Source organism: Boleophthalmus pectinirostris, unplaced genomic scaffold, assembly GCF_026225935.1.
Source record: "Boleophthalmus pectinirostris isolate CB_2022bp ecotype Guang Dong unplaced genomic scaffold, ASM2622593v1 HiC_scaffold_6, whole genome shotgun sequence".
Taxonomy (NCBI): domain Eukaryota; kingdom Metazoa; phylum Chordata; class Actinopteri; order Gobiiformes; family Gobiidae; genus Boleophthalmus; species Boleophthalmus pectinirostris.
This window is the reverse complement of record NW_026571447.1, coordinates 10,748,615-11,036,972: the sequence shown is the minus strand read 5'-3', so window position 1 is coordinate 11,036,972 and position 288,358 is coordinate 10,748,615. Positions and strand designations below refer to the sequence as shown.

The following is a 288,358-nucleotide window of genomic DNA, read 5'->3' as shown; positions in this document are numbered from 1 at the left end:
TGTACATGCCCTTCATCTACTATAGACTCATTAAAATGCTTATCAGATTGTTCACAATTCGAGAACAGAGACAAACTGAAGTAAAGCATAACACATGTTCAGTGTTTAATTGATGTCAGAGCTAAATTAGCTAGTACTTTAAATAATTTTTATTTGGATTTTCTGTGTATAGGTCCGCTTGTTTATTCGAAGGGATGGAAAAAAAACACACACGATTTTCTAGCCTTAAAGTTACTTTCTGTTGTGTTATAATGTTTCCTCATCAGAAACATACCTGGAGTTATGTTGTGTGTGTAGTGAAGTTGTAAGGAGTTTAAAAACACAGTGGAGAGGTTTCTATTTAACTATTTGCTTTATGTCTTACAAACACTGTAATAATAGAAATGGAGAAACTTGACTAGAGTAGGCCAGATTCATACAAAATGTGTTTTTTGAAGGATTGTTGTGGACTTTCAGGTGTAAACATGCCTCAAGTCATGACTGTCAGAGACAACATAAATGATGAAACCTTTGGAAAATACAACTACAGTGAATCATGGCAGTGCTGGGCATTTTGTTTTGCCAGATGTCAGTAGGAAAAACCAAATAGGTACATGCAAACAGTATTCAGGAAACAGTAAGTACCACTTTTTGATTCCAAAGACAGTTAAAAATGCTGTACTTGATTTACCTGACTGTCTCAAAAGTAGTTATTTTTAAACAGTTTGCATTGGTCTAAAGTTATTTCTCATTTTACAAGCACGTTCCTAGCATTTTAATTATTTACCATACTGAGTTTTTAAATGCCTTTCATAATTTTCAGAAGCCAAAGATGCGTTGCTGCAACAACTAGCATGCTAACAGTGCACATTAAGCTTTGTGGAGGATAAATCTATATAATTTAATGGACACAGTGACCTCATTTTGACACTAAGAGCCGCATTTACAATGTGTACATTTTAATTATTGACTGCAGTGAGTTTTTAAGTGTCTTTCACAACTTTCAGAGACGAAAGCTGAGTTGCTGCAACAACTAGCATGCTAACAGCGCACTTTATGGTTTGTGGATGATAAATTGATATAATATGGTGCACACAGTGATTTGATTTCGACGCTAAGAGCCGATTTTACAATGTGTGGATCTGTACTGGGGCAAAACCAATTTAACTTTATTAGATGAACATTACAAAGCAGCCTATTTAATGTATTATAATCTACAGAATATATCAGACCATTACCATCATTCAAACTGTTATTTCAAACTAAGGCTGAATTTCTGGTAAAGACAGAAAAGTGAAGACAGTTTTGCCAAATAAGGATTCTTTTTGTTCTCGTTTTGGTTTCATATCCGTCTAGCCAGTTCGCAACTTTTAGATAAAGATTAGAAAGATTTATACCTTGTAGTCTTTTCTCTATACCTCTGCATTTTTACTTTTATAGTGGTAGTCCTTTCTGTCACAAACATCCAGAACAGTACAACTGAGGAAGCAAATGAAAATAATGAAACATAATAGATAGACACTGAAGAATCCTTAATGCAACCAAAATTTTGAAAACTTAGATAGTAGATAGTAGATCATTTGGCCTGTTACGATAAGTTTTTTCCCCCTTTGGACTTGCAGCAGCACTTTGAAAACTATATTAAATCTTGGTCACTAAGTGCAGAGAGGTGGTCCATAATGTGAGCCATTTGATTGTCAGGCTTTTCCCAGAAGCCCGACAATGGCTGTAGAAGGTGACTGACTTGACAGTTCATTACAAAGACAAAGCTATAAGAATCAGAAGTAAGACCATTTGACTTTAAAGCAATGTACAATCAATGTTCTTTTTAGTGTTAGAAGTTTGAAATTGCCTTCCATATCAAAGGCCTTTTTTTTCTGTTGGCTCTTTAAAAAATTGCTCTGTATTTATGTAAGAAGTGTCGCTATATGCTTTACCTGAAGAAACCAAGTCACTTATAAAATACTGCGCGTTCACTTGAGTTTAAGTCAGCCACTGCAGGTTGATAATACCCACTCTCCTCAGAAGTTAAACAAGGTTGGGCCTGGTTAATAGTTGGAGGGGAGGTGAGAATACCAGAGGCCACAATGGGGCCGCAGTGGCTATTGATATTTTGCAGTGAGATCACACTAGAGTGTTCTACATGTATGTGTATTGGCGAAAAAATAAGAAAGAAAGAAAATTGGCAAAAAAGTCTGAAATCTGAAGAAAAAATACAAAATAGATTTAAATATACCATTTTCAGGAGTCAGTGATCAACATGAGCGTTCACTGTCATGTTTAGGTGCTTTATTTTCAACAAAAAGGTGGGACTGACTAAATGAAAAAGTGGTGGTTAATCTGACTGTAATGTTACCGTATGTGAGGGACTTGTTGAACAGCACACACCAGCTCTCCTGTTGTGAATAATAAAATAAAACTCAGATTAGTCTAACTTGTGGGTCAGAGCTTCAGACATAGTAGTGCTTTCAGTTAGCCTCACACCCCCAGGGAATGTTGATGACATTAGCTGCAAAATATCAGTTGTTGCTGTGTCCTTAGGCAAGACAAATCAGTTTTGAAATGACAGCCCCGGCAGAACACCCAAAGGAATGAAAACAAACATGCCAACAACAACGCTAAAAATCTGCTATTTAAAAAAATTAAACCACAAAAATTTGAAAAATACAATCATATCTGGAATCAGGATATTTTCAGAAACAGTGCAGGAAACATAAATGTTCAAATAATTTAATATTATCAACATTCTACAGACTCATGATAGTGGACAAAAGTTTACTCATTTGTTACTTATTATTAAATATAGGAGTAATAGTATAGATCTCTGAAAACTATTCTGAGAAGTACCCAGCTCTGGTCAAAATTAGTTACATCATCACCCATATACTAATACAATACATTTTAAAGGTCCTATATTTACGCAAACTGTGTAAACTGTGACTTCTGTGAACATTAAGCTACATCAGAAGATTGTTACTTCTTCAAAAAATACCTGGAATTGTGTTTTATTTTATTCACACGTTTGAATAACCTGCATTATTATTATATATTGTTTACATCTCCAAAGCTCAAAATGCTCTGTTCCACCTTATGATGTCATGGTGCTGTAATTTAGTTTTCAGTTAAAAGCTACCTTTTACCTAGCCAGACTGGCGCCACCTAGTGCCTCTGCTCAATTTCATTTCTCTCCAGTGACTAGGTCAGGAATCAAAATACACTAGATGGTTTGCAAGAACCCTGAAGTGTGAGTTTGAGCACCAGCCAATCAGTGAAGAGTCATACATTCTGTGTTGGCAACATTTCCCAAGATCGAGGATTTAAAGCCACAACAAAGAGAATGTTTGGTGAATTTTATCAAGCGGAAAGACGTTATTGCCCTTCTTCCTACTGGATTGAGGAAAAGCTTAATATACCAGTTAGCCCCGGTAGCGGCACATTACAATCGCATAGCAACGATTGGTTAAATTTAAAAAGTACCCACCTACCATCGAGCGAACGATTTCTAAAGCTGTGAGGTCAGACGGTTTCTACGAAGTGAAACTAGCTGATGAATCAGGCTACCTTTTACCTTTAGTTCAGTAAAAATTGGCAATTCCAGAGCTGAAATTATCCTAATAATTCTAGTGAAGGTGTATTGAGTTTAAAAACAAAGTGGAGCACTTCCTGTATAACCACATGACATCACAAGGTGCAGAGTTTTTTGAGAGAAGAATTAGAAGACTAAATATGCAGTGTGTTAAACATGTGTGAATGAAACAAAACACAACTTCAGTTATGTTTTTAATGAGGAAACAACATTGATTGTATGATGGATCCTTTAAATGTCATACAGTCACGCAACTCGTATTCAGGCATTTTCGTGAAATGTAAATAGTACAAAATTCGCAAATACCACAAAATGTCCTGAATTACATTTGACATTTTAAAAGTGGTACTTCCGCTGACCCCATTACATACAACTCATTCAATGGTTAACAGCTCTTTCACCTGCATTTCGAAACAGTCAGGCTTTAACGCATCACAAATGACACAGTTAAATTATTATAAATGTGGAAGGAAGTCATTTGTAATTCCACTCTTTGCCATGTGCTCCCTAGTGCTGCTGACGACTCCGCAATACACAGAAGACAAGGCAATTTATAACATGATCACCCGTCATTAACCATTGATTATTATGAAACCGGCTAATCTCCACGGTGACAAATATGAATGGATTGCTGTGATTTGTGCATCGGTCTGTTTTCCTGTGTTCATTTGTGCCTGGGCTGTGCTACAAATGCTGGGAATTGTTTGATTGGTAGTTTAGGATATCAGATATGATTTCCATGTTTCAGCGTTCGGTTTAGTACAAGGATTAGTTTATTAATTCAAGATATATACGTATTCATGGCTTATATTTCTGTGCGGTAATGACTGTATTGTTAAATGTCCTTCCAAAAACGTAATCACCCTTTCTGAGCTAAGTGGCTATCTTTATGAGCTATTGTCAATTAGCGTAATATGAATGATAGGGCAATATGGTTTTAAAATGAGTTATATTTATCTTTTAGTTCAGCTGAGATGGGTAAAGCACTTGTGAGTAAAGCTGGAAGGTCATTCTGTTGTGTGTATGTGCATGTTTATAATGTGTTACTGCGTACATGTACGACGCAGCAACAGACTGTGTATAAGGAAGTCGACTAAATGAGTGTGACATCACCCATTGCGTTCGGCTCCAGTCAGCTGAAGCTCACAGACCTTTCTAAATCTTTGTGTGGTGTGGGAACTAAGCTTGGGAAAAGGAATATTTTATTTATTTATTAACAATTTTGATAAGAAAACATACATATTACACTTACATATTCATTGTTGGAATAATACCAATCCTAATACCTTTCAGTTCAAACGTAATCTAAAATATTGTTTTAAATCATTAGAAATCCTTCGAAAAAACTTGATTCTGAATCGACCTACCTACCTACCTACCCAGCCGGTTTCACTTCATACTGTAGAAACCATCTGACCTCGCAGTGTTAGAATTTGTTCACTTGATGGTAGACGGATGCTTTTTTTCATTTAACCAATCACTGCTATTTGCTTGTGACGTATGTAATGCATCGCTAATGAGGCTAACTGGTATATTAAGCTTTTCCCAGATCCTGTAGGAAGAAGGACAATAACGTCTTTCCCCTTGATAAAATTCACCAAACATTCTCTTTATTTCAGCTTTAAATCCTCGATCTCTGGAATCGTTGCCAACACAGAATATATGGCTCTTCACTGATTGGCTGGTGCCTGAACTCATACTTTTGAGGTTTTTGCAAACCGTCTAGTATATTCTGATTCCTGACCTAGTCGCTGGAGAGAAATGGAATTGAGCGGAGCCACTGGGTGGCGCCAGCCTGGCTAGTAATTACCTCCATGTCTTGTAATATTTGTGTGCACTGTTCATATGTTTGCATTTATGTATGTTTAAAATAATTTGTATGTATGTATATATGCAATAAAAAATGCAGGTCACAGAGTCTAGCAGTTACATAAGCAAACTTGAAGACAAGTAAACAAACAGAAAGAGGAACTCGTATGGACAAAATACCAAAATAAAAACACCAGGATCATGTAGAGCAGGTTAATACGAACATTTTAAAACCAAAATGATGATCACTGTAGTAGTTTTAGAGAAAGAGGCAATACTTTTTCAATGTAAAGCCACTTGAAGCCAGAGTGGATGGAGCCAGAAGCGCCCCCATGCTCACTTCCCATTTGGAATGTTGCAACTAGCAGGTTAGCTATATCCATTTATACTGTATATACAGTCTGTGGATGCAGCTCAGTAAGGACTAGGGAAGTGCATAGATGCTAATTCAAATGTTATCATTGCACTCAAGTGATTAGAACATAACAGAGATGTGACGTTTGAGAATGAATTGACTCTTTTGAACGTGAGCGGTTGGATCCAGATCTCATTTTTAAAAGGACCAAATCTTTTTCTTAGAAATTTTCATGTATTTTTCCAATTTACATTGAACCAACAAAAGAATCAGCACAGAAGCAGAGCAGACAACACTAGTGAGAGCTTTGTGCACAAAAAAACCCCCAGAAAACATTTGACATCATAATTACAGTTAGTTTTTCAATTATTATTATTGTAATGCAACATTGTATTTGGATTATGCATAATTTCAAAGACTAAACACACTCCCACTCTCAGTTTGCGCCATTATAAATAAATCTTAACCTGAGTCATTTCTGTCTGTGATTAGTTTGTTCTTAAATGCGAGACAGGCCTCTGCTCTGACAGTGTTTAATTCGAGTGAAAATATTCCACATTCTTCTCTTTTATTGTACGTTTTATGATGATTATTTATGTTTTCATTGTTTGTATTGTGATTTTAACAAATACACTTGCATTGCCTTATAATTTTTAGGCAAGACAAGGCAAGTTTATTTGTATAGTACAATTCGTACACAAATTAATTAAAAGTGCTTTATAGAAATACATTTAAATCACAATGCAAACAATCAAAACATAAATAATCATCATAAAATGTACATTAATTCGGATTCCAAAAGATTTGGATATCATAAAGGAGCTGAAAGTCCTCTCACTAGAACAGAATGATTTGGATCTTGACTCTGACTTATATGTTTCTGAATGTGCTGACTTGAATAGTTCTCAAACTAAGTACCAAACCAAACCAAACCAAAGTACAACCTAAGAAAAGATTTGGCTTTCCCAGTTTAATTAGATAGTCTATAATAGTACTATTCCTAAACAAAGGCTAAACTATGGACAAAACTAGGCAAATGTTGTTTATTTCAAACATGCATAGAAAAACAGTTTCAAGACATAACAAATATTAGAACTGTAGAAGGTCTTGTGTGCCACCTGAAGGAACTGGCGTACCATCAGCTATACACACACGCCTACCACAGTTTGAGAAACACTGCGCTAGAGGACTATGATTGACTGTATGCTTTTAGAAATTATGGTTTATGTTCAGGCTATGTGAAATGTGAATTCTAATAAGGCCCCACAGAGAGAGACAGTTAATAATTTAATAAGAAAACTGTTCTTAAAAGGGTTGGATTTTGAGTCATGTTTAGATTATAAAAACTGAAACTGGACTTGATTTTAAAAATAAGGAATAAATGAATCTTTATTAATGGTCATGCAGTTTGGTGGAATTTGCTTTTGGTACAGCATTAAAGAGGAAGAGGCAGCTTAATTAATAATTAATTAATTATTAATTGGATTTATATAGCACCTTTCAAGACACCCAGAGCTCTTCACTCTACATTATTCATTCACTCCACACTTGGTGATGGTAAGCTACTATTGTAGCCACAACTGCCCTGAGGCAGACTGACGGAAGTAAGGCTGTCAGTTTAAGCCATTGGCCCCTTCGCCCATCCTCATGCACACACCACAAGGCAATGTGGGTGAAGAGCCTTGCCTAAGGACACAACAATGGTCTTTGCCACTGGCACCCCAATGTGGCACCTGATTTTCCCAAGTGGTCTCCCAAGTACAAACCAAGTCCGGTCAGATCTTCTGAGATCTAACGAGATCAGACTTTGACAGGCTGGGATGACCACAAGCCTTAAGGTTGTAAGGTAGCCTACTCATATGGAAATTTGTCCTCTGCATTTGACTCATCTTTCAGTCTTCAAAAAAGTCAGATTCGCAATAAAAAGTCAGATTCTATTAAAGACATTCACAGACTCTGATATAGGGACTTGGCTAAAATTTGAGCAAGACTTGGATTAGGAAAATCTTCACCTCTCCACCCATAGACTGTAAAAAAGTGGACTAAGTGAGTGTGACGTCACCCACAGCGTCTGTCTCTACTCAAATGAAGCTCGCAATGCTAACGGTTACAGAGGTGAATTTGGAGCCAGGCTCAATATTATGAATAGGATTTTTCTGAAGGACAAAACAACACAAAACAGGATCATGTAGAGCGGGTTAATACGAACATTTTATGACCAAACTGACGATGCTCACAGCATCAATTACAGAGAAAGGGGCCACAATATGCCAATGTAAGTCAATGGGAGCCAGGGACAGTAGGAGCCGGAAGAGCCCCCATGCTCACTTCCTGTTTGGAACGCAGCGACTAGCACATTAGCTACAGTATATCCATTTAATATATACAGTCTATGACTCCACCCAGCACCAAAGCTAACTCATAGTGTTTTGTGTCCTTCACTCACTGAGAAGTCAACATGTTTAGAAAGTTCTTCTCTTTAGTGCTAAAAAGTCACATATGGCCTCACTTGGCCAGAAGTCTGAGAGGCTCCTCATTGTTTCAGAACTTCAAGTTCAAACACTTTCACCAGATTTTTTTTTCTCTCAGGTTTTTTCAGCCCTTTGCGAATATATTACCAGTTCATAGTATCTATTGATTTTCATCTTGGTTTACATGGAATCTTGGTACCCTCACCCTTTAGTTGGTTTCTATTCACACATCATTACAACTTATACTACCATCAAAAGATTAAAAAAAAAAAAAAAAAGAGCATTAAGTATTTGACCACCAGATGTCACAGTGCTATGTAAAGCTGCTATCCAATGTTTAACTCATTGCCCTTTTGCATGCCCCAAATTCAACACAGTGGATATCTATGGCCTTGACTGTTATTCTAGTACATGTTCAGATAACGTGTTTCATGTGGACAGCGGCTATACGCACACTGCACAGTACAGTGATTTGTACAATTTTGCATGCAGCGCTTCACTGCATGAGACCAAATTAAGTAATATGTGAGCTTGACCTTTTTGAAAAACAGACCAATAGGGTAACTAAAGGGAGTCACTGCTAATGGACACTTGTACACAAGACACGAGGCAGTTAGTGAGCAGTCATTTTATACCATTAAGTACTATCTATAAATCTATATATTTAAAAAAACAACAACAACAAAACAGAGATATTTAGCCCTTCTACCAAAACCACTTGAAAATATTACAATGAAAAAATGTCAACGGATGTGTGGTCTAGAAATCAAGTCAAATTTTCTGGTGGCTTTTTGAGTACTTCAGAAGTTTTGGTTAGACATACTAGTACAATGTTACTACTTCTTATGACCAAAAGCTGCTCTATATTAAAAAAAAGAGAAACAGATATTGGCCCTTCTACCAAATGCACTTGAAAATATTACAATGAGCCAAATGTCAAAGAATTTAAGGTCTAGAAATCTGGTACTTTTCAGCTTCTGATTACTAAAGTATAAACTGCACAGACAAAAGAAACACAATATACAATTCTTTACAATTTTATTCTTTAACATAAATGTTACATACAAAAATAAATACAAAAAAGTGTATATTTCTCATTACGTGTCATAACTACAACTAAATATTACAAACAAATCACAAACTGGACCTAAGCTCATTCTTCATAAAGTGCACATGGTCAGAACTTGCAGCAGGGGCCACAGCCCTTGTTGCCACGGCAGCAGTTACAACACCAGCGGCACATGGACAGGTGGCTCTGGCGTTTCTCACGAACGTGTCCCGGCATCTGAGAAAAAAATAAGAAAACATTTAATTAAAAACAATGTAAGGTAAGCATTGGAAGTTGCATCACCACTAAGATTTTTCCATGTAGGGTGACCAGAAATTCCCAAAAAATTAAAAACTGGAACACCTTGGTTGGGATGGTTGGTGTAAATAAGATAAAATTGTCCATTTTCGACTCACTTGTGGGTCTGCATGTAATCTTAGGAACTTTTATAGGTACTAACACTTTTTTTTTTTGCTTTATGGTCATTTTCATGCACAGTTTTCTGTGTTTTAGCTCAACAAATTACAATATATTCTCCTCTTTACTGTTGGCGGGTATGAGATTGGTTAAAACTGGGAAATTTTCCACGCAAAACTGAGCCAAATTGATCTGGTGGTCAAATATGAATACTTCCAACTCATTTTAGACTCCCTTTCGTGGTAGTATAACCAACTAAAGGGTGACGGGTGCCAGGCGTCCATGTAAACCAAGCTAAAACAGATACCGTGAACTGGAATTGGCTTTGGATAAATCTGCTGGGGCATGGGACACAGGGCTTGAAAATATGTAATTACTGACATCTGGTCACCCTATGCTAATGCAGACTGGCCAAACAGACCCAGGCAATTGCACATACCATTAACGACTGCGCCAACATGTCAGGATACGCCGCGACTGGAGTGTCATTGCTCCCTGCTTCCTCCGGCTCAGGCACCTGTTAAAAAATTAGCAACAGTTAGCACACGAAGCGCTAAATACAAGCTAACACCAGGCTAACGAAAACTAGAGCTGCTTTTCAGTTCTCACCCCAGCGAAAGGAAGTGCCTCCACAAAGCAAACAAAGGCCAGCACGAGTGTCACTGCAACTGCAATGCTGAATGCCCTCATCTTGGCGGCGGGTTACAAAGTGATCCGGGAGAGATTAGCCTGGGCTCTTGTCATGGGTGTACAACCACCCCGTAGTCTGTCCGTCTGATTCGCAGATGGAGAGGGTCTGGTGGGTTGTGAGTTGGGCTCAGAGTGCTTGTCCCGACTGGAGCTGGAGAGAGGAGAGTGTGTGGTTTTATACTGTGGACGCGTGGTGTTGCCTCATCGCGCACAGACACAGACAGTTCCGGACAGCTCTTACCTAACCATGGGGAAGTTGTGACCTCATCAGGCTTCACCGAAATTTTCCCTTTTTTACAATAAGGGAAATTTTAGGCTATTTCTGATTTATGATGATTGTAGTAATGGGAGTAACAGGAAAAGTTGTGAAGAATCCGAATCATTTCTCAAGATTTATTTGATGAAAATATTTAAATTTAAAAATTACAAATTTACAATAAAACTAAACAACATGTTAAGATAATGTACAAAGTCTTTTCACTTTGTCAATACGCATATTTTTTTGAATTTATACTATTAAAGAGCCTGTACCCAATTTTATTTGAACCGATGCATTTGAGCCAAATTTGTCTTGCCCCATTACAGATATATTGTATAAGCAGCTCTTTAGTTCAAAATAAGTCAACTGTATATTGTCTATCTCTAATTAGAAAGTATTTTATTGTCCAGTATCAGGAAGTTCACATTAGCATGCTAGTACCATGATGGCCAAACTCCGCACTGGTCTCTGAAAGACGTGAAAAGCACTTATAAACTTACCACGGTGAATAATTTGGAAGCTCGGAATATATAAGGTAAGTGACGAATAACTTTGGACCTCTGCAAAGTGATAAAAGTTAACTACTTCTATTTTCTACATTTTAAAGATGACTATGGCCCCATCCATACTAGTACCTATCAGAGTCATTTTCGTTGCAGATGCAGTGTTCATCCGCACTAATCTGATGGAAAATGGCTCCAGAGACGGAACTATCTGGTGCTGCCAGCTCCCATAAATTCATCTGAGTACGAATCTGATCCAGCACTGTGTGGACGCCTGAAAACCTTGATACGCTGATGTAAGAGCTATATTTGCATCCTTATTGAACTACATCACTGTGACTTGTGCCTTCCTGATTCGCTGGGTTTGTGATATTGGTCATGTGACGCTATTGCGGAAAACAGTTTAAACAAACCATAGACTAACGGGAAACAGCGTAGCTAGAACTACTTGCACAGAACAGACTCACCATTAGCAGAACACCCCTCTGTCACAGAAAGAACACATATATTCCACTGAGTCGTGTCCTTCAGTCCAACAGAAGCTGAACCACATCAGCGCACAAGGAGCGAGCTGTTTTTTAAGCGCTTACTTTATGAAAATTAGCCATGTGTTTTTAAGTTTTATTTGTCTAAAATGTAAACAAATATGCTCAAAGCTGTGTGGACAGGGAAGGCTTGCAGACACATAAACGACGTGTCTGGAAGCAAATCGTTTCCGATATGGTGATTCGTTTTATTGTAAACGTAACCTTTAAAGGTGCACTACGTAACATTCTTCCTCCAACTTTATTCTCTCCACAGAGATGTTATTGCTTTGTTTTGAAAGTTCCACAGTATGGCATTAAATTTATCTAAGAGTTATACAGTGCACCTTTAAGTTTAGTTTGAAGAGCAGCCAAGTTATTGTTATTTAGAAATACAAGTATGAAGTAAAAAGTATTGGAAGGTATAAAACTACAAAAACCTATTCAAGTTTTTTTTTTTTCATGACCATATTTCTCAAAACTTTTAACAAAATACAAAAGTTTAAATTGTCCCTCCCTGAGCCTGATTCCACCACTCTTCTTCCTCAACTTCATTCTCAACAGAATCAGAAGTTGATAGGCAAGGACAGTCTGGGAATGTGCCGTATTATAATATATTCTCTCAGAGCGAAACTGCTTGTGACAGAATGCAGACTCTTCGGGTTCATATTAAAATATAACAGATGGACTGTAGCTCCTCGTGGATTACGGAGAAGCCTAGCAAATGGTGTATGATAATTTAGTGCCACTAACAAGATGGAAATCCTACAATGAAATGTGTATGAAAATCTGTATTCCTGTTCTATTGTATCTGGATTTAATATGTCAAGACAGTGCTAAGACAGTAGGACTGATATGAACTTTTGTAAACATCAAGAAATAAAATGTTCATTTTTAATTCAATTTCTTGGATTTGACGTTGACTCTTGTAAGGCTTAAGTCATGTAATAATGTTGCCTCCTCAAAAACATACCTTGTTTCATTCACACATGTTTAACACATAAATCCTGCATATTTAGGCTGAGTTCTTGTCTCAAACAGAAAACACTCTGTTGCACCTTGTGATGTCATGTGGTAATACAGGATGCACTGTATTTTTAAACTCCATACACCTTCATTTGAATAACTTGGATAATTTCAGCTCTGGAATTGCCAATATTTACTAAACAAAATGCAAAATGTAACTGTTAACTTGAAAAGTACCACTTCATGACATCACAAAGTGGGACAGAGCATTTTGAGGGTCATACGCATAGACGTATATATAAATGGACATATATCCTAGCCTCTTAGCGTTTTGGTGAATTACTTTGTGGTGCAACGACCTACGTCAGCATATCAGCTTTTTCAGGTGTCCACACTGAAAAAGATCAGATCAGTGCTCAGGTGAATTCGTGGGAGCTGGCGGTACCAGATCGTTCCATCTCTGGAGCTGTTTTCCACTGGATTAGTGTGGACGAACACTGCATCCGCAACAAAAGCAACATGAATACATACTAGTGGGGCCAAAGTATCCCTATGAAACTGTCTTTTAATCTTTTCAGATGTGACAGTGATCTAACATCTATGGATGGGAGAGGTGGCTGATGATTTTGGAGAATTTGATTTGACAACACACTGGAGTTTGTTTTTTTTTTGCATAAGTGTAAATCCAAATTACCATACCACACAATTATGAAGAAGGTGCTTTCAATGATGGAGGTGTAAAACTGTAGGAGGTTGGTTCAGACTCTGAATTTTTGGAGCTGTCGGAGGAAAAAGGAGGAAGAATAATGGCTGATTGGCCTTTTTGTAGATGTGGTCTGAGTGGAGTCTCCATATAAGTGAGTTGGAGATGTGTGTGCTCAGGACCTTGAATGAGTCAGTGATGGTGATGGGTCCAGATGAGATGTACAGGGGGATTTTGGTGTGGGATTGCAGATGAAGTGTATTATGATTTCCTTGAGTTTGGGATGTATTCAGTCAAAAGAGATTCTATCTGTATGTGTTGACGGTAATGCTGTTTGAAATATATTTATTTATTTGATTTTTAAAAAAAATATTATTCATAGGTCTTCACAGGTAATAATACAATAATAATCTTAAATAATAAAATCAAGAAATAAAAAATACAGAAAACAAATGTAATCAATGAATAATACAAATAAATAAAGTTCATGATGGTACAATAAGCAACAAAGTCTAATTTTGTTAATCCAATTCAATCGAGGTTGCTTTTAGACTAAGGGTAGAATTTTTAGACCACCACAGTCTCCTGTATTAATGGGAAACACTGTTCTTCTGTTTCCACATTGAGAAACCCCACTGTAGCAAAAAAAAAAAAAAAAAAAAATCACATCTTCTGGCCTCTGGCCTGCAACATTCAATACAAACGTTTGCTATTTTTTGTCATGAGTCCATGGTAGTGTCTCCTGTGTGCTTGAAAATTGACTGAGCTCTGGGTGGATGTGAGGCTATTGGTGTATAAAGAGAAAAGCCAGGGGGAGAGTACACAGCCTTGGGAGATCCCAGTGCTAAGGGTCTGAGGTCTCTATGTCCTCATGGAGAGTTATGGATCCAGTGGCACAGGGTGGAGTAGATGTTCATGTCTAAGAATTTATATAGAAGACTGGCCAGGTTTATTGTGCTGAAGCTGGAAAAGTTGTACTCAAGTAAAAGTCCAGTTACCCGTCTGAAAATATTGTAAGCAAAATAAATAAAAGTAGAAGCACTGATGCGGATATCTTAAGTAAGTCAAAAATACACAAGAAAAATACTATTGAAAATACTACTTACATTTGAATGCAGTTTTAGTTTAGTCTATTGATACTTCGCAGTGACATCACGCTAGGGGTGCTCTACATGTAGTGTTGCAATGGTGTAACAATGGTGACACAATGCACACATTAGCAAATACTGTCAAAAAAGATTGTCTGACAACTCAAGAAAAAACATAAAATTGAATTAAACAACACATTTCCAAGAGCCTGTGAACAATGGTTCTGTTTAGGTGATTTTCAGCAAAAAAGTAATGATTATTCAGAATTAAACTTACTTGGAATTAAACTTAAATTCTAATTAAGTCGGTGGTTTATTCCAGTTTCAAAGCCGAATTTATTTATTCCATGATCATGTAAACGTTTATTTCGCTTTAAAAAATCATTCTGATTGTTCAGTGCATGCACATTGGATCACTCCTCTGACACGATGACACACTGCAATATGGTGAAAAATGTTTGTATCCTTGTACCTCTGTTTCCCGGTGTTTCCCAGTAAAGACATAGGAGCACTAACCACAGCACACAGCCCGTTCTTGGTCTTGTGGTGTCCTCCAGGCGCATTGGTCAGATAGGTCCATAGGCTCCGTCCTCCATGTGCTGGTTCCAGACGCAGGCGAGCAAGACCACGCACGGGATCTGTGTGGTGAAAATTTGAATGCGCTGTGGACTGCAGGTCTGAGCGGGCTGCTCCTTTCCTCCGTGCTCGAGCAGCTCGGCTGGTACCAAGGTGGTGCAAAACATCCGGAGAGAAGTGCGAATCCGGTTTGCTTTGTTATGTTGTTCTGAGCAGTCCATCCTCAATGCTCTTGGCTTTTCCCCGGGGAAAACGCTTGTCAGGCCGAGTCACCTGACATCACTCCCTGCTCCAGCTGATCTGGGCCTGAACCGGAGCTGCTCCCGCTGGTTCAAGAGTCTGGGTTTGGATCACTGTTCCTCATCCCCACGTGTAACAACAAACTGAGATGGCAAGAACTCCGGTAGCAGCTGAAGTGTGTGTTTTCTTCCTGTAGATAAATACATTTGTGTCCCTGTCCATTCAGAATCCTTCCCCACCCCTAGATGTTGGGCGGAATTAAATAAAGCCAAATTAACAGGTTTTCCATGTAAACCTCAATTATTTCCAAGTAAACTCAAAGGAGAATAATTTAATTCCGAATTAATTCATGGGGAATAATTAAATCGGAATTTTAAAAACATCATGTAAACGTGACCAGTGGCTGAAAAACTATTGGCTGATGCTGGTTAGCTTGTGATTGTAATTTATGTGTGAGAGACTTGTATGGGCACAAATCAGCTCACCCGTTGTAGTTCCAATAAAGTCAGCTTTTTCTAGTTACATTAGAATCAAGTCTGACTTGAGTAACAGACAGTTAGAGAGTAGAGTCTCCGGTTAGCTTCACACCCCCAGGAAATTTTGATGACATCAGCTACAATTACAAGTTTAAATACATACTCAAAAGTACAATGACACCCAAAACACACTGAATATACTGTAACTTCAGTAATTAGTTACTTTCTACTCCTGTTTTTGTGCCAGTGCTATATATGAATTGAATCAATATATTACAAACATGTATTTCTGGAATTTCTGGAACAGTAATCACCATTAGACCATTGCAGCAATTCATCAGTTTTTCAAATTTCATAATCAATTTAGCTTTCAAAATGATGTAATATTTTTCGGTTTTCATCCAAATTGTTTTTCCGTTGAGCAAAACAGTCTTTGAAGAGAGGTTAAGGCCACAGGGGTCAATGCATGTGTGACTCACCATGTTGCACTGTTGTAACTCCCTCACAGGGCAGGAAGAGAATGGCTGATGGGATACCTGCTGCCCAGTGTAAAGGATGTCATTACACCCTCTCCAATGGAATGATTAGACAGTCATTTAGCAGGCCCAAGCACACAGAGACCTGCCGCTGGACCAAATTAAATCCTTTGAAAGGCTCAGAATGTGGCCTGGATTAACTCCGGTCCCTCCTTTAGGACACAAGCTGGTAAAATGAGGTATTAATGGCTGTTAAATAGAAGAATCGGACCAAATGTGGACAATTTCTATACAGTAATATTAGATGTAGACGCCAGCTCAAGGTAAAAATGAATAGGGTACAAATTGGTGAGCTAAGATTACATGCTGGCTTAAAGGGACAGTTTTAGTTTAAAATGTTCATAAACCTTACCTAAACCTGACCTATCTATCAAATATAGCTTTTAGTGTTAACATTGTAATGCCGATTTATTCTAAGAAAAAAAAAAAAGAGAAAACAATATGGATATGATGGCCAAGTTGACTATGATATAATTTGGTGTTTTGGTTCTCAAGAAGTCACAAAGCAGAATGAGCCCCACACGAATCTCTCATTTTCAAAGCTGAAATCCACTTGGTTTAAACCTAGAGGGATTCTTTCTGATCTGAATCAATCTGTGTGTCATTCATTCATTTGTTTTTCAATATAAAACCAAAAATAAGAACATGAAAAAACAACTGTTTTCTTCATCATTTGTCTCCAAAACCAAAATGAAAAAAAACAAAACAAAACAAGATAACGGCCGTTTCCCATTTCCGTGACTTAAACTGATATGCTGGACTGAACCAGGACTGAACCAAGACTGAACCAGGACTGAACCTGGACTGAACCAAGACTGAACCAGGACTGAACCAGGACTGAACAAGGACTAAAACAGAACTAAACCAGGACTAAAACAGGGCTAAATCAGGACTAAACCAGTCTCAGTCCTGGCCTCAGTCCTGGTCTGGTCCTGGTCTCAGTCCTGGTCTCAGTCCCAGTCTCAGTCCCGGTCTCAGTCCCAGTCTCAATCCCGGTCTCAGTCCCAGTCTCAGTCCTGGTCCCAGTCCTCTGTTCCCGGTCTCAATCCTGATCACCTGACAGCTATGCAGGTGCATCTCTGGGCCTGCCTCAACACTCAGTCCTATTTTAGTCCTGGTTCAGTCCTGGTTCAGTCTGTATCCGGCGCAAAAGTCCGGCATCACAGTTTAAGTCACGGAAACAGGAAACAGACGTTATCCGTTTTTTCCATTATTCATTTAAACACAAAATCAAAAACTGAAAAAAACTAATTGTTAGCTGTTTTTCATTTCATTTTTTTGTTTTATTTAAAAACAAAAAACAAAAGAATGAATGATACATAGATTTGAATCCCCCTACCTAAACCTGCATCCAATCATTGATCAGTGCTAGTGCAGCCTCTACAGCTCAGTGAGTAAAATCTGGAAGTTCTGAGCTTTCACGTGAGGCATGGCTCGTCCCTATAGTGAGAAAAAAGTGTCCTCTATCTGCAAGTTAAGTCACTGTTAACACAGTTTCAGTAGTGATTGTAGAAAGAGAAAGTAAAGGTTTGAATTTATTGGGGATTTAAAATTATTAGCTCAATCACATTTCTGATTTCTTTCTTGCTTTTTGCGAGACGTTTTGACCCCCAAACCAACCACACTCCAGCAGAAATTCAAGGACATTTTTTGATCGCTGCACCAGCCTTCAGTCAAATAGTCTCCATTAGTCACACAAAAATATTCTCTTTTGATTTCAATGGAGTGCTAATGATTATGACAGTTATTGCAAAAATAATTACAACATTGCTGCATGTATTCATCTAGTATTCAATATTTATTTTCACACAATGCTAATATGCATAGATTCATCGGTAAACACCACTATTGTACACACAGAAGATCTAATCCTCACGTGTAGAATTAGAAAACTGCTGTATTTTCCCTTATCGCCGTGGGAACAATAAAGACCATGCAATTAATTAACCGGTCAACAAAACACAAGAGGCTACAAATGCATGCTAAAATCAATACCGGTGGAAATAAAACAAAAAATAAAAAGACAAAAACAACTAATTGATTCACATGGTTGCGATCAAAATCTGGGGCCATTTGAATTGTCATTACACCTTTAAAGTGCCCATATTATGCTACTTTCTGATCTATGTTATAATGTTTCCTCATCACAAACACACCATGCATATTTGGGCTGAGTTCCTCTCTCGAACTGAAAACTCTCCGTTCCACCTTGTGATGTCATGTGGTAATACAGGAAGTTCTCCACTGTGTTCTTAAACTGCATATCTACTGAACTACTGAATCATTTGGATGATTTCAACCCTAAAATTGCCAGTCTTTACTGAACAAAATATAAAAGATAAGAGGTCGCTGGTGCTAGGCTAGCGCATGTCAATGGTCATATTTAGCCTGCCGCTAAAAACAGTCTCACCCACTCCACAAAACACCCGAAGCAAAACAAGTATTACACCAGGCTGTCGATGTGAATGTCTATGCTGATAGAATAATGTTTGAAATAAAACTAACCTTCCAACACATGAATTGTCACATGTTGAGGGACTATTTTCTCATATATCACTCCGCCTCTGCTGAGTTTTCTATCAGGAAATACAACTTACTGCTGCTGCTCAGACATAAATCCATCAAATGCAAGGTTGATTTTACTTCTAAAGTTATTGTATCGACACAGACATTCACATTCACGGTCTGGTGTAATAATAGATTTGCTTCGGGTGTTTTGTGGAGGGGGTAAGACTGTTTTTAAGTGGCAGGCTAACTATGGCCATTGACATGCACTAGCCTAGCACCAGTGACCTCTGCAAATACAAGGACGGGATGGAATATTTTAAAAAGTGGCTCCACACGTCTCCAACACTCTGGCTCACTAGGAAATGAAGCCCTATGTCCAAAATTCTGGACTGTCCATTTAACTTGAAAACTACCCCTTCATAACATCACAAGGAGGAACAGCACATTTTCAGCTTATGAGATACAGATAGACTAATAATAAAGGATTACTCAGACATATGTAAATGAAACAAAATGGAGCTCTAGGTATGGTTTATTATAAAATTACTAGAAATTCACAAGAGTCACTTTTGCGTAAAATATAGGCCCTTTTAAAGTGAAACATTTCAGCTCAATTAGTGAAACAGTCTGTGTTGCACCATGCGTCAGCCTGTCTCATTCACTGATAACCCTTTGGCCCCGCGTTAGTTTTGGATGACCACAACAAAGTCAACATAAGGAGACAGAATGGGGTTACATCTGCTGGACACTTACCATAAAGACTTGAATGGACACCAGTAGTTGGGAAATATCTGGCTGACACACTTAATGATCTGGCTGTCACCATTTTCAAAGTTACACTACTACTACTACTACTACTATCTTAATACACCTTCATTACATTTACATGCACAGAGAAATCAGAGTGCGCTGAACAACCAAATTCAAGCCACCTTTTCCAACAAAGACCACACTTGTCCCAGTAAAGATTCAGGTCAAAGAACCGGATAAGTGCATGGTAAGTAGGTCTTTGGCTTCAAGTCTGAGTCAAGTCCCATGTCAAAGATAGGCAAGTCCAAGTCGAGTCCAAGTCCTTTGAGCTTTAAGCCATTTCAAGTCCTCATTTATGCAATTCAAATGCTTTTTAAACCAAACTGTACTGTAGGATATGTAATAAATATAGTAAATATGGTGTATCAGCTGTACAGAAAAAAGTTTAGTTTTTTTTTGAGGAGAAGCATCAAGTCGTCTCAAGTCACAGGGCTCAAGTCTCGAATCTAAGTCAAGATTCTGCTGCAAGGCATTCAGATGTGTTTGTTAATTTAGCATTAACTCTGCAGCTATAAATCAGACATCCAACCATACTTTTGGCAAATAGATTAGCAATTTCTGTCGAGCATTTAATTCTCAGACAAGGACGACGAACTGAGCTACTACTCACAAGTTATTTGCTCCCTGCGGCACAAATAAACATAAAAGCTCTGATAGTTTTAACTGTCATTTTAACATAGCCAAGAAAAATTCGAGTTGTGTTTTGTCTCATTCACGCATTTTTGTGTAATCCTGCATTATCAGTCTACATTTCCTAAGCTCAAAATGCTCTGTTCCACCTTGTGATGTCATGTTAACAGTTACCTTTAAACTTTTGCTTAGCAGAGTTTCGACAGTCCAGGGTTAAAATTATTGAAACACAACTAAACACAATTCCTGGTCTGTTTTTAATGGAGGAACAACAGAAAATAGTGTAATATGGGTAAAAAAAACAAAAAACAAAACATTAAAAGCTCAAAAATATTGTATGACATGACATTAACGGTCAACCATTTATTTTAAAAGAATAACACCCAATAACAAAAACAGAAAAATATTTCACTAAACAAATATTTCCCAGAGAAATTGCAGTTCAAGGTTCTGAATGTACCTTTGTTTTGACCTGCAGAACCCTATGTTTTCATCTCATGAAAAAAACATGGCAACATTTTGCAATACAAATAAAAAAACACTGTTTTTGTTTTTTTGCTGTTTGGAAAAGTGACGGAGGAGTAGGTCTGATTCCTATTCCAGCAGCACGCATCGTGTCCGGTCACAGTAAACACATGTCTGTCTGTTTGCCATGTTCCAGTGAGCCAGACATCACCACCACCAAACTAAAGTGACACTGACGGACACAGCACAGGATAATCCTGCATATACTACACTTTCAGGCAGTGATGGATGAAGTGCTCAATTTTGTTACTTAAAGGTGCATTGTGTAACTTTTTGGGTGGAGGGTCTGTCAAGAGCTTTGTCTGAAATATTTCACATTATGGTTTTAAACCTTTCTGTCTTCATGGAGACTAAACCAGACCAAATTACAGGTCATATCTATGGAGAGGCCACTCCGCTCACAGTGTGAATGCCTGTTTTTCTAGGTATTTCTGAGCTGTAAAACCACCTGTAATTGAATAAAAGTAAGGTAGAGTTGTTTAATGCCATACTGTGGAACATTCCAGGCAGAGCAATGGCATTTTCATAGAAACAAGCAGGTGACGAACCCCCAACAAAATTAGACAGTGCACTTTTGAAGTAAAAGTACAGATAGAGAGGCAAAGATGACTCAAGTAAAAGTAAAAGTATCAAATAAAATAAATAATTAAAATAAAATAATAAAATACAGTAAAGTAGTTTAGTGAAGTAGTTGTTTAAAAAATTTACTTTAAGAGCAAAAAGTAAGTAATTTGCTGAGATTTTTCAAAAATTGAAGTGTCAAATATAGTTATTTTGTTAAAGAACTTAGCCGACTTTTAGTGATTCAACGGATTTCTTAAATTTTCTAGCTGATTTTCTAACTGGTTTGCTCAAAGTTGGGACGTTAACTCAAATAATGCATTTCAGCAGGCCTCAAACCATAAAGAAAAGTATTTTTTACTTTTCAGTCCAGATCTTAAAAGTAGTGGAGTAGAAATTGCAGATACATGCTCTCAAATATAGTGAAATAAAAGTAAAACCTATCCACTGTAAAATGTATTTAAGTAAAGTACAGATACTTAGAAATTGTATTGTACTTTTACTTTTGTACTTTGTTCCACCACTGCTTTCAAGCATTCATTTTTACATTTATGCATTTGGGATGCTTATACAGGCAGTTATTTTTAGACCTTAGGAGTCTTGAGTTAGATTGATCTCATTAGAATGTGCAAAGTAATAAGGCTGACTGTGAAAATAGAAAGTCTGTTTTTGAAGACGGTGATGACTAAGGAAAACAAAATTACAACAGCAGTCACCTCACTGGATGTCGCAATAATATATGAAAAGTTGAAAATGTAAAAAGCAAGAAGATGGATGAATAATGGTGGTGAACCCTACACTGGAAATGTTACATATTGCACCTTTAAAGAGGGAGTATTTTGCTAAAATTACTTTTTGGAGCTTTCTACCATGTTATAATGTTGTACCTTCATCACTGCTCAGCCCATAAGTCTACATCACCCATCCCATGTAGCATTTTTTTCATACTTTTACAGAAGCAGGATACAAAACAATACAACTACAACTTCATGAACCTGATGCAATGTGCAGTAGTTTCATTAGTGGCATGCATGCCGATTGTGTTACATCAGTTTATAAGAGTACATGGCTGGCGGGTGTGATTCCAGGTCCCACAGATGAATGCTATTGTTGTGTCCTTGAGCAAGACACTTAATCCACCTCGCCCCCAGTGTCTGCGTACACTGGTGTATGAATGTGTGTGTGGTTCCTTGTTGTGAAGCACTGTATAAAAATATGAACATATACATATAGTGTGCTGAAGGGGGAGTGGTTTAGCATGGAGAGCAAAGAGGGGAGACTCAAAAACTGAAACGAAACCAATTAAATAATACCAACTAATACCCCATAGAAGTGTAGTAACCCCTCTTTAAATTTGAAGTACTGTTTCATAACCTTCTTGAAGCTTTAAGGACAGAACCTACACCCCAATGGTCCCACTACCCTCTTTTCTCACATTTAAATGAGATTTTTGTACACAAACCCATAACTCCCATGCTCACCTTCAGCCCTAACCTTAACTATAATCTCAAAACCAGCCCCTAACCTTAACCCTACAATAAAGACTACTAAATACCTCTCCACACATATGATCTGTAGCTTAGTCTGGTTTGGTCTCCATGAAAATAAAAAGGTTTAATGCCATAATGTGACCACTATACTGACTACTATAGGAACTGAAAAAAATGATGCAAGATGTTCCTGACCTGAAAGACACAATAATTAGCACGTTGGTTTGTTGTTGAATTAGAAAGAGCCAACATTAGAAAGAGCCAGCCCTGGCTGATCGTAATAACATGGGTACTTATTACAGACATTATGATGTATGTTGTTTGCCAAAGTCATTCAAACAGAATCAAACTGCACATACGAGTAAAAGGTCAATACGTGGGCTTCTACAACCTCAGTCAACGACAGCATTACAAAGATTAATCTGCTATCGTGCATTTTTAAAGTGTGTTATGTTAGCTTTAATTTTCATTTTAAGCGTCCATATTACACTGTTTTCTGATTTATGTTATAATGTTATTTCCTCATAACAAACATACGTGGAGTTGTGTTTTGTTTCATTCACACGTTTAACACATAAACCTGAATATTTAGGCTCTTCTCTCAAACAGAAAACTCTCTGTTCTACTGTGTTTTTTAACTCCATGCACCTTCACTAGAATTATTTGGATAATATCAGCCCTGGAATTGACACTGTTTGCTGAACTAAAGGTAAAAGGTAGTGATTAACTTGAAAACTACTACTAGGTGGAACACAGCATTTTAAGTTTTGGAGATGTGGATAAACTAATAATAAAGGGTTATTCAAGCGTGTGAATGAAACAAAACACAATTCCAGGTAAGTATTTGATGAAGTAACAACATTCTAACATGTCTTGAAGCTCACAAGAGTTGATTTAACTTAATATACAATCTTTAAAAATGCTCGAATCAACCTCTGCTGGCATAGCCTGATTCATTAGCTGACCTCGCAGGATTTGTTCACTAAACGGTCGCTGCTGTTTGGTCGTGATGTATGTAATGCGCCGCTAACGGGGCTAACTGGAGAGAAATGAAATTGAGCGGAGGCACTAGGTGGTGCCAGAACAATGTTTTGTAATCAATGCAATTCAAACACTGAAATGATAATAAACACATACAACAGATTAATGTCATGCCATAATTGGGAACATTTCAGACAAAGCAACAACATCTCCATGGAGACAAGCAGATGGCAGACTCACCTGAAAAGTTACACAAAAAAACATTTAATTATGAAAAAAATGGTTAGTATGTTTATTCGTATGTTTAGTTAGTCGTTGCATAGTTAAAGGTACACTGTGTAACTTTTCTGGTGCAGAATCCATCAAAAGCTTTTTTCCATGATGTTATTGCTTTGTCTGGAATGTTTGACAGTAAAGTATTAAACTTTTCTATCTTCATGAAAACTAAACCAGGCCAAGTTACAGGTCAAATCTGTGGAGAGGCAAGCCTGCTCACAGTCAGAAAGCCTGTTTTCCTAAATATTTTTCACCCATTAAACCACTTGTAATTTAATAAATGTAAGGCAGAACTGTTAAACATCATACTGTGGAATATTCCAGGCAAAGCAATGACAGATCCTCCACAATAAAAGTTACACAGTGCAACTTTAAGCGCAATTTCAACATCTACTTTAGGACTGACCACTTATGAAGGTACATGTTAAAGTCCTGGGTTTTCCGTGGTCCTGCATGACTCTGAGCCTATCTTACAATCTCCTGACCAAACAGACAGTGGCTCCAGCACGGCGGGCAAGTTCACCTCAGCAGGCGCCACTATTCCCCTGATCGAGGGCACTGAACCCGCAACTGTCCCCTGACCCCCTCCCTCTCCTTTCATGCTACTCTAGTGGAACCATAACAGACTGGAGGCAACATCACAAACCTCCACCCAAGCTCACATGTTAAACGCCTATGTTTATGTTTCGGTTCAAGGCGTTTGAGTGTCCATCATGTTATATAATGTATTGAACTTGTACACAAATAATGGAAAGGACATGGAGTGATGGTAGGTGCTGCTGGACTTGTGGCAACGGGGTGACAGCTAGAGGCAGTGTGGAGCAATTTACAGATTTACAGTTCACAATATGTTGGAGTAGCTGATTCCTGTATTCACAGTATTGCTATAAACATATATTTGGATATGGTTCAAGGTGCATTGTGTCTGATATGTTTCACAGTATGGCATCAAAACTTTCTATCATCATGGAGACCAAACCAAGCCAAGTTACAGGTTAGATCTGTGTTGAGGCAACCCCGCTCACAGCCAGAATATATATTTTTCTCAGTGTTTTTGAGCTATAAAGCCACCTGTAATTGAATACATGCAAGGTAGATCTGTTTAATGTCATATTGTGGAACTTTAGAAGCATTATAAAGCTACCTTTAAAATAATAGCACAGAAATGCATACAAGAATCCCTTTGGACACATGTATTGTAAGGTCAAAACAAATGTTATGTCAAAATCCTATTAATTTGACCAGGCTTTGGAGCGACACAAAGAGAACACCAGCTTGTTACTGTGTTTAAAATTACAGGTTAGACTACTCAATGAAATAAATCTAATTAACATTGTTATATTGAAGATTTTACACCAAGAAAATACAATATTTTTTGAGTTGCAAAGCATAGACGTAATTCTTACCCAACAACCATAATGTACCTAGTCAGGCTGGTGCCACCTAGTGCCTCCACTCAATGTAATTTCTCTCCAGCGACTAGGTCAAGAATCGGAATACACTAGACAGTTCGCAAAATGCCCGGAAGTGTGAGTTTGGGCACCAGCCAATCAGCAAAGAGCCATACATTCTGTGTTGGCAACGATTCAGGATTGAGGATTTAAAGCCGGAACAAAGAGAATGCTTCGTGAATTTTATCAAGGGGAAAGACGTTATTGTCCTTCTTCCTATGGGATTTGGGAAAAGCTTAATATACCAATTAGCCCCATTAGCGGCACATTACATATGTCACAACCAAATAGCAGCGACCGGTTAAATAAAAAAAGTACCCGCCTACCGTTGAGCGAACGAATTCTAATGCTGCAAGGTCAGACGGTTTCCACAAAATGAAACTGGCTGACGAATCAGGCTACCAACCATAATCTGCACAATAGTTATGATTAGACTAGTACGAATAAATGACAGTACTTTTATTTTGTTAAATGAATGTTCTAATTGTCACAAAAATATGCTCATTTCAGTGTAAACTGCCCTTGTATTTTGAATGGATTTTTTTATGTTGATGCCATAGGTATAGAGGTATTCCATTTCACAACTCGCCGCTATTTCTTATATCTTTGTATTTTTCTGCATCTCTTTATTCCACAAACAGCAACTTAACTTATGCAAAACAACAGGTACTAACTCAGCAAACCAAGTCATAATTAGAAAAAACTCAAAACCAGCCATAAGCATTTACATGTGCATTGTGTAATTTTTTTCTGTCCATCAAATGCTTTTCTCCACAAAGATGTTATTCCTTTGTCTGAAATATTTCACAGTGTGGTATTAAACATTTCTATCTTTATGAAGACCACATGAGACTAAGTTACAAGTCAGGTCTGTGGCAGAGCGACTCACTCACAGTTAGAATGCTTTTTTTCCAGGTATTTTTAAGCTATAAAACCACCTTTAATGTAAGGTAAAGCTGTTTAATGTCATACAGTGGAACATTCTAGGCAGAGCAATGACATATTCATAGAAAACAAGCAGGTGACTGACCCCCATCCAAAAAGTTACACATTGGAAATTACTAGTAAAACCTTTTGCTCTTACTCGATGAATAGTGCAAACTCTAAAACGATTTTGTATCAGTTGGCACACTACACAGTCACCATCTGATCTCTTTTACACACAGTAAAAAAAATACAATTGACCAGGACAAGCTGACGAAAAGTGGAGGGTCGATAAACCTTGGCTGAAGTGCATACTATGGTTGTGTCCTTGGGCAGTGCACTTCACCCGCACTCCATTCACAGTGAGTGGCTGTTCAGCGACCGGCATAAAAAAAGGCGACACAAGGAAGTCAAAAGATTAAAAAGACAGTACACATTTTTTCACAGAGCAAGATTACTTTTGCTCTAGCACAGATATTCTGTAAAAGCAGTGAAATGAGAGATAGTGTGTTTATTGTCTAAAAATCAGGAAGTGTGTGAGTTGTAGTTAGCATTATGGTGACAGCAAAAGTTCACTCTGGCCTCTGAAAGTTTTTGAAAAGCGCTTATAAATGAAATGGCTGTGAATAATATATTTGGACCACTGCAAATGGTTTAAAATGAATGAGTTCCACAAAGCCTGCGCGCTTCACTCTATGCAAGTCATTCTCCATGAAAATTATTCTAAACTGTTCTAATGGAAATACCAAGGCCCCAAGAGTTCATCATATTGGTGCAGATAATTAAAGGCGAGTAATAATAAAATATGTTACATTTTCTATTCTTTTGGACTAAAATTTATTTGAGAAGTTTAACACATCATTTCATTTTTATATCTACCTGAGAAAATGGAGCTAGTGTAAATTCAGCCTGGAAGACTTAAACATGTTCCCATCTACCTCGGCGCTTCTCTCGGTGTGTATCTAAAACGGAGAAAGTAGTAAAAAAACAAACTTACAAACTATACAAACTTTTGACAGGTGGTACCTCGGTGCTTCTCCAGAGTATACCTGTTCCTCAGCCTTCATCACCTCACTCCAAATCCTCTCCCCTGCTCGCCGCACGTCCTCCTGTCGAATCAACGCCCAGTCTGCCCAACTTAAACTCACACTGCAGATGCACTGCCACTGCTTTGTGCCACGCCCCTCCTCCTCCCCAGCGCCACCTCATCCCCTCATCCTCTCATCGTCCCTTCAGTCTCCTCGGCCTCACCTCTACCACCTCCAGTGCCTCTCCTACATGTCATCTAATCAGTCATGCCTTTCATCTTAATGTCTTTTACTGGAGTCTGAGCTCCAAGCTAACTCATTCAATAAAACTACTAATACTTTTCTTTTTGTGAGCCTCTCCGGGTTGAAATAGTATTATCAAGTAACAGCAGTCGTACTCACTCTGAGTAGCTCTAAGAATTGGTCAAATTAACAAAAGCAGTGGTTATTCTGACATTACAAGAAAGTTAACATGTTACTTGTACCTTAAGTTTTTATTTTAGAATGAATTCTCTATAATTTGGAACTGCCTGATTTGCACACAAGTTTATATTTTATCTATTAGGGTAAAATATGCAAATCAGACTTTACTTTTTGAGTTCAGGGTCCATGTGATGACAAGTTTCCAACTTACAGAGCAAATTGGTAAAAAATCTCTATGGAGACAAGCGGATAAATTACATTGTGCACCAAAAAGAATTACGCCAAATATGTAATAAGTATTTTTCATGCAGGTCAATGGTCATTCCTTTTTACTTCTTCAGCAACATTATGACCATTTTTGGCTCTTCCACCCTCGCCTGTCAATCATCTGTAGCTGTTCCCTTCAGTTGATGGTTTCTTTGAGATAAGCAAATACCACACAGCAGGTGTCTGCATCCTTTTAGGGCAGCGCTGGAGGGATGATGTTTCTATTTAATCGTTTTACATACATCAAGCTTTCAGAATCCTCATACACATTATTCACATCCAAACACCCATTTTACCCCTATCTGATATTTCTTGTTTGTGCGTGTAATTCTCTCTCTGAGCTAGAGCAATTTCATTTGATCCATGTCTTTGAGCAAAACCATCGCTTTGATTAGTGCAGGAGATGTGACGCTGTCTACATTTGAATAACAAACTTCAAGCGTCTGCTGAATCTCTGCTTACACATGTTTACACTGGCGCTCCCATTATGAGGGGCTGTGTACTTATTACAGGCAGACGGATGAGTCACAGGTAGAGAGGAGACATCGTGCGTGGGGAGAGATGAGATCCTTTCTGCTGGACTTTTTTCTCAGGACAAAGTGAGAGGAGCGGAGCATGGAGCGGACAATGGCGACTCCTCGCAGGGCTCCCCCACCGTTCCTCACCGCACAAAGGTAGAAGCAGGCCTCTACAGCAGATTGTGACGGCCAGCGGGGCTCCGATGGAAATCAGTCAGGCGTGGACGTTACAGCATGTGCCCAAACACTGAAATGAAAATACACTTTTCCATTGGACGGGGTTTTCGGTATGTGGCCCAGTATGTGGCTCCAGGCAAACAGTCGGACGGGGTTTTTACTCACAAGATGACAGGGAGTTTTACTGTTTAAAGCTGATTGTCTCTGTGATGTTCTTGCTTGGCCTGGAATGTTCCACAGTATGGCGTTAAATTTACGTCCATAGAGACAAGCGCGTGATGCCACTAGATTTAGACAAACTTTATTTGAACGACTGAAGGGAAATTATTTAAATGATTAGACCAAATTACAAGATAGATCTGTGGAGAGGTGACCCTACTGAGAGGTATTATCAGCTATTTAAACACCTGCAATGGAACAAATGTAAGTTTAAAGGTGTACCGCGTAACATTTCTAGTGTAGGGTCCACCACCTGCTTATCTCCAAGGAAATATATCACAAGAGAGACAAGCACGTTACAGCACTATGCCACATTACATATCAGATCTGTGGGAGTCACCCCTATTCCCAGACAGAATTATTGTATTTCTGAACAATAGAAACACCCGTAATGAATAAAATATAGATGGATATGTTTACAGTCAAACCATGGAATATTTCAGGCAAAGCAATAAAATCTCCATGGAGATAAACAGGGAGCAGACCCTCCACCAAAACGCTGCCCTACACTGTGGCAAATTACAGGAAAAGGAATAAAATCTCCATGGAGACAATCACTACATAACTAAGTTACTTAGTGCACTTAAAATAAAGACACTTTTGTCCTGAGGTCTTCAAGTCTCCTCAAACTGTCCTGACACAGAACCTGCTGATCTGACTTGACCAGACCTAATAATAATAATAATAGACCACATTGCTCAATGTGCTTAAACTTGAGGTTAAATACTAAATTGAACTGAAAATGGTATCATTGGCTCTCAGTAAATTTCTTTGACTGGCTGCTGTCAATGTGACACTTCGGACAGTCCGAGTGCGTATGTCCCTGTGAGGAGAGGTCAAAGGTCATTCACTTCAAACAGAAGCGGGACACACAGACGCCTGGCAGCCCGCCTGACTCATATAAGAACTGGACACTGGCAACAGCTCCATACAAACTTATAACTGATGTAAGCGGTAGGACTACGGAAAAAATGCAGATGCTGAAAAAGAATAAGAGCTCTCAAAATGTTTGTGTTTCACTGGAGCCAGGGCGAGTGTGAGTCAGGAAGACCTTATAATCTGAAGGTCAGCACTGCGATTGCATTTCTGTTGTTGTGTACTGAGGCAAGACACATCTTTCCTAAGTGTGAGATGTGCGTGATTGGAAAAAAACAGAATAGCTTTGAGCTTTACTTAGCAGACTGTGTAAATATTATTGCTAAAAAGTGGTATAATTTGTTTTTACTGGTTATTCATGCATACATTGTGTTCTGGTAGCAGCTGTTAAGAAAATTAGGATAAATTATCAACAGAAGTTCCTGCAGTGGCTTCACAAACTAAAATTACTTATGACAAAATGTTAGAAATCACCCTGGAGTAAAAAAAAAACACAAATAAATGAAAAAGTAAATCTTTTTTTTTTTTTTTTTTACACTTTTCGTGCTTTAGCATCTAATTGAATTGCCCTCTGATCTGTTTTCTTTTTTTTTCATAAGGGAGCTCATTGGTCATGTATCATTTACAAACAAAATCACACCCCCTCTTCTCATATTAACAGAGTTCAGTGCTTCGCTCATTGATTCTGTAGACTATTACAGGGCTACCCACAAGGATTTAATTAATTGCATCTTTATATCTAGTTTAATGATTGTAACGGCACCTAAATGAACAGTTCAGGGTAGTAGTGCACAGTATTGATACCGTTGGGGTGGCAACATAAATCAGCCTCTACTGGTCAGTGTTCAGCAGTACTTCACATGTTCATCAGCAATAATAGTCCCTTGGGAATGAAGACTAATAAATTAAGGACCACTCAATTCTTGTTCACTTGTTTTTAAGCTTTTGTGTGACTCCTTTAGGCCCCATACTTGACTGTCCAAAACCGACACTATTACAAAACACTTTTGCAAAAATAATGAACATTTCAGTGTTTTTATCCCAATCCAAATTTTTTTAGCAGCATTAATGCATAGCTCTTGGGACTTTGACCTCATAAGAAAAAGGTCAGAGTTTAAATTCCTGGCCCATAGTTTCTTCTGGAGGCTGTAGTTTCCCTGGTCCTGAAGGAGATCCATAGGCTCTGTGGCTGCACACTGCATTTACAGGTATAAGATATAAATTACAGATGAGAATTTTCTCCTTACAATAAATTAAGAATTTGATTAATTTACCACACTTTTCATTACATTATTTAGTCACTCCTGACATTCAGTCAAGTGAAGCTTCCTCTGTACTATAGCCAGAGCTGACTGACAAGTCAGTATGTTTCGAGGGTTCTGCTGCAGGGGCAGTGGACACCTGCGGACACATCTCCAATATCTTGATGCTAGGCTTGGTTAGGTCTACCTTTGCTGGAGGATTATACCTATTGATGCTGATGGGGCAAAGTGGGGAAGCCCAGAAGAGAAAACTGACTTGGACACTGGGAGAACATGTAAACTGTACACAGACAGGCCTGGAGGATCTGGGGATCAGACCCTGAGAGCTAACCACTCAGCCACTGTGACCGCTAGTCTGCAGCAACAGCATGTCTGACCACCAGTAGTCGCTCACACATAAAGATGAAGGTGAAAGTGTCTTGACCAAAGACACAACATCAGTATAGAAAGGCTGGTTTATAAGTTAGATACCATATATTAAAAATGCACCTACCATACCTTAGATGTGGGATATGTATCAAAAACTAATATCTCAATTGATGCTTGGGGCCAGAGAGACAAGCTGGTTCCTCCAACAGGCCAAATTACAGGTCATCTCTGTGGACAGGTGAGCACGGTAGAAACAAAAACACCTGTAATAGAATGCATGCAAACAGATAAGTTCATATCATACTGTGGAACAGTTCAGATGAACCCCCAACCACAAAAGTTACATAATACACCTTTCATGGCTGCCGTTTCCAGGACTATCTTTAACACCATTTTACAAGTCATTCTTATACAGTGCTACATTGAAGTGGCTGCCTCTTACACCCCACACAGAGCAGCATGGTGGTGGGCTCTGACTGTTGAACGTACTTGAGATCGGAGCAGCTCGTGACACATGGAGGTTCTGGAGCTGAAAGGCCCTGGAGGTGGGAGACACTTTAACAGGCTGCTCTGACTGACAGGTTAAACGCAGTCACTTCTCTGCGTGAGATCTGAGGGCGGAAAGACGCAAGTTTTAGTGCCATAGAATTAAAAAGTGAAGTGATTAAAAGAGTAGAGGGTCATTTGCAGCCTGCACATTCAAATGGAAACAGCAGAACAGAAGAAGTTAAAGGTGCTGCACTTGATTTTTACGGTTTTAAACGGGTTGCAGTGGTCCAGAGTTATTCCTTACTTACCTTAAAACAAATTAAAGGCACTGTACCTGACTCTGACAGTTTTAAAAATGTGAAAAACAGAGCTAGTTCATTTTAAACATTTTGCAATGGTCCAAAGTTCATCCTCACTTACTTTATGTATTCCTAATTATTCACAGAGTTTATAAGTAACAAAAAGCATGCTAACCACGCATATCCTGATCATAATAAATGCTCACAGTTTTCTATTGCGCTTTTCCACATTCAAGGCTCAAAATTCTTTACATCAAGGAACCATTCACCCACTCATACACTAGTGTACGCAGAGACTAGGGGTGAGGTGGGTTAAGTGTCTTGCCCACAATGACAGCATTCATCTGTGGGAGCTGAAATTGCACCGACAACCTGTGCGTAAGTGGATATGATTGCCCAGCCAATGATGTTTCTATTTAGAGCAGGATTTGAACCGCCAACCTTCACATTAGCGGACAGACACAACCAACTGAGCTGCTGTCACTATTATCTGACACTAAAAGGCTTTCCAATTGCACTGGACATATTCTGACCTGGAGAGCAGTTTATACAATAAATCTGTACTAGGGCAAGACACATTTTCTTCAAATACATAAGAAAAAAATCAAGTACAACGCCTTTAACAGATAAAAGTTGCATCAGGATTGCCTCAGCAGACCAGTCCTTCACTGCAGAGCTTTATGCCAGATGCCCTTCTTTCACAACAGCGCATTACTGTAACTAGAACGTGGATAGACACACAAATATTACGCAATAGATGAGGTTGAACCGGTTACTCTCTAGTTGATGGGCACAGGTTGCGCTCACCTTTGTACATACACTATATCAAGACTGGAACTAAATTAAGGGTGTGTGAAATGCTTTTCTCCATGGAGACGCTATTGCTTTGTCTGGAATGTTTTACAGTATGGCATTAAAGGCACAGTATGGAATTTTGGACATAGGACCTCATTTCCTAGTGAGCCAGAGTGTTGGAGACGTGTGGAGACACTTTTTAAGATATTCCATCCAGTCCTTGTATTTGCAGAGGTCACTGGTGCTAGGCTAGTGCATGTCAATGGCCATAGTTAGCCTGCCACTAAAAACACCACTTACCCACTCCACAAAACACCCGAAACAAATCTATTATCACACCAGACTGCTGATTTGAATGTCTGTGTCGATAGAATAATTTTAGAAGTAAAACCAAGCTTGCATTTGAAGGATTTATGTCTGAGCAGCAGCAGCAAGTCATACTTCCTGATAGAAAGCTTGACAGCGGCGGACTGATATATGAGAAAATAGTACCACAGATTGCGATGATTCATGCGATGCAAGGTTAGTTTTATTTCAAACATTATTTTTTCAGCACAGACATTTACACTGACAGTCTGGTGTAATACAGAAATTGCTTTGGGTGTTTTGTGGAGTGGGTAAGACTGTTTTTAGTGACAGGCCAACTATGGCCATTGACATGCACTAGCCTAGCACCAGCGAACCTCTGCAAATACAAGGACTGGATGGAATATTTTAAAAAGTGTCTCCACTCATCTCCAACACTCTAGGAAACACTAGGAAATGAGGCCCTATATCCAAAATTCCGAACTGTGCCTTTAAACCTTTCTATCTATATGGAGACCATATCAGCCCAAGTTACAGGTCAGATCTGTGGAGAGGTTTTTCTAGGTATTTTTGAACTAAACCACCTGTAATTTCATAAACGTAAGACAGAGCTGTTTAAAGTTATAGTGTGGAACATTCCCGGCAGAGAAATGACAAATCCATAAAAATAAGCAGGTAATAGACCCCCAACCAAAAAATTACATCGTGCACTTTTAAAACTAAACAGAGATCAAAACCAGGACTAGAACAGGACCACGCCAAATCTACCTGAGGACTAAACTGGGCTCAAACCAAAACCAGGACAAGTATGAACGCACCCTTAAGCAGAAAGTAGAGAAGAACTAGCTTACTCAGTCTAATGAAAAAGTAGTATGTTCTATTTATACATCATGGATTATACCTTACCATCTGTTAAGCAAATGAAAGGATAAAAACCACCACATGAGAACGCCATCTAATTTTCTACTAGCGACGTTGAGATTAGTCTGTTAATTGATAATCATGATTCGCTATTTAGGCAATGATTGAATTTTAGAATGAGGATTAAGTCATTTCGATCTATTCTCCCAAATTGTAAACCTGAAACGTTATTTATGTCATACTAACCTCAGGGTGGGCGATGTAGCTTCGGTGGTCAAGAATATGTCACTGTATTGGTATAGAATGTCCCACTGTATGGCATTAAATACCTATCTCCTATCTGGATCTGGAAAGCTTGAATAGCGTACGGGAGAGATTGCAAAATTACTCAAAAATGCAGGGATGACATCTGAAACCTTTTTAGGGAACAGGGGGAACAATGTTGTAACATAGAAAGATCGATTTAGCATGATAACCCCTCTTTAATATGCAATTTTATATAATTTACATATATTATATACCATATTTTTCAGACTATAAGTGGCACTTTTTTCATGGTTTTGGTGTTCCTGCGACTTATACTCCAGTGCGACTTATATATTAATATTTTCACAGTGACAGCCGCGAGAGGGTACTCTAGTCCCGCTGTCACTTCGCACCCTACTGCGCATGTCTACTGCAGAAAAAGCTATTGTCTTGCTGCAAGTAGTGAAAAATTCAGGCGAAAACGGTAATCAAGTAGCAAAAAGAAACTTTGGAGTGAACGAGAAACTTGTGAGGGACTGGCGGAAAGCGGGGATGGTGAACACAGCTTCACGGCAACCGGAGGTTGCACCATGCAACTTTCCTGGATGTCATTGAATGGATCGACAAACCGTGGACTTCAGTGACAACTGAAACCATCCTGTCAGGATTCAGAAAGGCTGGAATAATTCTAACTGAAACTGATGCTGAGTCTGACGACAGCTACACAGAAAAGGAAGCAGCGTTCTCTTAACCTCCGAAGGTTGCTCAGAAGTGACACTGAGGATGAAGAATTCAATGAATTTTGTGATTTGGAGAGCGATGGAGAGTTTGGTAAACTTGTTCTGTTCTGTTGTTTATGCTATAATTATCTGAAGAACTGTTCATATGTGACATTAACAGTCTGTTGTTCTCTGTTCTATTGTTATTAATATAACTTGCATTTCAAGATGAAATGTGGGTTCCTGGTCTCTGATTTTATAAAATAAATTTCCCCCAAAAAGTGCAACTTATAGTCCAGTGCAACTTATATTTGTTTTTTTCTTCTTCTTCATTAGGCATCTTTTGGCTGGTGCAACTTATACTCTGGAGCAACTTATAGTCCAAAAAATACGGTAACTCAAAAAATCTAGTGTTTTGTCACAGTATCAATACTTGTGTGATACGTGAATGATGATTAAAGTGTTAAGTTTCTTCACACAATCAAACCCACAAAAATGTAATATTGTGAAATCACTAACTAACAGATACAATTCCGACACCCAGGTTTTATAGCAAGAGATTGTTTTATTCTTCTTCACCATTTTACATAGAAAAGGTGTCTTTACAATCTAACCTGAGAAGAGCGAGGCTGCTACAAAGTGAAGAGGAGTCATTTGTTGTTTCACCACTTGAAGAAAAAAACAAAAAAACAAAAAAAATTAGCCACGAATGACCTATGTCTCAACATAAATCTTCTATATAGCAATGTTTTCTCACATTTTCACATTCAGAGTCTGTGCTTTTCTCTTAGCGAGGAGGGGAGAAAAAAAAACTGAAAAACACATCTATGGGTTGGAGTTTTGGCTAGCAGCCTCTTCTTGATAGATCAGACACGCGCACCCACAGTATCTCGCTTGAATCTCGCTGTAGTGGCAGAACAGCCGCTAGAAACATGAGCTGCTAACTTACAGATATTCAAATAGGATAGCTGTCTCCTCTTTTTTTTTTTGCTTTTTTGCCAAAGGGAGGTTGGTTTTGCCTGGATCCTGAGCTGTAGATACGGCGGTTAATAAGTTTGATATCTCTCTTCCACTGACGAGTTGCCGCAAGCAGGGTACAAAAACCACCACAAAACCACCTTGTGATATCATGTGATAATACAAGAAGTGCTCCACTGTGTTTTTAAACTTGATACACCTTCACCAGAATTATTTGGAACCATTTCATCCCTGGAAATACCAATCTACTGAACAATAGGTAAGAGGTAGCTGTTAATTTGAAAACTACTGCTTCATGACATCGCAAGAACGGAGGATTCAGAGCTTTGGAGATGTCAAGAGACTAATAATGCAGCATTGCTTAAACTTGTGTGATTGAAACAAAACGCAACAAGTTTAATATATCTCTTCTGCTGTCGCTTCGCCGCAAGCAGGGCACTACATCACGTTCATTCACAGAAATTGTACGCAAAGTTAATATAGCCTTTCTTGCAATGGGTTCACCAAGAAAAATAAGAAGTCATACTGCCAGTTTTAACTCCGCTACGCCACCTTTTTCATTCCAAGTCTCCTTGAGTTTCTCCGCAGGGTGCCTCCTCCTTTCCGTATGTTCTTGCTCCAATTGAAGTGACGCCACACCAAAATAGAACAGAGTGAATAACGATTTTTACACATTCTGAGACGTGGGTAAAATCAGAGCCTTTTGTAGTTTGGCATAAGTTACAATGTACCCCATTATTTTTTATTAAATAGTATTCTGCACTTTCTCCAGCTGGATCCTTCAAAGTGATTTTTGTTGATTCTTTTTCATCATCTCGGTTTGAACGAATGCCCCAAAATTCAAGTATACCACTCCTACATTGCACTCGCTTTTACTACAAAAAGTTACTGTTGACTTGAAGTGGTGCTGATTGGCCATGTATTTGTAAAACATGAAGAGTCATTTGCATAAATATTTGTCAAAGTAGACTTTAGCGTGGCTTTTTTTAGTCTTTGGGAGAAAACAGGGTGCGCTACATTATTAAGCCTTCTGTGAACCAAGCCGTACCCGGTCTCCATTAGAGCAAGCGGACTAATAAATTAAAGTGGTTAAATAATACTGAATTCAAAACACAAAATAAAGCCTGAACTAAGTCCAAATTAATTATGAGGGCGGGTACAGACGTAGGGAAAATGAAATGACAAAATTGTAGTCCATAAAAAGGCTACATAAATAAAGTGGAGTTGGTCAGAGTCACAGTCACAGAGCAGATCTCCTGCGGAGGGAGTGGGCAGTTTCTTGAAGCACTTGTCTGGTTGTAACGGGTGGTTATCTCAACAAGATTGAAGCAGTCAGGTGCAGCCGCAATGGGCCGCTGAAGGGTTCTCCGTGAACCCGAGGAAGGATGCGTTTAGTCCAAAGACAGGCATTCTTCAGAGAGTCCGATGACGCGCCGTCACCAGCGTGTTAAGTGTCCTTCTCTCTCACTCTCTCTCCCTCTCTCTCTTTGTTTCACTGAGGAGGCGTCTCTCCCACTAGCTCAATGCCGTGCTGCTGGAGCTGTGCGCGCAGCAAAGCGTTCTCGTTCTTCAGCTCCTCGATCTGGGGAACAAAAAGAAGAGGAAAAGAAGAGGAAAATGATCAACAACTGTGTCAGGCGGCTAAATATACCTCAAAGTGTACGGCACAAACTTTTTCCATTTGAAGAGTGGGAGTGCGGGCTGTGGGTAACGTACACACAGGACTTTGAAAAGTGCAGATTAAAGACAGACTGAGAGACACACACTCTGCTGTCCACCAGCAAGTGGATTATCAAATCTGGAGCTATGACATCTGTGCTACACTTCCCCTGGGTGAAAGCCAAACACAGCGGCTCCCCACTGCGCAGAGGAAGAGATGGGACGCTTTGAGCATCAGAACAGGAATATCTTTCTCCGAGCCTTACAGGCCTGGGATTCAAAGGGGAAGCTTCGCCTCAGAGCCTCAGGATTTGACAATAGTTTTCAGAGAATTAGCATGCACTTAGTTCTCTCATAACCCCTGTGTATAAGATTCCCACAGTCTGTCAGACAGACTGCAGGTAACACGTCTCATTATAGGAGTGCAAATGCTTTGATCCTCTGTCTGCCTGAGATGATCAGCTATAGAGCCTCCTGTCTCTGGAGGTTTGTCTCAGAAATGAGAATTCATACAGAGCAGTAGAGTTTGGGATGTTTCAACAATCTTAAACGCCCAAAACTCTTCTAAGAGGAAGCAATCTTCACAGGCACATATAGAGCTTCCTATGGCTGCCCACTTCAAGCTGTCTGCAATACCAACCAGCTCGTGGAACATTTGCACATATATTTCATTCATGAACATTATTGACATGGTAGTGAAGTAACACACACTCCATTTATGTCCATAGCTGTTTGTCACAGCAGTGGGTAGAGTCGTACCTGCTGTCTGCATAGCTCGTTGTCCACCTGTATCCTCTCTACCTCCTTCAGAGCCTCCTGCAGATGCTGGTTGCTCTGCCTCAGCTCTCGGATGTAGTCGCAGGCTTTGGACAGGATGCCCCCTTTGCTCTGGAGATATAACAAGAGGTCACATTTAGGATACAATATTAGATGCCCTCAGTCTTTCTGCATATTGCAACATTAAATTATAAACTATTTTAAAAGGGCCCATATCACACTATTTTCTGATCTATGTTATATTGTTGTTTCCTCAAAAACATACCTGGTTCATCCACACGTTTAACACATAAATCCTACATATTTAAGATGAATTATTCTCACTCTGTTCCACCTTGTGATGTTGTGATAATAGTTCCACTGTATATTTAAACTCCATACACCACTAGAATAATCTGGACGATTTCAGCCACAGAATTGCCAGTCTCTACTGAACAAAAGGTAAAAGGTAGCCGTTAACTACTACTTCATGACATCACAAGGTGGAACAAAGCATTTTGAGCTTTGCAGATGCAGAAGTAGAGAGACTAATAATTCAGCATTACTTAAACTTGTGTGAATGAAACTAAACACAACTCCAGGTATGTTTTTGATAAGGCAACAACAATACAATATTGTTTAAAGTTCAGAAGAGTCAACTGTGCATAATATAAGACCTTTAACTCTATAAGAAAACACGGTTGTCAAAAGTTACACACACACACACACACACACACTTACAGCTCCCGTCTTCGTGCTGTCCATGTTGCAGTCCGGGATGATCTTGGACAAAGTCACGATCCAGTTGTTAATTTTGTCTCTCCTCCGTCTTTCAACTTAACAATTTGGCATAAAAAGGCCAGAATTAGAATGACCTTGCAATAACATTATTTTAAAGCCAGCATTTCGTTTTTGTTCACCATCACTTAAGAGCTTGTTTATCCCACTCAAAAGGGCCCACTTGACACAGCCCAACACTGACCTCTAGTGGCCATTAGTGACACATGCTTTCACAGTGTCCAGTGCCTTGTCATTCCCTTTATATAAAACCCTCCATTGTCTTGTGTGAATCAAAAGACACAATCAGACATAATTACCCACCTTCATTATGTTGCGCTCTCCTCCTTTCATCTCGTGGCGTGCGGGGTCCGTCCATTTTCCTGCACAGAAAGGAAATAAAAGCATTCCTCACACTTGGGTGTATCTCTCCTGTGTTGAACTAGCATGCTCCCTGGCACCGGTCCAGTCCAATTGCTCAACTCAATCTATAATCCTTCGCCTTAGAAAACTTGTTATCTTCAAGTCTTTGTGGCGCCGCTCGGGCTCTGTGTGCATGCTAATTCCGCTGGTGAGGTGCTGTGGTCACGCTATCACAGTACTACAGAGATCCATCTAACCTTTTTGTTCTGGCCCGCTGTCCTTTTAACAAGATGTGGCCCGGAGGGATGGTCAGGCTTTATTACACTGTGAAAGGGGTCTGGGGTGTTGTTTCTCGACCAGTTATGGTTTTAATCACATGAAACGTATGTTAAGATAAATGGGATAAAATGTGCGAAATAAAATAATCTGGTTTGTTCTGTAATGTGTCACAAATGATGATGAGGTATTACTGAATATAGGGGTGGGTGAGTTGACCTAAATAATAACAATTAATAAGTGCAGTAGATGCATTTATTAAGTTAAATGCTCTTTACATCATGCATTGTATAGAAAAATATGCTAAATTAGAAAAAAAAAAAAAAATAGACTATAGATATAACGTGTTCATTTTATATACCACCTTCTCAGGTAATAACTAACAACCAAGCTCCTGACAGGGTCACCTTTTTTCATCCAATCAGGCACACAGACAGCTGGTGTCCCATAATTCTTATTAACGGACTCCCGGATACTCGATTTTCTGTCATGGTGCAATTTCAAGAGCAACAATAAAGTAAATAATAGGCCGAGATTAGGAAAGTGTAAGGAAACAACTGCATGACACTATCGCAGACAGTTGTTTCAGGGTCCTGGTGCAATATCACAGTGGCACGAAAGACTAAGTGAGCTAAATGTTCAAACTAAACAAGGTTCCCAAGTCGGACACTTTAAAAATGCGTCGTTGGGCTGTGGTGTGTGAACAGAAAAATGAGAAAATACTGCATAAAAGCTAAATATGATGTTATTGGTGTAACCTATAGGTCTCATAAGTGGAAAATATTAAAGAGTAACAACTATCAAGACTGTGACATTACAGATTTTTAGATAGTTGTCTCTTGTAACCTGTTAATAAATATTCTGCTAATTTAGAACAATCTCTAATGCAGGAGTCTCCAACCAGTAGCTCCGAAGCAACCAGTAGCTCTCCACTACCTTCAAAGTAGCTCGCCAAGAGATTTCTGAATGACACCTATTGTCCTGAATAAGTAAAATTTTATTCCTTAAATGCCTTTTACAATTGTACCTGTATCATTATGATGCCTAACTTTGCATAATGCTTTATGTTTTGTAAGCATCTAACTGTTCCTCATCTAAGGCCGTGGCTCTTATACTTTTGACTGCTAAAACTAATAGCTCTCTTGCATTTTTGTTTTGAAAAAGTAGCTCACCAGAAGAAAAAGGATGGAGACTCGTGCTCTAATGCTGTCTTATTCATTATTATTTATTCATTATTATTTATTCTGCCATCTTGCCCATATTCATAACCAATACACTGACATTAAACGCCTATAATTGGTTAGTTGGTTACTGGTCAAACTTCAGTACACATTAAAGATTAAAAAAAAGCTTTGAGTGTTTCACAGTATGACAATGACACATCTACCTTACATGTATTCAAGTACAGGTGGTGTTATAGCTCCAAAATACCTAGAAAAACAAGCATTCTGACTGTGAGTGGGTTGCCTTTCCAAAGATCTGACCTGTAGCTTGGCCTGTTTTGATCTCCATAATGATAGAAAGGTTTAATCTCATACTGTGAAACATTTCAGACAAAGCAAGGAGAGAAAAGAAAAGAAGCACCCTCCACCTGAAATGTTACACAATGCACCTTTCTTACAAACAGAGATCCATTAGCATTGCGGCCGTGACGCAGCATTATTTGACCACCTTTTACATGAAGCATAAAACACAAACTCACAAATAGTACAAAATTAACCTAAAGTAAAATTGCTCCTTGTTAATAATTCTTGTAAAGTCTTGTTCTGGCCCCTGAGCACCTGAAGTCTTTATTCTGGGCTGGTGAATTTGTGGCTAATCAACCCAACTCCACAGCCGATAGTCTATCTCCAGCCCAGATAGGAAACCAAGCCTGGCTGCAGTCTCACTTGTATCTCAACACATCTTAATGGGATTTGGGCTGCATAATGGATTCAGCGGGCCCAGGCTTACTGTATACTGCAATAAGGAAAATGTGGAATGAATAAGTAAGATGCAGAACAGCAGGAATGTCTTTGGTATAACCTATGAGTTGGAAGAATCAGAGAGAATTGGCAGAGACGGACTGCATCTCAAAAAACCTAAATTAAATAAGAGTCTTAAATAAGACTAAACTGATCAAAATGTGTTATGTAGCTGTTATTTATCTCTCAACTATCTAAAGCTTTGTATAAATAAAAATTCAAACATTCTGAGACTTTCTGGGCCAACTATGACCCGTATATAATGTTAGTGTCATCCGTTTATATGTCCAAACCAGGATATTGACTCAACCAGCAAATTTTCAGTAGCACCGTCGATATCTGATACCAATATCACATTGGTGCATGCCTATTTCTATTGTCTATTGACTGGCATCCAAAGCTGTGTGGATCTATATTTTTAAAATATGATGTCATTTTTTAATGTCTCTGTTTTCGTTATATAAACTATTTTATTGTCAACTAGTCAGCTAAGAGTAGGTCTTTCCATTTGGTGGTTTTGGCTAAGATAAAGAAAAAATTATTTAATAGAGCTGTACAGTTAATAAATTTACAATAACCCATGGTAAACATGATGTAGTCAAAGAAACCAAATCTGATCTAAAAAATAATAAGAGTCTCTTCTCTGATCTATCGGTTAACTTTTGACAGTTCATTAAAGATGATCTCCAAACATTGTGATTTGAATAATGACATAAATAATTGTTATTGTGATTATGACTTGTAAGCAATCTGGCAAATTATCAAAAACTGAATGGGACTTGACAGAACATAACATCAAATTCAACAACATTGTTTAGTGAGAAAACAATATATTGAAATTAAAGATGCTTAGTGAAATTGTGTTGGGATATAGTGTCACATTACTGAAATTCAGCAAATTTTATACTAAAAAAAGGCTTGACACTCGATAGTGATGTTGATACCACGGTGAAAATAAAAAACTGTTTTAGCATCAATTAGAATCTGGGTATTGATTCACTTACTCAATCAAGTCAAGTCAATCCATATGTAATGCATAGGAGCCATACCAAGGTAATTATACAGTAGCACCTGCAGCTACTATCACCCAAGAAAGTTAAAATTTCAGCCAGACCTTGACCCAAAACCAAAATCATGCCACCTTCAAAAATGAGATGCATGAAAAACTATGAATGACTAAATTTGTAAAAGTAACCTAGAAACGTAGAAAAGTAGGCTAAACGTGAGGAGGGAGTGAAGACGGCCGATCCCACTTTGAACAGGACTCTAAAATAACAGCGCGAGAAGACCATTTGTTTCCAAGTGAGGAACAATGACCTCATTTTCAGAGTCCTAATGGAAATACATTTGCTCACAACAAAGGATTGGGGTCATCTGTGAAGAATAGAACGTGGGTGGGAGTGAAGGGGGTCCGGGGCAATGGAGGTGTGTTTTCTACGATTACTTGTTCATATGCTCAAAAAAAATGTAAAAACATAAAATAGGAGGAAGAGAGAGAGAGAGGGAGAGAGAGATGTCCTCACAAGCTCTAACCTTCGAGCTGTAGCGTCTCAGTCACCTTATCTGGCTTTTGCAGAGATGAAACCGTTTTTCACTCATTTTGCTCGAGCTTCAAAAATGTCACTTTTGCAGATTTAAATGCTTAGGATTTAAAATGCATGGATAATTTGTGCATAGTTTTGACAAAAATAAACCCCAAAAAATAAGGGCACTAAAAATTTGATGAAGTGCAAGTGCAGAGTATTATGTATTAAAAACAAAAAAGCTTTATATGAACTTTAAAACAACAGAAATTTGTGACAGTTGCAGTTAGTTCTTAACCTTGCACAGCAAAATGGATTCTCAAAATATTTGTGAGTTCACAAACTCACAAGAATCCATCTTGGCGTTCCCCCGTGATAGGGTCTGACAGGTGGTTGGTGCACCAATCAGAGAGCAGCACTGAGGTTTGTGCAGAAGTCAAAGGTGAAGAGCTCAAGAGAACAAAAACAAACATGGTGACTATTTTAGCATCAATACTGACAATTAAATTTGTGGAAAAACATACAGAAGGTAAGAGCTGTATGCTTTTGTGGACAGGGAAAATGACTGGGCCTTTTTCTCAACTGGATTTAACTAAAGTTTAGATTTTTCAGCCTGGTCCACTGTCGTGACACATTCAACAAATCAGATTCAAGTCCTCATGATGTTCTGTGTTTTTAGATCTCTTTCGGCGAGAGCCTTCCCGGATTGATAATGTGTAGAACTCAATCTAGAGTGACACACAGCCTGTCGTGAGCAGGTTTGTTATTTCTGTGTCATTTGGGAAGGCCTGTATTTAAAAGCTAATTAGGTAATGGAACATGTTGCCAAAAGAAATGTTTTAGTCCCAAAGGTAATGTTGAAATGTGTTTACACAGGTTAGAAATATTAATGTAATATTCTGGTTGAAATGCCTGACATGTAACAGATGTGTCGCTGTAAATACCTTCAAGTGTTCACAATTTATTTATTTTCAATTAGTTGCACCAAGTTTTTAGCAACTGCATTAGCATATCGTTCGCCTCATTTTTTCACTGAGGGCCACTTAATGAAACACATCCTAGTGACTGACACAGCAAGTCTTACTGATGCCTGTTACATAGTCTGCCCCCCCGGCCACAGTTTGGACACCACGGGCCTATGTCAAAACCACAAACTGCCCCATCATATAAGATGAAGACATCCATTGACACTACAGATGCAGCAGGGTGATTTGGTGAAGAGAATGACTTGGGCAGTGAGGTTACGAGGCGGGCGATACAGGCAGTCTACGTGAAGCACGGACCACACTGCAATTCCACAAAAGCTCCTTCTTCACTGTAGAAGGGAGCGCGGCGCTGCTGTGTGCAATAAACATCAAATCATTTCTGCGCGCGTGGAGCTGCTGCCAAACCCAGCGTGAATCTATAGCTGCCCACAACAAAAGCAGCTTAATTCTCCGCGATGTGGAGAACTTTCGAACCCACAGAGGAGCCGATGGTCCAATCCACTCAATCCTAAAACTGGCAAGCGATGAAAAGGAAGCCGTGATAACATTGTAGTGTGTGTCTTTGGCGAGTTACTTATAAAAATAAAAGAGTCATTATTTAAGGAGCTAAATGGGGGCCTGTGTTGCAGAGGCATAGTCCGTTATCTAACTCCGAGTGGAACGAAAGACTGCAATCATTTCACAAGTAGAGGGAGGAGGAGGGGGGGTCGAGTCCAAGAATGGGAAGATTCACAGAAAAGACGGATAATTTTATTTGAAGAAGTCATGTGTTCACCGTGGAGGGCTTAACTGTTAAATGGCAGTGCTTTACGGGCCATAAAAAGTAATTACAGACGGATGGTGAGCTATATGCCTATTAGAAACTGTTACTTTCTCTTTTTAGCAAATCCATCTCTTTTACAGGACAATGCAAAATGTTCAGTGGCATAGCATCAGGATCATATTATTCATGATATTCTACAATATGAGAAAAACATGAAATATGCGATACAGATGTTATATTTTAAGCACTATAAGTTCAATTAAATAAAAAAGTTAAACCGTGTTAAAATAAAAACTTAACTAAACTATGACAACAGGGCAGAATTTATTTGGATATTTGGTCTATTTTATTGTACATTTCTGTAAAATGGAACACTGTGGATCAGGAATTCAAAACATAAATGTGCAATTTTCTTTCCCCCCGAAATTGTTCAATCGTTTGACTCATAAGTTGCAATCTGAAATCCACTCACAGCTGTGGTGGAAAGAGAACCGGAAATTTACAAGATGAAAAATACTACTCAAAATACTAGCTGCTTTTTAAAATGATTTTTTTAAATTCAAAACTTGATTAATTAAACAGTTTAGCCGCATGAGCTCTGGCCAATCAGAGCCGGCGCTGCAGTCCTGTATGCATGTGTGTGTTGTGAGCTGTGCAGCCCTTAGTAGCTTTTAAATGTTTAATTACACGCTCTCACAAGGTCAAAATTAGACAAAAATTACAAGAACAGGTTTAAAACGCTCCTCAAAAAAGGTCTGTCATGATAAATACTACATTGACTTATGATTCAGTATATGAAAGTTGAAGCAATATATTGTTTATGGCTCAATATTTACCATGTGTATAATTTCTTTGTAAAAGTTGGGAGATTTTTTGAGCAATAAAACACCCGTAATTTAACAAATGCCGTATATTTAACTATAATGCCACACTGTCAAACCTGCCAGGCAAAGCAATGACATCCCCATGGAGACACCTTTAATTTCAACTCCTGATTTAAAGTGGAAACGAGTACCAACACAGAACATTAAATTACCAGATGAGCTAAATTAACTACTTTTTTAAACAGATATTCTCAGGCGTGTGCAATTCTAATAGTCAAGGAGAAACTCAAGGTCATTAAACAAAATCAAGTTCATCAGGTAGCATTGAAGCTGCTCTATTACTTTACTATTGTTAAAGCATTAATTAAAAGAAGATGAAAAAAAAAAACATTTGTCTCTGCTGAGGTGAGCCTGCTGTTAAGCTTAATAACCGCAATCAGCCGTGTGAAGCCCGCAGTGGGAAAGAGCGCAATGGGAGCCGTGTGATGGGTGATTAAAATGGTTGCAGGTAGTAAATATGGGGATAAACAGCACCTAAGAGGATTAAAAATAAGAGAAGAATAGGCAAAGAGGACACAAACAATAATGACCTCTGAAGCGACGCAAATCCTTAGTGTAAGAGGCTTTAGTACTGTAGTAACACATAGGCAACACTTCACACAAGAGCCAAGTAATACCCATACACAGAGCATGGGAGGTCCACAGCCACTGCATGTGATCCACGCTAATGTCGTTAAGAGTAGATAAATACAACCGCTTTTTCCACTTTCCACAGCATTAACTCAACTTAATGTTCAATGCCAAGTCATGGAGCGGGTGAAACGAGACTAGTATCCACAAAACGAGACGAAACACAAAAAGATTGGGTCAACAAAAATGAGAAAAGATGAGATTTTGATATTTTTGACAATTGACAATTTATAATACATAAATTGTGTGGTTCAGTTCACAGTTTTGGTCTTACCATTTTTGACTTTTATTAGTCATTTTTACTTTTATTAAATATTTTTGGAGAACTGCTTTTTCAGAACTACGGCTTTGCAAGAAATGAAACTAGCCCCCTTTTTTTGTCCAATCTAAATGTAAACACAGAAAAAAATCTCAGGGTAATTTTTTTTTGTTTTTATGTGCAAATATTTTTTGTCTTATGAGATCTTGTCGCATCCCTACTTGAGTACATTTGTTTAAATTATATTAATCTGAGAATCCTGTCTAAAATCCTTCAACTCAAACTCACAACCAAGCCTTTGAAAATAACAAAAACACATTTACACAGCAAGCATAATAATTCTTTCTATAATTTAACTTGTGTACAAGGTCTAGATTTAACAAGTGTTTCAAATGGAAAAGATGAAAAGAAACAAACACAACAAATATTTGCAAAACATTTGCAGGACCCCTTAATCATTCACTCTTGTATTTCCTTCCTCATAATAACAGCTCAACAGAAGTACGGATGTTGCTGAACTGAATATTACTGTACGAATTGCATTGTGCACAAACCCATTCCCCACATTAACTGAATGAACAGTCTCAGGTAGTTTGGTACTTACGCAGGAAATGGCTGTGTCCGGGGAGCGAGGCTTCGTTGTGCACCTGCCTGTATGATGTCAGGGGGGGTCATCATAACATAGAACTGCCCTGGAGAAAGAAAACAGCAAGATTCCATTCAGTCTAGAAGAGAGCAATATTGACAGAAATTTTGACATCTAAATATAGACAGACACCAAGGCAGGGGACAAACCAGGGACGTCAAAATCACACAAACAACACATATGATACACAGGGCAACATATAAAAAACAACTACAGAGGAAAAACGCAACTACACTTATACAAAATAAAATAAAAATGCAGGTGAAAATAATACTGTTAAATTATAGAGCGGGGACTCCAACCTTTTTCCTTCTGTGAGCTACTCTTTGTAAAACCAAAATGCCAGAGAGCTAATAATTTTAACGGTCACAAGAAATTTAGTAAATATAAGAGCCATGGTAAGCCCAAGATGAGGTACAGTTAGATGTCAATCAAACATAACCCATTATCCAGTTATCAGTGCACAAAATTGGGCATAAAATTTATACATTTACAAAGGAAATATGCATTTAATCAATCAAATCTGAGTTATTCAGAACAATACGTATAATTCAGAATTACCTTGGCGAGCTACTTTTAAGGGGGTGGAGAGATACTGGTAGCTCCCGAGCTACAGGTTGGAGACCCCTGTTATAGATATTTCCTGCATATATATTCCATGTTTTAATAGCTTTTTTTTGTTTTTAGTAATTTTTATTGTCTCGAAATATTGGTGTATTTCGTTCTTATGGTGATGATGACCATTTGGTTTATATTGGAGTCCATTTTATGTCTATGAAAATTGTGTTAAAGTGTGTCTAACCACAAAAGTGCAGAAATATTTTGTTGCTGGTTCTTTGATTCAACAATGTGGTGACACCATTCTCTCAGAAGGGGGAAGAGCCAATTCTCTCTATTAATTACATATTCATAAGAAATATCTAAAAAGTAAATTCACAAATGCTGAACCTGATCATTTCTATTAGTGACCAGACCCAAGATCTCACTGTATTATAACAAAAATGGATTAGAATGAATTCATTTTAGCTGCACTCCATCTGTATTAAAAGGTGCATTGCGCATTGAAACATTCCAGACAAAGCAATAACATTTCCATGGAGAAATGCATTTGATGGGTGCTCCACCAGAAAAGTTACACATTGCATCTTTAAATATTGTAGGCCTAGAGAATGTTGTGATGTTATATGAAACCCAGCTAGATGATTTGTCAAATTCCTTTGCTATTTTCTTTCTATTACTATCTACTTTTTTTGCAGACAATTTCACACACCCCTTCACACACAATCATACACCAGTGTGGCCAGACACTGGGGGCAAGGTGGGTTAAGTGTCTTGCCCAAGGACACAACAACAGCATTATAAACACACTTTAAAACTGTGTCGATCTGGCCGCTCAACCAGTAGTGTTTTTAAGTCGAGAGCAGGACTCGAACCAACAACCCTTGGATCGGTGGACAAACACTCTACCAACTGAGTTACTACACTTAGTTACCTGTATATTATAATGTCGCCTATCTCAAAAACAGCAACTGCAATAGAAGCCATTTTTCTATGTATCTCCCAGCTCTGACTCAGCCCTAGATTTTGCTCTACTTTTGTTTCTGCATTCTGTTGACATGTGTTGCGATTCCCATTCACATCACTTGGCCTCGCTACAGTGCAGTTCGGTGGCACTAACAAGCAGAGCAGCTCACTTCAGAGGAGAAGGGAGCGTGGAAGGAGCCCTGACTATATCCAGCGGCGCGGAGCAGTCGGAGTGTCATGGCTGCCTAAACTGCTTTAAGCTCTTGGGAAGAAAAGCACTTATTCACACTAAAAACACAGGGCCAGGGCTGATACACAGTCATGAAGTCAAGGCTCCGAGCTGTGAGCTGTGTGGTTGGTGCCCTCTAGTGGCTTCATCAGTGCATATCTGAGCTAATCAGTGGAAATGAGTCCCACATGATTGCATACTAGTGAAGGTGAAAAAAAACCTGAGGATTTTAATAGTCTGGCTCAAGTGCTGGTTGTTTCTATTCTGGTGTTTTTGAATAGCAAATAAAGGCTCAAAAATCGTCAGATAAAGAAAAAGAGGTAGAGTGCTTCACTGGGTCATAAAAAAATATTAAAAATAGCAGAACAGGTGCTCTACGAGGGTTAAAACAGTAGTCTTTAAACAGAAACTTCGACTTTGCCTTGACGAAGACCATCTTGCTGGTCGAAACGCGTTGGTGTCCCTTAATGAAATAAAGGACTTTTAATATATTCAGTCGGAGTGCCTTGGGTTTGTACCTTGCCCACTTTTACATTTTCCAGTAAAGGTAACTTTCTGTTAAAAGGCTCAAAAATGTTAGCTGTCATGAATGTGTGAAATGAAAACTAATTGAAATTTTCCCTGTTTATTCCTATAATGATCCTTGTTTATTTTTAAAAAGACCCAATGATAACATGCAACCACACTCTAATATGTAATTTTGTGGTTGGGATGAGTGGGAACAGTAGCATAGTTTTCATATTCTAGAAAGTGAGATATCATACTATGAACCTTTTTTTCACTATTGATTAAAAAACTAGACATACTTAAAACTCCTATATTATGCAAAATTGACTCTTCTGAGCTTTAAGCCATGTTAGAATGCTGTTACCGCACCAAAACATTCCTGGAGTTTTGTTTTGTTTCATTTACACATGTTTGAGTAATCCTTTATTATGAGTCTATCTATATCTCCAAAGCTCAAAATGCTCTGTTCTACCTTGTCATGTCATAAAGCGGTAGTTTTCAAGTTAATGGTTAAAAAAGGGAAATACTAGAGATGTCAAAAGTGATTACTAGACCCTTGAGCAAGCTATACAACAGATACCTGCATATGACTTAGGGCTGTGCAGTTATGAGATAGAGATTCAGTCATTTCTAGTCATCATTAATAAGCCTGGACCTTTTTAACCGAGAGGTCTACAGCCCATCTGTCAGTAAAAGCAGGCGGTTTGGAGCAGATTTCACACTTTGGCAGAATAAATTTGATAATTTTTGTATTAAATGGGAAATGATTAAAAAGTATGCCTCGTTTTCAGGTTCAGGACATTAATACTGAAAGCCATTAATTTGTTTTTCGTAGAACGCAATAAAATGTAATAAAAAAAATTCTTGATAGATAATATGAGAAAATAATCCTGACAATAGGCTCTATTCACGCTTACGTTACAAACTAGGAAGATGTTTGGAAACATGCGATTACAACATCCCAGGCCAAGTTTTCTTCATCTAAATGTCATTGTAGCATTCCGTTATGTTCACCTAATGAACAATTACAACCATACTTCAGTTTTCATAATTTCACCACTGACACACAACTCTGATCTCACTGGGTACATGCAAATAGAAGAGATGAGGCACCAAATTCAAGACTATTCCAAACAGCACATACGTATGCAGTCTATATTTTACCACTGATCACATTTATTGCAATGGGTTTTGATCACAGTCGGTTTTAGTAGATCCATGTTAGGTGAGCCCACTGTGGGTAACTACACCACAAGTTGTAATCGCATCTTTCCAAACGTTTTCCTAGTTTGTGATGTAAGAATAGCCCCTATATTTCATAGTCCAGCCAAAATTTGATGAATAGTAAGTACCATGCCTCTCCATTAAATTACAGAACTACAGAAAGCTTGTTATGATGTCATCTGAAAACATGGCTCGGCGATATTGCAATAAAAATCTAATCCTGATCTGGTCCCTGTGTTGATACACTATTTTGCTGAAACTGTAATACTGAAATTCACAAATCTTCTGTTTAATGCAGCTCTGTTCTCAAACAATTTCTCCTCACCCATTATTAGTCAGCCTTTGTCATGCTCTGAGTGAGTGGCAGTTGGATTTAACCAATTACAGTGACGTGTGAACATTTGGAAAAAGCACATGACTTTATTTGCTACTTGAAGGCAATATATAAAGCCTTTTTCTCTACTGTGGTAAGATTTGAGCTGTAAAAGTTTGAATAAATAACTCGACTATGACTTCTTAAGTATTTCATTGACATATTGTACATATAGAATAGTTTTTCTGGGCTGCTTTAGGATGTCAGAATGTTAGGTGGCATAATGGCACTCAGCATGATCGTTTATTGTGTATATTTCTTTCAGCAATATATTGTACTTGAAAATGTGTTATCATGACAGGCTTAGCAATATAAAAATCACAAAAAACACACATAAAAAGTTATAACATTGAAAAAGTGAATAGTCTCCCAAAAAACTAGCTTTTCATTTTTTGGCATATCTCACCCTATCTAAAACCCAGCCATAGACCAAGATACTTTTCCCAGCTTGCATCAGTGGGTCTCTTTATGGTTGAGAAAGACATTGATTCCTGTCTCCGGCTAACAGTCTAGTGCACAGTGTAGCGCTTGATCCCACAGAGAGCAGAGAGGAGCAAACTCACCCCCTGCCTGTGTGAGTGTGGGGTCTGAGGCCGCCTGCACAGACACCGTCCCGTCACTCACTGCCGTCGCGGGGAAGTAAGCGAAGCGCGTCTCCCCTCCTCCCACTGCCTCCCCCGCCGGGCTGCCTCCATTACTAAAAGGGTTCTGGATCACAGCCTGCGACAGATGTGTGAGAGAGTCGAGAGAGAGTGAGAGGGAGCTTAAATACACCTCGCTCTGTGTCAGACCGCAGACTCTGTCCCCACTGCACAGGCCTGTCTGACAGCTGGGACAAACGAATGAACAAGAAATGTAGGGAACTGGGATGCTGCAAGTGGGGTTAGCAGGCCAGTCAGGAAATGTAAATACAGACAAAATAAATGTTCTCGAATAAGGACTGCTCTCCTTTTATGCATATAGATCATTCTTGAGAAACAAGTAACAAATAATAATGTATTTATTCTTTAGCCCAAATAGACAGTACTTTTTCAATACAAATCATTGTAACCTCAACAGCATCGTATTAAATTGTTGAAGTAAAACACATACTTGTATTATAGTGAGACCTAAAATGAGTGTGCCAAGACTTTTTAAAAGTACAGTGGCTCTGTCAAACCTGTGTAAACAGCATCTATCCAAAAGACCTGCTGTATTGTTCACTGGCTTGAACTCCTAAGCAACAAATGTTTTTATATGTGGCCCTCAGTGAAAAAAGTTAAGACAACCCTGTTCAAAATAGTTAAAAGCTCGGTAGCTTGTTATTATTAAACATAAAACGGAAATCATAATACTTATAATAACTATAATGCGTTCAATAAAATAATGCAATTACATATTTTTCTCAAATCAATCAGCCCTCTCTTCATCTTGTAATTTGGGATAAATAAAACACACTCAACACTTTACTCTTTTCAGTTTTGCATAACATAATTTACAAGTTTTCAAGTTGAAGTAATAATTGTTGTTTTTCCCAACTCTACAAAAAGCAGTAGAAATAACAATAATAATTAATAATGAACAAAACTTAATTGGACCAACTGCATTTAAAGGAACAAAATAATTATGTCCATTAAAAAGATTAGCTGCTTCATCAAAAATGTCAACAAACAATTGTTTTACTCATAGACAATAACAAAGACAAAGGGAAAACTACTTTTACTTGAGGCATCTACGGCCCAAGGGATTGCATTCAGTTTTGTCCTTTTCAGATGTTAGGCATTGTGTAACTGAATAGATTGCCAACAAAAGGTACACTTTATAATACCTGAGCAACTGCCTGAGGAGTTCCAGAGAAAGCCGCTGTAGACACCACGCTCACTGCTCCTCCTCCCTCATCTCTGCCCTCGAGGTGCTGATCTGTCACTTGGACAACGCGGTAAGTTACCTACAACATGCACGCCAAAAGTTTACATTTGACAGCAAAAGAGAGAACAAATCAGTCACTAGGCCTGTCATGATATCAAATTTTGAAATGTGATATATTGATGAACTAAATATAGACAATAATAACAATAATATGGAAACTAACTGATGCCACTGACACAATAACACAAGAGCACATTTAAAAACCTACCCATCACCCCAATCACAAAATCACAAAAACGGTTATACATCTACAATATTGTTAAAACAATCATCAGCTGTAATAAATAAACTGCAGAATGAAATACTTTAGTACTTGCATCTGTAATGAGCCACAGAAGTTATTGATTCAACCTTTTACGCTTAAATTTATACAGACACAAAAATAACCCTAATTTCCCCAGTAGTCCAACGAAAAGGTACACACAATAAATACTGACCCCCAAAAATATTGTTCCAGCTTTCATATATTGATCTATGAGTTGCTATAGCAATTATGGTGACAGGCCTTCCAATTACAAATCATTTTAGCATCTGCATCTCACCTGGCTAGTTGATTTGTTTATCATTTCCAGTCCGCAACCAAGCTAGTACTAAAACACAACTTCTGGTCTTAGCACTGTTATCGTCTAACCATCCGACTCGAAGTGCTTACTCTTTAGAATGTGCCTTATTTAATTTGGGTGAAATAAGTGGTTGAAAATGAGCTTGTTTGTCCCAAGAATCAGTATTTGTATATTCCCATCATGTGACTCTCCTCCTGACTGACATGTGACAGGGGCCTCATGCCAATCATAGACCAGACTGCAATCACATGATCTCTCACACTTGCCTTGTTTACAGCTCAAATAAGACACGTGTATAACTGGTTTAATTTTCTTGAGTAAAGATTGCAAAATTTGGGTGTGTCAAGTTTTATGATATTTGCACTGTTGCACTGTTCTATCGTGTATAATATATAGTGTATGAGGAGTATGGTTTTATGTAGTCAGTACAGAAACAATTAGGGAACAGGAGACACTCTGGACAATGTCACCGGTCAATCATGAGACCAGAAAAACACACACACCTTAAGGCAATTTCAAGACCGCTAACCTCCTGACTTGTGTGGCTTTGTAGCGGGAGCACGTGGCTAAAAGTATTACAGACACCTTCACACAAACAACTCTCAAGCTGCAGGCAAAGTTCCCTCTCTTGTTCATTATCGGATGTATTATCATCCAGTAACACTGGAGATTTGTTTGAGGAGATGGAATCACAATTCAATTAAAACTAGTAAAACAGATACATACCTGCGCACCTTCAGTACGAAACTGATATTGTAGGTTCTGGTCACCAAAAGCAGCACCCTGTGGAGCACTGGCTATTGTTACACCAGAAGACTCGTCTCTTGTTCCCTCTGAGAAAGAAGACAAGAAAATACAGTGGTAGAATATGAATTAGAAAAAGTTCCAAAAACATTGTCTTGTCATATCAGTCTAATTAAAACAATTGATACATACAATTATTATAATAATATAATTACTTTCTCACCTTCAGCCTGGACAATCTCTTCTTCGTGTTTATTTTGCCTGAAAATAAGATAAAAGCTCAGAATTACAGTAATAAGTTACTTCTGATGTTTTTAAAAGGAAATTAAACAACGTGCATTTATCAGTTTATTGTAAATACATTCACGCAATCATGCATCAATATGATGAATGCACTTCACTTAACCGATGTTAGATCATATGTGATTTATTCAAAATCATTCTGTGCTAACTCATGTTTAGCTGGGATTTCTGTATTCCATTTGAAATGACACATTGGTGCAAATGTATGACCAGTTCTGATTGCGTGCAAAGGTATGATGAAGGTTTTAGAAAGTTGGTAAAACTTACTTTTTGACTGTTTATCTTAGGCCTTTGATCTTCGTAAAGTAGCTCTCACATTAGCATAATGGCTACAAGCTAACTGGAGTTTACGTCAGCCGCTTGACCGACGTGCTGTTACCTTGTGTTGTCCAGACTCTGTTCGAGCATATCCATCAGGGTGAGAATAAAAAGTGATCTTCGGTGACACAGACGGAGATGGAGGCGCTGATCACGGGAACAAACACTCGGGTCATGTGAGAGAGACAGCCCAGGACACGTGAGGACGGCTCGGGATCAGGCAAAATGGAGGCCGCTGGCTGCGCAGGGTGCTGGGTCAGGGGAAGTAGGTGAACCAAGGGTGAACCAGGGATGAACTCGAGTCATCGGCTTCACTTCACACTGGAGGGTTTGTGGAACTGCACTTCAGAGGCGTTTCCTCCCATTTAACACAGTACAGCCCCTCTAATCTTATGTCTAATTTCGGTGAATCTCTTGCACAGTGAACACAGATAATAAATATTTCCACTTTGGATTTCTAACAAGGAACTGTCCAATGAGTTTCAAGGACCTTTTACACAATGACGAGTGTCCCATTGATATTATTAAATAGTAAGTCAATTATAGCAAACTTTGGAGAAAAAAAATAAAGTAATTAAAATATGACTTTTAATGTTAAGGAATATGCTATGTCAGGTTTGACTCTGAAGGAAAAAAGGCTAATTATAAAGCGGGATCAAACTCATCCCTTTAATCCACGCGAACTTTGCCCTACACTCAGCGGAACCTTTCACAAGTTACGTTATTGTTTATGATCCATATACATGAAACACATTCTGTTACGAAAAGCATGGCTATATTTAAACCAATATACGGACATCATACTAAATGACACGATAGAAATAAACAGCTTTGATTTTATTCAGACAATTTTATATTATTTTGTGATGTTTATAATGCATAGTTTCATTCAGGAGAACAGGTTCCGTTATGATTGACAAGTACTTAGCCAATCAGAAAGTTGAGCGTGCTTTCATACTTATCGCTGATTGGCTGAAACTGTGGGCGGTCCCTGTAGAGCCCTCACCTGTGTAACTGTGAAAACCGTCCGTCTCGTCCTCCTTGGGTGAAGGTTTCATTGCGGTGACTGTAACGTTGGCTGCTGCAACACTTGCAGGATGTCTGGCCGTGTTCTTGTCGGGGTCAAGCGTGTGATTGATTATGCAGTTAAGGTATAGCTGTTTAACTTATTAATCGTGTGTTTTATTATGATTTGACATGTGATTGTTCAATGAATTGACCTCACTTCTCGAGTAATGCTAGCAGACGCTAACCGGCTAAACGCCACTTTTCAATTCGCCTTTTTGACATGTTTACTTTTCACTCAGAACAGAATGCATTACTTCTTCTAATCATCAGTGATTGCAGCGGTTTAGTTACATATTCTTTGCATTCTATCAAAATCAGTCCAAGCAGAAAACCACAACTCCAGAGATCATGCCATACAATGGAAACAATACAGCAGATCTTTACAGTCTGACATTTGTGTGTTCTTGTAAAGCGTCTTAGTTTTTACCTGTTTCCATCTCGATCCCTCCTGCTCCAGCTGCCCACAGCAGGATTTGGACAGGGTTGCCTTTGTCAACACCTGACTTGAACTCTGAATACTGATAGGCTGTTGGCTACTACTCTACTCTTTCGTATATTCAGCTAAATGTATAATGACTATTACAATAATTTATTTAATACTTAAAAAACATAATGGATCTACTGATAATATATATATATATATATATATATATATATATATATATATATATATATATATATATATATATATATATATATATATATATATATATATAAGCTCTTGTGTCAGTGAGGGCTTTACATGCATGAAAACATGTCATGGTATTTACAAGCATATCTCAAAACCAGTTGAAACATGTAGGTCTATCTTTTATATGATAAACAGAACATATTTACTTACTACTTATATTATGCGTCACAGAGCCCAGCAAATAACAGACTCCTTTTCCCCCAGTGTCTGTACATGTAACATGAAAACTACACAAAGACATTTCCTGTTCTGTTTTTTGTATATTATAATGATACTTAACATATTTTGATATGTGAGATATTGCTGTAGAGAATATAGAAGATAAACAATAATATTGTGACTAATTTATGCTACTGACACAATAACTCTTAACACCCAAACAAACTATTGTAAATGTGAAATATTGTGTAAAAAACAAAAACAAAACTTGAGGTACAATAAATAAGTAGCAGCAGAGTGAAACACTTTAGCAGTTAGTTTGATTGATTTATAATGTCATAAATGTAATTTAATCAACTCTCTACACCTCAAATCTATCATAGTGCTGAAAAATAACACAGATACCCCACAACTACAAAGAAAATGACCCCTGATAAATATTGACCCCCAAAAGTTACTGCATAATATTATCTGTAGTGTATTGAATGATAATTTTCATGACTGGCCTAATGATTTATTTTTACTCCCCTTAGATCCGAGTGAAGCCCGACAAAAGTGGTGTAGTCACGGATGGCGTTAAGCATTCGATGAACCCCTTTTGTGAGATCGCTGTGGAGGAGGCGGTCAAACTCAAGGAGAAGAAGCTCATTAAAGAAGTGGTGGCTGTCAGCTGTGGGCCCCAGCAGGCACAGGTGGGCACTTCTCATTTTGGATCACTTTTATCTTTGTCACTTTTGGTTATTTTTGTAGATACCGATAAGGTCAGGACCAATTATGAAGTCCCTTGAGTATGAAAAATGTGACTGCAGGGGAAAATGATCAGCTAATGAACTGCAAAGTCCCATCTGTTTTATTGATCAATTATATTAGATAGAGCCCCTGAGCGATGTTAAAATGACACTTTTATCATAATATAAGAAACCTGTCTTACCAACTTTTAATAAAATATGTACAGCATATCGCCTCCTAGCATAGGAACTGCAAAATTGAGTTTTCTTACTCTCCAGACTAGTGCTGTCACAATGATAAAGCCTCAAACTCTTCAATACTAAGGAGTAGACTCGATACTGAATACCAATAACACGATGATAGTGAAAAACATTCTTGATTTAGATGATAGAATTTTCATTTTCAACATTAAATCATAGTGCTATACGTATCCATGTCGTCCAGGTAGGTTCCATAGTGGTCCATGGGTGCATACTAGTCTATGTGGTCGTAAACTTGTTCTGATACAGCTCAAGTTCATTCTAAAGCTATTTAGATAAGGTTAGTTTCTGTCTTGTGATAGTGGCTTTTTTAATATTGATACCTGCTGAAATTAATCTAGTTTCAGTATTATCTGATTTTCAATATTTTTGACAACCCTACTCCAGATCCTGCTGCATATGTAGGTGGTCCTTCCTTGGCCAATAATAATTAAAAAAAAACAAAACTACACAACCCGCCCCAGTCATCTTTCTGATATCCGGCAGTTTTGAAGCAGTGCCTAGTGCAATTATCGTATGAGACTAACAATATTGTACTTTGGGTGACCTCTTACATCAGATCTTATCAGTTATCAGTATTTTAATACACAAACCATACACAAGAGCTGAACTAAAATGTATTTGTTTTTCATTTTATAGATTGGTCAAATGAAAAAAGCAAAAAATAAATTGATGTGAGTTGATATTTCCCTTTGGCATCCCTATTATACCAGCAATGATTCTACTGTATGTTTTGTGGTCCCGTTCAGGAGACCATCCGTACAGCTCTGGCCATGGGCGCAGACAGAGGGATCCATGTAGAAGTCACTGGAAAAGACTACGAAAACCTCGGACCTCTGCAGGTGTCAAAGATCTTCGCCGCTCTTGCCAAAAAGGAGGAGGCTCAGCTCGTCATTCTCGGAAAACAGGTGAAGAGTTATTCAGATTCAGTCTGTGTCCTAATATGGCAAAGTACATATTTAACAGATATTTTAAATATTTTTTTTCTATCTTAGGCAATTGACGATGACTGTAACCAGACAGGTCAGATGACAGCAGCTCTTTTGGACTGGCCTCAGGTAATAAATTCCTATTGTTATTTTAATTACAAAGTTATAATTTATGCATCATTTATATTTAAAGAACAGTTCTCATAGTGGGTGCTTTACTATGCAAAGAGACATGCTACAAAGTTTTAGTAAAGGTAATTCCAGATGGTTCTCCTGACATTTGATAATTCAGTAAATAAGTAACATCTGGCAAATATGTCCTCCCTTTTGATATCAAGGAAACTGCAAAATAACTTGGCAGTTTAAGTGTTTGCTCCTCCTGTGAAATGTCAGACTATTGCTTTTACTTTAGACCTGTGGTAAACTGAATATGAAAGACTAGAGGGGGTCAGTTTAGGCCAGCCAGAGTTGGATAAAACTCCTGCATTGTGGGTCAAAGGTCACCTGAAGTAATGGATTCCAAGCAGCATTACAATAAAAAAATTAAAATAAATAAACATAAATAAATACGTAAATCTCACTGTTGCAGTTATAATTATGAGTTTCAAATTGTGTTGTTTTGAATAGAATAGGATTATTTTTACTTTAGTTTTTTAGGGTAGTTGTGCAATGTTTTTTTCTGTAGTACTCTTTTTAGCCAGTAGATGGTGGTAAATGACCACTAACCTTTTAACGGCTAACACTGTTTACCTTTTTTTTTTTTTTTTTTTTTTTTTAACCAAAATACTGTCAACAAAGATCAATTAAAGCGCTGTATTCAATATTTAATTCTGTCAATCAAAGTTAATATTTGTCTTTGTGGTGACTGAATTGATTTGCTTAAAATGTTCCACAATAAATGGTCAGCAGGTAAAACCACCAGGCAGCGCTATAGGTCACAGGCCACATTCTATGGAGTGTTTTTGTTTCAATCACAGTGAGAGTGCATGTTTTTTTATGTATTTTTGAGTAATAAAAATGCATATAATTCAAGAAATGAAAGATGGATACGTTTAATGCCATACTGTGGAACAAAAACATCAACATCTCCATGGAGACAAGCACCAAAAAAGGTTACATAGTGATGTTTTTAGACACTAAATCGTTTTTCAAATGTCCGTTACAGGGAACATTTGCATCAGAGGTGACACTGGAAGGAGACAAAATGAAGGTGGTGAGAGAAATTGATGGTGGCCTGGAAACTATTAAAATCAACACACCTGCAGTGGTGACAGCCGATCTCCGACTCAACACGCCCAGATACGCAACTCTGCCCAACATCATGGTAAGTAAAGCTTTTTAGTGTAAAATATGACACAGTAATTTATTCCAATACTTGTAATATCAAAGGCACTGTGTAACTTTTTCTGATGGAGCATGAGTCAGATGCTTTTCTCTATGTAAATATTATTATTTTGTCTGGAATGTTTCACAGTATGGTGTGAAACCTTTCTTTCATGAGACCAAACCAAAACAAGTTATTTGTCAGATCTATGGAGAGGCAAACCCAGTTACAGTCACAATGTCTGTTTTTCTAGGTATTTGTGAGCTATAAAACCACCTGTAATTGAATAAATGTAAAGTAGAGCTGTTTAATGTCATACTGTGGAACATTTCAGGCAGAGCAATGACATCTCCATGGAAACAAGCAGGTGACGGACCCCCAACCAAAAAGTTACATACTGTATCTTTTTAAAAAACATTTTCTTTCCATTTTATTTTCAGAAAGCCAAGAAAAAGAAGATCGCCAATGTGAAGCCAGCAGACCTCGGGGTGGATGTGGCCCCACGGTTGGAGGTGCTCAAAGTGGAAGAGCCTCCGCAGAGAGAGGCTGGAGTGAAGGTGGAGACCGTGGAAGACCTGGTGGCCAGACTCAAGGACACAGGGAGGATATAGACTGAAGAAACACAGACAGCAGAGCCATGAAACTCAAGGGTGAGGACTTTGGGAGATTTTACAACATTATTAGACATTTTAATAGAGATTTTATCTTCAGTTCTGAATGGCTAACATAATCCTTTCACTAGCCCATTTACAACCTAGTAATAATTTTGCATGTTAATTGTTATTAGGTCCTTTTATTTCAAACTGTATAGAATAAGACCTGAATTCCAATTTATTGAACATTTCCATTTTCTTAATTTATTTTTTTTACCCCATTGTCAGACGTTACTTTTCAATAGCATAATATGTTTGTAAATTAAAAACTAAATTCTATTAAATTAAACTGCATAAGTCACATATGCTGGATTCCATTTTAATTCTGTAGATATGGCATTGTGCTGAAATCAAGTGTAATAATATTTTTTAATAAAATGTCATTTGTTTTAGAAGTATCAGTCTCTGTAGTAATCTCCAATATTTTCAATAATAATTTATACTAAGCAAAAATGGATACCTAAAGAAGTCAAACTGGGCCTGCAGACTTGAGTACATTATTTAATAATATTTCTTTGTGGAACTACAGTTTTGTCTCCGGGCAAGGCAAACCAATTACCCTCTTTAATTGCAGTGTTCTTTCTCATCTTTGTTCTCTTATCTCATTGTTCCACTACTTTATGAATTAATGTTTTATACGTGTCTGTAATCGTAGCCTGAGGACTAACTTGTATTTGTGTGTCCATTTCAGAGCCTGATTCCTGAGGTGATGAAGAGGAGTACTGAGAAACACTGCCCAGCAGCAGATCCAGACAGTCTCAAGAGGGCCATCATGTTGTTGTAGATTGCAATTACATCTGTAGCATTGATGTATGGATGGCTTAAGTGGATTCTAACAATCTATAGGCAATAACTCTAACCAGAAATGTCTTTTACCTGTATATCTGTAGTACATGTAAAGAGGTACTTTGTATGTGCATGCCTTTTGTAAATATAAACTGGAATCCAAAAAAAATTAAATTAAATTAAACGGTAGTGTGTCTCAGTACAAAAACAGGAAAGGTTTTACCATAAGCGCCTCAAATCTTTGTTGATTGTACAGTGTATTACCATAATAAATAAATACAGTTTTTCATATCCATATTGAGATTGTTGTGGTTTTCTTTGTATTTTGTAATACTTGTGACACAGAAGGCTGCACTAAGTAACTTTAGTGATTTAGCATAACTGCAACGAATTTGTTTGACTTGGCCTTATTCCGTGGAAATTGATAAATTTAATGCCATACTGTGGAACATTCCGGGCAAAACAACAATAGCTCCATGGAGACGAACTGGTGGCGGATCCTTCTCAAGAAAGTTACCAAGTGCATCTTCAAGGAAGCCTCATATTTAGTATTATGGATATTAAAAGTGAAGAATTTGACGATTTTGTTACTCCTGCGCTGAAGTTATTGGGGCGGGGTCTACGTTACGCACGTAGCTCGAGTGCCCGTAGGTTCCACCTGTTCACCCTGTGCGCCTGCTGCTGTCTGGAGAAAAACGACAAGACGCACCTTACGAGTGCCGATTTGGAATATTGACCTCTGTAGCACTTCACGTGTCGTGTCGCGCTCCAGGCACGTTTACACTTAATTGGCTAATGTTCCTGTATCTGTTATAATGACACTGCAGAATGACGGACTTTATGGTGTTTTGGTTTGCGTTTTACTTACTCTTCAGCCTCAAGGTAACTTCCAAACTTATTTTATTTTTGTGCGTAAACCCCGCATGGAGTCATTACGAATATAAATTAGAGAAAACTGTAGAGCCAATTTGTCGTTTCTTTTTAATACGTTTTGGAAGACTTAAAATCTTCAAATAAACGGTTTACTGGCAATACTAGAATTGCTGTAGGATCCCGTCTTGGTAAAACAAACCCACTATGATGGGAAAAGCTTTAATGACGTCAAAGGAATTGGCTACAGCATAGGTTGGGAGGTTGGGATCTTTACATTAGCTGTCTTTTTTAAAATAGATATAACCTACATTTTATCACAATACCAAAATACCAACGTGTTTTTATTTGTAGTTGTAGATTACGCTGGTTTTCAGACTAAGTCATGTGAAGTAATATATAACAAACATATAACATATATTACCTCTGCAGGCTGCCTCTGTGTGCTGGAGCTAAGTGCGGCTGGACCTACACAGAACAGTGCTTTAGTGGGGGACACTGTGACTCTGGCTGTGTCCTACAGTGGAGCCTCTAACCCAGCTGTCATCTGGAAGAAAGACCTTCACCCTGTGGTCACCTGGATTATAAACTCCATTACTCCTCCAGACATAGACCCCAGCATGTCCAACGTGCTAGATGTCAACAGCAATGGTTCCCTTGTGTTTGTGAACGTGACTCTGGACTACACAGACCGCTACAATGTGGAGATGACCAAGGCTGGACAGACCACGGTCACACTAAGCTTCAATCTCACTGTCTATGGTCTGTATTAGGTTTACATATTTCCCCAGTGTATAAACTATTCATATTCATCTCTATTGACAGAAAACTAATGTAATATTGTGTTTTAGACTGAATCATTTAAGATTACTAGTTACACGAGAGAAAATAAAACAAACACACACCCACTCCTGAAGCTTTAAACTCAAAGCTCAGTGGTTTATACTGGCTATATACAGTAGATGTAGTATTTGCCTTCAGTATCTTACCTCTGTGCAGCAGATCTGAGGGCTCTGATGAACTGAACTCCTGTTTACACACTCAAAAAGTCAATGCTGCAGGAAACAGAAGAACTCTGAGCATACCTGTTTATTCACTATTTGGACATGATAATGAGGCAGAGAAGGGACCAATGTAACAATTGTAACGTTGAAATGCGACTTAATTTGCACTTCACCAATTACTTTATATAATTTAGAGTTGGGAAGTAACTAAAAACATCTACTGAGAATACATATTCAGAATACACATTTTGAGTAACTATTCAGGTACAGTTACTGTTTTATATAATTTAAATGCAACTCAGTGTAAAAGTATTCTGTATGCAGAATATAGTACTGTGATTGGACGATGTAAAGGAAGGCGCTACACAATACATTTTAATTCAGTATTCTGTAACTAAATACATATTGTATACAATAAATACTGAAGTATTCTTCCCATCACTGCATATATTTTACATGTGTATTCAGTGTTGGTTCTAGGAAATTGAAATATCATGAGTAAGACTTTGAGTAAACAGACCTGCAGTTATGTTTGTATTCTGTTTACTGTCACGGCCATAACATTTACAGAACATGTAATAAAGATGTTCCCTTATCTAAAAATGCATGAAGAGGTTTATGTCATCCATGCATGTTTGAGTATAATCTAGCGACCTCTCCCTCTACCTCGAACCCTCCTTACAGTTAAAAGTATGATTCTGTCCAATGCTCAGCCCACAAGCCTACGTCACCTATGTCCAGTCCACGCGCTGCAATTTTCCATAAATAAACAAAAGCAGGATACAAAACTACACTACAACTCCACAAACCTGATGTGATGTTGAGTAGTTTTATTAGCGGAATGCATGCCAATAATAATGTGGCACTCTAAAGGGGGTGTATGAAGGAGCAGGGCCTTAGAACTTGTAAAATGCATTGATTTTAGGTGGATATATAATTTTCAAATCAGTAAAAGGTCATCTAAATATATAATATGTTATGAGTTCATACCCCATATACTATTATTTTTAAAAATATTAACATTTAAAACATATTAACCTATTCATTGACATTTAAGCTTTGATGGAATGATTGTTGTAAAGTTTAATTTAAGTTATAGAAGTGCAATAATCTTTCCTGTATTACGCATAAGTGACTTTTGTGAGCTTTAAGTCATATTAGAATGTTGTTACCTCATCAGAAACATACCTGGAGTTGTTTGTTTCATTCAAACATGTTCAAGTAATCCTTTATTAATAGTCTGTCTACATCCCCAAAGCACAAAATACTCTGTTCCTATTTATAATGTCATGAAGCGGTAGTTTTACTTTTGATTCAATAGAAATGGCCAATTCAAGGGATCAAAAACAACCATTCTAGAGAGTCTAAAGAAGGTGTATGGAGTTTAAAAACACAGTGGAGCACTTCCTGTATTACCACATGACATCACAAGTGTTTTCTGTTTGAGAGAAGAACTCAGCCTAAATATCTACTATCTATCTAAATGTCTTGCTTGTTGATTGTTGGATTATAGTGTCTTTGTCGCTGTAATTTGACACATTTTCTACCCTGTGTTTTTATCAACAGAGAAGTTTGAGAATGTGACTCTGAGCTTGGAGCCAGATTTGGTGGTGGAAGGAAATGAACGCTTCACCCTGCGGTACACCATGACCAGGGGCGTTGTCAATGAGACCGTGTGGATGTTTAAAGGCGTGGAGATCCAGTCTAACTCCCATTATTCTGTGGAGCAAGAAAGCCTGGTGATCCACGCTCCCAAAAGAACAGACACGGGGCTCTACACACTCACACTGGTCAACCCCTACAGCAGTGTGACATTGCACAGAAACGTCACTATTTTGTGTAAGATTTATTTATTTATTTTATATTTTTTTATTCTGGTAATTGCCATGCTCGCTGCCATCTTCATTCAGTTTTTTTTTTTATTTTGTACGGGGCTGCTGATCTTAACTGCAAAATCAAAGTTCAATACAGACTATAAAGCCATTTTAAAGCCCATAGAATCAGCCCAGTGTTGACTTGAAACGTGAAAATTGCACTTGATATCACACACAAACGAATCTACTTTATGTCATATTTTAGCGCCAAAACTTTTCTCAAGTTCTCACTGAGACAAAAGTGGGTGGGGCCAAATACGGTGCATACTCTTACGGGTCATTACATTTTTAGATGGAGGAGGAGGGGTTTATAAATTCTTCTTAATGGTAAGCCTGTCACGATAACAAATTTTTAAGTTTGATATATTGTTGAAGTAAATACAGACGAAAAACGATAATATGAAAACTAATTCATGCCACTGACACAAAACCCAAGAGCAAATTTCAACCACAAAAACTATTCTAAATCTACGATATTGTTAAAAAATCATGAGTTGCAATAAATAAACAGCAGAATGAAACTATTAGTACTTTATTAGCCTCTGTAAGGAGTTATAGAAGTTATTAATTCCACCTTTTACGACTTAAATGTTATTGTATCGCCAAAATGCTGTAGCCAGGCTGGCGTACCTACCTAGTGCCTCCGCTTAATTTCATTTCTCTCCAGCGACTAGGTCAGGAATCAGAATACACTAGATAGCTGGCAAGAACCCTGGAAGTGCGAGTCCGTGCACCAGCCAATCAGCGAAGAGCCATATATTCTGTGTTGGCAACGATTCACGAGATCGAGGATTTAAAGCCGGAACAAAGAGAATGTTTGGTGAATTTTATCAAGGGGAAAGATGTTATTGCCCTTCTTCCTAAGGGATTTGGGAAAAGTTTAATACTCTAGTTAGCCCTGTTAGCAGCACATTACATACATCACGACCAAATAGCAGCGATAGGTTAAATTAAAAAAAAGTACCCACCTACCGTCGCGCGAACAAATCTTAAAGCTGCGAGGTCAGAATCAGGCTAAAAATACTGTTGTAGCTTCATACAAATGTGCACACAGACACTGAGGGTTAAGGTTCTTGCACAAGATCTGTTTTATCACCGCCAACCTGTGGGCCAGTAGATCTGACAGCTTTCCTTTTTATTAACTTTTTTCATTTATTCTCACAGTGAAGAAAAAATGAAAACTAGCATTTATGTTTTAACTGAATGAGGATGGCCCTTGAAACAAAAAATAATCAACATTCATTAAATTTTGTTAGTGGTATTTCTTCTATGATAATTTTGTACCTTCTTTATGTCTTTTTTACACAGATGGACCAGATGAGCCTGTAGTTACGGTGACCCCAGCCCAGCAGTTTTATGTGTCCGGTACTTCACTTCATCTCTCCTGTAAAGCTGAAGGATTCCCACCTCCCACTGTTCAATGGATGTTTGCTGATGTAATATTAAATGACACTAACGAAGGAATTCTGAATCTGACTGATGTACAGACAAGTCAAAGTGGAGACTATACCTGTGTGGTGGTGAATGCACAAACAAATGCAGAACAAAATAAGAGCGTGACAGTAAAAGTTTATGGTAAGAAAGATTGACACTTCTATTTTATACATTTACATGCTTCAGGGATAACTAATAACTATTAATAATGTATTTTAACATTTCCAAAATCATGTATAGGTTGAGTGATACACAATCTAAAAGGTACTTGTGTTTGCCTGCGTCTACCATGAGTGCGCATTAAAAAAAAAAAAAACTATAATTACAGTATCCGTATTTTTATCCAAATTACATAACTATGTCAAGAGTTACTGTCATTGCGCTGGATTTACACTATTTGCAGGGTTTTAATTGCAAGTTTGGCATGTATTTTGAGTGGACTCTTTGCAGATAGCAGATGGGGCAACAGTAACAGTTGGTATTGTTTTGGTCCACTGATCCAAAGGTTTGAGGTTCAAATCGTATTCTCAACATAAAAATCGTTGGGTGCTCATATCCACTGACCACAGGTTGACAGAGCAATTCTAGCTCTCACAGATGGATACTGTTGTGGGTAAGATGCTTAACCCAGCTTGCGTACACTGGTGCATGAGTGTGTGTGTGAATGGGTGAGTGGTTCCTTGATGAAAAGCTTTTGAGTGCCTTGAAGGTGTCCACGCCTCACCCAGTCCCGCTCCTGCACTCTGTCAAGGTCAGTCAGGACCCGGCATAACACTATAGTGGACTGTAAAGAACAGAAATGGGGTCAGAAATTTGGCTTGTGGAAGTCCCGTACTGTTAATTTATATCCAATATAGCAAATACTGTTAGCCTGATTCATCAGCCGGTTTCACTTCGTAGAACCGTCTGACCTCGCAGTATTAGAATTCATCCGCTCAGTGGTAGGCAGGTACTTTTTTCATTTAACCAGTTGCTGCTATTTGGTTGTGATGTATGTAATGTGCCTCTAACGGGGCTAACTGGTATTTAAGCTTTTCCCAAATCCCATAGGAAGGGCAATAACGTCTTTCCCTTTGATGAAATTCACTAAACATTCTCTTTGTTCCGACTTTAAATCGTCAATCTCGGGAATCGTTGCCAACACAGAATGTATGGCACTTCGTTGATTGACTGGTGCACGGACTTGCACTTCCGGGGTTCTTGCCAGTCATCGTGTTTTCCGATTCCTAACCTGGTCGCTGGAGACAAATGAAATTGAGCGGAGGCAGTAGGTGGTGCCAGCCTGGCTAAAATACTGTAGCTATGGCATCAAATTTATCATGAGACTGTGTAGGTTAAAAACACCTGTAGTACATCAGGCTCATTGGTGGTTAAACTAGATGCAGCAACATTGGCTATGTTTACATGCACAACAAAAATCTAATCATCTGATTTCTGAGTCATCAGATTGTTGAAGTGTCATGTGAACAGTTACATCTGTTGTGAGTAATGTGATGCAGGTTTTGATAAGGAAAATTATGCAAAAAGTGCAAACTACAAAACTACAAAATATCGGCCTGCTTTAGAGATTTAAGGCAGACAGATGCTCCACTAAAAAGTGCAAATATCAGGCAATCACGTATTTGCCAACCAATAAATCTCTAGTCTTCAGATGGTTTTGATGATCAAATGTTTTTTGTACGTGTGAACAGACACCAAAATTAGTATCTGTTTTTTTTGTTTTTTTTGTTTTTTGTTTTTTTTTCTGGAAATGTAAATGTACTCAATGAGTGAAGACTTAGACAAATATAATTTATCCACAGGGGAAATTATTTGGACACAGTAGCTCACACATCACAAAATAATATAATAACAAAGAGTAAAAATGTAAATGGTAAAAATAAATTCAAACTAAGTAGCAAAAATAGCAAGAGACTGGTGTCAAATAAGGCATAATTATATAAATCTATATGTACAATTAAAAATAAAATATAGAAATATAGTAATACAAATATGTCTCAGTTTAATACAAGAGGTCATAAAGAGAAACTATGCAACAATAGACTTCAAGGATGACTGGCGAGTAACTACAGAATGCCCTTTTCTCCAAAACATGATCAGTAATCTTATAACTCATTACATTTCCTCTCTTCCCTGTGTCTAGAAAAACCAAAGGGCAGTCCAGTGTGCTCGGTGAGGTCTTTGTCTGGTGTAGATCTGCAGTATGAGTGTGCGTGGGCTGGAGGAACCCCAGAGGCTGTAGTGTCTTTCCCTGGACTGAACAGCGGCAGTGCCCCAGGACTCCTCAGTCTGAACATGAACGCCACAGAGAGTCTCAATGGAACCCTGATCTCTTGTACGGCATCCCACCCAGTGCAAGAGGGTGTGTGCAACATCACTGCAAGTAAGTGAGGTTTAGTCTTCAAGAGATACAGAAGAGAGAGGGATTGGTTATCAAATTAACTTCAATGTAAAAAGTTTCTCAGCATAGTAAAAAATCACATTCTCTGTGCCATAATTGAGATGTCCCACTAGATAAAAAAAAATCTCAGTTGATTTAAAAAAAAAAAAAGCTTTTGGACAGAATATAGTGCAGATGTTTCCAAAGTCTTAATGCCAATTTAAATTCTGTAAATGAAGCAAAAAAAAATTATGTAAAGTTAAGATTAAGGGACACATATTAATAGCTAATTAATAGTAAAATGCAAAATAAGTGTTTAATTACATCTTTATTAGTGTTTATAAAGTACTCTCAATGCATTTTTGTCTAAGACTGTATTTTAAGAGTACTAACCCATTAACTATTTTCTGCCCATTAAAGTAGTGGAGATTACGATAGATGTTTTTGTGCATACACTGAAATTTTAATAAGCCATAATAAGTAGAAAAAACTGAGGCACTCAAAAAGTACAAAATAATTAAATTCCTTTAATACCGCATGGCAGATAAAGTTAAAATCACGCCAACACATTTCGGCCCTTCATCAGGGCAAATTCCGAGTTTGCCCTGATTTAAAAAAAAATTCTACTTTGTATTTGAGACTGGTCCCTTTGTGCAGAATTGTCCTTGTGTGTACAAGGACAAGGACAATTCTGCATAATTTTTTTTATATCCAAGTAGCACTCCTGCCCCCAAAGTTTTGCAAAGCATTAATAAGTGTTTGATTAATACCAACTAATAGTTAAGTAACAGCTAATTAGCAAACCAATTACCACTTAGTTATCTATTAATATGCGGTCCCTAAACCAAAGTGTTACCTTAATTTCAAACTCAATTTTTTTTTATGCTTGTTGTGTTGACAACAGTTGGCCTTTCATTTATTTTATTGTTTAATTAATTTACTTTTTGTTATTCATTTTTTAAGAGATTTTGTAAAGGGACAATAGTTTTAATTTGCTTTTTTCTTCCTTTAATTTACTTACTTGCTGATTGTCAACTGGTACTCAGCCCCCCCGGTGCCCTTCTTACCCTCTCTGAAATTTGGAGTGAACTCGGACGGTAAGATCAGGGTCACCATCAGCTGTCTGAGCGCTGCGATGCCGGTTTCCGTGGTGTCCTGGCTCAGAGGCACAGAGGCAGTGAGGAATGGGTCATTGCACAGCATCGGCCCCGCACAGCTCACCATCCAGGACTACAACATCGACACCTTCCTCCTTCAGAACTACACCTGCTCCTGCCGCAACCCTCTGGGGGTACAGCGACGCCAAATACAGCTACTGGGTATGGATACATCTTCTGTTTGTATTTTTCACACACACAGATAATCTTGTTAATATCATATTGCAAAATAAAATGTAATTCTGTCACCAGTCAAAGATTTTATAGAGTGAATATGTTTTGCCACAATCCTAATACCTTATTAATTTCTGACCATAGACTATATATAAATTGCTGTGTTCCAAATAGGAAGTGACCACTAGGGCGCTTCTGACTCCAATGGCTCTGGCTCTGGCACTTTGTACTGAAAAATAGTTTCTGTCTGTAACTGCTGCAGTGAGCCTTGTCATTTTGGTCTTAAAATGTTCGTATTAACCCACTCGACAAGATCTTGATGTTTTTATTTAGCTGTTTTGTGTGTAAATAAATTCCTATTCCTAACATAGAATTGGCTCCAGATTCACCCATAACTGCCAGCCCCTGTGAGCTTCATTTGACTGGAGAATGTCACACTCATTTACTCTTTATACAGTCTATGGTTCTGACAGGGTTCTACTTAGTCACTGCCTTATAGCTAAGTAGACTTGAAGAATAGGCTCTTTTCTTCTTCTTCTTCTTCTCATTGTTGTTGTTGTTGTTCTTCTTCTTGTTCTTGTTCTTCTTTTGTTGAGTTATTTCTCTTTTAGTTTAAAGCAACACTGTGCAACTTTCTGGAATTAGCATGTCACCTGTATGATCGCTTGGAATTTTTTGTAAGTTAAGAAGCCTTCCTCCAGGCCATGAGTCAGGTTTGTGGAGATGAAAGCCTGAGTACGGACACGTTTTCCTTGCTTTACAGTGCAATAAAAACATAAACATTTTAAATACATGCTTTTATTTTAGCCTATTTTGTCTACGATGGGGCTTTAACTTGAATTCATCACTCTCCTAATGCACAGCCCATCTCTTTTTAGGTCTCATGTTGCTTGGCACTTGTAATTTAAAAGACTGGCGTCGCTGGTCACATAGAAACAATGGGGCCGTTGACTGGGGCCTAAGTAATACCTGAGATTTCTCTTTCCCTTTATACAAAGCGCTACAGTCTTTGCTCTGACTCTCCCCTCTGTCTGCAGCACCCGCCATCTCCAATTCCAGGCTGCTCACCAACCAGGAGGGCACGGTCGCCACTCTGACCTGGGAAGTCCCGCCCACTTCTGTTGTTACAGGTGAGGGGTCCCTAAGCTCCTGGAAGGTAAAGTTGTGGATAGTTAAAAGTGCATTACGCAGCTTCTCTGGTGGAGGGTCCGTCACCTGCTTGTCACCATGGAGATGTTATTACTTTGGCAGGAATGTTCGATGGTATGACATTAAACACAAGTATCTAGTATTTATTCATCATGGCTATTTCTATTGCTCATACAATATTAGATACAATGATTCTCTCTGTGAATAGGGTTGCCTGCCTGACCTGTAATGCAGCCTATTGTTGAATCCCTCAACATAAATAGGTTTAATTTCTACTGTGGAACATTCTAGACAAAGCAATAACATCTCACTGAAGACAAGTAGGTGGCGCACCCTAATTTAGAAAAGTTACGCAGTGCACCTTTAAGCTGACTCATGGGTACAGGCTTATCTACTGAGAAGTCTGGTTCTAAATCTGTGCCCATCAGCACAAGTGAGGAGGGCTGTTGAAACTGGAAACATCCTGGGAATATGGGGGTGTAAACAAAACAGAGAGTCACGTTTGGAAAACAGAGCCAGTAGTGTGGAGGACAAATGTCAGATATCATTTGTCATGTCTCATTAAAGGAGCTGTATGTAAGATTTTCATTTTCTAAACATGCGCTAAGTATGTCCCCAGATATGAGGTAAACATGTTCAAATCATATTGAAGTTTTACCTGTAACAATTGTAATTCTGATCACAAAAACACTGATCATGTTATCCATATATTTGGTGTTTTGGGTCTTAAAACGATGATCCAAACAGAAAGCAGAATGAGCTTCACATGAATCTCTCATTTGGGTTGTCAGTTTCAATGCTGAAATCCAGTTGGTTTAAACCTGGTTTATACCAGTATGGCATTTAGATGATCTATTATCTAGCATTTAAATTATCTATCTTTGTTAGTATATCGGTTCAGTGAGGAGGAGAACCCACACAGTCTGAATGCATGTTTTTCAGAGTATGAGAAAACACATGTGATTGAAAATGTAAGATGAACATCTGGAATGCCATACTGTGGAACATGCTGCAATCACATCACCATGAGACAAGCATGTGTTTTTCTCCATTTATCAAAAACACATCTGGGTCACATAAACACACAGAGGCAGTTATTTTTCCCCATCTTATTGCAGTCTGTATACTGAAAAGGCTCTGTTTATTTATTTATTTGATTGGGACAGTGCATGTTAAAGGACAGACATGAACACAGACACACAGGATTATAGCTAAAGGTTCATTTCAACCCGTTGTTTAACAACAACAGATTTGACTCCCTCTTCTGGCCATTGTATGCTCTACCAATGATGAAAAACTTTTCTTTTTTAAAATTTTTTTCATGTTTTTATTAGTTATTTGCATAGTCCCTTAAACCTAGATATAGAGGGCACATACAGTTTTTTCTCATTGTCAGTATAAAAACAGGCCATGCCTCATGTGAAAGCTCAGAACAGTAAAGGCTCAGAGTTGTTATCAATACAGGCTATATTTGAATGAACATGTTAACCTCGTACCTTTGGACACAGAAAGGTAATGTTCATGAAATTTAAAATCAAAATCCAACATACAGTTCTTTTAACAACAACCACTCCAGAAAATCTACCCACTGTATTTCTCCCAACATCTAATCCAGCATTAACCGTAACATTGTGTTTTTCTCACAGGGTTCGACATTCAAATGCAGGGGCCAGATCTCATACATTCAAACGATAATGTCTCCAGGGGCACTGGTCGCTCAAATTCATTCCGCACCATTCAGCAGAAGAATGGCTCTGCTCGGTCAGCGGACGTCCTCACCCTAGACCCTGAGGAGAGGTACAAGTTTAGAATCATCCCCAAAGCTCGCTTCACAGCAGGAGAACCATCCAACGAACTGCGAATCGGACCAGGTATGAAAATGGTCAGGAGAAGTTAGGGCTAACTCTTATTTTTCTTAACAAAAATTGAGATCATGTTTAGTCAACATGCTGTTCCACCTTGTGATGTCACAAGGCAGTAGTTTTAAAATTAACAGTAACCTTTTACATTTGTTTAGTAGAGATTGGCAATTCCAGGGCTGAAATTATCCCAATGATTGTAGTGAAAGTGTATGGAGTTTCAAAACATGGTAGAGCACTTCCTGTATCACCACATGACATCACAAGTTGGAACAGAGTGTTTTTAGCTTGAGAGAAAAGCTCAGCTTAAACATGCAGGATTTGTGTGTTAAACATGTGAATGAAACAAAACACAACTCCAGGTATATTTTTGATGAAGAAACGTTACAACACTGATCAGAAAATAGCATAATATGGGCCCTAAAGAGAAGATTTCAAAACTACTTTTAAGAATCCCATGCATTTCAAAATGTTTGTAGAGATCTACAGAATTAGCAGCTTTATGACAAATAAATCATTTCTATGGTTTGCAGAGAACTTCAATTGCTGCAGTTTTTGCCATTTGCTAATTGTAACCATTCAAATTGTGATTTTAATTTAATTGTGATAAATTTTACAAACTTTATTGAGATATATGCATGCTTTTATTTTATATTCATGGTGAAAATGTACTTATTTTAATTTTCATCTGATTATTTTTGTGGTTCTCAGGTGAAGGGTTGAGTGGGTCGGCCATCGCTGGGATTGCAGCTGGGATTCCAGCGGGCTTCTTTCTGCTGCTGATACTGATTGGGATCATCTGTTACCTGATCTACAGAAACAATGACCGTAAGTACAAACTGAAAGACCATTTTAAGTGAGCAGAATGTTTGAAATATCTGCTTAAAGAGACCCATATTACTCTATTTGCTGATCTGTTATAATGTTTTTTTCTCATTAAAAACAAACCCTGCATATTTAGGCTTGAGTTTTTCTCTCAAACAGAAAACACACTGTTCCTCCTTGTGATGTCACGTGGTAATGCATTAAGTGCTCCACTGTGTTTTTAAACGCTTTAAAACTTCACTAGAATCATTTGGATGATTTCAGCCCTGGAATTGTTGATCTCTACTGAACAAGAGGTAAAATGTAGCTGTTGAAAACTATCTCTTCATGACATCATAAAGTGGAATAGAGCATTTTGAGCTAAAGGGTTACTATAAAGAGGTATGTTTTTGAGGAGGTAACAACTTTCCAACTTGACTTAAAGCTCATGAAAATCAATTTTTGTTTTAATGTAACTTTCCTTTTTTCAGGTGAGCAGGCCAGGTATCCAGTATCAACAGACAAGGTGAGATATGTTAACATTATCAAGGATTAAATTTATGCCAGTTTCATAGATAATATTTTATCATTAATTAATTTGAGTAAAATTTGTGCAAGGCTTTATTACTATTTATGTATTATTACAATATGTGTAAAGTCATATAGAGGATTATTCCCAGCCAAGCAACATCATCTTCATGGAGACAAACTTTCAGTTGGTTATATCAACAATTTTGCTTTGCCCTGTGAAGTGACTGCTGTTGTGATTGTGAGGAATACAAAATAAATTGAAAACAGAATTATATATTAGTAATTCAATGTTACAGAATTGAAATTCAGTTAAACTTTTATGATATTTTTTTCTTTTCCTTCTTTTTAAAGGGTGTGAAGACCAAAGCAGAACTGGCCTCTAATAACATCCGAATGGCTGGAGGTCTAAATCATTATAATCCAGATTACAACCGTTTACAAGAGGTACCACACTACTAAAGGAAACTTACATTATTCTGTTCATTATCTGCATTCTAAGTTGTTGTATTTGTTATAGGCCTCTTCTGAGCGCTCCATGGATCTGCCTGCGTTTGTGCCACCTCCTCCAGTCAGAGTTGCTACCACTGTATAAAGCAATATTGTATGTCTTATTCTAAGTTAACTTTTTGTATTTATTGTATGTTTTATTGTTTACTGTATTGCAAATAATTTAATGAGAACTGAATTATTATACTGTCAAAGGGAATTGTCATTATTTAACAAACACCTTAAAATAGATCTTACTTTTCAATTGTCTGTTATTTCTCAAGATAACTTCCTTCTCTTTCAATATGTAATATACTTTTGTCGATATGATGTGCATTTCTTAGGCTTGAGTATTTCATCTGTAGCCAGATTGTGAGCTTTGTTTCTATCAACCTGTTGTTGAATTTGCTTCATGCTGCAGTTCTAGAGGGTAGCCAGCAGAGGGAGCTGTTGTCGTTGAACTGAAAAGCTTCTGAAAACACCAGCCACGTTTAAATTTAAGCTCTTTTTGGGGTTCAGATGACATCGCAACATTTAGATCAATAATATTTAATACAGATGAAGACAACTATAATGGGTATTGTTAAAAAACACTTGTGTACTCTTTATTCCAACATACATAAAGATAATGTATGGTCTGTGTGGACACTGAACACAATATACAATATTTAATAGCTGGAATATTTGTAACTATATAAAAACATGCATCACACACAAAAAAAAATTTAGGCAGGCCTGGGAGATCCAAGTAACAAAAAACAAAAAAAAAACATTCCTTGCATAACTTTGAGGTCGCTCCACATACCACTGGTGTAGTTAGTAATAGAAAGTACTTTTTTTTTTTTTTTTTTAATTCCCTGAGACACTACAATGTAATCATTTGCAATGTAGAGTGTAATCTGTCTCTTGCCCCCCATCAAGAAGAATTAGTTCATCTTAGACTTACACAAAGTTTATTAAGCAACGGAAATTATTCTAGAATCTTTGTATGACACTATTTAGTTTTTTGTTTTTTCATGGATTATAGCTTGTAGACTTCAGCATCAGTATAAAGTTAGAACATATCATCCATGCAGATAGTCATATGTAGGCTATATGGTTTAATCTTTACAGATAATGTTACAGCAACATATTCCAAGTATTTAAGAGTGAGTTTTTAGTATTGTACGTGATTACTGCAGGTGATATGACATGTAATTACAATGTAGTCTGCTTTCTGTGATCTTCATTTGACCAAACCTCACTGCTTTAATATACTGGCCTGTGTGCATTAGACCTGTGCTCAGAAACCTGCCTGAGTCCTACTGACCACACTGAATCAAAGTGCAGCCTCAGCTCTTCCATTGACTGGAGCAGGACTGCAAGCCTCTGCACATCCACAGCTTCCAGAATGCCTCATAGAACAACAGAGTGCCGGACAGTGGAGCAGGCCCTGGGTTGCCAGATTTTCAGAGAGCAAAAAGCGACTCCAGCCATACAAGCCCCAAAGAAGCCCCAAACAGATGCAAGTTGTGTGTCACAGCTGAGCGAGAGCTAATAAGACATGCATATTTTTATTAGAATATTTAACATCAATAACATCATTTAACAGCTTGTATTTCAGTCATTTCTATAGACTGTGTATGGCCATTACTGAGTCTATTAATAGAACTGAAGAAGGTTAAAAGTCATCTTTTTTATGATGTAAAAGTGTCACTCATCAGCAAGCCCAAAAACGCAACTTTCAATTTGCAAGCAAGAATTTGTATGAATCTTCTACTGTTTCCTTATTGTATTGCCTCAAAGCATCCAAAAAAAGTGCTATATAAGTTTGATGTATTATTATAATAAAGCAGCTTTCCAAAAAACAAGCCCAAAGTCGATATGAAGACAGAGACTTGGAGCAGTCCACGTCCAGGACCTGTACCTCCAACCAAAAAACTGAACCAACCCCACAACCAAGAGGCAGAAAGTAACTACTTGTGAATACTCATGTTACTGTTATTGTATAGATTTTTTGTGGTAATTGTACTTTTTTAGTAGGTTTTTAAACTTGAACTTGTAACTGAGCATACATCTAACCATGCAATTGTAATTAGTTACATTTTGAAGGTGACACTTCAAGTGAAGAGGGACAACATTTACAGATATCAACTTCTTCTTCAGGAACTTTAGATTTAAATTTCTTGCTTAATTTAGTTTACATATTAGATACAAAAACGTTTCTTTGTCTTATATTTATTACTTGAGTAAATCAGGGCTTACTGAAATTTGACCCATTTTGCCTCTTTTTTAAAATTAAAACTTTAATAAACCAGACTTGGACTTAGATATCAACAAATCCATCTGAATGATCCATTAAAAAACGTAATTTTTCTATAAAATACAGATCTAAAAAAACTGCTAAAAATAATAAATAATAAGGCTAAAATTGTGATAAAAAGTAACTTTAATGTGTACACTGAGTAGTGTTTTTCATGTATACTTTTATTTATTTTTTTTTTTACATTTTTGCTTTTAAAATACAATAGTAATGTTATGTATGAGAGGAACACACAAAGTACAATTTTGGCAGCAGTACTTGAGTTAATTTTTAGCCATGTAACTGTACTATACAAGGCCTGTCACGAAAACAAACTTTGAAACATGATATATTGCTACAGATATATAGCAATAAGCAGTAGTATTGAAACTACTTTATTCCTTTGACACAATTAAAAATAAAGCAGGATAATTACAGGAAACAATTTAAAATACAGAATCATTGCAAAACATGAGCTACACAAAGAACCATCAAATAGTCCTGGACGTTCCTTTTTCATGCTTTACAGCTCAAATCTTACCATATTACATAAATAAATTGCAGAAACCTCCCCACTATTGCAACAAAATATACACATGATAAATACTGAGCCCAAAAATACATTGTTCTCGCTTTTATAATGGTGGTTTTCAGATTCCACAATGTGATGATGTCTACTCCCAGAGCCAGATTTCCCTGTTCATTACATTGTACATTACCATGAAATATTGAAAAAGTAAAGCCACAAATATTGAACCTGATCATTTCTAGAACTGTCTCGACACGTAAACTCACTCATTACAACAATAATCTGCATTTTAACTATATTCATTTTGGTGGAGGGTCTGTTGTCCCGGGGCCCAGGGTTTTAGGGACCCAGAACTGGATCCTTAGCCTGTTAATTTATTCATTTTAATATGGGGGCCCATGCAAGCTGTCTTGCCCCGGGCCCCCAAATTTCTGTTGACGGGCCTGGATATATAAAAAATTACATGTTATCTTAAATTATCAATCTGAATCTGTTAGGCCCCCTTTTATTTGTGTATGTAGGCCTATTTATTTTTTTCCCCCATTCTAAATAAACACTTTAAGTCACTACGTTACGTCACTAATATTATTTTTTTCCATCTTCTTTTCACTGTGGCTTAAGGTAATTTTTCCCATTCCCTTTCTTTTCTTTTGTTTAACCAATTATTAATCTATTTATTATCTTCAATTTTTTCCTCATTATTCTTTTCACCACTGCCACAGCCCACCCACCGGGCCCCACGCCGCACCCCCATGTGTTCCGCTGGTCAATGGGTCACGTGACCCCGGGCCCTCCAGCTCAAGTGCGTGGGGTTTTAAAGGATTTTGCCTCCATCGACAGAAAGTGGAGGGGATAACTTTTTGGAATTCAGCCTAGAACGCTCTCTTTGACACTGGGCGCACTCGAAGCCTGCACCCGGTTCACGCTTTCCTTAAGAGGGTTTGGTAATCCTCGCCACTTCAGGTAAGATGATTCAGATTTCTAAAGATGGCTACCATTAAAAAAAAAAAATAAAATAAAAAAAAGTTGATTTTGTTTATTCTTTATCTATGTAGATTCATTAATCTCACAAAAGGAAAAAAAAATATTTGTACAAGTTTTACCTGCTGCTACTTAAAGGTGCATTGTGTAACTTTAATGGTGGAGCGCCCCTTAAATGGTTTTCTTCATGGAGATGTTATTGCTTTGGCTGGAATGTTTCACAGTATGGCATTAAACCTTTCTATCTTCATGGAGACCAAACCAGACCAAGTTACAGGTCAGATCTGTGGAGAGGCTACCCTACTCACTGTCAGAAATGAATGTTTCTGTAGGTATTTTTGAGCTCTAAAACCACCTGGATTTGAATACATGTAAGGCAGAGTTGTTTAATGTCATACTGTGGAACATTCTAAGCCGAGCATGACATATCTAAAGAAACAAACAGGTGACGAACCCCCAACCAGAAAGTTACACAATGGACCTTTATCTCTGCAGTCCTTGGGCAGGTGAATGCACACAAAAAAAAAACAAAAAAAACCCACATTGCATTACATTACAGTACATTATTAAAACTAACTTCATCATTAACATTAACAGTATAATACTATAAAATGTTGCCATATCTAATACATTATGTTTCGTATAGTCCATACAAGTGTATATACATATATATGTGTGCGTGTGTGTGTGTGTGTGTGTGTGTGTGGTATAAAGATGATTATATTGTCATGAAGGTGGTCAGACAACAACTACTGCAGTTATGGATTTATTAATATTTATATAATTTAAAGAATGCTATGTTGTCTTTATACATAGATAAATATATGGGGCAATATAAACAAGATGTAGTGGTAATGTTTGCTGATGTGTATGTTAACTATTTGGGCTATTTGTCACCAATAATCTCTATCTGATTGGCAGTTTAACTCTTAACTTGAATCATCATAATAAACTATTTGTTCATGATGAAATTAAGCCTTCATTCATATTGAATAAGGCTTATTAAGATTTTTGTCATTAAGTATAACCATTTCAGTGTTATTTCTTAACAGAATGTGTGTTCAGATAATGCATTAAATAAAAGAGAGAATCGTGGTGCTTTCAACAGCCTTTGCATATTGTATAAACAGAACATTTTAACAGTGCAATGCAAATGATACTTTGCACGCGCTAACTTTAGGCACTTCTTTGTCTAAATCTCTGTTAGTCAAGTTAGACTTTAATCTGAGTTTTATTATAACAGAGAAAGAACTCACTTTTTAAACAAGTCTCTCAGACATTAAATTACTGTCACAAGTTTGTCAGCATTAGCCAGCAGTTAGTGTCTCTCACTTTTTTGTTGAAAATCAAACGTCTAAACAGTACCACAGACGCTGATAACAGGCTCTTGAGAATGTGTTACATATTTTTCTTGAATTTTCAGACAATCTTAACACTTTTTTGTCTGTGTTTGTTAATGTTTGTGTTGTGTCACAGTGATATCTAACATGCCGCCAATAGAGATAAACGTAGAACACCCCCAGCATGATGTTCTAAGTATCAATAGTAACCCTTTCAATCCTAATCCTATTTTAAGTCTCATCTTAAGACCCACTTTTATTCTCTGGCTTTTAACACTGCTTGAGTTGTGTGATTTATTTTTATTTATTTTACTTATTTGTGTTTTGCTGTTATTTCATTTTATACTCTATTGTTTTAGGATTGGTTTTAGGACACAGGTTTTAGCAATTATTGGTGGTTTTCAGATTCAAGAATGTGAGGTCTTACTCTCAGATGTGGGCAAGAGACAGATTTTTCTATTGATTACATTGCACTTTGCCATGAAATATTCAAAAGGTAAATACACAAATATTGAACCTGATCATTGAACTTGACATCATCTGAAACCCAGCAATACCTTTTATTGTTTTCTTGTGCTGTTTGTTGTGCTATATGAATAAAATGTGTTTGGATATGTTTTTCGTCTTTGCAGTGCGTCGCATCTTGGCAGTCATCACGTCACTCATGATGTACAGCTTCATGGGAGGGGGCCTGTTCTGTGCCATAGTGGGGAACATCCTGCTGGTAGTCTCCACAGCCACAGATTACTGGATGCAGTACAGGCTCTCGGGCAGCTTCGCTCACCAGGGCCTGTGGAGGTACTGCATGTCCGGCAAGTGCTACATGCAGACTGACAGCATTGGTAAGTGTAATAAAGCCATACTGCGGGACATCACAGCAGAGGTAGGTAGAGTAGCCAAACGTTGTAGTCAAAGTGCACTATGTAAATTTTTTGGTTGGGGGTCTGTCATCTGCTTGTCTCTTGTCGTTGCTCTGTCTGGAATGTTCCACAGTGTGACATTAAACAGCTCTACCTTACATGTTTTCAAGGATTTATAGCTTAAAGGTAATTACAAAAAGAGGCATTCTGACCATAGCCTGTATATATAAATGGACATATAAAGTACTAGTCGCTGCCTGTTTTCCAAACTGGTAGTTCGCATTCCGGCTCCTTCTGACCCTGACTCCCGTGGACTTACATTAGAATATTGTGACCCCTCTCTGTAACTGCTGCTGTGAGCCTCGTCATTTTGGCCTTTAAGTGTTCATATTAACCCACTGCATGATCCTGTTTTGTTTTTTTGTTTTTTTACCGCTATCTCGGCCATTTAAAAAATCCTATCCGTAATTTAGATCCTGGTTCCAAATTCCCTCCTATAACTGCTAGTATCGTGAGCTTCATTTGACTGGAGCTGAACGCTATGAGTGACGTCACGCTCGCTTAGTCCACTTCTTTATACAGTCTATGATTCTGACTGTGTGCAGGCTTGTGACCCCACAGATATGACCTGTAACTTGGTCTGGTTTAGTCTCCATGAAGATAGAAAGGTTTAATATCATATTGGGATCCATTCCAGACAAAGCCATAAAATCTCTATGGGAAAAGTATTTAATGGATCCTTCAGCAGAAAAGTTACACAATGCACGGTAGTACCCCAAAGTAGTACCCCAAGAAGTTACTCAAGTTAGGGTAATAATTTATGTAGGAAAACTACTGCTCAAGTAAGAGTACTTTAAATAGTAAATGCTGTGACGTAACATCTGATTTATAATTTGAAGTTAAAGTCAGTGGAAGGATAATGCACAGAATCTGGTATTTTCAAATTATAGACACAGTAAATGAAAAAAAAAAAAAAAAAAAAAAAACCATTACATGTAGTAGGAGTGGTGCAAAAAACTCAAATGTTCAAATAATTTCATTTTATTTTAATGACATTTTCCCTCGTAAGAAGCCATGGTTGATACAGACGGACCTTGCATGTCTCTGATTGGCTAAAACACCTGTCAATCAAAGCCCAATATTTACAAATGTATCCATTCCATTTAAAGCCCGCCACACACTACAGGATTTGTCAGTCTTAAACGATTTTTTAAAGATGCATCAAAAAGCGCACATTACAGACACGAGGATGAAACCATACACAACAGCTAGTGACTGTCTGCAGTTAAGCAACTCACTTTGAGACCCTAAACTGTTCAAAATATCTGAGTATAGCACTTTAAATTTAGATGCAAATCAAAATGGTTTTATTATTATTTGTGAAATGTGATGCAACAGTTCAGATAAATGCTTTTGATGCACAGAAGACTGGATGTAGAGTCACTGTAGCAGCTTCACTCAGATCTGTGCTGAGTAGATTTATGTAAACAGACACACTTGAGGATCTGCTTTTGCCTTTTTACTTTTTAAAGAACACTTCGAACTGGATTAATAGTGCTGTTTTGTGGGCTGGGTGTCATTATTTGCAGAGGAGAAATTCTGATAGGGATGAAATGCTACAGTTTAACTTTACATGAGGTGAGTAATATAGTCGCAATATTATTTTCACTATTTCCTGGGTTTTTTTATTGGCTGGTGCAGTAGCTGTGGTTTTATGGTTACGATATGAAAGAGCAGCTTTAACACCGCACACATGAGAAGAGCAGAGAATTAAAAATCACAAACTTGTTGAGAAATGTAATCAGGGTTTAAATAGGACAAATTATCCTGTAGTGTCTGGTGGGCTTTAGTTCCTTAATCAAAACCTTGTACAGCAAAGAAGTCTCGTTACTTATTGGTAAACTTAGACTTAAACTTGGACAAACTTTATTGACCCACAAAGGAAATTATTTAAGTTTCAGTTTTCAGATTCTAGAACATGATGTTGACATAGTTCCAAATAGGGACAATAGACAGTTTTTCCTATTTTTACTTTAACTTTATTTGCCATGTGGTAATAATAATAATAATTATTATTATTATTATTATTTACTTTTTGAGTGCCTCTGCTTTTTCTACTTTGTCTTTGACTGGTCCCTATACTGACAATTTTTCCACAATCACAATCTCTTCACATCCAAGTAGCACTTCTGCCCCCTAAAGTTTTGCAGTTTTATCTATTTTTTTAAATTGTTCTTTGCCATGAAATATCTTAAGATGACTATTCAATAATGGGGAAACTTACTATTTCGATTAGTGATTAGAGCAAACAATAACAATATATATTTTACCTACCAGTTCAGAATTTTGGATATAGGACCTCATTTCCTAGTGAGCCAGAGTGTTGGGAGACCTGTGGAGACACTTTTTGAAATAATCCATCGAGTTCTTGTATTTGCAGAGGTCGCTGGTGCTAGGCTAGTGCATGTCAATGGCCATAGTTAGCCTGTCATTAAAAACAGTCTTACCCACTCCACAAAACACCCCAAAAAAATCTATTATTACGCCAGACTGTCTGTAAATGTCTGTGTCGATAGAATAATTTTAGAAGTAAAACCAACGTTGCATTTGAAGGATTTATGTCTGAACAGTAGCAGAGAGTTGTACTTTGTGATAGAAAACTTGGCAGCGGCGGACTGATATCACCTGGCACCTGTCTTATCGGCTCTGTAATAGTTTGTTTACCTGCAGCTGCCATAGTGACACATAGAGCATACGAAGAAGCCTGATCCAGATATGGCTACGTTCATATCATCACAACTAACTCGAGCAGAGTAAAATGCCGCTGATGCTGAGAAAATAGTCCCTAAACATGTGACAATTCATGTGACACAAGGTTAGTTTTACTTCTAAAATTATTCCATTGACACAGACATTTACATCGACAGTCTGGTGTAATAATAGATTTGCTTTGGGTGCTTTGTGGAGTGGGTAAGACTGTTTTTAGTAGCAGGCTAACTATGGCCATTGACATGCACTAGCCTAGCACCAGTGACCTCTGCAAATACAAGGACTCGATGGATTATTTCAAAAAGTGTCTCCACACATCTACAGCACTCTGGCTCACTAGGAAATGAGACCCTGTGCCCAAAATTTCAAACTGTCCCTTTAAATATTATTGGCCTATAGCAGGGGTGTCAAACTCATTTTGGTCCAGGGGCCGTGTCCAACCTACTCTAATCCCAAAGGGGCCGGATCAGAAAACTAATGGTATATATACCCCAAAAATAACAATAAGTTCAAATATTTGTGCAGAGAAACACAAATCTATTACAGAAATCTGTTTTAATTGATGAACTCTTTCTTTTACAAAATATTATAATATTATAAACAACCTGAAACTTTAAGAAAAATGTAATTTCAACACAATGTTTTAACATTAACTTGTATGTAAATAGGAATAAGTCCATTTTTGTTGGAAAATCCTGCACTCTGCTCCACTTTTCTCGTGTTGGACATTTTGTTGATGAGGGTGTCACGGTCAACAGTCAAAACGATCGTCGTTTAAGAGAGTTTGGAAAGAGACAAGTCTTCATTTGTGCTGCTCTGGTGGGAGGGGCCACGTACAGAGACGCTGGAGACGCTGCTCTGCTCAGCACCGCAGAAAATTACCAATAATAGTATAACTACAATAATAATAGTTAATAATAGTTTAATAATTGAAATATTTTTGTAGAAAATCAGCCGAGGGCCAGATTAAAGATCTTGGAGGGCCGGATCTGGCCCCCGGGCCGTATGTTTGACACCTGTGGCCTATAGAATGGTGTAATGTCATCTGAAACCCAGCAATTGTTTACATTGTCATAAAATATCAGAAAGGTAAATTCCCAAATATGGAACCTGATCATTTCTGTTACTGACTAGCCATATGTTTGTTAAAAGAAAAGCCAAAAATCAAAGAGACAAATCAATTGCGTTCAACTGTCAAAAACAATTCCACTTGTAATATTTTATCTGAATATTAGCCCATGCTATATTGCAACAAAGAACTGCATTTTATCGATATTCATTTTACCTAACCCGCATCTGTATTAAATATTATTGGCCTGAAGATGTGTTACAATGTTATATGAAACCTGTATGTATTTGTGTGCAGCGTATTGGAATGCAACACGTGCCTTCATGATCCTGTCTGCCATGTCATGCTTTGCGGGCATCATCGCGGGCATCCTCTCCTTTGCCCACTTCTCTGCCTTCGAGAGATTCAACCGCTCATTCGCCGCTGGGATCATGTTCTTTGTTTCCAGTGAGTATTCCAATCCAGCACATCCTGGAGCATTACATGGAGTCCACTGTGCCCTTTGTTATCACTTATAGCTGATTTTACTGTCTTAAAGAACACATATTATTCGAAATAGACTTAACCATATTATAACATTGTTCCCTCATTAAAAACATACCTGAAGTTCATCATTCATGCTGGTTTTCAGGGAAGTCTTAGAATTGTTATGTCATAGATAAAGACTTTGTGCAGGGTATGCAAGGACATGTTTAATAGCCAATAACAATGTAAATAATGCATGATATTTGTTCTTTAAAACAAACACTAGAATGCTAAACGTACAATTCCTGATTCTCAGACAAGAAAATGCTCAAATACATGGAAAATTGGGTAGAGGCCCCTTAATAGCAGTCCATTTTTAATTCTGTTGATATGTCTTTATTTGCAGCCCTCTTTGTTTTGCTTGCAATGGCCATTTACACCGGAGTGACGGTGAACTTCCTGGGCAAGCGCTTTGGGGACTGGCGTTTCTCCTGGTCTTACATACTAGGCTGGGTGGCTCTGCTCATGACATTCTTTGCAGGTTAGTTCAAAATGTAAAAATGCTCGTATATTGTATTACCTAATAACCAGATCATTTACAGAAATATTTGTATAGCTATCAGTGGCATTCAGAATACATTTACTTTACTAAATTAAAAAGAATACAAGGGCAGTACTTCATCATGTAATTCTGGCTTTGAACTGCATAGTATTAGTTTAAAAAAACTGAAACATAGCTCTTGCAGTGAGTGCATATGTGTGTTTTTTTTTGTTTGTTTGTTTGTTTTTTTTGCATATTTTCAGACATAAATTAATGCATGCAACAAAAACAAAAAAGTTTTTTGTAATTATATGACACGTTTTCTCACTATAATATAATACAAATCAACATAAAAGTATTCCAAATATTCAGAATACAGAGCTCTGATTGGTCCATGTATCAGAGTACATTACAAAATATATTTAAATTCATTCTGTAACTAAATAAATTTTCCCATCACTGACTGAAGAACGGCCAAAACATTGCATTAGTTCAATAACTGCACTATGAGGGGCAGCAGAGACTGTTATTACAGTGTCCAGTCTTGACTCAAATATCAACCTGTGCATGCTGTTATGGTTGTTCTTGGGAAACACAATTTATGGGTGTGGATTTGGTGTGTGACTGAATGGTGAGCCTGATGGTGCACACAAAGACTGTGAGATATGACTGTGAAAAAGTTGGCCAGCTTGTGAAGCACAGTGCAATTAAAGTGTTATTATTCATAAACCCCAACACTCGTAAGATCAGTTGATAGCCAGGGGTGAGACAAGAGCTTGTGCCACAAGATCTCACAGGACAAAACTGCCATAAGCTTTTACATGTGTTTATATCTGGATGGGGTAAAAGGATAAACTTTGCAGAGAACTGAATAGATATGCTAAAATCTTGTCTCGGTCTCATGGACCTAATCTCATGTCTCATCTCATGAAAACATTCCACCCCCTATTAACAGCTACCCACAGGTGTCAAAAACACTGGCTGAACTTGAATGCTTTTTCACAGGTATCTTCTACATGTGCGCCTACAGAATGCATGAGTGCCGGAGGGTGGCTGGCCCGCGGTGAATGACCAGGAGGTCACATGTAAAGCAAAGGATGCTGTCAAATAATAAAACTGGGAGTTTTGCATACGTATCACTGCGTTGTGGTGGTTCGACTTGTCATTTGTGTGTAGATTTACATGTACTTGCTGTAAAATAAGTCCTGTAGGAAAATAACACACCAAAACAAAACCCATAACTTCAATTCAGACTTATTAATTCCTAATTAATAGCTATTCACTTTTTTAAATTTTGTTTTATTAACAATGTTTTTCTATGTGCCACAATAATTTACATTGAGGTAGTAGTGCCCCTTTCATGGACAGAAATTCATGTTTTCACACTTAGAGGGAATACATTCTAATTTGCCCATGTCCTTATATGTACTTTTTTCAACCAAAATGCTTCAGTTTTTAAACATCACAGTCCATACAAAATACTGTCCCATCACTATAGATAGACAGATGAGCATTTGCAGACAGCAAAGCCATAATCTTTTGCATAAATGTAATACCACAACATGACTGCATGTTTATCTATTTGTTTAAGATTCCCTGAAATATTAGTAAATGCTGTGAAAGACAGGTACAGTGTAGAGATTTTAAAATACATTTATCGTCACGCAGTGAGTTGGTAAGTATAAAATGTACTCATATTGTTTCAACAACCCAGCTTTATATGATGTGCCATGGAGCACGTCTTCAAAGGTGGGTGGAGTTTTGACTCAGCATGACAATAGTGATAGCTTTCCCCTATTTTCATCTCAAAAAGTGTCAGAGAAAAGTAAAAAATAAAACAACAACAACTGGCAAGCAATACGAGTGGCAACACCTATATTCAGATTGCCAGATTTATATATGTATTCATCTTTATTTAACCAGGTGAAAAACAAAACAAAACATTAATCAAAATCTCTTTAAGGGTGACCTGGGCCAAAGTGGAACTGCAGCACACATGTTGAAAAAAACATTTACACATTTGAACTAAAATAGAAACAGTATAAATTATTTTAAAAGGACTGCATTTTAGAACAATGACAATGTTCATAGGATTCTTGCTCTTTGTCTTGTGCTAGTAGATCATGTCTGCAGAGAACTGGGTTCTCCCTCTGTAAAGGGCTTTAAGAAGCTGAGGCATTACGTGGGTTCTCTATGACAGAAATGTGCAGCTCATTTTTCCGGAACAACACAGACTTCTTGATCCTGCTTCGGAAGGCTGAGGACGAGAAGTAGAAAATGATTGGATCCAGACAGGTGTTAAGGGTGGACAGGAGCAGTGTGTAATACCTCCATACCGGGCTCTGGCCCTTGATGTATCCCAGGAGGTGAGTGATGTTATAGGGCAGCATGCACACCAGGAACACGGCCAGAGTCCCCAGAGCCATGCCGATGGCCTTGTGCTTCTGCTGGGGGGACATCCGGGGCAGGCTGTACAGCAGGTAGATGCAGCGCAGGTAACAGAACACACAGATGAGCAGAGGAATCAAGCACAGGACAAAGAACATCTCCAGGCGCACTGGCAACAGGATCTGAGGAGATTTGGAAATACATTACTTTTTTTATTAAAACAATTGAAAATTATCATTATCATTTTGCACTCTTCCACCTCTACACATCCCTACATATTTTAGTACATTTGACAGACTACAAGACCCTGGAATCCAGAATACACACTTTTACAATACTTGAGAAGATGTGAGTCTGAGCACCAGAAAATCTCCCTGAGTTCAGATGAGCGTGACAGGTGGGTTATGCAATTAGAGACACACATGATCAGTCCAAAACATATATGGCTTCTTAAAAGGAAACTATAAGACTGAAAAACATTGTGGATTTCTGGGGAATAAATGAGTGATGCACTAAATTCTGTTAAACTGGTGACATATTTTTGAATTTGCCTAAAATGAAGGATGACTTGTGACCTCATCTGATTGGATGGTATAAACTGAATCTGATTCAAGGACTGGTTACCAGACTGATATCATAATTAAATTGCCATGTACTTATTTAAATCTATTAAATGGCAGTAAAATAGCCTACTTTAAGTGTTGTATGAAGTTTGGGCGTTTTTTATTGAATTAAATGAGCTTCAGTTTCTTCGTCTGTCCATGTTGTGTTTGCTGAAAAATAGTACGATCACTGGGAATGATAGACTGGACTTAAATATTAACACAGTGGTTTCTAATGGAGTAGTGTAGCGAATTTTGAAAAGACTCTTGTTTTAGCGATAGATGATTAATGTCACAGTTATTTGTGGCACTAATCACCTATCTGTGGCAGAGCAGGGGGCGCTGTTGAGCCCTGTCAATATAATGGTAGGGGAGACCTTGCTCTGTAGAGAAAAACAGAGAGACATTATTCTGGATTTGCCAGGCAAACAAGATCTATACTACTCAGCACAGGCAAAACAAAAATAATTGTATGTACCTGCAGCTGCTTGGGTGAGAAGGCTTCATAGCACATGGAGGAGTTCTGGGACAGAGACGGGTGGTGTTGGGCAATAAAGACGATGCTACAATGAGCCGCTGAAATGATCCAGATAAGCACACCGCACAAGATGGCGTAAAGAGGCCGATGCAGTCTGCGGTAGGCAACAGGCAATGCCACAGCCACGTATCTCACCAGGCTGATGGCCGTGAGCAGGAGCGAGCTGGTGTAGATGGTGCAGAAGAAAATGAAGGAAGTCAAGGAGCAGAGTACAACCGGCAGGGTCCAGGTCATCCCAGAAGCCGCCTCGTGCATCTTCAGCGGGAGCACGCAGAGGAAGAGCAGGTCGGATACTGTCAAGTGCAGCAGCAGGATGTCCATGGGCAGAGGCCGGCTCTGGATCTTGGCACTGAAAGCATACAGGGCTAACAGGTTTGCTGGAAGTCCCATCAGGAAGGTGAGGATGTAGACTGACAGGATGACTTCAGACTTGACCTCCTCCATTTTCAATCTGCACGAGAGGAAATACAGCAGGTTTTTAGTGCTGGTTTTTTGACAGTAAATATCCATTAGACCAACTCAAAAGGAGAATAGACCTGTTGAGTTATGAACTGATTTTAAAATGTAATATAATATAACAAGATTTGATAAAAAAGTGTAATGCTAATACCTAGGCTTTGAAGTCGGCTCTGATTTCTAAAGTACATTTTTCATTCATTCTTTCTGTAGATTTCTATGAAATTCTAATGTTAAGAGAAAGCACAGGTGAAGTTTGACTTTTGTGTTGGGGGAGGCAAACTTTTTATCCACTGTGCTCATAGACTGTATATAATTGTGCCAGTAACAAATCTACACACTTAAAGTAAATTAATTGATTGGATATTTATGGACTTCAGTGTGTTGTGTCTTAAATCTCCCTCTGACAGCTCAGACTGTGGGTGTCTCACCTGTTCATGGTGAGGAGGTGCTCTGAGTGCAGAACGGGTGCTTTATGAAAAACATTTGAATAAAGAGTTTCAGGAGAAGACAGACAGGAAAGTGCGCGTTAACTCACAAACACAGGGAAATGAAAATATTAGCCTTTATATTACCATGACTGAGACAGAAGCGGAGACAGACGCTACAAACTTTAAGCTTACTCTGCACAGTGCAGCATCTCCTAAGCATACTCGACTCGTTTTCTCCTCACAAAACAAGCACATTTCAAACTAAACCCTGCTATAGCCAAAGAGCAAAAGCTCGAAGCTTCCCACTGCACAAGTTCATAAGTGCACCAGGGACCAGGATTTGTCCCATTCCAAGTAGAGGGAGATGCTGCATTGTGCCTCAGGCGCTTTTATGAGGATCGAGGCTTACGGCTTAGCTGGAGTTTTTCCTCTGAAAAAAAAAAAGTTTCCAAAACTGCTCAGTGTGTGCGCCAGGTAGTCACAAGTGCAAAAGCAGCCAACCACTGGGAATTAAGCAGGGCCACATCAAGGCTTATGGTGATCCATTTTGTTGGAGTCTCACCAAACGGCACATTTAAACACCACTAGATCCAATCCAGTAAAAAACAAAAAAAAAAACAAAAAAAAACATAAATCAAAGGAACCTTCGAGATAACATAAGAGGGAAAAAATATATATACAATTCAAAATTATCTTGTGGCCATGAGATATTATCTTGAGCCAGTGAGATCGTCTTGACTTAAAGATGGTTCTGCATTAAAAATATTGGCCAAACAGGCCAAGGGAAGGACTGATGTCACAGGCTTTCTTGTATCCTACTTAAACTAACTATTCACATTCATCACAAAGTAAAAAATAAACTTACCTTATCTTATAAAATGTGACAGGGTTCAAAATGACAGCATTGGCCTTGTACGCTCTGCTTTCAGCTCCATCACAGTGACTCACTTTGACAAGTCATATTTGTGACAGAAGGATGTGGAAACTGAAGTCTGAGTCAGACTCTAGCCTCCCACCACACCTCTGCACAGGACTCGCATGCAAATAACAACAAAGGTCATACTGAGGCAAGTGTTTTACTACATGTGTCAGTGGTGCAGCCAGTTAATGATTCCAAAGACTATGCAAACTGAGTAAACAGACAAAGACATGGGGGAAAAAAGTCACGCCCCGTGTGTCATGGTGCAATATGACTGGACTATAGGAATGCTTCTGTTATCAGACATTAAAATGTGGTGACTAATAGGTTATTTGTGGAAATTATTTACATTGACAATTATGCATATGTGGCAACCGAAGGGTTCAACACTCCGGAAAATGTTAAGTTTTATAATAAGTTGCTGCAACAACGCCACCCCAAATCTAGTTTGGGCAAATAAAGTCTAAATGTAAGGCACACAGGTAAGCATATCATCGAGGGAGAGGGAGCCAGGTTCCATCTTTTACAAAATCTTTATTTCTTTCTATTTTAAAAGACAGATTTAAGTTGTTTAAAAGTAGCTACATCCATAAAAATAGGCAAACAGTAAAACACTACAGTGGGAGAACAAGTACACAATATTGAAAATACAAAACAAAACCCCAAAACCCGAAGAAAAACTAAAGTAAAAACAGCAGTGAAACAAAACAAACAAAACAATGAAGCAAAACTAAAGCAAAACAAAATAAAGCAAAACAAAACAGCTAAACAAACGTAAAACAAAACAGAACACAGCAAAACAGCAAACAAACGTAAAGCAAAGATAAAACAAAACAGCAGAGGCGGTGTGCTCACGCCGCTGCAGGCCCCCGCTGACACCTAGAAAATTAAATTCTGGCATTAAATTCTGAGCCTGCAGTGCAAGGATCTGGGCTAAACACATACCGTGGTTGGAAGTGACAGTGCGCAATCCCCAAACTGAATCAAAGGCAACTCTACACAGAAGAGAGTGGTTTGGCACAGGTAGCACGTGATAGTAGGGTTTTGGTTACCTGCCGCCGCGGTTTAAGGGACACGGCGGCGCACAGCCGAGCGCAATGGCGAGGGACTCACTCGGCTCACCCGGCTCACCCGTGGAGCTAAAGGGAGACACCGGTAAGAGTATGGGCATGGATGAATGAGTGGAGGAGTATCGGGCGTGCATTACCTTATCAGCGGAGATGAGAACGCACCCTAGGTGCTCCGTGATTCGGAGGAGCGAGGGACTGATGTGGTGAGAAGCACCGGCCAAACAGCGGCCAAACAGCAGCCAAGCAGCGGCACTAAAAGGAAACGTGATCGGAAATTTGGATGTAACGGGCATGGAATTTATGAAGTGGAAGTTACCTGAGCTGGAGGACAGAGCGGCCACAAGGAGAGGCCCGGAAGAGCGTGTGAGCCAAAAGGGGGAACGACTGAGAAGGGAGCGCTTAAACAGCCCACCAGCGCAGCGCCACGGAACGCCAGGTAAGAGCACCCGCAGCCTAGACCCTCAAAGCCGGTCTTGCCACACATAAGTAAAGCTGCACCAGGTGGGTTTTCTTTTAAACTGTAACGCCTCTCTTTCCCATGTTATAATGAACAATCACAATAGGCCCTATGCCATTCTTGGCGCTCAGGCCTAATTACATGAATTTCACTAAGCGTCAGTCAGCATTGCCGAAAAGTAAAAAAAAAAAAAAAAAAAACAAAAACTGAGCGTTGTGTCAAGAGAGGTAACCAATTAGAAAAAGTGGGTTGACAGAAAAAAAAAGTTTGAGAACCGCTGGGCAATCGATGTCTTCAGCATAGAGCACTGTTGCTGTTGTGCCTTGTCTCTGCCCATGGGTGAAAACATTCTGCTTCATTCAATGGCAGTAGATACAAATTGTCAGTGATCTTCTGAGCTAATTGATCTTCTCTTCATATTCATAAAATATCAAGAACCAGCCATCAGAACTACTGGAAAACACCTTCTCAGGGACATCTGAAATCACTACCAAACTGCTACCACGGATAAATGGGATGTTTTAGAGAAAATAATAGCTCATTAACACTAGTTTCCCTCTGCCCTAGTGAATGGTTCCACACTGAACGTCTTAAAGAATACAAACTCAGTTTCTTCTTAACCAATAAACGATGTAAACATGTGACTATGTGTTTGATTATTGGATTGATGTTCACAGACATTAGAAACTAGCCCAAGTGAACTGTAGCTTATGATAAACAAACTCACAGAAATGCACATAATGTTGTTTAAACCACTAAACTGTACAATGTAGACTGCAAATATTTCATTTAACTATATGAACTCCAACTAAATAAATAATGGAGCTATCCTTACATCCACAAATAACACGAAGTAGAAATCGGCTGCCTGTTTATTAGAGCACATTGCACACTTAAGAACACACGAGTCACACAGTGTTTTCATATTTTACTTATTTATATTTAGATCATCAGGTTATTTATCATAAAACATGAGGATTAACAGGTGTTTGATATGAAAATACATGCATCCTACATGATTAGCACTGGGGTCTGGTCGGTCCTTTAAAAACAGTTATTCAGTTATATATCTGTGACTTGTCTGAAGCCAAACCAGAGGTCCATTATGTCAGTTCTGTTGTTAAAGTGCATACAACAGATTTTTATGATTCTCTAAATTTGACTTAATTTGGTGGGATTATAACTATTGTAAATATAAATGATAGTTTTACTACAGTTGAAAAATATGTTGAAAATTAGAGGAAGTAGAGAATTCCACTATTCGAGAAACACACTTTTTTCAGATACTTTAAATATTAATTCAACAGAAAATAAAGGTGTTTTCTTATATTTTTAAGTGGTCAGATAATAATTTCTGTGTAGATGAAAGAAGTTTTTCTAGGGAACAGTTATGAATTCCCTAGTGTAATGTCACAATTTCTCACATTAAGAATTCATGTTTTTCAAGGTCATTTTGAGAAAAAAACTCCTTTGTATGTAAGATAGATACATTTTATGCCACACTGAAACAGTTGTTGTAAAGCAATAATATATCCATGGCAAAAAGCCAGTAGCCCCCATTAGAAAAGTTACATAGTACTATAACTATAACAATACTACTAACTTCTATTTGCCTTTTTATTAGTATTTTAAAGTAGTACGCTGTGCAGCATCTTTGAGCGTATAGAAAAGTGCAATGCAAATAAAACAGATTATTATTATGATTACTTTTTAGAGATAGGTTACTGACCACATGAAAAAACCAAGCTACTCTACGCTACCACGGATCTCATTCATTCATTTTTTCTCTTGGTCCTCTGGTGACTGTTGTTTGGTCTCTGGAGAAGATAGACGACTCTTATTATGCCGAACAATCAGGATTCTGAAAACACAAAATTTACATGAACACAATAAACAACAATTGTTGAAATTCTTCAGGGATGTAGATGTAATTCCCTGTAGCCAGGAACCGTTTAAATGTGTCATGGCCATGGATCTCTCGGTTTATACCAACGTCCATCACATCACGTTTGTGACAGAACTGAATTTGATTTGAATATGGTTGATCGGAGCCATACTTTTTCTACAGAAGGTGGTGTGTGTTTAGTCTCTCTACTTTGCTTTTTATACAAGCAAAAATAGTTTGCAAATGTTGAGTGAAATACATAGTTGTTTTTTTTTTGTCAAATAATGTCATGCAGGACAGTCAGTGTAGATATGGAGGCTCTGAACAGCTTTTCCATGACAGAGGTATGACGGACAGAGACTGTTATCAATCTAAACAGGAAGCTACTAGAAGCTCAAAATAACTCAAAAACTGAATTGTTATTTAGTCAAACACTGATACCTACTGATACCATGCACAAGGAAAGTTTCAGTCACTCTGAACAGCTTTTCCATGACAGACGTATGACGGACAGAGACTGTTATCAATCTAAACAGGAAGCTACTAGAAGCTCAAAATAACTCAAAAACTGAATTCTTATTTAATCGAGCACTGATACCCACTGATACCATGCACAAGGAAAGTTTCAGACACTTACCAGACATCTTTCAGGTGTTAGATTTCTTAAAGTCCATTATATTGGACTTGTATGCTAATCGCAAATGCTAAAGACTTGTTAGCATTTAATGAGTATCTCGCTGCAAAGAAGCCAAATTTGCATTTTTAAATGCAGCAGTACTTTGGTATGATGGAATTTGTTATTCTACAAAGACTTGCACCACAGCTGACAGTAAAAATTGGGACAGCACAGATATTTGAGCAGTTTATGCATATTTTATTTGGAGTTGACATTTGACATTTGGAGTAGAACCAGTAAGGCTGACGGTGGCATATAGGTCACATGTCTAAAATCTTGTTAGGGTATTGCTATTTGAAGCAATCTTATGAGTTGGCCAGTTTTTGATGCAACAGCAATAAATTCTCTGCAGCCCAAAAACATTTTCCCCATGGAATGCAGTGTATACACAGAAATAAAATGGAAAAACTGAGATGCTAATCCATAACAACTGTGAGTGGTAAGAAGTACCTGATCATACAGAGAAGCACCAACACCAGCACCATCAGAATGACAGTTGATGCGATTAACAATGGAGTGACCACATCTTCTTGTCCTAAAAGTCATTAGAAAAACAAAACTAAGTTAGGACATAAGGAATGTTTGGAGCACAAAAACATTTTATATTTATAGATACTGAACCTGATTTATTTTATCAGTTATATGTTATATTATGACACCACAAGAAAAACTACCATCACCAGAAACAACTAACCATTCTGCTTTTCAGGAGAGTTATGCACAATTTCAAAGGTCTGTGTGTCAGATCCCACAGAGTTGTTGCTGTGACAGACCAAAGTGACTGGATCTCTCCACTGAGGTTTAATAACAGTGAGGACACTTCTTAGAGTTTTGTCACTCAGAGGCTCACTGCTGATGAAGTGGTTGGAGGATGTTTGAGGGAAACTCCACTGTATCAGGGGAATGGGGTTCCCCTCAGTCTCACACACACAGCTTATCTTGACTGAGTCTCCAGAGCAGTTTGAAGAGCTCACGATCTGTGGAGGGACTGTAGATGACAGAATAAATAATAATTAATTTGACCATATAACAGGGGTGTCAAACTCATTTTGGTCCGGGGGCCGTATCCAACCTACTTTGATTCCAAAGGGGCCGGATCAGAAAACTCATGACATATATACCCCAAAAACAGTAATAAATTAAAATATTTGTAATATATTAAATGCAAATCTATTACAGAAATCTTTTTTAATTGATTAATTCTTTCTTTTACAAAATATTATTATATTTTGAACAACCTGAAACTTTAAGAAAAATGCAATTTCAACACAACATTTTAACATGAACTTGTATGCAAATAGAAATAAGTAAATTTTTCTTGGAAAATCCTGCACTCGGCTCCACTTTTGTCATTTTTGTTATTTTGCTGATGAGAGTGTCATGGTCAACAGTCAAAACGATCGTTCCTTTAAGAGCGTTTGGAAAGAAGCAAGTCTTCAGTTGTGCTGCTCTGGTGGGAGGCGGCCACGCACAGACACGCTGGAGACACTGCTATGCTAAGCAACGCAGAAAATTACCAATATTTTAATATAAAATATAATTAAAATATTTTAGTAAAAAATCAGACAAGGGCCAGATTAAAGGTCTTGAAGGGCCGGATCCGGCCCTTGGGCCTTATGTTTGACACCCCTGCCATATATAAAATAAGTTTGAAACATACACTGTACATCCAGCTGTTTTACAACAGAATGATCAGTTCCCAGATGATTTTGAACTTGACAGAAAATAGCAGTAGTATCTCTGGAGGCTTTTATGTTTAAAACAGATGAGTTTCCGATCAGAGTGTGAGTTCCTCCATCAGTTTTATACCAGAGGAAGACACTTGGGTTGGCGTCACTGCTGCAGTTTAACATAATATAACTGTGTTCTGTCACTGGACCAGAGGGGGTGACTGTCATTTTAGTGTTTCCAGGTGGATCTGCAACAATAAAATAAATTAAACACACACATTATACAACATGTGAACTTTTAAAATAAAAACATATGAAGAAATGCATACAGTGGATGTGTAAATGAGTGACAGTAGAGTTCTCAGTCCCAAGTTCATTCTGAGCCACACAGAAAATAGCAGTAGTATCTCTGGAGGCTTTCATGTTTAAAACAGATGAGTTTCCGATCAGAGTGTGAGTTCCTCCATCAGTTTTATACCAGTGGTAGTGCTGTACAGCTGGGTTGGCATCACTGCTGCAGTTTAATATAATATTACTGTGTTCTGTCACTGGACCAGAGGGACTCACTGTCACTCTGGTGTTTCTTGATGGATCTGTGAAAGATATAAATAGAGAAGGTGTGATATTCTTCCCATTTGTATTTGCTCCATCAATTATGTTCAAACTAAATGTTGATGTTATAAATCCAGAGTCGCAAGAACTTAACAATGTCTATGTTAATCACAATACATTTCATAGAATTATCACTTTTCAAATTTTCTGCTGTTCAAAGATACACATAATCTTCATTTTAACATGAAAAAATGGCATATGTCTTATAAAATGGCTTAAAAATATATATTTAAGACAACTCACATGTAATATCAACCGTGATCTGTGCACTAGAAGACAACACATGTGTGCCATTTTCCCTGCTGTGGACTGCAGAGCATGTTAAATTTGTATTTGGCTCAGAAGCAGTGAAGTTGAGAGTGGACACTTTGACATAGGTCTTGTCCGGTTGCTCCTGCAGAGTCTCCTGAATGTCCCCCAGGACAGGGCTCCATGTCAGAGTGGGAGGGAGAGACAGACACGGGACAGGAGCAGAGCACTGCACACTCACTGACTGCCCCTCACTCACACTCACAGAGGGCGGAGTCAGGGTAGGGGTGGATGGGATTTCTGAAACACAATCAAAATCAACAAAATACTTTTGCAAATAATAGTAGATATTGTAAAATATATTAGTAGATAGGATTTTATGTGATCAAAGCCATACCTAGGACTTGTATATTCACCCCTGCCTCGTTAAATGTATACTCCAGTAGATTGTTACATTCCACTCTGAGAAAATGTTTTTGATTGTGTTGAGGACCAATGCCATGAAAGGTTGTGGTGCAGTTTTGCTGGGTTAAATCTCCTGTTTCTTGTGTTGGATCCAAAAGTGTACTGCTACTATTATCTATCCATACAGCTTTACATCCACTGTGGAGATAGGTTTTATATTCCTCCTTTACTTGAAATGAACAGGGTATTGTCACGCATGATCCCTGCAGAGCTTTTATGCTTTGTGGCAGAAACATATAAAATGTATCACACTGGGTACCTGCACACACAGAAGACAAAGATAGTTAAGTGCATTTTTTACATTGCTGGAAAAAAGACAAACAAAACATATAGCCATTAGACAAAAGTATAAAAACAAATATTTAGGACAAACTCACATGTGATCTGAGCTGTTGCAACAGCACTTGAAACAGTAGTCCCATCTTCCCTGTTGTAGACTGCTGAACATGATAAGTTGGCTTTTGGGTCAGAAGCAGTGAAGGTTGAGAGTGGACACTTTGACATATGTCTTGTCCGGTTGCTCCTGCAGAGTCTCCTGAATGTCCCCCAGGACAGGGCTCCATGTCAGAGTGGGAGGGAGAGAGACAGACACGGGACAGGAACAGAGCACTGCACACTCACTGACTGCCCCTCACTCACACTCACAGAGGACGGAGTCAGTGTAGGTGCAGGTGGAACTTCTGGAAGAAAAAAATAGCAATCAATAATCTCGATTAAACAGTTTTTACTTTTGTTGTCTAATAAAATGTGGGAGAGACCATTCACAACAATCTTCAGTTTTTTATCTGCATAGTTGTATTTTACATTGACACAGTTCAGTCTGAAGTAAACTTGAAGCCCCTGCTCCTTAGTGATGTTATGCACTGTTGTGGTGCAGTTATTCTTGGTTAAGTCTCCTGTTGTTGGTCTTGTGAATTGTACACTTAGTAAACTGATGGCATTTTTGCCACAGAGCTTTGCATTCACTGTTCACACTTGAATTATACGTATCTGATACTGTAAAGGAGCAGGGCATTCTCAAACAGGATCCACGCACAGTCTCCACTTGTTGTGGCACAGAGTTACTAAAGCCAAGACAATGGGAACCTATATAAAAAGGTATAAAGGCATAGTTTCAAATGAATTTTACAAATTGCATTTATTAATAATCAAGCTGTTCTTAGCAACCACTCACTGTGCAGCAGGAAGCCCACAAGGAGAACATTTGTCAGAGCAGACATCTGATTTAACAGAAGTAAAATATAATCAACATCTATTCAATGTACAATGCATGTACAGTTAAATGCACATTATTCTATGGTAATGTCAGGTAAGTTCTATCTTGTATCTGATGTTGAAAATGGAGGAATTCAATTTTACCATGTAATGTTGTCTCCACTCTACATTTATTTTGTTACATCTATATAGTAATTGTGTTCAGATTAAATAATATTTTATAATAAAATGTCTGGATACTTACAGTGGTCCAGAACTCTCTCCAAAATGTTTTTAAGCAAAGCTGGACATTGATATTGGGGAAATTCTGATGGCGTCCCTAGCTTGCCAAATCCAGAGTGATGGCTCGCCGTGTTATTTATACAGAGGGACATCAGTCCAGTCTGGTCACCACACCCTTTGTTGCATCTCGAGTCAGAGCCAAACACGATCCTGCATCCTTAGTTTAGTGCTTCGCTAATTGATTCTACAGAAATCTGTGATGGTGTCAGTCCCCTGTGATATTTTCCCTTTTTTATTTTGCTCCTAAGCAGCCATACACACTTAGACACGCTCATACACCTGTCAATCAAGATTCACTGGTGACCAAACTCACGTCCTCATAAAGTGTTGAAAAAATGTGTATTTTGGATCCCAGGCAATAGGGTGTCGTGTCATAACTTTCAACTTTATTATTAACAATTATTTAGTGCAACCACATTAAGGACAACATAGAGCTCCTTTGTCTAGCAGATTTTTGTCTTTTGCTCCAGTGGATTAAAACCAGACTTAAAGTAAACTTTTAAACATAATGTAACTCAGTGCCACGGCAATGTACTTCATATATTGATCCTGGAATACAGACAGGTCCTTGCAGAACTTTCTCTGACAGAAGATCTGGTCTAGTTGGGTCGCGTATCATCTGGTCATCCATCATTTAGACAAAAAATAAAACTTCAATCATCAAATTTCTTACCAACAGAAGTTTTTAACACTGCCTGTCCACAATCATTAGAATTTGGTAGCAAGTGGCTCTAGTCTATAAATTCCAAGGCTTGGCTCCTGATTTTCATACCAAGGAAGGAGGAAGAAGGTATTTAAATATATAATTTATTTATGTAAATCTGTCTATCTTGTCCATATCTCTCACAAACCCTTTAGCACATTGTTAATATTCACATGCATTCATATTCAGGTGTGTGCACATCTTTAGAACAGCTTTCTTCATATGGAAAAGTGAAACTTGGGTGGACCAGCCGAGTGTGGATAACTTACTGGTTTACTTCAGAGTTTCATGTGAAATAAAAATAGTTAATTATTATTAGCTCACAAAATGATTTTTCATTCGTTCACAAGATACTCTATGGGGGAAAGCACAACATTTACTCATTAACAAAAAAAATGTCCGCTTTATAATGCAAACATTATCCTTACAAAGACAGTAGTTACCTTTGCATTGGCTTGTGGTGTAAAAATTATTGTATTAATATTATTATATACAATTTTTTTATTTTAATCTAATGCATGATCCTTCCAGTAACACTAAATAATGCAATGTGGTTTGAAGGTTAAGGTAAGTGAAATGGAGTCAGTGGCCCAGTTATTTAGATTCCTATAAAGTTAAAATGAACTAGAGATGACAACTGAATAATGAATCGATTGAACTGATAATGAATGATAAGGGTAGGTGTATTTTGGAGTGACATTTGATGAAAAAGCTTAACAGTCATGAAATTATGATATAATGGCCTGGTAAAAATAAGCATGTGCCTTTTTCAGAGGGATTTAATCACTGTTAAATTAAAGGCCTGTCTCACATTTTCAAGAAGGCTGCTTTTAGCTGCATTAGTTCTGACTTGTCAGAGATGTACTTTGGTGTTCGGCCATGGAGAGATTTGTAAAAAAGCAGAGCTACTTTAAAGTCTATTCTCTGAGCCACAGAAAGCCAGTGCAGAGACCTGAGCACATTACAGGACGTATGTGCTAGTACTTCCTGTAAAGGACCCAAGCAGCAGCACTACAGCTACAATTAGAATATATACAATTTATACCTTTGTACTGTATTTCCTTACCCAACCTCTTGTTCATAGCCTAAATTCATTTTATATTTACTGTATTTTAAAATTTCATATGTAAATCTGTATTTGTGTAATTTGACAACAAAAGTCTTGTTTTTTTAGAATGCATGGGGAACATATATTAACATTTTTATCCTTTATCTTGAAAATATCCATGTTTTTGTGAATGTAAATTGCCAGTTATGCTTCATGGTCAAGAGGAAGAAGCATTATACAACAGTCAGAAGAACAAACAGCTTAAGAGCTCCTTACTTACTTACTTAATAGAAACTTAAGGGCTGATTATTATGCACTCAAAGAAGAGGGCAACTGACTGAAATACTGTTACTTCTTGATAACATGACAATAACAACTGATAACAACAACTGATAATATCAACAACATGATAATATCAACAACTGTTATGTGTGGTTCGTACTAATCTTTGTAGATCTGCTGCCTCCAACAACTCTGTCCAAAGTGTGTTAAATAAACTGATTATATTCCTGTGTGTGCATACAAATGTAGCCAGAATTACAATGCCTTTTTCAACAAACTTTTCTGCCCTAACTGTTGTCACTCTATTGTCTATTTGATTATTATTTGAACAATACAGAAATTTGATGAGTTAAAAATGCAGTAAGGTGTTTCCATTTCACTTGTACATTGTGCACTTGACATTTACAATGAATGTCGGCCTACACTTATTTGTTTTACTAAATACACAAGGCTTATCAGATCATTGCTTCTCAGTTCTCTCAGTCAGTTTGTTTGACCATTTCTTAGGGAAGTTATGGTTATACATAGTTATGGTTATTAGACATCCACTGAGCTGTGTCTGTCGCTTTACTTGTCTAAACACTTGGTCATTGGATCATCCACAGCTTTGTTAGGTCTCCATGCTGTTCCCGAGTGGGGTCCGCTGGCCTGCCTCCACTGGCATTTACCAAAGTAGCTGTATTGCCCCCACAGATTCTGTGATTGTACAGACCGACAGTTCCGAGATTGACTTCAGCTGAACCTGTCATTTCTTCTGCATTCTCCATGTTTACAAACCAAAAGATCCCTCCTAAAACATGCTAGTTTACGCTTGTTAGCACTTAGTTTCCCTCCCCACAATGTAGGGATAATGTTTGTGCAATGAAGCCCTTTTCCTAACAGTATAAACATTCATTTAACAAATTAAAGGGGTTATCATCTATTTTTCTTAGTCAACTCATTACAAATTGCAATTAAGCAATACAAGCACAATACAAATAAAATGTTATTCATGTAAGCCCCAGAGCTCCTCATAAAATCAGTGAATAGCTAACCACAGGCTGAACTTGAATGCTTTTTTTAAGGTATCTTCTACATGTGCACCTTCAGTATGCTGCTTGAGTGCTGGAGGCCTGCAGTGGGTGACCGGAGGTCAGTGCATAATAAAAGTGTGAGTTTTACATATTTATCACTGCATTGTGGTAGTTAAATTTGTCATTTGTGTGTAGATTTACATGTACTTGCTGTAAAAATAGTCTTGTAGGAAAATAACACACCAAAACAAAACACATATAACTTCAATTCAAACACTATTATTAATTTATAGTAAATAAATATGAATGATTTATTTTGACAGAACAATGTGAACTATATTCTAATGTACATCATAGTTTAAAGTTCCCTTTATTTTTTTATTGTTCTTCTCTTAGTGGAGCTGTTAAAACCAAAATAGTTCTCTTTTATGGTACAAGCATGAAACTTTGCCAGATTACTAACACCAACAGGGCTAATATTTCTGGATACGGAACAAAGTCTAATTTAACACTGGAGCTGAGAACTGCACATAGGCTGGCATAAAAAATACTGCATAATCCCTTTCTTAAAGTCTAATTTGCTTAATTATAAATTTTGTAATGTTTAACAACAATTTTTTCTAAACTCCAAAGCATCACATGACTGTTTTACTCCAGAATATTAGGGTTCTGTGTGTTCTCTGTGGTTGAGTTAATCAGATATTTAATCTTTTAGTGCCATATTTACTGGGTTTTTGATAAATACCAGGACAGCACATATGCAAGGGATGCTGTCAAGTAATAAAACTAGGAATTTTGCATGTTGTGGTGGTAAATTTTGTCATTTGTATGTGGATTTACATGTACTTGCATGTAGGAAAATAGGAGGAAAATAACATCAAAACAAAACACAAACACTTCAGTTCAAACACTATTATTAATTCATATTTAATAACAATTAATTATTAATTTTGACAGAAGAACATGCACTATATTTTAATGCTCCTTTGTGCCATGCCACTGGATAGTGTCTGATGGCGCAGGAGGAGCTCTAACAGAGCATGCACAGAGACCAGAAGTGAAAGGTCCCTATTTAAAACCAAATGAACTATTTGTTCAAAAGCAGGAGTGCAAATCACTACTGCTCTTTGGCTCATGAGGATCATAATGCATTAAGGTGTTGTGTGAATGAATGATTTTACATCACTATGTTTCAGTAAAGTCAACAGTCTACTGATCCCAACTATCAAAGCAACAACAGTAAAAACATCTATAATCAGTAATCTGGTGAAAATAAAGTTTGTGTGAGTCTATGTACTTCAAAACTCCAGATGTAATTCATGTTCTCTTTCCTGTTTGGAGCATTCCAGGCTGTAGAGATTGTTAAGGCCAGACACTGCCACAGAAGAAACTAGACTTGGCCTGTAAATTTTTTGGAGGAGGGTGGAGCTCCGGTGCAGTACATACGCGGGATGTGGAATGGCTTCATTTGCTACATGTGCATGATTACACATCTGCATGTGTGGCGCAGTACAGCGGAGATGCATGATGCGGAATCAGCTCGTTAGTCCTAACACAAACTATGCATTTTGCCCATTTGAAAGTCTTTAACTGTAATTATTTGTTCAAATAACACAATCCAATATGCTGATTGAATTCCAGTAGCCTATACAAAGTTTTTAACAATCTCACTTCATCTCCATCATGGAGAGGCGTCTTTTCAGCACTATGGCCCTCGTCTATGGAACTGCCTGCCGGAGGAGCTCAGGGCTGCAGAGAACGTTCATGTTTTTAAGAGTAGGCTCAAGACCCACCTTTTTAGCTTAGCTTTTGATTGAAATCTTATACTTTTACTTGTTTTTATTGTACACATTTTACTATATTTATTTATCTTAGGCATATTTTTTAGGATTTCCAGTGTCTCCTCTGTAGGAGCCTCTGCATCGGGAGTGGAGGTCAGCTGTGGCTGCTGGGTCTGTCATGTGGGCTCCTGGTGGAGGGATGGTGCTTGGGCCTCAGGTGCCCGGGCTTCATCTCTCCCCTGGACCCTGTGGTGGTTCCTGGTGGTGGTGGACGTCTCTCTGCTCCCGGTGCAGACGGCTCCTCTGATGGTGCTTTCTCAACTGGTTCGCCTGTATTCAGCCTCACATTTTATTGTGTCCGGTTATGTATTTTAGCGTGTGAGTGTGAGTGTGTGTGTGTGTGTGTGCATGCTTGTGTGTATGTGAGTGTGTGTTTGGGTTGTTTGACTATGTGGGGTTGGGGGTGCGGGGGTTGGGTTGGTGGGTGGGTGGTTGGGTGGTTGGAAATGCGGGACTGTTTTTAATCACTGTAAAGCACTTTGTGTTGCATTTTGTATGAAAAGTGCTTTATAAATAAAGTTTGATTTGATTTGATTTGATCCTCTAAAGCAGTTTGTGACATCAAAAGCAGCTTCTAGCAGCTTCTGACTGCTCAGTGCGGTTTAGGAGAGGTGCTTTTGGACTACTTTCTTTTGTTTCTGGAGTAGGTCAGATGTGGAACACAGTACCTGTTCATATACAAGAGCTGTCAACACTGGCACCATTTTCTAGAACAGGCATGTCAAACTCAGGACCGGGGGCCAAATTTGGCCCGCGATATAATTATATTTGGCCACGAGATCATCTCAAATATGTATTAGAGCTGGTCTGCCGGCTACAGATAGGCTATAGAGACTTTATTTTTTTTATTTAAAATTGTGTTTTTATTTTATGTTATACTTGTTCTAGATTCAATGTTAAAGCAAAACTCTTATTATACATTTATTTTAATAAGAAAAGGTTTAACATTACATATCTCGAAAGAGAAAAATAGAGAGACATGCAGATGTTGTTGAAATTTTTCAATAAATATTTAGTTTGGTCCATGACTTAGTCACAGTTTTTAATTTTGGCCCTCTGAGAATTTGAATTTGACAGCCCTGTTCAAGAGCTTTAAAACAGTGGCTGTTGAAGGCTCAAATATGCCTACATGCATAACAGATGAGATTTGATTGTTGGTTTAACTTTTAACTTCAAATTAACTGTTCTTATAACTATCCATCCATCCATTCATTTTCTTCCGCTTATCTTGGGCCTAAGTCTAAGCAGGGACTCCCAGACTTCCTTCACCCCAGACACGTCCTCCAGCTCTTCCAGGGGGACCCCGAGTGTCTCCAGCATGTCATGGGTTTTCCCCGGGGCCTCCTTCCTGTGGGACATGCCCAGAACACCTCCCGAGGTGTTCTGGGCAATTTTTTAGGTATTTGTTCTGGCAGTATAAGAATTGAGTCATAGAAGGTTGAATTTAGAATTCTAAAGACTCATTACAGACAAAAACTAATTACTTAACTGTTGAATTCTTTTATTTATTGCAGCACATGTTTTTTTTTTGTTTTTTTTACAATAACATTAATATAACGTTAATCAATTAGTTTGGGATTCAGGAGCTAATGGTGAACCTGGTTTGGAACTCAAAAGTTTAGACACTTGTTTAATGTAATTTTATCAGTTCTGCTGATATCTTGAATATTGTATTAGCACAAAAAAAGAGTATTTTAAAAGTGCTATGAATGGGTGAGTATTTGACTCAGTAAAAGTAAAATCAGTTAAATAAATGATGGTTTATGTAACCATTTTTGTCTTTCATCTCTTTTTATCCTGATTCGGCCACACATTATATACATAATGAATGTTTTTTTGTGTCATTTTGACACTCAAATGAAGAGATATACTGTTTTCAATATGCAATACCGAGACCAACACTCCAAGAACCCCTTCACTTAAGTAGGAAAATAAATCTCTTTACTATATTGTCATTTAGGCCAATTCATATTTTTGTATCTGTGATACCGATGTCCAGAATCCTCACGAGGTTACGGGGTGTACCTGTCACAGCAGATGAAGGCGCGCGATGACGCACGCTTTGCTCAAGGCGCAAAGCTCGCAGTCAGACAGAAGATCAACTAAAAACCTAAAAGGATCAATAATGATTTAGGAGTTTGGTTATTTTCATGAATAAGGGCTAAAGGATTGGAATTATACCTGGTCATGGAGGATAGAGCGGCTTACACAGGGACCCAGAAATGCGTGGGTCCCTTATAAACTCTACAGGCTAATAAGTGGATAACAACAGAGCTGTGTACTATACAGTTATGGTGAGTTCAACTTCAAGTCAAAGTGCGTCCGAGGAACAGTTTTTAGGGAGTAATATGTCTTCTCTTCAGCAGGACCCTTGTTCCAAGCAAGTAATGAAGCATGAAGCTGAAGTGAGTGCATCTATCTGCGGTGAAATTCTGTGGCTCTTGTGTTGAGCCTTTTCACTGTATTTGTTTTTTCTTCCAATCTTCGAATCCTGTGTGGTTTGTTATATGTTGTTCTGAGCGGTCCGTCCTCCGCGCACATTCTTCTCAGGCCAAAACATCTAACATCATCATACCCTGAGCATAGGAGCTCATCCCAGAAGTTTACAGGCATTATTGTTCCTGCCTAAACCTCCCTAGATCAGCCGTGGCCTGTAACACAGACTGAGTAAATGGATCAATCATCATTTCATCAGCATCAAAGCTTTGTAGATTTCCACCAGACTTAGACTGATGTCACAATATAGAAAATGATAATATTTATAAAAATGTATTGTTAAAGCATTTATTATATGGATTATTATACAATACATCTGCAACACTGAGTCATCATTACACACACACATAATATAATTATTGTCAACATTTGATACCTGCATATTTCAGCACATTAGCAACATTAATGAACATATTATGTCATTTAAAAGATATACTATGAGACTTTTCTGGTGGAGAGTCCATCATCAGCTTGGAGATGTCACTTTGCTGAATGTTCCATAGTACCTGATTCTCCGCATAGACACAAGCAGATGTTGCCACCAGTTACAGGTCAAATCTACGGTGAGGCAAGCCCCTCACAATAAGAACGCACATTTTTCAAGATAATTTTGGGTAATAAAACTACTGTAATTAAATAAATGCAAGACAGACAAGTTTTATGCCACACTGAAATATTTCTGGCAAAGCTGTAATATCTCCATGGAAACAAGCAGGTAACATACCCACCACCAGAAAAGTTACATAGTGCACTTTTAAAGAAGTACAATTGCTCTATAACTGTAATAACAAAGCTACTCTTCACTGATCTCACTTATTAAGGTACATCTAAAAGTTTTAAGCAATATGGTTCTGTGTGATCAAGATGTTTTTTGTACAAAATAACCTTATTTTATTATTTGACCACAAGCACTTTTCCTGTTTTACTTTATTATATTGTCCTCTACTGGTTAGTATGTGTTTTGGGTTTAAATTTAACTTGAGCATATACACATTCTGCTTCCTTGTTGATAATGATTTGTCTGTTTTCTCCCCCAATATTCCTCTGCTCTTTCAGGTAGGAGCTGCCTGAGGGATCTGCATCACTTCTGGCCTCTTGCTCCGTCCTCTTGATGCTTTTTTTCATCCTGTTCACAGAGTAAACCCCACTGTCTTGGTTCTCTGGCAACTGCTCTGTGGTCTCTGGAGAAGACTGGCGCTTATTATGCCGGACAATCAGGGTTCTGAAAGCACCAAAATAGAGATTAAAGGTCCTGTATTACACAGAATTGAACCTTGAGAGCTTTTAGCCACGTTATAATGTTGTTACCTCATCAAAAATACACCTAGAGTTGTGTTGTTTCATTCACACACGTTTGAGTAATTCTTTATTAGTAGTCTCTTTACTTCAAAGCTCAAAAATGCTCTGTTCCACCTTGTTATATCACGTAATGGTAGTTTTCATGTCATCAGCTCCTTTTACCTTTAGTTCAATCGAGACTGGCAATTCCAGAGATGAAATGATGCCAAATGATTCTAGTGAAGATGTATGGATTTTAAAAAACACAGTGGAGCAAAGTGGAGTTAGCACATGAGATCACAAGGTGGAACAGAGTGTTTTCAGTTTGAGAGAAGAACTCAGTCTAAATGTATGTTAAACATGTGTGAAAGAAACAAAACACAACTCCAGGTATGTTTGTGATGAGGAAACATAACAGAAAATTGAGTAATATAGGCCCTTTAACGCATGTACAACAATGCTTCTAAGGGACTGCATACATTTTTGATTGTAGTTTTGAAATACATCCAGGACAAAACAAGTGATTTCCTCTTCTGGCGTCAGGTTGTAGCACCAGATTTTTGCTCTGCTTTTAGCTTGGTTATCTGTTTAACACATGAGCAAACGCTTACGATAAATGAGACCCTGTGTTTCGTTGGTGTTACTGCTTGTGGTTTTTGTTGCAATGTTTGTTGTTTTAAATGTGCTATATAAACAAATTTGCCTGGGCAAAATTTGACTATGTGTGCTAAATGGAAAAAAGCCACACCCTCAGTACCTGATCACACAGAAAAGCACCAACACCAGCACCATCAGAATGAACGTTGACGCGATTAACAATGGAGTGACCACATCTTCTTGTCCTAAAAGTCATTAGAAAAACAAAACTAAGTTAGGACATAAGGAATGTTTGGGGAAAACAAGCATTTATATTTATAGGTTAACATTATTTTACAAACAAAAAGCATGTACTGCAAGATGAAAACAACCAAATATGTCAGCCTGTTGATACCAGAAAAAAATCAAATACCCTTTTGCTTTTCAGGAGATTTAAGCGCATGTTCAAATCTTTGTCTGTCAGATCCCAGAGAGTTTCTGCTGTGAAAAACCAAAGTGACTGGATCTCTCCACTGTGGGTTAATAACAGTGAGGACGCTTCTTATAGCTTTGTCACTCAGAGGCTCACTGATGATGGAGATGTTTGGAGAGAGTCCTGGGAAACTCCACTGTATCAGGGGAATGGGGTTCCCCTCAGTCTCACACACACACCTCATCTTGACTGAGTCTATAGTGCAGTTTGAAGAGCTCACAATCTGTGGAGGGACTATAAGTGATGAAATAAATATTCATGGAAATGAATGGAATGTAAAAATACAATGCATGTAATGTATTAAATGACTGAAAACACATACAGAGTACATTCAGCTCAGCTACAGTAGAGTTCTCAGTCCCAAGTTCATTCTGAGCCTGACAGAAAATAGCAGTAGTATTCTCTGGAGGCTTTCATGTTTAAAACAGATGAGTTTCCGATCAGAGTGTGAGTTCCTCCATCAGTTTTATACCAGTGGTAGTGCTGTACAGCTGGGTTGGCATCACTGCTGCAGCTCACTGACAGATTACTGTGTTCTGTCAGTGGACCAGAGGGACTCACTGTCACTCTGGTGTTTCTGGGTTGATCTGAGTAGGATGATAGAAAAAAATCAGGCATAATCCATATTTCTTTCTCAGTTTTTCACAACCATAGCTTATATTCACTTTAACATAAACAAATATCATATTACATTTTGTATTAGCAGCACTGATATTGCTCAGAAAAAAATTAAATTGCCTTTTAAAATGATTTTAATTGTAAATACTTGACAACAGGTAACATACATGTAATATCAACAGTGATTTGTGCACTAGGAGACAACACATGTGTGTCATTTTCCCTGCTGTAGACTGCAGAGCATGATAGATTTGTCTTATAGTCAGAAGCAGTGAAGGTGAGAGTGGACACTTTGACAAAGGTCTTGTCCAGTTGCTCCTGCAGAGTCTCCTGAATGTCCCCCAGGACAGGGCTCCATGTCAGAGTGGGAGGGAGAGACAGACACGGGACAGGAACAGAGCACTGCACACTCACTGACTGCCCCTCACTCACACTCACAGAGGGCGGAGTCAGTGTAGGGGTGGGCGGAGCTTCTGGAAGAAAAAACTTAGTAAGGTAAAATAATTACATACCTAATATTGTAAAATAATGAATGCTGCAGAGACCATTCACTTTAATATTCATTGTTTTATCTTTAAATGTCCATATTAGAGGTTTGCCACAGTCCAGTCTAAAGTTAGCTTCTTTCCCCTGGTCCTCAGTGATGTTATACACTGTTGTGGTGCAGTTCTTCTGGGTTAAGTCTCCTGTTGTTGGTCTTGTGAATTGTATTTTGTCTGTTCATTGCTGACATCTCTCCATTCTGATCTACATTTATTGTTCAGGTTTGTAATATACTCATCCCTGATTGTAAAGGAGCAGGGTATTCTCAAACAGGATCCACGCACAGCCTCCACTCGTTTTGGCAGAGTGACACTAAAGACATTACAATGGGCACCTATACAAACAAGTCATAAAGATAGCACAAGCTGAAATGAAATAATTTGATCAAACTATTGCACATATTGTATTGCTTTAATAATCAAGCTGTTCTTAGCAACCACTCACTGTGCAGCAGGAAGCCCACAAGGAGAACATTTGTCAGAGCAGACATCTGATTTAACAGAAACAAAATATAATCAACATCTATTCAGTGGTGCATGTACAGTTAAATACAGATACACATTTTTTTTTTTAACCTACTTAACTGTGAGCCCCATTGAGGCTCAGAATCCCAAAGAATAGCCAAATGTTGAACCAATTGAGATTTTATTATATTAAATACTGAACAGCTATATTCTGACACTGTTGTCTCTCTTGCTCTACATTTATCATGTCTAGCCACAAGCAGAGTTTTTGGTACTCCACCCTGAGCTCTGTTGGCCTTAGCTGGGTGGCAGTGTGAAATTCTTTTATTAGATTTTCTAATATTATTTTCTTATTGGAGTCATGAAGGGATTTTCTTCAATTTAAAGGACCTATATTATGCCATTTCCTGATGTATGTTACAATGTTGTTTCCTCATCAAAAACATACCTCAAGTTATGTTTTATTTCAGTCACACATGTTTAACTCACAAACCCTGCATATTTAGGCTGAGATCTTTTCTCAAATGGAAAACACTCTGCTCCACCTTGTGATATCATTCATCCATTTTCTCCAGCTTTATCTGGGGCCGGGTCACAGAGGCAGCAGTCTGAGAAGGAAGGCCCAGACTTCCCTTTCCACTCACAGTTCTTCCAGTTTTTCAGGGGGAACCCAGAAGCCTTCCCAGGTCAGCTCAGAGACATAGTCCCTCCAGTGTGTCCTGGGTTCCTGTGGCCTCCTTCCAGTGGGGCGTGCCCGTCCCCAGGGAGGCATCCAAGAGGCATCCCGAAAAGATGCCCAGGCCACTTCGACTGGCTCCTCTAGACATGTAGGGGCAGCGGCTCTACTCTAGGCTCCTCCCGTATGACTGCGCTCCTCACTCTATTTCTAAGGGAACACCCAGCCACCCTGTGGAGGAAACTAATTTCTTGTATCCGCAATCTTGTCCTATCTGTCATTACCCAAAGCCCATGACTGTAGGTGAGGGGAGGGATGTAGATTGACAGGTAAATTGAGAGCTTTGCCTTTCAGCTCAGCTCCCTCCTCACCACAATGGTCCGATACAGTGACCGCATCATTGGAGACACTGTACCAGATACTTGAACTCCTCAGACACCCTCCGGCCCCTGACTGCGCCTACAAATTCTGTCCATATAAACACAATGAACAAAACCGGTGACAAAGGGAAGCCCGGCAGAGTCCAACATGCACTGGGAACAGGTCTGACTTACTGACGGCAATGCGAACACAACTCCTGCATCAGTCATACAGGGACCGGACAGCACTTAGCAAAGGGCCCCGGACCCCATACTAGCAGAGCACCCCCCACAGGGCACCACGACGGACATGGTCGCATGCCTTTTCCAGATCCACAAAGCACATGTGGACTGGTTGGGCAAATTCCCATGAACCTTTAAGCACCCGATGCAGAGTGTAGAGCTGGTCCAGTGTTCCACAACTGGGACGAAAACCACACTGCTCCTCCCCCACCACGGTAAGGTGGCAGTTCAAGGGGGAACTTGTGGTATCATGTCATGTGATAACCACTGTTGGGCAAGTTACTTTAAAACTATAATGTGTTATTTATTACTTATTACTGTCATTTCAAAGTAATTCGTTACATTACAATATTACTGTATTTAAAATGTAAGGCATTACATTACTATTGCATTACTTTAAGTTACTCTCACCAAAATAACTGCGAAAAAGCTGAACTTTTGAGCCGTATATGGACTGAACCAGGACTAAACAAGGTCTAAACCAGGACTAAACCAGAGCTGAACCAGGACTAAACCAGGACTATAACAGGACTAACCTCAGACTGATTCCAGGACTGAAGAGGAGGACTAAACCAGAACTGAACTAGGACTAAAACAGGACTCACTGTCAGGACGGGCTCGAAGGAGACCGCAGGAGAAAGGACTGGCTTTGCTCCGCACCTCATGGAGGTAAGAGCGGCAGTCGCCCGATCGCGCTTTACAGACCCTCTGATGCGGGGGCTCGCGGTCCTGATTTCAGCAACTATTTGCGGGTACAAGACCCGGTGCAAAACTCTGCTACAGCACGTAACTTCTACCTTCCTTCAACGTGTCCAGAAGTCCAACTTTTTGTGCGATGGTTTGCATCGTCCTCTGTCTTTTGGGTGTGAGCGCAGGAGCCTTTGTCAGTGCAAGAACGTTTCGTATTTTCAAAAAAATAAATAAAAAATCAGCGAAACAGTGAGACCGCAAAAAGTGAACCGTGTTAGAGCGAGGGACAACTGTAAACCAGGTCTAAACCAGAAGTGACCCAGGTCTAAACCAGGTCTAAACAGCGTAGAGTTCTGGAAAACCCACCACTTCAATCCAGGTTAAAAAAGCATTGTAACGCGCGTTATTCACATTTGTACCGAGTAAAATATTAAAATTTTTTCCCCTGTAATGCCTTACATTACTGCGTTACAGCAAAAATCAACGCATTACTGTAATACATTACTTTTATAATGCGTTACTCCCAACACTGGTGATAACACAGGATGTGCTCCACTGTGTTTTTAAACTCTACACATCTTTACTCATCTTCCATCATCCAGAATTTCAGATCTGGAATTACCAGTCTCTACAAAACAAAAGTTCAAAGTAGAAAACTATCACTACATCACATAACAAGCACTTCGATATAGATGTAGACAAACTAATAATAAATGGTTATGCAACTGTGTGTGAATGATACAAAACACAACTCCAAGCATGTTTTTTTATATATAAATTAACAACACTCTAACGTCGCTAAAAGCTCACTGTGGCCAGAATCTTTTAAAATGATATATTAATTGCATGACAATTGTTTTTTCCCTCATTAATTAAATTTACTGCAGAGACAGTGAAAGTAATATCATTTTCTGCTCATGCTGTAAAAAATATTCCTGGAGCAATCTAAAATTCTATAAAACATTTGAATTTTTAATCAAACTAATTCAGTGAGTCAGATGCCCAAATTTACTTTAACCCGGCAATTGAACAACTCTTTGTATAGTAGACATTTCAGAAGGCAGACATTAAAATAACTGCAACCTACCATTTATATAGGATTTGTATAGTAATAATATTAGAATGAGAATTAGAATTAGAATCATATTTTATAATAAATGTCTGGGTACTTACAGTGGTCTCTCCAGAACTCTCTTTAAGGCAAATGTTGACATAGAAACTGGGGAAGTTCTGATATCACCCCACCTGGGCCACTGGGCAAGGTGCAATGTCTGTTTCTGGTAAACTGTTATTTTTCTCACCATTTACAGAACTGAGAAGCTATTTTGCATGTATCATATCCTGTGATAATTCAGCTCTTTACTTTAGCTCCAGTGGACCAAAACCAAACTTAAAGGTACACTGTGTTACTTTTTGGTTGGAGGTCCATCACCTTGTTTCTGTGGTTATGTCATTGCTCTTACCTGTATGACACAGTACGATATTAAACAGCTCTTCCTCAAATTTATTCAATTATGGGTGGTTTTATGACCTACAAAAGCCAGCATTTTGATTGTAAGTCGGATCTCCTCTCCACAGATCTGATCTGTAACTTGATCTGTGCAATACCATAGTGTGAGACAATGTAATACCATACTGTGAGGCATTTCAGACAAAGCAATAACATCTATATAGACTATCATTAGATACAATCCAGTAATCAAAAACTAAACTTTAAATACAAGCAAAACAATGAGGCACCAGCTGGAGGTCACTCTAGTCATTACACAGGAGTGGGCGGGACTAAATCAATGTACAAGCACTGGTTTCTGCCTGTCAGTCAAATGCTAGGAGATAATCTGATTGGTTAGGGTTATGCTGATGATAGGGCCCTCTGCTTGCTGTCTGAAAGCCAAGTAAATGAGTGAGCTGTTTTGAACGTGTTACCCCAAAGCGACACCAAATCAAACCAAATTGGACACTGTAGTTTTCTGAACACAGGACATTGATTTTCTTATTTATGAAAAGTTTGATAAGCACTATATAAGTGCTGAAATATTTTTGCCTTCTGTGAAGGCCTAGAAGTCCCTGACAGTTTCCCTCTGTGACTTTTACACCAGAGGAAGGAAGTATATTTATAAATGTGATCTTGCTCGTATAGCTCTCACGATGTTAGAGTTTGATGCCTTTTGCTTGTTCCTGCTCCCCTTATGTGTTTTCTCTGTAGAGCTGGTGTGTGATGGGAGCGTGGAGCTTCCTGCAGCCGAGTGGTACACCTACAGCTCATTCAGGATCAGATGGAGAAGACCCCACTTTGCCTTCTCTTCACTGCCAAATAATTCCATCTCTCTGCAGTAGTGCTCCGCTCTCCCAAGTCCAGTGTTAATATGTACCAGTGCATTTTACTCACCTGCAAATCTGTCTTTAGGTCATCTTGCTATAGGCCACTGCTGCAGTTCTTGGACCAGACTGCCTCCAGCCTGCCTCTGTCACCACAGCCTGCAAAAATCCTGTACATAAACTGTTAAAACTTACCAGTCTTCATCTCTGCCTTGGGGTTCTCATTTCTCAGAACATAACACACAAATCCTTTGTTTGCACAATGTGAATAGACTTTAGAACTGCTTTTTTCAGAGGGAGAAGTGAAACACGAATGACCAAGAGTGACCTTTCAGAATGCTGAAATGCTTTACTATTATTAGTTACAAATAGCATACAGGGGTCTCATTGTCACCAAGCGCTCATTTTACAATATAGTTTATGTGGGAAATCACAAAACGTATTTATTTTCAAAAAGCAAATGTCAGCATTATGACAAAAATGATTCCCCTTTTTCAAGAAGACAGAAGTACCCTTTGTATTTGTAATTACCATGGAGATGGTTAAATTATTGTAATTTTAGCTGTACTATCAATATTGTAAGGAAAACACTCTTAGTCCATGAGCCTGCTACCAACGCCAAATAATGTAATGTGGTTTGAAGTAATGGTAAGTGAACTGGAGTCAGTGGACATTTAGATACCTAGAAAGTTCAAATGAAATAGAGATAGCACTTTAATGTACCAATAATAAATGATAAGAGTAGGTGTGCAAATCATTTATTATTTTTATTTTAGTAAAATGGTGATAAAACCACAATTACACTGTTACTACAAATAATGATAGTATGTGTAATAATGCAATAGATATTTAATACATATATTTTAGAGGGAAGATCTATTGCATGACAGGTTAGACTAGTAAGATATAGTTCACTATATCATATCACTATCATTATATTTTCGATTTTACAAAATTATAAAATTCTGTGAATTTTATAATTTTACTTCCTGGTTGGACATGAGCAGCAAATATAACAAACAAAGAGGTAATCTCATGTTATTTATTTATGATTAGAATAACAAAAATAAATGACAACACCTTTATTTGATTAAATGAACAGTTTAACTGTCAGGAAAAAAGCCTTCCTTGCTCAAAAAATACTTCTGTATTTTGAATGGAATTTTCAGTGTTGATGACATTTTAGAACTCACTGCTACTGCTCTATTTCTTTTTTGCCATTTAACTAATATAAAAAATATAGTACACATTTACCACAAGTACTGTTCCCACCAAAACAAGTAATAATGAGAAAAGTATGAAACCCTGTCATTAACTTTAACTTGGGCTTATTCACATTCTGCCAGCTTTTCAGAAACACTAAATCTGCCTCTATCTCCCATCTTTCTCCAGCTGGGGGAGATGCATGGTGGATGTGTGTCAGCTGCAGCCACTTGCACCTTCTTCTTGGTTTGACCTTCCAGTTCACAGTGAAGTAAAGGGTCAAGCCATCCCTTCATTACTGTTTGGTGCATTGCTCTGACTGCTCTTCTGCTCTCACCTCATTTGCATTGACATTCTCAGACAACACCTGAAATTTAGACAAATAAAAAAACAAATAAACATAAATATCTCAAAACATCTACTTTTCCATTATAGTGCATCATTCACAAGTACCTCCTTTGACTGTGGTATCGGGTCCAAAGCCACATCAGGAGACTGATGCTTATTAAGACGGACTTTTTGAGTTCTACAAAATATAACACAATATTGTTCATTCAACATTGTTTAATCCCTGGCTTATTTGGTTCTACTACAGTAACTACAGAGTGTGATGACTGCAGCCTTAGAGCTTTGTGGGTGCATGTTTATGCATTGTGCTGCTGGCCCTCTCGCCTCCCTTACAGGGTCCAAAGAGTGGGAGTGACTGACCAATTAGCAGTACCTAGATGTGTCTTTAAAACTGACTGCTGGAGACCTCCTCCCTCTTCTCTCCACATTGTAGTCACAAATTTTGCTTTAGACCTTGTTTTGAATAAATATATATGTTTGTGCCCTTTTTAAACACATGTGGACTCCATCATGTCTGAAACTTCAGTCAGTGTGTGACAATGAGCCAGAGACATGGTAGCCCAGCAAACAGATCAGGTTATAAAATCAACATATTCTCACTTCAGTCTTCTATTATTTTGTTGAAATAAACATTTTCGTAAATATTCTAATGACAACTAGCCTATACAATATATTTATCTGTTCACATTATCTTGCTATCTTAGTGTTGTTTAGACTGATGTTACAGAAAGAAATATATTAAGATGAATCACTTTTACAATTAAAGCTTAAAAATAAAAAATTACAATCTTATATATAACCACATGTACTTACCTAATAACGTACAGCAACGCACCTATCAAAGCCAGAAGAATTATAATAATGGTCACGAGAAGTGGATTTGTCACTGCCTTTCCAGCTCCTACACATGAACAATGAATATAATATGTAAAAAAGTAAATAGAAAATTTGAAATCAAGAAATCAATCTACTGGTGTATTGTTTAATGCCATACTGTGGAACACTTTAAATTCCCCTAGAGCTTTGCCTAAATAAATCAGTATCATGTTAATATATTTAGTATAATCAAATGTGATAGAACAACTAACCTGCTCCTTGAAACGCTTGTTTAAATGAGTGGCCATAAAGTTGCTGTGTGTCAGATCCAAGCGAGTTGCTGCTGCGACAGACCAAAGTGACTAGATCTTTCCACTGAGGTTTAATAACAGTGAGGACACTTCTTAGAGCTCTGTCACTCAGAGGCTCACTGATGATGGAGATGTTTGGAGAGACTCCTGGAAAACTCCACTGTATCAGGGGAATGGGGTTCCCCTCAGTCTCACACACACACCTCATCTGGGCCGAGTCTATAGTGCAGTTTGAAGAGCTCACGATCTGTGGAGGGACTGTAGATGATACAATAAACAGTCATGTCATGGACAATATCAATACATGTAGCATATTTTAAATGAGGGAAAACACATACACTGTACATCCAACTCAGTGACAGTAGAGTTCTCAGTCCCAAGTTCATTCTGAGCCTGACAGAAAATAGCAGTAGTATCTCTGGAGGCTTTCATGTTTAAAACAGATGAGTTTCCGATCAGAGTGTGATTTCGTCCATCAGTTTTATACCAGTGGTAGTGCTGTACAGCTGGGTTGGCATCACTGCTGCAGTTTAATATAATATTACTGTGTTCTGTCACTGGACCAGCGGGGTTCACTGTCACTCTGGTGTCTGAAGGTTTGTCTTTGGGAAAGGAAATTAACGATTTAGACATTGACTAGATTTAGTTCTGGTCTCAATTTAGTTTAAAAATAGAAATTGAAAAATACGTACACTTAACAGGTAGTTGAGTGAGTGAAGAGCGATCAGTTCCAAGATCATTCAGAGTTTCACAGAAAACTCTAGTTGTATCTTTAGAGACTTTAATGTTCAACACCGCTGAGTGTCCAATCAGAGTGTGAGTTCCATTATCATCTTTATACCAGTGGTAATGTTTTACAGACGGGTTGGCTTCACTGTGGCAGGTTAAAGTCACATTGTTATATTCTTCCACTGGACCACTAGGCTGCACTGTGACTGTGGTGTTTTGGGGTGGATCTGTGAAAGATGAACACAATGAACTGAGAGAGACTAATATAACTAATAATAATTAGTGCTGTCATGCGATTAAAAAAATTGAGAGATTAATTAATTATGATCTGTAATTAATTAATCTAATTAATCTCATTTTAATCTCACCTAAAAATTGCTGAGAAAAGCCTTCAATTTGAGGTATTTTCATTTAAATTCATTATTACATTATTGTGGCAGATCAAAAGACTGATATAGAACAAAAAAAAGTGACTTTATAAAGTCATTTATTGTTTAACAAATCTCTTCCAATTTGGCTGTTGAGCCCAAGTCTCCATGAATAAGAAACTGTTTGCTGTAAAGTAGCAAAGACGAGGAAATCTGAACATAATAACTTTTGTCTACTTAAAGACAATAAAAAGTCCAGTCTTTCCTTAACCATGTTAAAAATATTATTGATAGAGAAATGCTTTATATATGAGATCACTGGTTTTAGTCCTGGTTTAGACCTGCTTTAGTCCTACTTTAGTCCTAGTTTAGTCCTGGAATGGATTAATCCTGGTTTTAGTCCTGGTGTTAGTTCTGGTTTGGTCCTTGTTTAGTCCTGGTTTAGACCTGGTTTTAGTTCTGGCTTTAGTTCTGGTTTAGTCCTGGTTTAGTCCTGGTTTTAGTTCTGGTTTTAGTTCTGGTTTTAGTTCTGGTTTAGTCCTGGTTTAGACCTAGTTTTAGTTCTGGTTTTAGTTCTGGTTTAGTCCTGGTTTAGTTCTGGTTTAGTCCTGGACTGGATTAGTCCCGGTTTTAGTCTTGGTGTTAGTTCTGGTTTAGAGGCGCACAGGAGGAAGCGCGGTTTACGCCGCGTACGCGAGAAAACACGATCCACACGCGGCTCACGGGAGCACGTCGGTGTCCGCGCAGTAACTACGGAAGGAAACGTGGTCCGCGCGTTCTCAGGTTAATGACGATGATGAAGGTGTGTGTGTGTTTGTGTGTGTTTGTGTGTGTTTGTGTGCGTGTCCCCTCATGTGGCAGGTCACTATAGGACAGTAGTGCAGACATCATGAGCCTATGCAGGTTGTTTTCACCAGTGACATTTAAGTTGTAGGCAATATTATAATAGTTATTTTCTTTTATATTTCACGTCGGGAGAATAATTTCCAGGACACAAATGTGTTTTTACCTGTGCACTGCTGCCTCTGTTCTACTGGCTCTTTGACCTCGTCCATTGTGCCTGACGCCGCCAACTTTAACATGACGTTTACATCGCTGTTACTGCGCGCGTTTTGTGTGGGTTTCCGGCAATGAGTGGAATTACCGAAAAAAAAAAAATTTATAAATGTGTTTTTTTGTGTGTGTGTTATTGTCCCAACAACACATAAAAACAGGTTTTATAATAAAGCAACTCGCATACAGAAACACTAAAGTTAGAGATTAAAAATTAGATTAACGCAATTAAAAAAACATAACGCGCTAAATATGACTGTAATTAATTAATCGCAATTAACGCGATAATTTGACACCCTAATAATAATAACAACTCTTGATTTCAAACAATTTAGATAAAACATGCTTACAGAGTGGTTGGCTGCATTTGTGGCTACCTGGTTCACACACTGAACACTTATTGAAAGTTTTTGTTTTGTTGAGGTCAGTTTTTAACATCATATCATGGGATTTTGACCAACTAAGAAGTGTAACACGTGCGGTTCAAAGGACACAAGGGACTGTTGGGTTATGTAAAATCTGTTTGTTTTTCCCTTATCCATGGACGTGGTGCAAGAAGGACATAAGTAAGGAGTTAAGGATGTTTGAGATGCTACAGGCTTTTTACACCAAATGTGGCAGAAGGCCTTCCAGAAGAAATACTGCAAGATCTTCCAGAGGAACTAACCAACCACCAGAGTGGAGTAAGAATGAGGCCTTTTCCTGTTGTGTTCCCCTGGCTCCTCCTGGCCTCTGCTGCAGGACACAGAGGAGGGACACTTTCAGCTCTTTCTCTCCTCAAACTGCCCTTTCACAGATCTGCTCACCCTACCTGACCAGTCCTCCTCTTAAACTGCACTGAGACCTTTGACTGAGATACAAAGGCCACTGAGAAATACAGTGTAAACGTTGCTGCAGGAAAGCTTGAATTTCCCTTGGGATCAATAATGTATCTCCAATGTATCTCCCTCTTTCTCTGTTAAATACTCGAAAGAATTAATCATATTGTAGCAGAGGGGCCTAATTGTAAATGTAGTTCAAGGTAGTAAAGTTGCCAACAACGCCACCTGGTAACACCAGGACACAATGTTTTCCCCCACCCACTATGGACACACAGGTTCGTTGACGGAATATGGCATGAGACTTGAATATACTTTACATTGAATTTATTATCCATTTTTGCAAAGGGTTAATCACATACATCCTCGACCAGTCCTGTGCGTTCATTGTCCACTGGGTCGCATGGCCTCGTTGCTTGGAATGACCTTAGGACCATTATCACAGTCAATATCGCGCCTCGCAATAGCGCTTCCCACAAGACGAAGACTTCAGAAAGCGAGTCCTTTCACCAAGGGCCACGACCACCGAACAGACCAGGTACACGGAGAAATAAAAAGAGAAAAGGGGAGGCTTCCCGCCAGCAGGAGCCGAGTAGAATTCACCGCGGCACGCCACCCAAACACGCAAAGGACCGCCCAGCGCCGAGACACAAACGCCCCACGATGCCCGCACACTCTCCGCAATTACTGCGCTGAACACCTTGCAACAGTAAACTTAGTGCGCCTAAACGTGGTCCACTCGGGGCCTCGCGTCTTGCGGCCATGACAGCTTGGCTCCGCCAGCGTGCGACGTCAGCGGTCGGAGTTCAGGAGGGAGGGCGAGCGTAGTGCATAGCGCCCCTTTTATAGGCGGGTTTGTGACCCATAAACCCGATACTATCACAATATTAAGAATTAATATGATGAACTGAGAGTCAGGAGCTGGACCACACTTCAAATTCCTCTCCAGTTAACCACGGCTTATCTCAACCACACCTTCAATTACCCAGATGCCCCATTTATACGGCCTATCCCAGCAACACCGTCTGTCAGCTCTCTCGACCCCCTCCCTCCCCCCTGTGTGTTTTGCCCATTCTTCAGCCCGAAAACGTCATCTTTAAGGAGGGGGGGTTCTGATTCAGCTGGGTCACCATTTTGGATTGGAGACGGAGCCCCCACCCTGAGTCTCCCCCAAGCCATCACATCTATCCACCATCAATACATATCTTATCGTATTCCACTGTCAAGGCGTGGTCCTTGCTAGTGAAACGGACGGCGAACAAAAGCACTCTGCACTGCTAATCAGCGGTGAGAATAGTTTGCTCTGAATAACGCAAAGATTTTTGAGAATATTTTTCTGCATGACACGTTATTATTATTGATTATTCCAGAAGGGAGCAGTGTTCTGAAGAAACAAGAAAACATCTTAATTTGCTTTTTACTGTAAAACTCAGTTTTGTATATTTTCTATTTTTGTATATAAAAATACTCCCAGCATTGCATTATTTGACTAAAAGACATTATAATGCAGGAATAGAATTTGCAAATATACATACACTGTACATCCAGCTCATAGATGGTGGAGTGATCAGTCCCAACGCCATTCTGAGCTTCACAAAAAATAGCTGTAGTGTCTCTTGAAGCTTTCATGTTTAAGACAGATGAGTTTCCGATCAGAGTGTGAGTTCCTCCATCAGTTTTGTACCAGTGGTAGTGTTGTACAGCTGGGTTGGCGTCACTGCTGCAGCTCAGTGACAGATTACTGTGTTCTGTCACTGGACCAAAGGGACTCACTGTCACTCTGGTGTTTGAAGGTTGATCTGTGAATTATAAAAATAAAACTGTATGAAATTATAGGCAGTTGAAAAATGCAGCAAGGAGACCAACAAAAATACATACAGTGCACATCTATCTGAGTAACAGTTGAGAGATCAGACCCAAGTTCATTCTGAGCCTGACAGAAAATAGCAGTAGTATCTCTTGCAGCTTTCATGTTTAAAACAGATGAGTTTCCTATCAGAGTGTGAGTTCCTCCATCAGTTTTATACCAGTGGTAGTGCTGTACAGCTGGGTTGGCGTCACTGCTGCAGCTCACTGACATATTATGACTCTCTTGTATTGGTTTGAAATAATGTACTGAAACTGTGGTGTTTCTCGGTGAATCTAAAAATATAGAGGAAAAAAATTAAACCATACAATAAAACAAGGTTAGGAATTTTTAAATGCTACAGGGTGCCAGCTACATTTAAAGTGCATTGAACAAGCTCGACTACACTTTTGATTTACACATATTAAGCAAAATGATATTCAGTTTGCGTAGTTTTCCCCATTTAATCTATTTTGGTGAAGTTGATAATTTGCCTGGTAATTACATAAATGTTATCTCACACAGTCGACAAGGGCCAAAGCTTGTCTAATGTACACAATTTTTATTATATAACTATACCTCTGTTGTTTAGAATGGATGTTTAAACCGTAAGCAAAATGAGTTCCTTGCATGTAAACTGTCTCAGCATTTTCTAGAGAATTGTGTGTAGTGATGACATAGAGGGCTTCCGTTTTAAAACTCCCTGCTACTTCCTTTATTTTAAAACTTTCTTCACTGCCACTTCACTGATGTAAAACGGTGATAGACGAAACTAAACTACTTCTAAACATAGTAGCTGTTGGTAGGGGGATAGAGGTTGCGCACTCCAATGTTAAAATGCTATAAATACTCTGTTGTGTGAGCACCCACATGGAAGACCTGAGCAACCCTTAACCTATACCCATCAAGAAAAAACTGGACATTTTTGTGTAGTAGCTACCTCTAAATTCTGCTGTTCATGTTAATCCTCAAATGATAAAAAGATGAAGCTCAAGTAAAATAATAATAAAAAAAAATACATACACTGTACATCCAGTTGAGTGACAGCAGAGTTCTCAGTCCCAAGTTCATTCTGAGCCTGACAGAAAATAGCAGTAGTATCTCTGGAGGCTTTCATGTTTAAAACAGATGAGTTTCCAATCAGAGTGTGAGTTCCTCCATCAGTTTTATACCAGTGGTAGTGCTGTACAGCTGGGTTGGCATCACTGCTGCAGCTCACTGATATTTTACTGTGTTCTGTCACTGGACCAGATGGACTCACTGTCACTCTGGTGTTTGAAGGTTTGTCTTTAGGGGAAAAAACGTTTTAACTTTTACAATGACTGGATGTAGTTTTGACCTCACATGATCTTAAAATATAAATTGAGAAAACATACACTTAACAGGCAGTTGAGTGAGAGGAGAGCAATCACTTCCAAGATCATTCAGAGTTTCACAAAAAATTTTAGTGATATCCTTAGAAGCTTTAATGTTTAACACCGCTGAGTGTCCAATCAGAGTGTGAGTTCCATTATCATCTTTATACCAATGGTAATGTTTTACAGATGGGTTGGCTTCACTGTGGCAGGTTAAAGTCACAGTTCTTATGTTCTTCCACTGGACCACTAGGGTGCACTGTGACTGCCATGTTTTGGGGTGGATCTGTGACAAAATACAATAAACAGAGAGGTTATTTTGTAACACTCCAATCCCGCTTGGTTGGTCTTAAACAATTTCAATATAACATGTTAAATGCTTGAACATTTTCTAAAGTTTAGAACTTTAAAATGGCCAATAAATTTACCACAAAATAAACAGGTGATGAACAAAAGCATTGAGCACTGTTAATCAGGGGTGAGAATAGTTTGCTCTAAATAATATAAAGATTTTTGAGAAAAGATATGCATGACACATGATAATTATTGGTTATTCTCGAAGGGAGCAGCGATCTGAAGAAACCAGACAGCCCTTCTTTTGGAGAAGAGAGGATGGGCTGGCTCACCAGGCAGGAACATTTGTTTTCTGAATCTAAGACCATTTTAGACTTTAAGACTTTTAACAGTTTTCTATATTTTAGATTTTAGATTTTTTTTTTTTTTTGGTCAAAAAAAATAAATACATAACTAAAATCATCAGATTGCATCCTTTGGCTAAAAGATCAGTATAGACAGGATAATGCAGCAGAAGAATTTGCAAATTTACGTACACTGTACATCCAGCTCATAAATGGTGGAATGATCAGTTCCAAGTTCATTCTGAGCCTGACAGAAAATAGCAGTAGTATCTCTGGAGGCTTTCATGTTTAAAACAGATGAGTTTCCAATTAGAGTGTGAGTTCCTCCATCAGTTTTATACCAGTGGTAGTGCTGTACAGCTGGGTTGGCATCACTGCTGCAGCTCACTGACATATTACTGTGTTCTGTCACTGGACCAGAGGGGCTCACTGTCACTCTGGTGTTTGAAGGTTTGTCTTTAGGGACAAAAATTAACAGTTTAGACATTGACAATATTTAGATCTGGCCCCAAACTATTTTAAAAATATACATTGAAAAAACATACATTTCACAGGCAGTTGAGTGAGAGAAGAGCGATTAGTTCCAAGATCATTCAGAGTTTCACAATAAATTGTAGTGATATCCTTAGAAGCTTTAATGTTTAACACCGCTGAGTGTCCAATCAGAGTGTGAGTTCCATTATCATCTTTATACCAGTGGTAATGTTTTACAGACGGGTTGGCTTCACTGTGGCAGGTTAAAGTCACATTGTTATATTCTTCCACTGCACTAGGCTGCACTGTGACTGTGATGTTTTGGGGTGGATCTATGAAAGATGAACACAATGTCAGTGTCTCATTCCTCTTTCCTTGCTTCCTTCTCCTTGAGCCTTGCTCATGTTTATTCCTTCATTTTGTGTTGTTTTTTTTGGGGGGGGACACCACTTAATATGTCACATTTGACTGACAGCTGAAAAATTTAGGATTGAGGAGACGAATCAAGGTGAAGAAAGTGAGGAAAGAGAATAGAGACGTGACCTATGAACAGAGAAGCTGAAATATCACACCATGATCATGCAGAAGTGTAACTACCTAAAGAGTTAACAATTTGGGAAGACATTAGGAAATGATATGAATTTTAGAAAATTATACATTTTCTAATATTCCCTTCTAACTGAAATAGAAGAGTAGTACACATGGTCATATTTTTTTTATCACGCTTTTCCACAGTCAAGCGCTTAAAGTGTTTTACATCAAGAAAACACTCACCCATTCACACACACCAGTGTACACAGACACTGGGTGTGAGGCGGGTTAAGTATCTTGCCCAAGGACACAATGACAGCATTCATCTGTGGGAGCTGGAATCACACCACCAGCCTGTGAGTTAGTGGATCTGACTGCTCAACCAATGATGTTTATTATGTTATTATGTTAGGATTCAAAGTGCCAACCTTGGGATCAGTGGACAAACATTCTACCAGCTGAGCTACTGTTGCCCCATGTGGATGTATTTTAAACACAAGGAATATAAAAATAATAACATAATTCTTCTATCCATCCATTTTCTTCTGCTTGTTCAGGGCTGGGTCGTGGGGGCAGAAGTCTAAGATGTGACTCCCACTTTCCTCATCCCAGACTCCTGGAAGCTCCAGCTACTCTGAGTGGGACCCCAAGGTGTTCCCAGGCCAGCTGAGAGAGATAGTTTCTCCAGTGACCTGGGTCTTCCCCGGGGGCTCCTCCCGGTGGGACATGCCCAGAACACCTCCCCAGGGAGGTGTCCAGGAGGCAAGTGGAGAGGTACAGCATTAAAACTCTCTTTTAGAACACAATTAAACTCAGACTTTCTTAATTTAAACAAAATTAAGAGCAGAAATGAATGGTATAGGTGGCCACCATATTGACTTTTTGAATAAGGGATTTTGGCAAATGAGATTGAGACACTCGCACAAAACCATGTAATGTTCATATATGTGCCACAGCAAATAAAAATAATAGTACAGATTTTAATTTTATTTTTTTATTATTTGGTGGTGAACTGTTTGTCCATAGAATATATAGAAAATTGATCTTTGGTATATTTTCTAATAAACCTATTTCTATAATCTATTGTGGGTTGTGAGACTATAATACCCCTTTAAACAGGTTGGTGCAGAAAAAAATAAATATGAAAATGTATACATACACTGTACATCCAGGTCAGTGACAGAGGAGTGATCAGTCCCAAGTTCATTCTGAGCCTGACAGAAAATAGCAGTAGTATCTCTTGCAGCTTTCATGTTTAAAACAGATGAGTTTCCAATCAGAGTGTGAGTTCGTCCATCAGTTTTATACCAGTGGTAGTGCTGTACAGCTGGGTTGGCATCACTGCTGCAGCTCACTGACATATTACTGTGTTCTGTCACTGGACCAGAGGGACTCACTGTCACTCTGGTGTTTCCTGGTTTGTCTTTAAGAAAGAAAATTAATTGACTTTGACAGTAGTTAGATTTCAAAATCTGGCCCCAAATGAGAGCAAAAAATACATACATGTGACCAGTAGCTGAGTGGTAATTGAGCGATCAGTTCCAAGATCATTCAGAGTTTCACAGAAAACTCTAGTTGTATCTTTAGAGGCTTTAATGTTTAACACCGCTGAGTGTCCAATCAGAGTGTGAGTTCCATTATCATCTTTATACCAGTGGTAATGTTTTACAGACGGGTTGGCTTCACTGTGGCAGGTTAAAGTCACATCCATATATTCTTCCACTGGACCACTAGGCTGCACTGTGACTGTGGTGTTTTGGGGTGGATCTGTGTAAATTAAATACAATAGAATGTGTGAATAACATAATAATATGTGGATAACTGGACCCCTTGCCCACAGGATGAGGAGTCCTCTCAACTTTCAAGGACCTGGGCTAGTGTCCCGAAGAAGTTGTATTGCAGATCACGCTATTCCCCTACCAATGCAGGTAGGAGAATTGCACCTAAATCTGTGTAAATCAGTTGCAGTACACATCACATCACATGCAGAAGACATCCAAAACATGTCAAGGTATGTGTAAAGAACATACTGGTCTGTTAAAAACATAAAAACACTGGAAGACCGAAACAAACCTCTTTGAAGCAAACTGATATCCCTCTGTATAAATAATACAGACATCATTTTGGATTCGCCAAGAAAAGCTACACTGTTGTTCGTGTGTGGCAAATAATTAGGTTTACCATGTTAACTACTCATCATACATACTGCATACCACATCTTGGCAGTGCTGGCAGGACTGACGAAATTTTGGTGGTGACTGGGGTCATACAGTTGTTTAAGTAAGACCTTGATGTTGTTTATTATAATGCATATGTTGTAGTTGTCGTGTGCATGTTTTTATTAATTTACACGTAAATAGTACATGTCTGTCCATATTCATACTACTACAACCAGATGAAAGTAGTGCTGCAGCCAAGTATTTGTAACTAAAATGCTAACACAGGCCTGATATTGGTCTATTTTTTGCGTAGTACTAGTAATAATGGTAGGTAAAGTTTATTGTAAAAAGGAGGATCCTTTGGAAGGTTGGACTTCGAGGTGGAACATTCAGGTGGTTGTGATGGTCATTACTGAGTGACTGTAAATGGAAGTTTGAAGTCTGGGCTTAATTGCAGTGTATTTGTATTGCTGTCACAATTGTATTGCTGTCACAATCTCTATGATATGCAGCCCCTGACGTTCCAAAAAAATAATAAATGATCTTGTTTGAACAAGATATCTTGTTTGCTCAAGAGAAGTAGCAAGGAGGACATTTGCTTGTGATTTGTGTGGAGATCCTCCAGTGGCCAACTGAACTGTTTAACTGCTGCTCTGTGGTAGTTTAAATTATGAGATGTGAGTGAATTAATGCAAAAGTGACATCCACCAACTCTAACTTTTAGACTACTAGCCTTGCCAGCAAGATGAATTCTCGGGATTGAATTTATTTTGTTCACCTTCAGCTGAAGCGTTTGCATGTGATAGATCCTGAAGAGTCACAAATGAACCAAAAGAAACATGACAAACACTACTATATAATGCAAACAAGATAAGGCAGTACATACATATAATGAAGAAAAATACATACAGTGTACATCCAGGTCAGTGGTGGAAGAGTTGCCAGTCCCAAGTTCATTCTGAGCCTGACAGAAAATAGCAGTAGTATCTCTGGAGGCTTTCATGTTTAAAACAGATGAGTTTCCGATCAGAGTGTGAGTTCGTCCATCAGTTTTATACCAGTGGTAGTGCTGTACAGCTGGGTTGGCATCACTGCTGCAGCTCAGTGACAAATTACTCTGTTCTGTCACTGGACCACAGGGGCTCACTGTTACTCTGATATTTTGGGGCCGATCTGTAAAAGACCAACACAGCAGAAGAAATAAAATGTTTTTTGATGTAACTCTTTTTACAACCAACTTGATCCACCACTGTAAACATTTTCTTGCCTCTGCATTCTTTAAAATTCTGCTCAAGGTAAGGTAAAGCACACGTTATTGCCCCTTAGGGAAATTTGTCCTCTGCATTTGACCCATCCTTCAATGCCGCTGAGACACTTCATCAGGACCAGTGCTGCAGTGCTGCACCCAAGGACTACCTTGGCTAAAAGGCTGTACCTATAGTGCATGTTTTGGATTGATAGGGGAAACCAGAGTGCCCAGAGGAAACTCACCCAGACTCAAGGAGAACATGCAAACTCCACACATATGGCCCAGGCAACCCAGAAATTAAACCTTAACATTAAACATTAGCCACTCAGCCATCGTGCCACCATTGTTTGTGTTAGCAAGAGTCTGTTAACCCAACCAAATTGAAATATTAAAAACAAGAACACATTAACCTTGCCAGTGGAGTGCAAGAGCTCTAAAACTCTGTGTGTCAGATCCCAGAGAGTTGCTGCTGTGACAGACCAAAGTGACTGAATCTCTCCACTGGGGTTTAATAACAGTGAGGACACTTCTTAGAGCTTTGTCACTCAGAGGCTCACTGATGATGGAGATGTTTGGGGAGACTCCTGGAAAACTCCACTGTATCAGGGGAATGGGGTTCCCCTCAGTCTCACACACACACTTCATCTGGGCTGAGTCTCCAGAGCACTCTGAAGGGCCCACGATCTGTGGAGGGACTGTAGATGACAGAAAAAATTGTCATGCATTTCACCATATAACAAACTATGTTAAGGACATTTGAAGGGGAAAAAGACATACACTGTACATCCAGCTGTTTTACAAAAGAATTATCCATTCCCAGATGATTTTGGACCTCACAGAAAATAGCAGTAGTATCTCTAGAGGCTTTCATGTTTAAAGCAGATGAGTTTCCGATCAGAGTGTGAGTTCCTCCATCAGTTTTATACCAGTGGAAGACACTTGGGTTGGCGTCACTGCTGCAGCTCAGTGACATATCACTGTGTTCTGTCACAGGGCCAGAGGGGGTGACTGTCATAGTTGTATTTCTAGGTGGATCTGCAATAAACATAATACATGTATAGTCATACAGGTTCTCGTATCTTAAATGCTGAACAATATGTTGATTTAAATATATCATGATCAAACAGAAACTACATACACTGGATGTCTAAATGAGTGACAGTAGAGTTCTCAGTCCCAAGTTCATTCTTAACCTCACAGAAAATAGCAGTAGTATCTCTGGAGGCTTTCATGTTTAAAACAGATGAGTTTCCGATCAGAGTGTGAGTTCCTCCATCAGTTTTATACCAGTGGTAGTGCTGTACAGCTGGGTTGGCATCACTGCTGCAACTCAGTGACATATTACTGTGTTCTGTCACTGGATTAGAAGAAAGTATGGTGGTGTTTCTTGGTTGATCTACAAAGACAATGAGAGGTTTCACATGCATCCGGCATGAATACATGAATGAAAACATGCAGGTTTTGAGCGCCAGAGTTGAAAATCCTAAACTTTTGGAGAAATTAGCTGAACGTCATTGAGTTTCAAGCATCTGCCACAAATGGCAAAACATTGACAAGGTGGTCAGAACTCAGCAAAATAGTGACTCACATGTGACAAAAGACGTAATCTGCACACTCGTATGGGACAGAGATCTGTCTTCTTTGCTGTAGTCTGCAGAGCATGTTATGATTTTCTTATGATGGAGGTGAGAAGCAGTGAAGGTGAGAGTGGACACTTTGACATAGGTCTTGTCCAGTTGCTCCTGCAGAGTCTCCTGAATGTCCCCCAGGACAGGGCTCCATGTCAGAGTGGGAGGGAGAGACAGACACGGGACAGGAGCAGAGCACTGCACACTCACTGACTGCCCCTCACTCACACTCACAGAGGATGGAGTCAGTGTAAGTATGGGTGGGGCTTCTGAAACAATTGAAATCAACCAAACTTTTACAAAAAGCATTTTTGGATATGATTTTAAATGTGATCAAAGACATACCTATGGCTTGTATGGTCACTCCTGTCTCAACAAATGTGTATTTCAGTGGATTGTTACATTCCACTCTGAAGAAATATTTCTGGTTGTGTTGGGGACCAATGTCATGAAAGGTTGTGGTGCAGTTTTTATGTGTTAAATTTCCTGTTTGCTCTGTGTTTAAAAGTGTCTTTCCACTGATATCCTTCCACAATGGGTTACATGCACTATCCAAGCTGGGTTTATATTTGTTCTCGATTTGAAATGAACAGGGTATTGTCACACAGGCTCCTTGCAGAGCCTTTATGTTCTGTGGTAGAGAGACACCAAATTTAGGACACTGGTCACCTAAAAAGAACAAGAAAGTTGTCAAAATGGAGATAAAAACGTGATGGCACTGTTACAGTTATCTCCACGCATGCCCACAACCTGCATATAAAACAAAGCATGTACGCTGATTAAGCAAAAAGAAGGAAAAAAATAACCCACACATAATCTGAGCTGTTGCAACACCACTTGACACAGTAGTCCCATCTTCCCTGTTGTAGTGTGCAAAGCATGATAGCGTTATCTTTGGCTCAGATGCATTGAAGTTGAGAGTGGACACTTTGACATAGGTCTTGTCCGGTTGCTCCTGCAGAGTCTCCTGAATGTCCCCCAGGACAGGGCTCCATGTCAGAGTGGGAGGGAGAGACAGACACGGGACAGGAACAGAGCACTGCACACTCACTGACTGCCCCTCACTCACACTCACAGAGGACGGAGTCAGTGTAGGGGTGGGCGGGGCTTCTAAAAGGAAGAAATAAAACTTTCATCAATATACTTGTAACACACTTAGATTATTAGCTTGCAGAACAATGAAAACCAGAGACCATTCATTTTAATATGCAGGCTTTTATCTGTGAATAGCCACTTTAGAGCATTTTCACATTCCACTCGGAAGTAAACTTCTCGCTCTTGCTGCCCAGTGATGTCATGCACTGTTGTGGTGCAGTTCTTCTGGGTTAAGTCTCCTGTTGTTGCTCGTGTAAATTCTACTGTCTCCTTACTTGTTTTATCTTTCCATACTGCTCTACATTCACTGTTTAAGTTTATTTCATAAGCATCTCGTACTGTGAAGGAGCAAGGTATTGTCAAACAGGATCCACGCAGAGCCTCCATTTGCTCTGGCAGAGAGACACTAAAGTCATCACAAATTGCACCTATACAAACAAGACATGAAGGTATTGAAATGATAATGAATTATATGAGAAAGCCACTTAACAATCACAGTCAGCAACCACTCACCATGCAGCAGGAAGCCCATGAGCAGAACATTTATGAGGGCAGACATCTAATTGCATTGAAAAACAAATAACAAGTATATTATGAATGATGCACATATACCTACACAATCATAAGTATAATTGAATAACAACTGGTGTAAAACTTGTGCAGGAAAGATCTTGTCTCCATTAAAATTACATTGTTAAGAACTACTCCTATAATATATTTATACTAGACAATTCAGAGCACAAACCTCAACAAAGCATACACAGTAATAATGATGTCCCATTTGTAGTTATGCTATTTTGCTTTAGTGAATGTGCTAGGAGTACTTACACTGCCTGCAGTCAATCCAGAGGTTCCTTAAAATAAAGCTGGACACATAAATGCTTAAGTAATTATATTTAAACTGAGGAAGTCTTGATTACACAATATCGACACATGGGCTTTTCACATGAATTGAAACTTTAAGGTTATTTATATGTGACGTAATGTATTTTTCTAACTTTCATAGAATTTAAACTGTTCTGTTACACATAAAGTAACAAATCTTTAGAAAGTGGAGATTACAGATGCCACTGATTTCATGTGTATTTCTCAAGTTTGTAGGGACTCTTCAGTTAGAACTTTATTTAACACATCTTAACGTTAAAGGAACTTTATTGTCCCTGTAAAGAAATTTGTCATTGCATTTGACTCATCCTTCTGTTCTGTTGCACAACCTGTCAGGTCCGGGTTGCGTATTTTTATTTGTTCTCCCAGCAACAAAAGAATGCCCAATGTTTTAAGTAATTTAAACTAAAAACAAGTATTTTTTATTACGGATTAGTAAGAATATACTTTATTTTGCTGAATAAACTGTTTATTTTAACAGAAACATTTCTGAGTGCAAATGGAGTCATTGCTTTCACTGAGGCCTTCCCACCAAAATTTAATTTTGAAATCTTACATTTTCTGTGATACAAAATATGATTAGAGATTGCATGTGAATCAGTTTCAAAAAGTTTATTATATATATTTCACACTGAATAACACTCTATAACACATTTTGGGCAGCACAGAAAAAACAGACAAAAGAAAATACAAAGATCAGATCACATTTTATAATAAAGCAAGTTTTAGAACAAGACATTATAAAAACTTGTCATTTTGTTCAGTATTTGAAAAAAAAAAAAAAGTAAATAACAAAATGAGAAGAAAGGTCATTCAATTAAGGCAAAATGTTCACACACATTTCATAACATTACATTACATTGCATTACATAAAGCCATTTATGACATGATGACTGTTTCATATTATACACTTTTACACAATCCCCAACAACTTCTTCCTTCGATGGTGATATACGATGTAAAAATAAATCATTGCATATGTTTCATGGAGCAAGACTATTGCACTGGATTCTTGGGTTTAAATTTAACTTGGGCATATTCACATTCTGCCAGCTTCTCAGAGACACTAAATCCACCTCTGTCTCCCACAATGCTCCTCTGCTCCTCCAGGTAGGAGCTACATGGTGGATGTATGTCAGCTTCAGCCTCTTTCACCTTCTTCTTGTTTTTGGCCTTCCAGTTCACAGTGGAGTAAAGGGCATTGTCTTGGGCACTGGTAGAGGCTTGATCATTTCCTTCATTACTGTTTGGTGCGCTGCTCTTCTCCTGCACTTTTGCTCTCACCTCACTTGCATTGGCATATATGTCTGACTCATCCACGGGCGGCCCCTGAAAAATATGACAACAAAATAACAACCAAATAGTAATAATATTAACAGAAACGCATTGTTGTACATGCATATTAGTAGGTCCAAATTAGATGACTAATGGCATTTTTAAAAATCACTGAAAGCATTATGATGACTTTGGCGATATTAAAAATTAAAAAAATATATGTTTGTGGAATCCCCCATTCATCCAGGAGTGGTTGGTAGTTATCTGGGCAATGTATAAATAGCAATAATTTGAAGAAAATGTGATTCTGCAGCACATCCATGAGACCAAAAAAAAAAAAAAGTTCCTACCTCATTTGTATTGGCATATACGTTCATCTGTGTCTCCACCTGTAACAGAATTAAAGTAAAAGAGTTAGAATTGTGCAAATGATTTAAAAAAAAAAATTAAGTTCATTCATCATTATTGACATTGTAAGTACCTCATTTGACTGTGGTATTGGGTTCAAAGTCACATCCTCAAGCTGACGCTTATTAAGATGAATGTTTTGAGTTCTAAAAAAAATATAGATAATTATTATTTCAACATGATTCCAACTTCTCGTAACTGCTCCTTTGAGGGGTCACAATTATTGATGTCTACAGTAAGAAACCAGTATATGTTCTGACTTAAAACTTTAGTTTTCACTTTTAAAAGGCCCATATTACTGCATTTTCTGATCTATGTTATGTTTCCTCATCAGAAAACATACTGTACCTGGAGTTGTGTTTTGTTTATCACACAAATCACAAAATATAGCTTCATGACATCACAAGGTGGAATAGAGCATGTGGGAGCCTGAACCCAGTTTTGTGATTTTTTCATTACTGAGATAATTATTCTTATTTTGTTTGATTTCATATTTACTTAAAATGCATGATTTTTAGTCATTTGGGTAATTCTTTATAATTAACATGATTATTTGTTAATTATTTGCTAAAAAATAAAAAATAAAAAATCGATCTATTTACATTTTTTCTTTCAATTAATTTTTGCTAATGTTAATCATAAGTTAACTTAAGTAATGTTTATTTTTTGTATTATTTTGTGGTCTATGGCTCCTTATTTAAGGCGAGTGCAGGTACACCATGGGAGTAGAGTGGAGCCAAACAGTTTTTTGACCTCCTGTCACCTGAATGTTGAAAAGTTCCCCTTTTTGTATATTTGTATGTCCCAATTTTGTGAATACTCAGTAAAGAGTTTTAAACTGCACTTGGATCGCTCTCCATGGATTCTTTCACTTTTGAGGCATTTTAAAAGGTGGAACAATGTGTGCAAAGCGTCATCTACGGCTTCACAAATGTTTGGACCTTACAGAGCATTTTGAGCTTTGGAGACGTAGACAGACTAATAATAAAGGGTTGAGAAGCAGGTAACAACATTCTTCCAACATGGCTTAAAGCTCACAAGAGTCTATTTTGTGTAATATAGAACCTTTAAATGTTATTCTTTATCTTTATCTTCACACTTGCAAGCTGTTGTTTATTGTAAGTATCAGGAGTTCATTTGTTCACTGTGGGATTTATAACATTTGTTTTTCAGTTTGGCCCAGGTTTAGTTTGCAGAGAGGTGGTACTGATAGGCAAATCAATAATGATCTACTGATGGTGGAGCAGATTAGGTCTCCAAACAACAAGAATTGTTCAGTTAGTGGTACAAGCATCAAATTTCTCATATATTTAGGTAACATCATGCTCTTTTAGAAAAGCCCAAAAGCCACCTGAAATATTCTACATGATGGCCATTTTTCAAGATGGCTGACCAAACAACTGATTTCACATGTATGAGTTAAAAGACAATAAGTCATTATGTTCTTAATCAAAATTAATGGAATAAATCACACATTTACAAATATATACATATACAGTAATGCAATGTCAGGTATTCAACAAATTTTACACCAAAATATATTTAATTTTGCACAAAATTCATTAAATTTTCTTGCAATTTGAAACCAAAAGTATCCCAATAACCATTTGGGAAGTAGAAATAAAAACATGAGCAACATTAAAATAAAATGCAACATACTGACAGGTTAATTTCAGAAATAGAGCCATTAAAATAGAACAATTCATAGTGCTGTTTGTGCTTAAGAACTATCGAAAAAAGTTTGCCATCATTAAGATTTTTGGCACATTCTTTCAGCCTATCATTTAACTACATTGTTGATGCTTGTCTTAGTTCAGAAGCTGATTCTATGTTATCACATAAAAAAACATTGCTGGGGCTTCTGCACAGTTCTTCTAATTTTTGAATGTCCTTTGTCTGAGTCCACTGTATCACAAGCTGCTCTTTTGTTTGCCCGTTCAAGTTTACTGTTACTGAACAATAATCTGCAGCTTTGGTGATTTAACTTTTTATTAGCGTTTCTTCAATTCCACTACCATCATTCAGTCAATTCAGGTACAGCTATCTAACTTTAATACTACTAATACTACTATAATAGTATAACTAATACTTAAACTACTAGCTGGTGTATTTACAGGGCTAATTAGATAGCATTTGGGACACTACATCATGCTACATTAACTACATTAAATATTAGAATGTGAGTAACACTACATAGCCCACACTGAACCCCATGCTGAGTTTCACAGCAGCGGAGTCACCAGTATGCCCTGGTTGTGCTACAACCCCACCCATTTCTAGAATAAACACATATATATTCTAACAAAAACATATTTTAGCACATTGGTACTACATATATTTGATATTTCTTCAGGTAGGTTTCAATAAGATTTGTCCATGAGATTTCTTTCTACTGTGTTTTATTATTTAATGACATTTATTTGTAGATATTATAAATATAATGAAAGGTGATAAATAATATATCAAAAATGATTTGATGAATAATTTCACTCAAAATAGGAATTTTTAATTAAATAACAAAACTATGCTTCGACATTTATACATATATAGTTATATGTAGTTATTATCTTATTATCTTATATCTTGGATATTTTTGGTGGCTAACGGGCTTTTCATAAAGACCATGTTATTATCTATCTCCACTCCAAATTTGATGCTTGTACCACAAACTGAACGATTATTTCAACTACCAGCTCCACTATGATACTAACAGAAGCATCAAAAGTTAAGTTTATCTGCACATGTATAATTTGTCTTAGATATAAACTAAAGTAAAGATTGTGACACCAAAGTAAAATTCTTTGAGGAGTTTCAATGCATTTTAATACATAACTCACTTGTGATACTTGCTATAGAATTGCTTGGGATTGGATTGGATTGAATCACTGGTAAAAGTGTGCACAAACATAAATGCCTCTCATACCTGATCACAAACAGCAAAACACCCATCAGGACCAGCAGAATAACAATGATGGTTATGAGGAGCACACTTGTCACTTCAACTTCAGCTCCTAATAATACAAAAATGTAACAAACAGAAATGCACAAACAAACATGAACTCCACTCTAAGTTGCTCCCCGTTCAAAGCGCTACCACAACACCATGAGAATCTACCCTGCTAAAAAAACTACTGCGCATCGAATTAGGTTGAAGTTATTGTTGTGTACACTTTTGTATCATGCCTTTAGCTTTATGGAGAATTGTTGTGTGTCGTAGGCTTGTGGGCTGAGTGTTGCACAAAATCTGTTGATAAGGAGGGTTTGAATAAGGCCCAGAAGAGATTGCTAAATTGCGGAAGAAAACACGGTAGAGAGAAGTCATCACGGTTGACGCTACAGGAAATAACATAACATCTGATATACCAACACCAGTGACAGTGCTGAATGTCACTTGCAGCTGACACCTCACACTGCCTTGTCCTAAAAAATAATTAATAGTCAAATATTACGTTTATGGAACAGATAAATCATGCTCAGATATTTTGACAGTTTATACAATATTTGAAGGTATGCAACAATTACTCATACTGAGATTTGAGTGTCAAATAGGTAACTAACTAGAATTAGAATAAAATAGAACAATGTAGTCAAAATAGTCAAAAATAAATACCTTGTTGTTGAAATACTAGTGTAGAAAGTTGCTGTTTCTGAAATCCCACAGAGTTGTTGCTGTGACAGACCAAAGTGACTGGATCTCTCCACTGAGGTTTAATAACAGTGAGGACACTTCTTAGAGCTTTATCACTCAGAGGCTCACTGATGATGGAGTGGTTGGAGGATATTTCAGGCAAACTCCACCGTATCAGGGGAATGGGGTTCCCCTCAGTCTCACACACACAGCTCATCTGGGCTGAGTCTCCAGAGCAGTTTGAAGGGCCCATGATCTGTGGAGGGACTGTAGATGACAGAATAAAATGAGTACTATAATACTCATAGCAGAGTCTACCTGATACAAGTACAATATTACAGCCACTTACACTGCACATCTAACAGCATGACAAAGGAATTATTAGTTCCAAGTTCATTTTTAGCCTGACAGAAAATAGCAGTAGTATCTCTGGAGGCTTTCATGTTTAAAACAGATGAGTTTCCAATCAGAGTGTGAGTTCCTCCATCAGTTTTATACCAGTGGTAGTGCTGTACAGCTGGGTTGGCATCACTGCTGCAGCTTAATATAATATTACTGTGTTCTGTCACTGGACCAGAGGGGCTCACTGTCACTCTGGTGTTTGAAGGTTTGTCTTTAGGGATGAAGATTAACAGTTTAGACATTGACCAGATTTAGATCTGGCCTCAAACTAGTTGAAAAATATGAACTGATAAATCATACATGTCACAGGTAGTTGAGTGAGTGAAGAGCGATCAGTTCCAAGATCATTCAGAGTTTCACAGAAAACTCTAGTTGTATCTTTAGAGACTTTAATGTTCAACACCGCTGAGTGTCCAATCAGAGTGTGAGTTCCATTTATCATCTTTATACCAGTGGTAATGTTTTACAGACGGGTTGGCTTCACTGTGACAGGTTAAAGTCACATTGTTATATTCTTTTACTGGACCACTAGGCTGCACTGTGACTGTGGTGTTTTGGGGTGGATCTGTGAAAGATGAACACAATGAACTGAGATGTTGATGTATAACTCGATGATCTCACTGAAGATGTGCAATATGATGAAAATGTGTTTCTGGTTTCTAGAGTGATGCTGCATCCAGCAAAGCACTGAACACTTAATCAGAGGTGAGAGGTTTTTTTTTTTTTTTTTTTGTCTTGTTTTGTTTTTGTTTTTTGATTAGCTTTTCCTTTTTTAATGAAAATAGAAATATATCTTTTTTACTACTTTCTTATTTCTTCTCATTCTTAAATACAGACAGAAAAACACATGTAAAACCGAATACATACACTGTACATCCAGTTGAGTGACAGTAGAGTTCTCAGTCCCAAGTTCATTCTGAGCCTGACAGAAAATAGCAGTAGTATCTCTGGAGGCTTTCATGTTTAAAACAGATGACTTTCCGATCAGAGTGTGAGTTCCTCCATCAGTTTTATACCAGTGGTAGTGCTGTACAGCTGGGTTGGCATCACTGCTGCAGTTTAATATAATATTACTGTGTTCTGTCACTGGACCAGAGGGACTCACTCTCACTCTGGTGTTTGAAGGTTTGACTTTAAGAAAGGAAAATTGATCTCAGCTTTTACAATGACTGGTAAACTAGTCCTCAAACCAGTTTAAAAATATCAATTGAAAACACATACATTTCACAGGTAGTTGAGTGAGTGAAGAGCGATCAGTTCCAAGATCATTCAGAGTTTCACAGAAAACTCTAGTTGTATCTTTAGAGGCTTTAATGTTTAACACCGCTGAGTGTCCAATCAGAGTGTGAGTTCCATTATCATCTTTATACCAGTGGTAATGTTTTACAGACGGGTTGGCTTCACTGTGACAGGTTAAAGTCACATTGTTATATTCTTCCACTGGACCACTAGGCTGCACTGTGACTGTGGTGTTTTGGGGTGGATCTGTGAAAGATGAACACAATGAACTGAGATGTTGATGTATAACTCGATGATCTCACTGAAGATGTGCAATATGATGAAAATGTGTTTCTGGTTTCTAGAGTGATGCTGCATCCAGCAAAGCACTGAACACTTAATCAGAGGTGAGAGTTTTTTTTTTTTTTTTTTTGTCTTGTTTTGTTTTTGTTTTTTGATTAGCTTTTCCTTTTTTAATGAAAATAGAAATATATATCTTTTTTACTACCTTCTTATTTCTTCTCATTCTTAAATACAGACAGAAAAACACATGTAAAACCGAATACATACACTGTACATCCAGTTGAGTGACAGTAGAGTTCTCAGTCCCAAGTTCATTCTGAGCCTGACAGAAAATAGCAGTAGTATCTCTGGAGGCTTTCATGTTTAAAACAGATGAGTTTCCGATCAGAGTGTGAGTTCCTCCATCAGTTTTATACCAGTGGTAGTGCTGTACAGCTGGGTTGGCATCACTGCTGCAGTTCAATATAATATTACTGTGTTCTGTCACTGGACCAGAGGGACTCACTCTCACTCTGGTGTTTGAAGGTTTGTCTTTAAGAAAGGTAAATTGATCTCAACTTTTACAATGACTGGTAAACTAGTCCTCAAACCAGTTAAAAAATATCAATTGAAAACACATACATTTCACAGGCAGTTGAGTGAGTGAAGAGCGATCAGTTCCAAGATCATTCAGAGTTTCACAGAAAACTCTAGTTGTATCTTTAGAGGCTTTAATGTTCAACACCGCTGAGTGTCCAATCAGAGTGTGAGTTCCATTATCATCTTTATACCAGTGGTAATGTTTTACAGACGGGTTGGCTTCACTGTGACAGGTTAAAGTCACATTGTTATATTCTTCCACTGGACCACTAGGCTGCACTGTGACTGTGGTGTTTTGGGGTGGATCTGTGAAAGATGAACACAATGAACTGAAAACTTGATGTATAACTCTGATCTCACTGAAGATGTGAAATACAATGAAAATGCCACCAAAATATCTGTCTTGTGTCCAGAGTGATGGCTCTGTTGAGAAAAATCTACAGTGGCACATAGAGCACTGAACACTTAATCAGAGGTCAGAGTCATTTTTGTCTTGAATGATGGAGTCCAGATACAGTCATGTATGAAAGTCATGAATAATTTCAAAAACCTAAGAGAGCATTGAGTTAGTCTGCAGAAGGGACTGTCATTCTGTGGAGAAAGGACCACGGTCTGACTCACCATCCAAAACATATCTGATTAGCTTTTTCTTTTTTAATTAAATTTATAATCTCTTAAATAACAGGATATCTTTTGTAAAACTGTGTCATCAAGCTAAATTCTTATTTTTTCCTTTTATTATATATAGACAGGAAAACGCATGGAAAACTGAATACATACACTGTACATCCAGTTGAGTCACAGTAGAGGTATCAGTCCCAATGTCATTCTGAGATTGACACAAAATAGCAGTATCTCTGGAGGCTTTCATTTTTAAAACAGATGAGTTTCCGATCAGAGTGTGAGTTCCATTATCATCTTTATACCAGTGGTAATGTTTTACAGACGGGTTGGCTTCACTGTGGCAGGTTAAAGTCACAGTGTTATATTCTTCCACTGGACCACTAGGCTGCACTGTGACTGTGGTGTTTTTGGGTGGATCTGTGAAAAATGAACACAATGAACTGAGGCTGAAGTATCATAGTTGCACTAGATATCATTGGGGCATCATTTGGCTCTTTCCATGATGTTAAATGCTTAAGCTTTTCACAATGGAGCAGAGGTGAGTTCAGAGCCACAGATGTGCATAACGGCAAATACATTTATTCAGAAGAGTAGACGTAAGCTTTAAGAAATGAAAAAGAAAATGACAAGATCAAATATGCTGTCATTGGCACTGGAAAAGCTGAACACAGTGGAGAATTCTAGTCCACAAGCAACATCCTGATGTGTCTGCTGGGAGTTTCCAGGTGCATGAAGGTAGTGTGCAGCACAGTGCAGATGGTATTGTCTGTGGATTTATTGGTCCTGTATATTTATAGCCTGTCATGATCCTGATACCTCTCCACATTGCACACAGGTTGTTATTAATAAAGTTATCCTCAGTGCAGATGGTCTTTTCAACAAATGTAATTCTCCTGTGCACATTGGCCTTCGTCCTCGAAAACTTCTCATTTTCCAGCACTAAGTCTAATGCCAAATTGATATGTTTAGCACTCTGAATTGAGTTCTACGCATCAGTCTGGAATGGCCCTCACTGAAAGCATGCAGGAACAATGGAACATCATGATGAAGATTTGAGTTGATTGGGTGATGTGTTACAACAGTGGAACAAGCTGAAAATTCAACGTGTTAAATTCAGTTGAGAGAAAAGTACGGACATCTTTCCTGTGCATGAGTTAATTTGAGTTTGTGAACTCACAAATATCACAATAATTAATTTCACTGGCCAAGTTAGCATCCTGGGCTCTGAACAGCTCATGCATTCTGCTGGTGAATAATGCAGGGCTCCTGGTTGGAAAATACTTTGATCTGCTTTATTAACAGATACAGTGTCTGTGCAGTTTAGACAGCACGGTATTGCTGTGGTGTTCAAGTGTGGGTGTTCAAAGGTGTTTCATTTGGTGTCCTAAAACAGTCCCTCAGACAGAGATAGTCTTCTTAGTTTAGATCTGCACAGATGTGTGATTTTGTCCTACTAAGAAATAAAAGAAATAAAAAGAGGAGTTTCAGAAGCTCCAAAGACACCAATAAACCTGCTGTAATATTTTGTTCTTTCGTACTTTAATGTCCACCTTCTGGCAGTCTTGAGGTTTAGGGTTTTAAAGTCTACTGTGACAATGAGTAAGTTCTCTGGGTCCATATTTTACTGCATACTGATGGCATTGTGTAGCTTCTTCATAGCTATAGTAGTATAAGTCTGAGTATGGACATACACAGCAGTAATAACAGCTGTGAGTTCTCTTAGCAGATAAAAGGCCATCAGGTTTCCATTATCTTAATGCAGCTACTCAGGCAGTTGCTAGTGATCCGCATTGTCTCACCGCAGAATTTGTTTCCCCGGGGACCCCGGAGAGCATTGGCAAAACAGACCTCTATGTGGCCATTTGTAGTCTGGCACAAAAGTCAAGTCACTTGATTTGTTTCCGTCTCACATGTCTCATTTCTTGGAGTTCTGAAGAGTTTGTTGGTGAAAGTAAATGAAGATGCAAATGATGCAAATGATTCCCTCTATAAGATATCTTATTCTGCTGTAAAAACATATAACCAGTATATGTTGCCAAAATTTCTAAATCCTATTTAATCTTTAAATTTCTCAAAATGTCTTTAAAGCTTGTGCTGCCCTATTTAACTCTATAAACATTTCACTTAACTCTTTTAACTTTTGCTATTGCACACTGAAGACAAGAGGTTCTGTTTAGAATATGCCTTTAACAGCTTCAGGTTTTATTATGAGCATGCCATGTTCTTCACAACTGAAATGAGTTTCTTATTGGTGAGCAGAGAGATCAATTTGAAGCAAAAGCTCCAATCCAGGATCTTCTTTAAGCGGTAGTAACTTTGAAATCTGGGCTGAGGTCGCTGATTCAGGTCTTGATTCTTCTACTTTGAAATTGTCACTATGCACAATCACTCAGTGTTTTCAGCTATTACACTGTATATAATTATTTTTTAATATTTTTATAATTTTTGCTCTATTTCACTTACTTATTTTGTAAGTAATGAAATCTCTTTTTTGAGACTGTCAAAGAAGTCCAATGTGCTACACTGCATTGACACATATGGAACATATATGGAACACCACACAAAACAGTTTTAACCTAATGAGGCAATTTAAATAGGTGTTTTATCTGTATATACAAAGACACATAGTGCAATCTGTGAGAGGAAAAGACAGACAATGATTAATAATGAGTTTAGCAAAGCTTTTCTTTGAACAGAGAGAAGCAGGAGAGATGGTTCCCCTGTGGCTCTAGGGCCTCTCCTCAAAGTCAAAGTGCCTCATTGTGCATTGGCTTATTCCCATATAGACAGTTGAAAAAAACAAACAAGAAATGTACTTACACTGTACATCCAGCTTAAAGATGGTGGAGTTATCAGTCCCAAGATAATTTTCAGCCTGACAGAAAATAGCAGTAGTATCTCTTGAAGCTTTCATGTTTAAAACAGATGAGTTTCCGATCAGAGTGTGAGTTCCTCCATCAGTTTTATACCAGTGGTAGTGCTGTACAGCTGGGTTGGCATCACTGCTGCAGCTCACTGACATATTATTGTGTTCTGTCACTGGACCAGAGGGACTCACTGTCACTCTGGTGTTAAAGGGCTGATCTATAAATGATAAATACAACAGATTGTCATGTTAATGCCCAGTGGTGTTTCTATTACACTTAATTATTGAACAAATTAAAATTAAAATGCATATAGACCTATTGATGGTGGACAAATGAAGGTGTGCAATTTAAAATAGCTGTTTTGAAGATATCAAAAATCATTGTCAGTCATGACTGACTGACTAAAATATTTTATAAGCAACAAATGAACACATCGTATCTAATATTTATTGGAGTTCAGTCTCCTGATATATGAGAGGGTGAATTTTGTGTAACATTCAGTGTAGAGACATTTTCCACAATGATCATCTGGACAATGCTTTTGCAATGAAAATGTTTCTGTTCAGAAGACATTTTCAATTAATATAACTGGTCTGAATCACTGGGACTCTATCCTACTTTATTATGTAGGACAGCAGTTTAATAGGTGAGGTGCAGCTCCCCAGGAAGATGCCAAAGAGCCACTGGGGAGACGCGACACAGGCGGACTAAACCAGGACTGATCCCGGGACTGAACCAGGACTGAACTAGGACTAAAACAGGACTAAACCAGGACTAAACCAGAACTGACTGTCGAGAGGGGCTTGGAGGTGCACCCACATAGACTGTCAGGGGACCTCGGGCAAATGGACCAGTGCAGAGCTCCGCGCCTCACGGAGCAAAGCGCAGTTGTTGCCTGACCGCACTTTGCGCACACCCTGCTCCGCATGCTCCGGGAAGATGGCTCGGCTGTATTTACCTACTCTAAGGGGAAGCTCCCATTCACCCAATTTGAAAGTCCCCGGTGTAGGATAAAGGCCAAATGTTTTAGACCAGTTCTAAAATATTGTCCAGATGACCATCGTTGAAACTGTCTCTTCATTCATGTTATATGGTGCTATTTTAAGGACGGCTGACAACAGGCAGAAATGACTTGACATCAAATGACATCATTGGGTGTACTTTTTTTTCTCAAATAATATTGTTTGAGTAATTTCATTTTTAGGCCTAAAATTCATCAATATAAAAAATAACTTACAGTGGAGTCCATGAGCTTTGAAAGTCTGTGTGTCAGATCCCACAGAGTTTCTGCTGTGACAGACCAAAGTGACTGGATCTCTCCACTGAGGTTTAATAACAGTGAGGACACTTCTTAGAGCTTTGTCACTCAGAGGCTCACTGATGATGGAGATGTTTGGAGAGAATCCTGGAAAACTCCACTGTATCAGGGGAATGGGGTTCCCCTCAGTCTCACACACACACTTCATTTGGTCTGAGTCTATAGTGCAGTTTGAAGAGCTCAAGATCTGTGGAGGGACTGTAGATGACAGAATAAACAATCATGTCATGGACAAAAAAATAAATAAATGTAACCTATATTAAATGAGGGAAAACACACACACTGTACAAAAACACATACACTGTACATCCAGCTCAGTGACAGTAGAGTTCTCAGTCCCAAGTTCATTTTTAGCCTGACAGAAAATAGCAGTAGTTTCTCTGGAGGCTTTCATGTTTAAAATAGATGAGTTTCCGATCAGAGTGTGAGTTTCTCCATCAGTTTTATACCAGAGGAAGACACTTGGGTTGGCGTCACTGCTGCAGTTTAACACAATATTACTGTGTTCTGTCACAGGACCAGAAGGGGTGACTGTCATTTTAGTATTTTCAGGTGGATCTGTGAAAACAAATTAAGTAAACACATTCTGAAGAACAAGACTTTTAAAACTGTAAGTATGAAACAACAACTAAATGAGGGAAAAGTGCTTACACTGTATATCCATCTTAAAGATGATGGAATTCTCAATCCCAAGTTCATTCTGAGCCTGACAGAAAATAGCAGTAGTATCTCTGGAAGGCTTTCATGTTTAAAACAGATGAGTTTCCGATCAGAGTGTGAGTTCCTCCATCAGTTTTATACCAGTGGTAGTGCTGTACAGCTGGGTTGGCATCACTGCTGCAGCTCACTGACAAATTACTCTGTTCTGTCACTGGACCAGAGGGACTCACTGTCACTCTGGTGTTTCTTGGTTTATCTACAAAGACATATCAAAGCAGTGAGTATGTCATTTAAAACAGACCGATGATGCAAAATTGACTTTTCAGAGCTTTTAACCAAGTTATAATTTCCCTTTCACATTTACCCTCTCAAAGTTGTATTTGGAGTCATGTGTGGATGTTTGAGCAATATTTTATTGGTTATTTTCAATATTGCTCATGTTGCCAATCAGCCCCCGTTTTTGCCGTTGCTGGTATATTTCCATTTCTCTGTATTTTTCCAATTTTATGTTCTTAATAGGTGAACAAATAACATTCACCAGTGTCGCATGGTCATTTTGGTACAAATGAAAAAAAATTGCTGCCCGCTAATATAATCTGCAGCTACCCATCGGGAGGTGACGACTCTTTGTGGCGATGACATTTACAGCAATGTCGGCTCACATTTATTTATTTGTTTTAGATGAATATTTCGTTTAAAATTTCCAAACTATATCCAAATTATAACAGTGATCTATGGGTGTTCTAGATTATAACTATACATAATATGTTTTCTTTAAATCAATAATACTGCGATATTATTATTATTATTTTATTATTATCTGAAATTGCAATCTTCCAGTGTCTTTCTAAATCTTGAGGTCCCATTTGGACTTTGAGACACTGATTTAATGGTCACCATGATTTAAAATGGCTTTCAAAAGATATTTTGTGGCATGGTCAATTAAATAATAAAAAAAGGGACAATTTGCTTTTTAAAACATCTATAAGGTAGAGATGTTTAATATCTTTAAAATTCGCAGAGCAGTGAAATAAATCTATGGCATCTTAGACAATTTAATTTAATCCAAGCTGTAAAAAACTTCATTCTTTGATTCAATGTTTACACTTCAACGAGCACTAAAACATTTGTCTATATGCCTATGCATTTTCAAGTACACAATCTGGAATTTACTTATTTTTAGAATTATTTATTTATGTAATTATTTAACTGCTGTCCTTGCACATTAAGGAAATTGTTCAATGCTAGAGATTATTTTTCATTGATGTGCAAAAGTTTTATGATGTTTTAGTGACTCACATGTGACAAAAGGAATCATCTGCACTGTCGTCTGTGACAGAGAGCTGTCTTCTTTGCTGTAGTCTGCAGAGCATGTTATGTTTTTCTTATGGTGGAGGTGAGAAGCAGTGAAGGTGAGAGTGGACACTTTGACATAGGTCTTGTCTGTTTGCTCCTGCAGAGTCTCCTGAATGTCCCCCAGGACAGGGCTCCATGTCAGAGTGGGAGGGAGAGACAGACACAGGACAGGAGCAGAGCACTGCACACTCACTGACTGCCCCTCACTCACACTCACAGAGGGCGGAGTCAGTGTAGGGGTGGGCGGAGCTTCTGAAATCAACAAACCTTTTACACATACAAAGATTTTGGATATAATTTTAAATGTGATGAAATACATACCTATGACTTGTATCGTCACTCCTGCCTGTTTAAATGTATATCTCAGTGGATTTTCACATTCCACTTTGAAGAAATGTGTTTTATTGTGTTGTGGACCAATGTTATTAAATGTTGTGGTGCAGTTTTTCTGAGTTAAATCTCCAGTTTCCTGTCTTGTATTTGGAAGTGCATTGTGATTGGTATCTTGCCATAAAGCTCTACATCCACTGTTCAAATTGGTTTCATGTTTGTTCTGGATTTGAAATGAACAGGGAATTGTCACACAGGATCCTCGCAGAGCCTTTATGTTTTGTGGCAGAAAAACCTTGAACTTAGGACAGAGGTCACCTAAAAATCACACGAAAGTTGTCAAAATGGAGACATAAATGTGTTAATGCTGTGTCACAGTTAACACTATTTATAGATAAAGTACACAAGACTGACATTTAAAACAGCTGAACATTCAAGCAGATGAAGAAAAATAAACTCACATGTGATCTGAGCTGTTGCACTAGAACTTGAAACAGTCCCATCTCCCCTGCTGTAGACTGCAGAGCATGACAGGCTTGTCTTATAGTCAGAAGGAGTGAAGGTGAGAGTGGACACTTTGACATATGTCTTGTCCAGTTGCTCCTGCAGAGTCTCCTGAATGTCCCCCAGGACAGGGCTCCATGTCAGAGTGGGAGGGAGAGACAGACACGGGACAGGAACAGAGCACTGCACACTCACTGACTGCCCCTCACTCACACTCACAGAGGACGGAGTCAGTGTAGGGGTGGGCGGGGCTTCTGGAAGAAAAAACTTAGTAAGGTCAAATAATTACATACCTAATATTGTAAAATAATGAATGCTGCAGAGACCATTCACTTTAATATTCATTGTTTTATCTTTAAATGTCCATATTAGAGGATTGGCACAGTCCAGTCTAAAGTTAGCTTCTTTCCCCTGGTCCTCAGTGATGTTATACACTGTTGTGGTGCAGTTCTTCTGGGTTAAGTCTCCTGTTGTTGGTCTTGTGAATTGTATTTTTGTCTGTTCATTGCTGACATCTCTCCATTCTGATCTACATCCACTGTTCAGGTTTGTAATATACTCATCCCTGATTGTAAAGGAGCAGGGTATTGTCAAACAGGATCCACGCACAGCCTCCAGTTGTTGTGGCAGAGAGACACTAAAGCCATTACAGTGGACACCTAAACACACAGTAACATGTAGAATTGACATTAAATCATTCTATCAAACTATTTTAAAAGGTAAATTTTACATTGCTTCATAATCAACCACTCACTGTGAAGCAGGAAGCCCACAAGGAGAACGTTCATAACGGCAGACATCTAATTTCATAGAAACAAAATACAATCAACAATCAATGTATTTTTTTAAAAGTTGCACACGCAGTTACATTAAAATAATTGTGTTTTTAAAAATTATGCATTTACTTAACAGTTAAATAACTTTTGCAACAAAAAGCTGTGAAAACTGCACTGTTTACTATACTGCTACAAATAAGACAATCTCATAATTGAAAAAGTACACTTTATTTCTAAGTTCTTTTCACCAGCATTGTAAGTACAGATGTTTTAAACTCCTCCTATGTGATATTACATTTATATAAGACATTTCAGAACACAGACCTCTACAATGCAACTTGTACACAGTATTAATGATCTGACATGTAAAGTTAACAACTATTCATTTATATTTAGCAGAAATATTCTTGATTTACATAGTTTATTTCATAGTTTGTTTCAGGAGTACTCACTCTGTCTGCCGTACCTCCAGACGATTCTTCTGTAAAGTTTTTTAAATTGAGGAAGTCCTGCATACAAAGGCGACTCAATGAAGTCACACAAGTAGTAGAAACTGTTAAAGTCAAATGTGACAAGTTGTTTGGGTGTATTTCTCACATTATCTTTACTGGAACTGAGAAACTTTTTTACGTTTATGTGGAAGATTTAGCCTCAGCAACTGCAGTTTATTATTAACAAACTATTTAATGCAACCATGTTTTTAACCTAAAGGGATTTCAACAATATTGTGTTTTGAAAAATAAGTATTAACATCAAAATCTTCACATGTTGTTTGGGTGGATCAACACTGGAATTTAAGCTCGACCTTTTAATCCACAAGGGAAATTATCTGGACACAGCAGCTCACGCATCACAATATATTATTATAACAAAGAACTAAAATATAAATGGTAATAACACATTGTAAATAACTAGCAAAAATAGCAAGAGACTGCTGTCAAATAAGGCATAATTACATAAATGTGTATACACAGGCAAAAATAAAACATAGAAATGCAGTAGTACAAATATATCTCAACTATATACAAGAGGTCACAAGGAAAACAGTGCAAAGATGACAGGATGATTGACAGGACATAAGGCTATCTGTTCCAAAAACGTGAGTTGTTGTACAGTTGTAGGGAGTATTATCTGTTCCATAAGGGTGAGTTGTTGTACAGTTGTAGGGAGTATTATCTGTTGCTCCATAGTCTGGTGCAGTGGGTGAGCAGGAGTGTCCATGTCCTCACTGTGACAAATGTCTCCAGCAAAGACACGTGTTATGAGTTTTTGGCTTTTGAAAATGAATTCTATAATTTGAGTAAATCATAATATATACTTTGATTCTTTGTGTGGTTTCCTCAAAATATTCTGTTGAAAATGTATCCATAAAAATGCATCATAGATCGGTTCTATTGTGAATGTCTTGTCTGTAAATGCCCCATTTAGTTTACATTTTAGTATGTATAATATACTATATGTGTCGAATGTGAGAAGAGCCCTTGTTTTTTTTTTTTTAACTCTGTATGTATTTTATTTGCTACGACGGAGTATAAGGGTCAGAAAAAAAAAAAAAAAGATGCTGGCTCTATGAGAATAAAGTCATAACATTTCGACATTAAAGTCGTAATATTATGAGAATAAAGAATAAAAAGTCGAATTAAAGCGACGTAAAAAAAGTTATAATTATGAGAATAAAGTTTATAATATTACGAGAATGAAGTCGTAATAAAATCAAAGTCAAGGACTCAATCAGGACTCAATCAGGTCCGGAACCAAACCAGAAAGACCAGGATTGAGACCGGGACCAGACCAGGACTGAAAACGGTTTAGTCCTGGTTTAGTCCCGATTCAGTCCTGGTTCAGTCCGTATGCGGCGCAATAGTCCAGCATTGCATTTTAAAGTCACGGAAACGCCATTTCCCATTTCCGTGACTTAAACCAGGACTAAATTAGGACTAAACCGTTTTCAGTCCTGGTCTGGTCCCGGTCTCAATCCTGGTCTTTCTGGTTTGGTTCCGGACCTGATTGAGTCCTGATTCAGTCCTTGTTCAGTCGAATGAACGAATGATACACGGATTCTTCTCCTTTACAAAATTCTCCAAATTCTTCATTCTCCACTCGTTCATACTTTCCGAGCAGCCGATATTCTCCTAATATTACGACTTTATTTTGACTACGACTTTATTCTCATAATATTACAACTTTAATGTCGAAATGTTACGACTTTATTCTCGTAGCGCCAGCATTTTTTAAATTTTATTTTTATTTTTATTTTATATGCAGTGATTTTTTGTTATACTGGAGTGAAGGGCTGGGTGGACTGAACTAATTGAACATTCCAGCTGGACCAGGCAGAGGGACGCGCCAACAAGGACAGATACAACTCCTGAAAAGAGCTAAGTAGAGGGATGTATCTGGGGGACCTTGTGGGCATGCGGGAGTGCAGTGACCGCAGCACCAGACTCATTTTTTAATTCTGATTTTAGCCGAACCAGATTTTTAATATTATTTTTTTATTATGTCATTTTTTAGGATTCTTTTATCCATTTTATACCCATTTTAATTCTTATTTTAAATGTTGTACTTCACCGAATAAACTGTTAACTGACTGCATATCTGCTCATGTTTTTTCCAAACAGTTTGGTAGGACTAAAGAATCTGACATATGCATAAAAAATATAAATGACGGTTAAGGTTTATGGTATCATGAGTTTTTGGTTGCTGTATAGACGTGAGGACCACAGGAGTGTTTTCTGAAGCCTACATGCAACAACTCTCAGAACAGACAGTTTTTATACACTGGTGGTGGACAACAGGTGTGAGGCTCATGTCAAACAGAGTGACCAATACACAGTCAGGCAACAACTGTATCAGTAAAAGTGACTGTGACAATTTAACTTTAGCAACAACAAATGGTCTAACATTTCTTAACGTCATTTTAGGAAATAACAGACTTATTCTCATACTCCTTACATGAAGCTTGTTTGTCCTTCAACTAATATAAAAAAAAAAAATGCCATCACTTTACAAATTAGTCTTCATGCCTACAACAAGTGTCTCTGTCTTAACTTTTTTGAATCAAATAATGACATAAGATGACACAGAAAAGACACTTAGACACTTTGATTATCATGAGGACCAAGCAAGCAACAAACTACATTTGTATTTGGATGAAATGTTTTTCATTTTACTAGCTCATTATTCATTTACACACTACCAGACTTGTGAAATTCAAGACAGGTTGCAATGGGCTCTATTCACACTTACGCCACAAAACTGGTAAACATTTGGGAACATGCAGACGATGACTTCCTTTGGGCTCTGTTCGTGATAGTAACTCTAACAAAATCTGCAGAAAAACGAGAAAATGGCACAGTTTTCTACATCTAGATGTCATTGTATTCTTTCTATTTTCCTTCTATAAATTTCCCATTGCTTTGTGTATAATAATTGTTCTAACTTAATTAAAACAACAAAACAAAAACTGTTACAACCAGCTGCCTGTGAGGATGCCATTACACTTACATCTCCCATGGAAAGCTCTGGCAGGTTGTGAAGACCGCAGCTGCTGAATCCATGGTTTTATCACATGCTCAGTGTCAGTAACTACACCGGAAGTCATCATCTGCATGTTTCCAAACGTCTTCCAGGTAAGTGTGAATAGAACATATTGGAGGATCAAAATGAATTGTCCCTGGTTACAGCTATAATTAGTCGAATGAACCTAAAATATCTCACAGAAATTATCTCCAACAAAGGTTTCTTTTTGTCTCTACACGTTTTTATTTGGGAGAGTCTATTTTGATATTCATCTTGCATGCAGATTTTGGTGTATCTGAACTACATTGTCCTCTCAGCATGGAAAAAATGAATTATAAATGTCTATGGAAGATTATTATGTCATGATCATAATATTCTGTCCTAATAAGTGAAATAAATCATTTGACATTCTTCTATGAGAGGATAAATACTGGACCCACTTCTATTTTATGGCATTTAACACCTCATGAGTTTTGTGTCTCTGTGTCTTTTATTCATTTGATTGTATTAATTATTTTATCTTCTATTATTTAATTTTATTTTTTTGTTTTTGTTTTATTATTCTGATAAATTGTATTAGTTAATTTGTGTGAAATGCATCTCTGCTGACATTTAGATGAAAATGTTTTCTATTGTTATTATACTTGGCACTTAGGAAACTATCTTGTTCATAAAATGTGCTCTATAAATACTTGTACTGTATCTGAAATATAAAAGAGTAAATATGGCAACCGGATGTACAAACGTTTCACACAATTATAATATAACATGTTTAAGTTGTAACAAAGGTACAGTTGCCCTAAAGTTTTGACAGACAGAATGTAAAGAGCATTCCAAATGTTAAGCACAACATTTGCATTCACTTGGCTTCTTCTAGTCACACAGCAGCCCTCCTGTTTATAAAAAAATACATCTCTGTCCTATTAGTTTAAAGCAATATGATGAATCTGCCTATTACGTCCACTTTTTCTCCATCTTAGTTTGTTGTGCTTGTGTAAACCTCATCCAAAGTCAACTGCCTGCACCTGAAAAACAAACAAAAAAGCTTATTATACATTATTTCTATTGCCTGTATGTGGACATTATTGCATTTCATTATTTTCTCAGCTAAATCAGTGAATATCTGCTGCAGTAGTAAAGTACATGTACCTCCATTCTCTCAGTGAATCCCAACAGTTGTACCTCATTTGACACTGGTAGTTGCTCCATCATCACCATGTCTGTCGGCTGGAAATGATCATGAGGAGTGTGGAGACTCTTGAAATACACATTCAAATACATGTGTTGACTGTTAATGAATATTTTAAATGAATGATGGTGTAGAAGATGTGGTTGTAATTACAAATATGTTTCCTACCTCATAATGGACAAGAATGCACATGGGAACACCAGCAGGCTCACAACTCTGATAGCAATGAAGACTAGAATCAACACGTCCTCTAAACAACAACAAATAAGGAAAAGTATTTGAACATATAATAAAAATATGTCAATTGTACTAGATAATAGCATTACCCAGTGTCTAGTAGTAAAGCTGGATACATCGAATGCTTTAGTAATGATATTTAAACTAAATTAAACTGACTAAAACATACACTCAAATGTAGAAGTTGATGTTTAGGTTTACTTCCTTTACTTTATGGGCTTTTTGCATTTGATAAGATAATTATGGTTCATTTAAGGAAGCTGTCTCTAACCAAAAGGCAGCACAAAATTCTGTTTATATTTTAAGGGTGCTTCTCATATTTATATTTTTGACACAGCAGTATAAGTAAGCAGAGGAAAGTTCTCATGTGAACTTTTAATTTTTGTGATTCAACTTTTTGTAATTACTTACATGATATTCATTTATTATATAGATAATAATTCACTACAATAATAAACTGATACAATAAATAGCATTGGTTTGTGCAAAGATTATGCCTAGTGCACATGTCCTTGTATTCACACAAATACTTATTCATGACAGATGACTGTTTATTCCACCCTGGAATTCGCTCACTGGTTGTGAGTAAAATGTTTATTTAATTCTATAAATAATACATTTTCTTCAAGGGAATCATTTGGGCTATTCACTTTAAGACTTGTGTCAATGTAAATACCTGAAGTTCCTGTAAAACAAGAGTATTAATAATAAAAATAAATAAATAAATAAATATCTGATTTTATTAGTAATTTTTTCCATCATCTTGTTTCTATGGACATGTCATTGGTCTGCCTAGAATGTTCTACAGTGTTTATTTATTTATTTATTTGAAATAGGGACATTAATGAACATATACATGATATGTAAATATGTTATCAGATTGTAGTCCAAGGCTCATTTCCATCTGCTGTCCCTAGACTGGTTGATGTTATCATACACAAAGTAGAAACAATACACCCAGAAAGACAATACAATAATACAAATAGACAAACATAAAGAGGTGGTTAGTCACAAGAACACAGACACAGGTCAACTAAAGGATGTTGAATTATTTGATCAATATTGCACGCTGCCCTGTTTAGTTAAAGTGCCAGTGTATAAATATTGCACACAGCCCATTGCTAAAATTGTGTGACATGAAACAGCTCTATTTTACATTTATTCAATTATTTGCAGTTTCATACTTATAAAAACAGGCATTCTGACTGTGAGTGGGGTTGCCTCTCTACAGATCCGACCTGTAGCTTGGTCTGGTTTGGTCTTCATGAAGACAGAAGGTTTAATGCCAAACTGTGGAACATTCCAGACAAAGCTCTAGAGAAAAGCATTTGACAGCCCCTCCACCAAAGAAGTTGCACAATGCACCTTTAAAAACAAGCAAAATGGCTTTTATATTTTATTAACATAAACTATTCAGACTTTGACTTTGCCATTTAACACAAACAGGGTTGTGCATGAACGAGTTCAAAAGAACGCGTTCATTGAACACGTTCATTTTTCAGTGAACTTTGAACTGAACGCAACACTTTTGTAAATCAAGAACTTGAACGTGAATTTGTTCAAATTATGTGTGATGAACGACGTACGTCACTGTTGGGGTTCAGAAACGTCGGAATTTAACGAGTGACGATCTGCTCTCACTTCACCTCGCGAAACCACAGCCGCGTGTCAACGTGAAGGCGACTCCACCGGCAGCTTTAGCGGAACGTACGGGCTCTTGTGTCTCTCAATGGGAAAGTCAATCAAACTTGACTGGGCGCGTTTAGCTGCTTGTATTTACCTTCTGTACAGACTGACCACGGCAAACGCAAGGATTTCAAAAGTAAATTTCAAAGCACTAATTAACAGTCTATGTGGATCTGGGCTCTTTCACATGATACACAACTGCCCAGGGAGCACAATGTGCTGATGGTAAATGCACAAATACAACAATAGATACATGCTCTCTGTGTATTTTGACGAGGATACGCGCCTAAGCTCGTGTAGAGCATCAAAAAATAGGATGGATCCTATTTTCTGAAATCTACACGCACAGGACGTGCTGCTCCGCGCGCGTATTATTTTACTTTTTTATTTATTTTACTTTTATTGTACTTTTATACAATGTAATTACTTGTACATATGCATTTATATAAAACTGTAAATATGACAAGCTGAAGCACACATGTTAACACACAAACTACATTAAGTCCATTACTGATTACATAAGTAGCAATGAAGGTACAGTGAATTAAGAATTGCAGAAACTGTATGAAAAGAGCAAATATATAAATATAAGTAAATATCCAGAAAGGCCATTAAAAGTCAGTACAAATATTAATCTGAGACTTAGACAACATAGTACATAAAGTATACAATTTAAAGATCTGTCTCATCTCAGTTAGTTTGCAATACAGTGGTTTTATTGGCCTATTATATCCACTTTTGCTCCATCCTAGTTTATATAATCCTCATCCAAGCCAAGTGTCTGCACCTGAAAAACAGATTAAAAGCTTATCATACTTTACATCTATTGCCTATTATTTATCAGATTACTTTCTCCTTATTTTCTCAACTAAATCAATAAATATCTGCTGTAGAAGTAAAGTACATGTACCTCCATTCTCTCAGTGAATATTAACAGTTGTACCTGATTTGACACTGGTAGTTGCTCCATCATCACCATGTCTGTCGGCTGGGGATGATCATGAGGAGTGTGGAGACTCCTGAAATACACATTCAAATACATATGTTGACTGTTAATGAATATTTTAAATGAATGATGGTGTAGAAGATGTGGTTGTAATTACAAATATGTTTTCTACCTCATAATAGACAAGAATGCACATGGGAACACCAGCAGGCTCACAACTCTGATAGCAATGAAGACTAGAATCAACACGTCCTCTAAACAACAACAAATAAGGAAAAGTATTTGAACATACAGCAAAAATAAAATATGTCATCTAAATTGTACAAGATAGTAGCATCAACTAGTGTCTAAATGTATAATAGTAGTAGTAACAGTAGTAAATAATAAAAGTCTAAAATAATATAGTTGGTTGAATATTGAATATTTGTGTTGTCACATTTAACTACAACTAACCTTGTTCTTGAATGATATTTTCATGTTTAAATGGAGGAACATTAAATCTTTGTCTGTGAAATCCCATAGAGTTGCTGCTGTGACAGATCAAAGTGACTGGATCTCTCCACTGAGGTTTAATAACAGTGAGGACACTTCTTAGAGCTTTGTCCCTAAGATGCTCACTGATGATGGAGATGTTTGGAGAGAGTCCTGGAAAACTCCACTGTATCAGGGGAATGGGGTTCCCCTCAGTCTCACACACACACCTCATTTGGTCTGAGTCTATAGTGCAGTTTGAAGAGCTCACAATCTGTGGAGGGACTGTAGATGACAGAATAAACAATCATGTCATGGACAAAAAAATAAATAAATGTAACCTATATTAAATGAGGGAAAACACACACACTGTACAAAAACACATACACTGTACATCCAGCTCAGTGACAGTAGAGTTCTCAGTCCCAAGTTCATTTTTAGCCTGACAGAAAATAGCAGTAGTTTCTCTGGAGGCTTTCATGTTTAAAATAGATGAGTTTCCGATCAGAGTGTGAGTTTCTTCCATCAGTTTTATACCAGAGGAAGACACTTGGGTTGGCGTCACTGCTGCAGTTTAACACAATATTACTGTGTTCTGTCACAGGACCAGAAGGGGTGACTGTCATTTTAGTATTTTCAGGTGGATCTGTGAAAACAAATTAAGTAAACACATTCTGAAGAACAAGACTTTTAAAACTGTAAGTATGAAACAACAACTAAATGAGGGAAAAGAAAAGTACTTACATTGTATATCCATCTTAAAGGTTGTGGAATTCTCAATCCCAAATTCATTCTGAGCCTGACAGAAAATAGCAGTAGTATCTCTGGAGGCTTTCATGTTTAAAACAGATGAGTTTCCGATCAGAGTGTGAGTTTCTCCATCAGTTTTATACCAGTGGTAGTGCTGTACAGCTGGGTTGGCATCACTGCTGCAGCTCACTGACAAATTACTGTGTTCTGTCATAGGACCAGAGGGACTCACTGTCACTCTGGTGTTTCTTGGTTTATCTACAGACATATCAAAGCAGTGAGTATGTCATTTAAATCAGACCGATGATGCAAAATTGACTTTTCAGAGCTTTTAACCAAGTTATAATTTCCCTTTCACATTTACCCTCTCAAAGTTGTATTTGGAGTCATGTGTGGATGTTTGAGCAATATTTTATTTATTGGTTATTTTCAATATTGCTCATGTTGCCAATCAGCCCCCGTTTTTGCCGTTGCTGGTATATTTCCATTTCTCAGTACTTTTCCAATTTTATTTTCTTAATAGGTGAACAAAAAAGATTCACCAGTGTCACATGGTCATTTCGGTACAAATGAAAAAAAAATTGCTGCCCACTAATATAATCTGCAGCTACCCATCGGGAGGTGACGACTCTTTGTAATGATGACATTTACAGAAATTTCTGCTCACATTTGTTTATTTATTTTGGATGAATATTTCGTTTAAAATTTTCAAACTATATCCAAATTATAACAATGATCTATGGGTGTTCTAGATTATAACTATACACAGTATGTTTTCTTTAAATCAATAATACATTTTCTCTGCGATATTATTATTATTATTATTTTATTATCTGAAATTGCAATCTTCCAGTGTCTTTCTAAATCTTGAGGTCCCATTTTGCCTCTGAGACAATGATTTAATGGTCACCATGATTTAAAATGGCTTTCAAAAGATATTTTGTGGCATGGTCAATTAAATAATAAAAAAAAGGGGAAACATTTGCTTTTTAAAACATCTATAAGGTAGAGATGTTTAATATCTTTAATATTCGCAGAGCAGTGAAATAAGTCTATGGCAGTTTAGACCATTTTATTTAATCCAAACTGTAAAAAGCTTAATTCTTTGATTCAATGTTTACACTTCAACTAGCACTAGAACATTTGTCTATATGCCTATGCATTTTCAAGTACACAATCTGGAATTTACTTATTTTTAGAATTATTTATTTATGTAATTATTTAACTGCTGTCCTTGCACATTAAGGAAATTGTTCAATGCTAGAGATTATTTTTCACGATGTGCAAAAGTTTTATGATGTTTTCGTGACTCACATGTGACAAAAGGAATCATCTGCACTGTCGTCTGTGACAGAGAGCTGTCTTCTTTGCTGTAGTCTGCAGAGCATGTTATGTTTTTCTTATGGTGGAGGTGAGAAGCAGTGAAGGTGAGAGTGGACACTTTGACATATGTCTTGTCCGGTTGCTCCTGCAGAGTCTCCTGAATGTCCCCCAGGACAGGGCTCCATGTCAGAGTGGGAGGGAGAGACAGACACAGGACAGGAACAGAGCACTGCACACTCACTGACTGCCCCTCACTCACACTCACAGAGGGCGGAGTCAGTGTAGGGGTGGGCGGGGCTTCTGAAATCAACAAACCTTTTACACATACAAAGATTTTGGATATAATTTTAAATGTGATGAAAATACATACCTATGACTTGTATGGTCACTCCTGCCTCTTTAAATGTATATTTCAGTGGATTTTCACATTCCACTCTGAAGAAATGTGTTTTACTGTGATGTGGACCAATGTTATTAAATGTTGTGGTGCAGTTTTTCTGAGTTAAATCTCCAGTTTCCTGTCTTGTATTTGGAAGTGCATTGCCATTGGTATCTTGCCATAAAGCTCTACATCCACTGTTCAAATTGGTTTCATGTTTGTTCTGGATTTGAAATGAACAGGGAATTGTCACACAGGATCCTCGCAGAGCCTTTATGTTTGTGGCAGAAAAACCTTGAACTTAGGACAGAGGTCACCTAAAAATCACACGAAAGTTGTCAAAATGGAGACATAAATGTGTTAATGCTGTGTCACAGTTAACACTATTTATAGATAAAGTACACAAGACTGACATTTAAAACAGCTGAACATTCAAGCAGATGAAGAAAAATAAACTCACATGTGATCTGAGCTGTTGCACTAGAACTTGAAACAGTCCCATCTCCCCTGCTGTAGACTGCAGAGCATGACAGGCTTGTCTTATAGTCAGAAGCAGTGAAGGTGAGAGTGGACACTTTGACATATGTCTTGTCCGGTTGCTCCTGCAGAGTCTCCTGAATGTCCCCCAGGACAGGGCTCCATGTCAGAGTGGGAGGGAGAGACAGACACGGGACAGGAACAGAGCACTGCACACTCACTGACTGCCCCTCACTCACACTCACAGAGGGCAGAGTCAGTGTAGGGGTGGGCGGAGCTTCTGGAAGAAAAAACTTAGTAAGGTCAAATAATTACATACCTAATATTGTAAAATAATGAATGCTGCAGAGACCATTCACTATAATATTAATTGTTTTATCTTTAAATGTCCATATTAGAGGTTTGCCACAGTCCAGTCTAAAGTAAACTTCTTTCCCCTGGTCCTCAGTGATGTTATACACTGTTGTGGTGCAGTTCTTCTGGGTTAAGTCTCCTGTTGTTGGTCTTTGTGAATTGTATTTTTGTCTGTTCATTGCTGACATCTCTCCATTCTGATCTACATCCACTGTTCAGGTTTGTACTATACGTATTGTCTATTGTAAAGGAGCAGGGTATTGTCAAACAGGATCCACGCACAGCCTCCAGTTGTTGTGGCAGAGAGACACTAAAGACATTACAGTGGACACCTAAACACACAGTAACATGTAGAATTGACATTAAATCATTCTATCAAACTATTTTAAAAGGTAAATTTTGCATTGCTTCATAATCAACCACTCACTGTGAAGCAGGAAGTACACAAGGAGAACGTTCATAACGGCAGACATCTAATTTCATGGAAACAAAATACAATCAACAATCAATGTAATTTTTTTAAAAGTTGCACACGCAGTTACATTAAAATAATTGTGTTTTTAAAAATTATGCATTTAATTAACAGTTAAATAACTTTTGCAACAAAAAGCTGTGAAAACTGCACTGTTTACTATACTGCTACAAATAAGACAATCTCATAATTGAAAAAGTACACTTTATTTCTAAGTTCTTTTCACCAGCATTGTAAGTACAGATGTTTTAAACTCCTCCTATGTGATATTACATTTATATAAGACATTTCAGAACACAGACCTCTACAATGCAACTTGTACACAGTATTAATGATCTGACATTTAAAGTTAACAACTATTCATTTATATTTAGCAGAAATATTCTTGATTTACATAGTTTATTTCATAGTTTGTTTCAGGAGTACTCACTCTGTCTGCCGTACCTCCAGACGATTCTTCTGTAAAGTTTTTTAAATTGAGGAAGTCCTGCATACAAAGGCGACTCAATGAAGTCACACAAGTAGTAGAAACTGTTAAAGTCAAATGTGACAAGTTGTTTGGGTGTATTTCTCACATTATCTTTACTGGAACTGAGAAACTTTTTTACGTTTATGTGGAAGATTTAGCCTCAGCAACTGCAGTTTATTATTAACAAACTATTTAATGCAACCATGTTTTTAACCTAAAGGGATTTCAACAATATTGTGTTTTGAAAAATAAGTATTAACATCAAAATCTTCACATGTTGTTTGGGTGGATCAACACTGGAATTTAAGCTCGACCTTTTAATCCACAAGGGAAATTATCTGGACACAGCAGCTCACGCATCACAATATATTATTATAACAAAGAACTAAAATATAAATGGTAATAACACATTGTAAATAACTAGCAAAAATTGCAAGAGACTGCTGTCAAATAAGGCATAATTACATAAATGTGTATACACAAGCAAAAATAAAACATAGAAATGCAGTAGCACAAATATATCTCAACTATATACAAGAGGTCACAAGGAAAACAGTGCAAAGATGACAGGATGATTGACAGGACATAAGGTTATCTGTTCCATAAGGGTGAGTTGTTGTACAGTTGTAGGGAGTATTATCTGTTCCATAAGGGTGAGTTGTTGTACAGTTGTAAGGAGTATTATCTGTTCCATAAGGGTGAGTTGTTGTGCAGTTGTAGGGAGTATTATCTGTTCCATAAACGTGAGTTGTTGTACAGGTGTAGGGAGTATTATCTGTTCCATAAGGGTGAGTTGTTGTGCAGTTGTAGGGAGTATTATCTGTTCCATAAGGGTGAGTTGTTGTGCAGTTGTAGGGAGTATTATCTGTCGCTCCATAGTCTGGTGCAGTGGGTGAGCAGGAGTGTCCATGTCCTCACTGTGACAAATGTCTCCAGTAAAGACACGTGTTATGAGTTTTTGGCTTTTGAAAATGAATTCTATAATTTGAGTAAATCATAATATATACTTTGATTCTTTGTGTGGTTTCCTCAAAATATTCTGTTGAAAATGTATCCATAAAAATGCATCATAGATCGGTTCTATTGTGAATGTCTTGTCTGTAAATGCCCCATTTAGTTTACATTTTAGTATGTATAATATACTGTATGTGTCAAATGTGAGAAGAGCCCTTGTTTTTGTTTTTTTTAACTCTGTATGTATTTTATTTGCTACGACGGAGTATAAGGGTCAGAAAAGAAAAAAAAAAAGATGCTGGCTCTATGAGAATAAAGTCATAACATTTCGACATTAAAGTCGTAATATTATGAGAATAAAGTCGAAGCCAGAAAAAGTCGTAATTTTACAAGAATAAAGTCGACGTTAAAATAAAGTCGTAATATTATGAGAATAAAGTTATAATATTACGAGAATGAAGTCATAATAAAATCAAAGTCAAGGACTCAATCAGGACTCAATCAGGTCCGGAACCAAACCAGAAAGACCAGGATTGAGACCGGGACCAGACCAGGACTGAAAACGGTTTAGTCCTAATTTAGTCCTGGTTTAAGTCACGGAAATGGGAAATGGCGTTTCCGTGACTTTAAAATGCGAATGCGGGACTATTGCGCCGCATACGGACTGAACCAGGACTGAACCAGGACTGAACCAGGACTGAACCAGGACTAAACCAGGACTAAACGAGGTCCGAGACCAGACCGGGACTGAGACCGGGATCAGACAAGAACTGAGACCAGGATTGAGACCGGGAACAGGACAAAGACTGGGACTGGGACTGAGACCGGGACCAGACAAGGACTGAAAACGGTTTAGTCCTGGTTTAGTCCTGATTCAGTCCTCGTAGCGCCAGCATTTTTTTAATTTTATTTTTATTTTTATTTTATATGCAGTGATTTTTTGTTATACTGGAGTGAAGGGCTGGGTGGACTGAACTAATTGAACATTCCGGCTGGACCAGGCAGAGGGACGGGCCAACAAGGACAGATACAACTCCTGAAAAGAGCTAAGTAGAGGGATGTATCTGGGGGACCTTGTGGGCATGCGGGAGTGCAGTGACCGCAGCACCAGACTCATTTTTTAATTCTGATTTTAGCCGAACCAGATTTTTAATATTATTTTTTATTATGTCATTTTTTAGGATTCTTTTATCCATTTTATACCCATTTTAATTCTTATTTTAAATGTTGTACTTCACCGAATAAACTGTTAACTGACTGCATATCTGTTCATGTTTTTTCCAAACAGTTTGGTAGGACTAAAGAATCTGACATATGCATAAAAAATATAAATGACGGTTAAGGTTTATGGTATCATGAGTTTTTGGTTGCTGTATAGACGTGAGGACCACAGGAGTGTTTTCTGAAGCCTACATGCAACAACTCTCAGAACAGACAGTTTTTATACACTGGTGGTGGACAACAGGTGTGAGGCTCATGTCAAACAGAGTGACCAATACACAGTCAGGCAACAACTGTATCGGTAAAAGTGACTGTGACAATTTAACTTTAGCAACAACAAATGGTCTAACATTTCTTAACGTCATTTTAGGAAATAACAGACTTATTCTCATACTCCTTACATGAAGCTTGTTTGTCCTTCAACTAATATAAAAAAAATGCCATCACTTTACAAATTAGTCTTCATGCCTACAACAAGTGTCTCTGTCTTAACTTTTTTGAATCAAATAATGACATAAGATGACACAGAAAAGACACTTAGACACTTTGATTATCATGAGGACCAAGCAAGCAACAAACTACATTTGTATTTGGATAAAATGTTTTTCATTTTACTAGCTCATTATTCATTTACACACTACCAGACTTGTGAAATTCAAGACAGGTTGCAATGGGCTCTATTCACGCTTACGCCACAAAACTGGTAAACATTTGGGAACATGCAGACGATGACTTCCTTTGGGCTCTGTTCGTGATAGTAACTAACAAAATCTGCAGAAAAACGAGAAAATGGCACAGTTTTCTACATCTGTTATTGTATTCTTTCTATTTTCCTTCTATAAATTGCCCATTGATTTGTGTATAATAATTTTTCTAACTTAATTAAAACAACAAAACAAAAACTGTTACAACCAGCTGCCTGTGAGGATGCCATTACACTTACATCTCCCATGGAAAGCTCTGGCAGGTTGTGAAGACCGCAGCTGCTGAATCCATGGTTTTATCACATGCTCAGTGTCAGTAACTACACCGGAAGTCATCATCTGCATGTTTCCAAACGTCTTCCGGTAAGTGTGAATAGAACATATTGGAGGATCAAAATGAATTGTCCCTGGTTACAGCTATAATTAGTCGAATGAACCTAAAATATCTCACAGAAATTATCTCCAACAAAGGTTTCTTTTTGTCTCTACACGTTTTTATTTGGGAGAGTCTATTTTGATATTCAACTTGCATGTAGATGTTGGTGTATCTGAACTACATTGTCCTCTCAGCATGGAAAAATGAATTATAAATGTCTATGGAAGATTATTATGTCATGATCATAATATTCTGTCCTAATAAGTGAAATAAATCATTTGACATTCTTCTATGAGAGGATAAATACTTGGACCCACTTCTATTTTATGGCATTTAACACCTCATGAGTTTTGTGTCTCTGTGTCTTTTATTCATTTGATTGTATTAATTATTTTATCTTCTATTATTAAATTTTATTTTTTTGTTTTTGTTTTATTATTCTGATAAATTGTATTAGTTAATTTGTGTGAAATGCATCTCTGCTGACATTTAGATGAACATGTTTTCTATTGTTATTATACTTGGCACTTAGGAAACTATCTTGTTCATAAAATGTGCTCTATAAATACTTGTACTGTATCTGAAATATAAAAGAGTAAATATGGCAACCGGATGTACAAACGTTTCACACAATTATAATATAACATGTTTAAGTTGTAACAAAGGTACAGTTGCCCTAAAGTTTTGACAGACAGAATGTAAAGAGCATTCCAAATGTTAAGCACAACATTTGCATTCACTTGGCTTCTTCTAGTCACACAGCAGCCCTCCTGTTTATAAAAAAAATACATCTCTGTCCTATTAGTTTAAAGCAATATGATGAATCTGTAGGCCTATTACGTCCACTTTTTCTCCATCTTAGTTTGTTGTGCTTGTGTAAACCTCATCCAAAGTCAACTGCCTGCACCTGAAAAACAAACAAAAAAGCTTATTATACATTATTTCTATTGCCTGTATGTGGACATTATTGCATTTCATTATTTTCTCTCAGCTAAATCAGTGAATATCTGCTGCAGTAGTAAAGTACATGTACCTCCATTCTCTCAGTGAATACCAACAGTTGTACCTCATTTGACACTGGTAGTTGCTCCATCATCACCATGTCTGTCGGCTGGGGATGATCATGAGGAGTGTGGAGACTCCTGAAATACACACTCAAATACATGCGTTGACTGTTGCTGAATATTTTAAATGAATGATGGTGTAGAAGATGTGGTTGTAATTACAAATATGTTTCCTACCTCATAATGGACAAGAATGCACATGGGAACACCAGCAGGCTCACAACTCTGATAGCAATGAAGACTAGAATCAACACGTCCTCTAAACAACAACAAATAAGGAAAAGTATTTGAACATATAATAAAAATATGTCAATTGTACTAGATAATAGCATTAGCCAGTGTCTAGTAGTAAAGCTGGATACATCGAATGCTTTAGTAATGATATTTAAACTAAATTAAACTGACTAAAACATACACTCAAATGTAGAAGTTGATGTTTAGGTTTACTTCTCACATGAACCTTTACATTATGGGCTTTTTGCATTTGATAAGATAATTATGGTTCATTTAAGGAAGCTGTCTCTAACCAAAAGGCAGCACAAAATTCTGTTTATATTTTAAGGGTGCTTCTCATATTTATATTTTTGACACAGCAGTATAAGTAAGCAGAGGAAAGTTCTCATGTGAACTTTTAATTTTTGTGATTCAACTTTTTGTAATTACTTACATGATATTAATTTATTATATAGATAATAATTCACTACAATAATAAACTGATACAATAAATAACATTGGTTTGTGCAAAGATTATGCCTAGTGCACATGTCCTTGTATTCACACAAATACTTATTCATGACAGATGACTGTTTATTCCACCCTGGAATTCGCTCACTGGTTGTGAGTAAAATGTTTATTTAATTCTATAAATAATACATTTTCTTCAAGGGAATCATTTGGGCTATTCACTTTAAGACTTGTGTCAATGTAAATACCTGAAGTTCCTGTAAAACAAGAGTATTAATAATAAAAAATAAATAAATAAATAAATATCTGATTTTATTTATTTTATTAGTAATTTTTCCATCATCTTGTTTCTATGGACATGTCATTGGTCTGCCTAGAATGTTCTACAGTGTTTATTTATTTATTTATTTGAAATAGGGACATTAATGAACATATACATGATATGTAAATATGTTATCAGATTGTAGTCCAAGGCTCATTTCCATCTGCTGTCCCTAGACTGGTTGATGTTATCATAAAACAAATACACACAGTAAAAACAATACACCCAGAAAGACAATACAATAATACAAATAGACAAACATAAAGAGCTGGTCAGTCACAAGAACACAGACACAGGTCAACTAAAGGATGTTGAATTATTTGATCAATATTGCACGCTGCCCTGTTTAGTTAAAGTGCCAGTGTATAAATATTGCACACAGCCCATTGCTAAAATTGTGTGACATGAAACAGCTCTATTTTACATTTATTCAATTATTTGCAGTTTCATACTTATAAAAACAGGCATTCTGACTGTGAGTGGGGTTGCCTCTCTACAGATCCGACCTGTAGCTTGGTCTGGTTTGGTCTTCATGAAGACAGAAGGTTTAATGCCAAACTGTGGAACATTCCAGACAAAGCTCTAGAGAAAAGCATTTGACAGCCCCTCCACCAAAGAAGTTGCACAATGCACCTTTAAAAACAAGCAAAATGGCTTTTATATTTTATTAACATAAACTATTCAGACTTTGACTTTGCCATTTAACACAAACCACATGACTTGATCCCCAGTAGTCTAAACTTTAACTGCTAACAGCTAAAACCACATGCTTTCAGGACAGAAGATTGACTGTGGACCTCTCAAATTAAAAAAATACCCATACCCCTGATAACTCAACATGACTCTGGTGCTGTGACAAGTAGCTGATATAGAAAACTGATACATTAATAATAGGAAACCGAAAGCACAGATCTAATTTATACTAATTTGCACAATTTACAATTTTTAGCATTTTGAGAACTGCACAATGTGACTACACTGTTCCCTTATAGGTTTGTGGTAAAAAGTGCTGTGGGTGAGTTTGCAGTAAATTTAAATTGCATCATTTGAGGAAAATAATCAACAGTGGCCCTATAGCAGATATCGGCTCAAAAAATATCGTCAGAGCTTATCTACTGTCGTTTGCTCTTGATTCTGAACAATCTGTATCAGCATCGGTTATGAAAACACCCACATCAGTGAATCTCTATAAAAAAGCCACATTCACAGGACAGAAATGAACCTTTCTGAATAGCTTTAGAATGGTCTAGAACTGAATGTGAACAAGTATAAAAGCACATAGACTAGTATATGCCCATGGACGCGACCTGGATTGAGGGATTACATACTGTGGAACATTCTATCTAGACAAAGCAATATTTCCATGGAGACAAGCAGTTGGCAGACCCTCCACTAAAAATGTTATATCGTGCACTTTTAATATATTAATATACATTTTCCCTATAAACTTACCTCCGTTGATTCTGGTGGTGTGGCAGATGTTGAGATGCCTGAAGAAACACACACACAGATACAGATACATATCCTAACTTTAAGTGTATTCCTTAAATGGAGAACCTGTCAGATACACTTTAGAGCTGCCAGTCAGGACCACTGCTGATACTGATCTCCACACAAACATCATTCTATTATTTTTATTGTATTGCTTGTTTTGTTTTTTTACTGTACAAGGTTTTACATTGAAATGAATACCAAAGAATGTCCACAAATGTTTTCAACGTTGAACAGTTAATAATCCAGTTTATATTGTATATTACATCTTTCTCATATCAAATTGAGTTACAGTAGATTATATTTTACCTCAAAACAAGCAGCAGTGCAACAGATTGTCAACTGAAACAACAACATTTCTATATAACTTCAAATGTTATATTTTTTTTTATCTGTGGCTCCATCTAGTGGTACATTACATCCACTGACCTTGTTTAAAATGCAGCTGTACTTTTATACAATGTAATTACTTGTACATATGCATTTATATAAAACTGTAAATATGACAAACTGAAGCACACATGTTAACACACAAACTACATTAAGTCCATTACTGATTACATAAGTAGCAATGAAGGTACAGTGAATTAAGAATTGCAGAAACTGTATAAAAAGAGCAAATATATAAATATAAGTAAATATCCAGAAAGGCCATTAAAAGTCAGTACAAATATTAATCTGAGACTTAGACAACATAGTACATAAAGTATACAATTTAAAGATCTGTCTCATCTCAGTTAGTTTGCAATACAGTGGTTTTATTGGCCTATTATATCCACTTTTGCTCCATCCTAGTTTATATAATCCTCATCCAAGCCAAGTGTCTGCACCTGAAAAACAGATTAAAAGCTTATCATACTTTACATCTATTGCCCATTATTTATCAGATTACTTTCTCCTTATTTTCTCAACTAAATCAATAAATATCTGCTGTAGTAGTAAAGTACATGTACCTCCATTCTCTCAGTGAATATTAACAGTTGTACCTGATTTGACACTGGTAGTTGCTCCATCATCACCATGTCTGTCGGCTGGGGATGATCATGAGGAGTGTGGAGACTCCTGAAATACACATTCAAATACATATGTTGACTGTTAATGAATATTTTAAATGAATGATGGTGTAGAAGATGTGGTTGTAATTACAAACATGTTTCCTACCTCATAATAGACAAGAATGCACATGGGAACACCAGCAGGCTCACAACTCTGATAGCAATGAAGACTAGAATCAACACGTCCTCTAAACAACAACAAATAAGGAAAAGTATTTGAACATACAGCAAAAATAAAATATGTCATCTAAATTGTACAAGATAGTAGCATCAACTAGTGTCTAAATGTAAAATAGTAGTAGTAACAGTAGTAAATAATAAAAGTCTAAAATAATATGGTTGGTTGAATATTGAATATTTGTGTTGTCACATTTAACTACAACTAACCTTGTTCTTGAATGATATTTTCATGTTTAAATGGAGGAACATTAAATCTTTGTCTGTCAGATCCCACAGAGTTCCTGCTGTGACAAACCAAAGTGACTGGATCTCTCCACTGAGGTTTAATAACAGTGAGGACACTTCTTAGAGTTTTGTCACTCAGAGGCTCACTGATGATGGAGATGTTTGGAGAGAGTCCTGGAAAACTCCACTGTATCAGGGGAATGGGGTTCCCCTCAGTCTCACACACACACCTCATCTGGTCTGAGTCTATAGTGCAGTTTGAAGAGCTCACAATCTGTGGAGGGACTGTAGATGACAGAATAAACAGTCATGTCATGGACAATAACAATAAATGTAACCTATATTCAATGAGGGAAAACACATGCACTGTACATTCAACTCAGTGACAGCAAAATTATTAGGCCCAAATTCATTTTTAGCCTGACAGAAAATAGCAGTAGTATCTCTGGAGGCTTTCATTTTCACAAAACAGATAAGTTTCTGATCAGAGTGGGAGTTCCTCCATCAGCTTTATACCAGATGAAGACACATTACTGTTTTCTGTCACAGGACCAGAGGGGCTGACTGTTATTTTAGTATTTCCAGGTGGATCTCCGAAAACAAATTACACAAAGTAACAAAGTACACACATTGTGATGAACAACATTTTTAAAACTAAAAGTATGAAACAACAACATACAATGGGTGATTAAATAATCGTACGACACGTAGGATTCGGTAGCATCGTGTTGTCATTTTGGTACAAATGAAAAAATAAATAAATCTGCAGCCCTCTACCGTGATCTGCAGCTATCCATCAGATGTGCCTACTCAACAATTTAAGTTGTTTTACATGAATATTGCATTTCAAATGCCCAAATTATATCCAAACTGTAACAATGCTCCATGGCAATCATAGCTTACAACTAAAGTATGTAGCAGACACAAACACAATATGTTTTCTTTAAATCAATAATACATATTCTTTATCACCTAAATTTGGAATCTTTCGGTGTTTTTCTAAATCTTGGGGTTCCATTTTGACTCTGACCAAATCTTTGATTCAGGCAACACCATTATTCAATTTGACTCAAGATATTCTAAAGAGAATAAGAAAATAAAGGGAAAAATTGCTATTTCACCTTATACCGTAAAATGCAGAAATGTTTAATATCTTTAAAATTCTCAGAGCAGTGAAAGAAGTCTATAGTAGTTTAAACAATTTGATTTAATCAATGCAATAAAAATCTTAATTCTTCTATTCAATGTTTACACTTCGACTTGCACACCCAAAGCCTTAAAATTAATCAAGAATGTTTGTGTGCATGCCTACGCATTTTTAAGTACCCAATCTTTAGCTCAATTTTGTATTTTTTATTAACGTATTTAGGTATTTAAACTGTTCAGTGTTAGAGATTATTTTTCATTGATATGGAAAAGCTTTATGATGTTTTAGTGACTCACATGTGACAAAAGGAATCATCTGCACTGTCGTCTGTGACAGAGAGCTGTCTTCTTTGCTGTAGTCTGCAGAGCATGTTATGTTTTTCTTATGGTGGAGGTGAGAAGCAGTGAAGGTGAGAGTGGACACTTTGACATAGGTCTTGTCCGTTTGCTCCTGCAGAGTCTCCTGAATGTCCCCAGGACAGGGCTCCATGTCAGAGTGGGAGGGAGAGACAGACACAGGACAGGAGCAGAGCACTGCACACTCACTGACTGCCCCTCACTCACACTCACAGAGGGCGGAGTCAGTGTAGGGGTGGGCGGGGCTTCTGAAATCAACAAACCTTTTACACATACAGACATTTTTGGATATGATTTGAAATGTGATGAAATACATACTTGTGACTTGTATCGTCACTCCTGCCTCTATAAATGTATATTTCAGTGGATTTTCACATTCCACTCTGAAGAAATGTTTTTTATTGTGTTGAGGACCAATGTTATTAAATGTTGTGGTGCAATTTTTCAGAGTTAAATCTCCAGTTTTCTGTCTTGTATTTGGAAGTGCATTGCCACAGGTATCTTCCCACAGAGCTCTGCATCCACTGTTCAAATTGGTTTCATGTTTGTTCTGGATTTGAAATGAACAGGGAATTGTCACACAGGATCCTCGCAGAGCCTTTATGTTTTGTGGCAGAAAAACATTGAACTTATCACAGTGGTCACCTATAAACCACAAGAAAGTTAGAAAGTGGTTAACACCATTTATAGTTAATATACACATAAGACTGACATTTAAACCAGTTGAACATGCAAGCAGATGAAGAAAAAAAAACAAAAAACTCACACATGATCTGAGCTGTTGCACTAGAACTTGAAACAGTCCCATCTCCCCTGCTGTAGACTGCAGAGCATGACAGGCTTGTCTTATAGTCAGAAGCAGTGAAGGTGAGAGTGGACACTTTGACATATGTCTTGTCCGGTTGCTCCTGCAGAGTCTCCTGAATGTCCCCCAGGACAGGGCTCCATGTCAGAGTGGGAGGGAGAGACAGACACAGGACAGGAACAGAGCACTGCACACTCACTGACTGCCCCTCACTCACACTCACAGAGGGCAGAGTCAGTGTAGGGGTTGGCGGGGCTTCTGGAAGAAAAAACTTAAATCAATAAATGAATAACACACTTAATCTTGTAAAGTAAATGAATGCTGCAGAGACCATTCACATTGATCTTCAGTTTTTTATCATTAAATCTCCATTTTAGAGGATTGCTCTCCTCACACTGCAGTCTAAAGTAAACTTCTTTCCCCTGGTCCTCAGTGATGTTATACACTGTTGTGGTGCAGTTCTTCTGGGTTAAGTCTCCTGTTGTTGGTCTTGTGAATTGTATTTTTGTCTGTTCATTGCTGGCATCTCTCCATTCTGATTTACATCCACTGTTCAGGTTTGTATTATACTTATCCTCTATTGTAAAGGAGCAGGGTATTGTCAAACAGGATCCACGCACAGCCTCCAGTTGTTGTGGCAGAGAGACACTAAAGCCATTACAGTGGACACCTAAACAAACAGTAACATGTAGAATTGACATTAAATCATTCTATCAAACTATTTTAAAAGTACGTTTTGCATTGCTTCATAATCAACCACTCACTGTGAAGCAGGAAGCCCACAAGCAGAACGTTCATAACAGCAGACATCTAATTTCATGGAAACAAAATACAATCAAAAATCAATGTATTTTTAAAGACGCACAGTTACATTCACATGATTGTTTTTTAAAAATTATGCATTTAGTTAACAGTTCAATAATTTTCACAACAAAAAGCTGTAAAAACTGCACTGTTTACTATACTGCTACAAATAAGACAATCTCATAATTGAAAAAGTACACTTTAAGTTCTTTTCACCAGCATTGTAAGTACAGATGTTTTAAACTCCTCCTATGTGATATTACATTTATACAAGACATTTCAGAACACAGACCTCTACAGTGCAACTTGTACACAGTATTAATGATCTGACATTTAAAGTTAACAACTATTCATTTATATTTAGCAGAAATGCTCTTGATTTACATAATCATAGTTTGTTTCAGGAGTGCTCACTCTGTCTGCCTTTCCTCCAGATGATTCTTCTGTAAAGTTTTTCAGTAAACATATTTAAATTGAGGAAGTCCTGTATACGAGGGCGACTAAATGAGGTTTGTCACATTGGTAGAAACTGTTAAACTCAAATGTGACAAGTTGTTTGGGTGTATTTCTCACATTATCTTTACTGGAACCGAGAAGTTTTCCTTTTATTAGCAAGATCTTGCCTCAGCAACTGCAGTTTATTATTAACAAACTATTTAATGCAACCATGTTTTTAACCTAAAGGGATTTCAACAATATTGTGCATTGAATAATAATAAGTATTAACATCACATAGTGGCGGGGGGCGCATAGGCCAAAATTATAAATTATAAATATATATTATAAATATATGTATTATATGTAGGCTATATAGTTTTTCTAAGATTTAAATTTTTCTAAGAAAAGAGATTTGTGTTTGAAGCATATATCTTTGTTATGCCATATATAATATTTTTGTGGTGTTGTACTTATATACTAAAGTCCAACATAACAGTAGCTGTTTGTGAAAGTTAGAAAGTTTAATTGGAATCTTATCAATGCTATAATTACACCTCAGAATAAAATTTAAACCTCCTAATGCATCAAATATATGTGTTGAAATGAAATTCCATAATGAATTTGGGTTCAATAAATATCTTTTAATCCACTTAATTTTGAAAGAGGAATGTAGAGTCTGAAAATCTAAAATGTTAAATCCACCATTACTTAAATTATTAATCATTACATTTTTTCTAATGAGGTGTGTTTTTTTTCTTCCAGATAAAGTCAAATAAGATTTTGTCTGCTTGTGCATTAATGTTTTTGGTACATCACAGGGGCAGAGCTGGCATAGACTAGACTACAGAGCCCTGCAGCTTTGGAGAGTAGGATTCTACCAGAGATTGATAAGTCCCTTTGAAGCTACATGTTAAATTTTGTTTGAATTCTATACACAAGAGAGTTAAAGATTTCACATTGTCTTTTTTCTTCTTCTTTTATGATAGTAATACCCAAGTATTTCACTTTTAGTTTCACCGGGATTCCTCATATATGTAAGACATTACAATATTTGATGGGAAGTAATTCACATTTGGAAAGGTTTAATTTGAGTCCTGAAGCTAAGGAAAATGTGGTTAATAAGATAGCATAGTTTACCTGAGAACAATCATTTAAAAAGAGAGTTGTGTCGTCAGCAAGCTGACTTAAACATATTTCTCTTCCGGATATTGCTTTAAGGTCACTATTCTTAATGTAACTGGCTAAAATTTGCATGGTTAACAAAAATAGAAAAGCAGAAATTGGGCAGCCCTGGCGTATTCCACGTCCTATATTAAATCTATGAGTTGTTCCATGGGGCAGTATATTCTCAGATGTATACAGGGTGCGAATGGATTTTTTAAAAAGCTCACCAAAGCCAAATAAATTCAAAGCTTTAAGCATAAACTGGTGTTCTAATGAGTCGAATGCTTTTTGGAAGTCCAAAAATAGAATGAAACTGTTTTCTGAAATAAGATCGGAATAATCTAAAATGTCAAGAATGAGTCTAATATTGTCAATGATATATCTACCATTCATAAAGCAGTTCTGTGAATACTCAATTATATCATTTAGTATTTTCTTTAACTTGGTGGCCAGGCAGATAGCTAGGATTTTGTAATCATTATTAAGTAGGGAAATGGGACGCCAATTATCTAAAATTAAGCTATCTTTTTGTGGTTTTGGAATTAAGGTGATTAGTCCTTGGCACATAGTATGAGGAAGCTGTTCTTTCTCGATACTCTCTAAGAAGACCTTTAATAAAAACGGAGCAAGCTCAGTGGAAAAAGTCCTATAAAATTCAGAGCTTAGCCCTTCAGTGCCAGGAGATTTGTTTAACATGTACAAGCTGATCCACCGCCCACAACCAACCCCAACAACGTCAGCTCACTGACACACTATATAACTATTAACACTATTGGGGCGGCAGTAGCTCAGTCGGTAGAACATTGATCTGAAGATTGGCGGTTCGATTCCAGCTCTTGACATAAACATCACAGGTTGAGCAGTCAGATCCACTGACCCACAGGTTGGCTGGTGTGATTCCAGCTCCCACAGATGAATGCTGCTGTTGTGTCCTTGGGCAAGACCCTAAACCCACCTTGCCCACAGTGTCTGCGTACACTGGTGTGTGAATGTGTGTGTGAATGTGTGTGTGAATGGGTGAGTGGTTGCTTGTTGTAAAGTGTTTTGAGTGCCTTGAAGGTGGAAAAGCGCTATAGAAAAATGTGACCATTTACCATTTACCATTGACCTGTGAGGCTCCGCCCGCAGTCAAGGCAAGTCTGTTTTCCAAAGTGTATCCTCTACCAACTGCCCTGTTGGTTCTGTCTTCAATTTGAAGAGATCAAACTGGTCCAAGTCCAGCCGAATGCACGAGCTGGTTGTAAACTTTTACAACCAATCTTAAACTCTCTTCCCACTTAAATGAGAACGTTACACCAATCCATATTAGCACTAGGGCACCAGGTAGACTTAAGGCCTATGCGCTACGCCCAGGTCAGAGTTTTACACAGAGAAACAAGCGGGCAGAGGAGCGAGCGACTGTCTCCGAGTCCCGGAGGGTCCCGGTGTCTTTAGGACTCTCCTCCCGCTCTCCTGTATGGAGCTTTAGGCGAAAGTAGCTAGCCGCCATTAGCCAGTGTGTGGATCAACACAAGAGCCGTAGGATTTCACCACAGATAGATGCACTCATTTCTGCTTAATGCTTCTTTACTTGCTTGGCACAAGGGTGCCGCTGAAGAGAAGACATATTACTCCCTAAAAACTGTTGTTCGGACGCACTTTGACTTGAAGTTGAACTTGTCATAGCTGTATTGTACACAGCACAGCTCCACTTATTGGCCTGTAGCAGTAACATGCTGCCAGTGGAGAGTTGGGGCTAGGCAGAAGTTTGTGATAATGTTTATAAAGACCAATCACGATTTCAGGTCACCCACACCCTACGCCCCCAATAAGTATTTTACGGCTGTAATGTAAAGTGCTGGGCAGAAGCAACGTAATGACGTCAAATTTTCGTCAAAACTTCAGGCTCTCCCATAGACTTCCATTAAGTCACTCCGACCCAGCGCACTCAAATGCCACATTTAACATGATAAAAATGTCTATCCAGATACGCGTTGAATTTTAAACAAAATATTAAACATATAGCTTAATACAAACTATCAACTTTATATATATTTTTTTCATCTAGGTCAACCTCTATTGACCAGCCGCCACTGACATTAAAATTTTCACATTGTTTGGGTGACACTGGACTTCAAGCTTGACACTTTAAACAGAATACAATTTAACTTAGACTTAGACACACTTTATTGATCCACAAGGGAGGTTATTTGGCCACAGCTCACACATCACAATATATTATAATAACAAAGAGTAAAAATAGAAATGGCAATAAATATTTAAAAAAAAAAAAAAAAACTAGCAACAATAGCAAGAGACAGCTGTGACATAACTATATAAATGTTTGCAGTAGTACAAATATACAGTATCTAAGCTATATACAAGAGGTTGTAAGGAAAAACAGTGCAAATATGAAATAGTAATTGACAGGACATAAGGTTATCTGTTACATAAAGGTGAGTTGTTGTACAGCTGTAGGGAGTATTATCATAAAATCATAATTCTGTCCTAATAAGTGAAATAAATAATTTGACACTCTTTCTGTGAGAGATTAAATACTGGACCCACTTGTATTGTCTGGCTTTTAAAACCTCGTGAGCTTTGTGGCCTTATGTGTCTTTTATTCATTTGATTTGATTTTTATTTTTTTTCTTGTATTTGTTTTATTATTTTGATTGATTTTATTTGTTCATTTGTCTGAAATGCATCTCTACTGACTTTTAGAGCAAAATGTTTTCTATTGTTATTATACATGGCACTTTGGAAACTATTTTGTTCATAAAATGTGCTCTACAAATAAATTTAACTTGTATCTGAAATATAAAGGAGTAAATATAGCAATAGGATGGACGTTTCACACAATTATGTTTAAGTTGAAACAAAGGTACAGTTGCCCTAAGAGTTTCGACAAACAGTATGTAAAGAGCTAAACAAGCATCCAGAAAATAGTTTAATGCAGTCCAAATGTTAAGCACAACATTTGCATTCACTTGGCTTCTTCTAGTCACACAGCAGCCCTCCTGTTTATAAAAAAAAATACATCTCTGTTCTATTAGTTTAAAGCAATATGATGAATCTGTAGGCCTATTACATCCACTTTTTCTCCATCTTAGTTTGCTGTGTTTACATAATCATCATCCAAGTCAACTGCCTGCACCTGAAAAACAAATAAAAAGGCTTATTATACATTATTTCTATTGCCTGTATGTGGACATTATTGCATTTCATTATTTTCTCAGCTAAATCAGTGAATATCTGCTGCAGTAGTACAGTCATGTACCTCCATTCTCTCAGTGAATCCCAACAGTTGTACCTCATTTGACACTGGTAGTTGCTCCATCATCACCATGTCTGTCGGCTGGGGATGATCATGAGGAGTGTGGAGACTCCTGAAATAGACATTCAAATACACGTGTTAACTGTTTATGAATATTTTAAATGAATGATGGTGTAGAAGATGTGGTTGTAATTACAAACATGTTTCCTACCTCGTAATGGACAATGAAGACTAGAATCAACACGCCCTCTAAACAACAGATAAGGAAAAGTATTTGAACATATTCACAAAAATATATAATAAAATTATTAATATTGAAACTACGCAAGATTATAACAACAGCCAGTGTCTAAATCTCTCCTCATGTGGCTGAATGAATATTGAACTAATGTTGGTACATTTAATGATAAATTCAATAGAGTCGTGCATCTGTTCCAAAACATAATTAATCAAAAGAAAAATAAATTAACCTTGTTCTTGAACGATATTTTCATATATAAACGGAGGGACATTAAATCTTTGTCTGTCAGTTCCCATAGAGTTGTTGCTGTGACAAACCAAAGTGACTGGATCTCTCCACTGAGGTTTAATATCAGTGAGGACACTTCTTAGAGCTTTGTCCCTAAGATGCTCACTGATGATGGAGATGTTTGGAGAGAATCCTGGGAAACTCCACTGTATCAGGGGAATGGGGTTCCCCTCAGTCTCACACACACAGCTCATCATGGACTTAGTCCATAGTGCAGTTTGAAAAGCTCACGTTCTGTAGAGGGACTGTGATGACAGAATAATCATGTCATAAACAAAAACAATAAATGTAGCCTATATTAAAAGAGGGAAAACACATACACTGTATATCTAACTCAGTGACAGTAGAGTGATCAGTCCTAAGTTCATTTTGAGCCTAACAGAAAATAGCAGTAGTATCTCTGAAGGCTTTCATGACACACTCACTGACTGCCCCTCACTCACACTCACAGAGGGCAGAGTCAGTGTAGGAGTGGGCGGAGCTTCTGGAAGAAAAACCTTAAATCAATAAATGAGTGACACACTTAATGTTGTAAAGTAATGAATACTGCAGAGACCATTCACATTGATCTTCAGTTTTGCATCTATAAATCTCCATTTTAGAGGATTGCTCTCCTCACACTGCAGTCTGAAGTAAACTTCTTTCCCTTGGTCCTCAGTGATGTTATACACTGTTGTGGAGCAGTTCTTCTGGGTTAAGTCTCCTGTTGTTGGTTCTATTGTTCTATTGTTTGTTCATTTCTGGCATCTCTCCATTCTGATCTACATCCACTGTTCAGGTTTCTATTATACTTATCCTTTATAGTAACAGAGCAGGATATTGTCAAACAGGATCAGATGGCAGACATCTAATTGAACGAAAACAAAAATACAATCATATATTCAATTACACACACAAAGTACATTCAGCAAGAGAAAATTGCATCTTCAAAGTACTTACTATCTGCATTCAATGAGTTTAAAGCATTTCTATGATAATACATTGATACTAAATGTTCCAAGAGACCCCAGCAAAGTTCAAGTGTTTATCGTTAGTAAACATTACTTTTTTTCCACACTGTGATTATATTATTGTATTTTTCTTAAGTGAAAGTATTACAAGTACTTACCCTGCTTCCAGTCCTACAGACAAGTCTTGTAGTGAAGCTGGATACATCCAATGCTTTAGTAATGATAATTAACCTAGAGAAGTTCTTAATGCACCATACGATGGCAAAAGAATGAAGGGTGAGACTAAAAACATACACTCAAATGAAGAAGTCGATGTTTAGGCTTACATCTCACATGAACTTCCACACTATGGGCTTTTTGCATTTTTTCAGCTAATTGTGGTTCAATTAAGGAAGGTGTCTCTAACCAAAAGGGTGGACTCTCAACACAATTTTCTGTTTATAGTTTGAGGGTACTTCTCACTTTCATCTTGTTAACACAGCAGGGTTCATAATAATAATGTGTAATAATGCGTGTAAGCAGTGAGTCCTCATGCAACAAAATCACAAACTTGTCCTCATTAGCCAGCTTCTTTCTGTGTGCTAATTAGCATGCTAGTGCTAATTAGCTTGCTACTGCTAAGAAATGACAGGTCTTGGTCTGCTGCTGCTATCATACAGTTCATACAATCAATCAATCAAACTTTATTTGTATAGCACTTTTCACGTGCAAATGAAAAAAAACAGAGGACTTTACAATAACAATTTACCAAATTAAAAGGACAGTAAGGAAAAAACAAACAAACAAAAAAACTTACAATCTGGTCTTCTCAGATTGCATGGATCTTCTCTGCTGTGTGCTGCATCTGCAAAGGTCGAGGTAGCGGAGCACGTAACTACAAGTGAGTACCTCAGTGTAGGGCTTTCATTTCCTTTGTGGGATCTGAATCTTTTGGACCAATAACTCTTTTACTTTTTATTTTTAAGGCAGAAGCTAATGTGAGAACTCATGTTTCTACAAACTTATCACTGAGAGAAACGGCTGAGAGAAATCCTCCATGTTTAAAAAAGTAAAAAAATCCCTCCTAAAACGTGCTAGTTTAGTTTGTTAGCAGCTCCTCTTTTCTCTGTTTTAGTCCAGCCCAGAGAAAATGGGACAATGTTTACAAACTCTGAATGTGTCTATTTTGGTTATTTAAAAAAAAAAAAATTGATCCACTTAATGAACGGAACACAGACCATGGGTGTGGGAAAGCCAGTCAGCATTTCTGTCATCGACTGAATATAACCATGGACCACAATAAGCACTGAAATGTATTAGTTAAATTATTATATTAATTATTTTAGTAAAATGTAGATGAAATAACAAAACATGTTTTTGTTTTACTATTTTGCAAACTGGTTTACACTCAGACTCAACACTAACACATTTTCAGATCAAGTTGATTGTTTCATTTTTTTATCACCCCTTTATGGTCTCCAGCAGCTGTGTGATCTTCATTTGAAGTTCTTTGGCCTTGTTTGCATTCTCTGCCTTGTGCACCTCTCCAGCCACCTGCAGTCCTCTGAGCACTGAGAGGAGGGCGTCTGCGTTCTTCACCGACTCCATCTGATCCCGATCAGCCTGGATCTCCTCCACCCAGTCCAGGTAGGCCTGCAGTAAGCCTATGTCATCCACAAAGTTGGCAATGATGCGGAGTTCTGGTCTGCACTGCTGGAGCTGCCGAAGCCTCCTCCTGCCTTCTTCTCCAATGTCATTCCCCACAATACTAGAAACCAGGAGAAGATACAGATTCATTAAAGGTTTTCTATGGAATTAAACTTTTCAGTCATGAAAAGTTTAATTTCATGACTCCGCCACCTCCTGGCTATTGATAAGTTTCAGATGACATCATTATCTATAGGGCAATGATGGGGGCAGATAAAATGAATATTGTTAAATGCAGGTTTTTGTTTTGTAGCTGTTCATGGTCTGGTCAATAAGAGAAATGATCAAGTTCAACATTTGTGAATTTACCTTCTAGATATTTCTAATGATAGTAACATGTAATGTTATCAATAAAGAAATCTGGCTCTTGCCTTACATCTGGCAGTATGTACATCACATGAACTGACTATTTGACTACAGAATTTTAAGAATATTTCACTTTCCTAACCTATCCACCAGAGGGCAGTGTTTGCCATGAGTAGTAGCTCATGTCTTACGTGAGGGTTTTCAAAGAGGTGTTTTTGCTGAGACAGTTCACTATGTTTTCTGTTCCTCTTTCAGTGATGCCGGTGATGTCCAGATACAGCTCTTCCACAGTGGTGTTGTGTTCCAAAGCGTTCCACAGCTCCAGCACTCCCTCAGGACCCAGGTTATTCCCACACATACTAAAAAAAACCAAACAAAAAACAACAACGTAGGACTGTTTCTTATGTAGTGAACTTTTAATACACTCATAATTATAAAACTAGGGAATGACTTACAATAGCTTCTTTACTTGGCATTCGTTTGACCTCAAAATAGATGATTCCAGAATCGCTGACTGTCTGTCTAAGCAGTTGTACCTCAAGCTGAAAGAGAGAGAAAACAGAAAATAAATCAGGTTAAATATCCCTCTCAATGCTGGTGAACCAAACCCCCTTCTCCTACTCAGTAAATAGCAGCTAATAAAAATGCAATATACTTATTAAACTAATATAAGATGTTTATGTCTACATGTTGATGCCAGTTATTTATAGACGCCTGTTTGGGAATAGTACAATGATTTTTTTTAAATCACTGTACTTTGTGTGTAGACTAATATTTGAAATATTTGGAACATTGCACTATACATTATTCCAAGTATTATTCTACACAAATATTACAAACATCATGCTCACACTGCCATAAAAAGTGTAGTAAATTTTATAACTTTAGAAGAATGTTTTTTGTATATTTAATGTTTATCAGTAGAACAAGAAAATATATTTACAATCTAATAATTGTCACTGTACAGATGATGGGGGTACTACGAGTCCAAGACAATTTAAGACTAAAAAGATTGTGAACCACTGCAAAAGCGGTTAGACTTGGTAAGGTAGTTATTATCCTGGAGACAATAGGGAAATATAAAAAAAATATCTTTGTTTAAATATATATGGTTACATTTTTTAAGTTAATTCAAGTGTAATGAATGTTCAGGTCAAATAATAAAATTGAAGCAAAAATCAAATGTTACCTTTATATTTATATTACTCACTAGAGAGACTCGCAGCGGTGAAGGATGGGCCCCAGCCGGCTCAGTCCCCTGTTGCCGATGTTGGAGTATCCCAGGTTGAGCTCCTGCAGCTTGTGTGGGGAGAATTGTAAGACATAATGCATGGCAGCACAGTCCACCACACTCAACTTCATTTTAAACAGGTTCAACTTCTTGATTTCAGGTGCTGTTATCCTAGTGGTGTCCTCCATATGGAACTCCATCAGACAGTGTAGAAAATTCAGAGCTTCCAGGTTCTTCAGATTTCTGCCTTTGAACTGATCTCGGAACCACACACCAAGCTTGGCAGGGATACCACTGGCTTGTTCCATTGGGCCACTGACAAGGCCATCCAAGAGTCCTGCAAGGCGCGCTCTTAGCATACCCATGAAGAAGCGCGTGAACATTTGCAGGCTCTCCAACTTGTCCATGTGGAGTTCTATGTTACAAAGAGGTGGAGCAGTAGAAGAAGGTGGTTTACCAAAACACCAGAAGTCCAGAGCTTGGAGTATGTCATCTTGGGTTGAAAGGTTGATCGCACAGTACAGCGCTGCTAGATGCTCTTGAACAGTTAAATGGAAGAAGGAATACATGTCCACAGTCTCCTCTTTGAGCAGCTGGAGAATGTGGCAAAGGAAGGTGCTTTGGATGTCAACAGGTGTAACTCCGTACTTCTCCAGGTCTTTTTTGTCGAACATGATCTTTTTCTGTAGAAGATTTTCATATGCTAGTTTGCCCAAGTTGGTCAGCTGCAGTTTGGCAAGACTCAAAACCTGCGCTCTGGAAGTGTCCCTGTCAGTGCTTCCCTTCAGCGCGTGGTGCTTGACGGCGGTGAAGAGGTAGCAGAAGTAAACCTCGCTCACAGTTTTAGGAGGATTAAGCTCCAAAGATTTCGAAGCATCGTCATCTTGAGTTTCAGAAGCAAAAAATTCTGCCATGGCCGTGCAGATGATGTAGCAGTAAAGTGGGATGAAGGACAAGACAAAAAGATTATCGTTGTTCAAAATGTAGTCGTAGACTTTGTCTGCTACTTCGATGTTTTTGTAGAACTTATAAGTGTAGTCCTTCACTTGCTCCTCCTCAAAGCCTAGGACTATGCAGCATCTTTGGAAGAACTGCTTTGGAGCTTCAGTGGAGGGTCTAGTCGTGATAATGACTGAGGATTCTGGGAGAAGGCTTCCTTTAATCAACGCAACCATTAACTCTGGCAATGGCACTTTTGATTCCATCCCAATGTCTTTTGCTGGATCATTCCATTTCAGAGGAAATTTAAACTCATCCAGACCATCCAAAATGAAGAGAAGCGAACTTGGAGACATGAATAGATCTTTAAAAACATCTTTAAGGTAGCGGAACCGATCACCTAGCAGCTCTGTCAAGCTCACAGGTTCGTTGATCAAATTGAGCTCGCGAAAACGCAGGTCAAAAACGCAGTCAAACTCTCGCATGTTCTTCCCAATGGCCCACTCATAAAGCAGCCTCTGAACCGCCACGCTCTTCCCAATACCGGCGATCCCTTTGACTTTGACTCTTTTGGGGGGCCTTGCCGAGCCATCCCGCGGTGTGAGCAGATGGTATGGCCGGATGCGTTGACAGGCTTGATGGACATAGATGCGGGCCCGTCTGCTCGCCAGGTCGAAGTACTCGTGGCGGCTGCTGTCCAAGAGATCATAGTCTTCAGTCACGAAAAGGTCAGTGTAGCGGATCTCGATGTGGGAAGCGGAGTTCGCAGAAATGGCGTCGCCTTCTGAGTAGCTCTTCAGTTGTTCGGTGCGCTTCAGGACGGTGGTTTTATGGGCAGATATAGCAACTGGAGGGGGGTGAAGGAAGCAGTTATAAAAATGTAAATATTTACTGCACATGGCCACAAAAAAATTAATAATCAGATATGCCAATAAATTTATGTGATTTTTTTTTTTAAGAATAAAAAATAAGAAAGCTGATCATCACAACATGGAAATTAGCCTTTTTGGTATAATCTGGCACATTTACTCTGTGATTACAGATGTTCGTTAATATGGACTGTCCCTATCAAATAAATAAATAAAACAAATAAAAACACCTGGCAACATGTATCAGTAATCAACTATTTTTACTGTTACTATATTTATAGACAAAGACAATAATTTTCGTTAATTTTTTTGACTTTTTCTCTTGTCATAACCTGCGTGCAACCTGTTTACATGAATATAAACATATTGAGTGACATAAAGCTGTTTAGTTTAGTTTAGTCTTTATTTGAAGGAACAATCGACAGACATTAAGTTCATAAAAATGTTCTCTGCTCCAGATTATAATTTATAAATAGCTAGTTTCCATCTGCAGTTACTGATTTGCATTATAACTTTCAAACTATGTTCCAATTATTGTTTAAAAATGTTTTCCCTTTTTCATCAAGTCCATATTTATCTTGCATTTAGTTAAACTTTGCCTATGAAAAATAATAATTTGTCTTTCAAATGTAAGTTATATAAATATCTTAATATCTAATTATGTGTTAGGATAATGGGGATGTCAGCAACTTTTTTACAGATCGTTTCAATCACTTTCAAAGAAGAAATTATTCTTTGCACTTACGTCGGACGTTTCCTGACTTCATACTTTTTCTTGCATTTATTTGATTTTTTCCTACAGCAGAAAGACAATTGTAAGACACAGCATTTCTTATATTATTTTAAATGCATGTTAGTATAGTATAGAAGTACCTTTTTCCTCTGCTGGCAGTGTGAAGCCCATGCTCTTGCCTTTGAAGAGTTTAGCCAAAGGACTCTTTGGCTTCTTCTCTGTGGATGATATTGCATTGCATTGATAGGCCCAAACATATAGGCGTCTTTGTAGATAATACTTTTGTTGACATCAATTTGTTTTTTTCATTTTTCCTGTTGTTAAACGTTATTGATTCAGTAATGTCAAATATCAACAACAGTTGGACTTATGAGAGACTTGCATTTTCCTAAAAGATAATTGAGAAGTTTTATTTCATCTATTTTATATAGATCATTCTATATATCTTTGTTATGTTATATATCTTTGTTGGTGCACTGTGTAAGTTTTCTGGAGAGGGTCCGGTTGGTTTGAATTGGCCACAGTATGGTATGAAACTAATCTGTCTTACATTTGTTCAACTACAGGTGTTATTTATTGCTCAAAAATATCTTAAAAACGTAATTTGTTACCGTGACTATGGTCGCCTCTCCACAAATCTAACCTGTAATTTGTTTTGCAAGTCTCCATGGAGATTCTTAAATTTATGGCCATACTGAGGAACATTCTTGACACATCTCTATGCAGAAAAGCAGGTGAAGGATAAGTTACCCAGTGCATTAAAATAATACAAATAGTCAGTACTTTGGGGAAAAAACTTTGTAGACTTTGTATCTTGTGTATGTAGAAGTTGTCCTTGAATCAATTAGAATGCATGTCTAATCCAGTTACATTCACTTTATGTCATTATGTGTCTGTTAACTCTGTATCTGGCAATAGTCCAAGATGAACTCTCCCGCGTAAATAAACTTGGACAGGTTCCAATGCTCACAGCCTCTAATGAGATTTGGAGGCACAGAAAATAATTAAACTGGGATTTGTGACTCTTACAAAGATGATATTATATTTGGGATTTGAGGTGTTTTTTTGATTGCTAACTGGTCAACTTAATATGGCAAAAGTATTGACAGAGTAGAATAGCATGCAAACTCATATCAAGAACAATTTATAGTATGCTAGAACAACAACAATCACTATAATAATAAATATTCTGTCTGTCTCTTTGGAATATTTGAGAAATTATCTATACTTGACACAACTACCATAGAGGTGACGGCATCTTATGTGGAGAGATGTTTATCCCCAAGGCTGATTACTAACGTCTCCTTGGGCAAGACACTTCTCTCGCGTTATTGATGTTATGTGTGTTTTTGACTGTGAATGATTTTATAATAAAAAGCTTTGTTTCTCCAGTTAGGGTAGATAATAGAACTGCAGCAAATATTGCAATCATATGAACATGGTGAAATGGTTACAAATAGCAAATTGCATAGACAGCACAATATCCTGTTTCTATGATATATGAAAGCTTTTTATTCTGCACACATCTCTCTCATTCAATGACGCTCTCAATTTTAATTGAGTAATTTTAATTTTATAATGGTTATTTATGCTTTGATTTGTTTGTATTGTAATTTGAATGTGTTAATTATTCTGTAAAGCACTTTGAATTACTTTGTGTACGAATTGTGCCATAGAAATAAATAAACTTGCCTTGCTTTGCCGTTAGCCTGTAGTTTAGATGTCTTCAGATATATTCCAAAGTGCAGTTGTTTTTATACAAGTTTAGCTGTTTTTTTCTTATTACCAGTACAATTCAGTACTTGTGGATGGGTTTGAAATGTGTGCTTTGAACAGAATGCTTACATATTTTAAACATGATCTAATAAGAATAGTGGTACTGGTTACAAAAATTGCTATTAGACATTTTTCAAAATTGTTCAGCACATCAACAACAACACAGGTACAGTCAAAACCATATTATCATTATTTTGAATTGACCCATCCAACTTGAATCACCTCACCTTGTTTGCTTCCAGGTGTCTCTTGGATCTTGGCAGCTTCATTCTTGCAGTGCTTCTCCACCCAAAGCTGCAGGTCCCGGCCGTAGTAGTCCTGCACCTCTGTGAGCACTTTGAGAAACTTGTGACTGCTTTCTTCTGAGGAGCTCACCAGTTCCAGAGCCTGGACCACCGCGTTGGAGGGCGAGGTTTCCAGGAGGGCCAGGTAACGAGCATGAGACAGAACCCCAGCATCACACAGCCAACGCAACAGGGGCGCGGGGTGCTCACGAGTCCAGGAGACGAGCTGGTCTCGCTGGGAGCGGAGGAGCTGCTGAGAGGATGTCATGGCTTCTAATAGCAATAGTGCTGGATGCCACACTTAAGCTAAGGTAAGCAAACCATAAAATCGCAGTGAAATGGATCCTGCATTCTTGCTCTAATCTCAGTGACCCAAATCTGGACTTTTATCGAGCAGTAACCACTAAAAGGGTGTGCTGGTCATAAAAAAAAAGTCTAAAGTCCCTCAGACATTATTCTTTGTTACTTCAAGATTGTAGTGTTTGAAATACTTGGCAGTGTGGCTAGTGCAAACAGTATCAGTGAAAATACTGGGATGAACACATACACTATTGAGGCAGTGGTAGATACAGAATTATATGGTGCAGATGAGTTTGTTTGTTGCATTTGAACTAATATTTACTACAAGAATACATTTAAAATCTACTATAAAAAATATACCTCAAATAAATAAACACTTTTTGTGGTGTCCTACTGTTGGACTACATCATCAGCTCAGTTTCTTGATTGAGTTCTCAAACTAAAAGTGAATAATTGGACATAGCACATTACTATTATTATCTACTGCTAAAATATTATGAATTTATAACCAATTTATAGTTATTTATAATACACATACACATAGGTCTAGCATTGTAATGCAAAAATTAAATAAATACAATATACAATGAAAAACTATATATCAGGTATTATTATTATTAAATTATTTGGAAAGTGCATGTTAATTGACATGATAAATATACAGGCTGACTCATACATCATTGTACATGAACACTGGACGTAAATTGGGAAAAATCTCACTCAAGGACACTATGACATTGTGTTTAATGCATTATAATTAATGCCAGACTATGGTATTCCCAGCAGTCTCCCATTCATGTACAAACCAGGCCCTGTTTAGCTTCTAAGATCTGACGAGATCGGCCAGTCTCATGGTGTTGTGACAGCTGCAATATATTTTAATAAGACATTTTGAATAAATATGCAGCATATTTGTAAGAAAGAAAGAAATACATACATTTTGTCATAACACAACATTATAAGAATATATTCCATTTTTATTCCAATAAAGAAATGTCTGTACAATAACAAGCACAGTCATTCACACTCAGCAACCCCTCACTGACTCATCCCATCCTGCATGTTTTTCATTTGAAGGAAGATGCTAATATCATGGGACACAGACTTCATGAGAAGAAGCAAAATATGAACCACAATATGATATGAAACCAAAAATGTTATGTTGAAAAATGATGTATGACATAATGCTAAAGGGCAAACTCTTCATCGACAGCTTATTCCTTAATCCCCCTTTCTTTTCATTGAGCTGCAGACAAGGCATTTAGATTAGAGGAACTGGCTCCCAACATGAGAGTGACTCATCCGTGATCATGTGTTGTCTCACAGAATGCTGAGCTTTTCTTTCCCTAACCAGATTTTGCTATTTTAATTGACATACACGTTAACTACCACCTTGGAGAAATACACTGTGAGTCAATTATAGTGGTAGCATTGATAGTGTATTAGGTTAATTAAAAACGCAATCAACAAACACACAATTTGTAGCATTTTGTTCGGGTCATGATACAGGATCCGTTACATATTCCATGATGGACACTGAAACTGTGCACTTCCCACTTTGCAGTGGTCAGTGTCCAGGCGAGCAGTGCACAGTGAGGCAGACAGGGGCAGACAGGGGCAGTCATGCATGTGGACTCTGGCTTTGTCATCTATGTGCTGATATTTGGTAAGTAATTCAAATTTCATTCATGATGATAGAAAATGTCACAAGATTTGGAGAAGCTTTACTTTTATGAAAATTGTAATATTTTAACATTTTGATAATCCTCACCTTGGGTCATGCTCATACAAGCACTGTATTTTACACTGGATTGTATTTGCAAATATATTGTTTCTTAATACACGCACAGGCCTTTTTTATTGTGCAATTTGTAATGACATTATTTATAAGAGTCTGCTTTCCATTTAAATCTGCAATAAATACTATTAAATCACTGTATAATAGACGTCTCACTTCCAGAGTCAGAAGTGCTTTGTCTTCCTCTTTTTAAAAATGACTTCATTGCGAAATGTCCTTTGTCTGAGGTACAGACAAAGCAAATTTACATAAAAGTTCACAAACATTCACAAACACTTTATTTACTTTTTCACTGTATTTGCTTGTGCCAAGTCCAGCCATGCATTTTAGTTTCCTTATCTCTCCTGGTTTGGGACAATTTTGAGTCCTTCTGTAGAATTGGTTTAGTCCCATTAAATCCTTGCATGTTCCAGGTTTAGTACATTTTTGTCTCAATGATGTAAATTTACGGCAATGTGGTAGTTTGATCCCATTTCAGGCCAGTGGATATTAAAAGTTTTATGCTTTGTCTCACACTAAAGAAGACATAATGTATTTGAGCCCGCTATATAATATAATTATAATCTGCACCCGTGGATCATTATATTGTAATGTAGTTTGCATATTTTAAATTGCAATGTTTATCTGAAACAACTTAATAAAAGAAACAAGTCCACTGGCTTCCGTATTAGAAAACTCTGTTCTACGATGGAAGCAGATGTCATGTTTTGTCATCATGACAAAGAATCAGCATGATGGATAGCTGCAGATCATGCTAACGAGAAGAGATTTTTCTTCATTTGTACAAACATGAATGAAAAAAATTGCTGATACACACAAATGTATGTATGCTGTGTGTATCACTGATTAACAATAAATAAAATAAATAAAAAATACATTTTGAGAACAAATTAAGTACAGATCAGGGGACTTATGTTGGTGGCGGTGAAAATGGGTCGATATGGCATCTTGTAAATATGCAATTAAAGATTGCTCAAACATGCATGAATCAAATACAACTTTGAGAATGTAAATAAGAAGCGGAAACAGCTATAACATGGTTAAAAGCTCTGAAAAGTCTGCTAATAGGTCTACTTTAATGAAAAATAAATGCTAATATTTTGTCCACTGCAGTAACTGAAGCATTATGGAGGGGCGTGCATGCAGTCTCCCCTGTCCCCTCAGTCCCACAGCGGGTCCCTGCCCTGGCCGGCTCTTGTGTGATCATCCCCTGCTCTTTTACCCCCTCTGCCCCTTCTCTGACCATGAGGAAGCAACGCATGGACGTCCGGATCCGCTTCAGAGGAGGAGGGCACCTTTTCCCCCTGCGCAGCACTGCCTTCAACAGTGAGGACAGGGACCAGGTGAGCAGGGACTTCCAGGGCCGCTCCTCCCTGGTGGGGCAGACCTCAGAGGGGGACTGCTCGGTGAGGATCAGCAGGGTGAACCAGGACGACTCGCGGGTGTTTGAAATCGCTCTAAAACGAGGAGGGGATCTGCTCTGGGGAAAGCCGAGCACTTTCAATCTGGACGTTACAGGTGAGTGATACAGACAGGTGGGTAGTAGGCCTATTCACTTATAAGATAAGCTTTTTTTTTGTGGCCATACCGACTTGTCAAAGCCCGATCCCATCAGATCTCAGAATATAAGCAGGGCCGGGCCTGGTCAGTACTTGGATGGGAGACCGCTGGGAAAATCTGGTGCCACAGTGGAGCGCCAGTTGCAAAAACTGTTGTTGTGTCTTAAGGCAAGGCACTTTACCCACATTGCCTAGTGGAGTGTGTGTGAGTGATGTTGGTGGTTGGATGGGCTGATGGCGCAGAATGGCAGCCACACTTCTATCAGTCTGCCCCAGGGCAGCTGTGGCTACAATGGTATCTTACCACCACTGGGTGTGAAGTGAATGAATAAAGCTCTGTAAAGTGTCTTTGAGTGTCTAGAAAAGCATTATATAAAAGTGAGGCATTATTATTTATTTATTTTTTTTCATGGCAGGTGCCAATACCAATTGTTTAGAATCCAGAGCAGCTGATTAGATTAGATTGTATTGCCATTGTACAGAATGAAATGAAACTTTGAAAGAGCAAAACTGCAGCAGTAAAAAATAATAAATATAAACACATTGTCACATCCATACCAATTAAAAACTCATTACGGTAATAAATGTCCCCAAATTATGTAATCTGATTTAAAACAAACTCCCCCACAGCCCCTTTTTTACCAGAAATCTCAGAGAGCAGTGTAGACATGTTTTGTGCAGCTGTCTCTTTGTAGTAGTTTTAAATAAAACTTTGTGTGTATTTGGAAGCAGCAAATTCACCTAATCAAAATATTGGCCTGTGCTGGTGATTTAAGGCCAATAGCCAAAATATGGGTCTATGTCTGCTTAGTTATATTTACTGAGTTACATTTACTTTTACTTTACTTTACTTTACTTTTTAGTGTAAGTCTAAAAGTTGTCATTAGTAAATGATTTGAACATTTATGTTTGCTGCACTGCTCCTTCAGATACGATTTAGCTTTTCTCATTTTTGTGTGTCTCCACTGGAAATAGCAGATTTTGTGCATTATTTAATGTTTTCTCCTTTTATTTGCATTAATACATCAATTCAAATTATAACTCAGATGTTGCATCCCTACAGTTACTCTTACTTGAGTAGCAGTTTTCCCAAATACTTTTTAAAACTTGAGTGCTAGTTTGTACTTCTACTTGAGTAATAGTTTGTTCTACTCACTTAAGTACAACTTTTGACTTTGTTACCCACCTCTGTTTACAGGGGTGTTTCAAAGTGAATTTAGATTTGATTTATGAAAGATTGATCTTCTGTTTGAGAGAAGAACTCAGCCATAATATGCAGGATTTGTGTGTGAATGAAACAAAACACATCCAGGTATTTGTAATGAGGAAACAACATTATAATATAGATCAGAAAATAGTGTAATAGGGGCCCTTTAAATAAATGTGTCTTGATTTTATGTTGAAAATTACACTCTATTGTAATGTTTTTAATCGTCATGGTGGTTTTGAAATGCGTATGTTGAAATAAGGTTTGAAATAGTACTACTCTGCGCTATACCGCTAAATCATTGTAGTGAACTATTAATACTGAAGATGACCCTTTTATCCAGCTGCATATGTCTGTTCAAAGAAACTGTCTATTTTTCCTTTCTCACATTAGCTTTGTGGCACTTCACAAGAAGTAAGTAATAAAAGCAAGAAGGTTATTCTGTATAGGTGAACTTGAAACTCAGATTTCTGTATTTTAAAAGAAATTTTTCTATTACCGAGATACTTTGAACTCAAGGGCGACTTTTATTACATTACATCATTCCTCATGGAGTGTTAAGAAAATTGTGTTCTTTTGCATTACGTCCTTGTTCAATGTGTGTATTGTTGTTTTTATTTTCACATAGGCCTGTCACAATAATAAATATATAGACTTATAGCTCAATACATGGAACTATTATGTTTGGGGTCAGTTTTTATCGTGGTTACTTTTTCTTTGTACTAGGGCAGAACTTTTGATTTGAAAGATTTGAGCTGTAGAGAAGTGGGTAAATAACTTTGCTTGATTAGTACTTGGATGGACTGTGGTTGTATCCTTCGGCAAGACACTTCACCCCCTTAGCCTAGCATAAATGTGTTGTGGTAGTCAGAGTGGCCGAAGGCACAGATTGACAGCATCGCTTCTGTCAGTCTGTTCCTGGGCAGCTGTGGCTATAATTAAAACTTACAGCTGATGTCATCAATATTTCCTGGGGGTGTGATGCTAACTGTAAGCACTGTTCTGTCTGAGGCTTTGTTACAACTTTAATCTGAGCATTTTTATTTATTTTAACACAATTTGAAGTGATAGAACTAGTGAACATACCGCCAATACACATGCATGTAGAACAGCCCAGCTTGATGTCATTGCAGCTTATCACCATCGAGTATGTGATTAATGTACAAAAACTTTGGAAAAGATTAATGCATTACTTTTATTAAAATTTGTTATCGTGACAGGCCTATTTTCACAGTGCCCTTTTTATATCTTGCCCTCCTTCATCTTTACAGATCAGCCTGCCTCCCCCATCATCAGTGGGATTTGGGCTTTCACAGAAGGACAGCTGGTGACTCTGAACTGCTCCGTGGAGTTCTCGTGCCCGTCCAAGCCTCCGTCTCTGATCTGGAGCTGGGACAGAGGGGCCCAGCTGAACAGCAGCGAACCCGGGGGACAGATCACTCACTTCCCCCAGCCACACTGCGCCCTGCTTGTGTCCACGCTGACTTTCACAGCCACGCACACGGTCCAGCCCCGAGTCCGCTGTGAGGCCAGATACCCGGGGGGAAAGAGCACATTAGCTCTCAAGGATCTGCATGTGACCTGTAGGTATTCTGTTAATGCAGCATGCACTTTAAGGTTCTATAGTACGCAAAATTGTGTTTTGTGAGCATTTAGCCAAGTTAGAATGTTCAAAATGCTCGTGAAGGTGTATAGAGTTTAATAACACAGTAGAGGACCTCCTGTATTGCTACATGACATCACAAGATGGAATTGAGTGTTTTCCGTTTGAGAGAAGAACTCAGCCTAAACACAGTATGCACGGTTTGCGAGTTAAACATGTTTATGATGAGGAAACAACATTATAACATAGATCAGAAAATAGTGTTAATAAAGTACATGACAGGTTAAAGTACTTTTTCACTAAAACATAGTCAACATAATTATATCTAAAATTGTAGTAAAAATGTACCCAGTTTGTCTAGCTTTTAAATTTTAATTTCCTGTCGATGAAATTCCAGTTCTGTTACATAGCAACCCGAATGTTAAAAAGAGCTAAATGCTTTTAGTTTGAATAGACCAGGGGGCTCTGAGATTCTAAGAAGAAGAATTTTGTATTGAAAAGACTGTCAGTAGATGGGAAAGAAGCCAGTCCTGTCTATTTCCTTATTAAAGTCAATTTAATCATACATTTCTTTGCAGAAGAACATTTTTATGTGCAAACAGTGATTAGGTTTGTTCCTAGACTGGCTAATATGCATTCACTTTGGCTCACTGAGAAAAAGACTGTGGCTACCTCTGGATTAGACAAAAAAAAAAAAAAAAACAGAACCCTTTATTTTTTTTAATCAGGTGTTAATCAGATGTTCCTTGATCATACATTGTCTCTGAAATTTTGTATCATGAGGAAAAGTGGAAAGTAAGGGAACTTAGGGAAGCATCAGAGGTTATAGGTACTGTAAGAAGCTCTACTTTATTCCATTAATTGATTGTAACTCCACAATAAGTTGCATACTTATTGTGTAGTTACAGTCATACACTATAAACAAAATTACATTGTTATATCAGACTTGGGGGGTGTATTTAGAAATAAAGATTCAGTGGAATATGTTGTTTGCAGGAACTTATGCAACAGATGACCGGTCCTTTACATGTTTTCCGTCCTAAGTACTTTATTAACTTTGCATGCAGACCTAGTGTTGGGTACTGTTTATAGGAACTAGTACAAAGCTGAAAAAAATGTATTATGCCTGATGGTTGCTGGTTGGTTGCTGTACTGGTAACCCCCCCCCCCCAAAATTTTTTAAAATACTCTACTCTGTGCAGGCCATATTCTAGAGCTGTTTGGTTTGCTTTCAGGACATGCAAATTTTTTCTGCTTTAGATAGTTGCAACATCCACATATTGGAAAAATAATTTATAATAATTTTACACTGCATCTTTTCAGTAGGTTTACTGTTTACTTCAGAGTCCTATCTCTCTCTCCTTTCTCACCCCAGTCTCCCCCAAAGACGTCCGGGTGCAGGTGCAGACGTTGTCAGTTCACGAGGGTGGCACTGCACTGGTGTCCTGCTCCTGTAAAGCTGACCCCCCTGCCTCAGAGTACCGCTGGTCCTACATCCAACATGGCCACCTGGTCCACCTGCTCCAGAGGACCCACACAGTCCGCCTGCACAACGTCACCCGGGACATGAGGGTCCACTGCTCTGCGCTCAACCTCATTGGAAGAGGAGAGTCTCTGCCTCTGCTGCTCAATGTACAATGTAAATATATTGTAATTTATTTCAGTCATTTTTTTTCATAGTCTAAAAGTAATAATGTTTTTGAAATATATTCTTTTTAAATACACATATATTGAAATTTTAAATTTCATGTTAAAACAATAGATTGTTTAGACTAGAGTATGGCCTCACCTGTAGTGTTTGGCTCCAGTCAAATGAAGCTCATTGGGCATTTATAGGGATGAAATTGGAGCTGAGTTTCTTATCTCAACGGCCACTATCATATCAAGCAAAGAGCCAATCCAAAGTGAGGCTTAGTAACGCTGTCAATCAAACCTGTTCCTAACGCTGACAGGAGTGACCTCGGAAAGAAGGGGCCTGATTTGTGTGATATTAATGCTCATATCTTAATTTATGGACAAAATAGCGAGATATGAACACCAGGATCATGTAGAGTGGGTTAATATGAACATTTTAAAACCAAAATGACAGCAGCAGTTACCGAGACGGGTGACACTTTAGTTTTTCAACGTAAATTGAATTGGAGCGAGAGTCAATGGAGCCGGAAGCTATGTCCATTTATATATATGGACTATGCTCAAAACATTAAACAGCAAAGACGTTCCATTCTATGCTGTTGTTGTCCTTGAGCAAAACACTTTACCTACCTACCCTGAAAAGATGTCATGTTAATTATGTTAATAAATGCATTTATTTGGAATAGTGATCACTCTAATACATACAGACATGACAAATCTAACTATTTGGGTTGTCAAAAGCAGAGGTGGAACCAAGTCATCGTCTTGCAAGTCTCAAGTGAGTCTCAAATCTTTGACCTCAAGTCCGAGTCAAGTCCCAAGTCAAATACAGCCAAGTCCAAGTCAAGTCTCGAGTCACTGGTATATAAATACAAGTCAAGTCCAAGTAGTCTGCTTCGAGCTTCAAGTTATTTCAAGTCTTTAAACCAAAGTACCAAATATAGCTTTGATTTTGACTTTTAAACTAAATTGTACTTATAGTAGAGTCATACAATATTTATATATGAATATTTATAGAGTTGTAGAAAGGCAATTTTTTCCTTTTTAAATGTCTTGACAAGATGTTAGTGACATTACAGTCAGAAAAAAACAAATTCAGATTTAAAAGTGCGTCTCAAGTCTTCTCAAGTCACAGTCCTCAAGTCCGAGTCAAGTCCCAAGTCACTGCCCTTCAAGTCCAAGTCGAGTCTCAAGTCTTAGTCCATTTTATCAAGTCAAGTCTCAAGCCCTTAAAATAGTGACTCAAATCTGACTCGAGTCCAAATCATGACTTGCAAGTCCTCACCTCTGGTCAAAAGAATTAAAAGTCAGATACTAATCGATACTAAAACAAGTATTGAAAATAGATACTAATTTGAGCCAATATTGATACTTTAAAAAGTCACATTTACAGGAAACAAATGAACCTTTCCTCAGTGTTTAGTGTTAGAATGACCTTGAGCTGTATCAGAACAAGTATAACACTATATAGACGAGCATACACCCATGGAGCACTGTGGAACCTACCTGGACCACTGAGGGATTCCACAGATATAAAACCACATGGTAATATAAAAGTACTACTATATAAAAGTACTATTATTTAATGCTGAAAATCACATCCTACTGTCTAGAGATTTTATTATTATTATTATTATTATCAACATTATGGTATCAGAATATGTGTACAGTCTATTCTCTAGTATCAAGTTGGAATTTTTAGTATCTTGACAACACTACTGACTGTTCCATTGTTTTATTTAATTTTATTGTTTTGAATTGCTTTAGACACAATAACCCCAATTATGTGTTGCTTACAGCGCTTCTTTCAATCAGTCGGCATTCTTAAAAGATAACATTTTATAGCACGCTTGTCTCTTGTTTTGTCACGTACTCCACTTTACTGTACAGTATGGAGAAGGAATTGCTGGAGGCTTTATCAAACCCTAGTACACAAAAACGTTCATTTTCTGTCCCATTTATCTGAGTTGAAATGACCAAAGTGAATAGAGAGACTTGAGAGCTACAATTGCACTTCATTGACTTTATATACTGTAGAAGAAGATATTAACTGCTCAGCTGCACAGACGGCACTTTGCGCAGCACAGCTATAAAAGTAGTTTTATTGACTGTGACTATAACCGTGAGGTCCAGAAGTTTTAACTATTGGAGAAAGGAGCTACTGCAGTTCAAATCCAAAGAGAACCATAGATGAACTTATAAATATAGAAGTAAATATGAAGTTTTGAAGTACTCAAGTTGGTAGTAACAGTAACAGTGCTTAAAGCAGTAGTAGCAGCAGCAGGGGCAAAAGTAGTAGTAGCAGTACGTACAGTAATAGTGGTAAGTAGTAGTAGTAGTAGTAGTAGTAGTAGTAGTAGATTCAGCTTAAGATCCACAAATGTTGAAACTCATCATTATCTGTTAGAGAGATTAACAAATTACACCATAGAATTCTGACCTGTCCTCTAGCTCACTTTTAAACTATTGATACATTGCAGCTGATGTCAGGATGCTAACTGTAGGCTCAGCTCTGTCTGAGGCTTTATTAGACTTGACTCTGTGATTTACACTCTCACCTTTTTGTTGAAAATCAAACTCCTAACCAGGACCATGTATGCTTCTGCTGATCACAGGTTCCTGAAAATCCATGTTGTATTTTTTCTTGAGTTTTTAAACAGTTTTAAAACTTTTTTGTATTTGCTAATGTGTGCATTGTGTCACCATGGTAACTCCTAAACATCCCACCATTAGTGATACGTGGAGAACACCCCCAGCATGATGTCGAAGTATCAACTGAAGTATTACATATTGTGAGTTAGTTCTATTAATTTCAACAGTCTCAAATGCTTGTCATATAGGCTAGGACTGTTAAAACTGATGGAGTTTCAGTCAAGTTAGATAAGATTAGGGCAGCTCTTCTTTTACCCTGCAGCCCAAGTAATTACATAATGTTGCTGACCACTGTTCTGTCTACAGATTAAACCCATCTCATCAGACAGTCTCACAAAGCTTGTAAATGTTTTTGTATATTTGAAAACAGCTGCCCTTTTTTCTGTTTCGCCCAAAGAATATTATCTTCCCCTAAAGAATGAGGTAGTTAACATTCTGTGATTCTCATTTGTATGCGTAATCATCCGCCATTGTGTTCCCGAGAGCGGTCCTTTCCATACACAAAAATTTGAACAAGTAAATAATGCGTATTATAAAGTTCAAGGACACAGGAGAGACCTGCTGTAATGTGGAGTTTGCAAGGCAGTGGTTTTGATTTGGATATTGTCTGCAAAATTTTATTTATTTAGTTTTTTTGTTTTTTTTTGTTTTAACCAGATCTGTATAAGTTATTCTGTGTTTACTTTGAGCTGTGAGATGAAATTTGAAGTTTTAAGGGAAAATTAATGCTTTCTCTTAGAATAGTTTGATTGTTATTCACAGCCAGACAGTTTAAACTTCCTTTTATTTCAAGTGGACAGAAATGCAGTAAATATAATGGTTATTAAAGGTCCTATATTACTGAGAATTGATCGTGCAAGCTTTTAGCCATGTTATAATCCTGTTACCTCCTCAAAAACATACCTACATTCACATGTTTGACTAATCCAGGATTATTAGGCTGTCTGCATGTTTATAGGTCAAAATGCTCAGTTCTATTTTTCAATATTTTGTTTTCTCTTTTATTCAGTTGAGAGTCTCCAATATCTACTTGTACAACGAGTGATGAAGTAGTTTAAACACCTTTGAAACTGTAACCTCAAAGATTGTCCAACAAAAAAAAGACTAGTGTTTATTTTAACAACACAGTAGAGCACTTACTGCATCACATGACATCACAAGGTGGAACACAGTTTACTGTGCAAAGAGACATCACAATTTTATGATTATTATGATTCATAATTACTAACACCATGACTAAACAGAAAAATGTATTCCCAGTCAATGTGACATAAACAGATAAAAAGCCCTTTATATTCAGATTACTATTGTGCAGTAACAGACTGAATTTTTTACTTGTGGTTGTTACCAGATTTATTTGTTTTGCTGATCAATAAACCAATAAATTGTAGTGATAATAACAATGATTGTGGTAAAAGCAGTAGTAGGAGTAGTAGGTGTATTGTAGTTATAGAAAAAAGTAAGCAGTAGTAGTATTATTGGTAGCAGTAGTACATGTTGTAGGTAGTTGTAGTTATAATTTATGCTAGCAGCTCAACTTTTTATTTTATGTATTTACAAAATAACTCTTCCATGAATACAAACTGATACAATCTTTTATTCATTCAATTTATAACTTCACAAGAAGATGTATTTTGCTTTGAACAAACTACTGAATACACAATAAAAGATTAAATTGTAAGAGAACTGGAGGCTTGTGACTGAAGCATTCACTTGGGGAATAAGTACATTTGTAACCTCCAGTTGATTTTGAAGGGTGAGTAGTAGTAGTAGTAGTAGTAGTAGTAGTAGTAGTAGTAGCAGTAGTAGTAGTAGTGGTGCGTGTTGTAGGTAGTTGTAGTAATAACTTATGCTAGCAGTTCTGAAGACATGACTTTTAATTTTACACATTTACAGCTTCATTTATTCATAAATACAAAACAATACAATCTTTTATTCATTCAGTTTATGACTTCACTTCAAGATCTATTTTGCTTTTTTTTTTAAAAACAACAACTACTGAATAGATAAAAATAAAGCCTCAAATTTTAACAGTTGCAGAAGGAATCAAAACTGTGACCGAAGCATTTGCCCAGGGAATATGTAAACGTGTAACCTCCTCTTGCTTTTAAAGGGGTAGTAGTAGTAGTAGTAGTAGTAGTAGTAGTAGTAGTAGTAGTAGTAGTAGTAGTAGTAGTAGTAGTAGTAGTAGTAGTAGTAGTAGTAGTAGTAGTAGTAGTAGTAGTAGTAGTAGTAGTAGTAGTAGTGCCTAGTAGTAGTAGTAGTAGTAGTAGTGCCTAGTAGTAGTAGTAGTGCCTAGTAGTAGTAGTAGTAGTAGTAGTAGTAGTAGTAGTAGTAGTAGTAGTAGTAGTAGTAGTAGTAGTAGTAGTAGTAGTAGTAGTAGTAGTAGTAGTAGTAGTAGTAGTAGTAGTAGTAGTAGTAGTAGTAGTAGTAGTAGTAGTGCCTAGTAGTAGTAGTAGTGCCTAGTAGTAGTAGTAGTAGTAGTAGTGCCTAGAAGTAGTAGTAATAGTAGTGCCTAGTAGTAGTAGTAGTAGTAGTAGTAGTAGTAGTGCCTAGTAGTAGTAGTGCCTAGTAGTAGTGCCTAGTAGTAGTAGTAGTAGTAGTAGTAGTAGTAGTAGTAGTAGTAGTAGTAGTAGTAGTAGTAATGCCTAGTAGTAGATGAGCCTAATAGTAGTAGTAGTAGTGCCTAGTAGTAGTAGTAGTAGTAGTAGTAGTAGTAGTAGTAGTAGTAGTAGTAGTAGTAGTAGCCTAGTAGTAGATGAGCCTAATAGTAGTAGTAGTAGTAGTACCTAGTAGTAGTAGTAGTAGTAGTAGTAGCAGTAGTAATGCCTAGTAGTAGACGAGCCTAATAGTAGTACATAGTGGTAGTGCTGTATTTATGGCTAAGTTATGTTTTAATGGTTTCTTCGACTCTTGTTTATATTATGTGATTTGTGTTTTAATATGTTTTAATTAATTTGTTCAGTTATTTTTGTGCCGTATTTTGCTTTGAATAAAGTTCTAAAAGCTGAAATTAAAACAGGACTGGGGCTTGCAGAATGAATCTAAACCATGACTGCATTCACCCAGAGAATATGTAAACCTGTAACCCCCACTTGCTTTTAAATTGCATCTGTGTCTTCCAGATAAGCCCGCCATCCTGGAGCAGTCTTCTTTTTGTGTTTGGGACGGCGTGGAGGTCAAATGTCACTGCACAGTCCAATCGAAGCCACCACCTTCCATCACCTGGAGCGTCAATGGGAGCGTGCCACCAGAGAATTACAACTTTTCATTCACAAGTCACTCCCACACTATAAAAGCCACTATGAGGGGACCCATGGACAGCAAGATAACAGTGGTCTGCTATGCCGTGAATGCGCTGGGAAATGACTCTGCACTGTTGCTGCAGGAAGGAGGTATGTTCAAGTACCATTAAAAAAGAAGGGAAAATAATGAAGGTTTGTTTTGTAAATGAGCATTAAACAAATATGTCTTGCATAGAGTTTTTATTTCTCAAAATTACCACAAAAATGTGCATTATTACTGTGAGCTGGGCCACTTCTTCACAGATCTGACCTGTAACTTGGGATGGTGATGTGGTTGCTTGTTTCCATGGAGATAAATTAAATGCCATACTGTACAGCATTCCAGGGAAAACAATAACATCTACATGGAGTAAAGCAGGTGGCAGACTCCTCTACCTGAAAATGTACTTTAATATGCACGGTTCCTATCAAATAAATAAATCAGTGAAACTAAATAATGTCAGTTTAGTCAAAGTTGTGATACGCAGTAGTTGAGTGGTTTGCTGTATTGAAATTATACAAGTTCATAGTTATTTTTTGAAGTTGCTCAGGATTTGCTGGTCAAACCTTGGATGAAATGAAAACATCTGGTGATATTTATTTTTCCTCAGAAAAGTAAATGGTATATGTCAATATAACACTGACAGAAAGTTACAGCAGTGCTTTCCCTCAGCCTCTAACTCACAAATCGACATAATGGAATCATGCACATCATATTAAACGTGCACTGCGTAACATTTCTAGTGGAGGGTCCACCACCCGATGTTCTTTCTTTGTCTAGAATGTTCTACAGTATTGATAGACCCTTATAGATACAGTATACAGTATAGATGAACCACAAGGGAGGTAAGGAGGTTACAGCACTATGGTACATTACAGTTCAGATCTGTGGAGACTCATCCCTATTCACAAACAGAATTATTGTATTTTTTAGCAATAGAAACAGCCATAATTAGTAAATGCTAAATGGATATGTTTCATGTCATACCATGGAACATTCAAGGCAAAGCAATAACATCTTCATGGAGAAGCAAGTGACAGACCCTCCATCGGAAAAGTTCTGCAGTGCACCTTTCATTGAAAAATCTACTCAAACATGCAGCAAATTAGTGTCAGGTTGTACCAAAGTTACTATCAGTTTTGTTTTCTTTATAATAAAGATATGGAAATCATTATGGCAAATAATAATAATCATTTACTTATACTTTTTTGTCTTTGCTCTGAATTTACCTATTGTATAATTTTACCTCACAAAAAGCTCATCTTAATTTCTTTACCAATCTTGTTTATTGTGTTGAGGCCCCACCTAATTAAGTTCTCAGCTTTAGTTTGCTTCATTGATTTTAATTATCAGCTCTCCTGAGGCCTGAGGATTTGGGATGAAATTAAGTGATATGCGAGGAATTTTGAGAAACCCTCTTGCTCTTTTTAACTTGCAAATAATGACATTTGAATGATCTATTGTGGTGACCTTTAAAAGGACCAGTACAGCCAAAGTGGATGTAACATTAATATTCAGTAGTGAAAGAAGAACTACATTTTATTTCTTTTTTGTTAGTTTTTGTGATCTACTAAAGCTTCAAATGTAAGGATTTGGATAAAGAATATTATTTAACGGAAACAATTTAATTAATATTTTTCAGCATATATTTTAGCATATTTTTGTTTGCTCAAACTACAGATGTGTGCAAAATAAACCCCTCAGGCTTTTCAGCAGGTCTCAAACAATAATAAAAAAAATACTTTAACGTTTCAGTCCTGTTCAAAAGTACAGATACATTCTCAAATTTTGTGAAGTTAAAGTAAAAACTATCCACTTAAAAATGCACTATGTAACTTCTTGGTTGAGGGTCCGTCACCTGTTTGTTTCTATGGATATATCATTGGTCTGCCTGGAATGTTCCACAGTATGACATTAAACTGCTTTGCCTTACATTTATTCAATTGCAGGTGGTTTTATAGCCCAAAAATACCTAGAAAAACAGGCATTCTGACTGAGCAGGATTTGCTCTCCACAGATCTGACCTGTAAATTGGTGTGGTTTGAGCTCCATGAGGAATAGAAATATTTAATACCATACTGTGAAACATTCCAGACAAAGCAATAACATCTCCATGGAGAAAAGGATTTGACAGACCCTCCACCAGAAAAGTTATACAATGCACCTTTAAGAACAGTACTTTACTACTTTTGCTTTGTTACATTCCACCATTATTAATATTATTTTTTTTCACATTTTCTCACAAACAGCAGACTTCCCTCTACTGTGGTTTATCCTCCCAGCTGTGGCAATCTTCCTCATGGTCCTCATCATTTCCATTGGCCTTTGTTTTTGTTGCTTCAGAAAAAGAACCAGAAAGTAGGTTAAATGATTCAGTTCCTCTATTTATTTTAACTCATCTAGCAAAGTTTGGTAATCTCTCTCTCTCTTATTTATTTTTTTTTTTCCAGACGTATGCTGCGCCACCATCTAGCTGCATATCCTGAAAACCTTGGCATTTATCAGGACAGGATGCCTCTCTATATTAACTGCACTGAAGTGACTCATATTTACACAAACGGCAGCTATCAAGTTGTGTACCAGAATTCCACACCTTGTTTTGTTCAAACTAAGCAGGTATAATATTATGGTGTTTTTTTGTATTATTGCTCGCATTCAGACATATGAATATATATTGACATTTTCAGGTTCGTCCAATGGGCAGACGAGGAGGGGAGAGACGCAGAGGAGCAGAGCGTGGAGTGAGAGAAAGACAATCCAATTTACAAACCAGACAGATAGTCCAGAATACTGCAGTGGCTGATGCTGATACTGCCATATACTTGGAGATACTCTGAACTGAACTATGGCTGAAGCTCATTTATAAATAGACTTTGGAACAGCTTAAAGGCTTGCCTGTCAGCATTTTTTCATGTTTATTTCATATCCCTTTTTCTGTATAATGCCAACATTGTTTTAATAAAATGATGAATGTAGGTTAATTAAAATCATATTACAAAAAACAGCAAATACTAATATTTCTAATAAATATAATTCTTGTTAAAAGGACTATTCATTTAAAGGAACCAAAACAGGCCTATTTTCCTCAACTTCAAATAATATTACTCAGTAGAAGCACACAGTGGAGGTTGCAGAATGACTTGGAGAAGCTATTTTTATTTTTTATTTTTTTTATAATAATGACACTATTTAATATATTTAAAAAAATAAAATACAGAATATTCTAGACAAAATATGTCAAATAACACAAAAAGCTACTCAAATAAACACAGTTAACCTTGATATAAAATGGTTTGCAACTTACCATGACAGATGTTCATTTCATTGTTTGCAGCAAAGATCTCAGGGAGGCTGCACGGTTATATTGGGGGTTCAAGTCTGAAAAGTTAATCCCTTCCCCTTCTTAACTGAAGTTGAAGAAAACTGTTTGGAGTTTGGACATAAAAGAGGGACTGGTGCAATATTGCATAAATTGTTTCCCCAATTAATAAACTGTAAATTAAAAAAAAAAATCTCATCATAAAGCGTGTTACTAAACACAAGAGCGCTGCACTGAGCTCATACACACAAATAATCATATGAATAGCAGCATAAAAACTGTTATTGAAAAGTTTATTGTGCATGTAACGGCTAGAGTAGACATTTAAAAAAATAATAATTTTAAACACGATAGATGCACGACCATTACAAAAAAAAAAAAATCTCCTCCAATCCTACAGGGAATGCTAACTATTCTGTGGGGCGCAGTTTTTAGACAACGAAGATGTCCTGCTCTTTGATTGGACAGAGACACTACGCCGCCGGAAGTGACGCAGCACGCAGACGTCAACCTTTTGGTGGGAAAATGAGTCCAGTGGTGTTTTATTTAGGTTTAAAATTACATTTATACAATTTCTGACGCGAATTTCAGTGCGAAACGAAGCGAGTGCATTATACCCCCATGTTACTTCTATAGGTTCATCTGTAGTAGCCATTTACGCGTAATAAAACCTTATGCTACAGTGTCCAAGCTAACACCGGCTAACACTGCCTATTCTGGCCATTGTTTGGTAGCATGTTAGCTTTTTAGCCACACGTTAGTTTGAATAATAAACGTGCATCTCGTTCATACTTTCTGTGTGCTATTTTTGTCCTTTTTCTTCGATAACAAGACGAGCATTTCTCATTTGATTCATCGGGAGTCACGTGTTGCATGTTAACAACAACAACATGCCTGAAATAAAATTGAAGCACGTTGTGTCCTGCAGTACAGAAGACACGGTAAGTTTCTTTTTAGTTTTGTGTTTAAACTGCAGTAAGATCGTGACGGAAAACAGCCTCTCGTTATTATGTAACTGTTTGTTGTGATGCAGACGCACAAGGCTGACAACCTGCTGAGTTCTGACACCTACAGAAAGTGGAAAGCAGCCAGACCAGGGGAAAAACAGACCTCCGTCATCATACAGGTAAAACAATATATTATTAAATATCCTAGACTGCACAAATCTTGAGAGCTTTAAGTCATGTTACTGAATCAATAACATACCTGGAGTTGTGTTTTGTTTCATTCACACATGTTTGCGCAACCTTTTATTTATTAGTCTTTCTACATCTGCTTTTAGATTTTGTTCTACAGAGATAGGCAAATCCACAGCAGAAATGATATTAATGATTCTAGTGAAGGTGTATGGAGTTTAAAAATACTTCCTGTATTGACCCTGACATCACGAGGTGAACAGAATGTTTTTCTGTTTGAGAGAATATCTCAGGCTAAATATACGGGGTTTGTGTGTTAAACATGTGTGAAAGTGCAAAAAAAACCAAAAAAAAAAACCCGCAGTATCATGTGACATCTTGCCTACCCATCAACATGCTCTTGCAAAGCAGATTTGCACTGTTGACCAAGTTATAACAAGTGTGAGCAAATAATATAATAATTAATTGGATTAATTCTCCTGTTTGAAAGACTAGCAGTCCCGTGCTCTGCTTCAATAAAAATTATAATCATCCAGCGTGTGCAAAAATTTTATTTCATTTGCTGGTTTCTGTGTGTTTGACTTTATTTTTGGACTTAAATGATGCAATTAACTTCATTTTATTTTTATTTTTTTACCACAGTTTGAAAAAGAGGAGCAGGTGCACAGCATTGACATTGGAAATGAAGGGTCGGCGTTCATTGAAGTTTTGGTGGGGAACTCTTCAGCTTCAAGAGACCAGGACTATGAGGTATTCACATAAAACATTCTATATGGTACATACATTTGTTGTTCTTTAAAGGCCCTCTGTTACACAAAATTGAATCTTATGAGCTTTAAGCCATGTTAGAATGTTGTTACCTCAAAAACATTTCTGGGGTTGTGTTTTGTTTCGCTCACATATATTAGAGTAACGCTGCATTATAAGGCTGTCTACATCTCCCAAGATGAAAATGCTCTGTTCCACCATGTATTGGTAGTTTTCAAGTTAGTTGTTACCTTTTACCTTTTGTTCACTAAAGAGTGGCAATTCCAGGGCTGAAATGATCCAAATGATTCTAGTGAAGGTGTGTGGAGTTTAAAACACACTGGAATTTCCTGTATTGACTGTTTGAGAGAAGAACACAGCCTAAATACACAGGGTTTGTGTGTTAAACATGAATGAAACAAAACACAACTATTGGTATGTTTGAGATGAGGAAACAACATTATAACATAGATCAAAAAACTGTGTAATGTCTAGCCTTTAATTGTATATTTGTTTTGTGTTTTTCCTTCTTAGGTCCTCTTGGTGACCTCTTCTTTTATGTCTCCGACTGAGAGCCGGAATGGCACTAACTTGAACAGAGTGCGCTTCTTCGGGCCTGCTCAGCTGCAGAAGAGCACAGCGCAGGAGAAGTGGGACAGAGTTAAGATTGTCTGTACCCAGCCGTATTCCAAGGTCAGTCTAGAGATGCTGAGCTACTTTGCTAATGCCACTGCCTTGTTAAAACATACTTTCTTTAAAAAAGGCCTATAATTATGGCTGCACGATTTGTAAAAATATATTTTTTCCACAAGCATTGTGATTATGTTTGTGTTTTAATAAAGGGATTCTGTTCAAAGTTCAGATTTTATACGTGTTCAAAAGAACTGACAGAGGTGGGAAGTACTTTTACATTTACTTGAGTATCTTTTTAAAGAAACTGTACTTTTCTAGCAACAGTACTCTTACTTGAGTAAAATTTTGTGATTACGCTTCCCACTGTGAATAAGTCTACAAGTGACGAAAGCTTTATGGATGGATACTAAATGATTTGAACATTTGTTTCTTGCATCGTTCCTTCAGATATGATTTAGTTTGTCTCATTTTTGTGTCTATCTTCTGAAAATTCCAGATTTTGTGCATTATTTAATAATGCACAAATATTTTGTCCTCCCAGTGACTGTTCTAGAGTAATATTTTGATGTAACATTACTCTTACTTGATTACAAGTTTGGGTTAGAGCAGGGTCTCCAACGGTTTTCCTCTGGTGAGCTACCCTTACAAAATGAAAATGCTGGAGAGCTACGCATTTAGAAATATTTAAAGAAATTTAGAGAAACTGAGTAAATATAAGAGCCTTAGATGGGGTACAGTTGCCTATAAAACATATACACATTTATTATATTTATTAGAGTACAAAGATAGCCATCAGAATGATACAATTACAGTATTAACATGCATTTAATCAAATCAAATTTTTGTTATTCAGTGGAATACACATGATTCAGAAATCTCTTGGCGAGCTACTTGGAGGGGGATGGAGAGCTATTTGTAGCTCCCAGGTTACAGGTTGAAGACCCCTGGGCTAGAGTGATCTAAACTACAGGGTTATCATTTTTTATGCAAAATAAGATCAGATATTTTGTTTGTGGTTTTGTTTATGGTTCTTCAAAAATTGCAACCTTTGCGATTTGCTAATTGCATCCATTTAAATTGTGATTTCAATTAAATTTCAATGAATCTTGCAGCCCTGCATTTTAATATTAGAGAGAGTTTGTTTTGTGGAAAGCCACGACTGCTGGATTTTTTTTAGGTTTGTACAGTTGATTTTGCTGCCCTTGTATAATTTTGTGGAAAGAAGCTAGCTTAATTGAACTGAAACAAAGCAAAATGTATACATAATTAAGTTTTATTAGTCAAGGTAAATTCTTACCTTGCCAGTTTGTAAGTTAAATATAAATGATGAGTTTCAGAGATGGATATTTTGAAAACCAATCTGCATAACAGGAACAGGAACAGTAATAGCTTGATAAGAAAAAGGAAAGAATGAGGCCCAGTCCAATTTCAGTGGATTTATCCGCAGTTATTTGTCCACATCAATATTTGAACACAAAAGACAAGAAATAATTTATTCAGTGAACAAGCATAGATTTTTTAGCTCTCATTGTGTTATTTGTGGAAACATAAAATAGGTCTTTTTATAGTTTTTTCAGGATTTATTTTTGCTTCTGGGTTTTGGTGTTTTGTGCTGTATTTTAGTGAAAGTTTATAAGGAAAATAAGCTAAGTTATCTCAGATCTACTCTATAAGACCGCTTGAAAACCTGACTGTATTTCCACAGTTATTTTATTTGTGTATTCACATTTTATTCCTTTTTACTGTGAAATTTTGGAAAACTCCTTGTTAGTACTTTTTAAAAGACCTAATTTTTATTTTTTTTATTAAAGTTGAGGAAAGTGTATATTTCTCTGCTTTTTGCTGCTATTTGTTATGGATGTATATATAAGGGGTTTGCCATTTACAGTATTGCATCATTATGGAAAAGTACTCCATAGTGTAAATGTACTCCATAGTGTAAATGTAGTCCAAAACAAATCAGGCGAGTAAAAATTACAGATACAGTAAGAAAACTTGCCAAAAAGTTGCCACATTTCATTTTTAGTTTCAAATGCTGTGTATATCTCTGTCTTGAACAGAACATAGCGTACGGTCTGGCCTTTGTCAAGTTCCACTCGCCTCCAGATAAGAATGACCCTCCAGCGACTACCCCTCCAGTAAGTAAAGCCAACCTTCTCCTTTAATTGTAATTTTTCACAGACCCATGAACCAGAAGTCAGTAATTTTCTGTGTGGAGTTTAAAGACAATCAATTTCCTCAACCAACCATTTTACTGAGATGCACCGGGCTATAAGTCATTTTGAAAAAAACATTGATTAAACCTGGCATTCTCCATAGCTCTATTTTGCTCTTTTGTGGATTGTACATTTATTTGATTCAAATGTAGTTCATTTTTCTGTGCGGTAAATTGTTTTCCATGAACATAAATCCTGAGCTATGCTTCATTTCCTTTTATTGAATGATCTGTCACACTCAAGCCTTGTTTAATGAAACAGCACTTCTGTCTGTTCGCACAGCACATTTGCCCATAACTCCACTCTATCTTGTGTCTGCTCTCAACAGAAACTGACGAAGCTGGGACAGTTCAGACTGAAAGATGAGTCTCCCTCAGCTGGGCCCAGCCTGCAGCCGGGCAGCCTCTTCAGTGCCGCCAAGTCCAGCGGTGAACTTAAAGGTATGTCTACAAGTCTTACTGTTTGGACATTAGTAAGTGTAGAAAACATAGTTTTGAGAGATAATATAATCTATAATGAAATATGTCTATTATTGTTTAAAGTTTAAATCTGGCATGGGATCCCTGTCCTGCCATTGTATTCTCAGATAACACTAGAAGCTTCCTACATTGACACATTGCCTGACAGCAGTAATAGAGTGGCAATGAAGCGCACACATTATTGTAACAGCTCCTGTCCATAACTGTGGGCTTGGGATTGATTGTGCTGGACATTATATACTAACTTTGATTCTTTTTTTTCTCCTGTCTCTTCAGCGTCTCCTCAGAAAGAGAAGTTGAGTTATGCAGCAGCTGCTCTGAAGACCAGTGGTAGTGCCCACTCAACGAGCCAGGCCTCTTCCTCCAGCTCTGCCTCTCCACAGGTACTAATCACTCAGCCTCTCATGTGGATGAAACCAGAATGCAATCAACGTCACTCCAACAGGTGCACGGGGCAGGAAAAAACTACACTTCTAATAGCTTTGAACATACCTATAATTGTCCAATCAAAAGGTAAGGTACTTTTTTTGCACAAAAAAGTACAACTGAATGAACATACATTTGACAAAGAACTACTTTTGTAAAAGGAAGGTCAGAAAGTCAGAAGTGCAGTGCTTATAGTAATGGTCTTTAAATGCACCATTCACAAATCTATATGTTCCCATTTGTTAAGTAATGGCAGGACACTCAGCACCTCTTTGTAATATGTCTGCTGTGACGTCTGACAGAAAATTACCTTTAATTGTGAGAACCTTTTAACCTTTTGTCACTGTCAACTTGAAGATAAAAGCCAGACTACCAGGGCAAGGACACATGTTCTTTGTGCCCCCTCCATGTAATAAAAGATCCTTTATTAGGCAAAGTCTTGACTCTTGTGAGCATTAAGTCATATTATAATGTTGTTACCTCCTCAAAAACATACCCGGAGTTGTATTGTGTCATTCAGTGTTTGAGTAACCCTAACGTAATATGCAGGGTTTTTGTGTTCAACATCAGTGAATTACATAAACAACTCCATGAGGAAACGACATTATAACATAGATCATAAAATAGTATAGTATGGGGTGTTAAAAAAAAATTGTTTTAATCAGGATGGATAGGATCTTTTTTTTTTTTTTTTTTTTTTTTTTTTTAACTGGACTAACATTTGGCTTAAACTGTGAATTATTGCTATCCAAATTAGAATAACAGTATGTGAGTGAACTGGCATTGACAAGTCCTTTCACCAAAATTTAATGTTTTCAATGTTTTTACTTTTTTTATATTTTTAGGCTCCTGTGAAAAGAAAATATGAGTTCAGCCAAGAGCGTCAGTCAGCGCCAGGCCCTCCACCTGCGAAGAAAGCGAGTCCTATGGGTTCACCTGAAAACAAAGCTGCTACACCCAAACACAAGGCCAGTCCCATCAGCACTCCCTCTGCAAAAGGTATGCTCTGCCCCCACTTAGGCAAATTTATTGGTACACAAGGGAAATTATATATCACTCAATCAAACATATTTATAGAGCCCTTTACAACACTCAAGGTGATCAAAGTGTATCACATTAGAATCAACACAATATAAAAACATGCCAGCATTAAACAATTAATGAAATAGTATGTAGTCACAATAGCTCACACATCACAGTATATTATAACTAACAGCAAAAATATAAATGGTAATAATAAATTCAAAATATGTAGCAAAAGTAGAAAGAGACTGGTGTCAAATAAGGCATAATTATGTAAATGTATACATATAACTAAAAATAAAATATAGAAATATAGTAATACATTACAGAGATTACATCTGTCTAAAACAAGATATAAACTAGATTCCAAAGATTAAGCAGCATGTGGAATGTAACAAATGAAGTAAAAGTAAAGAAGAAAAGTAGTGTGCTGTAGTATAAATTTTAGGTGTCTGTACAAGTACATTTTAAAGTGCTTTTACTTCACTACATTTGAGAGTAGGTATCTGTACTTTCTACTCCGATACCTTTTTTGCAAAGTAAAAGTATTTTTTATTATTGTTTGAAACTTGCTGGAAAGACTGAGGGATTTATTTTTAACACATTTATAATTTGAGCAAAGAAAAATATAAAAATAATAATAAAATAATATAAATAATAATAATAATATAAAACAATAAAAACATCTAGGAATTTTTTAAAAGTTCTATCTCTAGCTATGTACAAGGTCATAAAGAGGAACATCTTTTTTCTTTCTTATTCATCAATAACAAACCTTGCCTTGACTCCTGTCTCCCTCCCCAGCTTCACCAGCACCAAAAACATCTGAAAAGAAGAGGGAGAGCCTATCTAAACCAGACGCCAAGCCCAAACCGCAGAAAGCCAAAAGCCAGAGCAGCCAGCAGGTCCCATTCAACCGTCTTTTGGAGGGGGTGGTGTTTGTACTGAGCGGCTTTCAGAATCCTTTCAGAGGAGAGCTGAGGGAGAAGGCCCTGGAGATGGGAGCCAAGTACAGACCAGACTGGACCTCAGACTCCACTCACCTCATGTAAGTCACTGAGCAAGAAGATTTGTAGTGTGACTGCGCTTGCAGACAGTGGTTAGGTTAAGTTATTTGTAGTCGAAAACACATTGGAAAAACGTGTGCAAAAAGCTCCAAGTGCACTACAAGACATTATAAACAACCACATAAACAAATAATAAACTCTCATTAGACAACATGACACTGTGAAAGAAACAAGATTACAAAGATTAAGGAGCTTGTGGAACATAGCAATGTAAAAGTAGTAAAGTACTGTAGTTAAGTAAAAAAAAAAATAGGTAGCTGTTAAGTAATTACCTACAATAATACTGTCATAGTCTGAGTTTTGATAAAAAAAAAAAAAAAAAAAAAAGGAATTCAAGTGTTTCTATTGAACAAAATTCAGAACAAATCTTTATCAAAATCTGTACATTAAAAGTTTTATTAGATCACAAAATATGTGTAATTTTTTTTCTCTTAAGTAGATTTTTTTCATGTAATACTAAAGTACCAAAATTGAGTACTTCTTCCACCACTGCTTGCAGATAATCTTAATTTGTAGTCCATTAGTGGTTCTATAAAATGTCAAGCATAAAACACATTTAGCATTATTTTTTAGCTGACTGGCTCTAAAATTTAATGCATATTTAAGTGCATATGACAGGTTTAACTATGCATTTACTAAAACATAAGAAATGTTCCTGGGGGCGGTTCCGGCTCTTTCGACTTAGTGTCCAAAAATTGTCGCCTCTCTCTCTGTTGCTGTGAGCCTTGTCAGTTTGGTCGTATAATTTTCATATTAACCCGCTCTATGATCCCGATGTTTTTATTTAACAATTTTGTCCGTAAATAAATTCCTAGTCCTAAAATAAAACTCGGCTCCAAATTTGCCCCAGTAACTACCAGCCTCATGAGCTTCATTTGACTGGAGCCGAACGGTGTGGATGATGTCTCCTTTAGTCCACTTCTTGATGTTAAAACTAAAGACTAAAGTGCTACAGTAAGTTCTTTCTTTGTCGACTTTTTCTTTGTTTCTTTCTTTCAAAAAATTTAATTAGATAGGAAATGGAAAAATAAAAGGATGTAACAATTTAATTAGAATGGCATAGTTCCATCTAAATGTTATTCCTTTGTGTAAAGAGGAATAGCAACAGAAGAGATTGAAGCAATTGAATCAAGTGACTCTGAGATAATGTATTCTGTTGTTGGAAAAGTGTTTACATTGTCATATTCTCAATATGCACCATATTACACGGTTTAGATTATCCATTTTACTGAAAGGCTTTGAAGCTCTTATTTTATCTTGTCACATTTCACAGCCAAAACATCTGCTTTAATCTGATTTTCTGTCCTTGGCACCATATAAATACTTTGAACATTTTGAACCAAACTATTGTGAGTTTAGACCATTTGAAGAAATGCCACCAATGAGCTAGCGATAGAATGAGAGCGATTAAATAAAAGGGATGAATAGTTTATGCCAGGCATGTCCAAAGTGAGACCCACGGGCCAAACTTGGCCGTCTTGAGAGTCTAATTTGGCCCTCGACTCTACTGGGATTTTAAGAAGAATCTATTTTCATAAAATTTTATATTGAAAAGGCTGCTAGGGGTGGGTACTGTCTAGTTCCTTATATTTAAAGACCATTTAATCATAGACTTTTTTCAAATGAACATTTTTTATGTTCAAACTGTTATTATGTTTGGCCCACAATCCACTAATGCGTATACATTTTGGCAGAGGAAAAAAAAGTAGGCAATTAATAAAAGTTAAAACACAACTTTGACATAGACTCCTTCTACTATTTAGTGCAATTTATATTCCCCACTCTATATTGCTCCAAAAATATTATATATAAGAGCATATGAAAGGTTAGACTACTAATTTCACACAAAAAAAATGGTTTACTATAAACCTTGACTATTTTTTGTATTATAATTCTGGTGAATTTTCAGTGTTGGTGACATAGAGATATTCCATTTTAAAAGTCATGGCTACTTACTTTTGTTTCTCAACTTTTTCACACAAAAATGCCACTTGAATGATAAAACTATGATAATATTTACTATGATTACTAGCTCACCAAACCAAGTAATAATAAGATAATAAAGAGATAAAATCCTGTCATATGCACTTTAAACTCCCAGTGGTCTTATCCGGCTCTGCTCTATTGAGGAACCCTGTTCAGTAATTCGCTCTCATCCCCTCTCCATCAGCGCCGTCACTGTCGTCATTAACCTTGTCCACTTCCCCTTTTCACTGATGTAAATCTTGTGTGTCTGGCCTGTTCCTCTCCAGCTGCGCCTTCGCCAACACGCCCAAGTACAGCCAGGTGAAAGCAGCAGGGGGCATCATCGTGCGCAAAGAGTGGGTTATGGACTGTCACAAGAGGAGGCAAAACATCTCCTTTAAGAGGTGAGACACTGTGGGACCATTAGCGTAATCGCAAAACATATTTATCAAATACTGTACCGCATCTTATTCTCATATCGTGGTGTCCTAATGAGCAGATAAACTAATTCAAGAATCCCATGCATTTTAGAACTTGTGTATAATTACATTTGAAGGACAGTCATGGTTGTTACACAATTCACTGCACAAGTGTTAAAGATAACCAGTAAAAAAAAAAGATAAAATATTTGCCTTATTTAAAATTCCTCTCACCAAACAGAAGGCTGGAAGAACAAATGGAGCTTTGACACAAACCACTGTGTGTTCAGACTGCTTTGAAAAATGCTGCTGATGAGCCTGTGATAAAATGCAAAAACAATGAATAGTTTAGGAAATAAATACAAGTTAAAGCACAAGTAAAGCACAAGTTTGACGTCTTCTTTTTCTCCTAATTCAATGCCATTTTCATTCTAGACACTTAATTAATAACATCTTAATAACATAAACAAATAACTAGTTCAGTTTAAATGGTTTGCAGTGGTCCAAAATTTGTCTCATGCATACATTTTTCATTTAAAACAAAAAAAAAATCTTTATTTAGTTTTGTTTCTTTAAAAAAAAAAACACACACACACACACACAAAAACACAGACTGACAAATAGAAGGATAAACAAGCAACTGACAATAATCCCAAGTATAATAGTCAACAGTCAAGGTCAAATATGTACCCATGATGAGTTTCTAATCACTTTCAAAAACTTTTAGAGAGCGTTACTCTCAACAACTACTGGCATGCTAACAGTGCACTTCTTGATTATTGGACAATAGAATACTTTATAATTAGATGCAGACAATACACAGCTGACATATTTTGACCTCAAGAGCTGTTTATACAATATATCTGTGCTGGGACAAGACAGGCCCTTTAAATGCCAGGTGATCTGATACAGACGCGCTCTGTTGAGTAACCGTGTTTACACTCTCACCAAACAGAAGGTTGGAAGACCAAATGTGTCACTAACCTCATTCTCTTAAGTGTTATTTGTAATTGTCAACAAGACGAAAACACGAATATTAGACTAAAGGTTGAGGGATAAAGGACACATCCAAGTTTCCTTTAATTATAGTAGTATGTACAATGATTGTAATATGCTAGAAAGTGCGTGTTTTCTGAAAATATAGCATTTTCAAAACAGTAAAAGATAACTGGATGATCGAAATATGTTATGTGTTAGCAACTAATACCCCATAGAAGTGTAATACCCCGTCTTTAAAACATTCACCATGTTGAAAATCCTCCAGTTCTTTGCTAGTGTTAAGGGTAACTCATATAAAACCAGACATCCCCAAATAGCTGTTCTTCCATTTTATTATTATTTCCCTTAAGCCACGTCCTGCTTACTACATGAATGCCTCTTATGTTGATTGAAGCGTCCAAAAATACACAGTGTCGCTGTAGCAATGCGCGCTCATACCGAGATCATTGTAACCTTGAACAGCTGATGCCTGTGCGCTCCGGAAGCTCCATAATTATTCGCCTCGTTATAAAGAGGGTCGCAGCAACACTCAAGCTTCCCTGTCATTACATGTGCATTATTTAGCATGGAGTCATAAGTGAGTATTCATCCAGAGAGAAGACTGCTGCTGGCTAATTGGACCTGTGCTTGTGTGACTGAGGAGCTTTGCATCATGGGGCCCATGTCTTCAAACTCACCGCTTTCCCAATAATCGCGTCTGCTTTGAAATCGTCCTTCCCACACTGGCTGCTCAGTCATTCAAGGCTTGAGTACAGTCTCTGGTGATGTAAACTGTAAGATAAATGCAATCCCTTACACAGAAGAGTCTGGCAAACAGGGCTCTTCAGTAATTGACCAAAAGTTTTAAGGTTTGAAAATTAGTTAGTATTAGTTTCAGAATTTTAATTAAAAGTACACATTGAAGAGGAAGAATAACACTTCTTTGTGTTATGTTATATTGAAAATGCTATATTCACAGAAAACAAAGTAAATGTTAAATTTTTTTGCCCCTGTGAGTCCTCCCTCCCTTTGCTCCCCACACTAAGTCACTCCCGCTTCAGAGCACTATCATATTACAGTTGTCATGCATCCCGCTTATAAAACTATTGCACATAACATCAGGTTTATGAAGTTGTAGTATTTCCTGCTTTTGTACACTTAAGGAAAATTAAAGTGATGTAGGCTAGTGGGCTGAGCTTTGAACAGAATCATACTGCTAACAAAAAGTAAGGGTCGTACAGGGACCTGGACAGATCGCATGCATGGATGACTACTAAAATCTTTTCCGGCATGTTTTGATGAAGGAACAAAGTATTAACATGGTAGAAAGCTCCAAATAGCAAAAGCATAATGGCATTTTCAAGAGGAAGCCCAAGAAAGTGTGTGCATCTTTGATTTTCATTCTGAAATTTTGTGCATGTTTAAGAAGTGTATTTGAACCACATTGTTGCCATGTGGCAATGAAATAGAGCATTTGTACAAGTCTGTGTAATTTTGTGTATTCAGACTTTTTCATGTTTGCAGAATCACCCTCTTCCCAAATCAATTTGCTCTGCTGTTTCCAAAACCAGAGTGAAATCTGGTCTGCGAGTAAATCTGTCATTGTGTTGTCAGGATTGCTTCTCCTTTCAGAAAGCATTATAAAACTTGTTAAATCATTCACAGCGGTCTAAGGCTACAACACATCAAGCTCCAAGAATAGCGTTGTCACATAAATTCACACTGGAAGGACAAGTTTACACAGGCCTGCTCTGAAGAGGACTGACCGCTTTCTAGTTTAGGTGAAAGCTCTGAGTCAGGGCCACAGCGCGTCTTTATGTCTCCTCATGTGTCCTCATGTGTCACAAGTTTTGATTTAAATTTGTAAAATTTTACTCAAATTCCAGTGTGTCCTTCCCTCTGCCTCTTTGTGTGCTGTACAATCCGGAGCCCCTCCTTCTCTTATCCTCCTCACCTTTTCTCATCTTTCTCTCCTTTGGTACTTATTGTTTTAATCCAAGTTACAGAACTATTTTCTCACTGTTTCTGAGTAAAACTTAAGACCTAATTTAGTGCACAGACATTGCAAGTGTTTCTGCCTCTAGCACTTGCTCACGCTTTTAGGCTTAAAGGTGCACTATGTAACTTCTAGGGCGGATGGTCTGCTACTTGATTGTCTCCATAGAGATGTTATTTCTTTGTCTGTAATGTTCCACAGTAGTTTATTAAACATATTTCCCTTGCAATGTTCAATTACAAGTGTTTTATAGTTGAAAAATACTTTACAAAACATGAATTTTTAATATGTGCGGGATTGCTTCTTTATAAATCAGACCTTTAACCTGTCTCCGTTTATTTCCATACTGTCTCCATAGCGGTCAAGGCAAACAGTAATATCTCCATGGAGACAAGCAGGTGGCAGGCCCTCCAGCAGGAAAGTTACATAATGCATCTTTAATACATTGTACAAACTACTAGGGATCTAACAATAACCAAAATATCGTGATATCGTATCGTCAAAAGTCTCACAATAATATCGTGGACTGTCACAATATATCGAATCACAAGTTCCTTTGCTTAAATGCATGGTTTTATAGTAGAAACAGATTATGAACATTGGAAACTATCGTGATAATATCGACTCATGAGATTTGGATATCATTATATCCCTACAAGCTACTAAAAATTTTGATATATTTTTTTCCTTCCGTGTATACAGCTCTACTTCAGTATGTTTTATTTGTACAGCAGAGAGCAAATAACAAGTAATTCAGTTCACAGTCTAGGTCTAAAAATCAAATCATCTAAATTACTAGATGCCCCTGATCGCCTCGAAGCCCCCCATTCACACCTACTGGCGGTTTTAGGTTGTAGAATGTGAATGCGAATCATACTCTCTTATTAGGGGCAAGGGACAGTTTTTCCTATTGATTATAATTGTACTTTCCCATGAACTATTCAAAAGACAAAAGCACAAATGTTGAGTCTAATCATTTCTATTCCTGACTAGACTCAAGATTTCACTATATTGCAACAAAAATCCGCGTTTTATCAATATTGATTACCTGCCTCCCATCTGTATTCAAGTGGTCTGACAGGTTTTGGGACAAAGACTTTGAGTGAGTTTTTTTTTTTATTATTACTTTGTGCATGTAAACGTAGTAAGATACTGGAACCAGTGATCTCTCATTCTTATGTCTCCTCTCCACTGTCCTCCCCCGAAACCAATTCCCCTGGCTAGAGGAGCTATTGTGCTGTGCCTGGAGTGTGGGGCTTTGATGATGTGTGCTGTATTTAAAAACTGCATCTGCTATGAGTAATTAAAAGGAGCTCTTGCTTTGATCGTTACAAGTGGTCAACAGAATAGGCACACACAAGCACTCAAACTGTCACTCAATTAGTGCGAAAAAAAAAAAAAAAAAAAATTAACACTGGCAGAGAATGTCCAGGCTGTGTGGTGGTGGTCACTGGCAAGACCTTTGCTGAGACAGAAACAAACTTAATTGATCCACAAGGGAAATTATTTGGACACAGAAACTCATACATCACAATATATTATAATAACAAATAGCAACAATATACATGGCAATAATACATTCAAAGAAGCAAAAATGGCAAAACAGGTGTCAGATAAGGCATACCGGTAATTATATACATGTATGTTCAAGTAAAATAAAAGTATAGAAATATAGTAATACAAAATATGTCTCTGCTATATATATATATGAAGTCATAAGGAGAAACGGTGCAAAGATGAAATGATGATTGACATGATATAGGGTAATGTGTTCCGTAAGGGTGAGTTGTTGTACAGTTGTATAGAGTATGGTATAAATGTAGTCCTGTATCTCTCTCTGTTTGAGTGGAGCTGTAGGACCCTGTTGCAGAATGAGCTCCTCTGTCCTTCTATAGTCTGGTGCAGTGGGTGAGCAGGAGTGTCCATGATGGAGAGCAGTTTGTTTAGTGTCCTTCTGTCCCTCACTGTGACAAATGTCTCCAGATCACAACTGCTCACGTGACCAGCTTTATGAATCAGTCTATCAATCTGTCCAGTGTCCCTTTTGCTGACGCTGATCCCCCAACAGACCACAGCGAAGTACAGGGCGCTGGCCAAAACAGGTCATTACAGTTAATGCATGTTTACCGTAAACATGAGGGCGAATTGGAAGCACTAGGGCTGAACGATCTGGGGAAAAATATTGTATTTCATTTTTGTCTGACAAACATTGCGATGGCGATTAGATGTATGTTTTAATAATAGGATTCTGTTCAAATTTTAACCACTTCCAGAATAACTGACAAAAACTAATAAAAAAATATGAATTGACAACCTAATACAAGATTCACACTTCAGAACATGTTTACAGTATTAAACTCCTGGATGAGCAGAACAAGATGCATATTTGATTGTTTGTGGAGGAAAGTATTGACTGTGTAAAAATTGCAGCCTGTACGATTTGCTAATTGCTGTTTCGATTTGATGGTGATGAAGCTTACAGGCATAGTGATCTGAAGAAAATGACTTGATCTTTCAGCCGATCCAGGGGCAGTAAAAGTGTGTGGTTGGGAGAGGAGTCCAGAATGTGAAGGAATACATTTTATTTTTTGTTTATTCTTTGTTTGTTAATTCAACAAATGTCAATTTTATTTAGATTTTAATTTATTTTATTTTTTTTGCATTGGTGAATTAATCTATTTTCTATATTTCTCATTGATTTAAAGAAACTGTATCTAAGATTTTAATTAAATATCATAAACTTTGCAGTCCTTTTTATATAAGGGATGAACCAATACTAATCCTGTTATCAAATATTGGCGCTGATGTTGAAAAATTTGCTGGATCGGGTATTGGTTCCATGATATCGCTTAAGCCGATATCCTGGTTGGGCTTTTAATTCAATGTAAGAAGATTATTTACAGGCTGATTTTGTCCAGAATGTCTCATAATGTTTAAACTTTTATTTATGCATAGCTTTTCAGACGTGATGTGAAGGAGAAACAAACAACAAAATTGGATTTCTTGTGTATAAGTTAACTGTGTTTTGGGGAAATAAGTACTGTTTTCCATCCCTCCACTGGTATCCGTTAATGTGACATATCGGTAGATACTTGCAGTCATAGTATAGATATTGGTTTCTGAACTGAAAAAGCTGGAATTGTGCATTCCTTTTCCATACTGAAAATGAGAAAAATGTGTACGTATCCTCTATCCACAAGTTAACAAGCACTGGCAACACAGGTTCAGTTGTGATTGTTACTTTTTTTAAACCATAAGAGCTCAGACTACACTTAGTTTAAATTATACAATCAGGGCAGTTGAATAGTGCTGTTAGCTGCTAAATGGCCGGTATGAGAGAAAAAGCTGTTTACATCATGGGCACACCTCAGAGCTTTCACAAATTAAAGTTAAGGTTGAAGTACACTTTATTGTCCCTGGAAATCTCGGTGGAGCCACAAAGAGAAAAAGTCCAATCAATGTCTCTGCCATCATATCTATGGGGGACCTGCCCTCGTGACTGTTGCCCACTGACAAATTGCATTCATAGTTTTTCCACTGCTAGGTCGAAATCAATTTTTTTTTCTAGAACCCTTATGAGGAAAAGTCAGTTTTTAATGTGCAATTTTCTGGACTTAGTAGCGGGCACAGGTCAATAAAATCCCCACTGCTTGCTAAAAAGTGTTTCTACCTAAAAGGGCCCATTTTACACTCTTTTCAGATCTCCTGAACATACCAGGAGTTATGTTTTGCTTCATTTATACACGTTTAAGCGAGTTCCTCTCTCAAACGGATGTCATGTGGTACATGAAAAGCTTCACTGTGTTTTTAAACACCAAACACCTTCACTAAAATCATTTGGATAAGTTCAGCCCAGGAATTGCCAATCTTTACTGAACAAAAGGTAAAAAGCAACCATTAACTTAAACTACCTCTTCATGACATCACAAGGTAGATGTGTGTGAATGAAACAAAACACAACTCCGGGTATGTTTTTGAGGAGGTAACAACATTATAACACAACATACAGCTCACAAGAGACCATTTTGCGTAATGTAGGACCTTTAAGGCTGGTATTTCCACTCCTCAACTCCTCATACAGTCTGATAATCTTTCAATGACTTTCTAATAACTGAAGGAAAAATCCAGGCAAAAATGTCATGTCCTGAACCCGACGGCGCTTGCTTTCAATTCAGTGTTATCAGTTTTAGGTAACCATTTCACATTTTATTGTTACTGGCTGAGAATTCTTTTAGGAATTCACAAGGATTTTTTTTTTATTTCCCAGGTCTCCTCTAATTTAGTTACAAAACATACAGTGGCTGCTCTTCGCCTTTACTCTGCATCATATATCTTTTATTCTTGACTATCTTTACCCATAAAACCTTATTACTGCCACGGGTGCTACTCCTGTGATGGATTTCAGGGCAGGTTAAGGTCAGAAAGAAAATTATTTTTTGTCAAGGATCTGAAACGCAACCTGCATTTATATTGGCATGTCAAGACCATAGACTGTATAAAGAAGTAGACCAAGGGAGTGACATCACCTATAGTGATCGGCACCGGCCAAATGAAGCTCACGATGCTAAGTTGTTGGAGTAAATTTGGAGATGAGTTTCATATTAAGAATAGGAGTTTATTTATGGACAAATAGTGAAATAAAAACACCAGGATCATGTAGACTGGGTTCATTTTTCATTTCATTTTAAGACCAAAATGAATGGTTCTGGCCAGAGGTGGGGACTTGCAAGTCGTGACTTGGACTCGAGTCAGACTTGAGTCACTATTTTTAGGACTTGAGACTTGACTTGATAATGGACTAAGACATGGGACTCGACTTGGACTTGAAGGTCACTGACCTCTGAATTCTTTCTATTCTGACTGTAATGATTCACACTAAGATTTACTTACATTTGTACAACTCTTATATACTCAAAAATCATAGAATATTTATGAGTATTTATAAAGTACAGTTTAGTTTAAAATTCATATAAATTGCAAAAATCTAAGCTATACTTTGGTTTAAAGACTTGAAATGATTTGAAGCTCAAAGCAGACGACTTGGACTTGACTTGGACTTACAGGCCAGTGACTCGAGACTCGACTTGGACTTGCCTGTATTTGGCTTGGGACTTGACTCAGACTTGAGGTCAAAGACTTGAGACTTACTTGAGACTTGCAAAACAACGACTTGGTCCCACCTCTGGTTCTGGCTACTTCTGTTTATCACAATCAGGCAGTGTTGAAACTCCCCTCCACTTGCCTGTGTTTTGATATGTGACTCTTGATGAAAAAAGTTTGGACACCCTTGCAGTACACAAAATACCATATATTTAGTAGAGTAGTATAAAAAGTAATAACAGAACCTAGTCATCACATTAAAAAAAAAATATGTATATGTTAATTTAGAAGGTGTTTGGAGATCCAGCAAGAGCACGACAATGTGGAGAAACCTGCTGCTCTTCCTTGAGTCAGAGCAGACACAATTTACGATCAAGAAAAACTAATCTGAGGCTCTGATTTGTGCAATTTTATAAGAATGTAATTTACTGTCAGTAGTTGGTGAATCAGAAGTTATGCCAAAACGCAGAAAATTTGACTTGGACTGAAACACTTGTGTCAATCAAATATCTGCTCTTTATTCACAATTTTACATATATATATATATATTATTTTTTATCAACTTCTTTAATTTAAACGTGCACTGTGTAACCTGTCTGGTGGAGGGTCCGTCACCTGCTTGCCTCCATGGGGATGTGTCTAAAATGTTCCACAGTATGACCATAAATTTGTAAATCTCCATGGAGACTCGTAAGCTTAATTACAGGTTAGGTTTATGGAGAGGCGACCCCATTCACAGTAAGAATATAAATGAATGCTTTTAAGATATTTTTGAGCACTTAAACACTGAATAAATGCAAGACAGATTCGTTTAATGCCATATTCACAAAAACACTGGACAATTTAAACAAAAGCATTAACATCCATGGAGACATTAGGTTGTTGATCTGATCCAGAAAAGTTACACAGTGTACCTTTATGTTTACTCATCCCTCTTTTTGAGCATATGTAAATGGGCTTCTATACTGCAAACAAACTGAAAATACTTATCATACGGACAATGCATTAAACATCAGGCATTTAAATGTTTTAAGTTGTGCACAATATCTCCTTTATTGTGAACCTGGCTCTCCTGGTACGTGTTCACTGTGTAAAAAGACTAACTGATGGATTCGTAGTTTTAACTTGCACATTGTCCCATTCCCTCGTGCCTTTAATCATCCCCAGACGCATTCTCTGGTGTCTCTCCTGCAGGTATTTGATGGATGGTGCAGAGTCGAGTTCAGAGAGTGAAATGGAGGCGGATGACCAGAGTGACGAGGAGGTTAACACAAAGGTATGTCTCACGTCTGTGTGCAGCCATAAATAATCCAGTGTAAATCTTTATTCACACTTTTTATGTTTTCATTTTAGATGCCGCAAAAGAGACAGGTCACTCCTAAAAAGACACCACAGAAGAAAGATGATGATGATGATGATGAATATGGAGGCTCAACTGACATAGATGAAGCAGGTTTGCATATACGAATGCATAAATACAAAATCTTGTAGTTGGTATCTGGATCACAACTGTCACCTCGCATAAATTGTCATGTTCCACATAATCTAATTTATATACAGCCACAGTTCACATGGCACAGATGGTTAGACTGGGTTGAGTTAAGGTAAGCTTTTTAAACAAGAGGAAATGACAAAATGACAGCAGGGATTTAAAAGGCTCTTAGACCAAAGTGAAGCCAAAACGGGGACTCAAATCATTTCAGTCGTCACTCTCCACCTCTGCACCAGACCAAAACAAACATGATTTTATTTCAGACAAACAGGAATAAAGAAGCATCTATTGTTGGGCTGAGGTCAAAGATAAATCCAATCTTCTCACAGTTATGTAGCTGTCGGTCTCCTCTGTTAATGCAATGCAGGCTACAGTCTGGCACGCTAACCTTGTGTTTCCAAATGGTGGTCAAAGGTTCTATATTACACAAAATTGACTTCTGTGAGCCTTCAGCTATGTTAGAATGTTGTTACCTTCCCCAAGACATACCTGAAGTTGTGTTTTGTTAGTTAGCCTGTCTATATCTTCAAAGCTCAAAATGCTCTGTTCCACCTTGTGATGTCATGAAGGGATAGTTTTTAAGTTAATAGCAACCTTTAGTTCCAAATGATTCTAGCAAAGGTGTGTGGAGTGGAGCACTTCCTGAGTTTTTCTGTTTGAGAGAAGAACTCATCCTAAAAATTAAGAGTTTGTGTGTTTAAAAAGTGAATGAAACAAAACATAACTCCGGGCATGTTTGTGATGAGGAAATAACATTAGAACAGATCAGAAAATAGCATAATATGAGCCCTTTAATAATAAACGTGAAACATAAACAAGTCTGTCATAGTTTTACATTAGTCCATTATTCATCCAGTAATAAACCGCAGTTGTATTGGACTACTGACTGTATGTAGTTTGGTGTTAAAGGGCCCATATTACCCTATTTTCTGATCTATGTTATCATCTCGTCACAAACATACCTAGAGTTGTGTTTTGTTTCATTCACACATAATCCTGCTTATATAGGCTGTGTTCTTCCTCAGACTGAAAATATTTTGTTCCACCTTGTGATGTCATAATAATACAGGAAGCACTTTTAAAACTCCATACACCTTCACTAGACCATTTGAAAATGTACAGTCTTGGAATTTCTACACTTTAAAGCTACAGCTATTGTTTGAGCCTTATTGAGAGTTTTTTTTTTTTTTTTTTTTTTTCTGACCACCAGTAAATGCTGAAGACTTTCTGTGGAAATCTCAAATGAACAAAAGTGAAAACAAAAAGGCAACCACTTGTTATTCTAATGTACTGTAAAGCAGTTCAGCTGGGGCTAAAAATTGCTGATAACCTCTAAAGAACCAATACATGACATCACAAGATGAAACAGAGCATTTTTAGCTTTGGATATGCAGACAGCTCAATAATGCAGGATCGCTCAAGCATGTGTGAATGAAACAAAACACAACTCCGGGTATATTTGTGAGAAGAAAAGAGCATTATAACATGACTAAAAGCTTTTGAGTCAATTTTGCATCCTTTTAAAGTTCACAAAGCTGAAATTACTGATGTTTTATTTATTGTGCCTATTATGTTTGAAATATATTAAAAATGGCTTTAGATCTTCCTTTCATTGACCTTCATTTGTGCCTTAAAATTTGGGACCATCAGACATCCTCTTTTTGGATTCCGTTATATTAATCCATTATATTAATAATAATAATTTGTCATTGATCATCTGCAAGTTTATTAGATTTTCCTCATCAAACAGTTTTATCATAGAGACTGTGGCATTATTAAACCAGAATGGAAAAAATGAATTAACCATTTTTAACCATCAACCAATAGTCATTTATTTATCATTTTTTCTGTCTATAATTTTACTGTTGTCTGATTAAAGGGCCTATATTACAGTATTTTCTGGTCTATGTTATAATGTTGTTTCTGCATCAAAAACATACCGAGTTGTGTTTTGTTTCACTGACACCTGTTTAACTGACACATGTTTAACACACAAACCCTGCATAGGAACAGAAAACACTCTGTTCCACCTTGTGATGTCATGTGGTAATACAGGAAGCGATTCACTGTTTTTAAACTCCCTACACCTTCATCAGAGTCATTTGGATGATTTCAGTCTTGGAATTGCCAATCTCTACTGAACTAAAGGTCAAATGTAGCTGTTAACTTGAAATCTACCACTATATCACATCACAAGGTAGAACAGAGCAGTTTAAGCTTTGGAGATGTAGACAGACTAATAATAAAGCATTGCTCAAACATGTGTGAATGAAACAAAACACAATTTCAGGTCTGTTTTTGAGGAGGTAACAACATTATAACATGGCTTAAAGCTCACAAGAAACATGCATTATATCACCTCTGAATCATGAGGCGTTTATTCACTGCTTGAGGAGGACCATCTTGAATTGGCTTGAATGAATGGAGAGGGCATGGGGGGCGATTCAAGTACTTTAGTTTCGGACGACAAAGATCACATTTATGAAGTGCTAGGAAAAACTGCACGCTTTCCGAAGTTTCATTGACAAGAATGCGGAATAGCCGAATCAAGACGAGATCTGAATGCTGTAATCATCGTGAAAGGACTTGAGCATGTTTCTCATTTCTATGTTAATGCAGGGCCAGACGTGAAGTGGCAGAGCGCATTAGCGAGGAGACACAACAAACATACAGGGGAGGCAGCGTTTTAATTAAGAGCCACTACGCCTTCTCTGTCAACAACCCAAGATACCGAGAAAGGAGCAATTCTCATATACTGTGCGAGGCCTTAAAGTGTGGTTTTCACCGTATACGATTGATCAGATTACCGCAAAGGGCCATGGTCTCATTTTAATTGGATAATAAAAGAACGCTGAAAGACGAGGTTTGTTTTGACAGGAGGTGGTGATGATGACGAATCGGCCGTGGACACCGAAGATGAACTCCAGAGGTAAACAAAGCAATTAGTGGTGATGAAGATGCAGATGATAAACCAAATAATTGTTATCGTTTAATTAAAGGTGCAATGCGCAGCTTTTTTGGTGAAGGGTTCATCACCTACGTTGTCTCCATGGTGATAGTTTGCTTTGTCTAGAATATTCCACGGCAGAGATTAAACCTGTGTATCTTAAGCGAGACAACATTATGTAAAACACATTTAGAATCATTATATTTAAGATTTTGCTGAAAATTTTAGGTTTCAAATTTTACCTCCTAGAAATCATGACATAACGCTAGATGTTCCCATAACTGTTACCTAGCAACCATACCATACACAATGCCTATACCTTTAAAAGCATGCACTCTTATTGTGAATAGGCTCTCCTCCCACAAATTTGACATGTAACTTGAGTTAAAGCAGGGGTCTCAAACTCAAATTACCTGGGGGCCACATTAGATAAAGTCTGAGTGAGGCTGGGCCGCATTGAGTATTAGATAAATAGCGGTTGCACGGGAAATAAAGAGAGAGAAAGAACAACACACACAACACACGCTCTTAATCTTTAATAACAGTTCAGAACATGAAAATGTATTTAGAACGTAAGTTTAAACTAATACGTCTACTCTTCTTCTTTGCCTACTTCTTGCTGGTTGAAATTTGGCTACGCTTCATCTTGCACAGCTGACAGATATTTGGCTTGCAGGAGGAAGCATATGAGATCCTCAGGATAGATTGAAGTCAGTGAGCCTTGACCTGTAGTTTGATGGTGCTTTCACACACTTTCACACTGGTGTGAACGCGAACCCGGGTCCAAACCATAGACAGCAGGTCCAAATGAACTATTCGAAATGCATCATGGGAGAAACGCGTCTCCTTTGCTTGAAATGACGCGCTGTACGATTCCAGCGCAGTAACAGATTGTTGTCCAGATGCAGCCGCGATTCATTATCGAATAATTTTACCAACAATGGCCAATACAGAGAATGTAACACACGAAGATCAGAGCAAGAACCAGTGTGCGAACGTGTGGCTCCAGAGTGAGTCAAAATTGGGGGTGTGTACTTCTGTGCAGGACCTGCATGCACAGAGAGGTCCCGGTGTTCCCCGTGATCATGTAGGAACCAGCATTTGTTATTTTAGGCTTTAATTAACCAAATAATTTCATGGCAATAGGCAATCGCCCATTCAACTGATTCACCTTTAAAAATGTCCTGCTTTTAGCCTAGTGTGAGAAATACAGTCGGACTAGATCCAAACCAGAGTCCCGAACTAGCGGGAGCAGCTCCGGTTCTGTCCGGGCATAGATGACGTGGAGCGGGGAGTGAAAAGCACTTTCCCCGGGAAGAACCAAATGCGCGGAGGACGGACACCAACTAAACTGGATTCATGCTTCTGTCCGGATGCACCTCAGAACCAGCCGCGGTTCTTGAGCGCGGAGGACAGGAGCAGCACAGACCTGTAGTCTACAGCGCATTCTCACTTTCCCCGCACGGAACCAGCGCGCAGACGGCGGAACGTTCCCGCTCAGACCCAGTCATTGACCAAGGACCAGACCCCAGCCCCGTTGTGAGGAGCTGCGCGCTACGGTGAGCGCTGTTGTCTGCTGCTGTTTCCCGAACTCTGGGCTGATGCGGTGAGTTTGTAGAAAGTTCTGCGTTGCTGTTTTATGAGTTCATGATGATAAGATGAGGACGGCCCGCGGTATTAACAGGGAACATCAGTATTGGTTACTGGAGATATCGCTGTTCTACCGGGATACAGAGGCTCCTTAATCGGACCAGTTTTGGTTTGTTTGCCGGTGTGAAAGCGGACCACACTGGAGTGTATCTGCTTCTCGTATGTCAAACATGGATGGAAGACGCTTGTTTTTGCCTCGTACTTTTTGCTAACATGTCGCCAAGCCTCTGGAATAGATCACTGCAGTTTTGTGGTGCTTGCATATTGATGGGACAGCTGTGTTTGCCGCTGTGTGCGCGTGGATTTCGGCAACGCACAGGTGGAGCTTGGTCATCGGGTTGCCAGCAAGTTACGCACCGAGTGTTGAGCAGGTAAACAGACTGTCAATGTCTTTTTATTTCTTATTAGCTCCTCCAATAAAGGTCCCACACTTATGAACAGGGGAATTGTGTCAGCGCCTCCTCTGTGCTCTGATACTGTGGTTGTGGGAGCGTAAAGTGAAGTGCGCACACGTGTACCACCATGTGTGGTTTGTTTTGGTTCTTCGGTGACGCCGTATGTGCACGTGTACTCGTATTAACAGATCCACTTAAACTCGTTGCTTCACAACTGCTGTAAATTGAGTTTTGGGATGTAAACTGTTAATAATCTGTTGTTGTGACTCTGCATGGGCACCGATTGCAGCTTCATCTGTCAGTGCGGCCCGCGGTAGGGGGGTGGGATTGTGCGTACATCTACCGCGGGCCGCACTGACATTATTCTTTGGAATTAAGTGGAGGGCCGCAAAAAATCCTTCCGAGGGCCGCAGTTGGGCCCCGGGCCGCGAGTCTGAGACCCCTGAGTTAAAGCATCTACTTGTCTCCATGGAGAATACGTTTAATGCCATCCTGTAGAACATTCTAATAAAAGCAATACCATCTCTAAAGACTTGAAAAGTAGTAGAAAATGTATACATCAGAAAAGCTACATTGTGCACCTTAAAATATAGTTTTCATATATCAAACCCCTTTTTAGCTGTGCAGTTTTACTTGAGGGTCCCCATAATTTGTTTTAATTGTGTAATGAATTTCTAAAGTTGAAGAAGTCCTTGGTTTAATGGTTTAAAAAGTTTTTTTTTTATGGTTAACTGGAGGAGGTTTTGTCCTTGTCAGAGTGGAGAAGGAGAATAAGCAGAAAAAGGCAGCAGGAGCAGTGAAGGCGGTGAAAGAGGAGGAGGACCCATACGGAGCCTCCACAGATGAGAACACAGACGCAGAGGCTGAACTGGACCAGCCCATCCCCGTGTTACCAGGTAAGGGCACTTTTATCCCTTTTGTCCCACCTGCTGCCTGGGCTTTCACCTGCTCTCCTTGCTGCAAACAAGTCATTGGACTGCCTTTCATGTTTTGTGAGCTTGTCCTTTCCTCTTACTCACTGACCAGCTGTAATTGCACTTTTCTAAAGCCCTGTTCAAATGATGTCTTTCAGATTTCCTATCGGGAAAGCACTTTTTCCTCTACGGTAAATTCCCCAACAATGAACGCCGGCTGCTTTTGCGGTACATCGTTGCTTTCAATGGGTAAGTAATAGAACAGAGCACAGCATGAACATGTAAATAAAGCCCCACTCAAACCTTTTTACATGCATTAGTCCAGTTATAGAAGAAAAGGTGAAAGGAAATGATGCCTGCTGATGTAGTCCCTTTTCTCTTCAGCCTGTACATGGGGAATTTTCAGACTAAGAATAACTACACGTGAATAGTACAAGTGAATAGAAGTGAAAGACTTGCATTATACACTATTTCAAGGCAGTATGTGCAAACTAACAACATCCCTGAATCCTTTAACTGAGTTAAAATGGTGAGTAATGGAAAGGCAGCGTGTTACTGCAGAAGTAATTTGATTAAAACTATCTTAGTCTGTGTTTGCTTGGCTGGTCAAGAAAAATCAAGTGTTAGACAAACATTAAAGAGGAGAATACTTAAAATGGCACAGTGATGGAAGGAATCTACTCTTCAGATTTTCATAGGGATGCACCGATCCAATACTGGTATCGGATATCTGCGCCAACTAGGGCTGGGCGATATGGATAAAAAAATATATCTCGATATATTTTGCTATATCTCGATATACGATATATATGTCGATATATGTTCAAGAAAAAGTAACCCCCTAAAACTGAAAACTGCAAAAACAAATCTGCCAAATTCCACAAGGTCCTTTTTTTTTTTTTTTATTGAAGTGTAAGAGGTCGGCAGTTCATATAGGAACATTTAAGATTACAAAAAAACCTAATTACATAAATAATAATTTAACTGTAAAATAAAAGAAATAATACATATTTCCTTCTTTTCATTCATAAATAAAACAACTCAACACAAGCTCATCTTTGCATTAACTCTGTTATCCAGACCAGAACCAGAACCATGAGCTCATTTAGCAGAAGAAGCTCAAGATGTTCCTTACTTCAATAGATCCATGTAATAACATGGATCTATTGAAGTAAGGAACATCTTACAGCGTCAGGAGCTCTGAGGTTTAATCCCACAATCCACTACAGATCAAACCCAACGTTTCCAAACACTATTGTACAAGTGACACTGCAGCAGATTATTAATTAAAATCTTCTGCATAAATAAACTTTACATTGCTAAACTTTACAATATATAAAGCATAACGACTCTAGAGCCACATCAGCCCGTTTACGATAATAATGTGCTTAATGCAGTTTTGCGCACGCGTGTTTACGTTTTACAGAAACGAAACTTAAGCGCATGGCTCATTTGCATAAACAGCACTTCTCCTGCAGCTCAGCTCGTTTAGCTTCTTTCGGGCTAAAGGACGCGACTCGGTGGAATATGAGGATGTGCTGCTGGTGGTTTTGTCTGTAAATGGTGGAAAAGGTTCCTGGTACTTGAAGCTTTTCACTGGCACCAAATTTCGGCGTTCACGGCGGTACTGAGGAGTGAAGGAGACACGAGCGAACAAAATCAGGGAGGCGGGGGCGACGAGAGAGAAGGTAAACAAGTGAAGCGGCGAAATCAGAATTGAATATAAGCATTATATCAATATATACGATATGTCAGAATTCATGTCGAGTTTAAAAACTATCTCGATATATTTAGAATATCGATATATCGCCCACCCCTAGCACCAACACTGATAAATTTGCTGGAGCGGATTCTGGCTTCCAAATATCGAGTCTACTGATATCCTGATTGGACATTTAAATCAATGTAATAAGACTATTTGCTGGTCGTAGCTGGCCCAGAAGGTCTCATAGTTTTCATTTTTATTCATACCAAGTTGTTCTGTCTCTACTTTAGAAATAAATAGCAGCTACATAACAAATTTGTATCAGTTTTGTATTATTTTATTTTTGTTTGAAGGAAGTAAATGCTGTTTTCAGTCTCTGCACTGGTATTGATTAATATTGGATGTTGGCAGATACTTAAAGCCATAGTATTGTAATCAGTATCAGAACTGAAAAAACCTGGATCAGTGCATCCTTAGATTTTTCCAAGAGGATGGAATCTTCATGAACATAAACACCAAAATTGGCCTAAACTGATATTTTTCATCTAGTATCCCTGGACAAACTTACCCTAAAAACCAATTGCATCACTATTAGAATAAATATACAAGGGCAATATTAAAGTATAACACTAAAACTACACTACCATTTTTCAATCAGGAGAGCAGCATGAAGCCACTATAACAGTACAATTGTTCTTCTCTATGCGGCAATCCATTTGAGAGTGGTGTGATTTTAAAACGATGAAAAGTAATGCTGCATTTTTTAAGTTCTTGTAGCAGACCAGCTGCGTATTTGCCATATACTAAAGTTTTATGTTTCTTTTTACTACCAGTACACATTTACTCATGATGTCGATATAATTATTCTTTTTTTTATTTTATTTCTAGTGCTATTGAGGACTACATGACGGATAAGGTGCAGTTTGTAGTCACCAGTGAAGGTTGGCAAGACTCTTTTGAAGATGTGAGTCTCTGTCTCGCCTCTCCTAATGAATCTCTCCATCTTTTTTCATTATCTCAGTTTTAAAGCCACTTTTCTAAGGTTTTGCCCTGAGATGGTTTAAGTGCCCTTCAAATATAAAAGGAGCAAAACAGCACTGATAACATGGTTTAGAAATATCTGTAAAAAAAAAAAACTATATTTGTAAGTGCAATGGGAGATTTTAGGCAATTTATTTGAGGGAAATTAGTACTTGGATCTGTTATTGGTGGTATAATGAAATGAAAGCAGCATCCAAGTTTGTATTTTCAGCGCATTCAAATGAGCAGTTCTAGTAGTACATTCTGATCTTGTAAACATATGAAGTGCTTTTGCAGTGGTGGAAGAAGTATTCAATATTGTTAAGTAAAAACAAAAAATACTCAACTAAAAGTATCACATGAAAACTGAAAACGTATTAAAGCGTCAGTTTAAAAATGTTCTTAAGAAGTGAAAAGTATTTTGCTTGTATTTTGAGGTCTTGTGAGGCTTCAAATGTAGTGATTTTAAGAAAGATTTGTGTTGAGTTTCGGTCAACTGAAAAAAAATAAAAAATTCTCCCTAGCAGTTGTTATAAATTTTTTTTGTATACAGTATTATGTTTGCTCAGACTTTGAATGTGCTAAAAATAAATTCTTCAGGCTTTTCAGCATCAACTACCGGTATATTAAAAATACTTTTCAGTCCAATTAAAAAATGTAGTGGAGTAGAAAGTACAGATGCCTGCTCTCAAATGGTGTGAAGTAAAAGTTAATAGTATCTACTTTAAAATGTACTTAAGTAAAATGTTTTTACTTTAGGACATTGTACTACTTTTGCTTTGTTACATTTGTGGTGAAAGGTCCGCCACCTGATGTCTCCATGAAAATGTTATTGCTTTGTCTTTATGATTAAACCTATCACAAGGGCGACAAGCAGGTTACAGATACATTACATTTCAGATCTGTGGAGAGTTGCTCCTATTCACAAAAGGAATTATTGTAGTTTTGACCAACAGGAACACAATAAATGCTAAATAGAAATGTTTAAAGTCATACCATGTAGATAAGCAGGTAGCGTGCCCTCCACCAGAAAAGTTACACAGTGCTACTTTTACTTTATGTTCCACCACTGAGTATTTGTTAACATTTCTCTTCACAGGCTTTGATGGAGAACGGCAATCTGAACTTCGTCAAACCAGCCTGGATTTACGCCATCAACGAGCGCCAAAAACTGCTGCCCTACCAGCCGTACACAGTGGTCCCCTAAACACAACTACACACACACACAGACTCTGATGAAACCACAGCGAGTAAAGCCATGCAGTTCTTCCATTTGGCAAAGCAATACCTTTTCAGAGCCAAGAATGTCATCCACTACATTAGATTATCGGCGATTTTTTTTTCTTTTCTAACAAATTACGAAGCACATTTTGGATGATTGGCAGTTCTCTCGTGCGTCTGCTGGCCTCTCGTCACCGCCGTTTCCTCAGGGCAGGTTTGAGATTGAACCGTCTACCTATTCTCAAGACTAAGACTGTTTATTTATGCAAACAGGGACTCCATGACAACAGAAAACCAAAGTCAGATGCTGCTTTTTAAGGATGATATCGATGCTTTGCAGTGACATTACGCTGAGGTTGTTCTACGTGTATCTCTATTTGGTGGAATGCTCAACAGTAACCATGGTGACACAATGCACCAGTTGACAATAACTACCAAAATTTTAAATGTCTCAAAACTCAAAAAAAAAAAAGTACAAAATGGATTTAAATGACATATTTTCAGGAGTCTGTGATCAATGAGTCTAATTTGAACAGAGCCTCTAACACAGTAGTGCTTTGACATCAGCTGCAAAGTATCAATATCAGTTATCAGCATTATCGGTGACATTGGTCTGATATTAAAAACTGAGCTGATATTTGGCACCAGTATTGTTTCTGCACTGCCCTTGTCTTTGTGCCCACTTTGTGTTATTGCCAGTTTGTCCGCATTACATCAGAATTGTCTTTTTGAGCAGACTAAATTAGTTAAAATATGAATTCATACCTTGGATAAATGCATTTTCTTATTTTTACAAAAAACATGAGTTCATTTGTAAACGTAACTATAACTTAACATAAATTTGGTCTGTCCTATAGACTTCAAAATCTTACCAGTATTATCACAACAGCAAGACAAATATCAGACATCAGTATCAGCTAAAAGAATCCATATCGAACCATACCTGTTGTTTTTAAAGCTACTCTGATGAATTCTAAAATATTTTACGAGAATAAGATCCTTCCACAAGGAAAGTAATCAAATAAAACGTGTGCAGCTAAGCTTTCTAAGGGGTGGATTGTAGACATCAACATTTTTCTTTGGTGGGTAAACTTTGATGAACTACTGTTGTCTTCCATGGGTTTACATACATTTCAGTATATCATAAGAATTCACTGGCTTCTACTGTTTTGTCTCTTCTTCGGTTTATTCACATTTTAAGCTTATTTGTAGCTAATGCTAATTGGTCCACTGAAGATCTGTTGCAGTGTTTCTCAAACTGTGGGACATGTACCACTTCTGCAGGTGTTCTCTGGTGGTTATTAGGGCCTTGGGCAGTTTTAGTTATTTTAATGTTTTAATCTAAAAGAATTTTATTTATACCTCAGTTTGCTTTGAAGGTTAAACTTTTCTGGTGGAGGGCCAGTCACCTGCCTGTCTCCAAGGGGCTGTTATTGCTTTGTCTGGAATGTTCCATGGTATGACATTAAACATATCTATTTAGTATTTATTCATTTCAGATGTTTCTGTTGCTCAACAATACAATCATTACCTTTATGAATAGGCTTGCCTTTCCACAGATCTAGCCTATACTTGTCTTCCTTGTCTACAGTGGAACATTCTAGACAAAGCAATAACATCTCCATGAAAACAAGCAGGTGACAGGCTCTCTCTCCACCAGAAAAGTTGTGGGATGCACCTTTTAAAGCTGGGTCTTGTCCTGATTTTGACCTGCTTTATGACCAGTTTAAGCATGATTTAGTTATGTTTAGGCCTTTTTGAGCCCTGTTTTAGATCTGTCCTGTCCAGATCTAGCTATATTGTTAAAATTGTACGAGGTGGAACTTGTAGAAAGTTTGAGAAACGCTGATATTTTGCATTGTGCTTAAAGGTGCATTGTGCTTGTCTCCATGGAGATGTTATTGCTTTGTCGGTTTAACAGTACAGTATTAAACCTTTCTATCATGAAGACCAAACTAGACCAAGTTAGGGTCAGAGCTGAGAAAGGGCAACCCTGCAAGAATGCCTCTTTTTTTTTTTAATTATTTTTAAAGTTAGAAAACCACCTATAATTTAATAAATGTAAGGTAGAGCTGTTTAATGTCATACTGTGGAACATTCCAGGCAGAGCAATGACATATCCACAGAAACAAGCAGGTGACAGACCCCCAGCCTAAAAGTTACATAATGCGCCTTCAACCATATGCATACATGCAAACAGAGCCATGTAGTTTACACATGTATGAGTGGGAACAACGATTTTTGAATGTTTTATTACAGATAGATGTGGTTTTGTAATGTAATTTTGTTTTGTTTTGTTTTTTGTGTTTGTAAAATAATTAGAAGATGAATGAAGTGGCCTTGATTGAAAGGTAAGCCCAAAACAGTCACAAGTCCTGAGCCTGGCCAGTCTAGTCACCACTCAAATCTGTTACCAGTGAAATCCTGCCAGAAGCCAATTTTTCTTGTTTTGTTAGGTCGTTGTGTTCCAGATATGTTAAAGGGCCTATCTCACGCTATTTTCTGTTGTAATGTTGTTTCCTAATCAATGACATACCCAGAGTTGTGTTTTGTTTCATTTACAAATGGTTAACATACTAATCCTGCATATTTAGGCTTTGAAAGAGTTCTTCTTTCAAACAGTAAAACACTCTGTTCAACCTTGTGATGTCATGTGGTAATACAGGAAATGCTCCACCGTGTTTTTAAACTTTATACACCCTCACTAGAATCATTTGGTTAGCCCTGGAATTGTTTGTCTCTACTAAATAAAAGGTAAAAGGTGCATGTTAACTTGAAAACTACCACTTCATGACATCACAAGGTGGAACAGCAATTTGAGCTTTGGAGCTGTAGACAGATTAATAATAAAGGGTTACTCAAGTGTGAATGAAACAAAAACACAGCTCCAGGTAACACAAACATTATAACATGTCTTAAAGCTCACAAGAGTTAATTTCGTATAATATAGGACCTTTAACAAAGCACCAGAATGCCCTAACTCTGATGAGATTATATCCAGTTGTATTAATGAGGTGTTAACATTTGTGTTTTGCTCTTTATTTATTCTGCTTTACAATGAAACCCAGGCTGGCCAGGCTAGTGCCACTTGGGTGATGCCTTCTTTGACTATTGAAATTTCACTTGAGCTGTTCATTCAAGCAGGACAACTTTTGTTCAGGCCTCTTTATAACTTTTTCTTATAGTTGTTACAGTATTATTATTTTGAGACAATAAAATATTTTAACTATTAGTTCCACTCTCTCGTTCTTATTCACATGGCTGACTTTGCTCTTTGCTCCCACATTCTTTTTTGCCACTTGAAGGAACCTGTGACTCCAGCCAGCCTCTCTAATTTGTTTCTCCTCCTGCTTTGTACCCTGAAGCCACTGAGTCTCGCGTACTTCATTCAAGGAGATTATGAAGCTGGAATGTGCATGACGGACAGGCAAGAAGGGCCATGTGTGGAGGCGAGAGGCCACAACCAATGAAAACCTTATTATTAACTTTCATTTAAACAGGGAGACCAGTTGACTGTCTAGCTCTCTTTTACAACAGTGCCCCGTATACACAATAATAATAGCAATAATATAAAATTAAAAAAAACTGCCGCAAGTGGCAACAATTGGCCCTCTCATGCCCCGCAAACTCTGCGCCCTGCAAAAGCTGTGCCCTACACTGACCCTAATAAATGTAAACCATGACTCTAACCCCTAGCCCCAACCCTTATCCTAACCCTAAACGAAGCCCTTACCCTGCCATTTTTGTTGATTTATTTTTAAAAATCCAAGATGGCGGGTTTCAGGTTTGTAAAGGGGCGTTGTCACAATATAATTTTTTGTTCCTATTGCCATGATGCATTTGATTACCGAATTTGGTTTGGCTAAGCCAAAATTTATGTAAGATGTCCCAATGGCAAGGACAGATTTATGGTTAGTTGCCATAGCAACACAATGTGAGATGGGGTGTGGGCGTCACAGTCCTTATTGAAGGTAAGCGCGGATTCACTGTGTGGTTTGGAGTGGATTGTATTCACCGTTTTCCTTGTATGAGAAACATCAGTGCACTGGACAGGGACGGTATAGTGAAACCATGTGTGTGCACATAAATGAGCAACCGTGTTGTGCTTTGGCCCTCCTGCAATTGGGACAAAGTCTCTGCCGTGCCTGGGCACTGTTCAAAAGTCCAAGTGTGAGTCACCCTAAGGCTACATGATTTTGAAAAAAATGTTTCTGAAAAGTATGTATTAAAAGTAGGATTTTTTTTGTTCATATTCTGAACTGTTCATGAACTGTAAAGGTCTAAACTAGAGGTATAACAGCAAAGATTTTCATTTTCATTTTTTGCAGCATTTGCACCAACTCCCATTGCTATTCGATTGCAATATATTGTGCAGCCCTACAAGAGGCTTATAATCAAGTGATTACCTTATAGACCCCAAACTGTGTAGGAGACTTTCAGTTTCTTTTATGTTTCTGTCACTGTGAAGTAAATTGACCTGTGAGAAGGCGGAGGGAAATTACCAAGTACACAGGGTTACTGACAGACTGAACAATGAACAAAGCTATAGAAATAAAGTATATGATCTGCGACATAGAGGCATACACCAGTGTATACGCCATTTCATTCTCATACTTAAACACAGATTTATTGAATAGAGAACACAAAAAAACTTATCTTCTTATCTAACATTGTTTCTTCTACTTCTCATCTAATCATTTTAGCATGACAATAAGTCTGATACAATAAGTATTAGAATTATTAAATGTCATGCTAAAATTGTTTTTAAAGTCCCCCAGAGGGCTGCATCTTGAAACGTATACAAACCTAAGGGCAGTGTTGGGGAGTAACGGATTACATGTACCGCCGTTACGTAATCAGAGTACAAATTATGAGTAACTGTATTCCGTTACAGTTACTGTTTCAATGAGTGGTAATTGGATTACAGATACTTTGCTGAAATAAGTGGATTACAAGGCGGTATTTTCCTGTTTTCACATTTTGTGCTACATCCCATTTATTTATTTTTTTATTTCGGTAATTTCACTCATTGCCGGAAACCCAAACAGAGCGCGCGCAATAAGAGCGATGGAAACGTCACGTTAAAGTTGGCGGTGTCAGTCACACAGTGGAAGCAGCAGTGCATTGGTAAAAACGCATTTGTGTCTTGGAAATTCTTCTCCCGATGTGAGATATATATAAAAAAACAAATATAAAATCGCCTACAACTTAAATGTCACAGGTGAAAACAACCTGCATAGACTCATAATATCTGCACTACTGTCCTACAGTGACCTGCGACATGAGTGGACGTGCACACAAACACACACAGAAACAAACACAAACACACACCTTCATCATCGTCATCAACCTGAGAACCCGCGGACCACGTCTCCTTCCGTAGTTACAGCGCAGACACCGCCGTCTCGTGCGTCGCGTGTGGACCGTGTTTTCTCGCGTAAACCGCGCTTCCTCCTGTGCGCCTCTAAACCAGAACTAACACCAGGACTAAACCAGAACTAATCCAGGACTAAACCAGGACTAAAGCAGGACTGAACCAGGACTAAACCAGGACTAAACCAGGACTAAAGCAGGACTGAACCAGGTTTAAACTAGGACTAAACCACGACTAAACCAGAACTAAAGACCTGGTCTAGACCTGGTCTAGACCTGACCTGGTCTAGACCTGGTCTAGACCTGACCTGGTCTAGACCTGACCTGGTCTAGACCTGGTCTAGACCTGACCTGACCTAGACCTGGTCTAGACCTGGTCTAGACCTGACCTGGTCTAGACCTGACCTGGTCTAGACTAGACCTGACCTGGTCTAGACCTGACCTGGTCTAGACCTGACCTGGTCTAGACCTGACCTGGTCTAGACCTGACCTGGTCTAGACCTGACCTGGTCTAGACCTGACCTGGTCTAGACCGGGTCCCATCATAGCCCCGCCTAAAGCATGTTCAGTAGCTCTGATTAACAAACAAGGGCACAGGACTTTTTATTTGCATGTCTTACCTGCACAAAGAGGACACCTTTAGTCCTTACTATTTAACGCCAAATGAGCACATTCCATGTGCACAGGACACCATGTTCTGTGAATAGACATGTTATGAATAGTTTTATAGCTACACATTGAAACTACACAAATGATGCTCCAGTGTGAATGAGGCACGAATCAGATACACACCAACACGGTGCAAAAACAAAGCTTCTCACTTGGGTGGAGACATCCAGAGCACGTACATGTACTTCGATGTACACTATATCCTGTGAGAAAAGGACATTTCAAACAGATCCTACACAGTGCACGTGAGTGTGAATAGTAAAACGAAGCATGATCAACACGTTATGCAAAAAAACAGCAAAGGCACGCCCAGCTGATACGATATAAAAATTAGTCTGAGGACTGCATTTGCCCTCAGGACCATAGTTTGGAGACCGCTGCTGTAGATCTTTCATAGTGCAGCCTCAGCAGCGCAGGGATCAGCAGTGGATCAGAACTGCTGATCCCTGCTCTACGAGTCATTGTCATAAACTTAATCATGTCCATCATCATAGACTTTGTCCTGGACTCATTTTGACAGGTTTCTCTCTAGACTTTCTCCAGGACCGGGAACTGGTTCTGAAGTTTGTCTCGATGTTTTCCTGAATGTTCTTAATAACAATAATAATGCATTCATTTTATATAGCACTTCTCCAGATGCTCAGAGTTACTTTACACAATATGGTGCATTATTCATTCACTCCATGGTAAACTACTACTGTAGCCACAGCTGCTCTGTAGCAGACTGATGAAAGTGAGGCCAGTCTCTCCAACCACCACTATCACACACACCACTTCCATACTAGGCAATGCGGGTGAAGTGTCTTGCCTAAGAACACAATGACACTGTGGCACTTGACTTTCCCAGGGGTCTCCCATCCATGTACTAACCAGGCCTGGCCCTGCTTAGCTTCTTATATCTGATGAGATCAGACTTTGACAAGAAGGTTTGTGGATACATCCTTCTGGATCTTTTCCTTCTGGTTTGACTTTGGGTCAACAGTGACTGATTATGTGGTGTAGAATTGTTTTAGGAGATAAGTTTTGAGTCTGGAAAATTTGAAGAGCGAAAGAGAGTCTATGTTGCAAAGGTCAGATGGAGAGAGAGGGAGTGGGGCAGGATAAGGAGAATTTTGAAGTAGATTTTTTTGTTTAAGTGGTTGTTGTAGAATTGAAGTGAAGTGATTGTAACCCAGTGTTGAAAATATTATTAAAAACAAATAAATATTAGTTTAGTTTATTTAGTTCACTTTATTTATTTAATGAGACAGGGACAGTGCACAATATACATTAACCTTAACAGGAGAGATGTATTGTACCAGGTTGTAGCATCAGAGATAATTTCCACCTGTCATCCCTGAGCAGGTTCATTGATCGATCGTATTTAACTGACCTTGATTGATCATAGACATCAACTGTTCTTCCTGGAGACCTATGTAGTATGTTTTGGGTTTCAAAAACACTTGAAACTATTGAACTATCCCTCGCTCATGTTGTTGTGAATCGCATTAAGCTTTTGATTTTCTGTGATTGGTAAGCACAAACCAATGCTAAGAACAGCCTAAAGTATCATTATAATTCATGTTAGTGACGTTTACATTCGTAAGATATCTGCAGTGTCTGAGAGCATAGAACTATCTGTGAGCCCACAGAAGCGTGGGAAACCCCGTAGCCTCTGTTAGCACGTGTTGCCCTGCATTGGTGAGTTCCGTACACAATGGTCACGTTTACATGATGTTTTTTAATTCTGAATTAATAGTTCCTGATTAAATACTTCAGAATTAAATTATTCTCCTTCAAGTTTACATGGAAATAATAATTCCGAATTGATGTTTACATGGAAAACACGTTAAATCAGCTTTAATGTCTTGGGGTCGGGAAGGGTTTTGACTGGACAAGGACACGAACGTATGTACGTCTACCGGAAGAAAACACATACGTAATCAGCTGGCTACATGGATCTATTAAAATAACTTGATTGGGTATTTCTAGCTTGTAACTATGTCCAGTTGATGTAGTGACCACTCACTGGAACTTCAGCTGAAAAAATCCCCTGGGCAGAGAGAGCATTTTTCTCATAGAGCGCAATGTAATCACAAACTGCTCGTGTTTGGCTGACAGGGGACCTACAATTTTCAAAAATCTTGGATTTGTTGGCAATTTTTGCCTATTTTTAGATTATAAACGTTCTCAGCTCTAAACCCTTCACTTTATAATCGTTAGCTCTAGATCCTCTTGCTCTGATCAGTCAAAGCTTGATACACAAGACTCTGTGTGTGTGCTCTTGTGCATTTGCGTGTGCCCGTGGGAGAAAAGAGCACTACTGCACATGCTCGGTCAGTCCACAGCCACTGGAAGTACCTAGCCGAGCTAGGCTAATCCTAGTTATTTAAATAGATCTATGGGCTAATCTGGAATCATGCGCCATTGAGCTCAGCCCATTGACTTGAATGGGCGGCTATTTTGAAACCCCGGGGCCTGGCTGGCTACCGGCCATTGTGTCATCTCGGTTGTCATTACGCATGGGGGTGCATACTAGGGATGGAAATTCAATTACATTTTCTTAATCGTCAGGAGAATTAATGATAAATTTCTGATGAATCAATAATGTTTTTATATTTAAATAATAATTATTATTACTATCTGCACTACTAATTTGCATAAATAAACTAAGTTTCATGACATATAAACCATAACCACTATAGAGCTCCGGACCCCACGTGACTCACAGTGGGCGGGCCGCCATTTTAGCAGTAAAAATTGATAGCGCCACCGCCGAAGCGTTCAAGCCATGGAGTACTCAGCTCATTTTAAATCACAAGACATTGAGCTTTATATCAAAAAAATTAAACCAATTAAACATTACTGACCCGTATAAAAATATTTCCGCTGAAGAAGACGTCCCAGATCTGCAATACACCGCCAAACAAAACAAAATTGGTCCGATTGACGTGCCTCTGTTTCCCAGTAGAACAGCGATACCTCCAACTATCAACACCGATTTTCCCTGTTAAGACCACGGGCCGTCCTCATCTCAAGTGTCATCATGAACTCATAAAACAGCAACGTGTACAACTTTGTACAAACTCACCGCATCAGCCCGGAGCAGAAGCTCTGAGCTCGGGAAACAGCAGCAGCCAACAGCGGTAAAGAGGAGCACTCACCGCAGCGCGCAGCTCCTCAGGCCTGGGCTGGGCCCTGGTCCTTGATCTGGTCCTCCGAGCACATTGGTCAGATGGTCCGGAGGCTCTGTTCTCCATGTGCTGGTTCCAGACGGGGGCGAGCAAGGCCAGTGCTTGATGGACTGGGTCCGAGCGGGTACGTGCCATCATCTGCGCGTCGGTTCCGTGCGGGAAAAGTGAGAATGCACTGTGGACTACAGGTCCGGACGGGCTTTTCTGGTCCTCCGTGCTCAAGAACCGTGGCAGTTTCCGAGGTTTGCAGCATCCAGACAGAAGCGTGAGTCCTGTTTGGTTGGTTATATGTTTTTCTGAGCGTCCGTGCTCCATGCTCTTGGTTCTTCCCGGGGAAAGTTCTTCTCAGGTCAAGGCTCCTGACACCACTCCCCGCTCCAGCTCCTCTGAGCCCGGACAGAACCGGAGCTGCTCCCGCTGGGTCAGGACTCTGGTTTGGCTCTAGTCCGACTGTATTTCTCACACTAGGCTAAAAGCAGGACATTTTCTTACGTGAACACGGGGAACACCGGAACCTCATCATGCCACAGATGCAAGACCTTTCTATTGATGAGGAGGCCAGCGTGCCAGCTTCTGTCTGCATCACAAATCATAACAACTTTCTTGCAATCCTGAATGCTGAAATTAACTGGAAGAAGCGTCCCAGACCAGCCGGACCTGATGGTCAGTTGTCTTCAGAGTAAGTTTTGACTCCTCTCTTATATGTTGCACAGGTTTTTTGTTAGTTGACTTTGATAACTTTATACTGTATAAGTGATCAGTTATGCATTGACTTTTTAGCACATAGTGTATTTAGCATGAGTCCAGGTAATCAGCATCCAAATTCTGCTATAACCAGATTTATCTTGCAATTTCCTTTGTAAAAAGTGATACTATTTTATTATAAATGGTGTTGTTGTTATATCAAGTATGCACCAACTTATGTTGTGTTGTTTGCTATTTCAGACAGTACAGACTGGTTGCCTATCGCATCGTGATAGAATGGGCCCTGAAAAGAGAAAAGCTCGGTCCAGGCAACAGGAGAGTTCTTCCCTCGTGTGTGGTGGAACTACTAAGAAAAAAATATCCATCATCAAATGGACAATATGCAGGGTTCAAAGAGTCAGAGGATGCACTGCAATTGTTGTAGATGTTCAAAACAGACTTTTTTTTTCAGTCCTGTTTAATAAAACTATGTTCACTAAGACATCAGATGTGATGGTTATTATTACACTTACAGATAGTTATATAAAAAGCAATGTGGCCTGAAAACATCTCTTTGGTAAAGGTAAGAGGCCACAAATAAGGCTTTCTCAGTCTCAGACACCAACACCTTTATCGCCAGCATGTTTTTTTTGGAAAATGTGATGCATGTTGTGTCACCAAGTCATCCTTGTTTGGCTTTGGAGTGGGAGCAGTGTTGGCTGATATGCTGACTGGAGGATGGATGTGGAACGTTTTGCCTCCAAGCTTGACATTCTTGTTAGGCCGCCTTTGAATGACCTGTTGCACCAAGTCTTTCTGAAAATCCTGAGATGTTGGCTCATATAGCTTCCTTATAATCCACTGGTTTGATTGCTTGGAGTGAATAACATTGTATTTTTCTTTTCCTAGGAATGAGGAGCGTGAGAGGATACAAGAATGATGAGAATGGTACATGTGCATTATTTTGGTGTGTGTGATGTGTGGTGTGTAATGTATTGGGCATGAGAGGGGTAGAAAAGGCTGAAGAAAGATTCTTGAGCCAGATGTCTCGGACTTTGCTCAGAATTTTGTCCTGGTCTTGACCACTGATGCGAATCTGGACTTCTGCCACCAGGACTCCCTCCTGGACTTTTTCCTGGTTTTGTGTATGGACATTCTCCTGGTCCTGTTTATTGCTCTGGGTCTTGTCATGGAGTTTGTACAGAACTGGTGCCAAGACCTGATCCTGGAATTTCTGTTTGAGTAGTTTCTGTAAATTCACCAGTATTATTCTTCTGGCCTTTTTCAGGACATTAGTTCTGTAGCCTAGAATTTGGATCTTGGTGGGTCTACGCTGTTGGTCTTACGTCAAACTCTTCTCTTCTTTGGTCAATTCTTGAGCCTGGCAGCCATTTTTCAGATCACTGCAAAATAAAATAGTATAATGAATAAATTGTTGTATAAGAAATGGCAGCATCATAATGTGTTATGGAAACAAATAAACATACCTGAGCTGTGAGCTGATGCAGCTCTGTTTGTGGCCAGTGTCTCCAGGACTATCTGTTTGAGTTCTTCGTATTTTCTTCAGGATTATCCCCTTGACTCTTTTCAGAACTCTTCTTCTGAACAGCAGACTTGGATTCTTTGTGTGACTGGAGTCTTGGTTTTCAGTCAGACTGCTCTGCTGTGTTTGTGTCTAGTCTCTCCTGGACACTCTGATGACCTGTGGGGCTGAAGATGTTAAGGTCCAGGTCCTCTGTTCTCCTCATGACCCTCTTCTTCTTGGTCTCTGGGAAGACTCTGTCCAAAGCAGAGGGTCTGTTCCTCTGCTCGTCCCTTCTCACTGACTCTGGGACATTTGGCCAGGGTAGGACCACAGTCAGTATCAGGGGGCATTCAATATGGCCACTGTCTCTTCATCCCTCTCGTCTCTACCTGGAAATGGTGAGGTTTGGCTGGGGTAGGATCACAGTCGGGGTCAGGGGTCATACAGTTGGGACCAAGGTGTTGGGTGCCTCCTCTCGGACTCCAGTTTGTGGATGGAGTGCCACAGTTGGGGACAGCTGTGCTGAAGGACACAGTGAAAGGCCCAGAGTGGACCAGATGCAGTGGCTGTAGGAAGAGGGTACATGTCTGTTACGGCCCCAGGCCTTAGATTGTAATTTGTTTTGTGTGTTCTAAATTATTCTGCTGACACACCTTGATTCCTGCTGTGGGAGCCCTGGTTTGTGTTTGGTGGGGCAAGTCTACGCCCACCTCACCTGCAGCCACCTCCCCCTATTTAAGAAGATTGCCTGCACCTGATCGGGGCTGCTGGCCTTGGTGGCCAATATGACATTTTCTGTTCATGTGTGGAATTTAGTTCTGTTTTGTGCCTTTTTTGATTTGGTCACTCGATTCTGTTGGTGGGCTTTTGTGGTTTAATTTGGGGAACTTGTGTTTTAATTCAGTGCGGGTCCCTTTGTTAACCACTCGTTTTGTGTAAGCCTGCGTGACGCCTTTTGTGGCACAAAACTCAGTTTATTCTGTTGCTCTGTTTTTTATTTTCTGTATATTTTAGTCTTCTGTTATTTTACCTTTTACACTCCTGTTAATTAAACATTATTTAATTTATTCTTATTTTACATCTTGGTTTTATTTAAGTTACATCCTTGTCCCTAGCAGAGCTGGGTTGTATTTTTGATCAAGGAACTTTAAAGTAAATTTAATTGCACATTTCTGCAGACAACTCCTGAGTTTTAATGTTACACAAAGAAAATATATACATACTTTATACTGGATGACACCGTACATGAAAGTAGATCATAAACTGTTTTTGTTTTCAAAGTGAATTTACACTGAATAGTGTGTGGTGGATGGGCCTTACCTTGTACTCCACTTGGGGCTGGATTGTCACAGTGAAGGTCCCAGACCTGACCATATACACTGGCTGTTGGAAGAGGGTAGATGTCAGTGACGTGTCAATGAGAAAATACACACATGCAATTTGATGTAACAACAACTTCTTTCTCTTAAAAATAAGAGAAAGAAGAAAGAAAGAATAATATTCTGATACGACCTCAATGCTCTGCTTTTTTTTGGCTAACAAACTATATATTTTAGGAAAGCTCTGGCGCATTCCTACGTCATGGAAAGGGTCCCTAGTCACTACTGGTGAGTCACGTCACATCATTTCACTTCCTAGCCACTAGGAGGCTTTTTGCCAGCTTCTAGCACTTGGGCCTATGATAAATTTTAAAGCAGTATAAAGTATGAGGCATTCATCAGTGAATAAAATACAGAATATAAATCAATTAAAGCAGGCAAATTGGTAATTTAAATAAAATTTAAAAGAAATGTAAAATATTCTACAGATGGGAACTGAGTAACCTTTACAGATGACTGCAATTTGTTCCATGTGTATGGCTCACAGTAATTAAAAGCCCTCCTACCCAGTTCACTGTTTACAAATGGAACATGTAGTATACAGTGCTGTTGTGCCCTAGTGCTCTGTGCTGAACATTGTGGTTTTAAAAGTGTTGATCACATCTCTGAGAGAGATGGCCCTCCAACCTTTTAAAACAGTGATGTGTGCGAGCTGTCACCTGTAATAAACCTTAGAGCACTGTGGTAAAGTGCATCCAGTGGTTGTGCAGTTGCATGCATACAAATAATGTCCCCATAGTCTAAAACAGATAAAAAATGTTGCTTGGATTATTTTCTTTCTGTCATCCATTGTGAAACACTGCAGGTTTCTGTAGATGAATCCAATGACTCAAATGGTCACTGTGTGTTTTAAAACTAAGGGATATGTTCCATAGATCCATATACTGGCATTGATTCAACTGGTTGCAAGTTGTTTGTGTGTATGTGTCTTTTTTAAATGATGTGGTGTTTTGTTTGCTCAAGCACTCAATTAAGATTGAGGGAAAACGCCATTACAATAATTGTGATTCGATTTGCAATTTAGGTCCTGAAGGATTGACATGAATCAAGACTGAAATGTGAGCTGCTGAGCTAATCACATGTAATCAACAAAGAATTGTGTTGCGTGCTTTTTACACCTTAACTGCCTGCCAGTCAAAACAATGTTCTCATGGTATTTCACACAGAGAAATGCAGTTTGGTTATTGCTGATGGAGGGGTGGGGGTGGGGGGTATTTATTTATTTATTTTATTAGGTTAAAGGTCCTATATTACACACAGGTGACTATTGTGAGCTTTAAGCCATTGTTTTTTCTTTCATTCACACATAATCCCCAACCCTAATATAGGCCCTTTATTTTGAGCAAGGGGGGTGTTCTCGGCTCACTTTCACCCTTGTAATAAAAACCCTGGTTCTAGACAGAGCAATAACATATCCATGGAGACAAACAGGTGGCGAGCCCACCACCAGAAAAGTTACGCAGTGCACCTTAAAGACCAAAACATTGTGATTTATATTTAATTAAATGTAGGGCTGCAGGGCTGCAAGATTAATGTAACATGGCATTGGATTTAAGAAAGACTATTAATCTTTTTATATACAGTAAATTGGACATAGTTTTAAAGCCATATTGGGAATTCCATGTTTGTGCCTATAGATTATCTGCCTGACTGATATTTCCTACAGGACCTCTTGTCACAAAGCATTGCCATAAACTGTATGCTGGGGCAGCAGTGGAACACAAGAGTCTCATTAAGGTACAGCCATGATTCTAGGAGACTAAAGTACATATGGACATACTACCTGTGTCCTGCAGCATCACAGCAGTGTCCAGGGGGAAGGGTTAGGGTTGAACACAACAGGAAAGGCCTCACTCTTACTCTGCTCAGGTGTTTCGGTTGGTGATGAAATGGTTCATTCCCTCAAAGTATTTCCTCTGGAAGGTCTTTTGCCACGTTTGCTGCCACAAATGTCTCATGGATCTGAAAAAACAAACAAAACAGTTACTTTTTCACAATCGAACAGTCCCTTACATGCTGCATGTCTTAGTTGGTTAAAATCCCATGATATGGTGTTAAAAACTGAACTCAAAATAAAGTTTCAAAAACTGCTCAGTGTGAAAGCCAGGTATTCATAAAAGCAGATAACCGCTCCATTGCCATGGGACTGTAATTATTAGACTTATTCACATGAATCTAAAAACAATTCTAAAATATTAACACAACCAATATGCTGAAATGGGAATGGACATTGCGCACTTTTCTGTCGGGTTATGTTGGCACTCTCCAAAACCTTGTTCTGGCTGTTGATACATTTTTCATGAAAGGGACCAGACAAGGGCAACAGAATTTCGATTAGGAAGTAGAAGATTTGACATCAGTGTCATCCAAACACTGCCATATTTCACCATCCTGGGAAGTGGCACAGACAGCTTTAAAAGTGTCCCACTTTAACGGGTCAGCTCTGATCAGCAGCAGGTCCCAGCTCTATCTTGTCGACCTCATCTGGTGTTTGCCGACGATTTCCTTTTTATGCTTTAATGCTTTTAGCATTTTTATCTCTGGTGGGTTTTGGCTGACCTTGAGTTTGCAGCAGATGGTGCCGTAAATCTTTTTAAAGTTTATAAGCACCACTTCTATTGTTGTTTTTCCTGTTGCTTTATCTTGCTTACCTGTCTTATTCCTTCATTCCTGTCAGTGTTTATTTGAGACAAAGTTGTTAAAAGGAATGGTAAAATATGTTGAAATGAATGAGTCAGAAGTTTACCAAAAATAGCTCATTTGTGACTTGGCCTGGGGGTGCCAGTTGTTTGTCTTTCAGAGGTGGTAGAGTAGCCACAAATTGTACTCGAGTACAGTAATGTTACTTCAAAATAATATTACTCAATTTGAAGTACAAAGTAGTGCTCCAAAAAATTTCTCAAATAAGAATAAAAAGTATTTGGGAAAATGACAACTCAAGGAAGAGTAACTTAAAGAGTAATAGTTGGGAACATCTGATTTATAATTTAGACATGGACTTAGACAAACCTTTGAACTATTGATGCACAAGGGAAATTATTTGAACACAATAGCTCACACATCACAATATATTATAATAGCAGGGGGCAACAATATTATTGGTAGTAATACATTTAAAATAAGTAGCAAAAATGACAAAATAAATACTGCATAAAGTCTGATATTTTCAAAGGAGAGACAAAATAATGAGAAAAACTAAATCGTATCTGAAGGAGCAGGGCAAGAAACACAAATGATCAAATCATTTCATATTGTCAACATAACACTTTTGTCACCTGTAGACTTAGTCACAGTGGGAAGAGAAACCAAAACCTTTACTCAAGTAAGAGTGCTGTTATCTCAATGAAAACATATTACTTAAGTAGGAGTAAAAGTATGCTGCTAGAAAAGTACTCCAAAAAGTACAATTTCTTTAAAACATTACTCAAATAAATGTCACTCAGTATTCACTACCTCTTCTTGTCTCTGGATTATTGCAGTGTGGAATATTCCAGGCAAAGCAACAGGATCTCCATGGAAACTAGCAGACGTCAGACCCTCCACCAATAAAGTTACACAGTGCACCTTTTAACCATTTGATTATAGCCTATTGTTCTAAACATTGAAAGCATTTAAGTGAAACCAATAGGGTGATCAGATTTTCAAAATTAAAAACTGTGACACCCTCGGTTTGGAGTGGTTGGTAATAATAATGCGTGCGTAATTAAGGAAAATTGTTGTGCACTCGGCCCATTCATGACTTATTCACAACTAACATATGAGTCAGTATAGTGTGAACAATAATCTTATTGTATTAATTTTAGGGATGTAACAATAACTAAAATATTGTGGTATTGTATCATACAAAGTTACTATATGAAGAAATAACAGTTCTAAGCACTTTTAAGTCTTAGTTCTTTGGATTAAGTCCTGTCAAGGCATTTTAAGAGGAAAAAGTAGCATATTCACAGTTTTGTTAGTCTCCACAAAATATGGAAATAAATATGGTACTATGAAATGTATATCGAGAAAATATCATACTGAGAGATTTGGATTTTGTTACATCCCTAATCGTGAGCCTCCCCACTATATCGTGAGCTTTCCACTATATCGCAAGAAATATTGTACTGTGAGGTTCATACCGTGACAATATCGTATCGTGAGACTTGGATATCGTTACACCCCTAATTAAGTTCATACTTAATGCTTGGTACAGCTAAAGTACAAAATACTCTGTTCAGTAACTTTGAATGATGAATGCTACTGTTTTATGATACAAACTGCAGAGGCTCTGGATGATTCCCTGGGTAAAACTATCATCTAAAGATAACATTTATAAATATACAATAGCTTTGGATAGACTTTCAGACACTCAGAAACTCTCTGCTAGATACTTATAGACTCTTTGATACTTTTTTGCCTGTATGTCACCCTTACATAGAAGAATGTATGTTACGTGCCACGGGAGCCTAGGGGGTGGCACGGTAACTGAAAAAGATGTTAAAATGAACCGGGTGTGGAACAAAACGGGAAGCGTGGTGAGGTGAAAAAAAAAGAAGGATATTTATTACAAAAACGTAGATAGAGATAACACAAAAATAAACAACTAAAGATCGCTGCAGCAGAGGACCCACTCGTCACACTTCTCAGATTGGCTCCGGCTTTTATACCCCGCTGATTAGTAGGACCAGGTGAGGCAGATCAGCGGGGCGGATCCGGGGTGAGTGGAACTGAGGTGGGGTGAGGCAAGGAAAAACAACGAGGACGGCATCCGTCACAATGTAGAACAGTCTTCATGCCTCTGTGCCTGTTTTTTCTTTTTGCAAGATACAACAGATGTCAACAATAGTAATAGTAGAAAATTTTCTTTGTGTTTCGGTCATTTTTAAGCAGCTTTTCTGTATTTTACCCAAACAAATTACAATGTATGTCTCATTTTACTGTTGGCAAGTATCACATTTGTCAAAAATAGGGACACCTGGGACATGTCTTATATAAAACTGGGAGAAATCACTGGTTTTGGATAAATCTGCTGGAATAGGGGACACAGGGCTCCAAACTGGGACTGTCCTGGGTAAATAAGTACGTCAGGTCAGCCTAGAAACCAAAGTAGTAGCTAAAGAAATTCTTGGTTGACATACTTGGAAGACATACCCTGAGCTTCAGAAAAGTCCTTGTAAACTCCTTGTAACCCCAACAAAAAATGTGTTCAGTAAAAAACAAAAAAAAACAATCACACACTACCAAAGACAAACAGCTCAGTTAGACAAATATGAGCACTATTTTTTACAAGTTTACTTATTGTACCAACACAAACAAAGTCTCTCTCAGCTCGCTGTCATTTTTGTTTTTTGGTGACATGATTGGCAAGTGAAGATTGCTATTGAATCCCTTGGCCTGGTGAATAGTGGTGATTACACAATCACATGTTAATGCTAATGCGCCTGAGGTTTGCCCAAAAAAGGGAATCGGTAACTGCTTCGTCGAATTCCAATTATCCAAAACAGAAGATGATGACAAATTTTAGATGAGCTCTAGGTAAAAATCCATCTATCTTCGACTTAGACAAACTTTATAGATCCACAAGGGAAATTATTTGGACACAGTAGCTCACACATCACAATATATAATAATAACAAAGACCAACAATATAAAAGGTCAAATAAATGGTAAAAATAACAAATAAATAAATAAAATATGTTGTTGTAAGTACACCACCAGTCAAAAGTTTGGATTTTGTTTGTTTGGACCCTCATTCAATGTTTTTTTTTTTTTCCAATATGTTTACTACTTTCTACATTTGTTATACATAAAGAAGACCTCAAATATTTGAAGTAAAATATATGGAATTATATAGCACAGGGAAAAAAAGTTATCCTCAAAACCACCTTTTGCTTTGTGAAGTTTGTCTGGAATATTTCACAGTATGGTATTAAACCTTTCTATCTTCACGGATACCAACCAGACCAAGTTACAGGTCAGATCTGTGGAATGGCAACCCTGCTCACAGTCAGAATGCTTGTTTTTCTAGGTATTTTTGAGCTCTAAAATCACCTGTAATTGAATAAATGTAAATGTTTAATGTCATACTGTGGAACATTCCAGGCAGAGCAATGACATATCCATAGAAACAAGAAGGTGACAGATTCCCAACCAAATGATGTATTCTGTATGCATATAACATTTTGAAAGTAGTAAGAAAAACAAAACAAAACAAAACATTGAATGAAAGTGTGAGTGTGAGTGACTTTTGACTGTTAGTGTATATATTTCAATTACAAACTTGCATTCAGAACATTTGCAATTGCTTGATAATTCACTTCTCATTATGATTCAGAAATACCCTGAACATGCAAAATTTAGTAATACAATTATTGACTATAGATGTTTTTTTAAAATTGCAGCCACATCCACTGTTCATTCATGTGGATCAGAGATAGCTGTTCTCATTAGTATGGGAAAATAGTGCCTTGATTTTTTTTTTTTTTGTACTTCATTCTTAGAAAGCACAGAAGCCCATTTGAAAAGATATTTTTTTCTGATTGGATTTCTTTTAATGTTAGATGTGATGATGACCCAATTTTTCTACATTTGAATCTTGCCCAAGGACTCAGTCACTACAGTCAGTGTTGTGGTGTCTTTATTTTCATGAGACCATCATGAAAAAAGAAAATATGACAAGCAAATTTCATCACAGCAAAACTCTGGTGTCAGGAAGGTCAAGATCTGTTTCTATAGGAATAAAATCTGTGTTGTGGTATGAATACAGTGTTCTGAATCCTGAATTTCCATTTGATATTTGCCAATTTCTATACCTTAAACATACTAAATTACTGCACAAATACATAAATAAATACTACACAAAATTGACCTGTGAGCTTATAGCCATGTTAGAAAAAAAAACATAACAGCTTCAAAATACCCTTAATGTTCTTATAATGTGCAGACTTGTCCCTACACGGATCCGAAGAGATGTGAATTTCATTACTGTAATAAAGAAGGCATGCATCCATGTCTTTGGAGATGAAAGAGAAAAACAATTGTTTGCTTCTCTGAGTATCAAACATGGTCAGTATCTCTATGACAACCAACATGAATAAAAGTCAAGACAAAGATGTCACCCATCAAGCAACATCACAGAGGAGCACACTGAACTATCTGCACCCAAAGGACCCACTGACAAACAGGAGCAGGGTGCGGTGATGTGAATCAACAGTTATACCTATGTTTGAAATTGAAAAATTGAAAAGGCCAGCGATTCACAAACTGGGAGCAAATGTGAAGAGAGTGCTCCCAAGGAGTGACACCCGGGTCTGGGCGCCGTTACCGGGGAAACAGAGGGTGCTGATGACAGCCTGACAGTAGAGCGTGTCTACAAACTAGCACCTTTACTGTCACAGAAATATCAAAATGAAATAACACATGGACAGGCACCTTTATCATCACAGAAATATCAAAATGAAATATGGTGTTTAATGTCTCAAAAAAAATTAAAATAAAAACATACATTCTCTATCATGAGCAGACTTGCCACTTCACAGATCTGACCTGTTCATATGTTTGAATAACCCTTTTACCCTTTATTAGTCTGTCTACATATCCAAAGTTAAAAATGCTCTGTTTCACCTTGTGATGTCACAAAGTGGTAGTTAACAGCTACCTATTTTACCTTTAGTTCACAAGAGATCAGTAGAGAATAATGTAAATGACTCTAGTGAAGGCACTGGGACTTTAAAAACACAGTGGAGCACTTTCTGTATTACCACATGACATCACAAGATGCAACAGAGTGTTTTCAATTTGAGAGATATGCAGGATTTGCGTGTAAACCATATGTGAATGAAACAAAACACAACTCCAGTTACATTTGTAATGTGGAAACATTATAGATCATAATATAACATAATATATAGACCATTTAAACAGAAGGAGAGTTTATTTGCAGAAACCCTATTCACATAACACAACAGCCACAGAGACTGCAGTGACTTGGACCTCTGTGACTTGTGGATGCATATCTGCTTCAGTTTTGTCCCCGTGTTGCTGAATGGTTTGAATGCATTGCATGACATCCACAATTGTGTTTTGCTTCATTCACACATCAACCTTCAGTAACCCTGAATTAGTAGTCTGTCTACATCTCCAAAGCTCAAAATCCTCTCTTCCATCTTGTGATGTCATCAAGTGGTATTGTGCTAAAGGGCTTGTATTGCACTGTTTTTGGTTATAATGTTGCTTCGTCATCAAAAACATATCTGGAGTTGTGTTTTCATTCACACACATTAAACACTCAAATCCTGCATATTTAGCTTGAGTTCTTCTCTCAAACAGAAAGCACTCTGTTCCGCCGTGTGTTGTGTGTGTTCCACTGTGTTTTTAAACTCCATACACCTTCACTTGAGCAACTTGAGCAATTCAATATCAACAAAACAAAAAGTAAAAGAGTTAACTTGAAATCACTGCTTCATGACAGGGTTACTCAAACATGTGTGAATGAAATGAAGTGTGAGAGTACATTTTGTGCAATATAGGACCTTTAAAGTTAACAGCTTTTTTTTTGCCTCAACTGAACTTATAACAACTTAGAGGATATTCTAGTGTATTGTAAGCTGTTGCGTTTTTGTTTTTGTTTGATGTTTTCTTTGGTATAGATTGCCACAGAAAGTTTCCAGTATATTTTGGTGTACCGAGAAGTGGAACAAGAAACAATAGCTGTAGCTTCAAAGTTTCCAGGACAGCTAATTATTCAAATGATTCTAGTGAAGTGGAGTAGAGCATTGTAACATCACTAGGTGGAACAGAATGTTTTCTGTTTGAGAGAAGAACACAGCCTAAATATGCAGGATTTGTGTGTTAAACATGAATGGATGAAACAAAACACAACTGCAAGGGCCTCATTTTTAAAGATTGCTTACACACAAAGCATTGCATAGGAGCTCTTTATGCCAACTGTGGGATTTATGAAACTCCTACTAAGCTCCACGCTTTACTTATCTGTATCGCAGCTAGGACCCTGCTGTATGCTGTATAAGAAGTGACACTCGTGGAGAGGAGCAGAAGTGAAGAGAGTTTGAGGAAGTGTTTGATCCAGAAATCATCAGATTATTCACATTCAAAAAGAAATTACATTCAGATTTGTGCATTTAATGAGAGGTTAGCCAAAACACAGAGAAGTGCGGTTTATTCCACTCATTATTTTTGACAATATTATACATTTGAAACCACAGGCTTTCGTACAAGATCGCATAGTCCTTTATACATGAGGCCCCAGGACTGTTTGTGATGAGGAAAATAACGTATATGTGCTCTTTATCATAGAATAGATTCAAATTTATACATTAAATGTCCTAAAAGAGAGAGAGAAGTAGAAAGGAACATGTACCAGTTTGTTCCTGTATAATTAAGCACAGAAAGTATGAACTGTGTATAAACATTTGTTTTCTAAAACCTTTTTTTTTTTTTTTTTTTTTTGAGAAACATAAAGAGTCTCAACAGACAGAATGAACCTTAAAAAATAAAGGGACTTTTAAACTGTATTGTACATTAGAATATAGTGCACATTGTTCTGTCAAAATGAATCATAATAATAATAAATCAGTTTTATAGAGTGCTTTTTGGACACTCAAAGACGCTTACAGAGCATTATTCATTCACTACATACCTGGTGGTGATAAGATACTACTGTAGCCACAGCTGCCCTGGGGTAGACTGACAGAGGCAAAGCTGCCAATCTGCACCATCAGCCCTTCCAACCACCACCATCACTCTCTCTCACACACACACCACTTTCATACTAGGCAATGAGGGTGAAGTGTCTTGCCTAAGGACAGAACAGTTGTTTTTTTTTTTTTAGTTTTTTTTTTTTTTTTTTTACAACTGGTGCCCCCCTGTGGCACTTGATTTTCCTAGTGGTCTCCCATCCAAGTACTAACCAAGGCCCAGCCCTGCTTACCTTTAGAGATCTGACGGGATCAGGCTTTGACAATCCTGTATAGCCACAATCATTCATAGTTTGAATTAATGACAGTGTTTGAATTATTTTTACAGCAAGTACATGTACAGCTACACACAAATCACAAATTTAACCACCACAATGCAATGATAAATATGCAAAATTCCCACTTTTTTTATGCAGTAACAGCATCCTTTGCTTTACATGTGACCTCCCAGTCATCCACTGTGGGCCTCCAGAATTCAAGCATACTGTAGGTGCACATGTAGAAGATACCTTAAAAAAGCATTCAAGTTCAGCCTGTGGTTAGCTATTCACTGATTTTATGAGGAGCTCTGGGGTTTACATGGATAACACTTTATTTGTATTGTGCTTCTCAATGATGTTCATGTACAACCACAGTTTGCTGCATGTATAATATGGGAGAGGTATTTTTCAGATATTATTGGAAATTGAACTAATAACTCTTGTGTCCTATTAGCAACAGTAAACAGATTAACAAACCCTCCAGTTCTTCTGCCGCTAGAAGTAATTTCCATATGTTAATGAGTTTGCAGTATTCTTTAAAGGTTCAGAGCATTATAAATGCCATCAGTTCCGCAACATAAATGTAGTATTACAGGCTGACCTATGAAACAGTGAGAAGCACCTGTTTCACTGTTGTCATGGTATCTGAGCTTTAAGAAGGAAATTTTCACCACACCAAATAGTTTGGTCTTTGACTGTGGATGCACACTCATCCCTAACTTCCCATTAGTTCTAGGTGTCATTTAAATAAGATTGATAGAGACTTGTAGTGCAACTGAAACACACAGATTTAAGACTTTGTCTTAAAGAGTAGTGCTAATGTTTGTGGGTCGTACTTGAAAAACAAAGTAAATTGACTTGGGTGGAGACAACATTACACAGTAAACTTAAATTCCTCCGATTTCAACATCAGATACAAGATAGAACTTCCCTGACATTATCATAGAATAATGTGCATTTAACTGTACATGCACCACTGAATAGATGTTGATTATATTTTACTTCTGTTAAATCAGATGTCTGCTCTGACAAATGTTCTCCTTGTGGGCTTCCTGCTGCACAGTGAGTGGTTGCTAAGAACAGCTTGATTATAATAAATGCAATTTGTAAAATAGAACGATTTCATTTGAACTGTGCCTTTATACCTTTTTGTATAGGTTCCCATTGTCTTGGCTTTAGTAACTCTGTGCCACAACGAGTGGAGACTGTGCGTGGATCCTGTTTGAGAATGCCCTGCTCTTTTACAGTATCAGATACGTATAATTCAAGTGTGAACAGTGAATGCAAAGCTCTATGGCAAAATGCCAGCAGTTTACCAACAGTACAATTCACAAGACCAACAACAGGAGACTTAACCAAGAATAACTGCACCACAACAGTGCATAACATCACTAAGGAGCAGGGGCTTCAAGTTTACTTCCGACTGGACTGTGTCAATGTAAAAATACAACTATGCACATTTATATTATGTTAAACTGCAGCAGTGACGCCAACCGAAGTGTCTCCCTCTGGTATAAAACTGATGCTGGAACTCACACTCTGATCAGAAACTCATCTGTTTTAAACATAAAAGCCTCCAGAGATACTACTGCTATTTTCTGTCAGGTTCAAAATCATCTGGGAACTGATCATTCTTTTGTAAAACAGCTGGATGTACAGTGTATGTTTCAAACTTCTTTTATGGTCAAATTAATTATTATTATTCTGTCATCTATAGTCCCTCCACAGATCGTGAGCTCTTCAAACTGCTCTGGAGACTCAGTCAAGATGAGCTGTGTGTGTGACACTGAGGGGAACCCCATTCCCCTGATACAAAACTCTAACTCACTGTTATTAAACCTCAGTGGAGAGACCCAGTCACTTTGGTCTGTCACAGTAACAACTCTGTGGGATCTGACACACAGACCTTTGAAATTGTGCATAACTCTCCTGAAAAGCAGAATGGTTAGTTGTTTCTGGTGATGGTAGTTTTTCTTGTTGTGTCATAATATAACATATAACTAATAAAATAAATCAGGTTCAGTATCTATAAATATAAAATGTCTCCAAACATTCCTTACGTCCTAACTTAGTTTTGATTTTTTTTATGACTTTTAGGACAAGAAAATGTGGTCACTCCATTGTTAATCGCGTCAGCTGTCATTCTGATGGTGCTGGTGTTGGTGCTTCTCTGTATGATCAGGTACTGCATTCTGACCACTCACAGTTGTTACAGATTAGCATCTCAGTTTTTCCATTTATTTCTGTATAACACTGCATTCCATGGGGAAAGTGTTTTTTGGGCTGCAGAGAATTTTTTGCAGTAGATTGGTTCAAATCTTAACAAGATTTTATAATCAGGTCATGTCAGATACGTGACCTATATGCCACCATCAGCCTCACTGGTTCTAATCCAAATGTCAAATGTCAACTCCAAATAAAATATGCATAAACTGGTAAAATATTCATGCTATCCCAATCTTTACTGTCAGCATTTATACAATAACAAATTCCATTGTACAAAAGTATTGCTGCATTTAAAAATTTGATTTCAAATTCAAATCAAATTCAGTTCTGTCACAAACGTGATGTGAGGGATGTTGGTAAAAACCGATAGATCCATGGCCATGACACATTTAAACGGTTCCTGGCTACAGGGAATTACATCTACATCCCTGAAGAATTTCAACAATTGTTGTTTATTGTGTTCATGTAAATTTTTGTGCTTTCAGAATTCTGATTGTTCGGCATAATAAGAGTCGTCTATCTTCTCCAGAGACCAAACAACAGTCACCAGAGGACCAAGAGAAAAAATGAATGAATGAGATCCGTGGTAGCGTAGAGTAGCTTGGTTTTTTCATGTGGTCAGTATCCTATCTCTAAAAAGTAATCATAATAATAATCCGTTTTATTTACATAACACTTTATACATAGGCAACATAGTAGTTAGTAGTACTGTTATAGTTATAGTACTATGTAACTTTTCTAATGGGGAGTACTGGCTTTTTGCCATGGATATATTATTGCTTTACAACAAATGTTTCAGTGTGGCATAAAATGTATCTATCTTACATTTATTTAATTAAAGGAGTATTTATTTCTCAAAATGACCTTGAAAAACATGAATTCTTAATGTGAACAATTGTGAAATTACACTAGGGAATTCATAACTGTTTCATATACACAGAAATTATTATCTGACCACCTAAAATTTGAGAAAACACCTTTATTTTGTTGCATTAATATTTAAAGTATCTGAAAAAAGTGTGTTTTTAGAATAGTAGAATTCTCTACTTCCTGTAATTTTCAACATATTTTTCAAACATTTTTATTAAGTCAAATTAATAAATTAAGTCAAATTTAAAGAATCATAAAAATCTGTCATAGGCAGTTTAACAACAGAACTGACATAATGGACCTCTGGTTTGGCTTCAGACAAGTCACAGAAGAATAATGGGTGCACCCCCAACCCAGGTCCCCCACTCGCTACTTATCGCAGGTTTACTAAAGTTTATGATTTAATATTCCCTCCCTGACTGTGTTCATCTGCCTTTGGACATTTGAAATCGCTGAAGCTGTAAAATAGCTGTCTGTAGATGCACTCCACCTCACTTCCTTCTCACTCTCGTGCTTTCACATGTCACACTGCCAAACCTATATTGGTCATGTTTGGAAGTTCAAAGGGTTACTAACATTTTTAACAAAAGATTTATGAATGAGGTCTATTGTTATCTCATCACCTGGAGTTGATTTAGTTTCAGTCATTGAGTAGTTGGGCTATCTACACCTCTAAAGCTCAAAATCCTCTCTTCCACCTTGTGATGTCAACAAGTAGTTAAAAAGCTAAGTTATTTTTTATTTATTTATTTATGTCTCAATTGAACTACTTTACAATACACTAGAATAATCTTTAAAATCTTTTAAAGGCACTTTAATTTATACGAATGCATTTATATGTAGTCCAATCTATTATTAACAACTCACCATTTGTAAGTCTTTGCCTTGTACTGCCTTTTCTCTGCTTTTTGGATAATGGCCCTTCTTCATCAACAGCTATTCATGTCTTCCTCAACTCTTCACTTGTCAATCTGTTGTCATTGATTTATAGGCCCCATATTGTAAATTATACCCCTGTAGGAAAATATTCTCTTGACTGCGATGTGCAGAGAAAGATGCCAAAAATAACGCACTCCAATTCACTGCTCTGACACATACGAATAATGTGCTAATTGTGAGCATGTGTATGAGCATTGCACATTTGTAAAGGCAAACAACAGACAACTGGTGCCCATTCCCCAAGACTACACTACAGAATATGTGATAGACTGCATTTTGCACAAATTAATTTAGTTCTGTGCAGCCCTAAAATTGATTATTTTGTATGATATGTTACAATGCTGTTCACTCATCAAAAACATACCTGGAGTTCTGTTTTGTTTCATTCAAACATGTTTGAGTAATACTTTATTACTAGCCTGTCTACATCTCCAAAACTCAAAATAATGCAAGGTGGAACAGAGCATTTTCAAGTTAAAAGCTACCTTTCCAAACACAGGGGAGTATTTCCTGTATTACCACATGACATCACCACATCCCGCTGAAGAGAAGACATATTACTCCCTAAAAACTGTTCCTCAGACGCACTTTGAAGTTGAACTCACCATAACTGTACAGCACACAGCTCTGTTGTTATCCATTCATTTGCCTGTAGCAGTAACATGCCGCCAGTGGAGAGTTGGGGCTAGGAGGGAGAGAGCAGCTGAATCACAATAGGTCGGGTGTGATCACATTTATGAAGACCAATCACTTGATTTCAGGTCGCCCCCACCCTGCGCCCCAAAGACGCACTTCAGGGCTGCAATCTAAAGTAATGGGAAGAAGCAACGTAATGATGCCAGATTTTCTCAAAACGTCAGGCCCTTCCATAGACCTCCATTGAGTTCACTCTGGTCCAGCAAACTGAGTGGGCAAACACATGAATCAAATAAAGTGATGCGACCAGATTTAACATGATAAAAATATGTCTATGCAGATACACATTTTTTGCAAAATATGAAACATATAGCCTAATGCAAAATAACAACTTTATATGCAAAATGCAACTTCATACTTTTTTTTTTTTTTTTTTTCTAGTGTGGCACACTTAAGTTTTTTTAAACTCAATACACCTTCACTAAAATCATTTGGATAATTTCAGTCCTGGAATTGCCTGTCTTAGAGATAAAAGGAGCTTTTTACTTGAAAACTACAGTTTCATGACATCACAAGGTGGAACAGAGCATTTTGAATTTTGGAGATGCAGACAGACTTATAAAGCAGGATTACGCAAACACGCATGAATGAAACAAAGCAAAACTCCAAGTATGTTTTTGATTAAGTAACAGCATGGCGTAAAGTTCATAAGAGTCCATTTTGCGTAATAGCCTATATAGAACCTTTAATCATAACTGTTGTAAACACCTTTATTCCTCGCCCCGCCCACCAATAGTGACGGTAGCCAATAGCACGCCGGTATAGTCCCCAATGTGATAAAACGGTCCGTCGCTTTCCTCGTGCCTCCTTTTACTCTTCGCTCAACTCTTTGATCTGGTTTTTGGCGGGCTGCTGAGAGCGCTCGTGCCGCCCTGACCCCACTCGAGCGCGGAGCAGCGGTCGGTCCGGAGCAGAAGAGACCGGAGAAGAGGAGAGACGACCGGGGAAGAGGAGACCGGAGAAGAGGAGACCGGAGAAGAGGAGAGACGACCGGAGAAGAGGAGAGGAGGAGACTGGAAAAGAGGAGAGAAGACCGGAGAAGAGGAGAGGAGGAGACTGGAGAAGAGGAGAGACGACCGGAGAAGAGGAGAGGAGGAGACTGGTGTATTTCTTCCCCAGCTGTCTCCCCGCGTGTGTGCGTCTGTTCCCGTCTGTGGGTGCTGCTGACGGGCGCACGGAGGAGGTCAAGGCGGGAGGTGAAATCACAGACGAAAAAAGAAAAAAAGATGGGCCGCCCTCGGTCAATTAGTCATGAGTTTGTTGCTCCGAAAGGGACATTTCCGCGCGGTCAATGAAGGCAACAGCCCCGGTGCTTTGAGGTGAGTGTTACAGCTATTTGCCTCGTTGATAAAGTACTTTGAGTTTCCTTTGTTTTCTTCCATAATAAATAATAAAGTTCTCAGCTGAGTGCTACTGAGAGCCTCATTGGAAATGATCCACAATTTCGTTATTTACGAGAAACTTTGCAGTTCCAGAACAGCTCTTCACTAAAATCACTTACTACTAAATCTTAAATATCAAAAAGTAGAATTTTTTTTAACATTTAACTTTATTATCAGTTTGGAAATAGATTAGTCGACAGAGCCTATATAGGGACTATGGTAACTGACGGCGAGTTGACATTAATTAGTCTTCTTGTCTATTTGATGCTGGATTGGGCTCAGATTTCTTCTTTCAAATGAAATGCGCTGACATCTATTTTGAGACTCAAGTAAAACACCTAACATTCAAGTGTGTTTTATATTTTAATATCCCGAGGAGACAAGTAATGTAAAATGAATGATCTGTAGTAGTGGTGTGCAAAAATATCGACATATGTATATGATACAGTATCAATATCGCGGTTTGCTGTATCGATATATTGCCAAGAGTATTTTTTTTGTATGTTTTAGTAAATTATTTAGTTGCAGCGCTACAGTTTTGTTGTTTGTTTAGAGGAAGGAAACACGTTTATGCAACACATTTGAATTTTCACTGTTTTGATGAGTAAAATGTTTGTGTTTCATAGTAACTTTGCACAAGAAGTGGTTTAATACAGACTTTTAGTATTACAGCCGTGATTTAGTTATATTTTTATTGAACTGTATTGAATCAATCTGAAATATATAGTATCGATCGAAAGCTCACTGTATGAGATATATATCGTATCGTTGCCTATGTATTGAGATATCATATCGGCAACTTCTTAATGATACCCAGCTCTAATCTGTAGTTGTGTTTTCCAAATTAGTGAGACCATACAGAAAAAATAAAATAAAATGAGAATACAGATACATTTAAAGGTGCATTATGTAACTTTTTGGATGAGGATCTGTCACCTGCTTGTTTCTATGGATATGTATTGTTTTGCACAGTATGACATTAAACAGATCTATCTTACATTTATTCAATTACAGTTGGTTTTATAGCTCAAAAATACCCAGCAGAGTCGCCTCTCCACAGATTTGACCTGCAACTTTGTCTGGTTTGGTCTCCATGGAAATAAAAAGGTTTAATACCATACTGTGAAACATTCCAGACAAAGCAAAAAACAAAAGCATTTGATGGATCCTCCACCAGAAAAGTTACACAACGCAGCTTTAAGGATGGCTAGACATATTTAAAATATAGAGATGAATGAAGATTCCTATTTATGGCCCTAATAATACAATTTACTTTCTTGTTCTTTACTTTTAGACAGATTAGACACAGATTTATACAGATTATTACTTTTTTTGTTTAATCCCTTTGTTAATGCATCATCACGGAGGAATTTCGTGGTTGCAACTGTTTTAATATCACTAAGTAAATATTTAAAATTCTCAAGCATGAAGTGTTATACTGTACTGTATATCTACTACTGTTTATTTAGTTTCTACTAAAGTGCACATGAACACTTGTAGTTGACATCTTTTATCATGAAAAGATTTTCAAAAAGAAAGTGGTCACGCTTTCAATAATTCATTTAAAAAACACTCAAGCTGTGCATTATATTTTGGTTCTTTTTATTGCCAATCATCACATTATCCAGTCCTCCTCACCCACACTTTCCCAGTGCATTGCTCCTTCTCAGTCTACATTACAATTCAGTACACATCAGCAGCCGCACACAAGCCTTCTGAACGCTGTAGCCTCAGATTAGATAAAAGATGGTGAGAATACAAAAATATCTTTTGCATAAATGATGTGAAATGATGTGAATCCCCCCCCCAGGTCCTGTCTCGTGACTATACCATATTTACCCTTTGCTTCGAGTCCCTAATTTTTGTCAATCAAAATTAATGAATGCAAAAAGCAAAAAGTCCTATATTACACAAAATGGACTCTCGTGAGCTTTAAGCCATGTTAGAATGCTGTCATCTCAAAAACATACCCAGAGTTGTGTTTTGTTTCATTCACACGTTTGAGTAATCCTTTATTATAAGTCTGTGTACATCTACATACGTACAGCTCTAAATGCCCTCTCCCACCTTGTGATGTCATCTAGTGGTAGTTTTCAAGTTAACAGCTACATTTTATCTTTTGTTTAGTAGAGCCTGACAATTCTAGGGCTGAAATTATCCAAATGATTCTAGTGACAGTGTGTGGAGTTTAAAAACACACTGCATTACCACAGTGTTTTCTGTCTGAGAGAAGACCTCAGCCTAAATACGCAAGGCTTGTGTGTTAAACATGAGTGAATGAAACAAAACACAACTCCAAGTATGTTTTTGATGAGGACACAACATTGTAACAGATCAGAAAATAGCTTAATATGGGCCCTTTAAGGTATCCTGATTCATCAGTCGGTCTCACTTTGTAGAAACCATCTTACTTCACAGTGTTAGAATTCGTTCACTTGACGGTAGACGGGTACTTTTTATCATTTAACCAATCACTGCTATTTGATCGTGACGTATGTAATGCACTGCTAACGGGGCTAACTGGTATATTAAGCTTTTCCCAACTCCCGTAGGCACAAGGGCCAGTTGATAAAATTCACCAAACATTCTCTTTATTCTGGCTTTAAATCCTCGATCTCGGGAATCGTTTCCAACACTGAATATATGACTCTTGGCTGATTGGCTGGTGCCCGAACTTGCACTTCCGGGGTTTTTGCAAACTGTCTATTGTATGTTGATTCCTAACCTTGTTGAGAGAAATTAAATTAAGTGGAGGCACTAGATGGCGCCAGCCTGGCTACCTTTAAGGCAGTCTTTCCCAAACTTTTTTCTAGGGACCCATATTTTAAAAGTCACAAACCTTTGCGACCCCTGTCAGTAGAAATTATTCATAAATCACAAAATAAAGGTGGATTTGACCATTATTGAACATTAATGAGGATAATTTACTGTTGAGTGATCATGTCTCTCTGAACAATTAGTAGTAATCAAGTTTTAAACTATGAAAAACACTGATTAAAGGTTTCCATAAGTCACCTGTTTCGACATTAAATGTAGCCCATTTTATTTTATTTTCAGCATTCAACTGAACCAGCAATATTGGAACAAAATAGTCAATAAAATAATTACAAAAAGATTAGAAATTACACAAAACATGTCTTAATTTCAACATGTCAGAACTGTATATTGCAGACCTACATGCAGACTGTAACAAGTTAACCCAAAAAAAATCTCTTGCGACCCAGTCTTTGGAAACAGTGCTTTAAGGAATCGAAATCCTTGTATGTTTCCCTGTTGCTTCTCTGATCATTGAGGGTTTTGGATTGATGCTTGTTTTTTTGGGGGTTTTTTTCAGCTCTGAATGTGACACAAATGGATGCTCTCTTGAGGATGCATAATGGAAGATGGAATGATTTCATTGATTCCTTGCTGCAGGTAAGTAATTCCGGGAACATTCATGTAAAGAATTACAGACCAGTTAATTCAAGGGGAGGCTGTTTGCGATTCCCATGTGCACGTTTAGGTCATTTTCCTGGGATCCAGAATATACAGTACACGTTTGAGTCTGGTCATAGGTTAGATGAGTGTCAAATCGAAGTGACTGCTTAAAAAACATCAATAGGGACTGAAAAATAGTGCACATTTCTGTAGAATCAATAAGCGAAGAACTACACTTTTAAGGGGCCCATATTACACTATTTTCTGATCTATGTTATAATGTTGTTTCCTCATCACACACAGACCTGGAGTTGTGTTTTGTTTCTTTCACACATGTTTAACACACAAATCCTGCATATTTAGGCTGAGTTCTTCTTTCAAACAGAAAACCCCCGGTTCACCTTGTGATATCATGTGGTAATACAGGAAGTGCTCCACTGTGTTTAAACTCCAGACACCTTCACTTAAATCATTTGGATAATTTCAGCCCTGGAATTGCCAATCTGTACTGAACAAAAGGTAAAATATAGCTGTTAATTTTAAAACTATCGCAGCATGACATCACAAGGTGGAACAGAGCATTTTAAGCTTTGGAGATGTAGACAGACTAAAGCCAAATTTATGGTCATGCGTCAAATCGTCTGCGTCGCGTCGCCTTGAACCCGCTCCGCAGAATGTCTGCGTCGACCGACTTGCACCTCAGAAATTACTATGTGTCAAACTGACAATAAGGGCCATTTTTAAATCCTAGCCTCCTAGCATTGTGGCGGTGAATTACTACGCAGCGCATAGACCTCAACGCAGTTCCGTAAATCAAAAATGACAAGGCAACAAGGAAACGACAGCAGTGTACATTGAGTCGACGCAGAACTATAATTTCGCCTTAATAGTAAGGGATTACTCAAACATGTGAATGAAATGGAACACAACTCCAAGTATGTTTTTGAGGAGGTAACAACATTATAACATGGCTCACAAGTAGTACATTTTGGATAATATAGGACCTTTAAATCTGAGGTGAGTTAATAATTATAGTTGACCAATGAGCTCCTTCATTTCATGTAGGATGTAGGCCTGTCACAATAGCATGATATAGCTACAGAGATTCACTGCAATATATTAAAACTAATTTATGCCACTGACACTGAAAGTAGGATAATCCCAGTAAACTCATTTTTTTATATAGTGTATCTTTAAAAAGCCTGAGCTGCAATAAATAAATGAACAGAACAGAATGAACCAATAATTAGCCATAGCAGTTATTTATTCTACTCTCTACAGCTTAAATCTTACATTATATACATAAAAATTGCAAAAATCTCTCCACTATTGCAAAAAAATTTAACATACAATAATAAATACTGAGCCCCAAAATGTATAATTCCAGTTTTCATATATTGAACGATAAGTCAGTATTGTAATTATCATGACAGGCCTCGTTGGGCGGTACTGTCTAAATCTGGCTCAAGGGCGTTGGAGGCAGTGGAGACCAGACTAATTCCTCTTTATAAAAAGTACAGAGAGATGTCAGTCTGGACCTGCCACACAACTGAATATAGAAACATCTCAAAATGTTCTCAAAATAACATTGGTTTATTTTTCTTGCACATGTAAAATCAATAAAAAAATCTTTACAAAATGAAAACGAAAAGTAATGTTAAAGCTGCATTGTGTAACCTTCTGGTGGAGGTTCTGTCAGCTGTTTATTTCTGTGGATATGTCATTTCTCTGCCTGGAAAGTTCCACAGTATGACTTTAAACATCTCTGCCTTATATTTGTTCAGTTACAAGTGGTTTAATCACTCAAAAATACCTAGAAAAACAGGCATTCTGATTGTAAGCAGGGTCGCCTCTCCACAGATCTGACTTTTAACTCGCTCTAGTTTGGTCTTCATCAAGATAGACAGGTTTAACACCATACTGTGAAACATTCTAGACAAAGCAATAACATCTCCATGGAGAAAATCATTTGCACGACCCTTCATTAGAAAAGTTACACAATGTACCTTTAAATAATATGCCATTCTACACAGAATTGCATTGATATTAAGGTGTGTTTGTCTGTTTTAGATGGCCAATAAAATTCAGCATATGCAATTTTTAGAAACACGAGGTGCAAGGAAACCAGCAGGTGGTTTACATTTGTGCAAAAGTAACTATGTGACACTTTATGACTTTAATGAGTCATTTGGATTCAGTGTCCTCTATATTACCAAGAGGGGGGCGTGCTGCTACACCACATCCCTAAAAAGATATGGCAAAGTCCCAATCGGCTGATTAATTTATAGCCCTTCAAAAGAGACTCTACTCGGTTGTATATCGCAAAAACTAATGACTAGCTTCCTAAATTTCCTGTAATACTACATTATATATGAGGTCTGTGGTTGCCCAAATGTTTACACGTTCATTAAAATCTGTTTGAGTGACTTCTGGGAGTGGTTGAGGCCTGTGAAGAGTTGGAAAAGTGTGAGATAAACATGGATCTATTTTTTTATTTTGGCCAGAAGCACAGCAGTGAGTGAGATGATTATAGTGCTGCCGAGCATTCGCCTCATTCCCTACGGCCACAGCCCGATCCTCTATCTGTATGAAAGAAATAAAAGATTTATCGGAGGACGGCTCTCAGTCTTTCTGAAGCTACTGTGACTTTTCAAGAACCCCTTTCTTTTGGTATCGAGGGTCAGCATGTAATGGAGCTGTCAAGTGTCCTCTCAAGAGGATTCCCAGAGGAAGAGAAACTGAAGATTAAAAGAGTACAGGACATGGAGAGCTGACGGACAAAATGCCAGTCAATTTGGTTGTTTGTATCTACCAACAGTATAGATGTAAATATAACTCGAATATTGTAATATCGTATCGTCAAAAGTCTCACAATAATATCATTGGCCATCAAATTACAAGTCTCATTGTTATGGTGCAGCAATAGTTAAAAAACAAAGGGAACTACATAGACCATAATGCTTTGTCACAGTTTTGTTAGCCTTCACAAAATAACGCAATAAATATTGTACTGTGAAATGCATATCGAAAAGAAATCGTACATATTGAATGGTAAAGGTTATAGTAAAATATGATACTCAGCAGTTAAGGCAGTAGCTCAGTTGGTAGAGCATTTGTCCATTGACCCACAGATTGGCGGTGTGATTCCATCTTCGATAGACATAGACTGCCATTGCGTCCTTGGGCAAGACACTTAATCTATCTCACCCCTAATGTCTGCGTACACTGGTGTATAAATGTGTGTGTGAATGAGTGGTTCCTTGATGTAAAGCACTTGAAGCCTTGAAGGTGGAGAAGCGCTGTATACGAATGGGACCAAATGAGACCAGGTAATTGTAAAATATGACACTCAGCAGTTGTTCCCTTAGAATGAAATGCCCTATACTAAGATATATATACTAAGACACTTTGCCTCATTTTTTTAACATAATTTAGAGAAGCCAGCCCTGGATGTTTCTTTGGGGAGGTTTTCAAGGTATTTTCCATCGGGAGACACCCCAAAGAGGAATTAGGACTCAGGAAATATTATGGCTCTCCACTGTAAACACCTTGGGATGCCCCCTGGAGGAGCTTTGGGAAGTGCGTGTGGAATAATTCTAAACTGATCAAAATCAATGCCTGTTGTTACACTGACCTCGGAGCTCTGCGGGTGTGAGTCTGTGGAAAGAATAGACAATGAGTGAATGTGTGAATGCAATGCAATGCAACATCCAGTTCACAGTTATTATAAACTGGACCTTGCATTGTATTGCATTCACACATAATAACATTCGCATTGCTGCAACAGGACATTTAAAATATACAATTTGACTGGTTGCCTCCCTGTCCTGGATGTCCCAGTTCTTTTGATCTTTTGCTGCTGCTAAGAGTGCTGCTGTTTACCATATTTTGTGCACTCATATTACTATTGCTGTGTGCCAGTGTTTACATAGTGGATGTTAGAGGGTGAATGTGTTGCACTATTATGCACTTCTTCGACATACTATGCAGTTTCTTTGTGAGGCTCTAACGTAATTTTGTTTTGATTTTATATGACAATGACAATAAAGCAATTGAACTGAATTGAAAAATTGAAGATATGCTGTGTTTGCATACGGTGCAAGTAACATTAAAGATGCACTATGTAACTTTTCAGCTTGTGTTTCACCACCATGGGGATGCTATTGCTTTGCCTTTGATGTTCCCCACTATGGTATTAAACTTTATTTAGATGCATTTATTCAATTATGGGTGTTTTTATTGCTCATAAATACCTTTTAAACACATGCACTCTGAGTGCTGATTGATAAGTGGAGGCACCTCTTCACAGATCTCACCTGTAAATCAGCCTGTTGGTGTCTCCTGCTTGTGTCTATGGAGATGGATAAGTTTAATGCCATATATTGCTTTGATAATTACAGGAAAAGCAATGACATTTGTATGGAAACAAGCAACGGGCAGGTCCTCTTCCAGAACTTCTATAGTGCACCTTTAAGGCTCATTTATGCTCTGTGTTCTGCTTCTGTCTGTCTTCTTAATTGGTCTGTCTGTTATCTGAGCAGTGGAGCTGTACATGAGCTGACCACTGAGGACAGCAGTGAACACAGCTCTATAGTGGAGGCAAAAGTGACTAGAGCAAAATGCAAAACAAATAAATGTGTCAGTCACCTAATTTTCTTGACTCTTTTCCAACAGATGCGATCTGAAATCTACCATGAGCATCTCCATGTTTGTTTATTAATTTTTTTGCTTTTTAAAAAAATTCTCAAACTGACTTTTAGCACGCTCTGCTGGTGTTTTAAGAGAATGCAGCCTTGACATTAGAAATGTTTGGACTCCAAACTTTGGAGGTATAAATGCGGTGACGGTTACTATGCTTGGAACCCACAGATATATGAAAGTGGAGCATAAAAAAAGCCTTTAGACTGTCCTGGTTGATGGAGAAGAAGATGGATGGAATTTTTATAACTTTTTAACAATGAATACAGATCCACATTTCTTAACCTCTATCTTCCTGATATTTTCAACCCTGAATGCTGTAATTGATAAACTCCCAAAAATGAACATAGATTTTTGTCTCTTGCCCAACCCAAACTGGCGCACAGTTTAAGTTGGGTGATTGAAAAGGTCAGACAGGAAAAGGTCTATACTTCCCATGACTGACTGTTCCAGATAATTGCATCTTCTCTGTCCAGTTATGGCCTTTTTATGTAATGGAAAAGTGCTCTATATCAAAATAGCTGTTTCGTTTTTCAGTAGAAAGATCTTTGTTGCTCATTATACGTAATAGCAGCCCATGCATATTTAAATATGCAGAAAAGTAAACAATGGAAATGAAGCTACACCCAAGGAAATACTGACGGCAAGTGAAGATGGCCAGTGGACCGTTTGCCACTTCCCTTGACCTTCATCTTGTATTTCAGTAAAAGCTGTGTGCACTGTGAATGATTCTGAGCATCATAATAAATCTGCACCCATGCATGTGAAAATAGTGCTTCATTTAATATTTTTGTTCCTTATTATCCCTCACTGGCCTACCTAGAATCTCCCTGAAACTGTGAAACCAGGAAAAAGAAAAGAACCAGGACTACTCATTGGCTCGACGTTTTTGTAAACGATCATAATAACATTGAAGGTGATGTTGTATTATGTTGAATGTGTGAAACTGTTAACAAGAGGCAGGTATAGACTTCAAAAGTGAAATCAAAGAGAAGACTTGTAGAATAAGTACATGTGAACATCCAGGTTTAAATGAGGACTTTGATTTGGCTTGTTGTTTTTAATATATAAATATAATATGTATATTTTTCATTATTTATACTGTTAATTAGAGATTGGTCAATCTGTTGTTTTTTTCATAGCCATTGCCGATACTGATTGTTTAGAATCCAGGGAAACCGATGGTTGATGAGCTCTGCCGATATTAAAATTATTTTCAGCTAATGATGTAGTTTACATTTACTACAGACTTGACCCAAGCCCTTTTTTACCACAAACCTATAAGAGAGCTGTGTAGTATTTTTATCTTTTCATATTAAAGAGTTAAAATAAATCTTTGTGTCTATTTTTGGGGCAGCAGATTTACCAATAGAAAATATTGGCTTGTACTGGAGATTTAAGGCCAAAAGCAGTTATGCCAAAAAGCCAACCGATATGTCAGTCTATTTTTATTGTTATTAATTAATATAAACATTGGTATTTATATTAACATTATTATTATTATATCTTGTTACTTTTTTTGGCTTATACCATGTACTTGTCACACCTGCCTTTTTATAGTCCAAGTCCATGATACAATTTTTATGATTCTAATTAAGCCCTCATGAAGACTTTACTATACTTTTCCTTGACTTTTACTTTATCTGCCTGGATTTTTTCCCATCATTTGTTTGTCTAGCTGTCACGGCCAGTATATATATTTGCCTGACTTAAACCATATGCGAATGATGAATGTGAATGTGTACAGACTAAGTGAAGGCCTAATTGGCAGCAGTAATGGGGAGATGCATTGAAATGAGTGCTTAGTGTCTTTGTAGCTGTAGAGCATCTGAGGTCCATCTCATTTTCACACCTGTACGCCTTGTTAAAGATAGAGAACATCTTTATAGCTCGTCTGCCACTGTTTTTCATGCCTCACTGATCGTTTTCTGAACATGTGCGCTGCCACCAATCCAATTAATTTCATAAAATTATTTAAAAGGTTTTTTTTTAAGGGCACATGTCACTTTATTTTCTGATCCATTATAATGTTGTTTCCTCATTACAAACATACCTGCTGTTGTGTTTCATTTCATTCACACATTAACACATAAACCCCGCATATTTAGGCTGGGTTCTTGCCTCAAACAGAAAACATCTTCTTATCACTTGATTTCTCCACCATATTCCACACACATGTTTTCTTTATTTATTTTACCATGTGTGACCCAGATGAACCTGCTGATGTCTACTCTGTCATCACAGTTCGTTTGGAAAAAACAAGTTTACTTGGTTCCCATTGGGAACCAACATTATTTTTTTTCTTGGTGGCCTGTAATCCATTAGTCAGTTAATCAGTCAGGTGTCTTAGTCGACCAAAACTTTTATTGATGAATTATTTTATTTAGAGTTTAAGAATTTATATCTGTGGGTGAACTATTAAAAAAATAAATAATAAAATAATACTGCAGAGACTGAGAGTGGCATATAATGATGCTCTTAGAAGGGCCCAGATGCACTAGTGCCAGTGACTTGTTTATATTCTCAGAAAGCTATTTTAAGAATTGTTATGTAAAAATGTATGTGTCATTTGAACATGTCGGAAAATGTGGTAATTTTATTGTTGACTAATATTGTACTGAAAAAATCTATTTATCTGTCTATCTATATGGGACAACAGCGGTGTATGGTGTGAGTTAACTCATGATTTTACATATAAATGGACTATTTCCTAGTACATTTCTGTTTATGGTAAATAGTTTATTTAGTTGACCTACGTGCAGTTGTAATCTTGTGAGTGCAGTCAGATACCCTGTCAAATCATAAAAGTTTTAAGAGATTTTTGTACACCCTTTTTTAGTCAACCAATCAACTCGGTTTCTTTCATTGACTACATTACAGAACTTTTTTGGTGATTTGAATTTCTTTTAACAGGATATATAAAAAAATCCTCATTTAATACCAAAGTAAAGAAGTAAAGTGTGTAATTGTTAGAGCATTTTCCCACCATACAAAAGGTTGGCAGTTCAGTCCCTGTTCCCTCAGCCCATAGTGTTATTATGGGAACGGCACTTAACCTTGATAGCTTATGAATGCGACATGTGGGCTTATGTTGTCAGACCAAAGTGTGACATTCTACTGGAGCCTGGACAGCCCCCACAGAAGTATAGTCTCTGTTCAGAACTGCAGCACATTTGGTCAAGTGAGCAAGGCCCTATTCACATAATATATTCACATAATCATATTCGTCCACATTGTCTAACATGTGTAAACGGTACAGACTCAATGCAATCAATCAAAATCAATACAGACCCCCCAGTGGTTGTGTTATGTTGAAATCAGTGGAAGCTGTTTATTCTGTAGCTGTACCTGTGGGCGTTCTGTTATTGTTAAATACTTGGGCAGTCTGGCCAGGTTCTCTGACATCTGTGGAGAAATAATTTATCCATTTTATTTTCTATTTTAACTTTAAATTAGGAAGGATCTGGAAGGGATTTGTGGAAAAAACAAACAATGCATGTGTTAAAACCTTGGGAATATATTCTGTGAGCTGGAGACATTTGTCACAGCGAGGGACAGGAGGACACTGGATAATCTTCTTTACATCATGGACACTCCTGCACACCAATTGCACCAGACTATAGAGGGACAGAGGAGCTCATTCTCCAACATTCTCCTACAGCTCCACTCAAACAGTGAGAGATACAGGACTACATTTATACCATACTCCATACAAGTACAGCAACTCACCCTTATGTAACAGATAACCGTATGTTATGTCAATCCTTATATCATTTTCTCTTACGACCTCTTGTATATAGCTGAGATGTTTTTATTACTTATTTTCTATTTTATTTTTTACTTGTACATTCACATTTATATAATTATGTCTTATTTGACACCAGTCTCTTCCTATCTTTTTTTCTATTTATTTAGAATTTATTATTACCATTTATATTGATGCTCTTTGTAATAATATTTTTTTGTGAAATGTGAGCTACTGTGTCCAAATCATTTCCCTTGTGGATCTATAAAGTTTGTCTAAGTTTAGGTCTAGCCTTCTGTTCACCAGATTGTAGATAAGTCTGCTGATGTCAAAGTATAGGAGCCTCACTTATCTAAAAACAGCAATATCTGATGACATTATTTTGATAGCTGAAGAGGTATGGGCTCGAGTAGTATGACAATAATACCATGTAAATTCAAGTTTCCAGCCATCTGCCAGAGCTCATGTACAAATGACAAAAAAACTAAATGTTTCTGTGTTTTTTATGTTTCTTTCTTCTATTAGAAACCTATAACTTTCCCTTACGTTACGCATATATAAGCAGAACATGTGTCTATTTCACAGTATGTTCCATACTGTTGTAGAACAGTATATGGAACATGGTATAAATGTAGTCTTTTATCTTTCACTGTGGGAACAGAGCTGAGTGTGTGTGAGATGTGCCGTAGTGTCCATGATGGAAAGCAGTTTGTCCAGTGTCCTCCTGACATTGATCACCTGTCTGTGCAGATCAGTTTCTCCTGCAGAGCTCTGTCTTTTGTCCTGTAGTTTTCATTGCTCATGTTAGAATTGCTTCAGTCACTCCACATCGCTCCTCTGAGGCTGGTGAAATTTTGTACTGAAGACAAACATGACCCCCTGCCCTTGTAGTATTGTCCTCTGGGGCCATTCTAAGAAGGACACTTCACAGAATGATTTAAGCCTTGTATATAACTCTAAATGAGACTACAACCGCTTCCTCCACAAATCCATCCAATCTATCCTGGCCTCCATATTATAATTGTGCTACAGCACATATTGACCTCACCAACTCCCTGGCTGGCTATTAGAAATCTATAATGTTACTTTACATTAAGAGGGTCTGTTTTTGAATGCAAATTTTTTGCATGAATGTTATTTTTACATAAACTTTTGCAAATATTGGCCCATGTTATGATTTGTCCCATTTATCTATGACACATTTTCTGCTTGTATTTAGACTTGGGTGTCTTCAGTGTATATAACATTTTTTACACAGTTAAGGGAATTGGACATAATAACTAAAAAATATTAACACATTTATTGTATAATAAAGAGTTGGTCTAGGGCAATATGATTTTAAAATCATATGCTATTTTGGTGATCTTGTCAATCCTTGATTCGCTAATTGAGTTTAATGCTGCTCTAAGGCATTTTGCCATATTCTCTCCTTTCTATGAAAATAAAAATCATCATCTAGACTCTAAAAGAACTGATAAATTGTGGCAAATTGTAGACAAAACATTCAACATTCATTTGGATCTCAGTTTTAATGTGCCAAATTCCAAATGAGATCATAGGTTCAGGAATCACAGCTCTTTGTTATGAAGGTCATGGCATGATTTCAGAGGGGTAAAAATGTAATTGGACGGAAGTAAAAGAGATGAAACCGCTGCACCAGTGAGGAAGACACCCAGTCCCTACAAAATTTATTGACAGTTATATTTTCTCCAGTGATGAAAATGAACATTTTAGATAATGGAAACTTATAGGACTTTTGTGCATTTACTCGAGTCCCTGAAATGAGGCAAAAGACCTGAAAAAAAAAATACCCCCCAAAAGGTTATTTTTAACACTGCATAATTATGTGATTACTCACTGGTTTTTACTGCATATTTTCTATGGTTTATTTTCTTTTTACAATTCCATTTTATCCCCCGAAAAATGTTTTGAATGCCCTCAAAGTGTCAGCACGTCAAGTGTACATCTGTCACAGGGTAAGGAAGTGCAAGATAAAAATGGCAGCTTTGACACAAAGTTATCTCTTTCATAACTGTAACGTGTGTCTATTTTACAGTATGTTCCGTACTGTTGCAGAACAGTATGTAGAACATGGTATTAATGAAGTCCTTTATCGTTCACTGTGGAAGTGGAGCTGTCGGAGTCTAAGCTTCTCTCCTCTAATGTGCTTTGGAGTGTGTGAAATGTGCCATAGTGTCCTTAACGGAGAGCAGTTTGTCCAGTGTCCTCCTGACATCGATCACCTGTCTGTGCAGATCAGTTTCTCCTGCAGCTCTGTCTTTTGTCCTGTAGTTTTCATTGCTGGTGTTAGAATTGCTTCAGTCACTCCACATCGCTCCTCTGAGGCTGGTGAAATTTTGTACTGAAGACAAAAATGACCTCCTGCCCCTGTAGCAGTGTCCTTTGGGGTCATTTTAAGAAGGACACTTCACAGAATGACTTAACCTTTTTATATATCTCTAAAACCTCCTCAACCCATCCATCTAATCTATCCTGACCTCCATATTATTATTATTGTACTTCATATCGACCTCATCAACTCCCTGACTCTCACTCAATACCCCGTGTTTATGTGAAATCTATACATATGCCACAGTTCGTAGTGTCTAGTTCAGGGGCCTTGGTCAATACGCTAAGGTCAACAGGTGGGATGGGTTATTGATTTCTGGGTTGCAATCTAGGATATTTATCGATCCCCCATTTGGAGCTCACAGCCTGGTCAGAGGAAAGAGACAGTGTAGGTTTGCAAAGTGAATACAGTGAGGACACACTACTGTTAGTCATGCATCAGTACATCTGTTTTAACTTGTTCAATGAATATTAAGTCAAACAGCTTGTAAAGTTTTGATGTCAATATGTTTATGGATCGGACACACGTGCACTTTGTTTTGTCTTATTTTATATTTATTTAAAGGAAATAAATGCTTTTTAAGTCTCTGCACTGGTATCTGTTGCACATAGCTATAGTATCTGAATCAGTATCAGAACTAAAAATGCTGGATCAGTGAGTCCCTAAAAAATACCATTATTGTTTACTATAGTTTGATTTGCTGTTACTGAGAGCAAAGTGGCTGTGTAAAATAAAATTAAACAATTATTATAACACTATTTTGTTTCAGAACTGTAATGTACTAATTTTGTTCAGATTAGTTTTGCTTTCACTTGTCTGTTGAAGTCTGTTGAATGTAGTTAATATTTGTTGATGTTTGTATCATCTGACAAGGCTCTCTGGGTGTGTTGGCTCAGTACAAACAGATTGTAGAAGATGTTTGTCCTTGAGTTTGGCTGTATCCTGTTTTTTATAGATTTTAGTTTAATCATTCAGAAGAACCATGTTAGGGTGTCAGTCACGTCTTACAGTTTTTTTCTCTTTTCAGAATGGTTCCTTTATCTCCTCGCTGCTAACAACGAAAATGAATTGTAAGTGTTTATCTCTTATATGTACCATAATATAATTTCTCAAATGTTAAAGAACTCATATTAAAGACTCTTCTGTAGTAGAATAATATTTCTACATGTATGTGTTCTTCAACCATGTTATGTTTTCAGATCATTCCAGTGCTCACATTATAGCTAAACAAACTTGTCCTCCATCTGCTAGTGATAGCAGCCAGCAGGTGGAGTTTTTGGCCCTCTGCGTGTATAAGTTTCATTAGAAAATTAAATCCCAAACTCTCAGCAGTATAAATGTAGTTTTATTTAAATTTAGTATAATGCATAGTAGGACCTTTTAACAAAAATACTCATGCCATTTTCAATATACCCAAAGACACTTTACAGTATATTATTCATTCACTCCACACTTGGTGGTGGTAAGATACTATTGTTGCCACAGCTGCTCTGGGGCAGGTTCATTGAAGCGAGGCTTCCAATCTGTGCCATCTGCCCCTCTGACCACTACCATCACTCACGCTCACACCGCTTTCATATTAGGCAATGTGTCTTGCCAAAAGACACAGCGACAGTTTTAGCTACTGGCGCCCCAGTGTGTCTGTAAACATAGACCTATGTCTGTCTACATACATTTTCAGTGGATTGCATTATGACTTAATAAAGTTCCAGCCTTCCCACGTAGGCATAAAGTAAAAAGCTACAATTTCTAAAAATGTGTTCCAAAATCTGATATGCTTCTGTGGTGTTCAAAGGCAAAAGCTCTAGTCTGTGTCCTTTGTAAAAAGGACTACAGACTACAAAGGACTACAAAAGCAAATTCTCATCCTGTTGGCCCTCGAACCTTTGGCCTTTTAAAGCTGAAGTGTATGGAGGGCCTCAGCTTCATCATTTACTGTAGAGATAGACCAATTGATCTATTCTTTGCAAATCAGCTATCAGTCTTAAAGGAGCACTATGTAACTTTTTGGTTACTTATTACTTGGTCACTTGCTTGTTTCAATGGATACATTGCTCTCTCTGTATGTTATTGCTTGTCTGGAATATTCCACAGTATGAAATTAAATAGTTCCTTACATTTATTCAGTTGCAGTTGGTTTTATAGCTCAAAAATGGAATAGGCATTCTGACTGTGAGCCGGGTTGTCTCTCCATAGATTTGATCTGGAACATGGTCTGATTTGGTCTTCATGAAGATAGAAATATTTTAATACCATACTGTGAAACATTCCAGACAAGCAATAACATCTTCATCGAGAAAAGCATTTGAAGGAGGTTTGAAGTTACACAATGTTCCTTGAAATTACAGAATTTAGGAAAAGTAATCAAAATCACCCTTACATATCAGCCCAAAATATCAGCAGATTTTATTGGCCCCTGGATTCTAAATAATCAATATCAGAATCATCCATGAAAAAGCCCATATTGGTCAATTTGTAATTTACTCTTTGATCCATTTCCAGGACAACCATGACCAGTGAAGTGACATCATGACTTCTCTGAACCAGTCTGAAGATTCACCACCCGCTCCCTCCTTCTCTCTCTCCTTGGCGGAAAACAATGTATCCGTTTTTGTTTCTAATGACCCCTTTTTATCCAACACTGCGTCCTTGGTCACCTCGCCGAACTGCACCGTCCCCCCATCACTGTCCTCTCCTCCGTACAACTTCTACGCTGTGCTGCTGGTTCTTCTCATCTTCTGCGTGGTCTTTGGGAACGTGCTGGTGTGCGTGGCTGTGTCAAGGGAGCGGGCTCTACAGACCACCACCAACTACCTGATCGTCTCTCTGGCTGTTTCTGACCTGCTGCTGGCCATCCTGGTTATGCCATGGGGTGTCTACCTAGAGGTTTGTATGTGAAAATGATTGTGTTCCTATTCTGCTCCATGTTAACATTTTTAGGGCTGGGTGATATGCTGATATAAATGTAATCAGGATGTCGTGCTTGTGATGTCTTGTGATGAAGTGGTAGTTTTCAAGTTAACAGCTGCCTTTTACCTATTTATTTAGTAGAGATTGGCAATTCCAGGGCTAAAATCATATAGATGATTCTAGTGAATGTGTATGGAGCTTAAAAACAACTTTCAGAGATCAGTTTTGCCATCACGGTAACGTTAACAGCAACTAGCATGCAAATGTGCACTTCCTGATTATCGGACTAAGCACTAATCAGTAATTGTTGATTCATGTATATTTGAGTGATCCTGTTTTTGCATGCATTTGAGGCTTGGTTGCTAAAAACATTTAAATGTTAAAAAAAATAATAATTCTAAAAAAGCATACCTAAAATATAAATCATAAAAATCTAAATTATAAAAATATTTTTTAAAAAGGCATGTTACCATAAAAACTTTTTTTTTTTTTTTTTTTAATCAAGCGTGTCTTACTCAAAATTGACTCTAGTGAGCTTTAAGATGTTACTTCCTCAAAAATGTACCTGGAGCTGTGTTTTCTTTCACTCACATGTATTTGAGTAACTTTTATTATTAGTCTATTTCCATCACCAAAACTCAAAATGCTCTTTTCCATCTTGTGATGTCATGAAGTGGCAGTTTCCAAGATAACAGCTGCCTTTTACCTATTTATTTAGTAGAGATTGGCAATTCTAGGGCTGAAATCATATAGATGATTCTAGTGAAGGTGTATGGAGTTTAAAAACACAGTGAAGCACTTCCTATATCACCACATGACATCACAAGGTGGAACAGAGTGTTTTCCGCTTGAGAGGAGAACTCAGCCTAAATATGCAGGGTTCGTGTGTGTGAGTTTGTTAAGACTAGGGAGTTACAAATTATTTTTATTTAAATAATTTTATCTCATTGAATTTGTGCAGTATAAATGTCACTTACTCCTGATATTTTGTCTTTAAACAGTCAGTACACAGCTTGTACTTTGAGGCCACATTGCTACAGCACCAAAGGAAATATTTGTTCTTTCTATAGTAAGTTCGATTGAAGCTGCATTATACTGGTCCTCCTCTAATTACTAATGATGACACATTCAACTGATTTTTTTTTTCTTTATGTCCTTGCTGACTGATTAGGAGAATACATTATGTACTTAAGAAAAAACTACACAACCTAAATTGGCCCGCAGTGATAAAAAGACCTTTGTCGCTCTGAAGTGTTCCTTCTCTGATAATTTGTCATTTCCGCAATAGTACAGACTTTAATAATAATTGCTAAACCACATGCTTTTAAAGAGAGATGACTGTGGACTTCTCATTTAAAAAGACTCAAGCTGATCGGGGATAATTAGAAACAGCGGAATCTTGATCTTGATTAAAATGTGATGAAGTGATTGCACAGCCGTACATGAAATAGAACATAGAGATAACGTATTCTACTCTGGCTGTAACTTATTTATAATTTCAGCTCTATTTCTCACTTATATCCCTACATTAACGGTGCTGTGTAACTTTTCTGGTCGGTTTCTTGTTTGTTTCCATGGGCATTTTATTACTCAAAAATAACTTTTTGAAAAACATGCATTCTTGCTTTAAGCAGACTTGCCTTCCACAAATCTGACTTGTAACTTGTGTCCATGGGGATAGTACAATACAAGCATGTAGTAGAAAAGTTAAGAGGTAATAATGTTCTAACATGGTTTAAAACTCAGAAGACTCAATTTCTCCTAATATAGGACCATTAATTTACAAATAAATTGGGCCTAGTAGGGTGTATAAGTATTCATATCATGTGTGTTTTTGTGTAGGTGGTGGGAGAGTGGCGCTTCAGCCTCATTCACTGTGACATCCTGCTCACTCTGGACGTGATGATGTGCACGGCCAGCATCCTCAACCTGTGTGCCATCAGCATTGACAGGTGAGTTAAAGACATATCTACAGCAAGACTTATGTTTTCACCATAGACTGTATAAAGAAGTGGACTAAGGGAGTGTGACGTCACCTGTAGCATTCAGCTCCAGTCAAATGAAGCGCACCAGGCCAGCTTCATTAGGAGCAAATTTGGATTCAGGTAGAGTGGATTAATATAAACATTTTAAAACCAAAATAACGAGGCTCACTGCAGCAGTTACAGAGAGAGGGCCCTCAATTTCTCAATGTAAAATCAATTGGAAAACAGCCGGAAGCTACCTATGTCCGTTTATGTGGTGTATGGTTTTCGCACACTGCTGGGCTTATTTGTATTTTAATTTCCTATATGTTGGATAAGGTTAGGTAACGCCAGAGTAAGCACGTCATAGCAAATTTTGATGCATGACAATGTTGATGTTGCTACAGAGATGTACTACATTAAACAGTAATACTAAAACTACTGTATGCAACTGACACAAAAACAATGAAGCAGGGTTATCCCAGTAAACAAATGTATATACAGTTACATTAAGAGTTTTTTTTGTTTTTTTAAAGACCATGGTTCTCTCTCATCCACCTACTTCAAAAGGTTCCATATATTACAAGTACAAGCTGTAACACATAATATAAATCCATTGACATTACACGGCCAGAGATGTGTGTGTCAGTCTTTAACTGCAAGTGTCTTGACTCTTGTCCTTGTCCTTTTAAATAAGTTCTATGTTTATATATTCGGACCCGAGCTCTAAGATTAATCTCTGTCTGAGGAGACAAATAAAGACACCTTAACTTTACCGACAAGGCTCAAATTACCCTTTTATTCCTGTTACAAATGAAAGATAAACCCAAGCAAGGACAAGAGTTCATAATAATCAGTCCATTAAAGTAATACAAAGTGAAACACTACATAAAATACAGAACACTGCAAATAATACCTCTCCTATCAACCAAAGGGAAATAGGCAGTTAGTTACATCCATAGACTATATGTAGAAATGGACATAATGAATCCGTTAGCCGCCGCGTTTCAGATAAGGAGTAAAAAAATGCAGGAGCCTCTGGCTTCTTCTCACTCTGTCTCCAATTGACTTACATTGGAATATTGTCACCCCTCTCTCTGTAACTGCTGCAGTGAGCCTCATTTTGGTCTTAAAATGTATTTATTAATTCACTCTACATGATCCTGGTGCTTTTATTTCAATTTTGTCCATTCAAAAGATCCTATTCCTAATATAGGCCTGGCTCCAAATGTATTCCTTGAACACTGTGAGTGACGTCACACTCGCTCAGTCTACTTCTTCATACAGTCTATGGTCCCATCAAAGGAAATTCTTATAAAAACAAAACTCACAATTAATTTGAATATTTCACTAAGGCTGTGTTCAGACTGTAGACTGAAGTGACCCAAATCCGATTTTTTGGCTTCTATGTGACCTGTATCCGATCTTTTAATGACAGTCTGAACGACACAGATCAGATTTTTTCAAATGCGACCCAGGCCACTTGATATGTGGTCCTGAAACCGATCTCCACCGATCTTTTGACATACAACTTCAGTCTGAACGGCCAAAGCGCATTCATCCCACCTACACATTATCAACAAGCCACAAAGGTCACTATTCTGCGCTGAAGTCAGCGAAAATTGTTAATGAACTCAGTGTCACTGAAGTGAAGCACATCACCACTCACCACTCTTGGCTACGTCTCCACATCCACACGTTCCTTTCAATGGATGTCGCTGCCGGTGTCCAACAAAAAGCCACGGCCAAAAACCTCGTCCTTCTCAATCTCCTCCTTAAAACAAGTAAGTTGTACATGTTCTGGCTTCGATACGAGAGGAACTTTAAAATCGCCAGATGCTCAATGCTCGCGTCCATGTTTGGACAACTTCCTTAAACACAGAGCACACTCGCTGCGGTTGACGTCATTGTGTCCTCCAGTGCACATGCGGGACACTTTTGGGCCATTTAACGTTCACACAGGGGATCGCCTACAAGTCGCATTTAATTGGAAATGTGAACGACCTCGCAAAAACATCGGATTTCACAAAAAAATCGTAATTGAACGTTAAGCCCTGCAGTCTGAACATAGCCCAATACACTAGAGCTGGATTCCTCAGTGTACTAGTATCATTACATGTCCAGAGACAGACTTAATTTCCAAAATCAATTAAAAAATAAAATAAAATTATGACACAGAGCACATATATTGACACTGTGGAGCTGATGTCATCAACATTCTCAGCGGGTGTGATGTTAACTGTAGGTTTGGATTCCAGTTTCAGTCATTCTCACCATTTTCAATATTTCCTGAATGTAAACTATACAGACGTGTAAGAATTGCTATGTTATACAAAAACTATAGGCAAATGTATCTTTGTTATAATGTTGTTCCCTCATCATAAGTATATCTGGAGGTGTGGTTTGTTTCATTCACGCATGTTTAACACACAAATCCTATATATTTTGGCCAAGTAGTTACTTATCTCAGAATGAAGAGTTGTTAAACTCCATACACTTGCACTAGAATTATTTGGATAATTTCAGCCCTGAATTTGCCAATTTCTACTGAACTAAAGGTAAGGAGCTGTTAACTTGAAAACTACTGCTTTATGCTCTGTTTCACCTTGTGATGTCATCAAGCGGTAGTTTTCAAGTTACAGCTACCATTTAACTTTTGTTTAGTAAAGGTTGGTAATTCCAGGGCTAAAATTATCCAAATCATTATAATGAAGGTGTATGGAGTTTAAAGACACAATGGAGCACTTCCTGTTTTACCACACGGTTTGTGTGTTAAAGATGTGTGAAAGAAACAAAACACAACTCCAGATCTGTTTGTGACGAGGAAACAACATTATAACATAGATCAGAAAATCGTGTAATATGGACCCTTTAATATACAAATGATCTTGTACCATGCTTTTTACCCTGGAGAAGGTTCTTTCATAAAACTTTGTATAATATACTCCTTAAAGTCACTTCTTGAAGTCACACAGTACCACCACAAACTACTACAAAGCGTTGTACTTAGTTTAAAATGCACAGACGTGGTAAAGGGATCAAAATAGTGACAGTGCATTAATGAGTGTGTATAATCAAAGGAGTGTGTTGGCTTCTTGTTGAAAGAGCTTATGTGTCTGTTTGCAGTGGTACCACTAGAAAAATATGATCGATTGAGTTGCTTTTTACACAAATCTTCATTATTAGATCTCAAAGTCAGGCCAAAATACTTTTACTTTTTACTCTTTAAGTATATTTTAAACAGGCACTTTAATACATTTACTTAAGTAGATTTCTTCATGTGATTTTCTACATGAAGGCCAAACCAGACCAAGTTACAGGTCAGATCTGTGGGGAGGCAAAACCGCTCACAGTCAGAAATGCAATTATTCTATATTGAGCTATAAAACCACCTGTGATTGAATAAATGTAAGGTAGAGCTGTTTAATGTCATACTGTAGAACATTCCAGGCAGAGTAATAATATCTCCATGGAGAAGAGCATTTGACGGACCCTCCACCAGTAATGTTACACAATGCACCTTTAGGTAACAACATTGAGTACTTTTTCCACCACTGTATTTTGTATTGTATTGTCACAGATACACAGCAGTAGCCATGCCGCTCCTCTATAACACTCGCTACAGCTCCAGGAGGAGGGTCGCTGTGATGATTGCTGTCGTGTGGTTTCTCTCTTTTGCCATCTCCTGCCCTTTGCTGTTTGGACTCAACAACACAGGTAAAATCCACCACATCATCCCAGCACTATTTTTTAAAAGTTCTATATTCTGCTTTTATCTTTGGTTCAGAAGAGATTGCAATTCAAGGGCTGAAATTATCCAAATGATTCTAATGAGTGTATTTGGACTTTAAAAACAGTGGAGCACTTCCTGTAGCCTGTTACCACATGATATAAGACTGTTTAAGAGAAGAACTCAGCCTAAATATGCAGGGTTTGTGTGTTAAACATGTGCGAATGAAACAAAACACAACTCCACGTATGTGTGTGATGAGAAACAACATCATAACACAGATCCAAAAATTGCGTAATATGGGCTCTTTAAGTTTTAAAGAAGCTGTTCTCAAAAAATATTACAGACACTAGTCACTTTGCATTATTTGGCACTCGCAACTGTGTTTGTAAACCGACCATCTGTTTTGAAGTTTAACAATCAAACTATGATAAGACCCCAAACAAACACCAAATGTCACAATAAATGAGGCTTCTGTTAAAAAAACAACAACACATTTGCATGTTCAGTTTTTTAAAGTGGTGATTTCCAGCTGTTCAATCTGGACACAGCTGTTCAATCAGGGCAGTGTGGAAAATGTTTTAATGTTTACTTACTACATAAACTGCATACAACTGTGAATTTTCATAAAGTACAAATGTGAATTATCATAAAGTACTATACATCTATCACCAATTGCAGTTGAAGTAAGAGTTAAATATACACGGATTACTGAGCAGAGTGTGTAGAGTAAATGAATAATGGCCCATAGTTTGAGAGACTGAATGGAGCTCAGCAGTGACCACTCTCTCCAGTTCTGAAAGTCCATTTTTCATTCATTTATCCCATAGACTTTTCAAAAAATTCAAATATTAAGAGTTCAAAGAAGCTAAGCAGCTACATGCTAACTAATATCCATAATGCACTTGTTTTAAAGATGCACCGTGTAACTTTTCTGGTGGAGGGTCCGTCACCTGCTTTTCTCCATGGAGTTGTTGCCGGGAATGTCCCACAGTATGGCATTACTCTTATTTATCTCTATGGGGACAGCAGGTGACGCCAAATGGCTAAGTTACATATCAGATTTGTGGAGAGGCGAGCACACTCACAGTAAGAATGCAAGTTTTTAGGTCAATAAAAACCCACGTTATTGAGTAAATTCAAGATGGATACATTTAATGCTATACCAGACAAATCAATATAATTTCCATGGAGACAAGCAAGAGGAAGACCCTAAAGCAGAAAAGTTACAGAGTGTACCTTTAAATCTGAAAATACTGTTTAAAACACAAGACTCTGTTAAATGTTTTAATAAAGTCTCAAAAACAGGTTTTACATAAATTATTTGTCTTGTGGACATTAGTTAACAAGTAGCAGATTAGCCCCAAGCAAACTTTCGAATTTTTAACACTAATTTCTTTCTGAATCTGTATGAGAAAAATTTATGAGGAATTTAGTTCTGGAACTGGGTGGTGGGTGGTCATTGTTCAGCTCCATTGCTTTTTAAAATGGTAAATAATTCCTTGTAAATAATCCACGAACCCCATTTGGCATTCAGAAAAAAGGTCTGTGCTGATCCAAATATCAGTTTAGTTAAGACTGGATGCAAGCAATAATTTAATTTGCACACAGTGAAAGGAAGTCTGATCCGAAAACAGAAGGATTCTATCAGAGTCATCAGTGATGGGAAGAATACTTTGAAAATATATTTAGTTACTGAATATTGAATACCTGCATTAAAATCTATTTCATAACATATTCTGATACAGGGGCCAATCAGAGTACTGTATTCTGAATACTCTGAATACTTTCACGCATTTAAATTACAGTGTCAAGACATGACATAAGATTAAAACAACTTTAAATTTACAGTATTTCATTAGTTCTGAATATATTTGTCACTGATCATGAAAGGAAAAATCACCCAAGAGCAGTTTTTTATAATTGTTTTTTGTTTTTGTTTTCACGAGTTAGGCGTAGTTTGAAGCCTAAATTATGGATCAAGTACCATCATGTATACCTTTGATTTTAGAAAAGTAACTGTCTAAGTCTAAGTGTATTCTGAACACCACCAAATGAAGAAGTCTACCAGAATAAAGTTACTCAAAATTATTACAAAA

General features: G+C 37.7%; 16 protein-coding genes and 1 pseudogene across 31 annotated transcripts in view; 7 read left to right on the top strand and 10 right to left on the bottom strand.

The window, feature by feature from the left end:
• Positions 1 to 9,221: 9,221 nt before the first annotated feature.
• On the bottom strand, positions 9,222 to 10,531 carry hamp (hepcidin antimicrobial peptide). Its single transcript, XM_020927342.2, has 3 exons — positions 10,275 to 10,531; positions 10,105 to 10,182; positions 9,222 to 9,485 (listed from the first exon to the last, which is right to left on the bottom strand). Exons 1-3 carry the CDS (start codon positions 10,353 to 10,355, stop codon positions 9,378 to 9,380), a joined length of 267 nt encoding a protein of 88 aa, XP_020783001.1. The 5' UTR covers positions 10,356 to 10,531; the 3' UTR covers positions 9,222 to 9,377.
• A 25,250-nt stretch (positions 10,532 to 35,781) lies between these two features.
• LOC110162448 (upstream stimulatory factor 2) lies at positions 35,782 to 55,774 on the bottom strand. Of its 2 annotated transcripts, XM_020927346.2 has the most exons (10): positions 55,455 to 55,774; positions 54,996 to 55,033; positions 54,755 to 54,861; positions 53,365 to 53,484; positions 52,121 to 52,277; positions 47,659 to 47,746; positions 39,731 to 39,789; positions 39,371 to 39,465; positions 38,633 to 38,761; positions 35,782 to 37,796 (listed from the first exon to the last, which is right to left on the bottom strand). In XM_020927346.2, exons 1-10 carry the CDS (start codon positions 55,487 to 55,489, stop codon positions 37,707 to 37,709), a joined length of 918 nt encoding a protein of 305 aa, XP_020783005.1. In that variant the 5' UTR covers positions 55,490 to 55,774; the 3' UTR covers positions 35,782 to 37,706. The 2 variants fall into 2 exon arrangements, with proteins under 2 accessions (XP_020783005.1, XP_020783006.1); XM_020927347.2 differs by lacking the exons at positions 54,755 to 54,861; positions 54,996 to 55,033; positions 55,455 to 55,774 and adding an exon at positions 54,008 to 54,177.
• A 610-nt stretch (positions 55,775 to 56,384) lies between these two features.
• etfb (electron transfer flavoprotein subunit beta) lies at positions 56,385 to 62,287 on the top strand. Its single transcript, XM_020927348.2, has 7 exons — positions 56,385 to 56,544; positions 57,845 to 58,003; positions 59,050 to 59,208; positions 59,296 to 59,358; positions 60,395 to 60,553; positions 60,994 to 61,203; positions 61,898 to 62,287. The coding sequence occupies exons 1-6, from the start codon at positions 56,491 to 56,493 to the stop codon at positions 61,162 to 61,164; spliced, it is 765 nt and encodes a 254-aa protein (XP_020783007.1). The 5' UTR covers positions 56,385 to 56,490; the 3' UTR covers positions 61,165 to 61,203; positions 61,898 to 62,287.
• Positions 62,288 to 62,723: 436 nt separating this feature from the next.
• Positions 62,724 to 75,849, top strand: vsig10l (V-set and immunoglobulin domain containing 10 like). Its single transcript, XM_020927349.2, has 12 exons — positions 62,724 to 62,874; positions 63,295 to 63,624; positions 65,433 to 65,705; positions 67,049 to 67,315; positions 69,318 to 69,557; positions 70,601 to 70,873; positions 71,923 to 72,015; positions 73,681 to 73,905; positions 74,605 to 74,721; positions 75,189 to 75,223; positions 75,580 to 75,672; positions 75,746 to 75,849. The coding sequence occupies exons 1-12, from the start codon at positions 62,808 to 62,810 to the stop codon at positions 75,818 to 75,820; spliced, it is 2,088 nt and encodes a 695-aa protein (XP_020783008.2). The 5' UTR covers positions 62,724 to 62,807; the 3' UTR covers positions 75,821 to 75,849.
• Positions 75,850 to 81,509: 5,660 nt separating this feature from the next.
• lim2.5 (lens intrinsic membrane protein 2.5) lies at positions 81,510 to 87,616 on the top strand. The gene is made up of 4 exons (XM_020927351.1): positions 81,510 to 81,687; positions 85,841 to 85,990; positions 86,415 to 86,549; positions 87,555 to 87,616. The coding sequence occupies exons 1-4, from the start codon at positions 81,510 to 81,512 to the stop codon at positions 87,614 to 87,616; spliced, it is 525 nt and encodes a 174-aa protein (XP_020783010.1).
• Positions 87,617 to 88,024: 408 nt separating this feature from the next.
• Positions 88,025 to 91,974, bottom strand: LOC110162446 (free fatty acid receptor 2-like). 4 transcript variants are annotated; one of them, XM_055163827.1, is made up of 5 exons: positions 91,830 to 91,974; positions 90,965 to 91,004; positions 90,018 to 90,528; positions 88,886 to 89,119; positions 88,025 to 88,806 (listed from the first exon to the last, which is right to left on the bottom strand). In XM_055163827.1, the coding sequence occupies exons 2-5, from the start codon at positions 90,970 to 90,972 to the stop codon at positions 88,741 to 88,743; spliced, it is 819 nt and encodes a 272-aa protein (XP_055019802.1). In that variant the 5' UTR covers positions 90,973 to 91,004; positions 91,830 to 91,974; the 3' UTR covers positions 88,025 to 88,740. The 4 variants fall into 4 exon arrangements, with proteins under 4 accessions (XP_055019802.1, XP_055019803.1, XP_055019801.1 ...); XM_055163828.1 differs by having other exon boundaries at positions 88,026 to 88,806; positions 88,878 to 89,119; XM_055163826.1 differs by having other exon boundaries at positions 88,026 to 89,119.
• Positions 91,975 to 94,977: 3,003 nt separating this feature from the next.
• On the bottom strand, positions 94,978 to 99,463 carry LOC129411743 (myelin-associated glycoprotein-like). The gene is made up of 8 exons (XM_055163445.1): positions 99,345 to 99,463; positions 98,900 to 99,226; positions 98,497 to 98,802; positions 97,971 to 98,234; positions 97,692 to 97,889; positions 96,666 to 96,959; positions 96,422 to 96,506; positions 94,978 to 95,271 (listed from the first exon to the last, which is right to left on the bottom strand). Exons 2-8 carry the CDS (start codon positions 99,201 to 99,203, stop codon positions 95,187 to 95,189), a joined length of 1,536 nt encoding a protein of 511 aa, XP_055019420.1. The 5' UTR covers positions 99,204 to 99,226; positions 99,345 to 99,463; the 3' UTR covers positions 94,978 to 95,186.
• An 8,658-nt stretch (positions 99,464 to 108,121) lies between these two features.
• Positions 108,122 to 115,072, bottom strand: LOC129411898 (uncharacterized). 3 transcript variants are annotated; one of them, XR_008633487.1, is made up of 8 exons: positions 114,961 to 115,072; positions 111,800 to 111,845; positions 111,358 to 111,689; positions 110,980 to 111,282; positions 110,517 to 110,781; positions 110,135 to 110,428; positions 109,883 to 109,967; positions 108,122 to 109,069 (listed from the first exon to the last, which is right to left on the bottom strand). XR_008633487.1 is itself a non-coding variant. In XM_055164204.1 (7 exons), exons 5-7 carry the CDS (start codon positions 110,376 to 110,378, stop codon positions 108,790 to 108,792), a joined length of 609 nt encoding a protein of 202 aa, XP_055020179.1. In that variant the 5' UTR covers positions 110,379 to 110,428; positions 110,517 to 110,781; positions 110,980 to 111,689; positions 111,800 to 111,845; positions 114,961 to 115,072; the 3' UTR covers positions 108,122 to 108,789. The 3 variants fall into 3 exon arrangements, 2 of the variants coding, with proteins under 2 accessions (XP_055020179.1, XP_055020178.1); XM_055164204.1 differs by having other exon boundaries at positions 110,980 to 111,689; XM_055164203.1 differs by having other exon boundaries at positions 110,517 to 111,285.
• Positions 115,073 to 117,134: 2,062 nt separating this feature from the next.
• On the bottom strand, positions 117,135 to 147,039 carry LOC110162443 (B-cell receptor CD22-like). Of its 3 annotated transcripts, XM_055163853.1 has the most exons (17): positions 146,886 to 147,039; positions 146,535 to 146,792; positions 146,154 to 146,432; positions 144,870 to 145,133; positions 142,206 to 142,466; positions 141,468 to 141,731; positions 141,114 to 141,377; positions 140,547 to 140,810; positions 140,193 to 140,456; positions 123,631 to 123,894; positions 123,288 to 123,551; positions 119,477 to 119,740; positions 119,123 to 119,386; positions 118,746 to 119,042; positions 118,471 to 118,558; positions 117,763 to 117,835; positions 117,135 to 117,676 (listed from the first exon to the last, which is right to left on the bottom strand). In XM_055163853.1, the coding sequence occupies exons 1-17, from the start codon at positions 146,896 to 146,898 to the stop codon at positions 117,605 to 117,607; spliced, it is 3,717 nt and encodes a 1,238-aa protein (XP_055019828.1). In that variant the 5' UTR covers positions 146,899 to 147,039; the 3' UTR covers positions 117,135 to 117,604. The 3 variants fall into 3 exon arrangements, with proteins under 3 accessions (XP_055019828.1, XP_055019829.1, XP_055019830.1); XM_055163854.1 differs by lacking the exon at positions 142,206 to 142,466; XM_055163855.1 differs by lacking the exons at positions 117,135 to 117,676; positions 117,763 to 117,835; positions 118,471 to 118,558; ... (3 more) ...; positions 123,288 to 123,551; positions 123,631 to 123,894 and adding exons at positions 134,458 to 134,941; positions 135,238 to 135,276; positions 135,369 to 135,441; positions 138,219 to 138,306; positions 138,906 to 139,190.
• On the bottom strand, positions 125,008 to 150,430 carry LOC110162447 (B-cell receptor CD22-like). Of its 4 annotated transcripts, none has more exons than XM_055163850.1 (17): positions 150,313 to 150,430; positions 149,839 to 149,884; positions 149,411 to 149,743; positions 149,042 to 149,335; positions 148,572 to 148,898; positions 132,443 to 132,742; positions 131,978 to 132,301; positions 131,593 to 131,901; positions 131,143 to 131,400; positions 130,782 to 131,039; positions 130,415 to 130,699; positions 129,665 to 129,928; positions 128,100 to 128,363; positions 127,756 to 128,019; positions 126,137 to 126,397; positions 125,784 to 126,047; positions 125,008 to 125,239 (listed from the first exon to the last, which is right to left on the bottom strand). In XM_055163850.1, the coding sequence occupies exons 1-17, from the start codon at positions 150,373 to 150,375 to the stop codon at positions 125,154 to 125,156; spliced, it is 4,200 nt and encodes a 1,399-aa protein (XP_055019825.1). In that variant the 5' UTR covers positions 150,376 to 150,430; the 3' UTR covers positions 125,008 to 125,153. The 4 variants fall into 4 exon arrangements, with proteins under 4 accessions (XP_055019825.1, XP_055019823.1, XP_055019824.1 ...); XM_055163848.1 differs by having other exon boundaries at positions 149,042 to 149,338; positions 150,313 to 150,428; XM_055163849.1 differs by having other exon boundaries at positions 132,443 to 132,739; positions 149,042 to 149,338; positions 150,313 to 150,428.
• Positions 150,431 to 156,899: 6,469 nt separating this feature from the next.
• Positions 156,900 to 162,244, bottom strand: LOC129411845 (uncharacterized). Of its 4 annotated transcripts, XR_008633461.1 has the most exons (12): positions 162,097 to 162,244; positions 161,622 to 161,667; positions 161,193 to 161,526; positions 160,824 to 161,117; positions 160,355 to 160,680; positions 159,976 to 160,284; positions 158,656 to 158,919; positions 158,299 to 158,557; positions 157,894 to 158,196; positions 157,613 to 157,694; positions 157,438 to 157,513; positions 156,900 to 157,281 (listed from the first exon to the last, which is right to left on the bottom strand). XR_008633461.1 is itself a non-coding variant. In XM_055163979.1 (11 exons), the coding sequence occupies exons 7-11, from the start codon at positions 158,435 to 158,437 to the stop codon at positions 157,243 to 157,245; spliced, it is 639 nt and encodes a 212-aa protein (XP_055019954.1). In that variant the 5' UTR covers positions 158,438 to 158,919; positions 159,976 to 160,284; positions 160,355 to 160,680; positions 160,824 to 161,120; positions 161,193 to 161,526; positions 161,622 to 161,667; positions 162,097 to 162,240; the 3' UTR covers positions 156,900 to 157,242. The 4 variants fall into 4 exon arrangements, 3 of the variants coding, with proteins under 3 accessions (XP_055019954.1, XP_055019953.1, XP_055019955.1); XM_055163979.1 differs by having other exon boundaries at positions 158,299 to 158,919; positions 160,824 to 161,120; positions 162,097 to 162,240; XM_055163978.1 differs by having other exon boundaries at positions 160,824 to 161,526; positions 162,097 to 162,239.
• Positions 162,245 to 169,101: 6,857 nt separating this feature from the next.
• LOC129411857 (uncharacterized) lies at positions 169,102 to 172,159 on the bottom strand. 2 transcript variants are annotated; one of them, XM_055164037.1, is made up of 5 exons: positions 171,855 to 172,159; positions 170,394 to 170,696; positions 170,113 to 170,194; positions 169,938 to 170,013; positions 169,102 to 169,781 (listed from the first exon to the last, which is right to left on the bottom strand). In XM_055164037.1, the coding sequence occupies exons 1-5, from the start codon at positions 172,045 to 172,047 to the stop codon at positions 169,743 to 169,745; spliced, it is 693 nt and encodes a 230-aa protein (XP_055020012.1). In that variant the 5' UTR covers positions 172,048 to 172,159; the 3' UTR covers positions 169,102 to 169,742. The 2 variants fall into 2 exon arrangements, with proteins under 2 accessions (XP_055020012.1, XP_055020014.1); XM_055164039.1 differs by having other exon boundaries at positions 170,559 to 170,696.
• Positions 172,160 to 181,300: 9,141 nt separating this feature from the next.
• LOC129411742 (leucine-rich repeat-containing protein 45-like) lies at positions 181,301 to 182,373 on the bottom strand. Its single transcript, XM_055163444.1, has 3 exons — positions 182,308 to 182,373; positions 182,044 to 182,211; positions 181,301 to 181,607 (listed from the first exon to the last, which is right to left on the bottom strand). The coding sequence occupies exons 2-3, from the start codon at positions 182,208 to 182,210 to the stop codon at positions 181,301 to 181,303; spliced, it is 474 nt and encodes a 157-aa protein (XP_055019419.1). The 5' UTR covers position 182,211; positions 182,308 to 182,373.
• A 7,000-nt stretch (positions 182,374 to 189,373) lies between these two features.
• Positions 189,374 to 204,705, top strand: LOC110168218 (sialic acid-binding Ig-like lectin 5). The gene is made up of 8 exons (XM_055163871.1): positions 189,374 to 189,650; positions 190,896 to 191,300; positions 193,820 to 194,131; positions 195,527 to 195,790; positions 201,564 to 201,833; positions 203,973 to 204,081; positions 204,174 to 204,339; positions 204,411 to 204,705. Exons 1-8 carry the CDS (start codon positions 189,608 to 189,610, stop codon positions 204,558 to 204,560), a joined length of 1,719 nt encoding a protein of 572 aa, XP_055019846.1. The 5' UTR covers positions 189,374 to 189,607; the 3' UTR covers positions 204,561 to 204,705.
• On the top strand, positions 191,357 to 191,474 carry LOC129411964 (5S ribosomal RNA; annotated as a pseudogene).
• An 806-nt stretch (positions 204,706 to 205,511) lies between the features above and the next one.
• Positions 205,512 to 237,803, top strand: xrcc1 (X-ray repair complementing defective repair in Chinese hamster cells 1). The gene is made up of 18 exons (XM_055164059.1): positions 205,512 to 205,559; positions 205,875 to 205,983; positions 206,076 to 206,168; positions 206,821 to 206,928; positions 207,460 to 207,618; positions 209,619 to 209,696; positions 210,103 to 210,214; positions 210,530 to 210,636; positions 211,525 to 211,678; positions 212,507 to 212,750; positions 215,022 to 215,138; positions 224,422 to 224,503; positions 224,581 to 224,680; positions 227,597 to 227,648; positions 230,468 to 230,607; positions 230,784 to 230,874; positions 233,219 to 233,294; positions 234,450 to 237,803. The coding sequence occupies exons 2-18, from the start codon at positions 205,933 to 205,935 to the stop codon at positions 234,555 to 234,557; spliced, it is 1,872 nt and encodes a 623-aa protein (XP_055020034.1). The 5' UTR covers positions 205,512 to 205,559; positions 205,875 to 205,932; the 3' UTR covers positions 234,558 to 237,803.
• A 40,893-nt stretch (positions 237,804 to 278,696) lies between these two features.
• drd2l (dopamine receptor D2 like) overlaps positions 278,697 to 288,358 on the top strand; it is a 15,957-nt gene continuing 6,295 nt past the window's right edge. Inside the window, exons 1-4 of the mRNA XM_020933646.2 lie at positions 278,697 to 278,725; positions 280,158 to 280,541; positions 282,408 to 282,517; positions 286,110 to 286,246. Of these exons, the coding sequence (XP_020789305.1) occupies positions 280,185 to 280,541; positions 282,408 to 282,517; positions 286,110 to 286,246 (604 nt within the window). The 5' untranslated portion in view covers positions 278,697 to 278,725; positions 280,158 to 280,184. The remainder of the gene's footprint in view (positions 278,726 to 280,157; positions 280,542 to 282,407; positions 282,518 to 286,109; positions 286,247 to 288,358) is intronic.

Excerpts from the sequence above, each read along its gene's own strand:
- hamp (XM_020927342.2), bottom strand. The coding sequence starts at position 10,355 with ATGAGGGCATTCAGCATTGCAGTTGCAGTGACACTCGTGCTGGCCTTT. Across the intron at positions 10,183-10,274 it reads AGGCACTTCCTTTCGCTGGG|GTGCCTGAGCCGGAGGAAGC; the intron begins GTGAGAACTGAA and ends ATTTTTTAACAG. Across the intron at positions 9,486-10,104 it reads TGTTGGCGCAGTCGTTAATG|ATGCCGGGACACGTTCGTGA; the intron begins GTATGTGCAATT and ends TTTTTTTCTCAG.
- LOC110162448 (XM_020927346.2), bottom strand. The coding sequence starts at position 55,489 with ATGGATATGCTCGAACAGAGTCTGGACAACACAAG. Across the intron at positions 53,485-54,754 it reads TTCGTACTGAAGGTGCGCAG|GTAACTTACCGCGTTGTCCA; the intron begins GTATGTATCTGT and ends TGCATGTTGTAG. Across the intron at positions 39,466-39,730 it reads GAGAGCGCAACATAATGAAG|TTGAAAGACGGAGGAGAGAC; the intron begins GTGGGTAATTAT and ends CAAATTGTTAAG.
- etfb (XM_020927348.2), top strand. The coding sequence starts at position 56,491 with ATGTCTGGCCGTGTTCTTGTCGGGGTCAAGCGTGTGATTGATTATGCA. Across the intron at positions 58,004-59,049 it reads GTGGGCCCCAGCAGGCACAG|GAGACCATCCGTACAGCTCT; the intron begins GTGGGCACTTCT and ends GGTCCCGTTCAG. Across the intron at positions 59,359-60,394 it reads CTCTTTTGGACTGGCCTCAG|GGAACATTTGCATCAGAGGT; the intron begins GTAATAAATTCC and ends TGTCCGTTACAG.
- vsig10l (XM_020927349.2), top strand. The coding sequence starts at position 62,808 with ATGACACTGCAGAATGACGGACTTTATGGTGTTTTGGTTTGCGTTTTA. Across the intron at positions 72,016-73,680 it reads GCCCACTTCTGTTGTTACAG|GGTTCGACATTCAAATGCAG; the intron begins GTGAGGGGTCCC and ends TTTTTCTCACAG. Across the intron at positions 75,673-75,745 it reads ATTACAACCGTTTACAAGAG|GCCTCTTCTGAGCGCTCCAT; the intron begins GTACCACACTAC and ends TATTTGTTATAG.
- lim2.5 (XM_020927351.1), top strand. The coding sequence starts at position 81,510 with ATGATGTACAGCTTCATGGGAGGGGGCCTGTTCTGTGCCATAGTGGGG. Across the intron at positions 81,688-85,840 it reads CATGCAGACTGACAGCATTG|CGTATTGGAATGCAACACGT; the intron begins GTAAGTGTAATA and ends ATTTGTGTGCAG. Across the intron at positions 85,991-86,414 it reads GATCATGTTCTTTGTTTCCA|CCCTCTTTGTTTTGCTTGCA; the intron begins GTGAGTATTCCA and ends CTTTATTTGCAG.
- LOC110162446 (XM_055163826.1), bottom strand. Across the intron at positions 89,120-90,017 it reads TCTCACCCAAGCAGCTGCAG|ATCCTGTTGCCAGTGCGCCT; the intron begins GTACATACAATT and ends AAATCTCCTCAG.
- LOC129411743 (XM_055163445.1), bottom strand. The coding sequence starts at position 99,203 with ATGTTTCTGCCACAAAGCATAAAAGCTCTGCAGGGATCATGCGTGACA. Across the intron at positions 97,890-97,970 it reads CACTCATTTACACATCCACT|ATCCACCTGGAAACACTAAA; the intron begins GTATGCATTTCT and ends TTATTGTTGCAG. Across the intron at positions 95,272-96,421 it reads GTGCTTCTCTGTATGATCAG|AATCCTGATTGTTCGGCATA; the intron begins GTACTTCTTACC and ends TTGTGTTTTCAG.
- LOC129411898 (XM_055164204.1), bottom strand. The coding sequence starts at position 110,378 with ATGAGGTGTGTGTGTGAGACTGAGGGGAACCCCATTCCCCTGATACAG. Across the intron at positions 109,968-110,134 it reads ATCTCCTGAAAAGCAAAAGG|GACAAGAAGATGTGGTCACT; the intron begins GTATTTGATTTT and ends AATGACTTTTAG. Across the intron at positions 109,070-109,882 it reads GTGCTTTTCTGTGTGATCAG|AACCCTGATTGTCCGGCATA; the intron begins GTACTGAGGGTG and ends TGGTGCTTTCAG.
- LOC110162443 (XM_055163853.1), bottom strand. Across the intron at positions 142,467-144,869 it reads CTTTAAGCTGGATGTACAGT|ATCCACCCAAAAACACCACA; the intron begins GTAAGTACATTT and ends CATTTTTCACAG. Across the intron at positions 141,732-142,205 it reads GACTCAACTGGATGTACAGT|ATCCACCCCAAAACACCACA; the intron begins GTATGTATTCAG and ends CATCTTTCACAG.
- LOC110162447 (XM_055163848.1), bottom strand. The coding sequence starts at position 150,375 with ATGCAGGACTTCCTCAATTTAAAAAACTTTACAGAAGAATCGTCTGGA. Across the intron at positions 131,902-131,977 it reads AGTGACCATACAAGCCATAG|AAGCCCCACCCATACTTACA; the intron begins GTATGTCTTTGA and ends CAATTGTTTCAG. Across the intron at positions 128,020-128,099 it reads CACTCAGCTACTGGTCACAT|ACAAACCAGGAAACACCAGA; the intron begins GTATGTATTTTT and ends TCTTTCTTAAAG.
- LOC129411845 (XM_055163979.1), bottom strand. The coding sequence starts at position 158,437 with ATGGAAGAAACTCACACTCTGATCGGAAACTCATCTATTTTAAACATG. Across the intron at positions 157,695-157,893 it reads AAATATCATTCAAGAACAAG|AGGACGTGTTGATTCTAGTC; the intron begins GTTAGTTGTAGT and ends GTTGTTGTTTAG. Across the intron at positions 157,282-157,437 it reads AACTACCAGTGTCAAATCAG|GTGCAGACACTTGGCTTGGA; the intron begins GTACAACTGTTA and ends TCTGTTTTTCAG.
- LOC129411857 (XM_055164037.1), bottom strand. The coding sequence starts at position 172,047 with ATGGAGCCCTGTCCTGGGGACATTCAGGAGACTCTGCAGGAGCAAACG. Across the intron at positions 170,697-171,854 it reads GATGATTCCTTTTGTCACAT|TCCCTCCACAGATTGTGAGC; the intron begins GTGAGTCACTAA and ends TGTCATCTACAG. Across the intron at positions 170,195-170,393 it reads AAATATCATTCAAGAACAAG|AGGACGTGTTGATTCTAGTC; the intron begins GTTAGTTGTAGT and ends GTTGTTGTTTAG.
- LOC129411742 (XM_055163444.1), bottom strand. The coding sequence starts at position 182,210 with ATGTGTGGGAATAACCTGGGTCCTGAGGGAGTGCTGGAGCTGTGGAAC. Across the intron at positions 181,608-182,043 it reads ACCTCTTTGAAAACCCTCAC|TATTGTGGGGAATGACATTG; the intron begins GTAAGACATGAG and ends CCTGGTTTCTAG.
- LOC110168218 (XM_055163871.1), top strand. The coding sequence starts at position 189,608 with ATGCATGTGGACTCTGGCTTTGTCATCTATGTGCTGATATTTG. Across the intron at positions 201,834-203,972 it reads ACTGTTGCTGCAGGAAGGAG|CAGACTTCCCTCTACTGTGG; the intron begins GTATGTTCAAGT and ends TCTCACAAACAG. Across the intron at positions 204,340-204,410 it reads GTTTTGTTCAAACTAAGCAG|GTTCGTCCAATGGGCAGACG; the intron begins GTATAATATTAT and ends TGACATTTTCAG.
- xrcc1 (XM_055164059.1), top strand. The coding sequence starts at position 205,933 with ATGCCTGAAATAAAATTGAAGCACGTTGTGTCCTGCAGTACAGAAGAC. Across the intron at positions 206,929-207,459 it reads CAAGAGACCAGGACTATGAG|GTCCTCTTGGTGACCTCTTC; the intron begins GTATTCACATAA and ends TTTCCTTCTTAG. Across the intron at positions 233,295-234,449 it reads GGCAAGACTCTTTTGAAGAT|GCTTTGATGGAGAACGGCAA; the intron begins GTGAGTCTCTGT and ends TTCTCTTCACAG.